General features: G+C 35.9%; 1 protein-coding gene and 2 long non-coding RNA genes across 6 annotated transcripts in view; 2 read left to right on the top strand and 1 right to left on the bottom strand.

The window, feature by feature from the left end:
* Positions 1 to 68786, bottom strand: part of LOC103554137 (uncharacterized) — a 90134-nt gene extending 21348 nt beyond the window's left edge. Inside the window, exons 1-5 of one of the 4 annotated variants that reach the window (XR_545631.2) lie at positions 68645 to 68786; positions 60800 to 60875; positions 49920 to 50080; positions 37796 to 37944; positions 33298 to 35766 (exon numbers count right to left, since the gene is read on the bottom strand). This is a non-coding gene — a long non-coding RNA (uncharacterized lncRNA). Of the gene's footprint in view, positions 1 to 33297; positions 35767 to 37795; positions 37945 to 49639; positions 49830 to 49919; positions 50081 to 60799; positions 60876 to 68644 lie in introns of those variants that run through there. The other 3 variants (XR_011537690.1, XR_011537688.1, XR_011537689.1) reach the window with 3 other exon arrangements.
* ZWINT (ZW10 interacting kinetochore protein) lies at positions 11900 to 88077 on the top strand. The gene is made up of 15 exons (XM_070611311.1): positions 11900 to 12147; positions 15234 to 15324; positions 15447 to 15497; positions 26763 to 27099; positions 60849 to 61151; positions 68245 to 68477; positions 68672 to 69026; positions 69938 to 70028; positions 70195 to 70318; positions 70468 to 70634; positions 70781 to 70837; positions 71217 to 71359; positions 71440 to 71617; positions 71708 to 71830; positions 87394 to 88077. The coding sequence occupies exons 7-14, from the start codon at positions 68986 to 68988 to the stop codon at positions 71783 to 71785; spliced, it is 879 nt and encodes a 292-aa protein (XP_070467412.1). The 5' UTR covers positions 11900 to 12147; positions 15234 to 15324; positions 15447 to 15497; positions 26763 to 27099; positions 60849 to 61151; positions 68245 to 68477; positions 68672 to 68985; the 3' UTR covers positions 71786 to 71830; positions 87394 to 88077.
* Positions 88078 to 144893: 56816 nt separating this feature from the next.
* On the top strand, positions 144894 to 284811 carry LOC139082025 (uncharacterized). Its single transcript, XR_011537680.1, has 3 exons — positions 144894 to 145141; positions 149957 to 150061; positions 282578 to 284811. It is a non-coding gene; the product is annotated as an uncharacterized lncRNA (long non-coding RNA).
* Positions 284812 to 288358: the final 3547 nt, after the last annotated feature.

The following is a 288358-nucleotide window of genomic DNA, read 5'->3' as shown; positions in this document are numbered from 1 at the left end:
ATTTGGACGATTTTTTTCTGAATCTGTAAAAATAGCTAATGATGTTTCACTTAGTTAAGTGAATAAGCACAAGGATTTCTATTACTCCATGAAAGACAGAAGTTATAGAATAATCCAGAAAATTTAGAATAACAAGTTTACAAAATTATGTTTGTTTTCAAGTTTTTATACAAACGTATCATTTATACTTTTTGGTTCTTCTTAGAAAGAGCTTCATGCACATATATAAACAATTCAATACTTAAATGCAGCCTGCCTCCTCGGCCTTCTCTCAACACAAATATCTGGGAAAAATCAATTTTTATATTTCAAATTCAATGAGAGTTCATTTTCACACATGCCCCAGAGCTTTCTCTGAATCTCGTCTGAATTCTCTCTCATGGTTTGGGAGGATTAGCGAGCAGTCTTTGCCTAAGCCAAAAACTCTTTTGCAACTTAAAACTTCAAATTTAACACGGTCAGAGAGTTTTCCGAGAAAATTTATCAGTTACTTGGAAAAGAGTGAGACCATAACTGCCCAGTCATACCAAACGGAGGTGAGTGGTTGGCAAAAAAATGGCAGCTTTGTGTAGTGACAAGAAATGCTGGGTAATGTGGTATACAATTCTGAGCCCTAGGCCCCACACACAGTATGCTGTATCTTTATCTTTATAACATTTATTATTTTTCCATTATGAAGAATATCTGACCATTATATCTATATAACTATATTACATAACATTATAATTATAATATATAATGTATTCTATTATATATTTTTATATAATACATGATTATATATATTTTATATAACTACAAAGATAAAAATAAAAATTACTGTATTCTTACTGCTTCCTGGCATTATTTTCTCCAATCTTGTGCATGAATAAAGTTTTCTTAATTATCAGTTTTAAATGCACACATGACATTATATTAGGCTTTTAAAACACGTATTAGTAATTTTAATTTTTCTCATGTGTTTAAGCACTCTTGAAAAGCATGGTATTTAATATCATCATAATATTCTAGAAGATATTCCATTATTTCTTTATTGTCAGACATTTTTTGTATCCAAGAATTTTACTATAAGAATTGCTGTAACAAATAATCATGTATGTACATATTTGCATGAAATTCTGATTATTCTTTTTTATTTATTTTTTGTGAGGAAAATTGTCCCTGGGCTGACATCTGTGCCAATCTTCCCCTATTTTGTATGTGGGATAACATCACAGCATGGCTTGATGAGCAGTGTGTAGGTCCACACCCAGGATCCGAACCTGAGAACCCCAGGCCGCCAAAGCACAGCCCATGAACTTAACAACTACGCCACCAGGCCAGCACCACCACATGTCCTTTTCGAATCATCTGCTGAAAGAGATTCAGCCAACTAAAAGATGATTAGAAGAACTATAGATAAAGGATTGGGAATGAGCAGTAAATATGTTTGTTGATAGAACTAAGACCAAAAGAAACATGAGAATTATGTTAAAGATATAAACTCTTAATATAGAAAAGATATTGACAACTTATGTTAAAAGGTCGAGAGGGGAAGCTGGAAGATGGTGCGGCAAGGCTGATTTTCTCATCTTTAATGACTAAGAATCAAAAGATTTCATCCATAACTAATAAACCAAGGTATAGAGTAACAAGTGCAAAGAGCTACTCTTTAAAAATAGAGTATTGAGATAAGGAATTCAAATTATAGTTGTAAACTGCTCAGGGTCTCACCAGGCTGAATCAAGGTGTGGGCTGGGGCTATAATTTTATGTGAGGCTCAAGGTCTTCGTTCAAACTCAATGGTGTTCGCAGAATTCATTTCCTTGTGAAGTATGACCAAGGGGTCCTTTTCTTTCTGGCCGTCAGCTCTCACTTTCTAGAGGCCACACAGAGTTCCTTGTTGTCTCGCGTCCATAAGCAGTTCACAGCATGGCAGTTTACTTCTTCTAGACCAGCAGGGGAGTGAGTGTCTGCTTCTACTTCTTTTCCCTTTTAAGGCTCACATAATTAGGCCAGGCCCACCCAGAATATTCTCCCTTTTAATTGGCTTAAAGTCAAGCTAATCAGGAATCTTAATTACATCTGCAAATCTTTGCCATATAACGTAAAATTATCATAAGAATGTTATTCCATCATATTCATCTGTTCTGCCCACACTCAAGGGGAGGGGAATATATGAGGGCCTGAGTCATTGGAGGTAGTTTTAAAATTCCATGTATCACAGACGTATTTTTTTTTTTTGAGGTTTTTTTGTTTTTGTTTTTTTTTTAAGGAAGACTAGCCCTGAGTTAACTACTGCCAATCCTCCTCTACTTGCTGAGGAAGCCTGGCCCTGAGCTAACATCCGTATCCATCTTCCTCTACTTTATACATGGGACGCCTACCACAGCATGGTGTGCCAAGCGCTGTCATGTCCGCACCCGGGATCCGAACTGGCGAACCCCAGGCTGCCAAAGTGGAACGTGCGAACTTAACCAACGAGCCACCGGGCAAGCCCCTATCACAGACGTATTTTAATTGAAAAAAAATCAAACTGATTTTGTATATTTCTACGCATATACACACCTAAGACGTCTTTCAAAATAATCTAATAACTTTGAAGGAATTTTTGTCACTATACACTCTTTTCCACATGAATGTATATCCTATTAAAATTAAAGAAATGCTGTTACATTGCTTATTAAGTAAATTTGAAATAATGATTTCAATCATTGTTTCAGTGCTCCCAGAAAAACAGCCTATAATTCAAATTATAGTTTGAACAAATCATGTACTTCAGTTTTTGAACTTATTTAATATCATTGATAATCGTGAAAAATGTTCCTTGAGTTAATTCTGAATTTCCTGCCCATTCACATCCCCATCCCAAGCCCCAATTTAATGGAATGATAAACAACAGTAAATACAGCTTTAATAGAAACCATCTGATCCAAATATAAAGTTAAAGCTTTCCATGAGGTGGGAGTTAGAAACATATCAAGTTGATTTTACATATTAAAGTTGGAATACACCTTTAAAATAATTGTTTAATGAAACTATTAATAAGTAACCATTCATTTTGCTGGCTGTGTTCATGTTTCCCTGAGGTGGTTGGTAACTTGATTCATCTTTTTATATACATCTTTTCTTTTCCCCATTTACCCCTATAGTTACAAACACATTATATACTCTTCAGTTATTTCTACTTAATAGTTCTCTACTGAATCATAGCTAAAAGAATTGTTTCTTTATTACAAATCATGTTATTACAAGGTTTCTTGGCAATACATTTATAAAAAGCAAAAGGATTTCATTAGGGAGGCTACTTAACTAAATGGCAATTTTTCTATTTACACACATTGTTCAATATCTAATTGTTATTTGTTGAATTGTTTCCTGCTTTCTTCACAATGATTAGTATCAAAGAAGTTAACGCTAAGAGGGACTTCAACATCCTTTGATATAAGATTGTTCCTAGCAGAAAATTACCCACAAAGCATCCTGATCAAGCACCATTCTGTTTCATCTAATTCCATCTTTGGTGGCTAAAACATAATATTCAGTGCAGCCATTTCTATCATTGAACTCGGACAATTATTCAAAGCTTGTTTCCCATTTTAGTTGAAATCTTTCACATTGTTTTTGGTTCAACCCTATGAAGGAAGGAGAATGAATTTATACTATACACCCAATCCCACATGTTCAAAAACAATTTTCATCCCTAAAGTTCATTTTCTCAGGGCTTAATCCTCTTCATCCTTTCAAACACTCAATTGCCTCGTTCTGCTCCCTGTCAGTGGGTTCCAGCTTGCTTTGTCCCAGCAAGAACCAAGGAAAACTATCAAGCTTTATAGGCTGCCAAGTTGGTATCATCAAAGTCGACTCACAAAAGCCATCAGGAGAATGAGTGCCATTTCGAAATAAGGGATATTTACATGTGCTGATTCCAATGCGTGGGATATGGATTCATGAGCACTTGACTTATTGACGCTATTCTTAAATGAGAAACATTTCTGAGGTACCCAAGAAATTATCCACATGAAGGTCCTTCACAGTCCCTTTTATAGACACATCAGTCATTTCCATTTTGATCCCTTCTTTTCTCCAGTGCAAAAGAGGGTCATAATCATCTCCTAGACTTTTTCCTATGTCGTTGAGTGTTGAAGTGTATTGACTCACTCATCTGTTGGTAAGAATTAGCCTTGTTCTCTGTATTTTGACAGCTTTTCTCAACACCTTTTGGATTATGAAAAATATTACTTGATGTGTACATAATATTTTATATTAACTAATTTAAAATACTGCATTAATGTACATAAACATTTTCTTTACAAGATTTTTCACCAAATACAATTTTTACATTTGAAATGTAACCAAACTGTTTCCCTATTTTACTACTATAAATTACTTCTAAATCAGTATTACCCATCTAGGCCTCTCGCTATTAGTTTTAGATTCAAATACTGGTTTCACCTCTACGTGCAGGATGGCCATGGAGAAATTAATTCTATACAACGTTGACTAAGAATATGTACCATTTGGGTTAATATGAACATTAAAGATAGCCTGTGTAAAAATACCTAAAATAGTTCCTTGATTAAGGTAAGTGCTCAATATGTGATAGTTATTTGCACGTTCTTGTCAACCAAATATTCTCTTTCTCTCCTCCTTCTCCTCCTCCTTCCCTCCTTTTCTTCTCCTTCTCTTCTTCTTTCTACTTGTTAAACCAAATTTTCAGTATCCAATTTTAAATTATTTTATTTTTCTTAAATACAAATGCAGTTCTCTGTTTTGATGTTTGATTTCTGTCTGTTCAAATTGATTTTGTGTTTGACTATTTAAGAACTATGAAGTCATTTCAAGTTCTAATTATATTTAACAAAATTTATCTTTTTCAATTTTGAGTTACTCACATATTTGATATTCATGTCGTTTATGTTTTCATCCAACTCAGTCATAAAGGCATTGACTATTCTAGTATTGTTGACAGAATACTTACCTGATGCTATTAAGATGACACAAAACTGAAGTGCCTGTGTCTTTAGAATGAGTATATTAATCAAATGCCCATAACAAAAACTTACACCCCATCAAAGATTCATGAAGTTACAGACTATTAAGATGGCACTAAATGTCCATCACATACAGTCTCTGAGTATCCTGTTACTATAGCTCTATTTTTATTGATTATTCTGCATTGTACTTCCTTAATTAATTGACTATTTTGTCACATTAGAGGGCATGTCCCTTGAGGTCAAGGAACACATCTTGTTCACAATTCTTTTCCCTTTGTCTAGCTAGTATCAAAATAATTTTTTCTTGTTCCTATTTTCCTTTTTCCAAATTGATGTTGGTCCACTGACCAATTGTCTTTTTTAAATCATAAAGTAGTTTCAGATTTCACCAAAATTTGCACACTCCACTGTCTATATTACTTTATGATCAACATATCAAAGTGACAAAGGTATTATTTTCCTTTTCCTTTTTGTCATTACTGGATTCCTAGGAATAATTCCACAGCTAACAATGCTGACAACCCTTGCTCCTTGCTTGTCTCATTCTTTTAAGGCAACTAGGTTATAATCCCTATATATTTGACTATCTAGTGTTGCATTCAAAATAAAGACAGAATTCATAGTCTAGAAATGACTAAGTTGAGTATACTCTAATGAAATCCTTTTGCTTTTTATAAATATGTTGCCAAGGAACCTTGTAACATGATTTATAATAAAGAAACAATTCTTCTTTTTAGCTATGATTGATTTTTGCAATTCTCACGTTTTTATTTTGAGTTTTCCTCTTATCTTTGTTTTTTAATGAAACACACTATTATTGTATTGGACTCTGTGGATTGTTCTTTCATTCATATTGCTCGCTCTGTCTCATGATTTTCAATGGATTGTCAAAATTCTTTTTTATAACATCTAATAAAACACTTTTCAGCTATTTTTTATTTCTTGAGAATTTCTTCCATGTTTTCTGTTATTTTTTCATGACACTCAAATCTTGCTTTATAGATTGAGCGTATATTCAGATATTTCTGTGCATGTAACTTAGTTTAGAGTTTTTTCTACCATGTTTTTCTTCATTTCAAGGGGCAAAAAAAGATCCTTGACAGCTCTGAGTTCAGCATGGGGCTTTTCACTGAGTGGGCTTCACTAAGGATGAGGGAGATCAAATGCCAGAAATGGTAAGCATTTGTACTTCTTACCCACCCAAGCACACAGAAATTCCAGAGTGCAAGCATGTAAATAAATTCTTTTATGTCTTTCATATGCAATTGTTAAATTAATCCCCATACTTGCAGCCCCAAGTTTCATTTCTACTCTACTTAGTGTCTGGCTATTCTAAACACCAAGGCACTGAGATTTTGCTACAATGACTTGCTCCTTCTTGGTTATACCCTTTTCCTCACGTACTCTAGGCCAAGCATTTCTCTGGTCTACTTTATTGGTTACCTTTATTCTTTCTGCCCATGAGAAATCTATTGTAATCTTGCTGTATTGTTGTTTCCCTTCCATTCTCTTCTTAATTGAAGATTTATACTATTTTTATGTCTTTACTCTCATTTTAGTGTAATCTTGGTAGAGAGGCATAGGTGTTTATTCAATCTTTCAGCTATACTGTGAACTTCAAAGTACTTTTCCACTGAGGATCCAAGATCCCCTGGGAAAAACCAGGAAAAGGACAGTCTCTGGTTCCTGCTTTATAAAATCTGGACAATGGAGGTTCGACAAAGTCCATGAGTTACATGATGGAATATAGGGTTGCGATGTAGAAAGTTTTGAGAAAAGTACAGAGTAGGTTTATTGTAATATCCTTGTCTCTTTCCTAGTAATCAAACTGCATCTCTTTATAGAGGCAGCTTTTTAATGGAAGTATTGACTTACTCCTAATCAACTTTTATAGTTGACATACAATGTAACTTAATAGAGAAGAATTAAGTTTGTACTGGATATATTTTACCTGAATAGTTGTGAATTCATTCTGCTAATGGAATCCATGCATGCAACAGACACTGGACAATAAAGACCTCTGAACTCTTTCAGAGCCTACATGTCCATAATTAAATGATGGCTAAAATGAGGCTTTACATTCACTGTATTATTACTTTACCACCAGAAATATATGACAGAAGGAAAGCATTATATTTTGTCGGCTTGTCACTGAGGAACAGAATAGGGCACTGAGTGTGACAGGGGAGGAACAAATTGAATTGGGCTAGTAAGGAGAGGTGGTTGTAAGAGAAGTTTACCCACTTAATTAGTATGCAGGAAGGTGTGGAATGCAAAAAGGGCTGAGATAAAATTAATGGCTTAAAAAATTCTAAGAGCAGAAAAAACCATTAACCGTTATGCTCCAAACAAAAATAAGCACATGCTGCAACCTTTCTTATCTTGGTGTGAGGAAACAAATGACGCACTGGGAATAGCAAAATACAAGAAACCATTTTCTCAACTCACAGAAATGAAATATCTTGATTTACCAAATTCTCCTAGAACTTATCATAAAGAAAATAAATGTATTTTCTTCAGAAATAAGCACTCAAGACGAAATCAATATTATTTCCTATCATTGAATATTTAAACTATGAGGCTTTCCTGAAAGTTGACTTTAATTCTGAATGTATCATTGATTATTAATTCTTGCTAGAATGTGATGTGGGCAACAAAATATGTCTGAGAATATTCCCATGAAATTTCTGCAAATTCTGGTAGCAGAAAGAATACTTATTCACACATAAATACATTTTAAGAAACCAAAGAAGGAGTGACATAAAATAAATGAATACATATAAATGTTGATTTTGGAGGAAAGATAGATTACTTTTGCTGAGAGGATATTATTAGTGAGGACATTTTAGTTGCACACCATAGCAAAACAAATAAAACAAAAACCCAAATGACCATAAACTAACATGGAAAGCTTTGATTCTTATAACTGAAGTACATCAAACCACACAATGACAAGAGTTACAGCACACATTCTTGAGTTAAGTTATTTACTAACTATGTGACTTTGAGTAAGTCACCTAGCTACTCTTTAGCTCAGTTTCCTTATATATAAAATTACATAATAATTACATCTATTTCATAGAGTCCATATGAGTATTATACGGAGCAGTCTCATGAAGCATATAGAAGAGTGCCAGCACATAGTATTTGATATATGAATGTTTTTTATTATTAATAGCATTATTATTAAGAATCTAAATTTAGAGCTAGTTTCAGGCTCAACTGAAGGTAGGTTGTAAGAAATTTCTCATTATAACTTTGCTCTGCTCTCCTTTATATTATGTACGTTTCTTGTAGGTTTTCCCAAAGAAATGTACCCAATATTGCCCAAAGGCAAGATGGCCACCAGCAGCAGCGAGCTGAATCCTGCCAGCTTAGCTACTTCTGCAGAAAAAGAACATTTGTTTACCCAATAATTTCAACAAAATTTCTGCCTAAGTTTCTCATTAGACTAGCTTGGATCAGGAGCACATTACAAAATAAACCACTATGGTTAATGGAGTAGTGTCCTTTTTTGGACAGGCCTGAGAGATACTCTGACCACTACAGGTGGTGATTGGGTCAACCCCTCTGAGATAATGTGAGCTAGAAGAGAAAGAAAAAGGTGGATCTCCAAAGGACAGTTGAAATGCCACTACAGGAGAAAACAAAAAACATACTGAGTGTTCTATAATTACAGATATCTATAAGAAATCAAGGCAGATAAAAGAACGAGGGAGGGTCATGGATTTACCAATGATGATGGAATTTAGCGATATCTGTCTGCATCAAATTCATTGTGATCTTGTGATGGGGATCAGCAAGCTACATTTCCTAGACTTCGTTGAGTGGAATTCCTATTAGGTTCTGCTATTGGGAAGTACCAGAGAAACACTGGAAGGCAAGAGAAGGGAAGAAGGGACCTCTTTCTTCCTGCTTGCTTGTTTTTACCAATTACTCCATGAGCCATTGTTTGTCCTAGGAACAGTAATTGATTTCAGCTTACTGCTGTCTGCAGCAGCCCCCACATTAGCCTTATAGCCCCTTCTCAGGAGCAGCAGCAGCAGTTGGAGCATCTCCCTTCCTCAAGGTGTGAGCCTCAGCTCAGCAAGGCTACTCCTTTAAATTTATGAATTTTGCTGACCCAAACTTTTCCCTTTGTTCACTTAAGCTTCTGCGGTGGCAGACTTTGGGGTGCAGAGGGCAGATAGCTAAATCTTCCAGTTATTTTCTTTGCTGCTGTGTTACTACTTTTGTCCTCTATGGCCTAGGTAATCATTTGCTTATTTTAACAAGTCGTCTAATGTTAGTAGTTTATGTGAAATTAAATGTTTTATATGACATAGCCATGGCCCACCAATAACAGAACTTTTCCTATAGATTTGGTAATGTATATCTTGCCTCAGTGGAATTATATCCCATTTTTGTTGCTCAAATAAGTCTTTTACCTGTATAAAATCCAATATTGACTTTGTCCCATCATTTCTCCTGATATTCATGATGCTGCAATGCCTCCTGCGAGGTGAATTCTCTGTCTTTTCCACTTCAGACTGTGAAGTCATATAGGTCTACATAGAATTTCAGTGCCAAAATTTATTCTCTGTGTGAACCTGGGCAATTTATCAATCTGTAAAAATAAATTTCTTTAGATACATTTCAGAGATAATATTTACTTCACAGAGTTGTTTAGAGGATTAAAAGGAATACATACGAACATCTAGCATAGAGATAGTCCCTGGGTGTACATTTAACAATGTCAGTTTCTTTTCTCTCATTCAATGTGAAAACTGACTCTGTAGATAAACTAATAAAGTTGGATAACAAAACAAAAATGTACAGGGGCCGGCCCCGTGGTTGAGTGGTTATGTTCTCGCGCTCCCCTTCAGCAGCCCAGGGTTTCGCCAGTTCGGATCCTGGGCGTGGACATGGCACCGCTCATCAAGCCATGCTGAGGCAGCGTCCCACATGCCACAACTAGAAGGACCCACAACTAAAAATACACAACTATGTACCGGAGAGCTTTGGGGAGATAAAGGAAAGAATAAAATCTTTTTAAAAAAAAGTATGAAAGAAAGAGAGAAAATAATGTTAACAAAATCTTTATAAAATAGTACCACATATTAAAATATCAAGAGTCTTAGATGAAATTTTTTCAATAATAAGAATTATCATTTTTATTTGATTTTGTGGTTAATGCAAGAAGCATCAGTAAGGAGTCTCATGGCTAGAGAAGTGCCGTTAGTGGTGTTTGTGTTTGAATCAGTGTGAACAACTCATCAGAGCAAGTAGTGCTCGTCTCTTCCCAACTCTGCATTCAATGGTTTCATGCTGGCAACCTGAAATTGGTCATGGTGGAAATAGTCACCGCTGAAATTAGCAAGCTGAAAATATGGCATTTTTTTCTTAGTGAACTGGATGTTAAATATTTACCAAAACACTACTAGGTGGTTTAGACTCTCACAAATTACAAAATAAAAATGAGCATGCTCAATTTCTATGTTGTCACTCTCTTAATTATTGAAGAGAAATGATCTCAAATTTGAGTAGCAGAAAAAATATATATATTTATGAGAGACTCAGACTCCCGAATTCATGAGGCAATTTTAAGGAAAGATACAGCTGTTCTAAATTTATCCTGGCCAAGAAAATACTGCTGGGTTGGCTGTGGATTAAGATCAATAATATTCTCCCATGGGATTATTGATCAGTAAACCAGAGGTCAGCATTTTTCTTTTTTGTAAAGGGTCAGATTGTAAATATTTTGGTCTATGTGGGCCATTTTCTGTCTCAATTAACCAACTCTCCTGCTGAAGTATAAAAGTACTCATCAACAACACGCAAATGAATGAGCATGATTGTGTTCTGAGAAAACTTTATTTATGGATCCAAAATTCAAATTTAATATGATTTTAATATATAATGAAAAATTTGTATTCTTTTGACATTTTTTTCAATGATCCAAAAATGTAAAATCTATACTAAATACAGCCATACTAAAAGAAGTGGTGGGTCAGATTTGGCCTGAGGATGGTAGCTTGCCAAGTCTTAGGTAGACAATTTGTGGTGTACCATTTTCCTTTGGACATAATGGGCTTGGTTACAAACATCCTAAGTTGCTAAATGAGTTGTAAGATAAGGTCTGTTAGGGAACCTCTGGGAAAAGAGATACATAACTGTTTCTCTCTCTCTCTGTCTCTTTTTCTTTCTAACTACAGGTCATTTTGTCACCAAATGAAACTGGGAACTGCCGCAGCCATATTGCCACTATGAGTGAATAATCACTGACACAGTGACCATAGCCGAGGTGAGACAAGAACAGCTCCTGAGTCCTGTAGAACTTCCCCTTCCATGGCCTTTGTGCGAACTGAGAAAACAAATCCGTTATTATCTGAGCTACCTTTAGTCAAGTTTTCCTTTACTCTCACGTGAAAACATTCGAACAAATACAAATGGAAACATAAAAGTTCGTCCTTTTTGAGAGTGAGATCAAGTTAGCTTCCAGAAGCCCAGACGTGTGAATATTACAGTAATTCTGACCAGGTTTTTAACATAATTTAAGAAAACTGTCCAAAAAGTGCTCTGTAAATCTGTCATTAATGTTAGAATTATTCTTTTAGAATGGCTTAGTCAGATTATGGTGCTAGATGAAGAAACAATAATCACTAGTGATCAATTTAAGTTCTTTAAGGCAGACTATGTCAGGATTGTTGACCTTAAACAAATAGCCTATTATTTCTCCAACAAAAGTGCATTTGTGTGGGATTAGCAAAGAATTGCAATTCAGGGTCTGCAACAATGGTGAGCCACCTGCAAGTCCCTCACAACAAGGGGAGGGGAAACTTTTATAGAGGGGAAGAGGAAGTTGGGAGGGCTATTATAAACAAAGAGTCCATTGGAGGAGACTGGGAGTTTGAAGTGAAGGGGCTTTTCATTGGCTGAGTTGTGGCACTCTTTCATTGGCTGAACATCATGCCAGTCAAGAAGAAGAAGTTCTTCTTCCTGTTGGACTCTGCTGTGATGTAGGGCATGAGAGCTCCCCCTTTTGGCCTCCCTACTCCATTTTAATGAGGTTTCTGTTTGTTAATTTCCACAGGATCCTCTAATAATAAATCAAGTATCTGCTGACATCACAATTTAGCATTTGGCAATGTATCTCATTATATTCTTTTGGACACAGTGGAACAATGTGCACCAGGTAACGGAATAATTCAGGAAATTATTAAATGGCTAACAGGTACACTCATAAATTACTAACAAATAAAAGAGCTTTAACTTGAAAAACCCTTTCTCTTTTTGAGGAAGATTGGCCCCGAACTAACATCTGCCACCAATCTTACTCTTTTTGCTGAGTAAGACTGACCCTGAACTAACATCTGTGCCCATCTTCCTCTATTTTGTATGTGGGATGCCCGCCACAGCACGGCTTGATTAGTAGTGTCTAGGTCTGTGCCCAGAATCTGACCAGTGAACCGCAGGCCACCTAAGTGGAGCACATGAACTTAACTATCATGCCACTGGGCTGGCCCCCTGAAAAACTCTTTTTGGCCATGTTTTGGTAACATTTCTTCTGTGACTTACACTTGTTCACCTTCCAAACACATATGAGTAATGACACAGAACTTTGATGGTTAGCTAATAGGTTGAATAATAAGATAAGATAAAAAGCTAAACAGATGTTAATGGATTACAAAAATCAATCAGTTTTTAGTAAATGAAACTGAATAGGGAAGACCTTTAATGTTATGTACTCACACTAACACATACATAATGTACAATCCTAGAATGAGAGAGCTGTGTTTCAAAAGCCAGATGTTGCTATAACAAGCAGTGTTTAGCTGGCTAGGACTTAAACCAAGGGTCAGTAAACCATGATCTGCAAGCCAAATCCAGCCCTGATCCTGTAAATAAAGTTTTCTTGATGTATGGACATATCCATTTGTTTATGTATTATCTACAGGTGCTTTCTTACTACAACAGCAGAATTGAATAGTTGCAACAGAGACTGTATGATCCACAAAACCTAAAATATTTTGTCTCTGGCCATTTACAGTAAATGTTTATAATCCCTTCCTGAAACCAAGGTAGCTTAGTGATTTGGCTACAAGGAAAACGATTTTCTCTTATAAGCTTAGTTAGTGAGAACCTTGCTTTTCTCTAGTTAGACCATACCAGAAGCATAGTTTTCATTCATATTTTAACAGGAAGAGGTGTCTAAATATAAGACACTGGAATCATAAAAGTGTTCAAAGTAATATTGCCAAGTGTGGTTGAAAAAACTGGGGGTGTTTTTTTCTAAAGAACGTCAGGATAATTTTGGCAAATAAACTGCATCAAAGTTTTGTGAGTCTGTCATGTGGAGGGATGGTTTGCTCTAATCTTGGGTAATTTAAAATGTAAACTAAGAGACTATGAAGTTTTCAGCAAGGCATATTTTGACTGAAATCAGCAGGAACATTCAAATATTGAGAACTACCTAAAAATGAAAAGGGCTGCTTCTGCAGAGAGCAAGCTTTTTCCTCCCAGATAGACCACCTGTGCACATTGTAATTAGGAGATTCATGAAAGTGATAATGTTGACATAGCCACATCCACAGTTGGGCTTTTAGTGGTTCAGATTAGAATAAATACATTCTATATTATACAAATCTCCTAGAAACTCAAAAGAATCTTGGTCTTGGGCTACAAGTAGATAAAAGTATCCCTAGTTAGATTATAGACATGTGTATACTTTGAAGCTATTAATTCTTAAATCATAACGAAAATAATTATGCTCCCTTTTTTTGATAAAGTATTTTAAAGTAAACTTTTCCCCTCATTACTTAAAGATTTATTTAAGATTTTTTTTGCAACTCCTAATTTCAGCTCCTCAAATCAACTTTTGTACATTTGATGGATAATCTGATCATTTGGTGCATAGAAAATGTAAATATGGGATTTTTAATGAATACTATTTTTAAGTAGTTCTAGGCTAAACAGCTTGACAGTTTTAATAAAAGAGAGTATATTGAATTTATGCTAAAGTTAGGTCCCTGAGAGTCTCTGACTACCTCTAGCTAAACATAGAATTATGTCAAAAATAACAAGAAGTCTCATTTGCCATGATTTGTTGATCACTAAGCTCAGTGAACCCACTCCAAGGTGTATGTGAGGGATGGTCAGTCTGTTTTCTCCTTATTGCTAAGGAAGAGGAAATAGTTTTCTTGCCTATGTCTCCAAGGACAGCACTGAGCCCCACAAAGCAAACACATGAGAACATCAGGTAAATTGGATGGATCTGTCGTTACATAAAAGCACATTGGATTTAAAAATCTGTAATTCCTAGGCTGGATGTTTCTTGATAGGTATATTTTTCAGTTCAGGTATCTTTTTAAAAAAATTCTGCTATGTACTTCTATTTTCGTTTTCCTTTAATGTTTTCGTGTCTGTAGGAATGAGCAGTTTCTCTATTTCTCTCCCGGCAATTCATCTCCAATGCTGACATGGGCACAAAGACCTTATGTACTGCGTTGGGAAATATTTTGTGTCTTAAGAATAAAAATTCTCATTAGAGTTAGTCAATGCATCACAAATATTATCCTTCCTGGCAAGAGGAACACAGAGCGCAGACACTGTGTTGGGCTATGGTTCTCAACGGAAAAATAAAGCTTTTCAAAATGTTAGTCATTGCCGTGGTGGATGTTTCTTTAAGTCATTTTTACAACCTGTTTTGATGGATTCTAAGAATCTGTATTACATTACTTTTTTCTATGGGTTACTGTTAAAATCATATTCATAATATTAACTATCAGTCACGGAGTACTATGTACCAACAATACAAACCAGAAAGTAATTTATATTTAACCCTCACAACAATCTTGCAAAGTAGGAATTATTACCTCATATTGTAGATGAAAAACAGACTAAGAAAGGATATAAACTGCCCACATCACAAAATTAGCAAGTGGTGGAGCAAGATTGCAAACAACATCTGCCTGCTTACAACTTCAGTAATTCTTCCTTCACCATATGATGATGTTGTAAACCTTTTTGGTTTTAGGTTAAATGAACTCAACTTCACATTAAAAAAATATACCCATAAAGTAAGTGGACATGACTGTGAGTATGACTGTAATTATAAGAGAGCCTGCCTTGAAACCTTTGAACATAAGACAATGCAAAGACTGATGGGAAATAGAATAATGTGTACAAAAGGGGCACGTGCCAGCTACCTGGGCTCAGTAGGGGCTTTCAAATGGGTTCTGTGTAAATGTGCCTGTGTTACATACATTTCTATTTCTTTAGATTTTCCTTGAAAACTTCCAGATCTGCCTCTGATGGTGAAGAGTTTCCTGTAAAACCCAACCTTTGATACAGGTTCAGATTCAGGCAAATTGTGAGTTCCTAGATAACAAAAGTAGCTAGTATTCTAACTAAATGCCCTAATATTAAATTAAGTGCCAAGCATTACTTTTGGCATGTATTAATTAGTTTAATTATCACAATTCTATGTTGCAGGTATGATCATTATCCCTGTTTTTCAGTTGAAGAAACCAAGGCACAGAGAAGGTAAATATCTTACCCAAGGTCATGTGGCATGTGGAAGAGTCAGAATTCATATCTCAGTTGTCTTGGCCTACAGTCTACATGCTTAACCACTATCTTAGACTGTTGTATGTGGATGCTGTGTCATTTAGTGATGTCACCTTGCTCCCGACTTTTCAAGACTACTCCTCTTAGATACTCTTCCATATTCCATAACTAATCATCCTGTTCCCTCTTTTCTCCCTATCACACCAAAGGTGATGTGTGCACAGTAGCTGAGATAAAGGAATTCATACTAAGGTGATGATGTGCTCAATTTTTAAAATTTTCTGAAGTTAAACAGATAGGTTGAGGGCTTTAATTTCTTCTTTTATAAAAGTAATGCTGAATTTTACTTTAATGCATAATAAATACAATTTGACTCATATTTCACAATCTACATGAGTAATATCATATCCTGTCATGTTCCACATTCTCACGTACTTAAAACATTAATGGTTTCTTCACCTATCTCTAACCAGCTGCCGCCTCTGCCCCTCAGATTTGTTATATTGGGTCTGAGAACAAAAGTTTAAAAAATTGTTCTTAAGTTTTAAATATTTCTTCTTTTTTTTTTTTTTACCTGGACAGAAATGATGACTAACCTGATTGCCAGCAAATGGCTTAGGTATTAAGGAGAACAGTCCTAATGATAATAGCTAATGTAAATCGGCACAGGCAAGTTTCAGGCTCTGTTGTAAACCATGTGCCACCATTAACCTCGTTAATTCCTATGACAAGCCCAAAAAGTGGCTCCCACTTTATTCCAGTTTTACAAGGAAGAAAACTAGTGCTTAGAGAAGACAAGTAACTTGCCTCTGGATTTGAACTTCAATCTGTTTATCTCTAGAACTTGACTTATGAGCATTATACCACCTTATGTCTCAAGCTTACCTTAAAAACCAACAAGCAAACTGAAGAAACTAAACAACAAACTATAAGAAAAAGTCTTTTCATTTTCTAGTTCAATACATACTATAATAATTCAAAAACTTCCATTGAATGAAAGGAGAAGAAAATTAGATCAACTGCCCAGAAGCCAACTCATTTATCTAAGATCAATAAATAGTAGGAAATTATACTTTAGGTGATATTAGCAAAATATGTCTTTTCTTGGTTCCAAACATACTTTTAAATGTTTGCTACATGGAGAAGCATCATAATGTGTGCTACCAATTTACTTTAAGTGGGTTATGAATAGGAGAGGAAATTAGAAATAGGAAAAATATCTTATAATAGCCTTAAATGTCCCAGCCATTGATATTAAAAATACTAAATTCCAGCACTTCAGAGAGAATCAATATAAATAACAAATAGATACAACATTAACCTTTCCTACACCCCCAAGCAATTACTGACGGCTAGCTATGAAAATGAATCAATAATCTATTGGTCACATTGTTTCATTTCTCCACAATTATAATTTTATTTGTTATAGATAAAAGCCTTATCCTTTAAAAAGATTCACTTGGAAAAACATACAAAACAAGCTTGCAATTACTTTAGTATGAACTAGTTTACCATCCCATATTGTTCCATTGAGTTAGCTGAGGTCAGAGTTTCAGGATAATGAGAACATTCATAGAGTGAAGTACAGGCATATTTGGAAATGTTTTAAAAATGAGTTTGGCTGTGATGAGGCCTGGGGTGAAGGGGAGCATTGCAGGGCATATGCAGAGGACAGGGTGACAGAGAGACTCCCGAAGAACTTGAGGGCAGCAGGTGAGTGCCAGAATTTGGAAGGCAAGGAAGTGTCACCTTTGCACTATCTAAATTCAGTAAAGCATAAAAACAAGCATTCAACTGTTTTCCAACACGATGCTTTGTTACTTAGAGTGGCAGGATTTTATGGCGGTATTGACAGGAGGGAAAAAGTAGTTAAGAAATGCCTAAAATTGCCTAATATATTCATGACAGTCGGCCAAAAGCAGTGAGAAGTACAAAGACATACATTTTCGGAGATTATGGTCAATGTGGGGAATTAATATATTAATCATGCACAGAAAACTAAAATTTACTGAGGACTTGCCATATGTGCACCTTGCCAGACAGAGTGCTAAGCATTTTTTGTATATTCTCTTACATAATACTTACCTTATTACTCTGAGGTAAGTACTTTTATATTTGACAGATAAGGAAACTGAGTCACAGATGAGGAAATTGAGGTACAAGGAGATTAAGTGACTTGTCCAAGAACATACAACTGCAGAGCAGCACACTCGAGATTTCAGATCTAGGTCTGAGGGAGAGATCTTTCTATCATTTGCATAAGTAAATATGTATGTCTAACTCACGAATAGGTCATTTGTTTATCCTATGAGCCAATAATGCAAAAATTAATTATAGGACTAATTTTTCAGCCTATTTTTGTACAAAGTTGACTTCATGATACCATAATTATAGTGTTTAAATATTGATTATGCAACATGGATTAGTATTATCTTCCTTAAGATTCCATATTGGTAAATATTTCCCTAATAATAATAATTTATTATAAGTCAGGAAGTATTCTAAGCATGTTATATCAATTAATCCTTTCAAACAGTTGTTGTAGTAAGTAAACGCATATCCCTTTAACAGACGAATCAGCTAAGCATCAGAGAATTTGAGTAACGTATCTATATTTACACAGCCAGTGAGTAGAGGGGTTGCATTTTGATCCCAGCCATCTTACAGCACTGATCTCATCTGTGTTTATCTCCCACAGTCATTGGGCAAGAGTGCAAACTCATAGTTAGACCATGCATGGGTTCCAGCAACAACTAGAATCTTATCTTGCTCTGGGATTGAAAGAAAGACGTTATGATAATTTGGTAATACTATAATTTGAAAAACGCAAAGAGAATAATTCACAAGGAAATTATTATGAAGTTTTCCAAAGCAAGTTTCTCTAGTGGCTTCTAGATTAATGTGTTGCCTATTCTAAGCAGTGTCTTTCTGCAGACAGATTTTCTGTGTAAGCAGAAATGGGCTTAATTTAAAGAGGTGTAAATGGTGGTAAGCATTTTATGTTCACTGCAGAGGTCGGCTGCCATTGGTTACTGTAGTAAAACTTCGTAAAGCTGCTCTGAGTCTCTGTGAAATTCATTTATAACAACAAGACTGGATACTTTACCATCTGCTGTAAATGTTTTCTAGGAGATTTAGTTACTCAAGTTCCCTACTTTCTGTAGTTTATTTCCATTCTATGACTGTTTATTTTTTGAAATAATTTCAACAATCCAATCTGTTTAATTTGGCTGATTCCAAGGGAGTTTAGCTAGAAGATCTAACCATTTAATCCAGCAGGCCTTGCATAGTATATCTGAATGTGCTACTGAAGAAGTAAAGAAACTGATTCCAGATCTCCAGATTTTAGAAATGCAAAAATAATTATCTCTATGGGAAAAACAAATCTTGATTGCTACCTTGGTAACAGAGCAAAGAGAGACAGTATCATCCTGGAGCATCCTGGTCAGCACTTTAGTATATTTAAATGCAAAAGAGGTGAGAGCTGTCCACTGATCACCCACGTGGTGAGGTATGGAAAAGATCTCCTCTTGAGAATGAATGAACAAATGAGCAAATGAAGTCCTATCTGTGGATAGCCAAAGTGGAAACCCACAGTTTGCAAACTCCTTAAGAATTTGGTCATAATTTCAATATCTCACTGAGATCTTACCCCCCATATGGACTCGACATTTACTTTTTTGTTTGTTGTTGGAAGGTCCTAAGTACCCTGGTCAAAGGCTGAATTCTTAAAGAAGAATAACAACAAAACACTTAGGAGACAACAGAAACTCTGTCTCTAATCCAAATGCTAATTTTTAAAGGTTTGATTAGGATTTTTAAAATTTTATTTTAGCACATAACATGTTTTTCTTTCACAAAACACAGACATTATAACACAGAGCCAGTTAAAATCCCCACATTTTCCTCCACAAGGGCAGAGGCTGCCAGGCAACAGTAATCTCAAGAAACAGAAGTTCCTGCAAAAGCACAATGCATGTCTTTTTCTGACTGTTTATACAGGCATTAATAGCAATTTTTTTTAATCTTAGAAATACATCAATACAAGGTACTGTGACAGTGTTTGTATAGGTTTCATAGAAATTACTTGACATAAGCAAATGCATACTTGAACAATGTTTAAGGTATATGGTAGCATTGTATAACTACTTTGAGAAATATACAGACTTCAACTAAATATTATAGCCATAATTCATGTTCATAGGAAAACTGGCCAAAGGTTTTGTCAAAGTTGAGGCAGGAAAGAAAATAAAGGCCATGCATTGTACTGCAAGTCACCTGTTCTAAATTTTATTTCCTACAAATCAGCTTTCAAGGTATCACAGCTTTAGCAGGCCTCTACAGGAGCCTTAGTTTTCTGTTCTGTCAATGACATTAGAGGCATTCATTGCTTCCTCCTTCCCATTGTGTCTGATTCCCCCACACTGGGGAATGTGTGCTTCTCCCCTCCTCTTCTTTCTGGCTCTCCTTTTAATACCCTGATGCAGCAGCAATGGATGGCAGAATTGTTTCATTCAAACTCTCAAGGCAGTCAGAGTTCCACTTGAGTTCATCTGGCATCTATTAGAACAAGGTTAAAGCTACAGAAAGAGCTCCAACTCTATTCCTTTTAGCTGAAGGACAACAGAGGTGGATTTTAATATTTCCTTGTAGACTGCTGCTTCAGAGAAGGCACATTTTTGTAGTCACTAATGCTGAATAAAGGGACTTGGTTCCCAGTTCTTGTTTTGTCATTAGCCAGGTGGCTTTGTTAGCTTATTTGTTTTATTTAAGCCCTTTGCCTTTCTGTTAGTCTTGATTCTGCCCACTCATTGGTGAAATAGAATGGCGTTCTGCTAACTCTAATAGTTGCAGGATAACAGGAAAAAGCAAGTACTCTTTCTTTTAAAAAAGAAAAATTGTTTGAGATAAAAACTGGGTTTGGGCAATATCTACCATGTGGCAATTAGGCATACTCAGACTTTCAGGTTAAAATGAGGGATAAGAGTATTGTACACTCCTCCGAAATTCTCAGTGATTATTTAAAAAGCAGTAAGAAAGAAAAAGATATTGGGAAATCGTTTACAATCCCAATGCACATCTATCTGGATGACTATAATAATGGTAATTGCAGCCCTTAGGATGAAGAATTATGCTTCTTCCTGGGAATATAAATTCTTTAGGAAATTGGGATACAAATCCTAAAGCTAGAATAGGTTTCCACTGATCACACTGACTTTTTCTTTGATGGTGTTCTTCCTAAATGGATTATTATTCCAAAGAGAGGAAAGAAGCAAGACAGAAAACTAGGGAAGCTCTGTGGAGCAGGCATTTGTAATCAGGATGTTATTTAGGGAGAAAGGCTTATGACCATCCCAGGCATTGATGCATATGATAGATAATATTGTGTGTCTTTCTTTCTTCCTCCATTATTATCAAAGAGAGAGCAAGTTTAATGGTATTAACACAAGAAAAAATAGTCTTAATTGGATTAACTAGGCCTTCAAATGATACTGACAGATACACCCCTTAAACAAAAGGGCAGCCCTGCCAGCCTTTTGTGAAATGGAAAAGATGTAGAAGACACAAAGTTTTAAGGGAGATTAACGTATCCTTCCAGCATTGCTTTGCATGGCAACATTTTCCCCTCCAACCCCTCAACTTCCCTATCCTCAGGTCCTCAGGTAACAAACACAGGGCTGGACATTGCAATGGCAAGAATTCTGACAAAGGGTGTTTTATCAGAGAGAATGAGTTATATGCTGAGTGACAAATCATTTCTTGCTTGTTTCTTACTTTTCCATGCTGGCAAACTTTCCTACTGTTTTAGAATTGAGAAGAAGTAGAAAGCTTCTTTTCTGTGAAAGTATAGGTAGATTTAACTCAATTCATTAAATACTTATTGAATGTGTATAAAGGATAAAGAAAATTGATATAATATGGGTCCCAGACTCAAGGACTTTAATCTCCTCCCAAGAAGAATTCTAAGGGACCACAATCTCTCTCTCTACAACAGATTATGATGTTCTTTTTTCCTAAATCCAATGTAATAACTGTACATCTAGAAGCTGATGTAAAGGTGTGGAATAAAATTTAGACCTCTATTTGATGTAAAACTTCACTTGGAAAATGTATTGGTAGCAGATATTACACAGAATTTAAATGCACCTACCACAATTGGAAGGCAGTAAGAATTCATTATTGTCACATACTCATGCAATCCAGTGCATTTATATGGAAATTATACAAAGGACCACAGCTAAATTAAGTAGCTTACAAAAACCAAGCAGACAATACGACAAATCTATACAAACCAAGGATATATATATGACACACCATCACTTCTGGCATATGCCATTGGTCACACAGACCAGCCCTGGTGCATTTTGGGAGGGGACTACACAAGTGCATGAAAACCAGAAAGTAATGATCATTGGGAGCCATTTTACCAGCTGGCTACCATTGACTGCTCTCTGGACACCAATAATTCACACCCCGCTAACTATATCACAAGTCCCTAAAAACCTCACCCCATTACAGCATTAGCTTGAAGGCCCGAATCTTGTCATTTAAATTGGGTGTAGCTGCATAAATGGCTCACTGAGTATAGTTCCTTAAGTACAGCTCCTTGAGTACAGTTTCCTTCAATCTGAAAACCTGTGAAACAAAAGAGGTAAGTTATCTGCCTCTCCCACACCCATCATAAATGGGGAGATAGGCATAGCATAATCTCCATAGACACTCTTATTCAGTAAGGGAGAATGGGGGATTGCAAAAGTCACTGGTCCGTGATAGTTCTGAAATCCAGCCTGGAAAATGTTGGAATTTCCTTGATTAGGATTTAATTTCATGCCTGCCCAGAGATGACTCTCTACAGTTCTCGGTTCCACTCTCTGGGCTCTTTCTATTCTTTGAGCCATCCATCTTTTTTCATGAAGGTTAGCACATGCTTGAGTCTGAGTAGTCTACTAGCCTATTATCTGCTTGAAGAAATTTTAGATCCATTTTGAAATATCTCGGTCTCTTTCAGTTCAAACTGTCAATGTTTGTACAGATGTAATTTTCCTTAAAACTTTAAGGGGTTACTGTGAATCTTATTGAGATTTGCTCTATTAAACAAAAGCTAACCCATTAATCTCTCCAGAATAAGTTTTTCTTTACCTTGGGCTTCTGTTGAGAAGGCTGTAGTACAATATCCTAAGGCTCCAATGGGCTCTACTGTTTGATTGAGTGGATCTGAGAATTACACACTTTATATTTTAGAGGACCTTTTGTCTAACTGAATAGCATTCTGAAGCACCACCTTCGATCTTTCTGAAATCTAATCAAAGAATTTTACAGTTACATCTTTGGCTTCATCTTTAGGCCATAATTTCCTGGCAATGCCTTGTATTTGACCCGTGTTCAATGGCCATTTTTCAATCTTAGCAACTTTTGCCATCTGTAGAGGCTGAGGATTTTCAAAGCCATCAAGTCCATTATTTTTCCCTTTGTTTTATTTTTTTTACAGGGTAGACAGCCACAAGCCAGCACAAATGAAAAATCTTTTTGAGTCTGCAGAATATTTTAACCAAAACTTTTTCAATGAATAATTATTGAGCATCAGCTTTGTGTTATACCGTTTATTTTCTGTTGTAAAAAGAGAGATAAAGTATTTACCCTCATCATGATTACATTAGATTAGATGTAGACAGATAATAAAGAGATTTTTTTTTAATTTTAGCAAATACAAAGAAGAAATTGAATCAGAGCAACGAGCTAGTACTGTGTGGTATTCTCTATTTTAGGTAGGATAGTGAGGGAATGGATGTGATGACTTAAACAGAGTAATTAGAAAAGGCCTATCTTTGAAGAGGTGTCATTTGAGCTAAGTAACGAAGAGAAGGCAGCCATGCAATGGTCTTATAGTATTCCAGATAAGTAACAGAACGTGCAAAGATGCTGAAGTGGGAAGCAGATTGGCATATTTAGAAAAAGAAAAAGGTTCAGATATAGTTTTCCTGTGTAGATATGGCTTAGATATGGGACTAAAATACAGAAAAAATCTCAGCCTTTACCTAGAAGACAAATTCAGCTGACAATTTAATAAAATTTGCGATTTTAATTTAATAGCAATTTTGATTTCCCAAGAATTCTTAGGAAATTATTTGCTTAAGTTTATCTTAATATATTTTTCCTTTATTTAACTGAATCTCAAAAACATATTAATGTTTTATGGTATTACTATAACTGGCATCATAAAGATCTTATTCAACTGTATAAATTATATCATATTATTTCCTAGTTTTGTCATTTTCCACAAATTTTATATATTCTCTGTTCAGATTTGACAAGGCAAGGACTGAAAAATAGAAGGTAAGATTATCACAATGATAATTTCTAGAATGGTTAACTTTTCTTTTGTGATGACTTGTAAATATATGTGTGTATAAACTAGAAGTATTTTCCCCAAACAGAAGACTGACCTTTTACAGTTTAGACTTTAAATACGCTTGTATATCTCTTTCCTGATCTTGAATTTTACTACCCTCCTGTCTCTATTAAATACACCACAAATGCTCATACTCACAAACATAGACTTAAACCATACATAGTATTGTTTACTATTTGAAAGAGAACACAGAGAACCATTCAGCTGTGATGGGAAGATTTTCACAGGAGTCTAAAATGACATAATAGAATGAATTCACATCTTTCTCATTACCTCTTTCCAAATATTTGCTTCTCTTTGGTCAGGGTTGGCTTTCTCTAATTTCTGCATACACATGCAAACACATACACACAGGAATATTTTTAAAAAATCACATTAAATGTGTGAGTCATTATGGATAAGCAGACGGTTGTTCATGACTTTTATAATGTTTAAATTGTATTTTGATTCATTCTTGTAACTATAAATTTCTATATTAAAGCATGGACCAAAAAAGAAAAGCCATTACTTGCACTTACTGAGCACACAAAAATTAACACGTAAATGTAGAAAACATAATTGCCAAATTATTTATGGAACTCTCCTTAGCATAAATATTTTCAAGGCTTCTTATGTATTTCTAGGTAAATCTAGCAGCAGATGAAATTAATCAATCCAATTAGAAAATATAAAAACTGTTTACCTAGCCCCAGGTCATTCACCAATAATGAACTAGGATTGGTACAGGACGACGGTCACTAGTGTAGATTTGAACTTATTGGGCATTGAGGTAGACGAAGAGCTTGTCGATATTGGAATTTAGAAACAAGAAAAAGCTTAGAAATACTTATCTATGATCAAGGTTGAGGTTTATTCAGTTATCAATTCCTGGAATAAAACTTAAAAATCCGGAAGATCAAGGGGGCTGGCCCTGTGGCCGAGTGGTTAAGTTCGCGCGCGCACTCCGCTGCAGGCGGCCCAGTGTTTCGTTGGTTCGAATCCTGGGCGCGGACATGGCACTGCTCATCAGACCACGCTGAGGCAGCGTCCCACATGCCACAACTAGAAGGACCCACAACGAAGACTACACAACTATGTACTAGGGGGCTTTGGGGAGAAAAAGGAAAAAAATAAAATCTTTAAAAAAAAAAAAATCCGGAAGATCAAGAAAAGAAGCACAGAAGTTATTAGATTTTTAAAATATTTTAACACTCTGGGGAGTGGGATGCCATTTATGGTCTACTGCAGAAGTAGAACCAGAAGTTCAGGAAAGAACGGAAATTCTAACTAGCAAGTTCCTTTTCGATACTTTGTGCAAGGGTTGTAACTGGAGTCAGAGTACAGAAATCTGAAAGTGTGAATGATGAGGTGAAAGTCATTTCTGCTAGATGGGGGGCTGGAAGACTTAAAAGGAAGGACTAATTATGAGTAGAGAAAATTTTAGGAGCGAAGAAGTCTACCTAGAAGTCTAGCGAACCCTCAGTTTTAGCAAAGAGCATCTGTATCCTGTTTTCTTTTTCCCAGGACCAGAGGAATAACCGACAATTTTTCTATTTTGAGTTGACCAAGGAAAAGGTCTTTGAAATGCACTTTAGTTATCCTTCATTCTCTGTCTTGAAAAGTATAGATGCATGCTGCTCTCCAATTGTAACTTACAAAGGATTCTTCTTGATTTGGGAGTAATATTCAAAAAAGTCTTTCATAATGGGAAAGAAAAACTAATTTTGGCTCCCATATTTAGGAGTATTCAAAGTCAGAGCATGTGTGAATCAGAAGTCAAAAAGAGCCAAATACTTTTTAAAAATAATTACCTTTCACCTTAGCTATCAAATTTTAGGGTTAAAAAAATACAAGTTATTGGTGTAAAACTAAAGTTATCGGGTTTTTTTTTTTTAACATTATTATACACAACTAGGGTGACAGTATAAGTTCTTGTCCAAACTTGTCTTTAAAAGTAAAAGGGGGAGGAACAGATGCTTAGCCAGTCAGGACATCAAGACAACTCGATAAATGAAAATCGCCCATGGCAAAGCAAACATAAGGGTACCCTATACAGAGGCAATTGCCTCCTCTTTGTACATTGATTCTGCTGTCCTAATGCTGTGGCATGTTGAGAACCATTCTAAGTGGCATGTCAATCTGAAATCTATTTGTAACTCAGTAGCTTCTCTCCGTCTTATTATTATCTGTGTTTTTCTCCTCAGGTAAGCATATCACAGACTCATAAAAACCATACACAGGTGGCATCCGTCAGCACTTTCAACTTTCTCTCTGTATTTGATTAGAAAGCAGATGCATTTTCTACCAGACTAAGCTTGTTTCTTTTCATTTGTTGAAAAACAAATACATTGGATACAGAAATCTGAGAAATAAGTGGTTGCATATTTTCTTTATTTACAAAGGGCTGGAAATGGAACACTATTAGAATGTCTATAAGAAGACAAAAGCAAATATTTACATTTCCGTATGTCTGAAACTCTGCCAACATCCTCCTAGAAGCAAATTTCAAGAATGCTCTTTTTTTCCTTTAAAAGTTAATAATGTGAAAATTTTGATCTCAGCTTCTCTGGAGACACAGCAAGAAACTAGTCATTCAAAAATTTACATTGATCTCTCATCCAAATAAGTTTCGACTGATATAACTGATTTCCCTTTTCTCAATAAACATATTATCAGTCAAGAGACATTTCCTGACATATTAATAGGGAATTCCTGCAGTCTGCTTGAATATTATTGTTCAAATATCAGTTTGTTAATTATAAACATATTTATTTGTGTATTTCTTTTTGATGAATACTCCACTGTTTGCTGCAGCGTTTTTTTGTTTTTTGTTTTTGTTTTTTTTTTTGGAGGAATATTAGCCCTGAGCTAACTACTGCCAATTCTCCTCTTTGTGCTGAGGAAGAGTGGCCCCGAGCTAACATCCGTGCCCATCTTCCTCTACTTTATATGTGGGACGCCTACCACAGCATGGCGTGCCAAGCGGTGCCATGTCCGCACCCGGGATCTGAACCAGCGAACCCCAGGCTGGCAAGAAGCGGAATGTGCGAACTTAACCGCTATGCCACCGGGCCGGTCCCTGTTTGCTGCAGTTTTAAAGGAGGAAATAAATGGGACTTCTCTGTGGAGAGAGAAGAGGAATTATACTCACCAACAGTAGTGCATTCCAGAGTTCACTCCATCAGAGCTGTAAGTAGATGCTATGATATTTTAACCTCTTTCCAAATTGAAGCAGTAAAATATCTGGCAAAACCAGAGGCCAAGCAATGCATACATTTATTTGGTAGCTGTCAATAACTATACATAGAACAACTGTCTGAAATACGAATTTAAGCTGGAAATTAATTCCTAAAGTATCCATTTTATTTAGAATTAATAGTTTATGTTGATTAGAAGGATTCTATTAACAGACATGAATGTAATGAAAATTCCTCAGATAATTCTGTTGATGAAGTGGGTGAGATCAAACGGATGGCTAGAAATAAGAAAGGCTTTGGGGAAGAGACCTGGTGGACAACAGGTGGGTTTGGACAGGCTTCCCTCTGAAAAAAGATTAAAGTAAAATCTGTTTTCACCCAAGTTGGAAGTGGGAAGAAACATTTTAGGGAGATGTAGCCATGACACAGACTATTGTTTCTTGTACATGTGTGATATGAAAAGGAAATATGAAGAGTCTGGGTACATGACACAGGGATGAGGAATCAGAATTTCCATCTGGCTTACGCCCTAGAGGATATACCAAACCTCTTCTGAGTCAGAAGAAGTTATTTACAGGGACAGCGCATCTAGATCTTCCCTTCCTCCTACTATTTCATTGTGTAATTCAGGGTGAGAGTGACACTTGCTACCATTGAGTCCAGCCCATCTGATCACCATGTCTTCTCAGTTGTATCATCTAAGGGTCCTCCTCACACCCTCTTCTGCACCTTCTCTCTACCAACCAATGCATTCTTCACATTGCAGATCAGAATTATGTTCTAAAATATATATCCGATCATGTCACTTTCCTGCTTAAAATCATTTAGCGGATCTCATCACCTGTAAGTTCTGAACTCATTAGGATGAACTGTCGGCATCTACAAGCTTGTCATGCCAAACTTTCTGCAGCTCCCCTAATGCTCAGTGCCTTTTCCATCTCTGATTTGCTAATGTTAGGCGTATCCTAAACCACTAAGTACACTCCAGAAATCTACATATGTGTCATTTTATTTATTTGTTCACTCACTGAATATTATTTAGTTACCTTCAGTGTGCACAGAGAAATGCTGGGACAGAGTAGAACAATGAATAAAACAGTCACAATCTCTATCTTCAAGGAACTAGGTAAGCAACCAGGCATTTTTTTTCCCCCGCCTGGGTTAAATGTTTCTCTGCTAGCTTCCCACAGCATCCTATGCATATCTCTATCTTAACTCTTATCAAAATATAGAGAAATATCCTGTTTACTTTTCTGTAATCCTCATATACCATGAGCTCCTTGAAAGTAGGACAAAAATTATTTGCATTTTCATCCCTGGCACGTGACTTGGTTTTATAAAGTTTGTTGAATTTAGGAGTGCCTGTATGGTGTTTTGAAGATACATAATAATTGCCATCTGCATAAACAATGTGAATTATAAAACAACAGGTTATACTTAGGATTTCACATAAAAAGTCAGAATTAATGTAAAATTTGAAAAATTATTCTTAGAGAAGAATAAAAGTATAAATTATACCTGAGAAGACAAAACTGTACTAAGGATCTGTCTGACACACACACACACACAATAAGATTAGAGGGAAATAATGTGAAATGTACATAATATTAAGCAGATGGAGATGAAATAACCGGGATGTAAACTACACTAAGAATCTAGTTATTACATGGACTAACGCAAAGTATGGAGATGAAGAATTATAGGATGGACAAATGCTGATAATAAATGGTGAGGTATCATCAGACAGTGAGGGAAAATGATAATTTAGTACAGAAACTTAAGGATAAGAAATGCTTAAATGAAAACATGGACAGGAGTTTGGTTAAAGAACATAAAAGACAAAGTTGTTGAAAAGAAAGGGGACTTTTCATTTACGTGTTTAAGTACATTCTGGACTAAAGCTAGTCAAGAGGACCTGTATTAAAAAAACAAAATGGCTGTTAACTACATACCATTTGAGTTCTGAGGGGGTAGAGAGTTATTCGGAGTCAAGCTAGAGGAGAGGAGCATACAAGTCAGCGTGAAAAAGGAGTGGATTTTATGCAGGCAGCAGTGTTGGAGCATCTTGTGGATCAAAGCTATTCCAGCAGTATAGCAGCAGGGAAGAGTAGCATTAAGATATCAGATAGGTAGAAAGAGCCTGAAGCCAGTGAGAGAGAGAGAAGACAGAAGGTGTGCTCACAGGAGGCCATCAGTTCAAGGTCAAGGAGAGATGTGGAGAAATAGCAGCTGAGTCAAGTGACTTGGAGAGTTGAGGTAGGTACCCGCTTCTTGGAGGGGTCAATCAGGAGCAAACGGCTACAGGGAGAATAAAAAACTGTATCCTCTGCTCACTCTTTGTTGATGGTTGGCTTTTGAGTTTTATAATCACTACTGAACAAAAGCGAGAAAGGGCCTCTACCGATGATGGAATATTTGCTAATTCTCAGGCCAAATACATCTGCACAGATAAGAAGGAGATTAAAAGAAAAACCAGCAATGAAATGAGAAGAAACCACCCATAAAAATAACAGCAGGGCACACAAAGAGCAAGGGCAGAACTTCTACTTATGTCAAATGATGATTACACAGGGTTAGAACTAGTGTGAAGATGCAACCCCTACCCACCATCAAAATCTTTAAAAACAATTATGCAGAAGAAAGGATAATAGATATTACTCAAAAAGCAATACCACAAGTGTTTCAAATACATCATCATCAACAATAAAAATGTACTTAAGGGTTTAAAAACCAAAAACCTCTCACTCATAAGTGAGGATATCGGTTAATTTTAATTGATTAAAAGCTGTCAAACAATAGAAAATGGCTTTTGTCTATTTTCCATCCGTTTGGAAATCTATGAGGAAAAGCCTAGGAGTGGTATCAATGCTCAGCATGTAACCTGTAGTAGAGAGATAAAGGCTGCAGATGAGAAGGTGAAAACAACTAATACTAACACTTCAATGGGCAGATAAACGATGCCAAATAGAAATAACCATGACAAAAAATAAGAGCCATGAGTCCATGTGACTACAAATAATGTATATAACAAAACTTCCAGAAAAAGTGATAACCGTGATAAAGAATGAACATACTTACCAAGGAGAATTAAACATTTTTCTCAAGTGTCTAAACTTAAAAAATAATTTAATTTATGTATTAACATTTTATATTTACTAACTATTCTTGAAATATTCCTGGGAACAACTATGTTTGACATGTGTAGACATTTACAAAAATACATGATATATGATATCTTTTTTGTACACAATTTGGGACCATTCTCCTTTGAAAAACAACTTCTGTCTGACAATCTGCTTTTAGATTTTTGTTCAAGGGAAGCCACATTATTGCATTAAAACCCAAAGGTCAGACATCTGTGAAACATTGTGTTAAAAGCCAAGAAGCTGAGGCAGAAAAATTCTTTCTGCTTCATCTCACTATAAATTGCAGATCAAACAGTGATCTGGATTGACAATGGCTATACCATCTGAAATGAATTGCGTTCCATTTAACATCTAAAATGTCATACTGGCATTGTGTGTGACTTTAATTTCCAACTGCCCAGGCTTGTACATGGTATTTGTACCTTTCAAATATGCTTTTTGACCTTCAAATGATAGGACTTTATATCTAGAACGAACAAGCAAAAGTTTGTTACATTCACTGTAGCCAGTGATTGCATATTTGCTTATTCCTTTATTTTTTTAAATATATTTACTTTGTGAATAAACACAAGAAATATAGTTTTGACCACTTTTAGCAGATGGTAACTTACAAAGAAGAATACTTTTAGCATTCCATGAAATGGGCAATCTTTGAAAATAGGAACTTGAAACCCATTTTCTCAGCAGAATCAAGAATAGAGTTAACAGGTATAACTCTAATAATTATCATATATTTGGTGTCTACTCTATGCCACATACTTTATATTGATGGTTGTTAAACCTCACAATACAGTTGTTTAAAATGTCCTCAACTTTTTTATTCTCTGAAAAGAGCAGATTACTATGAAGATAAGATAAAACCACCATTACAGAAATTCATTTTGAAAAAGCAAATTAAAAAAGGAGAATGTTTTACGTCTTGACTTTCACATAATATTTTCCCAGATTCCTTTCCAATACACGTCCATCTAAAAGTAATGTTAAAGAGGAAAAAAATCTTTATTTGGAGCTCCTATTAGTGTAAATGAAAATTAACCAAACGATAAAAACTTCTTTATGTAGAAGTGATAAGGATGGAAGAGAAAGCACAGGTGACTGAACAGAGGCAATGTTCATAAAGCTAAAGGATGGGCTTTGGAGTCACGCTAGTCTTTGAGAATCAGGTCCACCAATTATTAGTTTTGTTAACCTGGAAAAATTTACTTCTCTGAGCTTCAATTTCCTCATCTAAAGATGGGATTGATGATGCTTACCTCAGAGAACTGGTCTAAGAAAAATATTAGGTAATGCCTGAAAGCAGACAAATCAATGTAAAATCAACAATGTACATTCTTTTCGTACTAAAATCATTTTTTAAAAATGAGCTGTACTTGTTGTCATGCAATCCGCAAAATAAATATCTCTCTCCCTGTTGTATCAGGCCATCCCACAGTTTTTCTAGCCATTTTTCTGGCCTGAGTTATATTCAAATGTTTAACAACACATTCAACGTGGGCACTGACCAATCGGAACCAACAGGAGCTGTGATTCTAGAGAACTCCTGCTATGCCAGGCACTAAAACAGTTTCTCAGTGGTGGTTGGGAGTAAGGGTGTCTGGAATATCTCGGGGAAGTTCCTGACGTGGCGAGGGCAGTAAAGCCCTCTTCAGCCAGTGCTACTGAAGAATTCAGTTTTTTAACAACCAATACAGCTATACTAGTGCAAACCAGATGAATATCAAGCCTATTTATTTTCTTGGCATTTTAAAAAACCTAGTTTGGTATACTAACAAAGTTTCAATACCTCTTTCGATTTAATGTTCAAGATTGAATGTAGCTCATAAAACCTGACATGGAAAAGATGAAGATGGCGGAGCTGCTCAGCTGCGTGATATTTCTACCTACACTTCTACTCCTTCTCTATCGCTCCCTGTCTTCCCTCTGGCTCGTACCAGAGCGAGAGACGAGGGGTGAGCTACAAAAAAGGCTTCTCTGACCATGACTCAGTATTCTGGCATTGGTGCTCTCCATGTGTTCTTCAGATCCCCCCTCCGCACCGTTCCCTGAGACAGGCAATGCCATCTCATGCTGATCTCTTTAGATTTCCTCTCAGTCACTCTCAAGGAGAGCTCTTCTTGTTGGAGACACAGTGCCCTGGAAGGTTGCCTCTTTGGGTGGAGTCACTCTGAATCTCATTTAAGTCTCACAAGTTCCTTCTGTCTCATCAGACTCTGCCCTTTTGCCCCTCTTCTTTATAAGTACAGAGCTGACCCATTGCCCTTTTCTTCTCAGTCTCGCATCAGAGGCAGCTCTGGCCAGCCTGGCACCTTTTAACTTTTCAAGGTAAGAGTCTGGCACCAGCCGGTAGGTTCTATAAATGGCAGAGGACACAAGTCATGTTTTCCAGATAGTTCTTTGAACTGTTCTCTCAGAACTCCCGCTCAAAACTGAAACCCAAGGGAAAAACGTCCTATTTATTATGCTATATTTTTGAATAAGAAAAAGGAATACTGTTTTCTCTGACTTTGTCCTTTGGCTAAGAGGAAATCACCCTCCTCAGAACTCCTCCTCAAATTTCTAGTCACATTTTATTCTATCTTATATAGATGAACTTTCTCCTAACTCCAAAAAAGTTAGGTCCCAACAGTCTCAACTAGGGTTTGCCCTTTTCGGTGATTTGAGACAAAATAGTAGGCTGTGGCCTTTGGCCTTGAGAAGCCCACGCCCCAGGAAGCCTCTCATTTGTTTTTGCTACAACATCAAGAATGTAACCAGTTAACAGAGGTTCTGCTGCAATTTCAAATTTTTATTGTACCTCCTGTGCTCTTTGTCTTCCTTTCAGCTGATTTGTACTCTCTCCTGTTATAGCCATTCAATTCTACGCATCCTTGTTCTCTGCATGGCTTACCTGATCTTTCATCTTTTTCTTTGGCTTCATCTCTTATGTGACCATGCCACCCAAAACGGTCAAAAGCAATAGTGTGTTCAAGATTGGGCATCTCCCTTGAACTTTATTTCAGCTAGCTTCTTTTCCTTATTTTATTATAAATTCATATTCAAGCAACTAGTTATTCTATGCTTTATTCACAATGGTAAAAATTTGGAGAAAATTTCAATACACAATAATAAAGACCCATGAAATTCTAAATAATATAATACAAGTAACAAATAAATGTAAATATACAAAATTGATGCATAAATTGCAATGGGTTACAAAATAGTATGTTCAGGATGAAAAGAAGTTAAATTTGATTGATAATTAAAAATACATCTTCTACCAATATTCAGTTTAAAAAAATTGGGAAACAGTAACATTTAGCTTTAAAATAGAAAGGAAAAAAGAAATGAAAGATTCAGAAAACAAGTTCCACAAATCAATGTCCTGAAAAATTAGAGATGACTTGATTTTTTAACCTTTGTTTCCAATATTTATCTTTTCACAAAGCAATAAACAATCACTAAAGAAGACAAAAGTGAACTCATAACATAAAAACAAATTAAACGTACATAAAGGATAGCCATAATTAGACAAACCCAGAGAGAACCACTGTATCCCGAGTACACACCTTTTTCAAACACATTTTCAAGTGTAGGTAGCTAAAATTCCTATATGTGTGAAAATGAATTTATAAACCACCTGTTCCACTTACACAAATAGATAGAAGGAGTAGATAGAAGGAAGGCCAAAATTTGAAAGTTCTTGATAGTCCTCCTAACTTCCAACAGAAATAAAACAAGTATAGATGCGTAAGTCTTTCCTTTAGCACAGGCATATATGAGACTTTGGATGTGTTGATACGAGTCCTGAGCTTAGCAGAGTGGAGAATAAACTTTCTCTGCAGGGAAAAATAAGGGAATTAAGCTTTGGAGAAGATCAAGGGATTAATAAAGTCAGAAAAAATAACTATGTTGGTAGATATTAAGGGGTGGGTGGGTAAGTGTCTAACTATGTCATGAGTACGTCCCCTGCTTTACTGTAATTCTTTATTAAAATTTGCAGCTACACAGAAATACTTCTGGCACTTTCAGAGTTTAACTAGAGCTAGGGTGGAGAGGTGAGGGGTAAAAAGGACTTACATGACTGGTAAATGGTCTGGTTCTGTTTTGATTATGTAGAGGGAGAAATCAAAGAAATAGATTGAGTTCCACATACAAAGAAAGTCTCAGCAGAAGATAGTGGATAACCATAACAATTATAAGAAGAAGAGTCCTGGCTTCCAGAACTCATGAACACAAATAACCATAAGAAGGAAGCCCATAAAGAAATTCACAGAAAAATTTTAAAGGTTATTAGACTTCCCTCAAATAATAAAAGAGATGGATTTAGTATCTTATTAACACTAAGGATTTTATGTGTTTAATCTAGCTGAAATATATACATCTCATCATAAAAATAAAATTATAACATGAATGCTATATTGTCTCTTACCATAATTTATTTATTTCAAACCCCTAATTCTCTACATTTCTATAATCTTAATTCTCTTAATATTAAAATATCACAGAACAAAAATAAGCTGCCAGTGAGTTAATTGTAAAAAACTTCAGGAAAATAGCTTAAAATCTGAAAGATATGCAAATATGCTTAGGGGAAACATTTTCTTTAATAAAGTATTGTTTTACTTCAATTTTCTTCTAAATTATTTTCAGAAACAGTATTTGTGTTGGATTTGATTTTGTTCATAGTGTCATGAATCCTCTTTCTAGATTGCTAAGGACAAAAAGAATAGCATGAAAGTCTTAGGCTATTTTAGTAAATGTGTGGGCAGTGTTATGCTGAGATGATTGTGTACATATTGTACTACAAAGCAAATAAGTAATATTGCTATTTTGGGAAAGTGGGAGTTCACCCATAAGAGAAAAGTAATATAGTTTCAAAGTTGAAGAGATTAAGCAATAACCTTGGAGTCCTAAATTTGAATTGCAATTATTACTGTGAACTCATGATGTGTTTTACCTGGGAGTTCACCCATAAGAGAAAAGTAATATAGTTTCAAAGTTGAAGAGATTAAGCAATAACCTTGGAGTCCTAAATTTGAATTGCAATTATTACTGTGAACTCATGATGTGTTTTACCATTAACAAAAATGCGTTGGTTACCATTAACAAAATAAAATCCTAGATATATGTGTGGTAGACTGAATAATGGTACCTCAAAGATGTCAACTCCCTAATCCTCAGACCCGCAAATGTTAACTTATAAAGCAAAGGGGTCTATAGGGCAGATGTAATTAAGTTAAGGATTTGGGTGTAGGAAGATTATCCTGGATTATCCAAGTGGGCCCAATACAATCAAAAGGGTCCTTATAACAAGGATGCAGAGTTAAGAGTCAGACAGAAGGCGATATGACCACAGAAGCTGAAGAACTGAGGGCGATTGGAAATCCTCTGCAGCTAGCTTTGAACATGGCAGATGGGATCAGTAGCCAAAGAATGCACGCGGCCTCTAGAAGCTAGAGAAGACTAATAGATTCTCACAGCTTCCAGAAGGAATACAGCCCTTTAGATCCATTTTAGGCTTCTGACCTCAAGAGCTGTAAGAGAACAAATTTATTCTTTTAAGCCACTGTTTGTAGTAATTTGTTAGTGTAACAACAGAAAACAAATACAGCATCTCCTGAAAAAGATCTAGAAATAATGACAATAATTTCAAATGAGTCCACTAACCACTTAGATTGCATCTGAATAGATTGTATCTGAATAGAATTTTCTACCAAAAGGAATCAGTCAGGTGTCCTTAAGAAATGGCTGATTGAAGTGTGGGTCAGAACAGGTACAAGATATTCCTAAGAACATCTTGTAAAACCAGACAACAAACATGATATTGAAGGTTACTAGGATCATGTCAAAAAGTCCCAGAAACCAATTTGAAAAGCTTCTCCCTCGTAAAATTGAGGCAATTTGACCATCAATAAGAATGATAACTGCAGTAAATTAAAATTCATCACACATATTTAAACCTATGCATGCATAATGATATCAAAACAAAGCCAAGAAGTTAAAAGAAAAAAACGAAATAAAACAAAAAAGCTCATTGGTCACTATTAGAGAATGAGAGGTAACTAACTCATTGTATTTAAAACTGAGTAGGGGGTGGTCCAGTGGCATAGTGGTTACGTTTGTGCACGCTCTGCTTCCGTGGCCTAGGGTTCACAGGTTTGAATCCTGGGCGTGGACCTAGCACCACTTGTCAAACCATGCTGAGGTGGCATCCCACATAAAAAAAAGAGAGGAAGATTAGCACAGATGTTAGCCTAGGGCCAATCTTCCTCACCAAAACCCCCCAAAAACAAAAAAAAAAACACAACTGAATAATAAAGGGAAGCAATCAAGAGTTTAACTCTTCTTACTATACAAAGTGTACTTCAGTGCAAATAAATAATTGATAGGAAAGTTACTTTTTATAAAATTATGCCAATTTGTTTTTAATGAAAGAATGATAGAAATAGAATATCACTATTATCCAACTCCTAATAATGTAGTGGCTTATAGAAAAGATCATCAATGGCTGTTAGCACTTAATAAAGAGAGACAATCAGATATCATGTATCTTCTGATAGAAATGCCTATGACCTAAGAAATGCTCCTGCCAAAACAAATGGACCTGATTCCATAAATCTAATTTCATTTTGTTCCCCAGAAAAATAGGAGACAATCTAACATGTTACACGAATCTGTGAGATTATATTTAATAGCCAGATTCTGAGAGCTCTATAGACAATTTACCTGAAATTAGTAACTTTTTATTCAGGTATGATAAGGGTGTTGTAGCTATGTGTATTTAAACTATTCTTATCTTTTAGAGATATATGCTTATATGATTATAATTTAAATTATGTGATCTCTGAGATTTGCTTTAAAATAATCCAGGAGAGAGGTATAGATGAAATGAGTTTGGCTTAGAGTTGATAATTGTTGAAGATACGTGGAAAGACTTTTTCATATGTTTGAAGTTTATCCTTATGAAAAGTTAAAAAAAAATTGTGTTTCCATAATTTCTGTGAGAAATTTGGGAGAATCAAATAAGACAAATAGAGAAAAGTGTATCTCCTTTTGTTTTAAATTTTGTGTGTGTGTGTGAGGAAGATTCACCCTGAGCTAACATCATTGTCCATCTTCCTCTCTTTTTTGCTTGAAGAAGATTAGCTCTGAGCTAATATCTGTGCCCATATTCCTCTACTTTGTACGTGGGATGCCCCCACAGCATGGCTGATGAGTGGAGTAGGTCCATACCTGAGATCTGAACCTGTGAACCCGGTGCACCAAAGTGGAGTGCATGGAATTTTAAAGATTCGGCACGAGGTCGGCCCCGAAAAGTGTATCTTTTAACTGATCACACGTACCATTTTTAAATTAGGCACTATTGCAAACAGCATATGAATAATTCTAGAGACATCTTGAGGAGATATATTCTAAAAGCACACACTTATACAGAAATGACCATCACTGAAGATTTTGAAACTGTGTTTATTTTAAAAGTTGGAAGGATCTTGATGTAATCTGTATGAGATAGATAATTTCACCATTTGCCAGTGATTTGAGCTAGTAGTTTGACTAAGTTACCTGTATATTTTGGTATAACTTGTCCCAAAGTTAAAGGGAAACTTCACCAATGCACACACTCATATAATAAAGGGGAAAATTATAAATCACAGCCAATCCTCAGAATAATTTTATTTCCGTGAGAAGAAGTGGAGCAGATTCATTTCTTCCTGGAATAGAGAATAAGGTTCAGCTGTTATGAAAACCCTAGAAGGTTTGTTATTGGAACTGCAGATACTTCTAAAGGTAGCCACTTCTGACCCTTACGACACATTCCACCTTGTGGAAAGCATGAGTCTAATTCCATCTCTCTCCCGGGCTGTGTTGTGCTCAAAGACCCATAATGAATGACATTCTCCAGCCCTTTCTCTGGAACAAGGCCTGTGGTTTGGGTTTAATATTGTTTACCTTTAAATTTATTTCTAGCACCTAAGGTGCCTGGAATTTAGTTTTTGCTCAATATTTATTGAACACTTATAAATAAGAGAATAGTTTATTCTCACTCTATTCTCACTCTTTCTAGTAAAGAAGCATCAGTTTCTTTACTACATATTTTGATGGGAAGTGCTTGGATAAAATAAAGAAAAGTAAAGTATTAATAGGTTATATTTCAGGTATCACGGCTTTCAGGGTAAATCTTTGTCTTAGATTCCTGTTGCTGCTGCAACAAATTGCCACAACAGTGGCTGACAACAACACAAATTTATTATTTTATAGTTCTAGACGTCAAGAGCCTGAAATGGGTTTCAATGAATCAAAGTCAAGGTGGCAGGAAGGTTGCACTCCTTCTGAGGCTGTGGGGGAGGATCTCTTCCCTTTCCTTTCCAGCTTGTAGAGCCAGGAGGCATTCCTTGGCTCATGCCCCATTTTCCATGTTCAAAGCCAGCACAGTAGTATCTTCAAATCTCTGACCTTTGCTTCCACTCTCACATCTTCTCTCTCACTGTGATTCCCCTGTGTCCCTCTTATAAAAACACTAGCGATTAATCAGTTCCACTTGGATAATCTAGAATTATCTCCCTTTTCAAGATTAATGTAACCACATCTGAAAAATCCCTTTTATCACATAAGGTAATATATTCATAGGTTCTGCGCATTTGGGAATGAACATCTTTGGGAGGCCATTATTCTATCTACCATACATTTATCCTGAAACAAATAATAAATTACTTATAATTTTAATTTCTGTTGGGAGGAGAGTTGGGGAGGAACTGTGTCAGGACTGTTTCCAAAAACGTCTTGCTAAGAGTATTGTGGTGATGAGCCAAGAGGCTAATTTATGGTTATGATCACTATTGATCAAAGATTGATCAACCACCTCTGGATTACCTTGAAAACAAAACAGAGGCAGAGAACTCCATATAAAGCTAATTTGATCATATGCGTAGGGAATTATAGATATATAATTTTTTATTATATATATAAAGATACATCTTATATATCTTTATATATAAATATATATTATTATATATAAATATATATTACTTGTGACTGTGAGAGAGATATATGAAGCCACATGCCTTTGCTCTCTCTCTCTACTCCAACCATGCATTTATTTAAGGGTAAGAAAAGTTGGCTAGAAGGTATAATTATCTTTAAATGCACTTTTCCTCTCAATATGCTAAAGCATCAAGTTATTTAAAAATAAAATGTTATACTTGCACAACAATGGGAATACAGTTCACCTGTGAATTATGTTGAACATGAATCCAGAAAGATAATCAAGTTGTACTCACAGATTAATTGCTTCAGAGACATGTTGGCAGCACAAAATAATGTAGGAATGAGAAATCTATCAAATAATAGCTAGGAAAAGAACTACAGAATTGCAGTTCACGCAAATAATATTTTACCGAAATGCCTTAATTCCTACAGTTGAAAACCACCATCTGAAATCACACTGCAGTCCTCTCTACAAATGAGTTATTGTCCAATTGATAGAGTTCAAAAGAATATTAGAGAAATGGAGCATCTACTTTGATTTACAATTCTAGCATATATAATTATTAATACAAAATAATCTTTGGCCCTAGGTTTTCTACTATTAAATAGGTAGACAAAGAATCATTTCAATCAAATTGTTGTAATCATTCTTTTCTACCTCCAGAGAATATGACTAAGCCTCTGGCTTGCTATGTCTTCCACGTATGATTTAACAGGAATTGGAGTCATGGCATGTGGCATGAGATTCTGCCTGTCATTTGTTAAAAACAGGAAATTTTGCACAGGTTTCAACTTATCCAACCCTTAGTTTCCTCTAAGAAAACAACTGAACTCTTGGCCATCCCCTGTATTATGAAACAATAGGAAAATTAGAGGAGAAAAGTATGAGTAGAGAGAGAAATTCTAAGTCAGACAAAATCACTGGACATACTGAAAATTAAAGAGAAAGTAACGTTCAGACATTAAAACTGCACTGCTTAGAGTTTAAGATTTAATAACCTGGTAGATGTAACCAGATATGAAAAAATCCTCAATATTTCTATGGAGTTTAGAGGTTTAAAAACACTTTCTCATTTATTTCCCCAGTTGATTATCGCATAAGCCAGTTAAATACCAAGAAAAAGTTACAAGTTTCCTCTTTTTACAGATGAGCAAACTGACGATCAAAATGTTAAGTAAATAGCCCAACACTCACAAAACTATATTTCCTATTTTTTAATTTAATTCATTTACATATCCACTTATTTAATTAGTACAAATTGTTTAGTATTTTTTATGCTCCAGGCAGTACACTAGATGTTAGGCATATAGTGGTGAGCAAAAAAGGCAAAGCATCTGCCTTCATTGGGTTTATTTCAGATTCTAGAGGGAGACACATGTAAATTGACAAAGATATATATAATTATAATTTGAAATAAGTGCTCCCTTTTTATGAAGTCTTTTCTGAAGGTCTTCTGTTGAGACTAGAGAGATAAAAAGGAGGCAGCCAAGTGACGGATGAGAAGAGGGCTCCAGGCAAGAGGAACATCACTGTTTCAAGGGCTCTCCTATTTACTAGTCTAGCCCAGAATCATTAGCAACATTGTATGTGTATGTTTGTTTGTGTGTGGGGGTGGGGTATGTGGGAGGAGTCCTTCCTCTCTCTATCATAGGTCTCACTTCCTCAGACCATGGCCTTCTAGCTAAGTTTACTGTGAAGCTTTACATAAGAATATAAAGTATGAGAGACCGAACGGGAGAAAGAGAAAGTGGTCATGTCTGATACTTTTGAGTACATGGTAAGAAAATCTTGGCTCCAGGAAACTTACACTTGCACATGGATTTGCTGAACCAAAGTGTCTAGAGTAAAGTGGTAGGGGTCTGTGGGCACAAATAATCATAACCAATCTATAAATCAAAATTGAGGTGAGTTTATTATGAGCTAGATCTGAGGACTAGCCTGGGGTCTTTTTTCCCCTAGGAAGGAAGGGCACCAAAGAAGTAGCATTTGCAAAGTGCTTATATACCATCAAAGAGCATGTATCACATATGATTGGAACGTCCCTTTTACAATAGTCACAAGATTACCTAGCTGGCACAGTGATTCACACAGCAATTGATGAACACAGCAGGTAGCAGGTCTGTGGTCTTGAGCTGGGTGGTCACAGTAGGTCAGCAATCAATCTCTAGTCTAGGGAGAGATGCTTATCCTTAAGGAAATGCTGATGTGTGGAAAGTTATAGTTTTCTTTATCTTAAAGGGCAATGTTCTTGTCTTTGGGACATAGTAAATACTTAAAGCAGATATACAATGCATGTTCAGTGGCTACGTCAGGCCCTTTTGGAAAAACAAGGTCAGGCCAAATGATTTTTATACTAAATGGCTTCCTCATATACTCCAACATATCCTATTGTTTGCCATTTATCAGGCCACATCAGTAAAATTTCCCATATATGATGGCTCAATTCCATCTTGCAAAATGTGGCACTCAGTAAATTCTTTTACATCTCGGCAACAAGGGGATACCTCTCTGGGGTTTCCTGGTATGCAGAATTTTCCCTCTCTCCTTTTCTTTTTTTTCTTAAAAGGCGTATTCTGTGCTAAAGAAACTTAATAGACTTTTTGTAAAATCACTGAAAACAGGTATAAGTGCTTTGAAGTTGGGAAGCATGTCTCTTTCACTATATAACTGTCTGCCCCCCACCACCACCGCAGGAAAGATATTAAAGTATTTTGTGTGAAAATTGGAGAAATGGAAATACGAAAAGAATTGCTCAAAAGAACCCCTCCTTCTCATGGCATTCAAATAATAAACATTTCCACAAGTGTTTCATTTCAAAGGAAGTTATATCTAAGAAAGCAAAGAGAGATTTAGTAAAATGATTATGTGCTTCCAGTAGGCCTCATCTCCAACTGCAGCTAAATGTAACTTGTTGAAATTATGAGCACAGCAGCATTTTATATATTACCAACATTGATTTGGGGATTTGAAACTCCAGTGTGGCAAAACTGGGGAGGTGATTCTATGGTATTAAAAAATAGTGCAAATGCCTCTAACTCATCACATACAAACAGTCAGTTTTGCATAAAAACCCTCAAATCTGGTGACAGAAAAATGAATTTGGCAAATTCCAGAATAAGAGCCTAGCCTCACAACAATTATGTTGAACACTCCTAGAACAGAAAAATATTAAATAGGAAAGCATTATAGTCACTAACAAGCAGTTTATAACCTAAACCTAGATGTTGTTAGAATCCATGCTTGTCCCTCTGTCTAGAGATTTCTGACTTAGTCTAGGCACTCTCTTGCTACTTATCTTGTCTAACAAATAATTCACTCATTTTTCAGAATCAGGTTTAGCATCACCCATATTTTGGCACTAAAAACACTTCTTGCAAATATTTGTACAAAGACCCTATGATGGTTAATTTTATGTTTTAACTCAGAGGGTGTTTTTGGATGAGATTAACATTTAAGTCAATGATCTTTGAGTAAGCAGATTGCCCTCCATAATTTGGGTGGGCCTCATCCAATCAGTAGAAGGAGTGAATAGAACAAAAAGACTGACCTGCTAGACTGCCTTTGACTTAATCCTCACCATTGGCTATCCTGTGTGTTCACTTTCTGGCCTTTGAACTACACCTGTACCTTTGGCTCTCCTGAGTCTTGAGCTTACCAGCCCTCACTACTGACTTTAGACTTCCCTGTCTTCATAATTTTGTGACATGGAAACACGTTGACAAAATAATACTAATCATGCTCTTCGTAAACATGGGGAAAACAAATGAGATGGATTGAGGTATCATCTTTCTTTTACTCTTATATTATTATCAGTACTATTGGTATAGTAATATATTAGAACTTATCATTTTATGATTATGTTAGGATATTTTCATATACAATTTTTTATGTTTTGTATCATTTTGTTCTTTCTATGTCTGTGAAATTTTCAAATAACTGTGAGTTTGCGTTAATTTACATCTGTAATTAAATAAACCTTGTAAAATGCTAACTCTGACAATTATTACTATAGGAACTACTTCCCATATACGACAGGAAATCATAGATATCTATAGATACAAACATACATACACTACTTGGATACATTTATAACCCACAAAATGAGGGAAATTATTCAATACACACTTATTAACATTCTTAACAAATGTGTACCTAACACTTTACAAGATTCTACTGGGTTAGGATTAATTTTGATTTTGAGTAGCAAAGGTTTGAAAAGTAGTATCTCAGCTAAAATAGATGTTAATTCTTCTATTAAAGAAAAGGAACTAGGAATTTGACAGTTCAGAGTGGGTATTGTCAGGATTATTCTCTATTCTTCCCTGGGCAAAATCTCCACATAATCCAGGATGGCTGTTAAAGCTTTAGCCATCACATCAACATTGTAAGCAATAGGTAAAAGGGATGGTTTCTCTTCCCTTTTATGGAAGTTCATGGTATTATAAAGAATTTTTATTTACAACTTATTTATTTATGTTTTCCTCTTCTTCTTGCCAAAGCCCCCCACTACATAGTTGTATATTCTACTTGTAGGTCCTTCTGGTTGTGCAAGAATTTTTATTTACATCTTAATGGCCAGAACACTGCAAGAGATGCTATGAAATATATCCTTTTAGTGTGGTGGCAATGTATCTAGTATTTTTTTTTGCCCGAGGAAGATTGACTCCAAGCTAACATCTGTGCCAATCTTCCTCTATTTTTTTGTATGTGGGACACTGCCACAGCAAGGCTTGATGGGCGGTGTGTAGGTCCATGCCTTGGATCCGGACATGCAAACTTCAGGCCATGGAAGCAGAGCATTAGAACATAACGACTATGCCACCTGGCTGGCCCCATCCAGTTGTTTTTTTAATTGAGTAAAAAGCAGAGGCAGGATATGAAGAAGCATCTAGTAGTTTCTGCCACCTAGGTGGTTGGGAGAATTCAAAGAAATAAATTTCTTATAATTATGGAGGAACTCAAACCTAGTCAAGAAGTCAAAACTAAAAGGTATGAACCTACTTTAAAAGTTAAAGTATAAATCTTGTAATATGGATCCTGAGAGATACGGAATTCAAGAAATAGAGGGCAGCCTGGTATGAAATAGAAACAGCAGAAGTTAGACCCTGAATAAATATTTGTGGAATGACTGAATTAGCAATAGAAGGGATATTCTCAATATCACTGCTGAAAGTCAGTGCAGCTCAGTGTGATACAAATCTGTAAAAAACCCGATAGGCAATTCATCTTGATACCTTGACTCACCCTAGCATGAGAATCCTGAGGCTTCAAAAGAACATTTAGTATAATCCCCTGCCTTTAGTCTGATAAAGGATTATGATCCCCATTTTAGAGGTAAGAGCCAGAGATATCAGAGATATGGGAATACAGCTAACAAATCACCACTTGGGATCTAGAATACCTGGGGTTTCTTCACTTTATCATTTATTCAGTGAGTTAGTTTTTCTACTTCATTGTATATTCAGATGCGTCATCCCTATTTGGGAGCTTTGGGGAATAGTTATGTTTGGAAGGGAATAAAGGTGGCAAATTTTCACCATATCTAAGAAATATAGTCAGCTATTAATTAGCAGGAAATTTCCTGAATGTACAAATCCTTCTTTTCCCCACATACAATATTTTTCTATTTGACAAAGCTTATAGTTATAGCATCTCTAGAGACAAGTCCTACCACTCAACATGTGGGAAAACAATAATTAAAGATGACTTTAAAAACGCACCTCATTAATCTTTATTATATATCTGTGAGGGAGGTAACTATCGGCATAAATCGCATGTAGGGTAAAAGCTTGAAAAAAAATTAGAGGTGAAGTTAGGACTCAAAGGCCTTTTTTCTTTTTGCCTCTCTTCTTCCTTTAAGGAAGAGTAGGAGACAACAGGATGGAAAAGCAAAACAAAAAATAACAAAATGATACCCTGTATCAGTGCTCATAGTTTTGGAAATGTCCAAAGTTTACTTATGACGCTGCAGCTTGGTTAACTCATTATCCACGTTCTCTTGTGCTGATGGTTTTATTTTGTACAGATGATTGATGATTACAGTGTTAATTGAAGAGCCAATCACTGGTTTTTCTCTGAACTTTGCACTGAAATAATGGGAATGATTTCTTTTGGGCATAAATAATAAAATTGCTTTTGTACAAAGGTGAAAATTACAGGCACTAAGAAATTTGTTGGATGTTGTTTTGCTAGAGGACAAACTTTTCAGCAGACAATTTTGCACTGTCTGGTTCAAGTTCTAGAGCAACTCCCCTAGAGTTTCAGACTGTTTGTCATTGTACTCACTAGGGGCCACTCTGAAATTTTAAAGAGAACACACCATCACAATAGAATAAATGAAGAGTAACAACATCATCAGTTGTTATAGTCTAAGATTCTTTAAAGGTCATTGAGCCTGCTTCCTTCCTTTTACACTTGAAGACATTTCAGCCTGTAGAGGTACAGCTCATTCAAAATCATGCCCTGGGTGAAGCTGGATCCAAGACTGGGCACCAGTCTCTTAGTTAGGGATCCAGTTCTTTTTCTATAGCATGGTCCACTTGTTAAGGAAACATTTATTTAGTTTAATAAAGCACTAAGAAGATCATCAAAGACATCAGTAGGAGCACTGCACTCCCACTTCTTATTTCTCACAAGCAAAGTCTGATTTGTCCAGAAGCAGATGACTCTCTCCTCCTCTGTTATTCGAACTTCAGAATATTTTGCCCTTGTTTTTCCTTCACTCTGCTTATATGTTCATTTTGTTTCCATTAACCTAGGAACCTATAATTATGACAGGTTAGAATGTGACCCGCTCTCAAAAAATACAAGATAGATACGGCAGGAATATAATTTCGTTAGTGGAAAGTGAATAATTACACATTGAACTTCAGTTTGAAATATTTTCAGTGAGAGAAATATCCACACGCATTCCTCATTCTACTTTTTCATTCATTTTGGGATAATTACATTCATTTTGCAAACCTAGATATATTTTTCAGGAGAAACAGTAAAGTTTCATAAGTATTAAATGTGCCATTGCATACACTTTTAAATTTAAAATTAAAACTCATTCTGCTTTCTTTTATTTTTTTTCTATTTAAGTAAATTCCCCACGTGCAGAAACACATCCAATTGCCCTTCTTTCTTCTCTATTGAGTAATTGAATGTGTGTGTGTTTGTTTAATAAAAAGAAGTAGTGATTAATTAGAAGGAAGTTGTTAATTCAAGTTAAAACCTTTAGTCTTAAAACATAAATTATTTTTTGTCTATATTATTGTTTACATTTAGTGTCCTTCCATGATCCACTTTTCTGGACAAGGCAATGAGATAAAGCATTCTAATTGGCTATAATAGGAAATACAATTTCATTCCCAAGAACAAATGAGGCATAATACTAAAAGGTTGTAGGAAGAATAAAACTGATCTGACCAAATATTAAACAGTTAAACCTACCAGACCTTCAGGGCTATGATTAGATAGTCATGGATGGTTCAAAGCTATGGAATCACATTCTGTTTCAAGTTGATAAGGTATGCTTATTGGTCAACTTGGTCTGCCATAATAAAATACCACAGACTTCAAAGACTTAAACAACAAATTTCTGGAGCCTGGAAATCCAAGATCAAAGTTCCAGCAGGGTTGGTGTTTTGTGAGGCTTCTCTTCTTGGCTTGCAGACAGCTACCTTATTGCTGCATCCTCATTTAGCCTTTTCTTTGTATATATGACACTCCTGGTGTCACTTCCTCAAAAAGGACAGCAGTCCTATTGGATTAGGGCCTACCCTTATGACCTCGTTTAACCTTAATTACCTTCTTAAATGCCCTATCTTCAGAAACGGTCCTACTGGGGGGGTAGGGCTCCAACATATAAATTTTGAGGGGACACAATTCAGTCCCTAACAGTATGGACTTAGAAATCATTATAAAGTATTGTATACCATGCATCAATTGCAGGGATTACATTTTGCATTTGGAGCCAATACTCTGGACTATCCATATATATGTTATTTTACTATCCAACCTCCTACCTATTTTAATGAATCTGCCTCTGCTCAGAATTGTCATGGCATTCTGGGTATATGAACATATAATGTGAAGGAATGTGAACTATTCATCTTATAGTATAATTGATATGCAGATAATAACATTAATATCTAATATTAAGAAGTCACTGTGTCAGTCACTTTGCTAATTTATTTATATTATCTTATAACAAGTCTGAATTCCATGAAGTAGAATTATTTTCAGTAATTTATATAAGAAAAAGTAAAGCTGGGGCTGGCCCCGTGGCCGAGTGGTTAAGTTTGCGCGCTCCGCTGCAGGCGGCCCAGTGTTTCGTTAGTTCGAATCCTGGGCGCGGACATGGCACTGCTCATCAGACCACGCTGAGGCAGCGTCCCACATGCCACAACTAGAAGAACCCACAACGAAGAATACACAACTATGTACCGGGGGGCTTTGGGGATAAAAAGGAAAAAATAAAATCTTTAAAAAAAAAAAAAAAGAAAAAGTAAAGCTTAGAGAAGTTAAATCTCTTATCAAAAGGACCACTTCCACTTACCTATGGTCTGTGTACTTGTTAGAGCTTTCCCAGACCCTAAAACTTTGCTGAAGCCCTTGACCTCTATTTACTTGATCAAGACCCAATAGTACAGCTCAGTTTCTATAGGATCAGCCACTTTCTTGTTGTCAAAGCCATCATAAGTCAAAGTATTGCAGTTTAAATTCTCCTGCCCAGACTCAGCAGTTAAAAGTCAAATACACATATTGTGACATAGTCCTCTAAAAGCATTCACAGTGCCCTGTCCACCAACTAAAATCCAAGATCCAAGCCACAGACCCTGGACAAATGGACTCCCCAAGCACTACATGTGTTCTGCTTCCCCAAAGGTGACTTTTATCTCCCAAAACTACAGACCTCCCGTATTTTGCCAGGGCAGAGCCTGGAGCCATAAACCAGAGGCCATGGAGGTCACTCTATGAGCAAGTTTATTCTGAATGGAGAAGAAGTGAGAGGAAGGGGCGGGGCCAAATATTCTCTGCTTTTCCTTCCAAACTCACCAAGTAGATCACTATAGCTACCTCCCCTAGAATCAAATATGTGAGGAGGCAGAAAGAAACCAGTAGTGCTCACGTGAAAGGGAGCATCAAGTGTAGATGACAGGCATTTCTGTTCAAAATCCTGCCTCAAGAGTGATCATCATTTACAGAGATTTATTTGTACAACACTGAAATTAGATTTAACCAAAATTATGATGTAATTATAATATATGATGAGGAAAGGGAAATGGCACATGTGCATGTGTGTGCATATGTGCATGTGTGTTTGTGTGTGTATTCAGGTCAGGTCACACAAAAAGAGAGTTGGAACCACATCTGTCATAAACGGGTATAAGATGATATGTAAAACTGAAAAATCAAGTTTAAGCATATTTTATGTATATATGAAAGGAAATAGAAGAAATAGTTGTAAGAATTCAAAGTAGTTGCTTCAAAGGAGCATAACTCAGAGGTGGGGCAAAATTGTGGCTAGGAAAATATCTCTTATTTTTTAAGCTTTGTGGTATTATTTGATTTTAATAAATATACAGTTTTGCTTTGATATAAATTTTTAAATGCTATGGAATAATAACCATAGAAAGGTGAAAGCTTTGCCTGTTTTTCTGATGCTTATACATAGCCAAGAAAACAAAAGAGAAAAAGGAGAAGGAAGGAAACAAAACAAAGCAAAACAAAAACAACTGGATGTAGTAGCAGGTAGAAACTTATGGTCAAGATCGAGACAATGGCACTGCATCTCTGAAGGATCGTTTTGAGAAGGGAAAAAGAACAAATGTAGCATAAATATTTTCAAATTGCAGTTTTAGAGACCCATGCCAGCTTTCAAGTCCCCTGGAGCTGCACGGTGCAGTATGGTAACCATTAGGCAAACGTGGCTATTTAAAATAATTAAATTTATATAAAATTTTAAATTTTATCCTCACATTAGCCACATTTCATGGCTCAAAAGCCATGAATGGGTTCTGGCAACCTTCTCAGAGAGCAGAAATAAACATTTTCATCATTGCAGAAATTCTGTTGGAAAGCACTGCTCTAGGTCTTGCTGTTTTTAAGTTGAATTTGCACTGAGACTGTGCCCTGAAGTCCCCTATCTTGAAGAGAAATGAACAAACCTGCCAAAGCATCGATGTCTTCATAAAACCAAATACGTTCATCTCATCTAGAAACAAGTTGGCTAGTCTAAACCTGAACTGGGACTACTTCATTCAGATTCTACAGATATTTGTTGAATACCAACTGTGTGCTGGGCAGTGTACTGGCTACTAAGAAAACAATGTTGTTCAAGATACTCAAAATCCGGAAGAGTAATGTCAGCAAAATGATGGTTTAGGAAACTCCAGACCTCGGTTCACTACAGAAACATCAACTTAACAACAAAATAGAGTCCAAAAAGTCTTTATGAGCTCTTGAGAAATCAGGTAGGAAGATACAGCACCCCAGGCAAGCTCAAATCCAAGAACAGCCACAGTGAAGCAGGTATGAAAAGCTGTTTCATTTTAACCATGTCTGCTGCTCCCCTAAGCTGGCACAGCTTGCAATTGGGAAGAAAAGCCCAAATTGTGGCTTCTCCTTTGGGAAGGAAAATGAAGAGCAGAATGTACATTTAATGTTCTAGATTTTGGGGGAGAGGGGATGCTAAGGGACTGCTTTGTCTCTCACCTGATTCGGGGCACTGACAAGGAACTGGCATACTTTGGGTGCCTGGGGGCTGCAGAGAACAAAAGAGAACTCAGCCGACTGTGGTTGAACTTGTAATACTATGATAGAAACCACCACAGTCTGCGACGATCAGAAGTAAGCACCCAGCTCGAGTCTTGCCCCTGGGGAGAGAAAGAAGAGAGTAGAGCATGAGTCCAATGTTCTTGCTTTGCAAGTGCTGCTTGAGGGACTGGCCTGTGTCTCATCTGATGTAAAGCACTGACAGGTTTATCTTGGATACCTGTGGGATGCAGAGAGCTAAGTGGCTTGAGACAGAGCCAAAAAACCCCATCAAACCTCTCTAATTGGGAAATTACATGCACAAACCTAGAGAAGATGGATTCTCAAAAAAGATTTGAAAGGTTCCCAAAATCTCTAGCTGGGATGATTGGGAAAGGTCTTTCTCTGTATGAAACCAGTCCATCAGACTTAGAGAGGTGGCTGGTTTTTTTCAAATGTGTGGATCCCAACAGAAAGTTACAAGACACGTGAAGAAATAGGGAAACATGGCCCAGTCAAAGGAACAAAAGAAAACTCCAGAAACTGATCCTAAAGAAAGTAGTACGGTACAGTATTGTTAACTATATGCACATTGTTTTAAAGCAGATCTCTAGAACTTGTTCATCTTCCTTAACTGAAACTTTATATCCATTGAACAACACTGTCCAATTTCCCCCTCCCCACCAGCCCCTGGACACCGCAATTCTACTTTTTTGCTTCTAAGGGACTAACTACTTTAGATATATCTATCATATAAGGTATTTAAAGGTAGATTTCATGTTACATGTGTTTTACCACAATAAAAAAAAAAGGGAATTAAAAACAAGATACTCAAAATCCAGCTGGGCTTTGGACAATTAAATAAGACTATATGATACTGTTAAAAACAATGTGATTAGAGCTATTATAGGACACTACAGCGTGATCCAGGAGAATAGAGGAGCATGTAGCTAACGTCCAATGGCTGTCAGGATCATCAGGAAAGGCCTTCCAGAAGAACTGATATCAAAGCTAGGAATGAAATACTAGTGGTACGTTCCACATAAGCATGCAGGTTTAGAAAATGAGATAGTATTTCAGACAAAAGAAAGAGCATGTGAGGGTAACAGAAATGGCAACAGAAAGCAGGTTTTACTCTGGAGTGGAAAGGTATAGGATGGGGGAATGGGGAATCAAGGAGAGAATAAAGAGAAAAACTTTGCAAGAAGTTGTAATCAGAGTCCATACCATGCAGGGACTAGTAAAATATTTAAAGAGTATGGTCTCCCAAGCTTTCACCTAATAGACTGTAACTTTCATATTTGTTTTAGTCACACCTTGAACAATATTCTCCATGTCATATACAGTGTGTATTAGATATTCAATAAATACGCATTTAAAGACAACAAAATAATGTAAATACATTATCAGATTTGCAATTTAGAAAGTTCTACCTACATTTAGGAAAAGGGATTGTAAAAGGCTATCATAATGTTAACTTTGAACAGTCTTTGCACTTGCATCTGAAAAGAGTGACCATAATGCCATGTATAACACAAGGCATACTATACACCTGGTAAGGCTAGTGTACATATCTCTAACTACAGCTAAATGTGTGCATGCATGTGTGTGTATAAAATATGATTATGATATTAGCATAACAGTATTTTCATGATGTATTTGTATATTTCTCCTCTGTTGACAACTTTATTATCAATTCCTTGCAAGATTTCTATAACACACTTTATATTATATAAGGTAATTAGTGAGTTGGGGCCAAGAGAGTAAAGATATGCACCCTCAGCACATTCTTAGTGACTTCTTACATAAAAAGTTTAGGGCCTGATGGTACATCAACAAGGGAGAGTTATCAGTTAAACGAAATATCCATTAGACTGGGAACAGAAGTTCCAACAAAGGCAAAGACTGCATTAACAGTTGGATGGGCATTAGCTGTGACATGTTTGTCCTTGATATTCAAAGATAATAGCCAGTGGGTTATGATAGTCTCTCCACATGTGAACATATTTGGAAAAACCAAAAGTGTATGACCAGCTGCTCACAGGTGAAAGCTCTATGGAGCCTTTCATTTTTGGCAGCTCAACCTCTTTGACTCATGCCCTACATGTGCCGTTGATTGGGAAGATGTACAGAATCCCTTATTGTTTTACACCAGTCCAATCGACTTGCTGCTGTTTCCCACTACTGCATGGCTGTGTCAAAGGGTTTGCATGCTACCTCAGGGGTTACAACTGTAAGCTCAATAGAAGATTACTTTTAAGTACAGCATCAATTGTGACTTTCAGAAAAACTGTTTGAGAGCCACAGCATATATGACTGGAAGAGATGACAAATTTTAAACAAAGTTTTTTATTTTTTATTTATTTATTTTTTTGAGGAAGATTAGCCCTGAGCTAACATCTGCCGCCAACCCTCCTCTTTTTGGCTGAGGAAGACTGGCCCTGAGCTAACATCAGTGCCCATCTTCCTGTACTTTATATGTGGGACGCCCACCACAGCATGGTGTGCCAAGTGGTGCCATGTCCACACCTGGGATCTGAACTGGCGAACCCTGGTCCGCCAAAGCGAAACGTGCGAACTTAACCGCTGCACCACCGTGCCAGCCCAGTTTTTTATTTTGTAGATGAGAAAACATAAGGTTATAGAATTTAAATTGATACATAGTAATTCTACATTGGTTAGTAACACATGTGAGGCTGGTATTCTTTCCAATATACAAGATCGTTATTAGAATAGTCCAGTGGCAACAGCATTCTTTCTTTTCCTTTTCTTTTTCTTCCTTTATCCTGTCTTTCCTTCTTTCATTTTATGTAAGCAACAACTCACTTGTTACTTCATTTATTTAGAATTTTTTTCCAAGTATTAGCATGTTCCAGGATCACTTCTAATTTCTAAGTATATAGAAATATAAGTTATAACCACAGCTTTAAAAATGATAGCTAAGGTTTTAGAACAAGATGGTATAGATTCACTTTTCCTGGTTCCTTCTCTCTAAATATAATTGTACCTTGGAAATTACTTAACAGAGAACAGTAAGAGGAATCTGAAAGCTGAAAAGAAGAATGTGTACAGGCTAGAGAGTGCAGGATTTGGGGAATGAAAACATGGTGAGTTCCCTGGATTTTCTTTTCATCTCTCATATACCCTGGACTGGGCAATGGAGAAGCCTACAACAAAGAATAACCAACAGGCATAAAAGAAAAAAAGGGGAAAAAAGAGAAAACCTGCTCTTTGTGACCAAAGGACTGGGAAAGTAGAAGCCCAACATAGACCTAGTGGGGAACCTTAAGTACTTCTCCACAAATGGGACCTCTGCTGATGATCCAATTCACCAATAGCAGTGGCAGCAGCAAAACCTCAGCCATTCCAGTCCCTGCTCCACAACTCAGGCCAAGTGAGTGGTGTCATTTCCCAGCAGCTGCAGAAGCAAAGTTCTACCTATCCTATACCCCAGTTCAGAACCAGGGCCCAGAGAGTGGTCCTTTCTCTTGGCTACTACAATAGCAAACCCTGTGACTCCCTGTCTTCCACCCAGTGGAATAAGGGTACTAGGTTCACTGGCTTCTTGCCTCACCCCAGAAGACTGCCCAGTGACCCCAGAGATGGCACCAGTAGGGCTTGAGCAGGAGTCCCAGCAGTACCAGAAAACAAAGCAGACAAGAATAACATTGCAAGGGTTCAGAAACTAAACTTTCATGGGAGTTAAAGCTTAGAGAAACATACTATAACTTACACACTAATACAGGGCAACTGCCTGCTAAGATAGAATACTTAGATAGGAACAAGAGTCTCCTAACAAAATAAACAAAATGTCCATGATAAGATAAAATATCACTCATGATAACAAGAAAGAGGAGAAGCACAATTTAATGAGAAAAGACAATCAACAAATGCCAATATGGAGATGGATCTGATAGTGGAATTATCTGACAAGAATTCTAAAAGCAATTGTCTTAAAAATGCTTTAGAAATCAATTACAAATTCTCCTGAAACACGTGAAGAGAAAATCTCAGCAAAGAAATAGAAGTTCTATAAAAGAACTAAAAGGAAATTATAGAATTGAAAACTACAATAACTGAAGTTAAAACCAAAAATCTCATTGGACATACTTAAGACAGTGTCAATGACAAGTATAAAATGACTGAACTTGAACACAGATCAACAGAACGGATTCAACCTAACTAACAAAAAAAATATTAACAGAGGGGGCCGGCTCTGTGGCCAAGTGGTTAAAGTTCTGCATGCTCTGCTTCGGTGGCTTGGGTTCATTGGTTTGAATCCCAGATGCGGACCTGCTCTACTCATCAGCCATGCTGTGGAGGCATTCCATGTACAAAGTAGAGGAGGATTGACAGGACTGTTAGCTCAGGGCTAGTCTTCCTCAAGCAAAAAAAAATAAAAAAAGAGAAGGATTGGCAATGGATGTTAGCTCAGGGTGATTCTTCCTCACCAAAACAAAACAATTTAATACAAGAAATAAGTATCTTTGTACACCTTAATAAGAAATATTGATATCTGGATATCTAAAACTGCCAAAATAACTGACAAAAATTCCAGTAAATCAGTACTTGTAAAATGACACAGTGCATTGTGACACTGAAATAATGGAAACCTATATTGTAATCACCATGATTTTTCAAAATTTTTACTTACTTGGAAACTAAAATAACTGTCCAAATTCTATTGTTTTTTGGACATGGTGTATCTATGTGATATAAAGAGACACGTAAAGGGGAGACTGCCAGGAGTAACTTGAGTTTTAACTTTATTTTATTTTTTGCTGAGGAAGATTTGCTGAGTTAACATCCATGCCAATCTTCCTCTATTTTTTAATATGTGGGCCACCAGCACAGCATGGCCACTAACAGAGCAGTGTAGGTCCATGCCTGGGAAATGAACCCAGGCCCCAGAAGGAGAGCATGCCTAACTTAATTAACCACTAGACCACTGGGACTAGCCTGAGTTTTATTTTTTAATACATTTTATTTAATGGAAATATAAAGTTACTTGAAGATTTATGACTTTTTTCTCATAATCATGTTTTTTCATGCAAATTTTTCAAAAAGATTAGTAATTTCTGTAACAATACTGTAATATTGAGGAGTAAATGGATATGAATAAAATGGGGAGGAACCCCAAACTATGTCTTTGTTCTTTCTCTTGCTTTTCCAAGCTGCCCACTTCCTGCACCTAGGAGACACTAGCTGTCCCTGGGTGAATCTTGATGGCTGCTGAGTAGTAAAAACCAAATCAATTTAGCGCTTAGCTTAATCAATGAAGGGAAACAGATAACTCATCTTGAACTGAAAGGGAAAGATTTATATAGATAAGGTGAAATTATCTCCCATGAAAATTAGAGGAAAGCAATGGGAACAATCTAAACATGATTATAAGTGCAACAGATACATAAAACTGAGTTTGAGAATTAAAAACAATCTCTTTAGCTTTCAAGCTTTCATCATGGTGTTTTGGTTCATTACTGTCAGAAAACAAAAAGTAAGAAGCTGGAGCGTTGGATCATGATTAGAAAAGATTTAAAAGGCTTTCATGGGCATTTACTCCTAGTGAGATATCCTTTCTCACGAGGGTCTTGCAATTTAGTTCTGATGGTCCGTGTCCAAATTGCATGGATGCTGAGCATTGTTACAGGAATGACAGACTGAAATAGGGAATTGAACATGGTGTAAGTCAGAATCTATCCATCTGGAACTAGCAAATCAAGGCAAGAATTGCTGTATGATTTGCAATTTAAATGCTAAACATGAAGATTCTTCCTAAAACAAGATATAGTATGTTGAGCTGAAAATTCCAGCAAAGCACAGCTGTAGCTAACAACAGACTATCAGTGACTTTTGGAATCATAATTTGTAGAAAAGTAGTAATAGCCTTATGAGCTAAATGCTAAGTCTCTGAAAAAATGTTTCTTAATTCTTGTTTTAGTGAAACACAAAATTAGAGTTTTAAGTTTACTGATCAAGTTGACATTGAAAAATGAATGATAGGAAACTGTGAAAGTTAAAGACTGTAAATCATGTTAAACTTTAATGCAACTGGAAGAGATATGGTTGATTGGAAAACAAGACTAATCCATGTTGTATACATTTACGCATTTATTGAGTAATTACATGACAGACTCTTCAAAATAATTTTTGAAGTTATTCATATTCTGGCTTTATTTAAATATGACTCCCAAAAGGGGCTGGTGGGAATGGAAACTAAAATGTTAATAATATCCACTATGTGCCAAACACAGGTCAAGATATTTTCCAAAAATTATTTTATTTGGTTTTTCACAAGAAACCTGCTCATCATTATCCCAATTTAATAAATGAGAAAATTGAATTCTTGATTTTACTTAATTGTCCCAAGGTCACATATGTACTGGGCAGTTGAACTGAGACTGAACTTGAATCTCTTATTACAAACACCATGTTCTTTGTATTTTGCCATGAATTATGCAATAAGAAACCTGATTTTCAGCATCTTCAGGGGACAACTAATTTTGTCTGATGCAATATGCCTTTCTCAGCTAAGGTCAGGCTCTGAAGTACATTCCCTATTCTACTCACTTTTTCTACAAAACATTTAGAGAAAATATAGTTGAAGATATAAAATGTTGAAAATGCTGGTCATTGGAGTTCTGTAATCGAAGGATGTTCATAAATCTATTTGTACTAAGATATGCCCTCTCCCAACTGTTTTAGGGTCTGAAATTTTTAATAAAGTTTTAAAAGTTTCAGAAAGCATAAATATAAGGTATATATACACTGCAGCATATAGGCAGAACAGGACAAAAGAAAACAACTTCAAATCAATTTTAAAAACATTTACCGAGAAAAAGCTAGAGAGTAAGATGCTGATGGCATGAGGAAAAACAGACCTTCACCAAAGGCTGAATTTTATTGCCCAAAACCTCTCAGGTCTAATTCCAATTAGTGCATGCAATAGAAAGAGCTGACTTCAGTATTAGATAGATTTGTTTTAGGTTTAGCTCTGCAATTTACTAGCTCCGTGGGCTTCGTTAAGTTACTTTGGTTAAGCTTTTCTGAGCATCTGTTTTCTTTCTATTAATTTGAAATAATAAAAGTTAGTTCAAACTTTCAGTTATAAAATAAATAAGTAGCGGGGATATAATATACAGCATAGGGAATATAGTCAACAGTAGTGTTACAACTTTGTACGGTGATGGATGGTTACCAGACTTATAGTGATCATTTTGTAATGTATATAAAGGTCAAATCATTATGTTGTACACCTGAAACTAACATAATATTTTATGTCAACTATATATCAATAACAAAAAGTGCAGAGAGTTTCTGTGTGGCAACTAAATGATAGAATATTTATTCTTTTAAAAATTTAATATAGTGTCTTTGGATTAGTAAATATGAATTTCATCCATCCAGTACAAAATTTCCACAGATGCCACATTTAAGGATGAATTGATCATTTCATTTTCTAAATTTCAAAATATGCACCTCAGTCTAGAATTTGTTGTTGCTTCTTTCAAAATGCTAAGATTAGCTCCTGAAACTTTCAGAGAGGGTAGGTTTTCTTACATTTTTATGAAGGAAAAAAATAACTAAGTGTGTCAGAGCAAATTATCTAGCTTTGTCAATATATTACTGTGTCCTATTAATGAAGTATTTCATCTGTGTGTCTACTTTCTTTGAAAAAAAGTACGGTTATTGTGTCAAATTCTTGGGTTTGAATATAAAATTTGTTCTGGAAGTCTAACTGGCCCGCCTCTATGTTTGTGTTTAACATATTTATCTGGAGAAAGAAGAGTTTATGGGCCTAGAGTTCGGTCTCGATAGTTCTAGAGAATTCCCGAGGAAACTTGGTGATGTCTGGTTCAGTGTCTCATGGAGTAAGGGTACTAAGTCTTCTCTGAAAATTATTGGCAGCCAACCTTTGAAATATATAGTGGTAAAAATAAAAATAAATTTTAAAAAACAGAGACAAACAAAAACCATAATCCATACTTTCCAACCTAATTCAATGCAATCCATAAAAAATATCCCAGAAAGGTCTTTTGGCAGAAAAAGACAAGTCATTCCTAAAATGTATATGGAAATGCAAAAGACCCAAAATAGCCTAGTCATTTTTGTAATAGAAGATAAAGTTAGAAGACTCACACTCCACAATTTCTAATGTACTATAAAGGTGCAATGATCAAAACAATGTGAATAAAAATGTTGGTCAATGAAACAGAATGGAAAGTCCAGGAAATACAATGCATTTATGGTCAACTGATTTTTAACAAAAGGTGCTAAGACAATTAAATGAGGAAAGAACAGTTTTTTTGTGGTGTTTTGGTTTTTTTGAGGAAGATTAGCCCTGAGCTAACATCTGCTGCCAATCCTCCTCCTTTTGCTGAGGAAGACTGGCCCTGAGCTAACATCCGTGCCCATCTCCCTCTATTTTATATGTGGGACACCCACCACAGCATGGCCCATCAAGCAGTGTCATGTCCACACCCAGTATCCAAACCAGTGAACCCTAGGCCACCGAAGTGGAACATGTGAACCTAAATGCTGTGCCACTGGGCTGGCCCCAGGAAAGAACAGTTTTTTGACACGTGTTGTAATAATTGGGTGTCCACACACAGAAAGATGAATTTAAACTCTTACCTCACGCTGTACACAAAAATTAACTAAAAATTAATCATAAATGTAAATGGAAGAATTAAAACTAAAATCTTTGAGAAGACAACATAGAAAAAACATTTCATAGCTTCAGTTAGGCAAAGTGTTCTTAAACAGTTTAAAAGACACTGTTAAGAAAATGAAAGACAAGCCACAGGTTGGGAAAAAATATTTCCAAAACATATATCTGATAAACAGACTTCTATGTAGAATAGAAATAACTCTTACAACTCACTATTAAGGAAATAACTATTGGGGCTGGTCTGGTGGTGCAGAGGTTAAGTTTGAACGTTTCACTTCAGCGGGTCAGGGTTCGCAGGTTGGAATCCGGAGTGCGGACAGGCCAACACTTGGCAAGCCATGCTGTGGTAGGCGTCCCACATATAAAGTAGAGAAAGATGGGCCTGGATGTTAGCTCAGGGCTAGTCTTCCTCAGCAAAAAGAGGAGGATTGGCAGCAGTTAGCTCAGAGCTAATCTTTCTCAAAAAAAAAAACAAACCCAATTTTTGTTTTAAATGAGCAGAATATTTGAATAGATATTTCACCCAAGAAGATACACAAATGGATAATAAAGATATGAAAACATAGCTATCATAATTAGTCATCAGGGGAAAATACGTGTTAAAACTACAATGAGATACCACTTTACACCCACTGGAATGGTTCTAATCAAAACTACTGAGCATACCATGTGAAGACATGGAGAAATTGAAACCCTCTTATACTGTAAGTGAGAATGTAAAATGGTAGCACCACTTTAGAAAATACCAAAACATAAACTTACCATGTGACTCAGCAATTCATTACTAGGTATCTACTCAAGAGAAATGTAAACATATGTTCAAAGAAAAACTTTTAAGGGAATCTCACAGCAACATAATCGTACAAGTCAATAACTAGAAACAATCTAATTTCCATCAACTGGGGAAAAGGTAAACTGTATGTGGTATATCTACACATTGGAATATATTCCTCAATAAAAAAGAACAAATTACTGATATGTGCTACAGCATGGATGACCTCAAAACATCGTGCTAAGACAAAGAAGCCAGATGCAAAAGAACTACATACAGTATGTTTCTCGAGTGTCCAAAAAAGGCTAGACTACAGAGACAGAAAAAATATATCCCCTTGGTCTGGACCTGGGGTAGGAACAGGGATTTACAGCAAACAACAAAATGGATCTCTTAGGGGTGAAGAAAATGTCTTAAAATTGATTGTACAACTTTATAACAAAATCATTGCATTTACATTTAAAATTGATAATTATAATTCACATGAAATTCATACTTCAATAAAGCTGTTTTAAAAAGTAAGCAAACCAGTGGGAATTTCTTATTCCCAGAGCAAGACTGAAAACGCACACACCACACACACACACAGAGTAAAACCAGAGGATAAATTCATTTGTTGATAAAAGCAAAAATATTTTCTTCATCAAGAGTTTGAGTCCCTATGAACACTTTTTGATCAACTATTTGTATTGTCTGCCATATGATTAATTTACTGCATAGATGTTCCAATCAAATATACAATTTGCTTTCACGCATTAAAACACCTACACAACAGGAATAATTATTTATTGTTTTAAATAAAATTTTCATCATATATTTTGTGATGCTAACTAATGAAAAACATCCTAAAAAGTTACCATTACCAAATGTAATTTTTTTAATTTATCAGGTTAAATTATGTAAATTCTAAGGTCTTGCCTCAAGAATATTTGAAACATAGAAAAGAATATCCATTAGTTAATGGTCTAAAGTGATATAAACATAGAAATAGTTCTATGTTTAGGAAGGTAGAAAAGAGGAGATATTTTTGAAGGTTATATCACAATAATGAACAAAATTTAATACATGCTTAAGCATCCTTTGATGATGTCCTGGCACATGTGCTTTATTTACCTGAACCATTATTGCTTTAGCCTCTGAATTAATAAATATCACAATGGAATTACATTTTAGTAATCTGTCAGTGACTGTGACATGGGAAGTAAAAAAATCAGTGAACTCTATAGAGAAAAACAGCTGGTGTTAAAATTCTAGGAGAAAATTAAATAGATTTTAAAATATTACTTTTTAGTTAATATTTATGGTGTAAGACATACAAAGACACATATGAAGACATATGTCAAGATGGATTGATATAGACAGAAAAAAAGATGTAAATATATATATGAATATACATACCTATTTATATATAATGTTTTATTCATTGAATTTCCCACAACTCATTTAGATGACCTTGCCACGGGGTAGAGAAGATCTGGAAATACAACATCAAAGCTGAAAATAACGCTGGGAGAGCTGGACAAGCCAAATGGAAGTTTCTATGCAACTGGAAATCAGTCCCAAAAGAATGATATGTTGTTTTTAATGTTTTATAAAGCACTGGAAGTGCTTTTTCTACAGACAATTGCAAAGATATGTCTTATCTCATTACTTATATTTACTTAATGCTCTATGAATCTCAGATCAATCTGCCCCCATAATCACCTCATGCATCCCAGTAAAACAGTTGATGCTCCATTTGAGTGCTAATGTAAGTACTATTTTCAGAACCATTTCACATGTGCTACAATATAAATGCTTCAAAATGAGTGAGGAAATTTTCTATTGCCAGGAACACATGCTTTACTTTTTTTACTTTCCACTTGTTCAATGACTGAATAGATGTTTCCATCTTAATAATGAAAATATACTGCCCATATCAATTACATGCTTAAGCGAATTGGTTTTACTTCCTTGCTGGCTGTGTTATTATTCTTTGCAACAGAAGAAAATGGGTTGAACAACACAAAATTTCTATATGTAATTTATGGAGGGCATTAGAGTTTGATGAGCTGAAAATAAGCACTCTTTAAATTCATAAACACATACATATTACACATTTGCAACTTCTTTCCTGCAAATGTGACATTTTTTAAACTCTGGACTTTTTTTACCCTGTTGGTTATGTTGAAATTAATATAAATGTCAACTTTGTTTACATAAAGTACAGGATATAGATGTTTAATATACCTAAAAGTTTATTTGAATCATCACTGTCCAATTGAACTTTCTTTCGATGGAAATGTTCTAAAATTTGCATTGTCCCATATGGTAGCCATTAGGCATACATCGCTATTCGGCATTGAAATGCAGCAAATATGACTTAGAAACTAAACTTTTAATTTTATTTAAATGTAATTAATTTAAATTTAAATTTAAATAGTTACAAGTGGCTTGTGGCTCCTGTATTGGACAACATAGAAAGAGACAAAACTTAGAATCATACATTTTTATTGATCTATAGTAATTTTCATTGGAATTTTAGGTCAGATCTCTCCAAATCAGAGCCAAGTGGAGGGTTAAATAAAGTTTGCAACTTCATGCAGTGTGCTGTCTAAAATCATAGCATTCAAGTTAACTTGTAGCATGTCATTTTGATTTGCTATTTATTGTTTGATCCTTTAATGATCTGATCTTCAGTTTACCCTAACTATATTTAAATTTAGAAGTAAAGTTAGGTCATTTAATATATTTGGACTAGCTTTTATTCAAAAGCAATAGTTCCATGGGAATTTTTGATCAATAGATCAAAGTTACCTAAATCCTCAAACATAAACACATTGATAGTCACTCCTCATCACTCTAATCAAATGTGCCTTTTAGAAAATGTCATTTATTTTCCCCACTGTATCAGATGTGTAGAATATTTAGAAGGTGTTAAAAAATAGATCCATCAAGCAGAAAGGACTCTTAATAGTCAAGCAAGAAGATCATTTAGGGGAAACGTTTCTCATTAGATGAGAAGTACGGGCATAATAGAAAATTGCAACAGAGCTTATTAAAACTTTAATTAGTGAAAACTACTGATTTGAGAGTTAGCGTGAATGTACTCTAGTGTATTCTGCCAAAATTTTCCTAAGAATTTTCTGTATTATATATCTCCATTTCTTTGCTTTAATGCTTCTATATAATCTGCTTTATATTTGCTCTATATATTCTGGCTTCTAAAGTTCTAACCACTTTATCTAACATCTTTTACAACAAATACTAATAATCACCATGTTGCTAAATCCAATCAATAATTTCCATCCTATCTTACTTGACCTCTCAGCATGATTTGTCATGATGATCTCTCTCTTTTTGGAAATCTTCTTGTCCTTTGTCTATAGCTTATCACTTGATTGTTATTTCCCTTACCACTGTAGACTTTTCTCTTATTAAAAATCCATCCTTTCTCCATAAATCCATAACATGTCAGCCATACTCAACTATATTGGTTCCACCAGTGTTTTCTTTTTCACTCTAGGAATTAACACTTTCCTATTCTAGGAAGTGGCATCCATCTCCATGGTTTCAATCGTCTATATATCTATAAGCATCAAATGTATATTTCCAGTTCTGATCTTCTTTCAAGCTCCAAATCTACTTGTCCATGTGTCTTTTTAAAATGTTCACTTCGATAGCTAAAACATCTCTAACTAGTAGGTCAACAGAAACAAGTTAAGGATCTTTCTCTGTTATTCCTCAAACAGGATTCTATTCCAACAATCACTGAATAAAGTGCAACACAATTCATCCAGTTGCACAGTCAGAAAACTAAGTATCTTCTTTAAGACACAGTTTGCAACTCCAACATATCCAGATCTGCTCAATCATAAAATCAATGGATTATTCCGCCTAAATACATCGTTATAATAAATCTCCATTGCCACTTCACCAAACAGAATCATACAAACCAAAAATGGTCTCATCTTTCACTAAGACTACTAGCATAATATCATTTCCCAGTCCTTTTTTTCACTCAGAATTCAGGTTTAATTTTACTATACTGAAATCTTATTTGCTATCTAATTACTGAGAAAACTTCAATAGTTTTCTGTTACTCTTACGATAAAACCAGCATCCTTGAAATGGCCTATTAATGGGGCCGGGCCCATGGCCGAGTGGTTAAGTTCCCACACTCCATTGCAGTGGCCCAGGGTTTCACTGGTTCGGATCCTGGGTGCAGACATGGCACTGCTCGTCAGGCCACATTGTGGCAGTGTCTCATATGCCAAACTAGAAGGACCTGAAACTAAGATATACAACTATGTACCAGGGGAATTTGGGAAGATAAAGCAGAAAAAAAAAATGGCCTATTAAGACCTTCCAAAAACTGCCCCTTATATAATATGCATATAACAAATTATTATTAATTGCTTACTATTAGTTATAAGCAAAAATATACCCAACTCTTGCCCTCAATAAGCTTGCTGATTAGAAAGGGAGAAAGCTGTCAACCAAACAATTCTACAATCAAATGTAAAATGCAACTGTGACCAGTATTATAAAGTCCCTAGAGCTTTGTGAACCTATGATAATGGGGTTGATCTAGGCAAATAGGTGAAAGAATGCTTGATCAATGTCTGAAAATTTTGAGCAGAAATCTAAAGAAGGATTGAGTTAACTAAATGAAAAAAAATTTAAAGGACTTCTCCACTAGAGTACATCATCAAAGTTCAAAGTATATAGAGGAGATTATTTAGATTCTTTACAGACAGAAAACATACTTTGTACGTTTCTATTAATTTAGATTTATTAAGATTCATTTTATGAATCATAACATGGGCTTATTTGTTTAGTGTGCACTGGAAAAGAATGAATATTCTGCTGTTAGGTGCAGTGTTCTAACAAATATTGTAAAGGGCTTACTGAAATCTCCACTATGACTATAGATTTATTTCTCCTTGCAAGTCAGCCAGTTTTTGATTCATGTATTTTGATGGCCTCTTATTAGGTGTGCATAAACACTTATGATGATTAAGTTCACCTGATGAATTGACCTCTTTATCATTATGAAATCACCTTTTTTATTTCTGGTAATATTTTTTCCTCTGAATATACAAGCATACCTCAGAGATATTGTGGGTTTGGTTCCAGACCACTGCAATAAAGCCAATATCGCAATAAAGCGAGGCACATAAATTTTTCGTTTCCCAGTGCATATAAAAGTTATGTTTACATTATACTGTATTCTATTAAGTGTGCAATAGCATTATGTGTAAAAAGACAATGTCTATAACAATTAAAAAAATACTTTGTTACTAAAAAATGCCAACCATCATCTGAGGCTTCAGTAAGTTGTAATCTTTTCGCTGGTGGAGGGTCTTGTCCTCCATGAAATATCTTTGAAGCACAATACAGCAAAATGCAACAAAACGAGGTATGCCTATATACTCAAATAACCACTCCCATTTGCGTTAAATTAGCATTAGTATGGTTATTTTTTCCATCCTTTTACTTTTGTCTTTATATTTAGTACATTTCTTATTATAAGTGTTTTGCTTCTGTATGCAATCTCATAATATTTGCCTTTTGTCTATTTAAAGTACTTACACTTAATGTAATTATTCATATAACTATCATTTTTCTATTTTTTATTTCTTTCGTCTCCTCTGTTTCCCTTCTTCCCTTTTCTTTGCCTTCTTTTGAATTAGTTGAGTACTATTTAGAGTCTGTTTTATCTCTTTTATTGGCTTATTAGCTATAATTCTTTACTTTCTTATTTTAGAAGTTGTTTGTATTCGTTTCCTGTTGTTACACTACAAATTACCATAATTTAGCATCTTAAAATAGCACACGTTTGTTCTCCCAGTTTCCATAGGTCAGGATTTCAGGCAGTTTCCATGGGACAGGATTTTACACTCCTCTCAGGGTGTTACAAGGTTGCAATCAAGATATTAACCAAGGGGTATTCTTTTCTTTTCGGGAGGCTCAATTAGGGAAGAATCTGCTTCCAAGCTTATTCAAATTGCTAGCAGAACTCAACCCCTTGTGGTTGGTTTAACTGAGGGCTTCATCTTCTTACTAGCAATCAGCTAGAGTCTATTCTCAGGTCCTAGGAGTCACCCACAGTTCTCTGCCACGTGATCCTCACCACGGGTAGTTCACAACATGCCCGTTTGCTTCCTCAAGGCCAGGAGAATCTCTCTCTCTCCAGTTTGCTATGGAGTATCATATAATGAAATGGTGTCATAGGAGTAACATGCCATCACCGATGCCTAATAAGTAGCCTAACCAACAGAATGACATCTCATCACCATTACTGTATTTCATCATTTAGAAACAAGACATAGGTTCCACCTGCACTCAAAAGGAAAAGATTTTACAAGGGAGCGACTCACTGGTGGCCAAAAAGGGTGAGTTGACATCATTGTTTAAGAGATTATAGTACACAGCTTTAATATCATAGTCTACTTTCACCTGATATACTTTACATCAACTATAAAGATATATAATTTACTTCCATTTCTTCTCTCTCACACTTTGTGTTACATTTTACTGTTGCATATGTTATAAATCTCACATCACATTTTTATTGATACAGTTCATTCATTAGTTTTTTAAAAAAGATTTAAATATTAAGTGAAATATATATATCTACTCATGTAGTTACCATTTCTGGTGACTTTCATTCCTTTGAATACATTCAGATTTCAACCTAATGTCATTGTTCTTCTGCCTGATAAACTTCTTTCACATTTCTTGTAGTGCAGATCTGCTAATGATAAATTCCTTCAGCTTTTGTATAGCTAAATGTATCTTTAGTCAACTTTCATTTTTGGAAGATATGTTTCCTGTGTATAAAAATCAAAGGTGACTTTTTGTTTTTATTTTAATAGTACTTTAAAGATGTTGCTCCCCTGTCCTGTCCCTTGCATTGTTTCAGACAAGAAATTTACTGTAATCTTTACCTTATTTTTGTTTTTCTGTACGTAACATGTCCCTGCCCTGCATCAGCTGCTGTTAGGTTTTTCCTTATCAATGGTTTTAAGCTATGTAATTATGACACGTATGCCTTGGTATGGTTTTCTTCATGTTTCTTGTGCTTGGGGTTTGTTGAGCTTCTTCGATATGTGAATTTATAGTTTTCATCAAATTCCAATATCTTTGGTCATTATCATTTAATTTGTTTTTGTCCTCTCCCCTTGCCTCTTCTTCAGGGCCTTCATTTACAAGTATATTTGGCTGTTTGACATTGTCCCACAGCTCACTGTTGCTTTTTTCTTTTGATTTTATATTTTATTTTCTGTGATTCATGTTAGTTTCTTTTCTTTATTTTTTGGGTGGGAGAGATTGGCCCTGAGCTAACATCTGCTGCCAATCCTCCTCTTTTTCGCTGAGGAAGACTAGTCTGGAGCTAACATCCATGCCTATCTTCCTCTCCTTTATATGTGGGATGCCTGCCACAGCATGGCTTGACAAGCAGTGCATAGGTCCACACCCAGGATCCGAACTGGTGAAGCCTGGGGTGCCAAAGGAGAATGTGAGAACTTAACTGCTGTGCTACTGGGTCGGCCCCATTCATGTTAGTTTCTAAGGCTATGTCTTTTTTATTATGCCATGCTTAATTTGCAACTGATCTCATCTAATTACATCTATACATTGTAGTTTTCACCTCTACAAGATTTAGGTCTTTATTATGTTTTATATCTCTAACTTTTTAAAGTCTTTTATTGCGATCCATTTAAAGTGTAAATTGAATGGCTTTTTGTATAGAATTGTGCAACCTTCACCGTAATCTAATTTTAGAACATTTTCATTTACCCTCCAAAAGAAATCCCATGTCTATTTGCAGTCCCTTCCCATATGCTAGCAACCTCCCCCAACCCCCTGCCAGCCCCTAGCCCAGGACAATCACTAATCTACTTTCTGTTTGTTTAGATATGCTTATTCCAGACATTTCATATAAATGGAATCATACAATATGTGCTGTTTTGTGAGTGATTTCTTTCACATAGCATGTTTTCAAGGTTCATCCACGTTTTAGCATATGTATTAGTACCTTGTTTTCTTTTATTGCTGAAAAATACTCCATTGAACGGATGTAGATTTTGCTTTTCCATTCACCAGCTCATGGGCATTTGTGTTATTTCTACTTTTTGACCTTGTAAATAATGCTGCTATGGACATCTGTATACAGGGTTTTGTGTGCACGTTTTCATTTCTCTTGGATATATATCCCTGAGTGGAATTGTGGTTCATATACTAACTCTATAGTTAACATTTTGAGAAACTGTTAAACTCTTCTCTAAAGCAGATGCATCATTTTACATTCCCACCAGCAATACGAGCATTCTACTTTCTTCACATCTTTACCTTTTATTATCTTTTTTATTACAGCTCTGCTTATCTTTCTGAACATATGGAATATAGTTATAAAAACCGGTTTAATGTCCTTGTCTGTCCATTCTAACAACTATTTCTCTTCTGATTCAGTTATTGATTTTTCTCCTCATTATGAGTTTTGTTTCCCTCCTTTTTTTGCAAGCTTGATAATTTTTATTTGGATGCCAGACATAGTAAACTGTACCTTATTGGTTTCTGGAAATTTTTGTATTTCTATAAATATTATTGAACTTTGGTTTGTCATATATTTAAGTGACTTGTTAACAGTGGTCCACTTGGGTCTAGCTTTTAAGATTTGTTAGGTGGTATGAGTGCAGTGATCAGGCTGGAGCTAATTATTCCCTAGTACTAAGGCACAAACTGTCAGCGTACTCTACCCAGTGTCCCACGGATTACGGTTTTGCAGCCTGACTGGTGGAAACAGTCACTATTTCTGACCGAAACTGATCTCTAGGAATCTTTAAACATCTTTTCAGGGTCGTTTCCTCAAACACACGATGCTCAGTGGTCAGCTGAATACTTGACAAAGCTCCGCAGAACTCCGAGTTTCTCTCTGAGCAACTATCTCCTTTCTCCTACATTCTGCAGAGAACATTAGCTGCCTTTGTCTCCCCAGAACTTCAGCTCGAGCCCGTCAATTCAGGAAATGCGCTGCGCTCTGCTTGGGTTCTCTCTCCCAGCACCGCCTCCTGGAAAATCTTCAAAGGCAGTAAGCTTTTTGAACTGATATCATTTGTTCCGTGTCTCCAGGATCACTGTTCTTCGTTAGTGAAGCACAGTGTTTTGAAAGACAAACCCAGTGTTGTCCTTCTACCTTAGCAGAATTTTCTTAAATACAGTTAATACTGAGAGTTTCCCCTAAAACCCAAAACTCACCGCAATACTTTTCCCACTTCCGCGTAGACAGAGAACCCAGCTGCCAAGCTAACCCCCAGCGAGGTCAAGCCGCACCTCCAGTTTCCAGCACCGCCCACACGCTAGCGCGCAGGCGCAGAACTCCTGCGCGCCCTCTTGGCCCAGCCATAACTGCGCCTGCGCCAAACAGCGGGGCGCGCCAATGCGCGACTATGCACTTACCAATGAGAGCGCATGATCTGCCTTGATTCCCGCCCACTGACCGAGCAGCCAATCATCTGCCCCGGCGCGCAATCCGTGATGGATCCAAAGAGGACGGAGGGTTTTCGGTAGGGGAACGCTGAAGCGCGGCGCAGGGGAGGATGGAGGTGGCGGAGACCAAGGCGGAGGCTGCTGCGTTAGAGTAAGTGTCTGTCACCATGGGACAGCCGGACAGCCGGGGGCGGGCTGGGGCGGACCCTGCGGGCGCCCACGTACAATCGACGACCCTCTAGACCCCGTACAGCTGTTGGAATTCGACTGGGCCGTGAAGTGATCCTGACCCCAGTCCCTCAGGCTTAGGTTCCTGAGGTGATGGTTGCTTCTCCCCCGGAGGACGGCCGGTGAGGGACTGTCCGTGGCTCTTACCTACACACACGCCCCAGGGGTGTGGCCTGAAAGGCGACGGTTCAGTCTGTCGCCCCTGCACATCTTTTTGCGGACCGCCCTATCCTAACAGGAGACTTTGCACCCCAGGAGACGTCCTGGAGGGGCCATTTCATTTCTGTCTCCCCTGTTCCAACACACACTCTCCCGGTGTGTTATTTGATCCTCATCCCGGCCTCCTGGTGGACCGCTTCAGCCCCTAAAGAACTCACCTTAGACCGAGGCTTCCAGCGCGCTGTCCTGAGCGCCTTCTCAACATTCTGAGACCCTGGTCCACGGCTAGTGTTCTCTGCCTGGAGCGCTTCCCACTGCTCATCAGAGTTCTGCCCTTATTCTTCCTTTTCCCTGTATATTTCCCTCACTGCCTTCAGATCTTGACTCAAATGGTTTCTCTGCAAAGACGCTCCCTATTTAAAATGCACTCCCTTCCGCGCGCACTCCTTATTCCCCTTGCTGTGCTTATTCTTTCTCATGCCACTCATTAGCTCCATATATCCTCCATACACAGACCATTGCTGGTCCCAGGTGGCCCTTCAGTGTGTGGATACTGGTCAGGGCAAGACTCTCGGCATTAATACACACACCCACATGGGTGCATATGCACACAAGTTCTCCAGAACTAGCCCCCCAGGAGTCTGCCGTTTCCCTCCTTTCCTTTTGCCACTTAAGGACCCTGGCAGAGGTGGCAGATATCCTGGAGCCAAGAGGCCTGCAGGAGGAGGCAGAAGTGCCTGCCCAGATCCTGGCCGAGTTTGTGACGGTATGTGCAAGATGGGAGCCAGTCTGTCAGAAGCCAGGGACTGTGCCTGGGTCCTTCTACTGAGATACTGGGCAGCATTGATGGTGAGCAGACTGGAAGGTAGCCTTGTTGGCCTATAGTACAAGGAGGTAAGAATGTTCCCTGCCTCTACCCTCCCTCTAAACAGGACTCCCGAAAGAAAGACAAGCTGCTCTGTAGCCAGCTTCAGGTGGTAGACTTCCTGCAGAACTTCTTGGCTCAGGAGGACACTGCCCAGGGCCTGGACCCCTTGGCTTCTGAAGACACGAGCCGTGAGTAGGAGGGGTGGAATAGGGGCTGCCCTGAGGAGGAAGGAACTGGGATGTCAGTCAGGTCAGCTCTTTGGCTGATGGCAAGACTCAGTGCTGCAGGCAAGTGGGCTGACTTCACTGATGCCCTCATTCTTGGTGGCTCGTCTCAGGGCAGAAGGCAATTGCAGCCAAAGAGCAATGGAAGGAGCTGAAGGCCACCTACCAAGAGCATGTGGAAGCCATCACAAGTGCCCTGACTCAGGTCCTGCCCAAGGTGGAGGAGGCCCAAAGGAAGCGGGCACAGCTCCAGGAGGCCCTTGAACAACTCCAGGCCAAGGTGAACCCAGGGTGTGGGAAGGGAATGGCAGGCAGAGGGGAGGAGGGAAAGTATGAGCATGCTGGCTTAGACCCACTGGCTGCCTCCCAGAATCCAACTAGAAAAATCCGCTCCTCTCCTTGTCCCCCTTCTTTCTTTACCTGCAGAAGCAAGTGGCCGCGGAGAAACTCAGAGTAGCGCAAAAGCAGTGGCAGCTGCAACAGGTAGGTCCATCCTCGGAAAACTTCTGTTCCCACCACCATGCCATTGCATGGGCTAAGTCCTCTGCCTGGAAAATCTTTATCTCGTTTCTTCCTGTGAGGCATTATAGTATAGGAACTAACTTTGGCTTGAATTTCAGCACCAACACTTACCACTGCATGACCTTGGGTGCTCACTTGTCTGTGCTTCTATTTCTTCATCTGTGAAATAGGGAAAATATTAGCATCTACTCTATCAAGTTGTTAAGATGATTACGTAATTAGTACAAGGGCTTAAAATAATGCCTGGCAGATAGTAAACTAAATGTTATCATCATCTTTGTTATCATCATCTAAGATCTCAGCATCTCAGGTACCATGTCTACATTCTCACTCCTGGTAGGAGAAGCATCTGCAGCATCTGGCAGAGGTTTCTGCAGAGGTGAGAGAGCGTCAGACAGGAATGAAACAGGAGCTTGAGCGGCTGTATCAGGAACTTGGAACCCTGAAGCAGGAGGCAGGGCAGGAGCGAGAAAAGCTGCAGAGGTGAGGCTGGGAGCATAGGCTGCAGACCTGGGGTGGTCCAGCCGAGATTCCCTCCCTTCACACCCACTTCCTCCTTCCAGGCACCAGACCTTCCTCCAGCTGCTCTACACCCTGCAGGGTAAGCTGCTACTCCCTGAGGCAGAGGCAGAGCTACCACAAGAGCGGGATCTTCCTGAACCTAAGTCCCAGCAGGTGACCCAGTCCTGGGAGCTCAACACTGGGGACACCATGGAGAGAGTCGGGGATGTGTCGTCCAAGGTGAATGAGAGATGGGACAGATGGGCAGGGAGGTGGAGAGAAAAGCCAAGAGATAGACCTTACTCACTGCCCATACCATGTCTCCCCAAGGCCAGTGGCCCACCACCTATTGCAGATGCAAGCTTGCCACAGCTTTCTGAGAGACAGCAGCATGGGGAAGGATCCTAGATCAGGTCAGACTCCAACTCAGGCCCTGACGTCCCTGGACTGCAGGTATGGAAGGAGGGAGGGCCTCTGGTCTACCTGTCTCTGTATCTGAGCTCTGCTGCTCATGGAGAGGGTGGGTGGTGGGAAGGAGTAAGGAGTTTATCTTATGATTGAAGCTTAGCACCTCATGCCCATGCCAAGCGTGTCCTGGGTAACCCCTCTCTTCCTCTTCCCCACCCTCCCTGGCCCTACCCTCATTGTAGGATGAAGTGTGAATTCCTGAATACAGCCTGATTTTGACCACAACCCAGGTTGGGGCAGGCTCTGGATTCTGTTGATTAAATGCGATGGGGCTGTCTCAGTTGCTTCTTTGTCTGTTCATCTCCATGTATTGGTAGGAAGAGCCATACCATTCTCAAAGGCCAGGAACATGACAGGTGCTAGGACTGGTATGAACAAAGAGGGTGCAGATGGGGAGGGGACCCTGGCTTGGGGCCTCAGGGGTTGCTTGCCCAAATCGTTATGATGCAGACATACTGAGCTTAATTCAAGGAAGAGGAGAATGCTTTATGCAGGTGGTTAGATTTGGGAAGATGATTTTAATCACTCATCCAAATGTTTATTGAATCCCTGCTTCGTACCAGGCCCCTTGCTATGTACTGGAGCTACAGCAGTGGGCTTGTCTGATCAGTCCCTGGCCATGTGGAACATGGAACATAATGAGCATAAACAGGTCAATAAGATGCTTTCAGAGTATAGTACAACAGGGTAGCAAACTAAAAGAGTAATATGATAAAGAGCAACAGCAAGAGAATATAGAGACCCCTGTCTGTCTGTATTGACCTGTGTCTATGTGAGCTAGCATTTCTGTGTGTGTCTGTATGTTTCTCTGTTTGTTGCTTTCCATCTCGGTTCTTCTGTGTGTCTGTTCTTGGGGGTGTGGGCAGTGAGGGGCACTACTGTGCGTGAGAGGGGGATTGCATCCCTGATTGGGAGTGTGGAAACTGCTGTCTAAGAGAGGAGAGAGAGATCAGTGACAACTCTCAGAGTGGAGAACCCATTTTCCATATGAGAAGACGACCTTCATGTTTGAGAAAGATGTAAACATCCATTTGAGAGACACTGAGGCCCTTTGTTTTTGGTGAGAGAGTGTTTCAAGGAACATTAGTCCCTGTTCCGTCTCAGAATGGGATGCCCTCTCTCAGGTTGAGATTGAGATCCCTGTGCATGCTATGTTTGCTCTACTTTTCTGAGGTGTCCGTAGTTTTCTCTCACATTGTTCAAAGTGTGTTGGGCCCACTTTTTAGTTTTGAAATAGGACAGATATCAGAGGTCTTTGAGGGCCTGCATCACGACTGAAAGAGGGCTTCAGTGAGGATTGAGGATACTTCACTAGAGGGCACACAAATACCCAGAAAGGCTTCCTCAGTCTACCCATCCCACCGTGTCCCCCGTGGTCTCTGCTGTGGCCTTCTAGCAACCCAGCTATCCAGGCTTATCCTTCCCTCTCTTCCTGCTGGGTGAGCTTCCCTACCCCTGATTTCTTTTCTAGTCTCAGATACTCTAAAATTTTTGCAACACAAAGGAGAGAGTAAGAATGTATATATCCAGGGGCCATCCTGGTGATGTAGTGGTTAAGTTCCTGCGCTCCGCTTCGGCAGCCCGGGGTTCACCAGTGGGGATCTGGGTACAGGCCTAGCACCACTCATCAAGCCATGCTGAGGTGGCGTCTTACATAGGAGAACTTCTAGTTCCTTCTAGGACCTACAACTAGAATATGCAACTATGTACTGGTGCTTTGGGGAGGAAAACAAAAAATAGAATATATATATCCATCCTGGGCAAGGAGTGTGTCTATTAAGGGACACTGGGGAATGGATTGGAATGGTGTGGAGTTTCCCTGTCTTTGCAGACATGGTGGCTGACAGAAAGTCAGCAGGGAAGGGAAGACACTCACATGGAGCCCAACAGGCTGGAGATAAAGATAACATCCTGACATAAGTCCAAGCGGCAGGGCAGAGGGAGGAGATTGGGCAAATGTACAGTAATCAAACTTAGAGGTCTGCAAAACTGCTGGGAAGCAGATTTCTTTCAAGGAGTGTGGAATGAGTCAGTCCACCCTGAGGTCAAATGGAAGGGGAGACTTCTGTATCTGTCATATTCAAATCCCCAAAATTGCCCAGTATGGCTGGAGCCTCGAGTTATCCAGAAGTTTCTTGACTGACAAGCTCAAGAATTGGGACTTGTTTTCAGATCAGCTTTCAGCTATTCTCAGCCCCCTCTTAGGCACCCCTACAGACTATCTTGTTCACTGATAGTTGCAGGAGGTAGATGTGTGCAGGGAGGGAACCTCCCTCTGGGAAAATGTGGTCTCTTGCACAGAGATGTGGAGACTTAGGAGTCCACAGTGACTTCTGAAAAGGCCCTGCATCTGCCAAAGATTTTCTCTTCCTCTTTTCGATCCAAAGGAGGGACAGACACAGAAACCAGTGGGGAGGGATGGGGACTTCACTTGATTGTTAGCACAATCAAGAGAGTGTTACTCTACCTTGACCAGAAAGGGTCTTCTTGATAAAATGAAGATTATGCTTGCTCCATTAAGCTAATAGGAAAACTTGCTTTCTCTATTCTCTGTAAGAATAATATTTCACAAAATATTTCACATTTTCTAGGTATTGTCATTTTTCTAGGAATTTTTGATTTCTGATTTTTTAAGTTTATTGATATGAAGTTGTCATATCTTTTTTATCCTTTAAAATCATATGTTTTTTATCCTTTATCCTGTTTTAGGATTGCCTAATGTCATATTCCTGAAATTTTCTTTGTGCCTTATATAATTTTTTTCCTTGATCCATCTTTTCAGATGTTCATTCATTTTCAAATATTCAAAGATTGGCTTTTGTGATCCGCTATTGTATGTTTGTTCTGGTTCATTGATTTGTAGTCTTATCTTGATCATTTCCTACCTTCTGTTTTTAGATGGAGAAGATGTACTTCTTTTGTACACTCTTTATTTTTATCACGTTAAACTTGTGTATTTGGATCTTTGTTTTCTCAAATAAACTTTTAAGGCTATAAATTTCTTCTGGCTTCCTCTAAGTATTTTCACAATCATTCAATTCATAGAATTTTCTGTTTTCCGTTATAATTATTTCTTTGATTCATGAGTTCTTTAGAAAAATAATTTTGAAATTTTCTACTGTATGTTTCTGGGAGGATAATCTAAGTTTATTCCAATTTGGTCAGAAATGTCATCTATACAATAAAAGCTTTGAAATTTGGTAAGGGATTTTTTTTAATGTTTCATGTGGATTTGAAAAGAATGTCTGATTTGGAACTGTTCTGTGTAATGTTTTCTATATGTCTGTTAGATTATGATGTTATTTTTTTCAGTTTCTATCTTCTATATACTTAATTTTTTGTTTTCTGAATATCATCTGAGAGAGGTGCGTTCCAGTCTCCAAATATGATAGTGGATTTATTTCTCTTAATAATTCTGTTGAATTTTGCTTTACATGCTCTGTGGCTATTTTATTAACTTCCTTACGAGTTTACACTTACTATATCTTTCCTCCAAACTGAACTTTTACTATTATGTAGTGGGTTTCTTCATTTTTGTGCTAGTGTTTTTCAGTCTTGAAGTCTAATAGTTTTAATGTAACTTTGCCAACTATCTTTTGTTTCTCCTTTGCCTGATTTGTCTTTCCTACAGTCTTTTGAGTTTCGACCTTTGTTTATCCTTGTTTATCACTTGCATACCACATTTAAAGGGCTGTTTTTGGAAATGCAGTTTCATAATCTTTAAGATTTTGTATTTTTTATTCCCTCTCCCTTGTTTTTTAGTTTATTCCTTTCTTGCCTTTTGGTTTTATTTATTTTTTATCTTTTTGTTTTCATTCCTCTTACCTTTTTTCTTGTTTGGAAACTCTTCACTGTTTATTTTCCCAGTTTAGTTTTCATAGTTAATAAAGTCTAAAATTAAGACTAAAGAATCTTGATACTTTCCTTAAACAAGTAATGAAGCTTAGCAGGCTTTACCATTGATGGATCATCCCACTCTTAAGTAATAAGGTATTTTTGTCCAGTTTGTTACTTCTAGCCAGGTTTTGTTTTCACAAATTAGACATTATTGTTTTATAGTCAATGTTTTATTTATAGTTCCTTATGATTTTTTGCCTACTTAATTTTGATATGTCAGAGCTTTCATATGGGATAATTTCCCCATCTGAATCAGAATTTCGTTAATTAAGATCTGCAGGCTGTGTAATACTTTAGTTTTTCTTAGTATGAAATAGTTTTGTTTCATTCTCATTCTTGAAAGATACTTTCTAGAGAATACTTAGTAGACAGCTACTTTCCCTTAAAACATTGAAGATAATTTCCCATGCTAATCTGGCTTTCATTGTTGTTGATGAGAAGTGAGCTGCCAGTTTAAAAGCTCTTTCTATACATCTTCTTTTACTCACTAGCTACTTAAAAAATCCTCTATCTTTGGTACTCTATAGTTTTACTATGTTATAAATAATTTGGGATTCTGGTTTGTTTATTTATTCATTCATTCTCCTTGCCGTTAGTTGGACTTTCTAAATCTGAAATTGCTGGTCTTTCAACAATTCTGGAGTATTTTCAGCCTTATCTTTTTAAAAAGTACTCTTACTTCTTCTGTATTAAATTCTTCTGAGACACCAATTAGACATCAATTAGATTTTCTAACTTTGTTCTTCATGTTACATAAACTTTGTTTTATGTTTACCATTTTTTTCCTGTAGAATGCATTTAGATAACTTTCCTTAAATCTATTTTATTAACTGTATGTTGCCAATGTATTGTTTAATCATTAGTTTCTTAATTTTTGTTTTTCATTTCTAGCAGTTATATTAGACCCTAATCTACTTTATTTGGATTTTTTTTTGTTATTCTGGCTCATGTTTTGAGCTTATCTTTTATTACCTTAAACATAACATACTTAGGCTTTTTATCATCTGTGTCGGAAAGGTTCAATTTACGTCTTTGTGGGCCTGTACGTTTTGCCTATATCACACACCTCCTATTTCTTTCTTTGTTTTGTGTAGTTTTACCATGAGCTGTCCAATTTTCCTGAACTTTATCTTTGGGGATACTTTGTGGCCTGTTATTAAATTGAGAGAATTTGTGTTTACTTCTGTCAATAGGTTGTAGATACTACCCATATAACATTTAGGAAAATTTAGAAATACATATATATTTTTAATGTTCTTTATGTCCATATACACTTGTATTTTTCATTCTTGCTGTTTGAAGATTCTCTCCTTTTCATTAGTATTTCCCAAAGGTTTTTTTTTTTATTTTAATTTGTCTTTCAAAAGCACAAGCTTTTGCCATATTTTCTTTAATACTGCTTTTTTGTCTTTTCATTGTGTTCCTATCCAAGATACCATCCTGCAATTCTTTATTGGGTGTCTTCTATTTTTGTGTGACTTATTCCTGCCACGAAAATATTCTTAGCACCTGGATAGTTTCAGCACCTTCTCCTATCTTTACAATTTTGAAATTTATAAAACTAAAGCTTCACTTCAAATAGTCTACCCTGCCATGAAAAGAAAACTGTCATCCTGTTTTAGAATCTTTCTGTGGTTAATACACCCCATTCTTGTCTTGGAGAGTTTATGCAACTTCTGGTATTTTACTATTTTTATGTCTCCTGTTTGGGCCAAATATGTATAAGTTTTTAAATACAGACAGACTGTGAAATTAGGTAAACTAATTTCATTATTGTTCCCCACCCATATTTAAATGACCCTTTTGATACTTGAAACACTGGGCTGTGAAGAATTTAGTATTTGATTTTTGATACACTTTGCTCTTCGCTCTTGAAACCCTGAATAACCTAGGTATTAAGCCTGAGAACTGGAGTCTCAGGAATCAACATCTTTTATGTTTATTTTGAGGCCTTTTTAAACTGTCGTTTTTGGGGGGTATAAATTCTTCTATTTATGTTGTTAAATTGAATTTAGATAACTGTTGACATGGTTATGAAAAAAGGAAACCTTGTTAATCTTTATGGAGCTCTGTAATATGCAAAAATTAGATTTTGGATGCCATGTTCGCGTACATTTCTAAATTTTAGGTTGTCAGATAGACTTTAGGAAGCACACTTACACAAGGCATGCCTAATTCATTTCATCATGCATTTCATAGTGATTATACTCGAGTGTAGGAGTTGATAATTGTTTAAATGGGTTTATTACTCTGTATCTAAAACCATATTTTGAGATAGGAAAAAGAAGGGGAAAATCCAGAGTTATGCTTTCAGAAGATAACAGGACTATTGGAAATAAGAGATTGTCACATATAAACATTATAAAAGAAATAAACCATAAAAATATATATAATCTAGTGCACAAATATTTGTTCTGTTTATAAATATTATAAAAAATCATAAGAAAAACAAATGTGAATTGGAGTGATTAAAATAGGGTTTGTTTTATAAAAGAATGAGTAAGTCTTTAAAATATCCTATATATTCTCCATGTTATGAAATTATATTGCAAAAACTTTGGGTCTGATCTTAATAACCAATCATAAAGAGCAAGCCAGTCAATTTTATTAATTAAAATACTAGTGAAGAAAGTACATATATTAAATTTTCAACCTTTTCTTATAACTTAGTGGACAAGAAGTTAGGCTTTGGGAAAATTTCTCTTTAGGGACAGAGGCCTGTCCACAGTCTCCATGTAGGTAAGGCCTGGATTACCCTGACCAGATATTCTAGAAATAAAAGAGGAAATAATTTGTTTACTGAAGTTTAGCATTATCTCTGGTGGTTTCATGTCGTTCACCATGAAGGTAATGGACTCATTGGGGAAGATATGCTGGTTTCTTTTTTGAAAACTCTACTCTTGATGATGATTAAAATGCCTGACTTTGTTCCAGTGTGCCATTTTCAGCATGGGAAGGAAATAAGGGGAAAAGGAAAAAATGGTAAATTCAGTAGAGGAATTCAATTATTAAAATATATTTATCTTGTGTGTGTGTGTTTATATATATACACATACATATAACATACACACATACAAACATAAAATTGGCAGGGAGAATTTAGATTAGATGGAGGAAGTGAGAGTGACTGCATGATGGATATTGGGTTTCTGTTTTTGGATGAAGATTCTGTCATTAACCATTTGTTCTCCTAATCCCTCTGTCCAGGAATCTTTGCATCCACAATTGAACATACCCCAGTGCCTTCATTCTTTAAAAGTACTTAGTAAGTGTTCATTGGATCATATTCAGGGGAGATTTCCTAAAGAGGTGCCTCTTGAACTCAAGTTCCAACAAATGAAATTATCCAGAGGCAGATTTCATCATTTATTGTTGGCTATGTGCTGAACATGAGTTCTGAGAATTAAAATAAAAAGAAGGTGATAAAGACAATCTGAGTTTAAATTTGGAGACAGGAAGGAAAAATCTATTGAAGACTAATTCTAGCAAAAAATAATGTTTGTCATTGTTAAGGACTAAGAATTGGAATGTTTTGGCAGCGCCAAAGATAATCATATATACTAGATGGAAGGAACATCATAAGTGAAGTACAGGAATTGAGAAACTGGTGATTTCAGGAATGCAAGTGGCCAAGCAGAGCTTGGAGCCTGGGTTATAAGGGACAAAATGGGAGTAGTGAGTTCATGAGGGCCTTTTACCTTTACCCTGATGGCTATAGGAAGTCAAAGCCTTCACGTAGAAGTCAAGGAAACCTATTTGAAACAGTTTCTTTTATACTTTGGCAAGAAATTTCCAAGTACATCTTAATCTATTAAAATATAACTCTCAGGGAAGTCACACTGTTAGTGAGTACATTTATGAATTCTGGGCAGAATGCACATTTAGAAAGCAGTGCAAATACTTCCATCCTCCTGAGGTAAACACATCTCCCTGAGTAACCATTGCTTATTATTGGGACTTGCTATAATGACAGCAGCTAGAAAGCTGAAATCCATTTAGGCAGTTAGAGATCATAGTAAGGCAACATTGGAGTGGCGTTCTATTTTAGAATGTTACTGCTTAAAAATATGCAGAATACAGTAATCGTAATTATGAACGGCTGCATATTACACCCACCAAAACAATCACTAAAGCAGTTCAGTGATGCTAGTATTCCTGTAGGTGACAGTTACCAATCAAAAAAAGTGCACACCAATTAGAAACTGATGAACCAGCTATCCCACAGCTCAGTGCTTTCTGGTACATTTGTCACTGAAGGCTTGGCACTTTCAGAGAACATTGGAAAGCCTTTCAGCAATACGGAATCGCTCATTGCACCTGAGTAATATTCTACTTAGCAAAGTTTAGGGACTAACAATTGAGAATAGAAGGGGAAAAAAACCCTCATAATGTACATTGTTTCTATTAGAGAATAGTGACATTCTTCACATCAATTAGCAAAATGAGTATGGTATTCAAACAGTACCCTATGACTACCATAACGACTTTAATTTTAATAATTATCTTGAACAATATTCAGAGATTACTGGAATGTAAAGATAAGAGGAGCTTTACATTAGGTGCCAGTGTCACCTTTGGCACTAGCAACAGGCTTATTCTTTTGAAAAGGAATATGACAAATCTTACCTGGTTAAAAAAAAGTTTGGTTGGTGTCATAAGAGATTTTCTATTTTACCTCTTCAACCTTATCTCTACCTCAATCTCAGGAATTTTCAGGAACTAATTCACTAACTAAATTTAACTTTTGGTGGTGGTGGTGGTGATCTGAAGGAGTAGAAGTACTGAAAAGAATGTTATTTTTGTAAAACAATAAGGAAGGGCTAGTAGATATTCAGGTAAGTCTAATAATCATTATATATTGTATACCTTTTGTATAGGAAAAAAACTAAAACTGGAATTCTGTGTGCCTCAAGGCAAAACTTTTATATCTAAATAATGGAGTATTTCTGGTTTTTTGGATACCACAAACAACGTTATTGGTAATGAATCACGGTACCTGTAATTTAGCAGTCACACTGTCTAGCTCATAGAGGTAGCACAGTCTGGCAGATCAGAGTCAAGATTTATTTACAAGGTTCACAATTTCTCTCAAATTTCTTGCCTTGTTTGTTTTTCTAAAAGTTTGTGTGTGTGTGCACATAGCCAGTGTATTCATATAAGATGTGCTATTTTATATTTGAAAGTAAGTTGTTAACATAGATTCAGAATTGTACTAACGCTGTTAACTTTTTCTGTCAGTATTCATACAGCATTCACTCAATAAACATTTCTGAGCACCTGTGTGCCAGGTGCTATTCTATTTCTTTTATTAAAATATATTTGACGTATAACATTGTGTGATTTTAAGGTACACATGTTAATTTGATACATTTATGCATTGTAATGTGATTGTCATTGTAGCATTAATTAGCATCTCTCTCACATTACATAATTATCATTTCTTTCTAGAGGTTAGAATTATTAATTTCTAGTCTTTTAGCAAGTTTGATGACTATAATACAATTCTTGTTGTCTATATTCCCTATAATGTACATTAGATCTCTAGGGCTTATTTACTACTCATTGCAAGTTTGTACCCTTCAATAACATCTGTCCTATTTCCCCACCCCCTATCCCTTGGTAACCACCATTCTACTCTCTCTTTTGAGTTTGGCTTTTTTAGTTTCCACATATAAGTGATACCATATATAGTACTTCTGTTTCTTGGTCTGACATATCTCACTCAGCATAATGTGCTCAAGCTCCATCCCTGTTGTTGCAAATGGCAGGCTGCCCTTCTTTTTATGGGTGAATACACACACACACACACACATCTTCTTTATCTGTTCATCCATTGATAGGCACTTAGGTTATTTCCATATCTTGGCTATTGTGAATAATGCTGTAATAGACATGGACGTGCACATATCTCTTCAATATCCTGTTTTCATTTTCCTTCAGTATATATCCAGAAATGGAATTGCTGGATTATATGGTAGATCTATTTTTCATTTTTTGAGGAACCTCCATATTGTTTTACATATTGGCCGAATCAGTTTACATCTCCACCAACAGTGTACAAGGGTTCCCTTTTCTCCACATCCTTGCCAACGCTTATTATATCTTTTCTTCTTGGTGATAGCCATTCTAACAGTTGTGAGATGAATCTGCATTGTGGTTTTAATTTGTATTTCCCTGATGATTAGTGATGTTGAGCATCTTTTCATGTACCTGTTACTTTTGGATTTCCTTTTTGGAGAAATGTTTATTTAGTTCCTCTGCCCATTTTTTAAATCAGATTGTTTGGTTTTTTTGTTATTGAGTTGTGTGAGTTCTTTTTATATTTTGGATATTAACTCATTATTGGATATGTGGTTTGCAAAAATTTTCTCCCATTCTGTAGGATGCCTATTTTGTTAATTGTTTCTTTTGCTGTGCAGAAGCTGTTAAGTTTGATGTAGTCCCATTTGTTGATTTTTGCTTTTGTTGTTTGTGCTTTTGGTGTCATATTCAAATAATCATTGCTAAGTCCAATGTTAAGAAGATTTTTCCTACATTTGCCTCTAGGAATTTTATGGTATCAGGTCTTCTTATGTTTAAGTCTTTGATCCATTTTGAGTAAATTTTTGTGAATGGTGTGAGATAGGGGTCCAATTTTATTGTCCTGCATATGTTTATCCAAGAACATATCCATATATGTTTTTGGCTCCCTTGTTGAATGTTAGTTGACCGTATACACTGGGGTTTAATTCTGGACTGTCTGTTCTGTTTGATTGGTCTATGTGTTGGTTTTTATGCCAGTCCCATACAGTCATGCATTGCTTAACAATGGGGAGATGGGCTGAGAAATGTGTTGTTAGGTGATTTCATCATTGTGTGAACATCATAGAGTGTATTTACACAAACCTAGGTGGTATAGCCTACTACACACCTAGGCTATGTGGTGCTAATCTTATGGGAGCACTGTTATATGTACCGCTCGTTGTTGACCAAAACATCATTATACAGTGCATGACTGTTATTATTTTTATTACTATAGCTTTGTAATATAGTTTGAAATCAGGAAGTGTGATACCTCCAGCTTTGTTCTTCTTCAGGATGGCTTTGGCTATTCAGGGTCTTTTATGGTTCCATACAAATTTTAGGATTGTTTTTTCTATTTCAGTGAAGTATGCCTCTGGAATTTTGGTGGTGATTACATTGAATTTATAGATGGCTTTGGGTAGTACTGACATTTTAACGATATTAATTCTTCTGTCCTGTGAATGTGGGATGTCTTTCCATTTGTTTGTATCTTCAAGTTCTTTCAGCAAAGTCTTATATTTTTCATTCTACAGATCTTTCACTTCTTTGATTAAATTTATTCCCAGCTAGGGGCTGGCCCCGTGGCCGAGTGGTTAAGTTCGCGCGCTCCGCTGCAGGCGGCCCAGTGTTTCGTTAGTTCGAATCCTGGGCGCGGACATGGCACTGCTCATCAGACCACGCTGAGGCAGCGTCCCACATGCCACAACTAGAAGAACCCACAACGAAGAATACACAACTATGTACCGGGGGCTTTGGGGAGAAAAAGGAAAAAATAAAATCTTTAAAAAAAAAAAATTTATTCCCAGCTATTTTATTGTTTTTGATGCTATTGTGAATGGGATAGTTTTCTTTCTTTATTTTTGAAATGTTTCATCATTAGTGTATAGAAATGCAACTGCTTTATGTCGATTTTATATCCTCTAACTTTACTGAAAATTCCAACAGCTTTTCGTTGAGACTTTGGAATTTTGTATATACAAAATCATGTCATCTGCAAATAGTGACAATTTTACTTCTTTCTTTCCAATTTGGATGCCTTTTACTTTTTTGTCTTACCTATTGCTCTAGCTAGGACTTCCAATACCATACTGAATAAGGGTAGTAAGAGTGGGCATCCTTATTTTGTTCCTGATCTTAGAGGAAAAGCTTTCAGTTTTTCTCTGTTGAGTATAATGTTAGCTATGCATTTGTTACATATGGCCTTTATTGTGTTGAGGTATGTTTCTTTTACACCCAGTCTCTTGAGGGTTTTTATCATGAAAAGGTGTTGTATTTTCTGCATCTATTGCAATGATCATGTGATTTTTAATCTTTTATTGTTGGCATGTAATTGTTCATAGTAGTCTCTTAGGATCCTATGTATTCCTGTAATATCAGTTGTAATGTCTCCTCTTTTATTTCTAATTTTATTTATTTGAGTCTTCTTTTTTCCTAGTCTAGCTAAAGTTTTGTCAATTTGGTTTAACTTTTTGAGAAAACAGCTTTGTTTCATTGATTTTTTTCCCCATTGTTTTTCTAGTCTTTATTGCATTTATTGCTGCTATGATCGTTATTATTTCCTTCCTTCTGCTAAGTTTCGGCTGAATTTGTTTTTCTCTAGTTCCTTTAGGTGTAAAGTTAGGTTGTTTATTTGAGATCTTTCTAATTTCTTAATATATGCATTTATTGCTGTGAACTTTCCACTCAGATGTGCTTTTGCGGGAATTGATATGATATATTTCCATTTTCCTTTGTTTCAAGATAGTTTTTGATTTCCCTTTTGATTTCTTATTTGACTCAATGGTTGTTCAAAAGCATCTTGTTTACTTTCCACATATTTGTAGATTTTTCTGCTTTCCTCTTGTTGATTTCTAGTTTCATACCATTGTGGTCAGAAAAGATAGTTGGTATGATTTCAGTCTTCTTAAATTTGTCAAGGCTTGTTTTGAGTTCTATCATATGATCTATCCTATAGACTGTTCCATGTGTGCTTGAAATGAATATGTATTCTGCTGCTGTTGGATGAAATGTTCCACATATGTTGTTAAGTCCTTTGGTCTAAAGTATGGTTCGGTGCCTATGTTTCTTTATCCATTTTATGTCTGGATGATCTAACCATTGCTGACAGTGGGGTATTGAAGCACCCTACTATTTTTGTACTATTGTCTATTTCTCCCTTCAGGTCTGTTGGCATTTGCTTAATATGTTTAGGTGCTCCAATGTGGAGTGCATATGTATTTATGATTTTTATATCTTCTTGATTTATTGACCCCTTTATTATTATGTAATGATCTTCTTTGACTCTTGTTAACATTTTTGGCTTGAAGTCTATTTTGTCTGATATAAGGATCCTGGCTTTCTTTTGATTTACACGGGCATGGAGTATTTTCTTCCATCCCTTCACTTTGGTCTTATGTGTGTCTTTAGAGCAGAAATGAGTCTCCTATAGGCAGCATATAGTTGGATCTTGTTTTTTTTATCCATCCAACCACTTTATGCCTTTGATTGAAGAATTCAATCCATTAACATTTAGAGTGATTATTGAGATGTAAGGACTTACTACTGCCATCTTACTGTTTACTGTCTGGTTGTTTTGTGTCTCTATTGTTATTTTTTCCTCTGTTTCTGGCTACCTTTGTAAATTGGTGGTTTTCGTTGGCAGTATGCTCAGTGTTCCCTTTCTTTAATATTTTGTGAATCTATTCTAGATTTTTGCTTTGTGGTTACCATAAGGCTTACATAAAACATCTTGTAGATAAAATAGTTAATTTTATTCTGAAAGCAACTTATCTTTGTTCCCCTATAAAGGCTTTACCGTTTCACTCCTCCTCTTTTATGTTTTTTTTTTTTGAGGTATAATTGACATATAACATATTAATTTCAGGTGTATGACATGATACAACATTTGTGTATATTGCAAAACGATCACCGCAATAAGTCTAGTTGGCTCTAGTCTCAATCACCATACATAGTTACAAATTTTTTTTTCTCGTGTGATGAGGGCTTTTAAGATCTACTCTCAGCAACTGTAAAATGTGCAATACAGTATTGTTAACTATATTTTGTGTTTTTATGTTTTGTTTCTTTTTTTTTTTGAGGAAGATTAGTCCTGAGCTAATATCTGGCACCAATCCTCCTCTTTTTGCTGAGGAAGACTGGCCCTGAGCTAACATCCATGCCTATCTTCCTCTACTTTATATGTGGCACGTCTGCCATAGCATAGCTTGACAAGCAGTGTTTAGGTCCACACCCAGGATCCAAACTGGGAAACCCTGGGCCGCTGAAGCAGAGTGTGTGAACTTAACTGCTGTGCCACTGGGCTGGCCCCTATGTTTTTATGTTTTTAATGTCACAGTTTACCTCTTTTTGTGCTGTGAATTTGTTAACAAATTACGGTAGCTATAGTTATTTTTAATACTCTTTTCCTTTAACCTTTATAATATAGTTAAATGGTTAAAATACCATTCTAATATAGAGTCACAGTTTTCTAATTCTGACTATTTTTCACTGTACCAGAGGGTTCTGTACTTTTATATGTTTTTTTGTCACTTATTAGCATCTTTTCATTTCAGCTTGAAGACGTCCTTTCAGTATTTCTTGCAAAGCAGGTCTAATGGTGGTAAACTCTCTTAGCTTTTGTTTGCCTGGGAAAGCCTTTATTTTTCATTTATATGTGAAGGATAGCTTTGCCAGATAAAATATTCTTGGCTGGCAGTTTTTAATCCTTCAACTCTTCGAATATGTCATTCCACTCTCTCCTGCCCTCTAGAGTTTTTGCAGAGAGATCGGCTGATAGCCTAATGGGGGTTCCTTTGTAGGTTACTTTCTTTTTTTCCCTGGCTGCATTTAAGATTCTTTCTTTATCACTGCTTTTTGACAGTTTCATTATAAAGTGTCTTGGAGAAAGTCTTTTGCGTTGAGATAATAGGATGTTCTAAGAGCCTTGTAGACTTGCATGTCCAATTCCTTCCCCAGGTTTGGGCAGTGCTCAGCTATAATTTCTTTAAATAAACTCTTTGCCTTCTTCTCCCTCTGGTACACCAATTATTCTTATATATGCCTTTCTAGTTGAAACCGATAGGTCTTGTAGGGTTTCTTCACTCTTTTAAAATCTTAGTTCTCTCACCTGTTCTAACTGAATTATATCTATATTCCTATTGTCCAAGTCATTTTTTTTTCTTCTCTCTGGTCTGTTGTGTTACAGATGTTTTCTATTGCATTCTTCATCTCATTCATTGAATTATTCAGTTCTCTTTTATAATTTCAGTCTCTTTGGTAAAGAACTCCTGTTCCTTAATTTTAATTCCTCAGTTCATTGAATTGCCTTTCTATGTCTTCTTGTAGATCACTGAATTTCTTCATAACAGCTATTTTGAATTGTCAGTTAGACCTCAGTATTCCATGCCTTTGGGTTCAGTTGCTGGAATTATCATTTTCTTTTTTTATGTCATATTTCCTTGATTTTTTGTAGTGTTTGAGGATATGCAGTTCTACTTTCACATTTGAAGTAGCAGTCCCCTTCTTTAACTAAGGTTTTATGTTTACTTTGGATCTTACAATTCAAGAGACTAGCTATTAGAAATGTCTTTTTTATTCCGGTTGGTGGTACTAGAGCTGAACTTTGTGGTTTCTCCTACAGGAGCTGGATTTTGAGGACTCCCTCAAGAGTGGCACAAGAGTTGGCAGCAGAGTAGAGGGAGGTGTGGGCTTAGCATCTCGGGTATGGGGATGCTCATGGGTCCAGTGGGGAGATCCTCGAGCAGGGTACACCCAGAGGTCTGTGGGCAAGTCTCCTATTGAAGTCCTGAAGCAGGCAGGAAGAAACATGTTCCTTCAGTTCACTTTAATATTTTGATCTGCCTCCTTTCCTTTCCTCTCCCTCCCCCAAGTCATGGAAGTCCTTCCTCAGAAATCCAGGTGCTGCTGGAGAGAAACAAGTCTCCTGCTGCAACCCACACAACTGATGCTGACATCACTCTTGTAATAATTGTTGGAATTATTTTGGCCTTTGCATTACACTTTATAAATCTCCAGAAACTTGCTTCCCAATAATTAGGATGTAATTTAAAGGAAATGTCTTTGTTAAATGACTTTTCCATAGAGTAGTATTTTCTATTAGATGTTATAATATTTAATTTTAGTTTGGAAACTTAGATTATACAGCTGTTTGATGTATTTTGGTTTTTCTAGCTAAGTATCTCTAGTGTCAAATATTTTTTAAAACGTGCATTTACATATATTCTAAACTCTGAAGTCAGGCATCATTCTCTCATTATAATTTAATTTATTTTGTGTTATTTTTTAAGGAATCATTTATTTCAATCATGAAGACACCTGGAAATTACGGGAAACTCATCTCACTTTGTTGTAGTACTGATTGCTATCAAAGGTTTGCAGTTTTTTACCTGAGTATCCTGTTTATTTGTGAAGAAGCTAAATGACAGCCTGGTTCATTTTTGAATTTTGTATGAGGAGTAGAGTTCACATGTAGTGCTAACTTAGAATTCAAGAGATATTTTCTTCTTGGATGTTTGTCTTAGTTTGACAATATTAAAGTTTTGTTATGAACAGTGTATTTGTTTTGTTTAATCTCAGTTGAAGTCTATCAAATATTTCCTTTATGGTTGAGTATATAAAATTATGTATAATATAAAATATAGAGAAATTGAAAATCTAGTGTCTTCCTCTAGACATCACTGTCCTCACAGAAGTATGTCTGCTTGGCAGAAATTTGCATAAAGAATTTCCATTCTTGGAACAAATCCTCCACAGATTTCCATAAAGTTTCATATTTTAGTCCTTGGCCCTTGATTTACAACTCTTCTAACCCCCTGAGGCATTTTCTATTAACATATAATATCTTTCTTTCATTGACCAACTCTCTGAATGAATTTACTCTTCTTGTGCCATTGAATAAGAAATCATACTCCTAGTATTGCTCTTACTTTGTTAAGCAGTGGTTGCTTGCTTCTTTAATGATGGTTTTTACTGAACAGCCCATATCTAACAAAACAAAGAGAAAACTGAACTTACTAATTCTCTTTAGTTTTTTCACCTATGTTATCCTAAGTATATCTGGCATGAGAATAGCCTTGTGAAGGCAATCAGACACTCTGTGAACATTGCATTTCCCTTCAAGAAATGGTCTTTCAAAAATCCACTTGAAATTCATAGATTAAGCGAATGAAGGCCTGAGAGAAGCAATTTCACCACTTATGGTACAATCATAACAAATAATTCAAGTATCCTTTGATCACAAGCATCTTTGAATATCTATGGCAATGGGTTTTCTAATTTGAGTTTAAATGAAAGATTGCTGCAATATTATGGGGTATCAAATTCTAATTGGCTTTGATCCCTTCAGGTGTAAATGGTTCTGTATAAGAGTTATCACTAATGACCATTCTCAGCTCCCACTCACATAACCGACATTGGTAGTTAATCCTGGCTCTTTGCTAATGGCCATAAATGTGATGGACCACTTCTCCCCACCCCTCCTCCCACATTACCCCATTCAGCCACTACTGATTGATAGATGTTTGGCATATAAGATAAGGTATTTTTGCTCTACCAACCACAATATGTTTAAATGAACATGGCATAAATATGCTACAGAGATATGTGAAGTAGGAAGCTAACTCTACATGAGGTGGAATAGATCCAGGAAGTGTTATGGAAATAACGGGATGTGAAACAGTCTTTTGTAAAAGGTATGTTTTGTCAAGGAATTTTAGAGTAAAGTATATTTTAGGCAAAATTGAGAAAAAATACAGATATAGGATAATATAACAATGTATCAAGGAACAGCAAAGCAGTAATGTGGCTGAAGGAAGGATGTATTGTATGTGGATATGTGACGGGGAGAGAATTGTGATTAGACTGCAGAGACAGTTGGACAAATTGTGCTAAATTATGTCCTAAGAAGTTTGAAGGGTAGAGACAAAATCAAATATATGTTGAAACTTCAGTTGAACTTGTATTCATTTGTCTTAATACAGGCATACCTCGTTTTATTGCACTTTGTTTTATTGTGCTTCACAGATGTTGCAGTTTTTATAAGACCCTCCACCAACAAAAATATTACAACTCACTAAAGGCTCAGATGATGGTTAGCATTTTTAGCAATAAAGGTTTTTTCTTTTTGAGGAAGATTAGCCCTGAGTTAACATCTGCCGCCAATCCTCCACTTTTTGGCTGAGGAAGATCGGCCCTGAGCTAGCATCTGTGCCCATCTTCCTCTACTTTATATGTCTGATGCCTGCCACAGCATAGTTTGATAAGCAGTTTTAGGTCCACGCCCAGGATCTGAACTGGCGAACCCTGGGCCTCCGAAGTGGAACATGTGAACTTAACCGCTGTGCCACTGGGCTGGTCCCAGCAATAAAATATTTTTTAGTTAAGATACGTATATTCTTTTTTTAAGACACAATGCTACTACATATTTAATATACTACAGTATAGTGTAAACATAACTTTTATATGTTCTGGGAAACGAAAAAATTTGTGTGACTGACTTTATTGTCATATTTTCTTTATTGTGGTATTCAGAAACCATACCTGCACTCTCTTGGAGGTTTGCCTGTATTTATTTTGTCACCTACCTGATTGTTTTTTCAGGGAAAATAGCAGACTTTTGTCTGTTCAAAGTTTTTAAACTGAGATTAGTAATCAATTCATAGGTATTGAACATCACTATGCTTTTAGGCATTAATTAAATAGTATTGTTACCATTTATAGACTAAATAACTGAGGATCGGGTGCTTTGCCTAAAAAAAAAAAAATGCCAGCAATAGCTATGATATTAAAATTTGGTGCTGTTATGCTCAAAGTTTCTTTCCACATGTCATAGTTGCCACATGCAAAAAAGATTACTTTTTTTTAAAGGCACTCTAATAATCCAAACATCTTATCTGGGAAGATGGTCCTGCTGATTCTTGTAGTTCTTAAAATTTAATGTGCAATATCGTCACGTGGAAGTGTTTTTCAAAATGTCAATTTCAGTCATCTCCCTGGGAGATTGTAATTCCCAATTCCTGGCTTAGATTTGCAAATTTAACAAACATCTCAGATGATTATGATGCAGTGAATTTAGGGACCGTTTTGTGAGAAGCACTACACTATTTCCCATTAAGACTTTAGCATATATTATATTATCAATTTGTGAGGTAGTCCTTAAGACTATGGAACAACAGACATACCCATTTTGAAAAGGATTGGAGATCCAGAAAGGAATTTACAGTACTGGTATAGTAGGAAGAGTTGGGTGTGAAGTAATGATGGGAACACTGTGTTCTTGCAGAAGTCTGAAGTCAGTGAAGAGGTGCAGCCTGAGGCAGTAAGATAGTGCTGAAAGAGTAGTAAGAGAGTGAAAGCAAACTTCTGCTTTAGAGGGTTTGACAAAGTAATAATTTAAACTCGTACATGTACCTACACCACACACAAACACACACATGCACACACACAGAAGCCGGGAAAGCAGACAAAACTGGATAAGATAAGTATACAATCTTGTTTTGTTCCCATGGAAAATACACTCAAGAAATAAAAATTCTTTTCTATGAAGAGATAAATTGCCCAAATTACTCATTGTTCACCAAACACACACAGCTAAGCTACATTTCCTACCCTCCTTGGGAGTTAGGTGAGGCCAAGTGACTGGAATATAGCCAAGAACATGTGGACACAAATGACGTGGACATACCTAAGAAATTGTGGGTTCTGTTCCAGACCACTGCAATAAAGCAGATAGTGCAATAACGTGAGTCACATGAATATTTTGGTTTCCCAGTGCATAAAATGTTAGGTTTAATAGATTATACTGTAGTCCATTAGATATGCAATAACATGTCTGAAAAACCAATGTACATACTTTAATTAAAAAATACTTTATTGTAGAGGCCGGCACAGTGGCATAGTGGTTAAGTTTTCATGCTCTGCTTTGGCGACCTAAAGTTTGCAGGTTCAGATCTCAAGCCATGCTGTGGTGTCATCTCATATATAAAGTAGAGGAAGATTGGCATGGATGTTGGCTCAGGGACCATCTTCCTCAAGCAAAAACGAGGAAGATTGGCAACAGATTTTAGCTCAGGACCAGTCTTCCTCACACACAGACACACACACACACACACACAATACTTTATTGCTAAGAAATGCTAACCATCATCTGAGCCTTCAGCAAGTTGTAATCTTGTTGCTGGTGGAGGCCCTTGCCTCCGTGTTGATGGCTGCTGACTGGTCAGGGTGGGGGTTGCTAAAGCTTGGGGTGGCTGTGGCAATTTCTTAAAATGGCAACAATGAAGTTTGCTGCATTGATTCACTCGTCTTTTCACAAATGATTTCTCTGTAGCATGCAATGCTGTTTGATAGCATTTTACCCACAGTAGAACTTCTTTCAAATTGGAGTCAGTCTTCTCAAATCCTGCTACTGATTTATCAACTAAGTTTATGTAATATTCTAAGTCCTTGTTTGTCATTTCAACAATCTTCACTGCATCTTCACCAGGAGTAGATTCTATCTCAAGAAACCACTTTCTTTACTCACTCATAAAAAGCAACTCCTCATTTCTTAAAGTTTATCGTGAAATTGCAGCAATTCAGTCTCCACATTGTCAGACTCCACTTCTAATTCTAGTTCTCTTGCTGTTTCCACCACGTCTGCAGTTAGTTCCTCCAGTGAAGTCTTGAACCCCTCAGAGTCATCCATTAGGGTTTGAATCAACTTCTTCCAAACTCCTAATGTTGACATTTTGACCTCTTTCTGTGAATCACAAATGTTCTTAACGACATCTAGAATGGTTAATCCTTTCAAGAGATTTTCAATTTATTTTGCCTAGATCCATCAGAGGAATCACTATTTTGGCAGCTATTGCCTGAAGAAATGTACTTTTTAAATAATAAGGCTTGAGAGGTTAAATTCTTGCTCCATGGGCTGCAGAATGGATGTTGCGTTAGCAGGCATGAAAACAACATTAATCTCATTGTACATCTCCATCAGAGCTCTTGGGTGAGCAGGTGCATTGTCAGAGTGCAGTAATATTTTGAAAATAATCATTTTTTCTGAGCAGTAGCTCTCAACGGTAGGCTTAAAATATTCAGTAAACCATGTTGTGAGCAGATGTGCTGTCATCCAGGCTTTGTTATTCCATTTATAGAGTACAGGCAGAGGAAATTTAGCAAAATTCTTAAGGGCCCTAGGATTTCAGAATGGTAAATGAGCATTGGCTTCAACTTAAAGTCTGCAGCTATATTAGCCCCTAACAAGAGAGTCAGCCTGTCGTTTGAACCTTTAAAGCCAGGCATTGATTTCTCCTCTCTAGATATGAAAGTCCTAGATGGCCTCTTCTTCCAATGGATGGCTGTTTCAACCACATTGAAAATCTGTTGTTATTGTAGCCGCCTTCATTGATTATCTTAGCTAGATCTTCTGGATAACTTGCTGCAGCTTCTACATCAGCACTGGCTGCTTGACCTTGCACTTTTATGTTATAGAAGTGGCTTCTTTCCTTAAACCTCATGAACCAACCTCTGCTAGCTTCAGACTTTTCTTCTGCAGCTTCCTCACCTCTCTCAGCCTTCATAGAATTGAAGAGAGTTAGGGCCTTGCTCTGGATTAGGCTTTGGCTTAAGGGAATGTTGTGGCTGATTGGATCGTTTATCTAGACCACTGAAACTCTCTCCATATCAGCAATAAACCTGTTTCACTTTCTTGTCATTCATGTGTTCACTTGAGCAGCACTTTTAATTTCCTTCAAGAACTTTTCCTTTGCATTCACTATCTGGCTAACTGTTTGGCACAAGACACCTAGCTTTCAGCCTGTCTCAGTTTTTGACATGCCTTCCTTACTAAGCTTAATCATTTCTAGCTTTTGATTTAAAGGGAGAGATGTGCAACACCTTCTTTCACTTGAATACCATTTTACGGTTATTCGTTGGCCTAATTTCAAGATTCTTGGGTCATAGGGAATAGAGAGGCCTGAGCAAATGGAGAGAGACAGGGAATGGCCAATTGGTGGAACAGTTAGAACACACGCATCATTTATCAATTAAGTTCACCGTCTTATAGGGGTGTGGTGTGTGGAGCCTCAAAACAATTACAATAGTAACATCAAAGATTACTGATCACTGGTCACCGTAACAAATATAATAATAATGGAAAAGTTTGAAATATTGCAAGAATTACCAAACTGTGACATAGAGATGCAAAGTGAGCAAATGCTGTTGGAAAAATGGCACCAATAGACACTTGACACAGGTGGTCACATACCTTCACTTTGCAAAAAGTGCAATATCTGAGAAGCACAATAAAGGAAAGTGCAATAAAATGAAGTATGCCTATTCCCTAGATACCTCATGTGAGTGGAGTCATATAATACTTGTTCCTTTGTGATTGTCTTGCTTATATTAGCATAATGTTTTCAATGTTCATCCATGTCATAGCATATGACAGAATTTCTTTCTTTATTAAGGCTGAATAATTTTCCTTTGTATGTATGTACCATATTTTGTTCGTTCATCTATTGATAGACACTTAGGTTGCTTCAATTTTTGGCTATTCTGAATAATGTCTCTGAAATGGGTATACAAATATCCATATGAGTCCCTGCTTTCAGTTTTTTGAGTATCTGCTCAGAGGTGTATTGCTGAATCATATGCTAGTTCTATGCCTACTTTTTGGAGAAACTACCATACTATTTTCCACAATGGCTGTGCCATTTAATCTTCCCACCAGCCGTGCGCAAGTGTTCCAGTTACTCCACATCCTCACCAAAACTTTTCTATTTTTTTCAATATAGCCACCATAATGGATGTGAAGTGGTATCTCATTGTTTTAATTTGTATCTTCCTATCAATTAGTGAAGTTTAGCATCTTTTCGTACATTAATTGACCATTTCTTTGGAGAAATGTCTATTCAGTTTTTGCCTTTTTTTAAGTCACATGTTTGTTTTTGTTGTTGAATTATAGGAACTCTCTCTATATTCTTGATGTTAATTTCTTATCAGATATATGATATGCAATTACTTTCTTCCATTGGAGAACTCCCATGGATTACCTTTTCACTGAATTGATTATGTCCATTGATGCACAAATATTTTTAATTTTGATAAAATCCAACTTAACTATTTTTTTTCTTTTGTGTCTTGCTTTTGGTTTCATATCCAAGAAATCATTGCCAAATCAAATGTACTGAAGCTTTTTCCCTATGTATTCTTCTAAAAGTTTCATAGTTTGGGTGCTTACATTCAAGTCTTTTATCCATTTTGCATTATTTTCTGGATGATGTGAAGTAAGAGTCTGACTTCGTTCTTTTGCATGTGGATATCGAGTTTTGCAGTACCATTTGCTGAAAAGAGTCCTTTCCCCTTTAAATGATCTTAGCACTGTGGCCAAAAGTCACTTGACCATGCATACATGCGAGCATTTATTTTTGTAACTTTACTGAATTTCTTTATTAGTTCTAGCTGTTTTCTGTGGGATCCCTAGGGTTTTCTACATGTAAGATCATGTCATATGTGAATGAGATAATTTTACTTCTTCCTCCCTATTTGGGTACCTTTTATTTCTTTTTCTTGTGTAATTGCTCTGACTAGGACTTCTAGTACTGTGTAGAATAAAAATGGCAAGAGTGGGGATCCTTGCCTTGTTCCTGATCTTAGAAGAAAAACTTTCAGGTTTTGCCTTTGAATATGATGGTCACCATGTGTTTTTCATAAATGGCTTTTATTATATTGAGAAAGTTTTCTTCTATTCCTAGTTTGTTGATTGTTTTATGATGAAAGAATGTTGAGTTCTGTCAAAAGCTTTTTGTGCATCAATTGAAATGATCACTTGGGATTTTTGCTTTCATTCTGTTAATGTGATGTATTTCCTTGTTTGATTTTCATGTGTTGAACCATCCTTGCATTCCAGGAATAAATCCTAGTTGGTCATTGTGCATAATCTTCTTAATATGCTCTTGAATTTGATTTGATAGTATTTTGTTGAGGATTCTTACATCAATATTCATAAGGAATATTGGTCTGTAGTTGTTTGGTTTTTTTCCTTGTAGTGTCTTTGGTATCAGAGTAATGCTAACCTCGTAGAATGAATTGGAAAGTTGTCTTAGTCTGTTCAGGCTAAATACTGCAAACTGGGTTGCTTGTAAACAACAGAAATTTATTTCTCACAGTTCTGGAGATTGGGAAATTCAAGATCAAGTTACCAGAAGATTTGGTGTCTAGTAAGGACCTTCTTCCTAGTTCATAGCCAGCACCTTCTTGCTGTGTCCTCACATGGTGAAAGGGGCAAAGGATGTCTGGGGCCTGTTTTGTAGGGACACTAATCCCATTCATGAGGGCTCCACCATCATGACCTAATCACCCCCCAAAGGCCGCACCTCTTAATACCATCACCTTGGGGGTTAGGATTTCAACATATGAATTTTGGGGAGACACAAACATTCAATCTATAGCAGAAGCTTTCCTTCCTCTTCGATTTTTTGGAAGAATTTGAGGAAGATTGGCTTAATTCTTCTTTAAATGTTTGGTAGAATTCATTAGTGACACCGTCTGATCCTGGGCTTTTCTTTGTTGGGAGTGCTTGATTACTGATTCAATCAGGCTAGTAATTATAAGTTATTCAGATTTTCTATTTCTTCATTATTCAGTCTTAGTAGTGTATGTGTGTTTTAATGTTTAAGTGAGAGAATTAGCGCCTGGAGCTTCTTAGCTCACTGTCATACTGCCATCACTCTTTATTGCATTATTTTTACATTTATGTTACTGACACAACTGCTACCTCTCTATTCTCCAATTAATTTTCTTCATGTCAATTCCTCCATTTGAGTTCTTTTTCCACAGTATCCTCTGATCACATTTTTCCACAGTGTCTGAGTAGCCAGCATACTCAATTGTGGAAGAGTTTCTCAAGACCCAGTACTTTTCTTAGCTGTATCACAGAAGAATGCTGTCCATCACAGAAAAGATTTATTAACAAATACAGATTCATTGGGGAGTTATATAGTCAAATTCTAGTCTGCTTTTATAAGTAAGCTATTTTTTTTTTAAATTTTCTTATCTTTCAAAGAAAGTCAGTGATTATAAACAGATCTAAACTTTCATTTTTAGTATATAACTTAATAGGTGCTTTAAATCTAATCAGTACAGGATGCTTTCCCATGCAATCAAATGAGGATCAAAGGCATACTATATATTTTCTTCTATGAATTATGCATGCCATGACCTCTCCAAAGCCATATATACTTTTATGTCTATAACTTGAAAAATAATTTTTAAATGTTAATGTTGAGAATATTCTGGGATTATGTACTCCCTAACTACTTCCTTCCACTGACACAACTATGACCAAAGAGCATTCCTCCCCCTCCCCCATCCACACACTCAGTCCAAAAATACTCTCAGTAAGTGCCTTTCATTCACCACTACACTTTTCTTGTTTCTTTCTTTTTTTTTTTATTAGCACCTGTGCTAATATCTGTTGCCAATCTTCTTTTGTTTTCTCTTTCTTCTTCTTTTACCCAAAGCCCCCCAGTACATAGTTGTGTATTCTGGTTGTAGGTGCTTCCACTTATGCTATGTGGGATGCCACTTCAACATTGCTTGATGAGTGGTGCCATGTCTACACCCAGGATCCAAACCAGTGAAACCCTGGGCCACTGAAGCAGAGCATGCGGACTTAACCACTTGGCCATGAGGCTGGCCCCTACACTTTTCTTTTGTCAAAATTTAAAGTTTGCATATTTTTGCTACAATCAAGGACTCTTAGGGGTGCAAAGGAAATTTCCATGCAAATGCCTTGAGAGCTTTCTATAAATTATTGACAGTAGTACAAAATAGTTCTTGCAATAAGAACTTAGTTTTCTTGTTTTCCAGCCAAGTGATCTCTCTCTGTTTTGCACCACTGTGTATGATTGTACCACTAAGATCAATGATTAATATGTACATCACTTTTCTTCCTGTGAATAAATCCTGTATTTTACACTAAAGGCAGCATGTTTTTGTACAAGGAGTTGTGATGTGGGTTTTGAAAAATATGCATTTATGTTCCAAGCCTGGTAATAACCCAACATTAGTATCTTGGGGACTCAATTGGCTCATCTGTAAAATGAGAATGTTAGATTGAGTGATCTTTAGATGCTTTATATATCTAACCCTCTTCGATTCTGTAAAGCAGATAGTAATTTAAATTTTGAATCTGGGTACCATAGTGTAAGTGAGAACAAGAATCCTTTTATGTATACTTGCCTCAGAAACATACCTACCTGAAGTGTTTTGGATTAGGTCACCAGGAATCCCCTATAGAAATAATGAAGAGGGCACGGGGATAAATTATTGTAGCCTAAGACTTTTAAGCAAACATGTGTCTAACTTAGCCTTTCAGAAAATGTTATAGGTTGTCTGTGACCTTTCCCCTCAGGGTAACATAGATCACATCTCTGGACATTTTCCTGGAGGGAGTGTTTATTGCCAGCCGGGAGGATCTTTGGAGAATAATACTGTATGATATACCTCAGATGTCCTTTGATTCAGTCCTAGGCGAATATGGTTCAAGTTCTTTAATAAAATGGGGTGTAAGAATCTGACAGAAAGCTTACTCTTGCTGAAATATAACAATATATGAAGGAAAAAAATAGTGAAGAAGAACTTCAATGTCAATAGAAAAAGAAACTGAGTTAGAGAGGAGGATCCAAGATGGTGCCGTGAGTAGTCCTCCTTGTCGCTCCCCCTTCGAGTCTACAATTATTTGGACACTCATCGCTTAACAAAGGATATCCAGACAGCATCTCAGGATGTCTGAGAGGCCCACGCGACTATACATCGGAAGGCGGACGGACTTCCCTCTGGGAGGATGTGGAGATAGGTGAAAACTCTCCGACCCCGACCGAACAGCCTAGTACCTGCAAGCGGCTTTCTTCCAACGGACGCCCCCAGAAGATCAACACACACCTAGGGCAGGAGCGAGCACACAACAGAGGAGCGACGGTGGAAACAGGTGACCAGAACCCTACCTAAACCCTCCACAATTACTCCTAAATGCAGAGGGAAACTCTAGATTTACACACCTGAGCCTGTGGGGAGAGTCTCTCCCCGCCATTGGTGGGGAGATCCCTCCTAGTGTTGACGGCACCCGGAGGGTCCCAGAGAGAATCACAGAAGGTACGGAGGCCCCCCCGGCTGCCACTGCCTGCACAGTGGGGAAAGGGATTGCCGGAGATCTCAGAGAGGACTGGGGCTGGGTGAAGCTCCAGAGGCCAGCTCCGCGCCCAGGAGGGGAAGCTCCGGAGTTCTGCCCGGGCGGCAGCAGACAGAACTCTCTGTCTGCCATTAGTGGAGGGTCCATGCCCAGCATTCCCAACTCCGGGAAAGTCCTGGAGAGAATCCCAGAGGGCGAGGTGACCCCCAGCTGCCATTGCCCGCCCCGTGGGGCTAGGGATTGCCGGAGATCTCGGAGAGGACTGGGGCTGGGTGAAGCTCCAGAGGCCAACTCCACGCCCCAGAGGGGAAGCTACAGAGCTCCGCCCGGGCAGTAGACAAAACTCTCTGTCTGCTCTTAGCGGAGGGGCCACGCCCAGCATCCACAACACCAGGAGGGTCCTGGAGAGGAGAATATCAGGCAGGGCAGCAGCTGACCAGCTACCACTGAAATCAGGATCTCCGGCTATCCCCCAGACAGTGCAAAGGGCTCCCCGAGTTCCTGGGGAACAGGACTGGGGCTGGGTGGAGTTCCAGCGACCCAGCTCCGTAGCCTAGGGGGAAACCCTACAGGCTCACAGCAGCCTCAGGGAAAGCCTCTGCACAGCACTAGGAGAGAGCACCCAGCCAGCAGCCACAAGGCTGGAAGACCCCGGGCCAAAAGTAGCATAGCTAGGTGAGCTAACCACAGACTGTAGAAGATGCCAACATCTCTGCTGCGACCCATAGTGGACAAATGAGATTTTGTGGGTGCCGACAGTGACAGAGTGGCAAATATAAGTGATCCTACCCGTGGCCGCTGGAAAAGCCCATAACACCGATGCAGACCCCAAGGAGGGAGCACGTCTAGGTGGGCTGCAACACTGGGCACCAGCAGCCTGAAGCCCCCCCGTGATGACCCCCATGGCAGAAGAGGCAATCCAAAAGACCACTGTGACTACGAGGAGGGGCCCAGGCCCAGTTAGCAATGGCAGATAGGGTTCCTGGTTGGTGCAGTATAATCAGCTGCTCCCCCACCACAGCAGCAGAAACAAGTGGAAGGAGCAACTAAACTCTATTTCTATGCGGAGGCACAAATCAACAACATCAAGCAATATGAAAAAATACATTAAATCTCCAGAAAAGAAGGAAAATAACAAATACACAGAAAACAATCCCAAAGAACATGAGATATATAACCTAAATGATGATGACTTCAAAACAGCCATCATTAAAATACTCAATGAGTTAAGAGAGAATTCAGATAGACAACTCAATGAGTTCAGGAGCTATGTCACAAAAGAGTTTGATACAATAAAGAAGAACCAAATAGAAATATTGGAAATGAAGAACACAATAGAGGAGATTAAGAAAAATCTAGATGCACTGAACAGTAGGGCCGATAATATGGAGGAAGGAATTAGCAATTTGGAAGATGGCAATATAGAAATGCTGCAGGCAGAGGAGGAGAGAGAAGTAAGACTAAAAAGAAATGAAGAAACTCTCCAAGAATTATCAGACACAATTAGGAGATGCAACGTAAGGATTATAGGTATACCAGAGGGAGAAGAGAAGGAGAAAGGGGCAGAAAGCCTATTCAAAGAAATAATGGCTGAGAACTTCCCAAATCTGGTGAGAGAGATGGATCTTCAGGTGGCAGAAGCCAATAGATCTCCAAACTTTATCAATGCAAGAAGACCAACCCCACGGCATATAGTAGTGAAGCTAGCAAAGTCAATGACAAGGAGAAAATACTAAGGACAGCCAGGCAAAAGAAACTAACCTACAAAGGAACCCCCATCAGGCTATCAGCAGATTTCTCAGCAGAAACTCTACAGGCTAGAAGAGAGTGGAATGATATACTTAAAAATCTGAAGGACAAAAACCTACAGCCGAGAATTCTCTACCCAGTGAAAATATCCTTCAAATACGATGGAGAAATAAAAACTTTCCAAGATAAACAAAAATTAAGGGAGTTCATTGCCACAAAACCTCCTCTTCAGGAAATCCTCAGGAAAACCCTCATTCCTGAAAAATCCAAAAAGGAAAGGGGCTACAAAACCAAGAGCAGAGGAGATAAGTAGAAGGACAACAACAGAGAGTAGCAGCTCTTCATCGGAACAGATTAAACCATGGGACAAGAAACAAAGGAAATTGAAGAAAAACGGAAAATAAGACATAAAATGGTAGTGGTAGGCCCCCACATCTCAATAATCACTCTAAATGTAAATGGATTAAACTCCCCAATCAAAAGACACAGAGTGGCAGGATGGATCAAAGAACAAGACCCAAGGATATGCTGCCTCCCAGAAACACACCTCAGTCCCAAAGACAAACACAGACTCAGAGTGAGGGGATGGAGAACAATACTCCAAGCTAATAATGAACAAAAGAGAGCAGGTGTCACTATACTTATATCAGACAAGGTAGACTTCAAAGCAAAATAGATAAAGAAAGACAGAGAGGGACAATACATAATGATAAATGGGACTCTCCACCAAGACGAAATAACGCTTATAAATATATATGCACCCAACACAGGAGCACCAAAATTTGTAAAGCAACTCTTAACAGAACTATAAGAAGACATCAACAACAATACAATAATAGTAGGGGACCTCAACACACCATTAACACCAATGGACAGAACATCCAGACAGAAAATCAACAAGGAAATAATAGAATTAAATGAAAAATTAGACCAGATGGACTTAATAGATATATATAGAACACTTCATCCAAAAACAGCAGGTTACACATTCTTCTCAAGTGCACATGGAACAATCTCAAGGATAGACCCTATTTTGAGAAACAAAGCAAACATCAATAAATACAAGAGAGTTGAAATAATATCAAGCATCTTTTCTGATCATAATGCTATGAAACTAGAAATCAACTACAAGAAAAAAGCAGAGAAAGGTACAAAAATGTGGAGACTAAACAACACGCTTCTGAACAAACAAGGAATCATTGAAGAAATTAAAGAAGAAATCAAATATTATCTGCAGACAAATGAAAACGAGAGCACGACATACCAAATCATTTGGGATGCAGCAAAAGCAGTCCTAAGAGGGAAATTCATCGCAATACAGGCTCACCTCACTAAACAAGAAAAAGCTCACACAAGCAACCTCAAATGACACCTAACAGAACTAGAAAAAGAAGAACAAACAAAGCCCAGAGTCAGTAGAAGGAGGGAAATAATAAAAATAAGAGCAGAAATAAATGATATTGAAACAAAAAAGACAGTAGAAAGGATCAATGAAACAAAGAGTTGGTTCTTTGAAAAAATTAACAAAATCGACAAACCTTTAGCCAGACTCACCGAGAAAAGAAGAGAGAAATCGCAAATAAATAAAATTAGGAATGAGAGAGGAGAAATCACAACAGATACCAATGAAATACAAGGGATCATAAGAGAATACTATGAAAAACTATTTGCCAACAAATTGAACAACCTGGAAGAAATGGACAAATTCCTAGACTCCTACAATCTCCCCAAACTGAATCAGGAAGAAATGGAGAATCTGAATAGGCCAATCACAAGTAAGGAAATACAAACGGTAATCAAAAACTTCCCCAAAAATAAGAGTCCAGGACCAGACGGCTTCTCTGGAGAATTCTACCAAACATTCAAAGAAGACTTAATACCTATTCTTCTCAAACTATTCCAGAAAATTGAGAAAGATGGAGTACTCCCTAACACATTCTATGAAGCCAACATCACTCTGATCCCCAAACCTGACAAGGACAACACAAAGAAGGAGAACTACAGGCCGATATCACTGATGAACATAGATGCAAAAATCCTCAACAAAATTTTGGCAAACCAAATACAGTAATACATCAAAAAGATTATACACCATGATCAAGTGGGATTTATACCAGGGACACAGGGATGGTTCAACATCCACAAGTCAATCAACGTGATACACTACATCAACAAAATGAAAAACAAAAACCACATGATCATCTCAATAGATGCAGAGAAAGCATTCGACAATATCCAACACCCATTTATGATAAAAACCCTCAATAAAATGGGTATAGAAGGAAAGTACCTCAACATAATAAAGGCCATATATGACAGACCCAAAGCCAACATCATACTCAACAGAGAAAAATTGAAAGCCATCCCTCTGAGGACAGGATCAAGACAAGGGTGCCCACTTTCACCACTCCTATTCAACATAGTACTGGAGGTGTTGGCCAGAACAATTCGGCAGGAAAAAGAAATAAAAGGAATCCAAATAGGTAACGAAGAAGTAAAACTCTCGCTGTTTGCAGATGACATGATCTTATATATAGAAAACCCCGAAGAATCCATAGAAAAACTATTAGAAATAATCAACAACTACAGCAAAGTAGCAGGGTATAAAACCAACATACATAAATCAGTAGCATTTCTATACACTAACAATGAACTAACAGAAAAAGAACTCAAGAACTCAATCCCATTCACAATCACAATGAAAAGAATAAAATACCTTGGGATAAACTTAACCAAGGAAGTGAAGGATCTATACAATGAAAACTACAAGACTTTCTGGAAAGAAATTGACGACAACATAAAGAGATGGAAAGACATTCCATGCACATGGATTGGAAGAATAAACATAGTTAAAATGTCCATACTACCTAAAGCAATCTACAGATTCAATGCTATCCCAATCAGAGTCCCAAGCACGTTCTTCAGAGAAATTGAACAAAGAATCCTAAAATTCATATGGGGCAACAAAAGACCGTGAATTGCTAAAGCAATCCTGAGCAAGAAAAACAAAGCTGGTGGAATCACAATCCCCGATTTCAAAACATACTACAAAGCTACAGTGATCAAAACAGCATGGTACTGGTACAAAAACAGGTCCACATATCAATGGAACAGAATTGAAAGCCCAGAGATAAAACCACACATCTATGGACAGCTAATCTTCGACAAAGGAGCAGAGGGCCTACAATGGAGAAAAGAAAGTCTCTTCAACAAATGGTGCTGGGAAAACTGGACAGCCACATGCAAAAGATTGAAAAGTGACCATTCTTTTTCACCACACACCAAAATAAACTCAAAATGGATCAAAGACCTAAAGATTAGGCCTGAAACAATAAGTCTTCTAGAAGAGAATATAGGCAGTACACTCTTTGACATCAGTTTCAAAAGAATCTTTTCGGACACTATAACTCCTCAGTTGAGGGAAACAATAGAAAGAATAAACAAATGGGACTTCATCAGACTAAAGAGCTTCTTCAAGGCAAGGGAAAACAGGATTGAAACAAAAAAACAGCTCACTAATTGGGAAAAAATATTTACAAGCCACTTATCCAACAAAGGGTTAATCTCCATAATATACAAAGAACTCACACGGCTTAACAACAAAAAAACAAACAACCTGATCAAAAAATTGGCAGAGGACATGAAGAGACATTTCTCAAAAGAAGACATAAATATGGCCAATAGACACATGAAAAGATGTTCATCATCACTAATCATCAGGGAAATGCAAATCAAAACTACACTAAGATATCACCTTACACCCGTTAGATTGGCAAAAACATCCAAAACCAAGAACGACAAATGTTGGAGAGGTTGTGGAGAATCAGAAACCCTCATACACTGTTGGGGTGAATGCAAACTGGTACAGCCACTATGGAAAACAGTATGGAGATTTCTCAAAAAGTTAAAAATAGAAATACCCTATGACCGAGCCATCCCATTACTGGGTATTTATCCTAAGAACCTGAAATCAGAAATCTCAAGAGTCCCTTGCACCCCTATGTTCATCGCAGCATCATTTACAATAGCCAAGACGTGGAACCAACCTACATGCCCAGAAACTGATGATTGGATAAAGAAGATATGGTATATATACACAATGGAATACTACTCAGCCATAAAAAAGACAAAATTGGCACATTCACAGCAACGTGGATGGACCTCGAGGGTATTATGTTAAGCGAAATAAGCCACTCAGATAAAGATGAACTCTATATGACTCCACTCATAGGTGCAAGTTAGTATATTGACAAGGAGATCTGATCGGTGGTTACCAGGGAAAAGGGGGGGTGGGGGGAGGGCACAAAGGGGGAGGTGGTGTACCCATAACATGACTAACAAAAATGTACACCTGAAATCTCACAAGGTTGTAATCTATCATAACATTAATAAAAAAATAAATAAAATCATATTCCACATCTCAAAAAAAAAAAGAAACTGAGATCACAAAGTTAGAAGAAACTATGTAATATTTACATGCTAGATCCATCAGAAAACTTTCAAAACTGACCAATGAAATATGAGAGAAAATAAGACATTGCTTTAATATTGCTTATTGCCTAAGAAATTATTACTGGTCATTTTAGTACCTGAGGCCTGTTTGATTAACACTGCCATGAAGAAAATTTGTGTAAACAACAGGAAATTCTTCTTTATCTTCAGAAATCATGGCATGGAAAATAAAACAAAAAATATACTTGAAGGGGCTTCTAAAAGCAGACAAAAATTCCATAAACATTCAGTTTACTTTAGATGTTAAAAGATAACATTGTTGAGTAAAACCCTCAAACATTTCTTTTGGTGAATATGTTTTTTGTTTGTTTATAATTTATACGTAACTGAAGATTGTTACACTTTATAAATGTCTAGTATGCATTGCTATTTATATAGTATTTCCTTATGCTGTTAAAATATACAATGTTGTTATCTTCCAATAGTTTCAGATATTTCTTTATTTCACATTTTCACACATATGGTACTGTTAATTTATGTCACTTTTTTAATGCTTGTGATTGTAAATAATAACAGAAAAGAGAAAACTGAAGAATAATGAAAATACTGAAGACTCCATTAAAGTGTGAATAAAATAATTCAAAAACAGGTGAAAGTTTATGAGTTTTGCAAATGTGTTTCATGAATGTGAAGTTAACTTATATGAATTAAACACTAGCAATTTTTGGCCAAGATTCTCAGTGCTAACGTTTACATAACAGATGCAGGCAAAATATGAAAGACCAAGTATAAAAATATGTCAGTATCGTTCTGGCTCTATCCCTTAACTAGCCAGGAATAAGTTAAGACCCTGTGGGAAGTAACTGATGAAACACCTCAGGGGGAGGATGCCGGAAAGATGGCAGACAGAATAGGAAGCACCAGGAATCTGTGTCCAAATTAGGCAACAATTGCGCTGGTAAAATCTGTTTAATGTAACTATTTTGGAACTTTGGAGGCTGTTGAAACTTTACAACTTCCAAGGGAAGGCTCAAATGGTAAATTGTGATTAATTTCAGTCAATTTCAGCTCCAAGCTCAGCAATGGCTACCTATCACTCAAGCCAAAGCCCCAAAGCAAGCAGCCATGCACATGTTCCTGGAGTAGCTTGCACAGTGCTTGCAGTGCCACGGTGGGCAATAAGGATGCTGTCCTCTAAATATCAATGATCTGTGTTTTGATCACTGATTGTTGTTTCTGACTATGGAGGTGCACACACAGAGGTGGACAGCCATTGTTGTACCACCACCTCACTGTTACTAGCACCTTCCTTTACACTGAAGCAATTTCCAAGAGATTTAAAGGGCCAACACGTTATTTTAACGTCTTCAGTTTTTTCTTATTTTCCTTTTGGGAACCAGACATTAAAGATTAGCTGCAAATATGAGGGAAATTTAGAAGTCTCTGCATGCCCAAGGAAAGGTGCGGGCTCAGAAAAGACTTCAGAAGACGTTAAGTTTACACCTCAGGCTGATCTTTGGCATGAAGATGGCCTGAAAGAATAAAAACAAAATGAAACAAAAACAAAAAGCAAAAAATACTGGGGCAGTGACATGATGGGAAGAATCTGATTACCAGAGTTGCCACATTAGTAGATTCAAATGCCCAGTTTTAAACAAAAAAATCATAAATCATGCAAAGAAATTGGCCAGTAGGACGCATTCAAAGGAAAGACAATAAAGCAACGGAAACTGTCCCTGAGAATGATCAGATGATGGGTTTACTTAACAAAGACTTTCAAACAATCTAAAAGATGCTCAAAGAACTAAAGGAATATGTGGATAAAATCAAGAAAATGATGTCTTAAGAAAATGCTAATTTCAGTAAAAGTACAGAAAAATAAAAAAGAAACCAAAATAATTGTAGAACAAACAGAACAATAATTTAAATGAGAAGTTCATTGGACGGATTCAGAGACAGATTTGAGCAGGCAGAAGACAGAATCAATGAAATTTAAGATAAGACCATTGAAATTGAGTTAGAGGAAAAGAAAGAAAAATGGTTGAATAAAAATGAACAGAGCCTAAGAGACTTGTAGGAGAACATTAATCAGACCAACATGTGCATTGTGGAAGTCTCAGAAGGAGAAGTGATCACGAAAGGCACAGAGAGGGGCCGGCACAGTGGCTCAGTAGTTAAGTTCACACGTTCTGCTTCGGCGGCCTGGGATTTGCTGATTTGGATCATGGGTGTGGACCTATGCACCACTTGTCTAGCCATGCTGTGGCAGGCGTCCCACATATAAAGTAGAGGAAGATGGGCACGGATGTTAACTCAGGGCCAGTCTTCCTCAGCAAAAAAGAGGAGGATTGGCAGCAGATGTTAGCTCAGAGCTAATCTTCCTCAAAAAAAGAAAAAGAGGCACAGAGAGATTATTTGAAGAGATAATTGCTGAGAACAATTGATGAAAGACATACAGACAAACATTGAAGAAGCTCCATGAGTCCAAGTAGGATGAACTCAGGCCCACTCTGAGACATATAAACAAACTTTTGAAAGACAAAGACAAAGAGAATCTTGAATAAAACAAGGGAGAAGCAACTCATTGCATATGAAGGTTCCTCAATAATATTATCAACAGATTTCTCATCAGAAACTTTGGAGGCTAGAAGGCAGTGGGCTGATACACTTAAAGTGTTAAAAGAAAAAAGTTGTCAGCCAAGACTCCATATCCAGTAAAACTGTCCTTCAAAAGTGAGAAAGAAATTAAGATATTTCCAGACAAGCAAAAACAGAGTCATTACCACTAGACCTTCCCTGCATGAAATCCTGAGAAAGAGTCCTGCAGGTTGAAATGAAAGTCACTAAAAAGTAGGAAGAAATAAATGTCCCAATACAGGTAAATACATGGGCAATTATAAAGCTGTGATTATTGTAACAATGATTTGTTAGTCCATTTTTATTTTCTAGATGATTGAAGAGACTAAAGTAATAAAAAAAGGCATTTATTAGTCTAAAACATAGTATTATTTTACATTTTTTGTAACTCCACAATTTTTTTCTCCACAATTTGAGAGAATGATTCATTTAAAACCAGCTATTAGCTTATGCTTTTGGACAAACAATGAATAAAGATGTAATTGGGCAAATTGAATAAAACATTAAGAACTGAAAGAGGTGGGTAGAGAAGTGTAAAAGAGCAGAGTTTTGGTATGTTGTTGAAGTGTTCCCTTTTCTCCACATCCTCTCCAACATTTGTTATTTTTTGTCTTGTTAATTATAGCCATTCCGACAGGTGTAAGGTGATAGCTCATTGCAGTTTGGAGTTGCATTGCCGTAATAATTGGTGATGTTGAACATCTTTTCAAGTGCCTACTGTCCATCTGTATATCTTTGGAAAGATGTCTGTTCATATCTTCTGCCCATTTTTTTATCAGGTCGTTTGTTTCTTTTTTTATTGAGTTGTATGAGCTCTTTATATATTTTGGGAATTCACCCCTTATCGGGTATATGATTTGCAAATATTTCCTCCCAGGTGGTGGGTTGTCTTTTTGTTTTGTTCATGGTTTCCTTTGCCTTGTAGAAGCTTTTTGGTCTGATGTAGTCCCATTTGTTTATTTTATGTTTTTTTCTCTTGCCTGAGTAGATATGGTATTCGAAAAGATTCTGCTAAGACTGATGTCAAAAAGTATACTGCCTATATTTTCTTCTGGGAATTTTATTGGTTCGGGTCTTACATTCAAGTCTTTAATCATTTTGGGTTAATTTTTGTGTATGATGTAACATAATGGTCTACTTTCATTCTTTTGCATGTGGCTGTCTCGTTTTCCCAACACCATATATTGAAGAGAATTTGCTTTCTCCATTATGTGTTCTTAGCTTCTTTGTCGAAGATTAGTTGTCCATAGATGTTTGGTTTTATTTCTGCGCTTTCAATTCTGTTCCATTGATCTGTGTGTCTATTTTTGTGCCAGTACCATGCTGTTTTGATTACTAGAGCTTTGCAGTATATTTTGAAGTCAGGGATTGTGATGCCTCCTGCTTTGTTCTTTTCTCTCAGGATTGCTTTGACTATTTGAGGTCTTTGTTTGTTCCATGTAGATTTTAGGATTCTTTGTTCTATTTCTGTGAAGAATGTCATTGGGATTCTGATTTGGATTGCATTGAATCTATAGATTGCTTTAGGTAACATAGACGTTTAGCTATGTCTATTCTTCCAATCCATTAGCATGGAATATCTTTCCATCTTTTTATGTCTCCTTTGATTCCTTTCAATAATGTCTTATAGTTTTCAGGTTATAGGTCTTTCACCTCTTTGGTTAAGTTTATTCCTAAATATTTTATTGTTTTTGTTGCGATTGTAAATGGGATTGTATTCTTGAATTATCTTTCTTCTACTTCGTTATTATTGTATAGAAGTGCACCTGATTTTTGTAAGTTTATTTTGTACCCTGCATTTTTGCTGTAGTTCTTGATTATTTCTAATAGTTTTCTGGTGGATCCTTTTGGGTTTTCTATACATTGAATCATGTCATCTGCAAACAGTGAGAGTGATACCTTTTATTTCTTTTTCTTGCCTAACTGCTCTGGCCAAATCCTCCAATACTATGTTGAATAAAACTGGTGAGAGTGGGCACCCTTGTTTTGTTCCTGTTCTCAGAGGGATGGCTCTTAGTTTTTCACTGTGAAGTATGGTGTTGGCTGTGGGTTTATCATATATTGCCTTTATTATGTTGAGGTACTTTCCTTCTATACCCATTTTATTGGGAATTTTTATCATGAATGGATGTTGGATCTTGTCAAATGCTTTCTCTGCATCTGTTGAGATGATCAAGATTCTTATTCTTAATTTTATTAATGTAGTGTATCACATTGATTGATTTGTGGATGTGGAACCATCCCTGCATCTTTGGTACAAATCCCACTTGATTGTGGTGTATGATCCCTTTAATGTATTGCTGTATTCAATTTGCCAATATTTTGTTGAGGATTTTTGAATCTATGTTCATCAGTTTATTGGTCTGTAATTTTCCTTCTTTGTGTTGTCCTTGTCTGGTTTTGGTATCAGGGAAATGTTGGTCTCATAGAATGAGTTAGGAAGCATTCCATCTTCCTCAATTTTTTGGAATAGTTTGAGAAGGAAAGATATTAAGTCTTCTTTGAATGTTTGCTAGAATTCTCCAGAGAAGCCATCTGGTCCTGGACTTTTGTTTTTTTGGGAAGTTTTTGATTACTGTTTCAATCTCTTTTTGTGTGATTGGTGTATTCTGATTTTCTATTTCTTCTTCTTTTTAAATTTTTTTTGGTGAGGGAGATTAACCCTGAGCTAATATCCATTGCCAAACTTCCTCTTTTTTAGCTTGAGGAAGATTAGCTCTGAGCTAACATCTGTGCCAGTCCTCCTCTATTTTGTATGTGAGATGCCTCCACAGCAGGACTGATGAGTGGAGTAGGTCTACATCTAGCATCTCTACCCCTGAACCTGGGCTGCCAAAGCCAAGTGTGCAGAACTTTAAACACTTGGCCCTGTTGCTGGCCCCTCAGTTTTTCTTGATTCAGTTTTGGGAGGTTGTACAAGTGTACAAATTTATCCGTTTCTTCTAGGTTATCCAATTTGCTGGCTTATTGTTTTTCATAGTATTCACTTATAATCTTTTGTATATCTTTGGTGTCTATACTAATTTCTCCTCTTTCATTTTTACTTTTATTTATTTGAGCCTTCTCTCTTTTTTTCTTTACAAGTCTGGCTAAGGATTTGTCAATTTTTTTTATCTTCTCAATGAACCAGCTCTTAGTTTCATCGATCCTTTCTATTGCTTTTTTTGTCTCTATTTCATTTATTTCTACTTTAATTTTTATAATTTCTCTCCCTCTGCTGATTTTAGGCTTTGTTTGTTCTTCCTTTTCTAGTCCTGTTAGATATAACGTAAGATTACTTATTTGAGATTTTTGTTGTTCATTAAGTAGGCCTGTATTTCTATAAATTTCCCTCTTACTACTGCTTTTGCTGCATCCCATAAGAGTTGGTATGGTGTGTTTTCATTATCATTTGTCTCCAGGTATTTTTTTACTTCTCCTTCGATTTCTTCATTGATCCAATGGTTGTTCAGTAGCGTGTTATTTGGTCTCTACATATTTTTTATTTCCTCAGCCTTTTTCTTGTAATTGATTTCTAGTTTCATAGCTTTGTGTTCAGAAAAGATGCTTGATATGATTTCAGTGTTCTTACATTTACTGACGCTTGCCTTTTCCCCCAAAATGTGGTCTATCTTTGAGAATGTTCCATGTGCACTTGAGAAGAATGTGTATTCTGCTGGTTTTGGATGGAATGTTCTATATATATCTATTAAGTCCATCTAGTCTAGTATTTCCTTTAAGACCACCTTGTTGACGTTCTGTTTGGGTGATATATCCATTTATGTAAGTGGGATGTTGAGGACCCCTACTATTATTGTTTTGCTGTCAGTCTCTTCCTTTGGGTCTATTAATAGTTGTTTTATATACTTGGTATGCCTGTGTTAGGTGCATATATAAGTGTTATATCCTCTTGGTGGAATGTCTCTTTTATCATTATACACTACCCTTCTTTGTCTGTCATTGTCTTTTAAAATTTTGAAGTCTGCTTTTTCTGATATAAGAGTGGTGACACCTGCATTATTTTGTTTTCATTTGCTTGGAGTATCCCTTCTTGTATCCCTTCAATCTGAACCTATATTTATCTTTAGAGCTGAGCTGTGTTTCCTGGAAGCAGCATATTGTTGGGTCTTGTGTTTATAATCCATCCAATTACTCTGTGTGTTTTAATTGGTGAATTCATTCCATTTACATTTGGAGTGATTATTCATAATATGAGGGCTTCATACTGCCATTTTATCTCTTGTTTTTCAGTTTTTCTATATTTCCATTGTTTCTTGTCCCTTGTATTTCTGACTGCCATTTGAGTTTGGTAGGTTTTCTGTGTTAGTTTCTCAGTTTTCTCTTTATTTATGATTTGTGACTCTGCTCTGATTTTTTGTTTAGTGGTTACAGTAAGGTTTGTATAAAAGATCTCATAGATGAGATAGTCCATTTTATCATAGCCTCTTATCTCCATTAGCCTAAGCAGTTTCCATCCCATTCCTCTTCCCCTTCTGAGTTATTGTTGTCACGAATTGTTCTGTTTTGTGTTGTGAGTTTGTGACTAAATTGAAGTGTTTATTGTTATTTTTGATGTTTTCCTTCCCTTTATCTTTTTTGTTAAAATTGTGTTTACTAACCTATTCTGATATAGAACTGCAATTTTCTGATTCTGTCTATTTATCTTCTTGCTTAAGGTTTTGTAAAACTTTGCCTTCTTGTTTAAGGTAGGAGGGCTCCTTTTACTATTTCATGTAAGGCAGGCCTAGTGGTGATGAATTCCCTCAGCTTTCATTTATCTGAGAAAGCTTTTATGTCTCCATCATATCTTAAGGATAGTTTTACTGGATAGGGTATTCTTGGCTGAAAGTTTTTGTCTTTCAGTATTTTGAATATATCATTCTATTCTCTCCTAGCCTTTGAGGTTTGTGCTAAGAAATCTGCTGAAAGCCTTATAGGGGTTCCTTTTTAGATTATTTTCTTCTGCCTTGCTGCCCTTAATATTTTTTGTGTGTCATTGACTTTTGCCAGTTTTGATATATGCCTTGGATAAGGTCTTTTTGCATTGATATAATGAAGAGTTCTATTGACTTCATGTACTTGTAAGTCCAGTTTTTTGCCCAGGTTTGGGAAGTTCTCAGCTATTATTTTTCTGAGAAAGCTCTCTGCTCCTTTTTCCCTCTCTTCTCCCTTTGAAATACCTATAATCATTATGTTGCATTTTGTAATTGAGTTGGATATTTCTCAAAGAATTTCTTCATTTTTAAAAATCTTAGTTCTCTTTCCTCCTTCACCTGAAGCATTCTATATTTCCATTCTCTAAATTTCTAATTCTGTCCTCCATGATGTCAGCTCTATTTTTTATGGTTTTTAGATTATTTCTTTTCTGATTAATACATTCTTCATATCCAGAAATTCTGGCTGGTGTTTTTTTAGAACTTCAATATCTTTGGTGACATATTCATTCTACTCATTAATTTTATTCCTCAGCTCATTGAACTGTCTTTCTGTGTTTTCTTGTTACTTATTGATTTTCCTTATGCCAACTATTTTGAATTCTCTGTCATTTAGATTGTAAATTTGTGTGACTTCAGGATTGGTTTCTGGAGACTTGTCATTTTCCTTCTGCTCTAAAGTGTTACTGTAGTTTTTTGATGTTTGATGAATTGGTCCTTTGCTGGTGTATTTGTGGTAGTATGAGGTTGCAGATTCCCCTTTCCACTGGTTGGGGGAAGGAGCTGTGTTTTCTGATCCTGCTTCATCTCCTGGAAGTTGTGCTGGTAGTGCTGATCTGTGTCTGCATGCTCGCCACAGCTGCCTGGCAAGTTACGCATGCACATGCCAGTGGGGACTCTTTGCTGTGCCAGGGAGTTATTCTCATGTGGGTGTGGCCTCTGCACTTGGCAGGGGACCCACTGAACTGCTGCACTGGGCAAGAGGACAGGGGTGGTTTCTTTCATGCATGGTCTGGCTCTGTGCTTGCAGGTGGTTCAGATGAGCTCCTGCACTTGGTGGGTGCAGCTCCTTCGCAGGGGCTGAGCCAGTACCACTTGGTGGGGATTGTTCCCCTGAGTGGCACTGCCTCAGTACGTGGGTGCTCACTCAGGCAGGGCTACCACTCTGAAAGCATTTACATGCAGGCTGGGCTGTGCCCACCTCCTCTTACAGCTGCACTGGCGACTGTATGAGGATCCATGACCTGGATTGCTGCCATCGGGTTGGGGAAGTGTTCACTCTCCTAGTTCCACTGCTTCCTGGGGATCCAGTCCACCCATCTTCAGATGTATAGCTACATGGATCTCTCAGGCATCCTGTTGTGCCATGTAGGGAATGCTCTGATGGTTAATGAATATCTGTTTAGTTGTAACTTGGAGGGGAGACACAAAGCGAAGTCACTCCGCCATGATGCTGACATCACTCTCATTTTTACATTGTAATATCTTTAACATGCTTACTTTTACATTGTAATATCTTTTTAAAATCAGTGTGAGTCATAACCAGTGCAATTAGAAGTATTGCATCTAGATCAATTGACAGTTGTCCTCTTTCTTGATTGTCTTATAGTAAATAAAATACTGTAGTTTTACATACACATGTTATGTCATTCATTTCTTTGTTTTCATGTTTCTGTCTCTGTTGTCCAAAGAACATTGTAAAACACTGTTTTCTTCAGGTCTCAGGTCTGTCATTAACTTACTGTGCTGTCTTAGGCAAGTCACCAAAATTATGTGAGCTTCATAAACTAGGTAGCCAAAACTGCACTCTCTTCATCTATATATTAGGGAGTCGACTGAGTCGGGTAAGAATCTCCTGGAGGAATGATTGGACAAGAAGTGGAAATTTCTGTCCTAGACAGAAAGAACAAAAGAAAGAGGAGAAAACATAATGACCCTAGCAAAAATAATTAGGACCTATTCCTTCCAGCAACAGTAGAGATGATATTGGAATCATGTTGGTTTCCAGGAGAGGGTGTGCAAAAGGGAAAATAATTACCATGCAGCCTGTGGGTTCCCCAAAAGAGAAAACAAAGAGATCACAGTCTTGATAACTAAGGAGTTAGGGGAGTGAGTATAGAGGATGGTTTGTCTGGGATACATAGAGTTTTGGCTATTCCAGACTTCAGAGTCTGCCAAAGAGTCTCAACAAAACTGGGAGATTTAAAAGATAAGACAGTTATACTTACAACTCCTATATACCTGCTTGGAAACAGAAATAAATCAATAGTGTTGTTTTCTTAATTTTATTTCCTAAAGTACTTTATAGCAAAATACGCTTGTCTTATATTTCAAATATTCGCCAAAGGGCCAGAGGTGAAAATTAGTCGCATCAGGGAATTTCATAACATTAATTGTCTTTAGTTCAAATCTCTCTGAAGAAGACCCTGAGATAAGGATTTGAGCACAAGTAATTTGTTTGGGGGGTGGTTCTAGGAAGCTTTGGATTTGAGTGTGAAATAAGAGAGAGAAAGGAAGGAAGCCAATACGTACTGTTTAATGAACATGTTACTGTTGTAGGTAATTGGAGCACACACTCACTGTGTTCTGTGGGTGATAGTATAAAACATAGTTCAGAGTTATCCTAACTAAGTGGCAGGAAAGAAATGCACAACAGTTTTCAGTTGTCATACTTTGAGGTTGTTCCGAGAGGTATGAACTTCCTAATACTTATGCTTGGCCCTGTGCATGGGGAGAATATGTTTTTCCAGTGAGAGAAAGCTATCAGAGTTAGGCACAGGATAAATTAGTGCTAAAAAGTTTATTAACGGGATACCAGCAGTTTCTTCTACAATCTACCACTTGCACTCTTCAAATCCACCTCTGTCTCCTATAGTGTTCTTCATGTTTTATCATTGTTTTTGCAAGATCATGGCTAGTCAAAATTTTACATACCTATTTACAACAAAAGAGTTTATGGGATAAGATACAGTGAACCCTGCAAAATTTTTTTATGATTACTTTTTTTAAAAAAAAACTTTATTTTGAAATAATAATTGTAAAATCACATGAAGTTTTAAGAAATAATACAGAAATCCCATATTTCACCCAATTTCCCCCAACTTCAAATTAGCTTAGAGTCTGTAATTAATAATCATTTTTTCCCTTTTATACTACAGATTCTAGATTTTTCTCAACCTCTGTCAACACATCCGATGATCGAGGTTGCTTGCTCAGCAAAGTAATCAAGATATTTAACCCTGAAGTACATGAACAACTGGTTACTGTGCTCTTTTCAGTCTGTGGTTTCTGCAGTTGCCCGTTTAAGATCATTACCAAGCATGGATGCACCAAGAGGTGCCCTAGTGAATCTCCTGAGCTCAAGATATACACATCTTTGTCCTTACTATGTAGTCTCATCTCTTGATTCTAAGGATTTATTACTTCCAAGAGTATATAGTATTTTATTTCTAAGCCACCTACTGATCTACTGACAGGAGAAACCTCAAATGACTAAGTGGTTATCATAGCTTTATATTTAGCAAAATTCATGTCTATTCTAAGAGGACTATCCCCCTGCCCAACCTCCCTCCAAAACAAGGCCTCTAATTCCATAGTTTCTAATTTTATAGGTATGGAAAGTAGAAATTATCCATTGGGTCACTAAGAATGACAGTGAGATTGGCCCCCTCTCCTATCTCCATACTTTGGTTCCTTGACCCATATATTTTAGTTTCAGAAATATACAGCCATTGATGTATAGTACTCCAATGCTAAAGGTATCTTTTCCAAGCTGGCATCTTAGTTGCATCTTAAAGAAGTCCTTCTGATACCCTTACAGGAAAGAAATTTCTGAATGATACAGTATATGCTAGAACCAATGGATCCTATTGTCATGGATAGTCTGGGCTTCTCAAAAGCATACATTCAAATGTCCCCTGGCAGACTCGTCTATCAGAGCCCTACCTTTAACATGGGTGACTTATTGGGGCTAGGAGTTTAGCCTCATTGTAACTTCTCATTCTAATAAGGACATCTGAATCTTGATTTTCAACACATTCTACTCTTTGTTGGAAGAGGAAGTGAAGTTCTTTTTTTTTTTTAAAGATTTTATTTTTCCTTTTTCTCCCCAAAGCCCCAAAGCCCCCCGGTACATAGTTGTATATTCTTCATTGTGGGTCCTTCTAGTTGTGGCATGTGGGACGCTGCCTCAGCATGGTTTGATGAGCAGTGCCATGTCCGCACCCAGGATTCGAACCAACGAAACACTGGGCCGCCTGCAGCGGAGTGCGAGAACTGAACCACTCGGTGACGGGGCCAGCCCCGAAGTGAAGTTCTTTTTAAATGCTACCAATGAGGCCTTCAGTCTTGTACAACATGCACTGAATTAAAAGGCTGACCTGAACCTGTTATTTTATTTTTAATTTCAAGGCTTCTATGGCTTATGATTACCTTTGGCATAAAATCTTGTAAGTGCTAGAGATACTGTAAAAGCTAATGCGGCCACTTCTACCATACCTCATCTCACTTCATTAGCGATAAGTCAGAACTTTATTGCTACAATATATCATAGGTTAACACAGTGCAACGTACTATTACCAAAATAGTACCCTGGTAGCATTTTGTTGAGAGATTCCATAACCCCATCCTAAAAATCTGATTTCTAGGGTCACATGTGGAACTAACTATCTTTGTTTGGATCTCATTAAAAGAAACCTTGGTACATAAATTTGAGTGCAAGTAGTTTATTTTGGAGATGATCCCAAGAAGCACTGTGAGGAATTGGATAGTTTGGATAGGAAAAGGAAAGAATCTAGTATAGCTATGCTAGTTAGCATGCTGCCTCCATGAGTCCCAAATTCTCAAACTCTTGGGACCCCAGGGAGATGGTGTATACAGTTTTCTCATCTGAAGAATATAGGAATTGGATCATCTTTGGTTGAAAACTGCTTTCAGAAGTGTCATCATCTTGGCAACTTAGGACTGCCTTGCAGATGTGCCAAGAAAACTTCCTTGGGCAGAGAGATCCATCAATTGTTATAGAAAAACCTGCAGGTTTTTGCTGTAAGAAATAATTAATATGTATAGAAAGGGTATGAGTACGTATAGGTGTGAGGTTATTAGTATCTATTATGCCACTCTTTAAACAAATTAATGAAAACTTCCCTGGATGGAAAGGTATTTATTTTAAATATGACAAAGAAAAAAGATTTATGCTTTATTTTATACCCTTTATGCATTCAAGTGCATTAACAATCACTATACTTTTGAGATGGGGTAAAATTTCTAGCGTCACAAAAGAAAGCAATAATCCTAGGATCACTGAGAGCAAGTAACTGAGTGTAGATTTTCACCAAAATTTGTCTCAACCTAATGGCCCAGATGGCAGCCAGGTCAGACTGTTTTCATTATATGATATTAAATCATGCAATTAATTATCAGTCTCTTCTTTGATAATCCCAAACCCTATAAATAACTAAGGAAAAATAACTGTTGTTATTTTGTTTATGTTATGTTATGTTATGTTATGTTATGTTATATGTTTGTTCTGTCCAGTTTCATAAATGGGAAATCTGAATTTCACACAATTAGTCTCAGCTGGTGACTGGTAATACAAGGAAATGGATCTGGTAGAAAAGATTCAGTCTCTACAACTCAGAATTTTGTCCATTTATCCGCTGGAGTCACAGATGTCCCTAGTGGGGAAAAAACCTCAGAAAATATCAAATGTAAGTGGATGTAAAAGGACATGTGTATTTACAATAAGCTGTCTGAGAGAATTAAAAGTATACAAAATATTCTTAGTCAAACAGTCTTACTGTACATGGTTTCTAATTTTGGGAGCAAAACTTCTCCAGGAATTTTCTCTTTATAAATCAACATCATTATCATCTATCATCATCATCATCATCATTATCATTATCGTCATCACTATCATCTCCATCATTTCAGAAGAATGCTTAGGTGATGATAAGAAATGTTGGAGAGAGACATCTACACATGTGCAATTAACTCTGCAGTTTAACAACCAGCCATTGAGCTCTTTCTACCTGGATTTCTTGTATCTTTATTTCACATTTCCACACTGGTTGTGTTTCGGTTGACTCCAGCTGTGCTGGAGAAATATATGTCTTTATAGTTTAGGCCATGATTCATTTCACTAAGTTCCTTTTGTTTTGATCTGCTTAAATATATCTTTATACCAACAATAAAGGTATTCATTCTTATAGCAAATTCAGTGCTTAATAGATGTGATGTTCTGTTCTCACCACTTGGGAAACAGTTATGAAAGGAAACAAAGTTCCTTACTTCAGTGACTTATAGTTTCATGGAGGATACTTAGGATATAATCAGAAAATGCATATTATAATGTCATATCATACAATGAAGGAAAAAAATGAAGCTAAAGTTAAAGGGATATAATGAAAGACTTTTATATTAGATAATTGATCAATGCTAATAAGGTGACATTTGAGCAGAGACAAGAACAAAATTTGGCAGAAATGCAAGTCATTGACTGAGGGAATTAGTGTTCTGGAAGGAGAAAATAGTAAAACAAAAACTCTAAGACTAGAGAGTGTTTCATGTCTTTGTGGAATAGTTACCAGACTGTGATGATTAGAGCAGAAAAAGTAAGGCAGAGAAAGTATAGAACGTCTGAAGAGGAGCTCAGGGCCAGATCAGAGGGAGCTTTGTAGTCCATGGAATGAGTTATTATTTTTTATTTTGAGTGAGTTAGGAAGCTGGTTAGAATTTTGAGTAAAGGAGTAGTATGGTGTGACTCATACCGTAAAAGAGCATGTGGCTACTACATGGAGAATAAAATGTAGGAGGGCAAGAGATGATGATGCTTGGATTGGGTAGTACCATTGAAGCTGGTGATGAAATGTCACATTTTGTTGTATTTTGAGATTATAGCTGACAGGATTTGCTTGTCCTCGATTCCCGTCCCGTATATAGCCATATTAATGTTCTATAGTGAACTGAGAGCCTGCTACGTCACTGCTTTATTTGATAGACTTTAACTAGCTAGGTTCTTGATATTCCTTCAACACTTCTTATGACACCAGGTGGCATATCCAAAGTAAGAAATGTGATGAGATAAAAGAGCTGACAGAAAAAAACAGAATAAAGTTTTTCTCAAAATTGAGAATCTTGTGACGAGAGAGGCAGATGCAGTTGCTCTACCCCAGGGCAACCTCAGACTGTAGCTGTGAAGCCTACCTCCCATCATTTGTTAGCAATTCCCCTGTCATGGTGGCTGGCAGTGGAATTTGATGGATATATGGTCAAGTGTATCTTTGCCTGATCTTGATATTGCAAGGCTTGATAAGAGAGGTTAGTGAGAAGTGCAACATTTAGACAGGTAGATAAGGCTCTGCTGGGGAGAAAACTCTGCTGAACTTCCAGATAGAGATCAGCTTCCCACATCTGTGCTCATCATCATTATCACATGCCTCAAGGGATATATCCCAGTGATAATGAACTGTTCCAATTTTTGGGATCAGAGAATCTTGGAATTTAAGTGCTGGAGAATATCTTAGAGGTTATTTTATTTGATAGAGAAGAAAATTAAGATGCAAATGTCAAAGATAATCCTCTATCACCACACAGTTGAATAGAGGCAGAACTAGAACCAGTTTACACCTTCAGTGGCGTAGGTAGCCTTTCCTTTAAGAGTCAGTCTCAATTTATAAAGATTTAATTGAGCAGGGGTTGTAAACGGAGAGCCGTTGGGACTGAATTCCATCTTTAACATCAGGACATGCAATTATTCATCTGGTTTTGTTACTCCTAGCTTTGATAAGAACAATTCCATCCATCTATTTTGGACACATGTCTGAAAATGTAGTCCCAGATTTTTCCCTTTGTCTTATTTTATTTTATGCCTTACTGACAATTTTAGAGGAATTATAAGAATAGTTTAAAATAAGTCATCATGGAGTCCAGTCCAAGATGGCAACATAGGAGTTGCCTGAATTTCTGTCCTCACATGGGTGTACCAAATATGTAGCTGAACGTGGAGCAATTCCCTCTGAGAGAGGTCCAGAAACTAGAGGAGTGACATAGGAGCAACTAAGTATATGAAGTAAGTATTAACAGATCTGAAGAGAAAAATAAATAGCAATATGATAATAGTAAAGGATTTCAATACCCACATTCAAAAATGGATAGATCATAAAGACAGAAAATCAATAAGGAAACATTGGACTTAAACTACATGTTAGATCAAATGCACCCAACAGACATATACAGAACATTCCTTCCAACAGCAGCAGAATAAACATTCTCCTCAAGCACACCTGGAACATTCTTCAGGATAGATAATATATTAGGCCAAAAAACAACTCTTAATAACTTTAAGAAGATTGAAATTATATTAAGTATCTTTTCTAACTACAATTGTTTGAAACTAGAAATCAATTACAAGAGAAAAACTGGAAATTTCACAAATATCTGGGGGTTAAACAACCTTACTGAACAACCAATGGTTCAGAGAAGAAATCAAAAGGGAAATCAAAAAATCTCTTGAGACAAAGGAAAATGGAAACACAAAATATCCAAACTTATGGGATGCAGCAAAAGCATTTCTAAGAGAGTCTATAGCAATAAACACCTACATTAAGAAAAAGGAAAGATCTCAAATAAACAACCTAACTTTACATCTCACGAAAATAGAAAAAGAAGGACAAACTAACCCTAGTGTTAGTAAAAAGAAGGAAATAACAAAGATCAGAGTGGAAATAAATGAAATAGAGACTAGAAAGATAATAGAATAGATCAATGAAACTAAAAGCTTGCTTTTAAAATGATTAACAAAATTGCCAAATCTTTTTCTAGATTAACAAGAAAAGAGAGAATACTCAAATAAATTCAGAATGAAAGAGAAGATATTACAACCAATGCTACAGAAATAATAAGGATCATAAAAACTACTATGAACAAGTATATGTCAACAAGTTAGATAACCTAAAAGAAATGGGTAAATACCTAGAAACATACAACCTACCAAAGCTGAATCAAGGAAGAAATAAAAAACTTGAACAGATTGATAAAGAATAAGGTGATTAGAGTGTAATCAAAACCTCCAAACAAAGGAAACCCCAGAAACAGATGACTTCACAGGTGAATCTGCAAACATTTAAAGAACAATTAACACCAGTCCTTCTCAAACTCTTCCAAAAAACAGAAGAGGAGAGAACAATCCTCTTCTACAAGGCAGTATTACCCTCATACCAAAGGCAGACAAAGATACTACTAGAAAATAAAACTACAGGTCAATATCTTTAATGAATACAGATGCAAAAATCCTCAACAAAATATTTGCGAACTGAATTCAACACTACTTTACAGGGATCATATACCATGATCAAGTGGGATTTATTCCTTGGATGCAAGGTTGGTTCAACGTCTGCAAATCAATCCATGTAATATACATTAACAAAATGAAGGATAAAACCTATATGGTCATCAAAATAGATGCAGAAAAGTCATTTGACAAAATTTAACATTCTTTCATGATTAAAAACTCTCAAAAATTGGACATAGAAGGAATATAACTCAATGTAATATAGGCCATATATGACAAACCCTCAACTAAAATCTTACTCAACTGTGAAAAGCTGAAATCTTTTACTCTAAGATCAGAAACAAAATAAGAATCCCCACTCTTACCACTTTTATTCAATATGGTACTGAGAGTTCTGTCCAGAGTAATTAAGCAAGAAAAAGAAATAAAAGGCATCCAAATCTGAAAGGAAGAAGCAAAATTTTCTCTGTTTGCAGACAACATATTATTATACATATAAAACCCTAAAGACTCCACCAAAAATCTGTTAGAATAAACAAATTCAGTAAACTTGTAGGACACAAAATAAATACACCAATCTAGTTGCATTTTTATACACCAACAATGAACTATTAGAAAGGGAAACTTAAAAAAGTCATTTACAATAGCATCAAAAGCAATACAATACTTAGAAGTAAATTTGACCAAAGAGTAGAAAGATCTGTACACTGAAAACTGTAAATCATTGATGAAAGAAACTGAAGAAGACACTAATAGATGGAAAGATATTCTGTGTTCATGCATTGGAAGAATTAATATTGTAAAATGTTCATATTACTCAATCAATCTATAGATTCAATGGAATCCCTATCAAAATTCCAATAGCATTTTCACAGAAATGGAAAAAATGATCCTAAAATTTTTATGAAACCATAAAAGACCACAAACCGTCAAAGCAATCTTGAAAAAGAAGAACAAAGTTAGAGGCATCACATTTCCTGATTTCAAACTGTATTACAAATAATCAAAATAGTATGGTACTGGCATAAAAACAACACATAGATCAATGGAATACAATAGAGAGCCCAGAAATAAACCCATGCATATATAGTCAATAAGGTTTCAAGAAAGAAGTCAAGAGTATACAATGGGGAAAGGATAGTCTCTTCAATCAATGATGTTGGGAAAACTGGCCAGCCACATGCAAAAGAATGAAACTGGACCCCTATTTTATACCACACACAGAAATCAACTAAAAATGAATTAAAGACTTGAACATAAGACCTAAAACCATAAAACTCCTAGAAGAAAACATAAAGAAAAAGCTGCTTAACATTGATCTTGGCAGTAATCTTTCCGATTTGACTCCAAAAAACACAGGCAACAAAACTAAAAGCAAACAATAATGCTACACCAAGCTAAAAAGCTTCTGCACAGCAAAGAAAACCATCAACAAAATGAAAAAGCAACCTGTGGAAAGGAAGAAAATATTTACAAACCATGTATCTGATAATGAGTCAATATTTAAATATAAAATGAATTCATACAACTCAATAGCAAAAAAACACATAACCCAATAAAAAATGAGTAAAGGACACAAATGGACATTTTCCCAAAAAAGACCTAGAGATGGCCAACAGGTACATGAAAAGATGCTCAGCACCACTAATCATCAGATAAATGCAAATCAAAACCACAATGCAATATCACCTCACACCTCTTAGGATGTCTGTTATCATAAAGTCAAGAGATAAATGCTGATGAGGATGTGGAGAAAAAGGAATCGTTGTACACTGTTGGTGGGAATGTAATCTAAAACAGCTAGTATGAAAAACAGTGTAGAGGTTCCTCAAGAAATTAAAAATAAACCAACCATTTGATAAAGCAACCCATTTCAAGATATAGTTCCAAAGGAAATGAAATCTTTATCTGAAGGACTTATCTGTAACCACATGTTCATTGCAGCATTATTCACAAAGGCCAAGGTATGCAAACACCTAATTGTCTGTCAAAGGATGAATGAATAATGAAAATGTGATATATATATGTGTGTGTGTATATGCATATATATATATATGTGTGTGTGTATATATAAATATATATAATGGAATATTATTCAGCCTTATAAAAGAAGGAACTTCTGTCATTTGCAGCAATGTAGATGAACCTGGAGGGCATTTTGCTAAGTGAAATACGCTGGACAGAGAAAGACCAATACTGCATGGTATTACGTGTAGGTGGAATCTAAAAAAAGGTCAAACTCATAGAAACAGAGATTAGAATGGTGGTTGCCATAGCTGGGAGAGTGAGGGGACTAGGGAGAGGTTGGTAAAAGGGTACAAACTCAGTTATAAGATGAATAAAGCCTGATGACCTAATGTATAACATGATGACTCTAGTTGGTATTACTGTATTGTGTAATTCAAATTTACTAATAGAGTGGAATGTAAGCATTAGGGATCATTGCGTAGGAAATTCTGCTAGCCCAATTTTTTGCCTGTCAACTGTGAGAAATGAGATAAATAATTACATCAGTGTGATTTGTCCAAACTCTCAATGAGAACTCTTTACCCTCTAGGCCAGGATTCCTATCTACCAATACAAATTTCCTAGAAGATTTTTTTTCAAATATGTTGTGTAGAAAAACATGACTTGTGTATCTTTTGATGATTCATGTTCACTCTGATTTGTCAGAACCATTGTGTACCTTCATGATGTAACGTCACATACAACCCAAATGGGGCTTTCATTTATGATTTTTTGTATTTGTTTCCTTAACTCATATTTGCAGCCACCAATAATGGTATTTTGTCTTGCTTTTATGTGTTTACATATGATTTGTATCTGAAATTGTAGGGTAGGGTTAGGTAAACTAATTCCAAAAATCACATTCTTATGAAAGAGATGAATAGCCAGCATTAAAAAAGAGACCTGAAATTGGACTTGACAGAAAGAAAAGCTAGAGGACATCACCAACTGAGACCATGGCTGGAGTATACAAATAAGTACCCAAAAATGTGTGCTTACTGGGTGATCGCCTAGGCTACTTACTATCATATTCCTTTTTATTTAATTATGTCTTATTTATTCTGTAAATAATAATCCATTAAAGTAATATGCAAAGTAATATGCAAATATGCAATAGTCACTAGTTTTGTCTTAAGCAATAACAGTAAAAATTACTCATGAATGTCATTACTAACATTAATTCATGCTAATAGCTATTTCTTAGACACCTACTTCGATGAACCAAACACTGTGCTAAATACATTACATTCATTTTATCTGTTAATAGTTCAGATTTTAAGATACTTTACATATATCTTGAACATAGGGAAGCTGAGGGTCAGAGATATTAAGTAGCCTCTTCAAAATGACTAGTTAAGTGATGAAGCAGGCATTCAAATTCAAGACTGACTCCAGTGCCTCCTTTGTTTTTCCTCCTATGCTGTGGGTTCCAATGAAGTCTAAAAAGAAAAGAAGCTGCTCTTTGAGGAGCTGAATATTCAGTAATTAGTCATATAATTTAATAGAACTGCTAACAATAAAACTATTATTTTCTAAGCATCTCCTGGAAACTTATTTTTGTAAGAAAAGTACATTTTTTCTTGTTCTTATATTAAACTCACTTCTCGTGTTTGGTCTTATGAGAAACTAAAGTAGCCACTCTCAGATTACCTCCCTTGTATTTTTCTTCTGAAAATGCAGCCATTTAGTTCCTCTTGCAGATTTCCAGCATACCCCCAATAGAGGTCTTTACTTCATAAAGGCTGACTCCACTGTAAGAAATCAGACATTTGGTAGAATCGCCCCCAAATTCCTGAGAATCGATGAGGTGCAATATTTAAGGACAACAGATACTATTTTCCTTCTGACTCCATGTGATCTACAATTTTTACATTGATGCTTAAGATTTTACTATCAAAATTAAAGCTTTTTTCCTCAAAGCTTTTAAGAAGAAAAATACGAACTTTTGCAAAATTTGCCCTTTTCTACCTCATAAATATGGACAGTCTAGGAGCTGGATGCCAAGTAGTGATGAAGATGTATAAAGCACACTGAGGTACTTTGAGAAACCTGAAGATAAATGTACCCACTATACAATTTCATTTCTAGCTGCTCGACAAGCTGCTGTCCTGCTGAGGAGAATCTGGCTTATTATCATAAGCAAAGCCAGGTGTGGAGGAGTATGTGTTCTCCCCGCCAAATGATAGCCCAGCTTGTGCTGCACAAATGGGAGCCCCCTCAGCTGAGCATGACTGTTGGCACGTTGGATACACATCATCTCTGTTTTATATTCAACTCTGCCCATTTGTATAGTATCTAGGGAAATGCTTACTTGCCAATCACACACACAATAGCAAATACTTGTTCCCAGTAGCAATTTATAAAAATAATTCAGATGAGAGACTACTTTCAGAATTGTTAATGAAGTCAGATACAGAAGATGTCGGCTTTTCTTTTCCCAAAACTCACATTCTTTTTACAATGCCAGAAAGCTTTCCCTAAAAATTCCTGTGCCTAAGTAAATGCTGCAAAATGGAGATAACTGTATAAAATCAACTCTAAGTATTAGCATACTGTGGTATTGGTCTTTAGGCTCCCCTTTATTTTCACATATTTTCTATGTTTTATAACTTTGAAAAATGAACTCCAGTCAACAAATAGTGAGCCAAAATACTATTGCAGAAATGTGATTTTTTTTCTTTTTCATGTTCTTCAGCCTTCTATCCTTTTTCATATCACTTCCTAATTCTAGGATTTCATTAAACTAAACTCCCTAAGTGGTAGTTCTGTGTGCAGAATTTCTTACCTCCTTCTCTTCAAGTATTCTGCTTCTTACATTCTAGTGCAAATTTTGAAAACAACTAATAAATAAAATATAGCTGCAAAAGTGCTGTGAATAAAAATATCACAGGGAAGGGGAAAAGGGAATGCAAGTATAGGAAGGGGGTTAGCATGGGAGGGGGTGTGGATCAGCTGAATACTTAAATAGGGGCTCCAAAATTTTTGTTGTCCTGTAAAATTAGAGTCACCTCATACTGAGATGTAGAAGAATGGTGGGGACTGGAGATCTGGGCCTTATATCAAGAGTTCAATTTTGGAAGTATTAGGTTTGAGATGTCAATAGAAATTCAGGTGGAGTGGGTAAGTAGGCAGTGGCATTCATAAGTCTAGAGATCAGGGATGAGGTCTAGACTGGAAATATAAATTTTGAATGCTTCTGGATGTGGATCTTATTTGTGGCCCATTAGAGCAGATATGATAGAAAAGGAGTGATCATAGAAATAAAAGCAGAAAGCCTAAGAGGACTCCAACATTTAAAGATAGGCGAGATGAGAAAAACTCAATGACGAGAATGTGATGTTGTGGTTAATAAAGGAGATAGTAGGGGAGATGTTGTGGTGGGTGCTAATGGATCATCTCTTCTTAAGGCTTTTATTTGTCCAGTGAAAACAGTCTCATCAACTTTTTACCATTTATGTATGTTTTATTTTACAAAAAATAAAATATTATGCAGGGGGATAGACATTTTATCAAATGAGATTGAGAATTGAAAAGATGTACTAGAGGTTTGAAAGAGAGGGAAAGGTCTGAAGATGTTGTCTAGGAGAGTTAAGAATCATTGAGTTATGGAGATCTAGTAGGAATGCCAGTTGGGGCTCAGGGCCTGACTGAGGTTCATGATAGTGAATTTAATATTACTCCTGTTGGCTATGTTCTGCTGTACCGGTATAGGCCCATAGTAGGGTAGGAATTGAATTTAACCAGAATTATGGTTTTGACCAAGAAAAGAATGTGATTAAAAATGGGCCCTCATGGGTAGCCATGGCCAAATGATTTGCTGTAGCCAAAGAATTGAGAGCCATATGCTGACTTCTGGGCTGAAGCACTTAGAAAACTAATTCACATGGTTCTCCATACTCTTTTTCCTTGATGCCACAAAACCTGAAGTGTCATGTTGAAACGGACTTGCTACAAGATGAAGTGGCCTAGAATATTGATCTACTACATGGAGAAAGCTTCCCTGGAGAAGTTAGATTGATGGAGGATTTATGAGAACAGGAAATACCCTGTTGTGTTAAACCACTGAGATTTTGGTGACCTTGTTATCATAGCATAATCTAGTGGATCCTGCATGATAAAAGGTATGATTAGGGGAATAAATGGCTAAGGTCTGATGAAGGACATCATCAGAAAGACCAAGATGTAGAAGTATAATCTATGAAGATTTAAAACAATAAGAATTATGAGGGAGTAAGTGTTGGAGAAAGTGACATTGAGCCAGGAGATGAAATTATCAAACAATAGGGGAAAGGAAAGGCACTGAAGGTATGTAAATGACTGCAAAAAGCAGGGATAATTTTAATGATAACCTGAGAACATGGAGAATGGGGGGATTTAGGAAAGAGGGAAGAGGGAAGTTCTGGAAGTAGTTATAAAAAGCAAAAAGAGGTAATCATTTAACAAAATTAAATATACAGGATGTACTCATTAAATAATTGTGATTCTTCTAAATGGATACACCTGCAGAAACATATAATCTTTATCAGGTCCACACCAAATGGCAACTTTTAAAATGAGTCAGTCTTGGATTTCAGACCTCAGAAACAACATCAGAATATACTTCTGAAGTAAGCAGTTTCCCATGTTGGAATCTCCAAAAAATAAAAGACTATTTGAACTGAAATTATGTGTTCACACAATTTACGAACTTTGACCTCCACTAATGTGGCTTGAATGTTTTTAATTAATTCACAGTTGAGATATTTACCTTTATTATAAATATGTTGGTTTCTTCTGTTATTTGGAAAGAAAAATACCACCTCTGTACCTTTCGCTCAATTTTACTGTGAGGTTAAAACTACTTTAAAAAATAAAATATACTTAAAAAAATACAGTCTGCCTAATTCCATTAACATGATTTATATTCATTACATTTTTTATCTCAAAAATCGTAAGTCATATATTTGACGAAGTGAATCTGTTACTGAGCAAGGGCTCACCACCTGACGTAGATAGAAGCTAATACTATGGCACTGGCTTTTGAGAAAACAAAGAGCTTTATTGCGAGGTCAACATGCAAGGGGGCAGGAGGCAAAACTCCCAAATCTCTCCCCCCTAACCAAGGTTCAGGGTGAAATTTAAGGAGTTAGGGGCTGCTAAGCTGCAGCTGGGCCCATGTAAGCTGATTGGCTAGTCTCAAATCAGGCCATATATGTTAATCATGCTACTTGGGCTACTGGAAGCCAGATTTTCCTTAAGGCCAGGGTCCTCCTGGGGCTATGGCTCCACCTGGCACATGTGTAGCGCTGTCTCTGTTATTGATCAAGGCTTGATTAATCAACAACCTGTTTTAAGGATGCAAAACTAGTTTAAGCTGGTCAATGTTTTATGTGATGTTTCAAATCTTTTGTCCTTTATACATAATGACCAATAATGCTTGTTTTTTACTATTGTTATTATTTGGCAAAATTTTCTGTGTTTCCTGACATTGCTTACTACTTTGTAGAATTTAGGAACATGAAGGAAAGACAATCCATAACACATTAGCATCTCCAATATTTTAACGCAGATGATTTGGAGTAAATATTAAAGTGGCAATTATGTTACAAAAGATAGAGGGAATAAAGGACCTCTTGTCTTTAATGATATTTTTTGAATGTCCCTAAAAACCCGCTATCCTTTTACTGTGAATAAAAATAAGAAATTGCTGGCTGTATAAGCTACTTCTGTAAAAAAAATTGTGTACATTTGACTTCACCAATGACCATGACACGTGATTGAAATAATAAAAAACTTTCATCATGGATTCTGATTAAAAAACAGTTAAAGTTATTTGAGATATTAAAGTTTTTAGAAATATAATTAGTATAAAAAATTCCATTTTGATTTTTAGAAATATCATTTTCTCTTATTTAGTCATACAATTATTTCTTTTGCCTTTAGCTATTAATATTAGCATAAATAGATGCATGCTAGCTTAAGCTTGATCTTCATCCTTTTCTTTAAGAAATGAATAGGAAGGCCATAATTATAAAATACTAATTCAGATTATATAAAATATCTAGGACTTACCTATTTCCTTCATGAGGTAAATTTTTAAATCTATCCAGATCTCTTTCTTCAGAATTCACTTTCCCGTACAATTACTTTTTTTTTTTTTAAAGATTTTATTATTTCCTTTTTCTCCCCAAAGCCCCCCGGTACATAGTTGTACATTCTTCGTTGTGGGTCCTTCTAGTTGTGGCATGTGGGATGCTGCCTCAACGTGGTCTGACGAGCAGTGCCATGTCCGCGCCCAGGATTCGAACCAACGAAACACTGGGCTGCCTGCAGCGGAGCGTGCGAACTTAACCACTCGGCCACGGGGCCAGCCCCTGTACAATTACTTTTTACTAGAATAATTTTGGTTACAACTTTGGTTATTAGCCCAATGTCTTAATGTGCCATTTCCAGGAAAATGGAAGCTGTATGTTGAAGAGCTCTCTGTTGGCTCCACCTCTACCCCAGAGTCCTAACCTGCCTTGATCCATTATTTATAATATGCTCTTTAACGTATGTTAAGGTTTTTAAACAAATGATGATATTTGTCCTATCAATAAGAATGAGGGTGGAACATTTCGTAATTATTTTGCTATCAAGTATTGTTAGGTTTTGCCTGGTCCTCAGCTCTGTAATGCAAAAAAGAAAGCTCATTTATTATAAGTAATTTCTGGGTGTTTACTCTGTGCCATGCTCTATTCTTAACAATTTACATCTGATCTGATCTTCAGGAAAAGTTTTTCAGATAGATTAATTACCCATTTTTACCGAAACATAAAGTATAAGTAATATGCTCTGCTTTTGCTCTCACAGGTAAGGTATGGCATAGTTAGGACTCAGTCACAAAGTATGCCAGGTTTCAAAGTCCACCTCCTAGCCACTAACCACTTTTGCCAAAGTGTCAAACCACATGACATGCATCTTCTTTAAATACAGATTCCTGGGCCCCGGTCCAGATCTAATGAATCAAACTCCAGAGGGTGAGTATGAATTTGGGCCTGGAGTCTAAATTTTTACAAAGTCCTCCAAGTAATTATTCTGTACTTGAAATTTGAGAGTGATTACACTAACTCTCCCCACTTAACTACCCCAACAGTGGGTAGTCTGGTCCCTCTTTCAGCTTCCATCCTATCTTGCTTCTAGGAGGTATTCTCACCTAACCTAAGGGAAGTGAAAAGCTCTGACTTAAAGGAATTGGCATCAAGACAGTACTGAGTCAGCCATGATGTGTGCCTTCTGCTAAGTGAACTTTGGCACTGTCTCCTTGCCTCAAAAACTTCAGAAATTGAGCCACTATAAAATTCTTATAGGCTCACCTCTTTCACCGGGCTAGACCAGAGCTTTTCTCTTTTCAGTCACACAGTTATGATGATATATTAAGTGTATTTTGGCCTGTTTACTGGCAGATGCCTTTTCATCATGCTCTGCCCATCTTTGGGTAAGTTCTATTACCTGTTCATGGTAACTGAAGCCATCAGCATTTATTATTTTGCTGGACTTAGACTTCTTACCATCACATGCAGCTGAGCCTGAGGCCATCTCACCTGCCCCGCTCCAAGATAACCCAGTTTTCCAGGTGGCTCCAGTGACCTGGATCTCGATGATCTGTATCCTTAGATACGTCAGGTGTCATTTGTTAAAACAGAACACAGCAAAACTACTATATATTATTAAGGGTATATAACAACAACAAAAATTCAACAGGTGAATCATAGAGGCAATGTTTTCTCTGGCTCCAGACCCAGTATACTATGAAGAATTCTAACTTACTCATTTACTATACAGGTAAACAAAATTTTTTGATGTACCCTCACATAGGACAAAAATTGTACATTCTTACTACCTGCTTTAAATTTTCAAAGTACTTTGCCTGAAAAATTCCACAATTATATCTATATACATTATTACATCTTTTTCCTAAAATCACCATTGCAATCTCATTAAAAGACTTTTAGCAGAAAAACAAGCATTGTTTTTTTCCCTCTGGACTTGATTTAAAAAAATATGTATCATCTAAACTGAAATGATTTAAAAGTGGAAGTATAATGGGGAAATTTTATTTTTAAACCTTACAAAATAAATGCTTTCTACTGTTCACATTTGCTGTTTCCTAATTTATCAGTATCATTTATATGAATCTTTTGTTAAGATTTTTCACAACTTTGTTGAAATACAATTAACTACACATTTTTTTTTTTTTTTTGAGGGAGATTAGCCATGAGTAAACATTTGCTGCCAATCCTCCTCTTTTTGCTGAGGAAGACTGGCCTGAGCTAACATCCATGCCCATCTTCCTCCACTTTATACGTGGGATGCCTGCCACAGCATTGCTTGCCCAGCGGTACCATGTCCACACCTGGGATCTGAACTGGCGAACCCTGGGCTGCCAAAGCAGAACGTGCAAACTTAACAGCTGCGCCACCGGGCCGGCCCCAAACTACACATATTTAAAGTCTATAATTGGATTAGTTTTCACATATGTATATACCCATGAAACCATCGTCAGAATCAAGATGATGAACATTCATTAGCATAAAATATTTCATGTTCCTTTGTAATCTCTCTCTCTCCCCTATTCCCAGGCAACTACTGATGTGATTTCTGTCACCATAGGTTTGTTTGCATTTTCTAGGATTTTATATATTTGGAATCATATAATATATAGTTTTTGTTTGGCTTCTTTCACTTAAGTTAGTCAGTTTGAGATATACCCTATTGTTGTGTGTCGTCTTTGTTCATTTCATTATTTTATTTTTAATTCATTGTGTAGACATACCATACTTTTTTTATTGTCACTTGTTAATGGACACTGGGTTGTTTCTAGTTTTTAGCTATTATGAACAAAGAGGCTGTGACCTTTCTTGTAAAATTCTTGTGTGTACACGTGCTTTCATTTCTCAAGGGTAAATCTCCGTAAGTGTACATATTGGATCCTATGGAAGTACTGGGGACTGTTGAAGAAATTGACAAATTGCTTTGCAAAATGCTTCTACCATTTTTTGTCCCACAATAGTGTAAGAGAATTCCAGTTGTTCCTTAACACTTGGTAGTCTTGTGAATTTTAGACATTCTTATAGGGGTTTTATGGTATGTCATTGTAGTTTTAACTAGTATTTAGTTAATTTGCCGCTAATAATGTTGTATATCTTTTCATGTGCATCTTGCCATTCATATATCTTACTTGGTAAAAGTGCCAGCTCAAATCATTTGCCCACTAAAAAAAATTAGTTGTTTGTCTTCTTCATTTTGTGAGTCTTTATATATTGTGGACAGAAGTTCTTTATTAAATATACGATCTGAAAATAATTTATTCCATTCTGTGGCTTGTTTTGTTTAATTCTTTTAAGTGTCTTTTGAAGAGCAGAAATTCATGACCTTGATGCATTCTAATTGCCCTGTTGTTTCTTTTTGTGCCCCATGCATTTGGAGCTGTAAATAAGAAATCTTCGCATAACCCAAAGTCACAAATATTCTCTCTAATCTGACTGGTGGAAAAGGAACTAATTTTAGCCCTGTGTGACTCTATTGATATTCCCTCTACTCTTATCTGGTGGTTCTTTGGAGTCCAGTAGTCTCTTCACACATATTGTTCGGTACTCGTCCAAAGACACGAGAGGAACTATTTTTCCCATCTCTAGAGCTGGTATCTCTCCCTGTACAGTTCTCTCCTCTCCAGGGTTCTACACTGTGTACCTTAGCCTCCCTGGACTTCTAGTTCCATCCCCTCATTTCAGGAGGATTCTTGGGCTGAGTGTTCCTTGTCCCTGAGCCCCAGCCTAGAAACTATCTCAAGACAGTAGGTTAAGGCATTCATAAGGCTCACTTCGTTATTTTTTCCCTCCTCAGGGATCTCTGCCTTACATTGTCTGATGCACAATGTCTGATAACAATTGTTTCATATATTTGTCTAGTTTTTTAATTTGTTTCAGGTGAAAGGGAAATTCCTATCCCTGTTTCTCTACCTTGGTCATAAGTGAAAGACCCAATGGTATCAATCTGATGTTCATTTAATTTCCTCTCCTTTCATCATCTGTTGTCTATTATATAGTCTTTTTGCTTTCTCATTCTTACTCCTGTTATGTAGGTTTATTCATTGGCATCGTTAATATTGATTATACAATTATTAATAGAATTGATCGAATATATTACTAAATCTCCATAAATCAGCTAAATAGTTTACTTCTTTTTTTTTTTTAGTATATTTTTTTGTAGGGCACTTGGTGGGTTTTTTTTAGGTATGCCCTCTTTTTTTCCTTTGGTGGGGAAGATTGGCCCTGAGCTAACATCTGCTGCCAAACTTCCTCTTTTTTTTTTTTCCCTCCCCAAGGCCCCAGTACATAGTTGTGTATCCTAGTTGTAGGTCATTCTAGTTCTTCTATGTGGGATGCTATGTGCGATGTGAGTGGTGTGTAAGTCCATGCCCAGGATCCAAACTGGCGAGCCCCAGGCCGCAAAAGTGGAGCATGGAAACTTAACCACTCAGCCACGGGGCAGGCCCCTACAAAACTTATTTCTAATGATCATTCAGAATGCATGAATCCCATGCTTTGTTGGGGGACAATTCTCCATGGGTTCGTTGTGTTTCTGTATGTCTTGTGAGCAGAAGAACTAACTTATTTCTTATCTTTTTAAGGATGTTTGCATAGAGACTTATGTTTGAAAGACAGAGATGATATTGTGTTTTAGAGCAAAGGATATATTTTCTTGTAGTCTTGGGAGATAGAGATAGTGTCCAGAGCAAAGGGTAGGCATTTTACTGCCAATTATAAAACATACAGATTTTCTAACTTCAGTGTTCCACTATGGCAGTGAAACCCACTCTGTATGTACCTGTCATCTGGTTCTTACCATGTTGCCCTATGGGAATTCGAGCCTAGAGAACCAGCACAAGAAAACATTACTCTGACTACATCTATTTCTAGGAGTATTAAAGTCCTTTGTCTCTGACCAAGGAGTCTTATGTCTGCTGCCAACATTCACGACACTGTGGCAGACTAAATTCTTGTTTCAAAGCAGGACGGAATCTCTGTCTCTGTACACTTTTGACAATCATTAGAAATAATTTGTGAGCTTAGGTTTAATGAAATTATTAATTGGGATAAATTTCTATAGGCTTTGCATCATTATTAATGTGTGACAGCTATGTAAAAAGGATGTTTTAAGTCACATTGGTGTAGTATGACATATTATTCTAGCGTTTCTTGAAAATGAGTAAATGGGATGAATGGAACATTTTGGCACACTATCCTGACTGTATAGTAAAATTTAACATCAATGTATAGAAAGAAATGCACTTAACCACTAAGAAAATCCTGAGGAAGTTTTTTCTGCTTGCTTTACCAATCTGTCCAGTACATGTCAAAACATAGGAAGGGGAGGGAAGAAACAGCCTCTTGGATGGAGAAGAGACTGTTTCTTTTCTTCTTCAGTTCTCTCCAGTAGTCCCTTTTTCTGAGTAAGTGAGCAATGTGAACTATAACGAGACGGCAGAACTCAGCGTGTTTACGTATCCACGTCTGAGAAGTTCTAACTACTTTGTTTAAACAACCCAGCTCCCAAGTAAATCACATTTATACTTAGGTGGTTTATAACATATAAGGCCAAGTGAAATCAACGTCAATGTGAAAGACAGACAAACAAAGGTAGCTTACCTAAGAAAGTTTTGTGTTTCTTTGGGCACATCATTTAACCTTTGTGTGCTTCTGCATCCTCGTCTGTAAGAGGCAAAGTCATAGTGGTTACTTCATAGGACTGTTGTAAGAATTAAATGAGTTAATATGTGTAAATCAGAATATAACCTTATACTTAGAAAGTGATATTATTCTGTAACTCATCCTTGATTCTAGTTATAAAGGAATAGACATATTGTCAAAAGTGTTGAGCAATAATATAAAGAAGTGAAGAAAGGAAGGTGTATTATTTTCTTATGGCTGCAGTAACAAAATGCCACAAACTGGGTGGTTTAGAATGACATAAATTTATACTATAACTACCAATTTTAAATAACGAAATGTGTCAGACATTGTGATAAATCTTTGAGTGACAAATCTTTAGTTTAAAACAGCCTATTGAATTAATAGTATTGTTGTCAATGTAGAGATGAGGAAAATAAGACTTTCATATGTCAAATAACTTTCCATAGCTGAGAAGCTTCTATTTAACATTATGGTAGAAAATTGTTCAAGCAGCAGAGAACCATCAAAGTCATCCATGGTTCTTGGTGTGAAGTCCATATACAGCATGAACCCATAAGATTGCAGGGCATATGGGACCCAGAATCCAGCTACCCATAGAATTAGTCTGAAAAAAGATTTGAAGAACATGAGGACTCCAACTAATTGTGGTAAGGTTATAAGCAGGAGTTCTGTCTTACTGGGAGATAGAGTGTTAAACACAAAAACTGAGTCTATATAGTAGTAATGCTAACTATATAATGTAAATGTACTAAATGAGCAGAACTATGTTATATACTTTGTATTCACACTGTCTAATCTTGACAAATTACTTATTCTAAGTCAAACACATTACTGACTATCTCAACCTGGATTCAGACCCAGGTCTACCTAACTTCCAAGAATACTTAATTTCCTTATACGTTATTGATTTACTTGTAAGGAACAAAATAGCAGTGAGGCATAAGGATAACCATAGCCCCAAATGTTCAGATACTTAGGTACTGGTTGACAGTGGTTTCAGCTGGTGATGTGGCTTATCTAATGGAAGATTAGGGCTACTCGGTATCTCAGGAGTTGAGGAGAAAGTGGTCTGTTGAAGTAAACAATTTAAATAGAGAAGTGACCACTCAGTCAGTAAGTAAACAAACAAATAAATTCTGATATAGTCAGATAGTCTTTTCAATTGTAAATTGTTAAATCCGGAGTTTATAAGGTTATATGGATATGTTACAGTTTTATTTCTCAACCCTTTTTGTCTCTCACAGCCAGACTAAAACTCTTCTTTCAACCAGCATCCTAATGATAGATTTTAGTGTGTGGAAAAGAACAGACCTTAATTAGAATCCTGAGTTCATTTTTAGATTTGGCTAGTTAGGTTGGGCAAGACTCAAACTCTCTGAGACATAGTTATTTTATCATTTAAATGACAATAGTTATCAATGCCTACATCATAAACTTGTTGAAAGGACACAAAGGCTAATACTAAAAATAATACCAATCCCTTGTTTTTGATCATTCATATACATGATGATATTGTACTTCCAGTTGTTGGCAAGTAAGGATGAATGGAAAGTCAACTATTGATCAGGTTTAATGTGACAGGGATATTTTGGATTAAGGCTCACTTTGCAACACTGATTAGCATCACTAGCTGCCATGGTAAGTAGCAGCTAGAATGAAAGCACTGTCTACAGAAGGGATGGTAGGGAAATAATGCATCCCTGCTCGTTTTCATTCGTTGACATCCCTCTTATTATGTCTTTGGTCTGAGAACTAAGGGTCTTACCAAGTTGCAAATAACAAATTACTAGTCCAAAAAAGAAGGAGAATATGGCAGTCATACAAATTGACAGAAGCTGGGTTTTTATTAATTTATTTACATACATTTTCTAAGTATTTAGTAAATTGTGTCATATATAATTTTATCTCCTTGATCAGACTGCAAGATTTTCAAGGTTAGAATCATTCCCTACTACTATTTAATAATTCCCTCTGAAATTATCATAATTTTGTACACAGAGACAATTTTGTAAGCAGATATTGGAGTGTTGAGGGTGTTGATAATGCACAAACACTCTTCTAAACACTTTCCAATCTACCTTATTTTGGAAGTACAATTATATTCCCATTTTTACATAAGGAAACTGAGAGTTAGAGAAGTTAATTAACATATTGTGTTATAAGCCAGGGAGTACTGAAATCAGAATTTGAACCTATGTCCATTTACTCTAAAAGCCATTGTATTAACCACTATGTTATGAATCTTTAATCACTATACTTAATAAATATATGGTAATTGTTAGTTGACACATTACCAAGTATTTTTTAGACTTACTTTTGGCTCCTGTGGAAGACTAAAAATACTGTTTTAGATCATCATAATTTAAATATGACACATACCTATCAGATTATCTTATACTGAATTTCTTTTAAGCATGTTGTATCTTTAGGGATTTATTTAAAATAAATAAATCCTTAGACTCCTTGGCACTTCTTTTCCGCAAATGGTCCATTTGACAATTTTCAGTCTGTGAAACAGTATTAAGTTTATTCCCCAAGAACATCAAGGATCTATTATAATGTATTTTACATTGAAAATTTTAAATTTTTATAAGTAATATACAAAGATTTTACTTTCACTTATATAGAAAATTCACTACTGCTGATTAAGTCATTATCCAAGAATGGAAGACTCTCAATAAATATACTATACTATAGTCATTTATTTATAGCGATCTCTATCTTTTTTTTTTTTTTAAATTTCAATGACTGTATTCCAGGACCAATGAAAAATTGTGAGTTGTGCACTAGAGGAGTCAGCTGAAACTAAAATTAATGGCATACACATGTACAGACATATACAAACATACGCATATGAAGATATACATAAATAAATCCATAATAAATATTCTGAAACAATTTTACAACTGAAACTATTTGATCTTTCCTTTCTAAAAATGTATGATAGATGTCTGTGAAAACGACAAGAAATCTGGTGTCCAGATGCACGTTTCCCATTGTTAAATGTAAAACCTCCCCTTGACAGCTGGTGACTGCAAATGAGTTTAGGAAGCAGATGATGGCAATAAGTTAACTCAGTACGGAAACCCTCGTCACAGCCAGCTAACTCTAACTGTTCCTATCAGACTCCACCACCCACCGGGCTTCCAAACATGACAGAAAACTTCCTTCAAGAAGTTTCATTTTTACTGAATTCAAACTAAATGCCATGCAAACATCTAGTACTTCTCATAGTGATATCATTAGAGCTGCCAGATAACTTTGTGGAATTTAGTTCTGAAAGGAAGCCTACACTCTTCCTCAAATTCTGCAGGCTATTCTTTGATAATAGCATTTACTTATATCATACAGAATACACTTTGATTCAATTTTCTCTGAACTTTTCCTTTTTTGAGAGGGTGAAGAATAGACTATGGGTGTGTGTCTATGTATGTATTCTAACATGTACTACAAATGGAGCTCCTTGGGCATTGTGGGACCGCCAGAGGCTCACTGTGTTTCTTCTTTGTTCAGACTTAGAAGGAAGTATGATATGGAGGGTTGAGCACAGATCTACATTCTATACTGGAAGCTTATTGTCTCGCACACTGCCCTTTAACCATTAACTTCACTCCTGTTTTATGCCACCACTCCCATCTATAAATGAGAGAGTGTTATATCATCTATAAAATGAGGATATTGGACCTGTTGGCACCTCGTTCAAACAAGTAAAAAGTCACCCCAAATTAAGTGTTCCATTCTAGTTCAAACAAGAAACAAGTAATGAGTCAAATTAAATGTAGGCATCTTCAGGGCAAGGACAAGTTCCTGTACTTTCTAAAGTACCCCAGGACTGGGTAGCAAGCTCTACATATTCTCTTGGGTGGTTCACTCATACTTGTTGGCCTGTTAATGCAGTCTAATCCTGGAGACACAGTGGATAAATAGGGCAACAAAAAGTCTACCTGTCATTTTCTTTGCTATGTTACATCTTCAACAAACTAAACTTAACTCTCTAAAATATACAAGCTTTCACTATGAAAAAATGTTAAATTAGATAAAAAGATTAAGAGACATAGTGATCATTTGAAAATAATTTTAAGTTATAACAAAGGAGAGTACACGTATCCACATATTTGAAAACCTCTCTGACTCTAGTTGCCCACAAATGGACTTTGCACAATAGGAGGGGTTCAATAAATTTTTGGTGGTTTGATTTTTTTATTTAATTAGTTGATGATGGCAATTTAATTAGATGATGATGTAATGAAGCAAGTTACTGAAGCAAACTTGCCCCATAGAAGATTACATAATCTACATGTGGAAAGCTATTTGAATGTTTGGATTTAGGCTTCATATGAAAAAATCAAGTGATCATACTTATCTTGCCTTTTGTAGACTCTGTTTGTGTCTCCTGATTTTGTATCATCCTGTGTGCAACACAGCCAAGGGGACAGAAGATTTGAAAATAGAAGAAGAATTATGTTAGCTGTAAAATAGCTGCAAACTTTCCTGCATAGCTTTGATGCACGAAATTATCATTCTTCCAGCCTACTAAAAGCTAGGAACAAAACAGAACAAGTGTAAAAAATACCTATAGGGATAACAGAATACAGCAATATAGGAAATACACCATTTCTAAACAGTGTGTAAGCTGGTGCTTTCAATAGAAAACTCTTGGAATGGTTTAGTACAATCATAAACACACGAAGCATGTTAAATGAATTAAATATGATTTATAGTAAGATAAATCTGAATGGAGTTGTTTAGTAAGTATAGATCTGGCTCTGAGTTGTACCCTGAACAAAGATTTCTTACTGAGCACTGAATGTATTAAGAATTGAAAACAGGAAAAGAACCTCATATACGCCAGTTTTTTAGTTCTAAAGAATGAGAATTGATCTTTATAATGATTGCCCAGATGACTACAAAATCCCAGTGCCTTAAGAAATTTACAAAGAGAAGTAAACTAGACTTAGTAGTTTCATTTCTAAGTTGTGTATTTTATTGACTGCCAATATTTTGATGACTATCAAACCATGAAGAATGTTTAAAGATGCAAACATTTCTTATTGGTCACCTTCTCTGCACAAAACAATGTACCATGTAATTTGGAGAAAAAGATGAATGCTTTCTCTTCCATGTTGCACATAAATTCTTAGTGGGGCTAAGTAAACATGCAACTATTTTATATATTTACATGATAGTAATAATTTGAAATATTAGTTTTTAATAAGCTTGGAATTTTGGATATTAAAAAATCTCATTTTTAAGTCATGAAAGAGAATTTGACATGATCTTCTTAAACAGAGATTTAATGAGGTCTCAAAGAAATCAAAAGTAATCTTCACTTGCTCCCTATTGCTTTCAGAATTAATTATAGATTTTCCCACTTGTTTCTAAAAGCATTTTATATCATGACCCAGCTTTCTGGCATTATCTCCAAAACTGCCCATGTAAATGCCCAATGAAATAGAATTTAGATTTCTATTCCCTGACCATAATCTTTGCTTTCCTGATAATGCTCTTGCTTATGCCCTAGAATATCATTCACAAGCTAAAAATTCTCTCTCTTTCAAGCTTTGTCAATGTCCACCACCTTCATGAATCTTACTCTAATATCTTTGTTTCTCTTTCAGAATTGTAATGATAGTTTGCTTTAATCTCTCTTTCAAAGTACCATATGCAAATTGATAATGCTTGGCGTGATATATAGCCCTAGAAAAACACTGGTTTTTCTTTCTCCTCTTTTCTTGACTCTTCAAATATTTGGTAAGTGACCACATATATCAAACTGCTTGGTGGTAGGTATCCTCAAGGGACTCAGGATCCAATGACAGAGAGAGATAAATAAACTGATGTTTATGATATAGAAGAATAAAGACTATGACAGTGTAAAGGAGGTGAGGAGAAAGAGCAAATAAATTGAATCTAAAAATAGAGCATGAAACACATAATGCCTTCCAAAAACATAAGGAACTAATGTACAACTAGAGAAAAGAATATGTTTGAAGGAATGATGGAAGATAAGTCTAAAGAGAATGGGAGAAGATCGTAAACTGTCTTGTGATAAATGTCTTTGAATCTTGTTGTAAAAGCTGTGATTAGCATGGAAAGGTTAAATGCAGAGGATTACATGTGTGTTACAGAAAGACCATCATGGCATCAGTGAGAATCATAAATTAGAATGGCTAGATTCGAAAAAGGAGTTCAGTTAGAAGCATATTGGAGAAAGTTAGGGAAGAAATGATGAGGGCCTGACTGGAAGGAGGATGGAAAGGATGGGACAGGGATAGAGAAATAAATAGAATGAAAACCCATATATCTGGCTTGGGAAACTGCATTACTCTAATTATGAAGAGAGAGTGAATAAATGTGGATGAGCAAAGATAAAGGGGGAACATGATATTTTCTGTTGAGACATACTAAATTGAGGTAGAAATCTTTAGGAAGTAGTTGAATATACAAAAGTGAAACAAAGTTGCTCCATAAACAGTGGTTCCCTGAAGGGGAATGAAGGCAGAAATTGAGCTTGTAATTCCAATGACAAGCCGTTCATCCCAGCATGAAGCTGATCTGCTCAAAGGGCAGGGTGCCTTTTTCTGTTTCATATTTCCAGAGCTGGAGAACTTTTAAAATTCTCACAAAGTTGACTTATGTAGTGGATGGACCTGCTCAGAGAAGTGGCTTCGGAAGATGAAAATTCATAGTTGTTATTTTTCATTGGAGACTCTTTGGGATTGTAGTTAAGGGCATAGGTTTTGGAGTAGTCTTTTGTCTAAATCCTTGACTTTCTTTTTTGCTCAAAAGCAGGACAAATTATTTATGTTGCTCATTTATAAAATAAGAACACTTAGAAATTAGGAATAACTGATCCTTAACTTACTGTTATGTAGTGAGGAATAAAAGCAAAATGTATATAATGTTCTTACCAGAGACCTGGCACATATAAGAAGCTCTAAGAAGTGATAAATAGCATTACCCACTTGATCTTCGTCCTCCTCTTCACCATCATCATAATCTTTCATATCTTGTTGTTATCCACTTATGTCAGGGTGAGATAGGTTGGCAATATGAGCAGCTACACTGTGTCAGTTAGAACTTTTTGGTGTCTTCCAGCAAATAGTTTTGTTTTCCTTATTTCCTAGAATCTTGTTCTATCCCCAAAAGGGATTTCCATTATCACATTGTGATGTCCTCTATTTGTTTTTCCCTTCTCTAAGAAACTCGCCATAATATGTCAAATTCTGAAAAACATTTTGAAAATTCCTCTTTAATGTTCTTAATTTTCTGCAGTACAGAAAAAGTTTAGACTATAAAAATTTTCTTAGCTCATATATTTCAAGGGTGCCCTTTAACTTATTTATAAATTCTATTATTTCCCAAATAATTTGTCCAACATGCCAAACTCATCTTTATATGTATGTCTACCCCACCTCACAACAAATTATTTTACATTTCCAATAATATAAAATTCTGGTATTGCAGAATCACTAATGATAAATACGTAAATTGGGATTTATTAAAACTCATGTTACTACAATATACATGTTCAAAATTATACTCAAAATTATTGAAATGTCATGCAATTTACATTACTAAAAATATAATTATCAAATTTGGCTCTTTTTTTTTGTGAGGAAGATTTGCCCTGAGCTAATGTCTGCTGCCCATCTTTCTCTTTTTTGCTTTACAAAGATTGTCACTGAGCTAACATCTGTGCCAATCTTCCTCTGTTTTATGTGGGATGCCACCACAGTGTGGCTTGACGAACGGTGTTAGGTCTGCACCTAGAATCTGGACCTGCGAACCCTGGGCTGCCAAAGTTAAGTGTGAACTTAACCACTATGCCACCTGGCCAGCCCCTCATTTGGCTCATTTTTAAGTAAACAAAGAAGGAACCACTTTTATAGAGTTGGTTATAAGATCAATAAGGGCAGGAACTGTCTCAATGATGTTGTTCACCATTGACTTTGTAGAGACGATTACAGTTCCCAATAATTTTTTGAGAGAACAGGTGGATGAATGAGTGGATGGATGGACATAAAACTTATAAAGATCCTGGAACTGAAGAGTCAAATTTCCAAAACTAGTGTTGTCATCTAACTGACTTTTTGATTTTCTTGTGCATGTAAGGTTTTTCAGATAATCAGATGTAAGATAGACATTATGTTACAATTAATTGAGACTCTATAGATATGAGTTAATGAGTTAGTTTTCTATTGCTGCTTAACAAATTAGCACAGACTTAGCGGCTGAAAACAATACCCAATTATTAGTTCACAGATCTGTAGGTCAGAAATCCAGCATGGTGTGTCTGGATTCTCTGTTCTGGGTATCACAAAGCCTAAATCAAGGTTTTGGCCAGGCTGGCCTCATCTCTATAGGCTCTGGAGAAGAATCCTCTGCCAAGCTCATTTAAATTGTTGGCAGAATTCAGCTCCTTGAGGTTCAAGGACTGAAGTTCCCCTTTTCTTGCTGGCTTAGCTGCGGACTCCTTTCAGCTTCTAGAGGCTGCTTTCAGGACACTGCCCTTGGCCCCCTGCATTTCAACAACAAAGAATGTCTCTCACCTCAAATCCCTCTCATGCTCTGAACCTCTTGAACTTCCTCAGATTTATCCCCATAATGCAATCAGGCAAAAGAGATGAAATCATTTCACATAAAGCCAATTTAAATGTACCAAATTTTATCAAATTTTTGTCTTAATTTTATCAACTCATACCTCTAACCATAGCTTCCATTAAGACTCTATCAATAAGTTTCATTGTTATAATTCTGTGTAGGGGAAGCGTGTTCCCAGCCAGACATAACATCCATTTCCAAAAAGACATTCAGCCAAAGTTGACATAACCTCTTCATATCATATTAGTTTAAACACTCAAATCTTTGTAATCTTATTAACTTTAGCAGCCTAACTGTTGCCTGAGTGATTGTTGGTCAGATTTCTCATTGTAATTTCTGCCTTCTCACTTTTTAAAATTGTTTTAAAACTAGGGTGAATAGCATGGGCCTGTTTGAGGCCCCTCTTTTTTCTTTGCTTGTGTATTCGAGCAAATACAGACTTTCTGTAAACCACTGTAGTCAATCCCGAGGGTTAATTCACAGACTCTGAATTACGGTAGGCAAAGGAATAAACTCAGACTTTGTAACCTAGAGAATTTGAAAACAAGATGCATTACATCATTTCTGGTTGAGGACCTGGTTTCTCTGAGGCCAGCAAGAGAAAACCCTGTGCTAAGAAGGGGTCATGTGGTTAGGTTAACCCTACCCAGGGAATCTCTCTATTTTAAGATTAACTAATAAGTGACCTTAGTTATTTCTGGAAAATCCTTTTGCCATGTGATATAATATAACCAAGGGAGAAATACCAAGGGGTAGACATTATGGCAGCCACTTTAGAATTCTGCCTACCACAATCAATGATTTTCCAAGGAATTTTCTTTTTTTTCTTTTTAAGGAAGATTAGCCCTGAGCTAACATCTGCTGCTAAGTCTCCTCTTTCTGCTGAGGAAGACTGGCCCTGAGCTAACATCCGTGCCCATCTTCCTCCACTTTATACGTGGGACACTTGCCACAGCATGGTTTGCCAAGCGGTGCCATGTATGCACCCGGGATCCAAACTGGTGAACTCGGGCGGCCAAAGCGGAATGTGCGCGCTTAACCGCTGTGCCACTGGGCTGGCCCCTCAAGGATGTTTTTGACCATGTAAGTATATTCTCATAGTTATTATAACAAGTTGTTTCGCTATTTGCTGTGCATTCACATTTAGGGATAGCATAAACTGACATAAATACAAAAAGCTTTTTTGTATTATAATGGCTTTTATTAATTTATTCTTGATGACTGCAGTTTTTTGTATGAAAATAGCTGTTTTTATTTTTTTTTGCCAGTAAAATTATGGACCTGATAGTCAACCATCAGGGTAAGCACTAACCTAATGTCTTTGACAGTTAAAAGTGATGTATAAGTTTCCATTTGCATAATACAACCTGTTGGATTCATAATTCTAAATATGGGTATTATATATTCACAAATCAAAGATAAATTGTGGCTTAATTTATGTAACAGGCAGGATTTCTGGAACACATGGCTTTCTTTCATACAGATTATGCAGCATATTTTGTTCCCTGAAGTACCTGGTCCCTTGAGGTATCAAGCAGACAAGTGCTCAGAATGTACATTACTTAAAAGTGTGCTAGTAGGGTAAAGAGCTTTGCATTTCAAAAGCAAGACCAATGTGCATACGTATTCTGTCTCTATTCGTATGTCATTGAATTAGTTTACTTGTAGTTCAGTTGTTTTCAAGACATTTTAGATCGGAGCTATGCAGGGATGCTCTATCACACGATTTAATCAATATGCTTTCATAGCAAAGTCATTATTTTAGTTGGAATTGCAATAGAGGTTTTATAGTAGACTCTTCTCTCCTCACTCATGTAAATTGTTGAATTAGCAATTTGAGCTCATTCTAAACTACAAAGTTGAAGCTGGTATTTAGAAAGTCACATGTTTGAAATATAATCATTGTTTGCAAAGCTAGCTACCCTTTTACAAAGAACCAGCCAATTAAAGTTGATCCCATTAGTCAACCAACAATAACAACTGCATAATGAATATGGTTTCCTAAAACTGACTCAGATCCTCTTCTTTGACCAAAACAGTCCTAATCCTATATTTCTTTTACTTTCTTGACCCTGTGTTATACATACACACACACACACACACACACACACATTATAAGGCATATAACAATTAATTTAAGAAAAGAATCAGAGACTTGAGGAATAGCCACTGATGTGTGTTCTATTGGGTATGGACTGTTTTTTCTTTGCTTGTGTATTCGAGCAAATACAGACTTTCTGTAAACCACTGTAGTCAATCCCTACGATTACACTGAAGACTCTGAATTACGGTAGGCAAAGGAATAAACTCAGACTTTGTAACCTAGAGAATTTGAAAACAAGATGCATTACATTGTAAGCCATCTACTTAAAGAACCAACATAATAGAAATAAATATAAATTCATTATATTCAGCAATAGGACTAAATAGTTATTCCTTGACTTAATTCATCATCATGTGGACATAAAGAAATATACTACCTAGTGTAGAAGCACAGAGTGTCTAATGGACTTCGACAATTTTTTTTTTTTCTTGCAGAGTGAGATTCACCCTGAGCTAACATCTATACCAGTGTTCCTCTAATTTGTATGTGGGTCACTGCCACAGCATGCCCACCAGTAAATGGTGTAGGTCCATGCCCAGGAACTAAACCTGGGTAGCTGAAGTAGAGCGCACCCAATTTAACCACTAGGCCACAGGGTCAGCCCTTCAACTAGTCTTTTAATTCATCTCTTTCCAAAGATGGAACCCTACATATTTTTAGGAAATTTGAGGATTTAAAAAAAAAATCTTAAATTTTGCTATAAGAATATGTATACTTTGGAGATATTTTCAAGTAACTAAAATTAGGTGCAGAAGGAATTTTATTGAAAACTGAAGCAATCCAAAATACTTTTGATTTTTCTTATAGACCTAACAGCAAAAAGATATTATCCAGATAACATTTTTCTTAGTATAAAAGAATCTATAAGGAGGTAGCTTAGTACAGTGAAATAAACATAGCATAGCTAGTTCAGAGTCGATTTCAATAATTAGATGCTGTATGACTTTTGGCAAGTTACCTACCCTCTCTGAACTACAACTTTCTTTTCTATAAAAATATGATATATATTTATGTAACTGTTGGAGTATTAAATGTCATAATATATATAAATGAGCTAGTAAAGTGCTTATATAAAAAGAAAATAAGAATCAGGTGGGGTTTTTTTTTGGTGTCAAAAATTGCTTCCATATGACTTCATATAACTATTGAAGTCCATTTCTGTTCCCAAAAGGCACAGAGTAATTTCTCCCATAATTTGAAAACACTCATGTTCTTCAAATCCATTGTTGTATCTTCTAGCCCACAGGCTACACATCTTGAGGTTGTCTTAACATTTGAGTTGTTTTAAGATAGTCAGACCATTAACTCTTTTAGTTACCTTTCTTCAGTTTGTCTAAGAACAGAAGCTAGAAATGAACATCACACTCAAGAGGGAGATTTACTAATACAAACTGAAAGTCTCCCTTTCTTTGTTTATGAGAGAATACTTCCATTAAAACTGGGAAGAGTAGTGAAAAGGTTTTATCCTTCAGTATGACTCATGTTGAGTTTGTCCACACTAAATCTCTTTCTTTTCAACCATACCGCTATTTGTGATATGTTTCAATCTATTTACATCTTATCTGTGTTGCATTTATACTTGCATAATTGACCTGGTCTTCAATACCCATTTCTGTAGAATATTTGTTTCCTAATGATGCTTATTAAATTTCAGATAAAAACAACATCAAGAAAAAAAAAAGAATTAACTGTATGTGACTCTATATAGTGATTATATTCCAGAACAGAATGATAGATATGATGAAATAGAATGGTGCTTTCATCTTTACTCAAAAGCTCAAGTATTTCAGACACATGATTTGTTCATAAGGCAACACTGTGGTTGTATGCAACAAAAATTAAAAGCTATTGGATATTTATGGTATTATCTTGTGTGAAAAACTATTACTATGGAAACAGAACCAAAATTATTCCAATAAGGTAATGTTGACTTTTAGTCAGCTCAAGTAAGCTCTTGTGACCAATTATTTTAGAAACACACTGCTGGATAGATTTCCCACTTAGAATTGTTTATTAGGCTTCATAATTAAGATAAATGTATCTCTCATTTGTGATAGCGATGGACATCTAAAATTTAAATTTAACTTATTTCCAGTTATTTCAAAAACAGTCAGTGATTTTGATCTACTGTTGCTATTAAAATACATAGTGTTAACTCTACCAGAGGTTAGTATCAATTACTAAGGAACTGATATTACAAAAGGAAAAACTGAGGCCCTACATCTGAGAAATGAGGTAATATTAATGAGTTGATGATGTCTTTTTTTATTGAGATATAATTGACGTATAACACTGTGTAAGTTTAAGGTGTACAAAGTGTTGATTTGATACACTTTTATATTGCAATATGATTACCACTATAGCGTTAGCTAAAAGCTCCATGTCACATAATTATCATTTCTTTTTGAGATGAGAACATTTAAAATCTTGTCTCTTAGCCCTTATCTTACAACACTCATGAAAATTAACTTGAAAGGGATTAAAGACTTAAATGTAAGACCTGAAACCATAAAAACTCGTAGAAGAAAACACAGGGAAAAGGCTCCTCTGACATTGGTCTTGGCAGCAATTTCCTGGCTATGACACCAAAATCACAAGCAAAAATCAACAAGTGGGACTACATCAAACTAAAAAGCTTCTGCATGGCAGAGGAAAACATCAACAAAATAAAAAGGTAGTTGGAATGGGAGACAATATTTGCAAATCATATATCTAATAAGGGTTTAATATCCAAAATATGTAAAGTACTTATACAACTCAATAGCAAAAAATGGGTAAAAAATCTGATTAAAAAATGGGCAGAGGAACTGAATAGACATTTTTCCAAAGAAGACATACAATTGGCCAAAAAGTAAATAAGATGTTCAACGTCACTCATCATCAGGGACCTGCAAATCAAACCCACAATGAGATATTACCTCACACCTGTTAGAATGGCTATTATTAAAAAGACAAGAGATAACAAGTGTTGACATGGATGTAGAGAAAAGGGAACCCCGTGCACTGTTGGCTGGAAGGTAAATTGGTTCAGCCCCTTTGGAAAACAGTATACAGGTTCCTCAAAAAATTAAAAATAGAATTGCCACGTATTCCAGCAATCCCACCTCTGAGTTTATATCCGAAGGAAATGCAAACAGGGTATTGAAAAGGTAATCTTCACTCCCATGTTTACCACAGCATTATTCACAATAGCCAAGATATGGCAACAACCTTAAGTGTCCATCAACGGATGAGTGGATGAAGATGTGGCATATATATATGAAGAGAAGTTGGTCCAACGGTACAAGTTTGCAGTTAGAGGACGAAGAAGTCCTGAAGATCTAATGACAGCGTTGTGATTATAGTCAATAGTACTGTATTATATACTTCAAAGTTGAAGATGTCTTTTTTGAGAGTATTTTTATTGAACTTCTTACTCCTGACAATCATAGATACATAATTTGGAACAAGACTTACTAAATATCAGTGATTATCTTGGAAAATGTGAAACAATATGTCAATTTTAAGGGCTTAAACTTGGCATTTGGTGTTTGGATTCAAAACCTGCTCCACATTATCAGCCATGTGCCCTGATATAAATGATTGAATCCATCCATGCCTCAGTTTTCTCATTCATAAAATATGAATGATAGTAATCACTACAATATATGATTAAAGCAATACGAAATTAATAAGATTAGGGCTTCATATCACTTAGTATAGTACTTGACACCTTAATAATAATGACTGCGGGAGAAAATAAATTCTACAGTGAGAAAAAATAATTCTAACTTCCTTAACCACCCTCTTAACAGCAGATAATACTACAGGACAAATAAGTCATTGGTGGACACTATTGGCATCATGGGGGAACCTGAGGATACATTGCATCTTTGGAAGACAACCCTGAAAAGATAAGGGTGAGAAATTTTTGCCTATCTTCTTTCTCAAATAGAAATTTCTTCTCCAGAAGCCCAGAAATACCTATTTACTTGGTGTTTCACTGTTTACATATATCTTTCACATTGTCATTTCATGTTTATCAAAAATAATTGTAAGCAGTTTACAAGAAAATAATTATTATTCCCATTTTTAGATAAAGAAATTGAAGTTCAGGATGACTTAATCACTTATCCAAGATTACCCAGCGAATGAGCAGCAGGGCCAAGATAAGAGCGACTAGTCCCATTTTGTTTGTTTCACCTTTTCCTCTTAACTTCTCAAGCTACTCAAGTAATGGATTGACTAGCTTTCATTGAAATAAGAGAGTGATTTAACTTATTGTATCATCACATTAAATGACACTGGTGGAATAGTACATAAAGAGTATTGAGTAGTGACTTAGAGAATGGTGATTTGAGCAGGAAATGAGGAAAATAATAGAAACTCTGTGTCTTACTAATAATGTCTGGCAACTCTACATTGTCTACCTGGTTATTGGTGATAGCATGGGGGAACTTGGAACTTAAACAAAGTACCAAAGAAATACTAGAACAGGGTATAACTCGGCTGGTATGTGCTCCGAAACAAATTTCTTACGTTATATTTTCCTCGGGTCCAGAACTTAAGGCTTTTTCATAAGTTATTTTGAATTCAGCAATTACTGCTTTTATTGAGTCAATAGTTTCTAAAGGCTCTTATGTGACCTTACTCATGTCTGGAAGAAATGTGGCTTTTCTGTTTTCTTTATAATTTAATGAATTAAAGAAAGGGTGAAAATGTTCTATTACCTTATTTGTGCTGATGCTCAGCTGGGGTTTAGCAAGATGGTTTGTTAATAAGCCATGGTTTGTTAATAAGCCAAGTGGATTTATGTTTCTGTGAGTTATAAAGGGCAATTATAATACAGTTACTTGTGTGTTGGGAAATGATGCTCCATCAATATGAAAAAAACTCAGGGCTGGCCTGGTGGCGCAGCAATTAAGTGAGCACTTTCTGCTTCTCGGTGGCCCGTGGTCCGCTGGTTCAGATCCTGGGTGTAAACATGGCACCGCTTGGGAAGCGATGCTGTGGTAGGCGTACCACATATAAAGTAGAGGACGATGGGCATGGATGTTAGCTCAGGGCCAGTCTTCCTCAGTGTAAAAAGGAAGATTGGCAGCAGTTGGCTCAGGGCTAATCTTCCTCAAAGAAAAAAAAAATGTATAAAAACACTCACTCTCTGATGAAACTCACTGGAATCTTGCTACTAATTGTGACAGCAACACCTGGATTGCCACTCTCATTGCATGAATTGTCACCGTACTGGACAAGGTAACCTGTTCACCATCATAGACTGGCTCAGAGGGAAGTATGTTGTTTCTTATGTGGAGGCTACCACTGCTGCCAGTGGCATGGTCCGTGTCTACTCCTGACAGAAGGACTGCATCTGTGGTGTCTCACCACTGTTGGCTTTTCTCCAGTTAGTGCTTTGTGAGCTCTGGATATACTGGTGTATCCCTTAAAGCAAACTTATGTTATATGTTTGGCTTTCCAAACTAGTCGCAGGTTGACAATCTCTGCTTTTTATGGCAGAAGCTGCTCAACGGTGATCTGATAGTCTAACTCTACTTCTCTCAACTTTGCCTGGTCCACACACCTTAGTAAGGCAGTTTGTTTATTAAATGCAGCTGTCCCTTCTTTACTAGGCTGCTTCCTAGGTAATGATCGTGAGAGAAAGGCTGGGGGATTACATAGACATATTTTGAAAATTTTGCTGTGATCATTCCTGGGTATAACGTGTCATTCTTTATCCCACCAGCAACTCAGTCAGCCTGGTTGAAAGATTGCCTAGGGGATTTGGAACTAAACCTGGTCAACTTTTATGAAAGTGTTTTGTTCCTCTTGTATCCAACCCTTCTGGACAACGGTCTTCTGCAAGAAGGGGAAGATTGGGAAAAAAATTAAAAATTATTACTACTGAAGTGAAATATATTGATTTTGTGACATTGGAGAAAGAGCAAAAAACCCCATTCCTGGGAAAATAACACCTTAGACCCCACGAGGTGTGGGGGCCAATTGTATTGATAATCTTTGTTTTTCAGAACTCCCTGTGGAGCCTTTCTCCAGTCAGAAAATACTCTGGTGCTGTGCCCCCAAACTGTCGCAAGTGTCTTAAATTTAACTGACTACTTAGTCTGACAACAGTGGCAAACTGATTTGTTAATTTATAAGTTGTATAACGTATCAGATCCTTCACAGTTTAGGATTTGACAATGTATAATTGATGTCCCATGGTGTGTATGGGACTAAGAAATGTTAGGACTAAGACAATCAATAGGAAAAGTTTTATCTTCAAATACACAATATATTTTTGAAAGAAATCATATTTTCTTTGAACTTAGCTTTATACTATTGAACATTTTGAAGTTTTAGATGAATGTCTAAATATTTAAAGTAAATTTGTCTACAGCAGCTTCTCCAAAAGTAACAACACAAAGGTTATATTTGCCATAATGTAGCTTTAATAAGATTTATATTTCCAAATTGTTAAAGGAATAAGAGAATGCTAATTCTTTTCTTTAAAGATTCGCACCTGAGCTAACAACTGTTGTCAATCTTTTTTTTTCTTCTTCTTCTTCTCCCCAAACCCTCTAGTACATAGTTGTATATTCTAGTTGTGAGTGCCTCTGGTTGTGGTATGTGGGACGCCGCCTCAGTGTGGCCTGATGAGTGGTGCCATGTCCTCACCCAGGATCCGAACCGGCGAAACCCTGGGCCGCCCAAGTGAAGCGCGTGACCTTAACCACTCAGTCACAGGGCAGGCCGGAGGATGCTAATTCATTGTGAGGTTAATAGGTGTTAGGGCAACAAGGGCAACCATCAAGAAACTGGATTATAGACAAATAAGTTTGGGTCAAGTTAAATTGAACAAAAAAACAGTAGTGGGCATTCAGTACTTTCTTATTAGGGAACAAAATATATAAAATATATAATATATAAAATATATAAAACAATCTCTTTGATTTGGCCAAGAAAACTTGAGGCTTAGACAAAAATGAATTGAGATATGATTCGTACAAGCTATATGATGAAAGCAGATTCTTATTCTAAGCCTGTTTCTTCTTCTGTAAAATGTTTACTTGTGAAGGTTAACCGAGGAAAAGATAAAATCTTCTGACATAGATTAGTCACTTATTAGATGGCAGCTATTTTTATTAAAGATAATAAAGAGAAAATATATATGAAGAGAGATGCAAATATTTAGATGTGTAGTTTTAAGATACTTTTAAATAAATATATTAGATATACATGTTAAAATATTCATAGGAAACAGTAGAATTATTTAAAAATGTAGTATGTGAAATTATATAGAACATCAGAAAACAATTTTTCAATGAATTTATTAAATTATATTATTCTTGTGACAAAATTGTTTCCTTTTCAGGCAAGACTTTTTAAACAACTATATGTTTTTGAGTTAATTACAGCATAAATATCATAAGACAAATGTGATCTATATGTAAGAAAGGAACAAATAGGCACAACTACAGTTAAGGTCTGAACTCTGAGAATCTGATGGTACATTCTCTAATTTTCATTTCTGTTTAATTTTTTAATGTCAAAGTTTTTTTTTTAAAACAGAGTCCCATTACCTTGATTTTTAAAGAGTTAAAGAGTTTTAGATGCTTTAAATTCAAGTTGCATAGTATTCAGTAGGCAAATATGAGTCCAAGTTACCAACTAAAACCCAAGCTTCAATATCTGCTTAAGTTATTAGCCAAAGGGATAGAAATCTAATCTAAACTGAAATGCAAGGAGTTTAATATTTTTAAAATTTATTTTCTCTCTACTATCAGACAGTATAGGAATTTGTTTACGTGGTTTTTTTCCACTCTACTAAGGCTCATTAATAGTCCACATGCTTCTTTCAAGCTCTTAGAGATGACCTAATCACCTTCCATAGGAAGGAAAAAGGAGAAGTAAAATGTTCGTGAAATCTCAGTTTTCTTACTGAAGCTGGATTTGTTTGCATTTTTCACGTTTTGGTTGAGACAGCTATTTGGCTGAGTCTTCTGGCAAATCATATAGATAAGAAAAACAGCAACAATATCAATAAACCTTCATGAAATAAAGATGTTCCACTTTTCCTTTGGTTTGTTGTTTCACGTTACCAAAAATTGCACTGACTTTCTCAAAAGACTAGTCATAATATCCAGTAAGATGCAATAATGAAACTATTCAATTAATACAACTTTGGAAAAGATAAACTTCATTTACTTAAATGTGATTTTAAAAGTTTCCAAAGGAAATAATTAGATTATTGTTAATAGCTTTAATATCTGAATCCATTTGGTATATTAAACTGTATTTGCCCATATTTGAATACTAGTAATTGTTCTAGCAATAATACACTTAGACAAAAAGTCAATAAGCAATTAAAAACCTTTATCCATATATTATTTTAATATAAGTTATTCTAATTTAAAACAGATAATTGTACTTTAATTGAATATAATTAACATTCAATAATTGCTTTTAGGAAGTTTGCAGGCTATGTGAAAATATGCTCAGGCAGGAAACACAAAAAATATTTTTGTAATTTGGCAGACTATCAAGAATGAACCTGATTGTATAATTCCACCAAATACTTATAAAATACATGATTTCTTATATACTCATTGCAAGATTAATTACCATTGAGTTCTGGGAAATAGAAAAAATATTAACTCATTAGAATAATTACCTCTTCCTCTCCCTTAGTAATACAATGGAGTAAGGGAAGCTGCTGATCCAAAATATTTTTAAAATGAAGTTTCTCTCACACTTTAAATGGAATCATTTCAAAAGTTTATCTGAACAGCAAAGCATTGACAAATAAAATGTACAACTTTCACTTCTGGGCAAGATAGAATATTAGAGACTGAATTTACTGGGCTGCCCAAACAAATGCATAAGGTATATGAACTGATATTTCTCAAGATGCTGTCTATCAGGTAACAAGAGAGTGTTTCCTCAGAGATGAGAGATGAGAAACAAATGGAGTGAGCATTATTGTTACCAAGCTGAATCATAAACAAATGAGGTAAACCCTAAATTTACCCAGCTAGTTGCCATCAGAGGGTTTCTCAGCCAAGGGAAAAGGAGGAGGAACCCAGCAAATCCAGGTGGACTCCTTGAGTTAAAAAATCAGAGCCAAGAGCATGCGGAGAACAAGGCAAGTAGAGTTTGGACAGCAAAGTAACTGAGAGGAGAAAGATGTATAAAGATAGAGTTCTGGAGATCTTCAGAAACCCTCTCAAGTGTTTAGCTAAGTACTGATTAACATGTTCATTAAATGAAACTAGAGTCCCACTGTGGAAAGAAACACCGAAAAGGAACGGGAGTAAAAAGCCCCAGAGATGCAGGACTTGGAATAGTGCTGGTTCCCAACTGTTAGACGAGAAAATCTCAGGATTCACAAGGCATTGGGTAGTGTATGAAGAAGGGTCTCGCCTTAGTAGTGGAGAACCCTAGACAGAGAACAACTCTAGCCTTGCCTAATAAATCTTAGAAGCAAGATTCAAAAGAAAAACTAGTGTAACTATGTTCAAGAACAAAGATTATGAATATCTGTAGGAATTGAAAAATATTCAGCAACCAATGAGATCAAATACCCAATGATGGGCATCCTATTAAAGATGGCAATGCTGCAAGGAAGGAGGAAAGCAAACTCATAAAAAGAGAAAATTAATCAAAACTGATGCATATGATAGAATTATCAATCACATCAAAACCCTGATTATAACTGCATTGTAAGTACACACAGAACATTTGTCAAGATAGACAATTTTCTGTGCCCTAAAACAAGCTTCTACAAAATTAAAAAGATTTAAGCCCATAAAAAGTATCCATCCATTAAACAGTGGAACCAAGTTAGAAATCAATAACTGAAAAGTCTCTGGAAGATCTCCCAAATTTGGGAATTAACACAAATCTAAATAACTCATTGTTCACTGAAAAAAATCAAAGGATAAATTAGAAAATATTTAAAATTAGAAATAAATAGAAAAATTTGAACTTAATGAAAATGAAGACATGGCAGATCAAAATGTGTATGATGCTGCTAAAGTGATACTGTGGGGGAACATTTTAGTGCTAAATATCAATACTAGGAAAGAAGGGTCTCAAATCAATAATTTTAGATTCTACCTCTAAGAAACTAGAAAAAGATGAGCAAACTAAAGCCAACATAAGTATAAATAATGAAAACCAAAAGAGAAGTCTATTATGACAGAAAAATAGTAGTGAAAATTAATGAAATAAAATGTTGATTATTTGAGAAGATACATAAAATTGATAAACCTTTAACCAGTCTGATCAGGAAAACAGAGAAGACACATTTAACTGACATCAGGAATGAGCGAGGAAGAGGACACCACTAGAAAATATACTGGTGGATTTTGCATTTATAGTAAAGATATCTTTCCACAAACAAACTCTTGGCACAGATGGTCTTATTAATAAATTCTATCAAACATAAAAAGAAAAAGAAATACCAGTTCTACAAAAACTTCTGGAAAACTGAAAAGAAGAGAACACTTGCCAATTAATTTTATGAGACTAGCGTTACCTTGATACCAAAACCAAAGACAGTACATGTGAGAGATTTATATACCAATATACCATTGTAACATCAAAAGATCAAAACAAAATGTCGTTTAATCATATCCAACAGTATATAAAAGGAATAATGCATTATAATCAAGTGAGATTTATTCAATTAATGCAAGATTGCTAAGCAATTAAGTGTAAATTAATGTAATTCATCCTACAGCAACCCCCCCGCCCCAAAAAGAATTTCATCCAATCATCTCAATTAGCTCCAAAAAATAATTAGATAAAATCCAAAGTCCATTACTGATAGGAAAAAATTCTCAGGAAAGTAGGAATAGAATGGAAGTTCTTCAAATTGATAATGGACACCAAAAAATAAACTGACAACTGATATATTTAATGGTAGAAGACTGAATTATTTCCCCCAAAGATCAGAAAGAAGACAAAAATATCTGCTCTTGCCACTTCTAGTCAATATTGCCCTGGATGTTCTAGCCAATGCAATAAGGAAATAATGAGAAATAAAAGGAATCCATATTGAAAAGAAAGAAGTAAAACTGACTTCTCATGAAATGATCATCCATATGGCAATTACAATAGAACTACATTAAAGTTACTGGAATTAATGAGTTTAGTGCGGTTATAAGATACAGGATTCCTATACTCTTCTCAATTGCATAGCTATATACTAGTAACAACTTATTTAAAAATTAAAATTAAAAAAAGACTCCATGTAGAGTAGCACCAATAATATGAATTCTTTAGGTTTAACTAACAAAAGATGTAAAAGAAACAGACAATGCGAGTGCAAATTATTACTGAAAGAATTTAAAGATGGTTTAAAGAAGTGGAGTCCCTGTTCATAGATTGGAAAATTAAATATTGTGAAGATATCTGTTTTCCCATATTGAATAAATTCAATCTCTTCAAAAAGGCCATCATGCTTTTTACGGTAGAAATCTACAAACTGATTCTATAATTCCAACGGAAATTCAAAAGATTTAGACAAGCAAAACATTTTAGATAAAAAAGAACAAAGTCGGAGGACTAACACCACCTGACCTTAAGATTTATTATAAATAATCAAGGCAATGTGGAACTAGCATAAAGATAGACAAATAGATCAATACAACAGAATAGAGTCCAGAAATAGACTCACATATATATGGGCAACTGATGTTTGCCAAAAGTTTAAAGGCAACTCAGGGTGGAAAGAATTAGTCTTTCAACAAATGGTGCTGGAAAAATTGGTTATGAAAAATTCATAAACAAACAAAAAATTAGCCTTAATGCATCTCTCATACTTTATATAAAAAGTAACTCAAAGTTGATCATAGAGCTAAATGTAAAACTTAAAGTAAAACATTTTTTAAAGAAGACTAAGGAGAAGCCTTTTGTGCCTTAAGTAAGGAAAAATTTCTTAGAATTAACAACAAAACCATGATCAAAAGAACAAATTGGTAAATTGGACTTCACCCAAATTATAATCTTCTCTTTCAAAGATACTGTTAAGCAAATGAAAATATAAGCCACAGAATATACTAGCCTAGGAAAAATGTTTGAAAATCATATATTTGTTATAGCACTTGTATCCATTATATATTATGAACACTAAATACTAAAGAAACTAAAAGTTACAAAAGATTTAAACAGACATTTAACTGAGCATATATAGGTGGCAAATGAGCACATGAAAAGAAGCTCAACGTAATTCTTATTAAGTAAAGTTGAATTAAAACCACAATAAAATACATACTTATTAGAATCATTAAAATTGAAAGACTTATACTCAGTTTTTGTGAGCACGTTGATGAACTGGAACACTCATGCAATGCAGATGGGAATATAGAATGTTGCAATGACTTTGGGAAATAGTTCAGCAGCACCTTAAAAATTTAAACATTCCATTCCTGGATATTTACCTAAGAGAAATGAAAGTATATGTACATATAAAGAGTTGTACATGAATGTTTCCAGCATTATTCGTAATTGTCAAAACTGTAAACAATCCATATGTTTGTCAACATATGAATAAACTTGCTACTTTACATTCATGGAATGAAATGCTCCTCAGCAATAAGTAAGAATGCACTATTGATACATGACAAAGGTGGTTGATTCTCAAAATAATTATTCAGAGTTAAAGAAATCAAACAGAGAAAAGGAACATGCTCTAAATTTTTATTTTTAAAAAAAAATCTAGAAAATGCACACTATTCTATAGTAAAAGGAAGCTGACCATGTGGGAGCAGGGTGGGCAGGAAGGAGGAGTTACAAAGAGGCATGAGGAAACTTTTGTGGGTGATGAATATGTTCCATATCTTGATTGTGGTTATAGTACCACAGATCTATACAGAGGTCAAAACATTAAATTTGTACTTAAAAATATGTAGTTTATTGTAAGGTCTATTGTTCTTCAATAAAATTGTTGAAATAGAAATTATAAAAAATAGAACAGAATTTAAAAATATCTCAATTCAAAGGAAGCATAGAATCCATTTAGCACAATCCTTTTCTGTAACAGGTGAGAAATAGCAGACCTGGAGAGGGGCAACGACTTTACCAAAAACATGTAACTTCACTCCTCTTCCCTGACACAAAGAGGAACAGTTTCCCTTCAAAACTTTCGTTATAATTCTAAGGAATAATTTTTCCCCTTGAATTAAGCTGGAACCACTTTCTCCTTCGTAGATGTGTACCTGTCACCTCTGTGTTAGTTTATGCTATCTAGTAAATGCACTTTTATCAAAGTTCTTATCGTACATAACTTTTTTGTTTTTATATTTCTTTCTTTTGTAAAGGAGACACTTTAATAATACATTTTAAGAGGTAATCCCACTTGTTTTTATGGAGTACGGATTATCAGTAGCAATAGCAGAAAAGTTCACTTCTGATCCATGGATATAATTTTCCACACAGATATTTCCTCTGTTTCCTCCCCTTAGAAACACACTGTGGGATTTTCACTCTTCTTCTCTGCCAATGCTATTATGGAATTTGGTGACACAAAAACCTGTTCTGGGAACTCTTTTTTCGTTAAACCAGGGTTTCTCAAACTCTTTCTGAAAGCACCAGATAGTAAATATTTTGGGCTTTTCAGACTATAAAGTCTCTGTCCCAACTATTCAATTCTGCCATTATAGCGCCAAAGCAGCCAGAAAATATGCCAACAAAGAGGTATGTCTTTATTTCAAGAAAACTTTATTTCTAAAATGGGTAGAGGGCTGGATTCGGCCTGCAGGCCATCGTTTGCTGACCCTTGCTCTAAACTGTGAAGAACTAAGAAAAATTAATTCTCAAACCTGTAAACTCATAGACTGTCTGCCAACTGATGACAAGGATGACGATTACATTGCCAATACTAACATGACCTATGCATTCCTGAGCCCTATGATGAAGGATCTAAATATGTTGGCCCATATATTCATAAAAATAACTTTATGAACTAAATACTGATACACTTATTTTACAGACGAAGAAACTGACCGTCAGAAAATTATAGTAACTTGCAAAAATCACTCTGATAATAACCAATAGAGGAAAAAATTAGAAACAGGCTTTTCTGGCTCTTAACAACCAAACTCTACATAAAACCATTGATGACAAACTAGCTTAAAGGCCTTGTAATGTCTGTGGTTCTGGAACACTTTGGCTATTTGGTCCATATCTATCCTCCCATGAAATAGAATGAAGTGTTGAACAGCATCCAACCTGATTAATATAAATAATGACTGGACACACCAAGCCAAAAGTGACCTCATTCTTAATAGTCTATGCATGGGTTATCTGAATAATTTTGCAGAATATTTTCATTCTGGCTTCCTTATATCACTTCAGTAAAAAATCAAGATTAAAAGTTTAATCATTAATAATCATACCTTTGGCATTACATTGCACAGGTTATCTGATTGAATGGACTGACAAGAAGAAAATTGACTAAGCATTGTATCAATGCTCACGACTGCTTAGAGGCTGTTTAGAAAGAGCAGAAAAGATAGGACTGATTACAGCAATAGAGTCATGGAGTACCTGGACATAGGGACCCAACAGGTTATAGATTCCAAAATCAAGGGCATCCAGTGTAGAAGAAAAAGAGCAACAGACAAAGAGGAGAATCTAAGGTAATCAAGTATGACTGTATAAAGTGAAGAGTTTTCTGTGATCACAGACAAGCTGAGGGTGAGGGATCCTGGCAACCAGTGGAGCAATGTTAAAATAGCAACAGTAAGTGATGATGGTTGTTGGTGAAGCACAATTTCTGTGATCTAGTAACTCACTACAGATTCCTTTCTTGAGCAGAAAAGGTGTTAGGAGTGGGCAGTGCCTAAACTCCAATGTAAATTAAAAGCAATGATTTTCTATTTGCCAATGGAGTAGGTTGCTGATGACAGGTGGACGTTGGAGCAGGAGTAAAATAAGAAAAATCACAAGTAGAACTGACAGCCTGAGTTCTTATGGAAATATCCCCTATAGAGGAAGGGACACCATTTGTATTGTTCAAAATTTTGTTCCCAGCTTCTAGCACGGTGCCTCACATGTAGTAATCACTTAACTTTTTGATGAACAAATCAGAAGACACATGGAAGTATGGTTGGCTGGTTGGATAAGTGAGTGAAGTTGAATAAATGTAACCTGAGAGTTAGGCTTTCCTCTAAATGAAAGGATTTGGAGCGAGTTTGGACATCCTTAAATTCAATTGTTTCATTTTACAGACAGAGAAATTGTGTCTTAGAATGGTCAGGTTTCAAGTTCCAGGCTCAACCATGAAGTAGTAGTGTGGACTTGTGAGTATCTGTGTCCCTTGTGATATACAATGTGTCTAAGTTTGAGAAAGATCCATTTTAGTTACTTAAATATTCTTCAATTTAGTTGCCATGTAAGAGTGAATTGCTGCTGGCAATTATTATAGATTATGGTAAAATAAGTTCAGTTGAATTCCTTTAAGTTTGTGCAATTATACTCACCTCTGTGACAATATCTGTGGAGGGTTTTCATAGCTTGGTTCATTGTCAAAAGAACCTGACCATGCTTCTAAAACTTGACATATGAAAGGCTACATTTTCAAACACCTTCAATAAAAGCTTTTATGAAATAACTTACATAAAATTACCTAAGTGAAATAAAAACCATCTGATTGTATCAGAATTCATCCGTGCATAAGGCTTTTTCAGCAACTTAGTGATGGCATTCCACAATTGAAACTAGTTTTCCCTTTCATTACACAAAAGCATGTATGAAAACTGCATTCTTATACAGAGTTAAGCATTTGACTCAAGGGAGAAATAAAGAAAATATGACTTCCACATAAAAAGTTTTATGCTTTAATTTTAAAAAGTGATGTTTTAAAATCTATTCAATTTTCATAGTTGAAAAGCTTTTAATGTTAATTTCTTGGATAGTTGTTGCTTTAATGCTTAATTGAATGGAACTTAGGGCTGAGTTCCTTAACTAGAAGTTCTTGATTGACCAATGGATCATAAAATGTGTGGCTGTTATTTTATCCATCTTGTTTTATTGTCTCAGTGTACTCCCTGGCACTTGTAAGATTCCTGAAGACAGTGAGATATATGTAGAAGTGTCCTCTGCTCCATCCTCTCCCCATTTGACCACCACCATCACGTACCCAATCTCTGCCCCTTGAGGGGAGAAAAATAGCTTAAAATATTTTATTCTATTATATATTTGTATTGGTAAAGTAAATGCTTCAGAGAGATTTTCTGGATAGTTGGGTGGATGGATAATAAGTTAGAAATTGCCCTTTCCAAACTTGTAAATGTACAAGCCTACAACTTTGGCGACATCTAAAGGTGATTCTGTTTAAGAGCATGTGCTTTAGTATTTGATATCTAAACCCACTATTTGTCCGTCTGGGGCTAATTTCTCTCATGTAATTATGGAGTAAGTCAATACTGGCCATTATGGGGTGAATATATTGAAGTCCTAACCCCCAGGACCTCAGAATACCTCCTTATTTGGAAATAGAGTCTTTACAGAAGTAGTCAAGTGAAAATGAGATCATTAGAGTGGATCCTAATCTAATATGACTTGTGTCCTTATAAAAGGGGGATATTTGGACACAAAGGTAGACATGCATCTAGAAGATGATGTGAAGAGACACAGAGAACACCATGTGAAGATGAAGGCAGAGACTTAGGCAATTCATCTATAAACCAAGGAACGCCAAAGATTGCTGACAAACCGCCAGAAGCTTCTAACATCCAGAACTCTGAGCCAATAAATTCTTCATGCTTAAACCACCCAATTTGTAATATTTTTGTTATGGCAGCCCTAGGAAACGGACACACTGGCTAGGAAATTGAGAAAAAAGTAACATGGCAATTATCCAGGAAATAGAGCCAAAAGACAGCTTAAGAAATTCTAGGAAATTAAAGCAGCATTTCCTCATAATTTATAATTGGAGATTTTATTTGTTTTTATTTCTCTCTTTCCTTTCTTGAGAAGTATTCTGTTATTCAACAATTTTTAAAAAATTAGTGTATAATGTAAAATTTAATATTTAATATTTACATATTTATAATAAATATTTTTAAAATTTAACAAATATAATATATTATATTTATTTATTTTTTAAATTTAATAAATACATTTATTTTTTAACTTTTATTATAATTATCTATTATATATTTATATATTATAAACATATAATGAATATAAAAATATTTAAAATAAAATATTTAAAATATAAAAATATTTAAAAAATAATAGTGTATAGTGTAAATAATTAGTGTAAAATGAGTCTATAATCTTATTTAGTTCTTAGGATTACACACTTTTAGAATAAAATTATAAGAACATGGGTGACAAATATTGATACCTACTTTGGGTTTGTATTTACCTTTGAAGAAAGTAGAAGGGATATGCAGGGAGATTCAGGAATTTCAATCACACTTATTTCTTCAGAAAAACTGAAATACATATAGGACATTTTTAACACGTTACATCTGGGTGATAGCTACCTTGGTGTTTGCTATAATGTTTTCTGTTCTTTTATTATCTTTTTTATTGTGATCAAAACACATAACCTAAAATTTACTATCCCAACCCTTTTAAGTATACAGTACAGTAGTGTTAACTATATGCACATTGCTGTGTAACAGATCTGGAATATTTGTATTACAAAAGTGAAACTCTATATCCATTTAGCTGCAGCTTCCCTTTGTACTTTTATCTTTTATATATTTTATAGTAAGAAAAGAATCATATATTTAATATGCCAAAGTTTTTACCTTTAGAAGGCAAAGATATATTTCTCATTAATAGTGTATACGTCAGGGGGGCAGAGAGAATCCCCTGTGAGACACTGGTGGTTGAAATGGTTCACTAATTCATGGCTTTGACCTATGACTTCAAAGTTATTAATGATAACTAGCTCCCTCTTCTTAAGTGTATGTCATGGAATTTGCCCATCACTATAGTCTATATTCTGTCCCCCACTTTGAGTATCCCAGAGCTACACAAAATGCCAATAAGACCTTTATTCCTCCATGACATTTAGCTATATGGGAAACAGGGGATAGATTTAATTTGCAGCTAATATAGTGTCCAAGATTTTCCCTTTGAAAGACAAGGATGTTATCTATGAGATCCCTAAAGCATAGCTCAAATCTGCAACATCCTTAGGGAGCATGTAAACTGACAGGGTTAGATAACTCATCTAGGAATATGCCTTTCTTCTCAGATGCCCCTGGTCTAAATTCTGCATAGTCTTTGTCCAAAAGCCTTGTTACTTAACAGATGTATTTATTTATTTATTTGATTTTTTAATTTTTTTTCTCAAAGATTGGCACCTGATCCAACAACTGTTGCCAATCTTCTTTCTTTTTTTCTTTTCCTTTCTGCTTTTTCTCCCCAAATCCCCTCAGTATATAGTTGTAGACTTTAGTTGTGGATCCCTCTAGTTGTGGCACATGGAACGCCGCCTCAACCTGACCTGACGAGTGGTGCCATGTCTGTGCCCAGGATCTGAACCAGCAAAACCCTGGTCCACAGCAGCAGAGCACGCAAACTTAACCACTCTGCCACAGGGCCAGCCCCTAGATGTGTTTTTTAAAAGTAATCCTAAAAGGAAAAGTTCTTGCATAAAGACACAAACAATTCAAAGAGAAGGAATGTGAGTGTGCTTCACAGGAGTTAGAGTAAAGGAGATCCATTCCCTGCAGTGTCAAATCAAATGCTTCATGCTTCGCTTTAATGATTGTGTTCCTACTACTCTTCTCTAAGACAGATACAATAATAGTTCATTTTATAGGAGGTCACCTTCTAAAATTATTGATTTTTCTAACAGGAATCCTGGAAGACCTTATGGTATAAATATACATTGTTTTATTATCTGTGATCCTTACTTTTGAAGGGTCCAGAAATAATCTGTCTTTAGGAAATGATCCTGAAGATCATATTAATTTTTCCAGTACTGCCAAATAAAGTCATTTTTTTTATTATTGAAAAAGTTTATTTTGATGTTAATATGAGAAAAAAAATCTCCACACTTTTTTATTAAAATAGAAGTAACATTTATAGGCATTTAAAAAGTAGGAAAATGCAATATTTTATAAGAAAGTAGATGGGCTTTGAAATTTTTTATAGAGAGATATAAAAACTTATGTAAGTGCTTCCTGGGAACTTCATGGCAGATATTTGCTAACACAGACATTTTTGTTCCTTGAATGTTAAGTTAATTTTCACCCTTTTAATTTTAGCTTTAGATAATGATTTAAAAGATTTTTATATAACTAACATGGAGTATTGTAATTTAAATCAAGTATTCAAATTGTTGCATTATTTGTAAGTCTGGTGTTATAAAAATGGCTCATTTGGAAATATATCATTTTTCTTCAATAAATAGAAATGTTAAAACTAAAGCTGATTGGTTACTTGGCATAATGATGTTTATAATAGCTCATAAACTTTATGACACGCTATTCCATTGGCCAGTCTACAAATGAGGAATCTGTGGTTACCCAGGTAACCTAACTAGTCAGTGGTAGAAATGGATTAAATGTTTACTTTCCAGAGATCACATTTTTTGCTACTAAACAACAACTCTCAAAATTAGAAGAAAATATATTTAAAGAACTTAATTTAGAAGTGAAATAATACTTACTATCTATTTTTTCACCTGCTGGACATTTGATCCTGTCCAAAACATCCGTAAGACATTTGATCCACACCTAAAGATCCTTGGTATTTGGTCCTGTCCATAAAATCCATCAGACATTCAGCCCATGCCAAAAGGTCCTTGATATCAGGTCATATTTGGGCCTGTCCAAAATGTCCATGGAGACAATTGGTCCATGCCAAGAGGTCCTGTATATCTGGTCCTGTCAAAAACCGTTTGGCATGGACTAAATATGCTCATGGACATTTTGGACAGGACCCAATGTCTGCTAGTCATTTTTTTGTACTTTGCAATTCTTTTAATATTCAAATGCACTTTCTGTTTTCTCTCTCAATGGTAGGAACAACTAAGAAGTCATACTTTAGTAGAAATTTGAAGAGGTTATCTCATTTGATGTAACTGTGAAGGAGTGGCTATATTAGAATAATAATTGTATATTCTTTTACTATGATATGAATAAACTATATGTTATTTGGTTGTGTCTAATTTTTTTGATTCTGTTTTTATTTTAATTTTTTTGGTGAGGAAGGTTGTCCCTGAGCTAACATCTGTTTCCAATCTTCCTCTTTTTCCTTGAGCAAGATTGTTGCTGAGCTAACATTTGTGCCAATCTTCCTCTATTTTGTATGTGGGATGCTGCCACAGCATGGCTTGATGAGTGGCGTGTAGGTCTGCACCCAGGATCCAAACCTGCAAACCCTGGGCTAACGAAACAGAGCGCGTGAATTTAACCACTATGCCACCAGGCTGGCCCACTGATTCTGTGTTTTAATGCACAGTCTATATGCTTAAATTGTCCTGTGATATTTGTGGCTACTAGAGCCAGCTTTCACAATCTGGGCTGTTTCTCTCTCTGTCTCTCTATGTCTTATCTTTCTGTCTGTCTTAGTAGGAGCTTTTTAAACCTTTCTAAAATAAAAATCTCAAGTTTGTCTTCCATCACTGTTTATTTCAACATCAACCTGAACACTTTATTATTCTATGAAGTCATAATTTGTCTTATGATTTAATATAGAATTGAATGGAGATATGGAAATAAATATTATTTTAATTTAGAATAAAGTGGTTCCTCTTATCCAGAAGGCCAAAATGCTATATGAAGTTCAGTTAGATTACATTTTTGAAAAGCAAAATGGGCAATGAATGATGATTTCAACAAATATAGTTTAAAAATTTCCTCTCTACCATTTCAAGTATATTTTTAGCAGGAAAAAAAATGTTAGTTATTGCACTGGAATTTCTTTTCTGTCGTTCTTGCTGCAAAAGTGTATTGTGGTTTATTAATTATTAAATAACAAAATTTGAAGGAGTCTCTGTCACAGGCAAAACTGGGAAAGAGCAAGCTTTTCTTTTTGTGTTCTCCTTTCTTCCTCCTGTACACTCATTCATCTTTTAATGCTTCCTTTCCTTCCTCAGGAGCATACCAAGGTATGGACTTCTCAGGGTTAGCAAGTACAGAAAGTCTGTAGAGAAAACTAGGAATATAATCGAATCAGTCCTGCTGTTGTTTCTAACTAGTCAGGATTTAGAGCTTGCATATTCTACATTGTTCATGTCTTCCATTGAATTATCTGCATAATCCAGTGGTGCCCCCAAATAATACCAGAGGACCTTATCAAATAAACATTAATTTATTTCTCCATTTACTGAAAAGACAACTTTGAGACTACCTTTTACTAAAAAAATATGTTTAGTCTATAAAAATTGATGAATAAAGTAGGATCCCTAGATTTCATAGCTCAGATTGAATGGAGTTACAGGCATGCATGCAAGTAATTATGGTAACATGGGTATAAAGAAAATGATTTATAATGGTGTATTTGTTTCCTATTGCTGCAACCACAAACTTAAGTGTAAATCAATACTAATTTATTCTTTTATGATGTGTAAGTCAGAATTCTAAAATCAAAGTGTTGGCAGGGCTGTGTTCCTTCTGGAGGCTTCTGGGGAGAATCTGTTTCCTTGCTTTTTTCAGCTTCTAGAGGCCTCCTGCATTATTTTAGCTCATGATCCCTTCCTTGCCTCATTCCAACTTTTTATTCCTTTGCCACATATTCTACTATGCACTTTTGTCTACTGCATCCCTCTTCTAAGTACCTATTTGACTACATGGGGCCCCACTCAGATAATCTACAACATGGACATCTTCAGGGGCCATTATTCAGCCTACTACAAATGGGCTGTGTAACATAGGGCAGTATTCAGCATCGGGGGAGAGGAGCATGAGGAAGCCTCCACAGAAGAGACCATCTTTGAATGCTATGTGGAGAACAGCAGGCCTAACAGAACTTGCTCATAAAAGTGAATATTATGATTCACAGTAGTCACTTTGAAAGATTCTGTTTAATTTAGACACTCACTGTATCTAGACATTTATTATAGCACTTATTGCTGTCAAAGAGAATGGGAATAGCCTAGCAATGTCCAAATCATCAGGATTTACCCCCGAATCCCCTCGTGAAGAAAAAAACAATCAGGTCTCTGCCAATAAGACAAGATGGAGAAATGACTATTAAACAGCAATCACAATTCTAACCCAAACACTTCTTCAAGCTATAGGTTCTAAACATCTCCAATTTAGCTGCTTGGCATGCCATCCTTATAGCATAGTCAATACTTATAAAAATTACACTCTTTCTCTTTATTTTCCTCCTTATCTTTTTTCTTCTGTGATCTCTTGTCTTAAGACTACCACTATCATCTCAAGGTTTACTATGTACAAGTAGAGAAATGGTTATTTTTCTCTTCACATTAATCCAATTTATTTCCAAAGACTGCTGATTTAATTTATCTAACTCCAGTGAGAGAGGTTTGGGCCGGCCACTCTAAAGCACTGCCCATAGGAATCGGGCTTTTCACTTATCTGTGGGTCATCATCTTCTGTTTCTTGAAATGCTATTCTTACTTTATTAAATAACCGTAAGCTTCAAATTTTATGTTCTCAGTAAAGCATTAGCATTCAGAGGAAGAGGCAGGTTTGAGGCATAGCGGATGCGTCACACCCTGGAAGTCCTCCAGGTCGTTAGTAAATCATCAAGACAGGACCTGTCTCCAGAGTCAAAGCTTCTAATCTGCACTGAAGTGAAAGGGGGCTACAGATATGTCTCTGCCTGGCTACTTTCCGGCAGAGTGGGGAGGCGAATTAAAACAGACAGGTGAGTGAAGTGTTCCGTAGCTGATTGAGAAAACAAAGGCAATGAATTAAATGAACAGAAGGGAAGTGAACAAGGAAAAACAGGGGTGGAACTGGCACTTAGGACTTCCTCATCCCCCAGCCAACACTCTAGTCAACCTTCCCAGTAGATTGTGTGCTAAGAGTTCACAGCATTTCAAACCTCCTATTAAAAGCATTAAGAAATCATTTGGGATAGAAAATAAATTCTATAATGTTGGATAGTGTTGCTTAAAAGTACAAGGTTAAATAATATCCTTTGTTAAAAATCAGTTGCAAGACATGAAATGCATAGATTGGAAATTATTCATGCCATATTTCTCACATGCAGAGCCACAATCTGAATTCCCAGTCTCGTGCAAACTCATGGAAAATTTCTGGTCACATTTTGTATCAGAATGATTAGCTGCAGAAGACTAAAGCTTAATAGTATATCCACTTTGTATTGGTATAGTTTCTGTGACCTTTTTATTTGGAAGGAAGATTATTTAAATGACTTGGGGTTTATTGTTTATTGAGCTTTGGGAAATTGTAGAGGAATACAATAATTGTATGGATTTCCTTCAGTGTAAGAACAAAGGTGCTAATATCATCTACAGTGATTTTTTTGGGGTAGTAAATTCTAAGAAATCTGGGAGAGCTAATTATTTGAACAAAATTTTCCGTATTTCTCTTTTGTCTTATAAAACTAGGCTTCACTTTTGCTGTGTAAAGTTTATAAACTTCATATATAATAGCTATTTACTGAACGGTGAAAGGTGAAAAGTGTGAATAAACTCAATAAATATATTAATTCAATATATTAGCACAAGAAAATGAGAAACTTAAAAATAAATTTAAAATATTACAGTTAGGATGTTTTTGGCTGTCCTACCGCAAGCTATCAATGAAAGTAGGTTGAGTATCTAAAAATAGCAACTACAATAACACAAGATTAGCCTAAAACAGAAGTCTTGTCTCAATTCATCAATTTTACATCACTGTGAATTTTTAACAGTAGTTTTGGAAAAGAGCACCAGAATTGGTGAAATAATATATAACACTAAACTGTGCTATTTAAAACTTGAAGAAAGTTAGGGAAATCAGAATATGAGCACATCTTATACAGTGAGTACAATATTTATAGAACAGTTTCTCCATTGGCAAAATGATCTCTCCAATAAATCCAGTTCTGGAATTCAATTTGGATTTAGAAACAGAAGTTTTATATACATATCCAGTTAATGATGCATAACAAGCCAGGATATGATTTATTGTATTATAAATTTTTAATGACATATGGAAATGAATACTTTAGAGATCTTTTGTTATTAAGGAACTTGTGTGAATTATATCAGTTTAACCATCTACTAATATAAACATTGAAATCTAGCTATTTCTTCTCTAATACTTTGCTAATATAAAAACAAACATGTATATTTACATTTTCCTGAAATTCCCAAATAATGTCACATATGTAAATTTTCTAGACAAGAAAATGTTACCCTTTTTTATGCCAGAAAGTTATTTCACATTGTCATTGGAATCGTCCAAAACAATTATTGCTTTTTGGAAGGTATAATGGCAATGACATGTTATATTTATTGTTATTTTTATGACTCATTGCCATATACATGTATAATTTTTGTAGCGCTCTATTTTAACAGCAATAAAACAAATGATACTTTTGAGAGAAATGTGAGTAATGTTGATTCATGCTATGCTAAACAGTCTCAAATAACCTAGGGATTCTCGTGTCAAAGTTATGTAGAATTTTAGTCTTTTCTTTTTCTTTAAGAGATCACTTTTTAATTCTTTGATTCCCCTGCCATTTCAGTGAACTATCTCTCTTTAAGTTAGTAAAATCTACAAAACCAAGTATCCAAGTTTATTATCATCACATGTAAAGTAAAAGTAAATTGGTACCCCAAGAGGTCTCTATGTTTTATTTGTAAAAGAAATATTTTTCATTTGCATTTTTGCACTGGATGTTGTCAAATCTGTCTTACTGGGTCAAAGGTCTTTTCAGCAAAATAGTTTTCCAGGTTTTAGCGGAGTTACAAACATATACAATGCACTTACAAGTAGATGTTTCAGTATTATCAATTTATCTGATCATATCATATTTATTGTCAATTTATCCTATAACACATATTGTTCAGACGTATATGCATGACAGTCTAAGCCTGTTATACTCATTAGCCAATATTATGGTTAAATGCTCACTAGACAAAAGATTCATTGAATTTACCTCCTAGAGATAAGGGGTATTGCCAGTATTTTACTACTGGTGAATATGAGAATTTCTAATTAATCAAATCAATTTTATTATGTTAAATATCATACTGGGGTAAAGAATTTTATCGGTAAGAAGCTGTTGAGTAAATGTCAGCATATGCCAACACTGCATTCTTTCATTAATATTTTTTACGAAGCAGTATTAAAATATTTTTCACCAAACTGCAGCATATAACACATGAAATAGGCATACATTTGTCTAATATAAAATATATTCAGCAAATATATATACAATATATAAAAAATATATATACAGCAAATATTAAAGGAAGTCATATAAAAACAAAACACAGAAAACACATTTGCACTGATTACAGATGATTCAAAATATAAATGTAAATTTGGTAATAAACACAGTATAAAGCAATGGAAAAAAATGTCTTAAAAAATGCCTTACGACTTGGACTCATGATTCTGGAAGAATAACTGGGGTGCCCTCCTGCCTTAAGTAATTGGAAAACCAGAACAAATATGAAATAACAGTTGTGAGACATTTGGCGACAGCCTTTTTTTAAAATTTTCACCCTGTGATGGGGAAGCTGGACCATTCCCCCAAGTCTCTCTGTCAGGAAATGTTCCCCTCTCTTGAGCACCACGGAACATGCCAGCAGACCACAGCCAGGGCCAGCCCGGTCCAGAGGTGGAATGTGGGGTTTGCCAGGAAGGCAAACAAAGTGCAGTTGGAGCCCACAGGATGTGCTAAGTGGCTTCAGGTATATGAGGACAGTGTGTGCAGGTCCTGATGGAGGGGCAGGGAAAAGATGGGCTGGGATGTGCTGTGTCAATAGGAATCTAAGGGCAATAAGAATAGCAAGTAGGAAGCAAAGGAGCGACAGTGAAAATGAGGGAATTGATGTCTTCCAGTGTGCCAGCTTACTGCTTGGAAAAAGATTTCTAGGCCGCATTACACAAAGTGAGAACCCACATAGAGCCTGGCAATCTCACTGAGTTGGAGAAGCAGAGTTTGGAGTTCCAAAAGCCAAGACAGCTGGAATTTGTGAGACAGTAGAAAGGTAAGGAAGCTATACAGAGACAACTCTGGTGATTCACAGAGGGATTCTCTTAAGTCTTTAGCTGAGTACTGATCTGTGCAGATGTTTTAGGAAACTACCAATGCCAGGCAAAGAACCACAGAAAGGAATAAAACAATCTCTGTATACCACAGATAAACAGAATTTGTCTATATCACACTGGTCATGGTGCAAACACCTCTTAGCACACAAAACAACTATGTAGTGGGATGAATTGTATCCCTCAAAAAGTTATGCTGAGGGGGCTGGCCCCGTGGCCGAGTGGTTAAGTTTGTGCGTTCCGCTTCAGCGGCCCAGGGTTTCACCAGTTCAAATCCTGGGCGTGGACATGGCACCGCTCATCAGGCCATGCTGAGGCGGCATCCCACATGCCACAACTAGAAGGACCCACAACTCAAAATTCACGACTATGTACCGGGGGACTTTGTGAGAAAAAGGAAAAATAAAAAAAAAATAAATTAAAAAGAAAGTTATGCTGAAGCCCTAACCTCTAGTATCTGAGAATGTGAACTTATATGAATTTAGGCTCTTTGCAGATATAGTAAGATATAAGTTTAGGTGGGGTTGTACTGGAGAACAGTTGGTCCTTAATACAATATGATTGATGTCCTTATAAGAAGAGGAGAAGAGATGGAGAGACACACACAGAGAGGAGAACGTCATGTAAGGACAGAGACACACCAAGAGGAAATGGCCATGTGATGATGGAGGGAGAGATTGGAGTTATTTAGCTGCAAGCCTAGGAATGGTAAGGATTGCCAGCAATCATCAAAAGCTAGGAGAAAGAGCATGGCCCTTATGACACCCGATTTGTTACTTCTAGCCTCCAGAACGATGAAAGAATAAATTTCTGTTGTTTTAAGCCACGCATTTTATGGTAGTTTTTTATGACATCTCTAGGAAAGTAATGCAAACTGGCTGAGTCCTTAGAAAAACAAGCAAATTAACCATAGACTAAAGACTGTTCTAGACCCACCTTAGTCAAGTTTAGCCCATGCTAATCAAGTTTAAAGTTAAAACCAAAAACTGAAAGGATCAGGCTGATTTCATGCAGCTTAACTATATACCAGAACAGAACCCAAATCAAATTAAAATAATATAAAAAGAAAAAAATCCCCACCAACTTAAAATTCCAAGTGTCTATTATCTTATCAAACATTTCTAGGCATGCTCAAAACAGAAAAATATAACTCATAACCAGGAGAAAGATAAGTCAGACCTAGAAAGGACACAGTTGATAAAAATTTTAATTAAGGATATTAAAATGTTTTTATAAATATAAATCAAATATTTAAGACAGTAGAGAAAAGCATTAAGCATGATGAAAGACTTCAAGACATAAAAACAACTCAACTCAAATTGCTATAAATGAAAAATACACATTACTTTTAATGAAAATATATTGTAGGAGCCAGCCCGGTGGCTCAGCAGTTAGGTTTGCACATTCTACTTCGATGACCTGGGGTTCCCCAGTTTGGATCCCAGGTGTGGACCCATGCACTTCTCATCAAGCTATGCTGTGGCAGGAGTCTCACATATAAAATAGCGGAAGATGGGCATGAATGTTAGCTCAGGGCCAGGGTTCCTCAGCAAAAACAGAAGAAGATTGGCAGCAAATGTTAGCTCAGGGCTAATCTTCCTCAAAAAAAATATAAATAAATGAAAATATATTGTACAGAATTAAAAGCAGATTAGACTACTTAAATTAAAAAAAAGATTAAGAAACTTGAATATATAACATTAGAAACTATTCAAAATGAAACATAGAAAAAGTACTAGAAAAAATGAATGGAACATCAGTGACCTTCAGGAAAACAGCAAGTGGTCTAATATCTGTGTAGTTGGATTCTCAGGAAAGGGGTAGGGATGGAGGTGAAGAAATATCATTTAAAGAAATAATGGCTGTAATATTATGTGATTTTATGAAAACTATAAACCCACAAATCCAAAATGCTCAAAGAATCCATGACAAAGGAAATGTGAAGAATAGGACTAAGGCGTATTACCATCTAGTTGTTGATAGTGATAAAAACAACCACCACCACAAAATCCTAAAAACAAACATTATATATAGAGAAACAAAAGTAAGAATGACAATGGATTTCTTGTCAGAAGTAATGCAGCCACAAGACAATGGATGCATCTCTTTTTTGTTTTATTATTAAAGATTGGCGAGGGGCTGGCCCCGTGACTGAGTGGTTGGGTTCGCGTGTTGTGCTTTGGGGCCCAGGGTTTGGCTGGTTTGGATCCTGGGCACCAACATGGAACCACTCATCAGGACATGCTGTGGTGGTGTCCCACATGCCACAACTAGAAGGATCCACAGCTAAAAATACACAACTATGTACTGGGGCTTTGGGGGAAAAAAAGGAAAAATAAAAAAAATCTAAAAAAACCCCAAAAAGATTGGCAGCTGAGCTAACAACTATTGCCTATCTTCTCCTTTTTTTTTTTCTTCTCCCCAAAGTCCCCAGTGCACAGTTGCATATTCTAGTTGTGAGTGCCTCTGATTGTGCTATGTGGGATGCCACCTCAGCATGGCCTGACGAGTGGTGCCATGTCTGTGCCCAGGATCCAAAACAGTAAAACACTAGGCTGCTGAAGTGGAACTTAACCACTTGGCCATGGGGCCAGCCCTGATATATGTCTTTTAAGTACTGAAAAAAAAGAAGTATCATTTTTTTCAAAAGTGAAGATGAACTGAAGAGTTACTCCATTCAGAAATAGAAAAGTAGAAACAGTTTTTTACTAGCAGTTGAACACTAAAGGAAATTTTAAAGGAAGTCCATCAAACAGAAGGAAAATGATACCAGGTGAAAATTTGCATCTATGCAAATGAAGGAAACAACAGACATATAAATATGAAAGTAAATATAAATGTTTCTTTTTATATTTTTAATTGTTTAAAAAAATTGTTAAATTAATTAGTTTATTTATTTTGAGGATGATTAGCCCTGAGCTAACACCCATTGCCAATTCTCCCATTTGCTAAGGAAGATAGTCCCTGAGATAAGATCTGTACCAATCTTCCTCTGTTTTGTATGTGGGATGCCACCACAGCATGGCTTGATGAGCGATGCATAGGTCTGCACCCAGTATCTGAACCTATGAACCCCAGGCCACCAAAGCAGAGCACTCGAACTTAACCACTATGCCACTGGGCCAGACCCTTAAAAATATTTTGACGTTTAATTTATATATAATAGCAATGTATTGTGAGTATATAAATATGCAGAAGTAAAAAGTATAACTAAATATTACAAAGGTTAAGGATCAAGAAGAAAATATACTATTATGCTTCTTACAGTATATATAAAGTGGTGTAATTATTTGAAGGTCCATAGTGATGGATTAAACTCTAGATTGACTACAGTTAACAAACAAACAGAGAGATATAGCTAATAACCCAATAATAGAGATAAAATGGAACCATAAAAACTCAATGATTCAAAAAAAAGGCATGATTGCATTTGTCTCAAATTCTAGAAAATCTCAACTAATCTATAATGACAAAATGCAGATCAGTGGTTTCCAGGAGTTAGAGTCAGGCCAGGAGAGACCAGAGGTTGGAAACAAAGAAAACTTGGGGGTACTGGATATGTTTAGTCTATTGATTGTGGCAGTGGTTTCATGAGTATTAGCATATGTTAAAGTGATCAAATTTTACACTTTAAAGTGCAATTTATTGTCTAACAGTTATAGTGTAACAGAGGTGCTAAAAATAATTTAAGATTAGCATAACTTGGAAAAATGAAAGCAAGAACAAAGGAAAACAGAACAAGTAATAGAAGGGAAAAGAGAAGACAAATAGAAATCTGATAGATTTAAACCCCACCATAAATATAATCATGTTAAATATAAATTGATTATACACTCAAATTAAAAAGCAGAGATTGTTCACATTGGATAAAAAAGCAAGATAAAAAGCAGTACCTAAAAGTATGCTGTCTACACCAATCCATTTTAAAAAATCACAGGGGCCGGCCCCGTGGCCGAGTGGGTAAGTTCTCGCACTCTGCTTCGGTGGCCCAGGGTTTCACTGGTTCAGATCCTGGGTGCAGAAATGGAACTGTTCGTCAGGTCACGCTGAGGTGGCGTCCCACATGCCACAACTAGAAGGACTCACAACTAAAAGATATACAACTATGTACTGGGGGGATTTGGGGAGAAAAAGCAGGGAAAAAAAAGATTGGCAACAGTTGTTAGCTCAGGTGCTAATCTTTAAAAAGTAAATAAATAATCACAGAGATAAGTTAAAGGGAAAAGGATGGGACAAGATATGATGCCAACTAGAAGTCAAAAGAAACCTGAGATGGCTATAAATTAGTATCAGCCAATATGCATTTAACAACAAGGGATAAAAAGCTTTATTTTATAATAGTGAGTTAATTCCACAAGGAGACCTAACAGTGTAATTAGTAAGCAATCAATCATAGAAATTCAAGCTGTGTGATGCAGAAACTGATAGGACTAAAAAAAAAAGATGACCAAATCCAAAATTATAGAAACTTTACAAAGTTCCCTTAATAATTGAGAAAACAAATTGTCAGAGAATCTATTATAGATTTGAAACACATTCAGGTGTGACAATCTTATTGACCTATACAGAAAATTCCAACCAACAGCAGCATTATACAAATTCTTTGCAAGCAAACACAGAAAATGCAATGTGAGGGAACAAATTCTAGGCCATAAAACAAATCTCAGTACATCAAAAAATTAAAATCATACCGTGCATATTCTCCGACCCTAGTAGATTTAAATTAGAAGTCAGTGACAGAAAGATAACTAGAAAAATTCCTAATATTAGGAAATTAATTCAATTCCAAATAAACCATGAAAAAACATTCAAAAGGAAATTTTAAATATATTCTGAACTGAAAGAAAAATATTCAAATTAGTGAGATATCTAAAACATTTATAGCAATAAATGCTTTTGGTAGAAAAGATAATCTAAGCATCTGCTTTGAGTCTGGAAAATAGCTAATGAAAGCCAAAGTAAAATGAAAGAAAAGAAATAATAAGCACAGTATCAGAATCAATGTGATAGAAAATAGAAAAACTATATAGAAATAGTAAAATCAAAAGATGATTATAAGGAAATATGAATAGAATTGATAATGTTCTAGGCAGACTGATGAAAAAAACCCTAAAGACCCAAATTACCAATATCAGATTTAACAGACATTACAAAGGGAGTAAGAGAATATCACAGGAACTTTATGCCTATAAAATTAAAAACTTGAATGGAACAAATTCATTGAAGTTTACAAATTACTAACGCTTCTTCAAGAGGAAATAAATAACCTAAAGAACACTTTGTCTATTAATACTTGTTTGAAAACCTTGCCTTAAGGAAAACTCCAGACTCAGCTGGGTTCACTATTATTTCTATCAAACATGAAAAATGAAATAACTACAATTTTGCATAAAATCTTTCAGCAAACAGAAGGAAAATCACCTTCTAACTCATTTTATGAGACTCATGAGATTACTGTGATACTAAAACCTGAAAAAAATATTGCAAGAAAATAAAACTACATATCAATGTCACTCATAAACTTAGACACAAAAATCCTTAAAAATTTTAATTAATCATATACAGTAATGTATAAAAATATAGTATTTCATGGAGTAGTATAGTTTATCTCATGAATTCAAGGTTTGTTAGCATTTTAAAATCAATCAATGCATTTCACCATAATACTAAATGAGGAAAAACATAGAAACATCTCTATAGATGTGGAATAATCATTTGGCAAAATTTAACATGAAAAAAAACACTCAGCAAACATAGAATACATGGGAATTTCTTCAATCTAATGAAGGGCTTTGACACTAAACCTTAAGCTAGCATCATACTTAATTGTGCAAAATTCATTGCTTAGCACTAAGTTCATGAGCTATGAAAATATGTCTTCTCTCATTACTACTCTTCATAATTTTGTTGGCTATCCTATCATTTCAATAAGGCTAGGAAAAGAAAGAAAATTGAATCAGATTGGAATGGAAGAAGTAAAATTTTCTCTATTTATAGATGACATGATTGTCTACATAAAAAATTAACCAGAAGACTACCACAAAACTATGAAAACTACTAAGTGAGTGCAAAGTAAATAGAAAATAAAATAATTTTACAAGTCAGTAGAAAAAAATCTAGTTTAATTTTTATAAGTGAGCAAAAAATAATAATTAAAAATTTAGAAACCTTCATTTATAATGTAATCAAAATATGAAATATTTAGGAATGAATTTATCAAAATATGCAAAATACCTGTATACTCAAAACTATTATATATTGCTAGGAGAAATTATAAAAGACTTCAATAAATGGAGTAATATGCTGTGTTCATAGATTGGAATTCTCAATATTGAGAAGATTTTCTTACTCAGATCATTTTTAGATTCTATGCAGTTCATCAAAATTGTCATATTTTTTTTAAGATTTTTATTTTTTTCCTTTTTCTTCCCAAATCCCCCCGGTACATAGTTGTATATTCTTAGTTGTGGGTCCTTGTAGTTGTGGCATGTGGGACGCCGCCTCAGCATGGTTTGATGAGCAGTGCCATGTCTGCACCCAGGATCCAAACCAATGAAACACTGGGCCGCCTGCAATGGAGCGCACGAACTTAACCACTCAGCCACGGGGCCGGCCCCCAAAATTGCCATTTTTTGACTGATTCTAAAGTTTATAAACTTCAAAGGACATAGTATCACATAAACAATTTTGAAAAATAAGAAAAATTGGAGGACTTACACTGAGTACAAGGCTTATTATAAAGATACAGTAATTAAGACTTCATGCTGTTGGTTTAAGAAGAACGTATAGAATAAAAAGCTAAGAATTAGACCCATACGCATAGAGTCAATTACATTTTTAACGAAGATAACAAATCAATGAGTGAAACAATAATCTTTTAAACAAATACGCTTGGAACAATTGTATACCAATGTAAAAAAACAAACAAAAACAACCATCTACCTCAATTTGTACGTCATGTCATATTAAAAACCTAACTATAAGTGGCTGATAGACCTAAAGGACAGGATTGAAACTATAAAATATCTAGAAGAAAAAATTAAAAGTGTAATTGACTTTGAACTAAGTAAATGTTTACATAAAAGCATGAACTATAAATGAAAACTCGATAAATTGTGCTTTTTCAAAACTAAAACTTTTCCTCTTCAAAAAGAAGTATTAAGAAAATGAAATGGCTGTCCACATACTGGGAAAAAATGACTGTCAAACATATCTGTAAAAGGTCTTGTATTCAGATATATAAGGAATATTTTCAATTCCATAATAAGAAAAACAAACAATAAAAAGGCAATGAACTTAAACAAAACTTCACCAAATGTTACATATGTATTGGAAATATGTAGATGAAAAGATATTTAACATTTTTAGTCACTAGAGAAATGGCTATTAAATCCATGAGACACTACTACACGCTACTAGAATGGCTAAAATTTAAAAGACTGTCACTGCTAAATATTTGGCAAGAATGTTTAGCAACTGGACCTTTTGTACATTGCTTTTGGGAATGCAAAATAGTGTAGCCACTTTGCAACCTAGTTTTGCAGTTTTTATAATAGCAAATATACATCGACTCTTCATCCTCTTCCCTTCCCCCCCAAAATAAACCTAACACGTGCACACATATTCACATTAGTTTTAGTTATGATAACCCCAAGCTTGAAATAACCCAAATTTCTATCTGCTGATGAATGCTATGCAGAAATAAAAAGGAATAGTGTACTAATACATGCAATAAAATAGATGTCTCTCTAAAGCATTGGGATGAGTGAAGGAATCCAGATACAAACAAGTAAATATAATTTGATTCCATTTATGTAAATTCTAGAAAGGGCAAAATTGAACTGATAGAAAGCAAGAGTCAGAAATTAAGCAAAGAAGGCTTTTTCCTGATTCCATGATCAGATGGAAATAAATCAAATGTTTTCCTTTATGCCCTTACTTAAATATGACAAGTTCTAATTTCACCTTTGGCATTTTGAGGGGATGAAAGAACAGATGACAATTTTAAGCAAGATGTTGTAAAATGTCATTCCAATATGGATTCTGATAGGATGTTATTTAAACAATTTATGACCTGTTTCCTCATGGTTATTCAATGGTTTAAGAATTGACAAATGCAGCAAACTAACGTTATCCAGTAACGTACGCAAATTGCTAAAAAAAGAAAAACAAAAAAACTCTCCAAAAACTGAAAAGCAAAAGGTTATTGTAATGTATAAATAAGACAGAAAATAACACAAAAGGTCAATTGGATTTTAAGAATTGTGTAAAAGCCATCAAGTGATAAGTGCCCATGAACACTTACCATATGTGCTTTTGTTGATTAATGGCAAATTAAATTAAATGAAGGCTTTTTAGTCTGGAAAGCAAAAAGCTGCTAACCTTCTGTAAACTGAACCTTACGAGGCAGTTTTTAAATGTTCTCATATAGCTGAAGCTGTAGGAAAGAAAATGTGCCATTGAAATTTTGATTATCGAATAGAATGATTATTAGCCATGCCAATCAATGTGAATATTTGAGAAGGAAAGGAGTTATATCAATGAACAATGTTGACCATGGCACTTCTCTCAAATGTTAATCAGATCATTAAACTAAAAACAATAAAGAATTGAGGAGTGTCTCTTTTTCTAAAATGGACTGATCCCCAGAATCTGTTGATGAATAAGATAAAATCTTCAACCTTGGTTGTGATAGGAGGCAACGAAGTCAACTATTTCCTAGAAATGTAGATCCTGCATCTTCTTTCTGTTGATAAAAGAAGAAAAAAAGAATGAGGCCAGTGATTACCATGAGTAGAATGAGTGTGATGGTTACCATGACCACCTCAAGGTTGGACCATGGGCTGGAATAAAAAGTTACATTTTAACCTTGACTGTCACTAGATGGCCTGAGAACAACGCAGCAGTCTTTCCCTGAAGTTAGGACCTTTAGAAAGACACGAGATACACTGTAGCTGGGAAGAGCAACCAGTCAGAACTGGACTCACCCCCTTACCCTTGCAAACCCTGCACTTGTTGCCTTTGAAAACTAGCCACCCAAAGACCGAGGGGAGGGCTCACCTATCAACTTGTGGGTTGAGGTGTATTTCCCTGGTTTGCAAACCTTGTTTTTTAAATAAAGCCTCTTTTTCTTTAAAATTTCATTTTTGCCTTGTAAAGCTGCTCATTTCGGTTAACACTGTCCTATTTCTGTTATAGTCTTCCTTTAAAAAATGCTTACCCATTATGGGTAGAATTCCTTTATAGAAAAACACATTTTTTTGGAAAGACGAAATACAAATAAAACACTTCCAAACAAAAAAAGCAGAAGAAAACAATCTAAACTGACCTATGCATGTCAAGAAAATTGGAGATGTAGGCATGAAAGTAGGCATTTTGGGGAATGATTTCAAACACAGGACTTGCCATGTTATTCAGCTGCTGATTATTTTGATATGCAGAACCTTTTGTAATTAATGACAGAGCTGATGCATGATGATGAGGCCTTGGAAGTAAATATACCCTTTAGTACCCAACTAAATTTTGGTTGATATATGATGATACAGTTTAAGGAAATATTGTATGTCAGTAACCAGTGAGATTGTGATAAAATAAGAGAGAAAATCTTTAAAGTCAATTATGTGAGATAATTTCATTGTTAATGCTAGATTGCCTGAAAATGACTGATATACAACAGGAGGCATCACGCAAGTTCTGCATGTCATATGAAGACAAGGTGATCTCTTAATTGAAGCTCACATACATTGGTAGGACTGCTCCATCCAAAAAATAAAGAATAATTTTAATGTCTTTAAGTGAACAAAACTTTGTCAAACAAATCAGCTGCTTGCTCCACAAATTGCACTCCACCTATTTTGTGACTAGAATGTCCATTTTCCCTGGAAAACTAATATGACTCCTTTGAGTGTTGATTTATAAGCTAGGTCAGACATGGAAATTTTCTGTCATTCTTACGTGAGCTTAGTGTACTAGCTTCCCAGGGCTGCCATAGTAAAGTACCCCAAACTGAGCGGCTTAAAACAACAGAAATTTATTGTCTCATGGTTCTGGGGTTTAAAGTCTGAAATCAAAGTGTGGGCAGGATCATGCTCCCTCTGGAATCTGTAATGGAGAATCCTTCTTCGCCTCTTTCTGGCCTCTGGTGTTTTTCCAGAAATCCTTGGTAGTCCTTGGTTTGCATCTCCAGCTCTTCAATTTCTGCCTCCATTGTCATATGGTTTATCCCTGTCGTGTAGTGTCTCTGTGTTTCTTCACCTCCTCTTAAAAGGATATCAGTCATGTTGGGTTAGGAGGCCAGGTGACTTCAATATGACCTCATCTTAATTTATCTAACTACATGTGCAACAACCTTATTTCCCAATAAGGTCATATTATGAGGTAGTGGAGTTTAGGATGTCAACATATTTTTTGGAAGAGACACAATTCAACCCATAACAGTTAGCTTCTATGGTCATTCATAGCATTTTTATGGACCGCTTCTACAACAGCATTCATATAACATTAGTTTTTGTGCTCAGTGAGGGTTGGAATTACTTATTCATTTTTGCATCACTAGCTCTCAGCATAATGCCTGACACATAGTGAAAGCTCAAAAGTTCGTATGGTTATGTGAATATAGGACCTGGACTGCAGCATTATGAAGTCTAAATAGGATGCCCTCTTACTCCATCTTTTATTAGTGTTGTCTTGTCTTTCTATATTGCATAAATATGATAGTGTATATAAAGTGCTTAGCAAGTTGCCTAGCACAAAGTAAGCATCCAATAAGTAATCAAACTAGTATGATTATAATTCCATTCTTATTTATTCTTTACTCCCCTACTTCCAATACCCAGATCTCCCTACTCCAATGACACAGCCTGAGTTTACCTTCTATTGATAGCAATCTCATCTCAAAGTATAGGAGATGATAGTAGGTGAAACTAGAATTTAAAATTAAGGGATGTGTTCTTGCAATAGAATTAGTAAAGAAACTTAATGAACTGGATGTGTTTTAAGGACATCACTTTTCCCTAAAATATCATATTTGCTGTCTGGCATACTTTTGCAGTGTACATGTACCTCTGTGGTACTTTTTATGATAAATATAAGTATAAAATACTACAAGAAGACATTTTTAAATGAATCAATTCAAAAGGAAGGATGAAAATGAAGGCATCATAGGATTATATTTCAGCTAGCCCTTGAAATATGAGGAGACAGGTGAGGTAGCAATGTTTCAGCACAAAAGCAAAAAGACATGAAAGTTCATTGTGTAGTCAGAGAATCCTGAGTAAACACCAGGGAGCAAAATATGGGGTTGACTATGAGTATGGGGAGACTCTGAAGGGCTGCTACTCTTCACGATGATAGAAGCCATGTTGCAGTGATGCCAGTTGCTGTCCTTGAAGGTTTCAAAGTCTACTTGATGAAATCTTATTTTGGAAAAACAATTTGTGGGAAGAATGGATTTCAGTGGGAGGAGAATGTTTGCAGAACTGTTGTAATAGTGCAGCAATGAGATAAGTAGGGCCAGAGCCAGAAAAACAACAGTGCGGATGAAAACGGAATGCATAGAATTTAGAGCTATTTCCTAGGCAAGGTCAATAGAACACAATTTTAAGTGTGTGTTTATGTGTGTGGGGAGTGTTTAACATGTTTACCAGTGAGAAAATAAGTAGGGGTAGAACCAAAATCTCATTTGATAATTATTGACATTAGCAATCTGACCTTTGGCAAAAATTGAAAAGTCTATACCTTCCTTGGGGATTTCCAATGCATTTTAGCATATTAATGGTTCTGAGAATTCCTTCAAGATAAAAGAAAAACTGGTTAACTGCTTTTATCCAGAATTTCCCAAACTTGTTTGCTCATGGGGCCGTTTTTCACGTAACATCTACCAAGTAAAAATATTTCATGTAAAAATGTTTGCTAGATGTTGATAAAACACATAATTTTCTATCTACCTATAAACAGTATGTAATGTATAATTCTAGAATGAACATATTCTGAGCTGAAGATAAGAAAAGACTGTTGGTACAATTCTATCCTATTTCAGTAGAATTAAAACTAAACATGATTACATAAAACAGCATTGCTGTAAATGAATATTTGTCATTGGAAACCTTCTTTCAACTTTATAAAATTCTTACTTTTGAGTGTAGTTGTCACCTTAAAAATGTAAATTAATTGCCTTATATCTTTGAAGTGACACAAGATCATATAATTAACATGCCTTAGGATTAGTGTATTGTTAATAATAATGTAGCATCTTCCAGTGCATCGAGATCTAATCTTGTATAAAACAAACTCATTTTCCCATATTACATATGTTAACAGCCTTTATCAGTTTTGACTATAAAAAGATTCTCCCTCAAGCAAACTTCTAGAAATTCAAAGACTCATTTAAATATGTCTACTCCATTATTGATTTTGTAAAATTAAAGATTGCATTACATTGCCAGCATAACACTAACTACCAGGTTAGTTCTAAATTATTAAATCGATGACATCTGAGAAACCTATTAAGAAAATGAGAAATAGCAATATCCATTATATTGTACAAATTCAGAGTTTGTTTATATTCTCATAAATCTCTTCTACATTCAAGGTTTTATTCTTGGCCAGTTGTTTTCCCCTTTACTACTTCGCTACCTCAGACCATAGGGTTTTGTACAAAAATGTAAGTGTGATAATTCTTCAAATTCTCATAGTGTTGGAAAAGAGTTAATCATAGTTTAGCTCAGTATAAAGTAAGACATTCTTTTATATATTCATTTACCAATGGTTATCCTTGAACAGGCAATTCTTGCTTGATTGCCTGCTGAGATTCCTATCAAAGGCTTACATCATATTTATTACCTTTTTCTGTAAATGTTGTAGGTTGTAATTTTTGGGAAAGGAGATCTGTATAACACATTGCCCTATATTCTGTATATGAGTAACATCTGGTTATTCCATGTCTTCATTATTAGAAAAGAAATTGCTTTGGGCAATATTATGAACAGAACAAATATACCAGATGAAAGATAGAATCTTGCCTAATAGATGTCTGACTCTATTCATAGTTAGAAATTATTTTTAAAGCAATGCCTTTGCTTTGTCTCCCTCCCTCCCTCCTTCCTTCTGTCCTTCCTTTCTTCGTTTTTTATTCTTTTTAAGACATAAGCAGCTATTTTCATGAGCACCTAATAGAACAGGAATCTTTATACACTTTCTGGAAAGCAAAATGGCAATGTGAACCCAAGTTTCACGAGTTCATAGGCCTGATGCAGCGATATCACTTCTGGAAATGCACCTGTATTAGTTTGATAGGGCTACCTGAAAAAAATACCACAGACTAGGTGGCTAAAACAATGGAAGTTTATTTTTCTTACAGTTCCAGAAGCTAGATGTTGGCAGGTTTGGTTTCTTCTGAGGTCCTTCTCCTGGGATTGCAGATATCTGCCTTCTCGTTGTGTCTGCACAGGGCTTTTTTTCTGTACACACACATTGCTGGTATCTCGTTTTTGTGTGTCTGAATTTCCTCTTCTTATAAAAATACCAGTCAGGTTGGTCTAGGGCTAACTAAGGGCCTTATTTAACTTAACCTCCTCTTGAAAGGCTCTGTCTCCAAATACAGTCACATTTTGAGGCACTTGGGGTTAGATTTTGACATATGAATTTTAAGGGACATAATTCAACCCATAATAGAATTCTAACAAATATCAGAAAAGTTGGCTAAATTTTTTGTAAATCAAATTTATTGTAGAATTATTACTTTCATAAAATGATTTTTTTTAGAGTAGTTTAATGTTCACAGCAAATTTGAGAGGAAAGTATGGAGATCTCTCATATGGCCCCTGCTCCCACACACGCATAGTCTCCCCCATTATCAGCATACTTTACTAGAGTGGTACGTTTGTTACAATTATTGATATATGATGATAACCCAAAGTCCATACTTTGTATTAAGGTTCTCTCTTGGTATTGTACATTCTATGAGTTTGGAAAAGTATATACTGTCATGTTTCCATGATTACGGTATCATACAGAGTATTTCCACTGCCTAAAGCCCTCTGTGCTCTGCCTATTTACTCTCCCAACCTCTCCCAATCTCTCCAGCAACCACTGATCTTTTTACTGTCTCCATAGTTTTGCCTTTTCCAGAATGTTGTATAGTTGGAATCACACAGTATGTAACCATTTCAGATTGGCTTATTTCTCTTAGTAATATGCAGTTAAAGTTCCTCCATGTCCTTTCATGGCTTGATAGCTCATTTCTTTTTAGAGCTGAATAATATTCCATTGTCTGGATGTAACACAGTTTATTTTTCCATTGACATTACTGAAGCATATCTTGGTAGCTTCTAAGTTTTGGCAATTATGAATAAAACTGCTATAAACATCTGTATGCAGATTTTTGTATGGACATATTTTCAACTCTTTTACATAAATACTAAGGAGCACGATTGCTGGATCATATAGTAAGAGTATATTTAGTTTGTAAGAAACTGCCAAACTGTCTTCCAGAGTGGCTGTACTGTTTTGCATTCCCACCAGCAATGAGTGAGAGTTCCTGTCGCTCCACATCTTCACTAGCATTTGCTGTTGCCAATATTCAGCATTTTAGCCATCCTAATAGGTGTGTAGTGATATCTCATTATGGTTTTAATTTGTATTTCCCTGATGACATATGATGTGGAGCATCTTTTCATATGCTTATTTGCCATCTGTATATCTTCTTTGGTGAAGTGTCTGTTAAGGTCTTTTGTCCATTTTTTAATTGAGTTGTTTGTTTCCTTATTGTTGAGTTTTGAGTTCTCTGTATATTTTGGATAACAGTACTTTATCAGATGTGTCCTTTGCAAATATTTTTCTCCCAGTGTGTGTCTTGCATTCTCATTTTCTTGACAGTGTCTTTTACAGAGCAGAAGTTTTTAATTTTAGTACAGTCCTGCTTATCAGTTATTTCTTTCATGGATCATGCCTTTGGTATTGTATTTAAAAAGTCATTGCTATACTCAAGGTCATCTAGGTTTTCTCCTATGTTATCTTCGAGGAGTTTCATAGTTTTACATTCTACATTTAGATCTGTGATCCATTTTAAGTAAATTTTTGTGAAGGGGATAGTGTGTCTAGATTCATTTGTGTGTGTGTGTGTGTGTGTCCAGTTGTTCAGCACAACCTTTTGAAAAGACTATCTTTGCCCAATTGCCAATTGCCAATGTTCTCTACTCCTTTGTCAAAGATCATTTGACTATATTTATGGGGGCCTATTTCTGGGCTTTCAATTCTGTTCTATTTATCTATTTGTCTGTTCTGTAGCCGATACCACACTGTCTTGATTACTGTATCTTTATAGTAAGACTGGTATCAGATAGCATCAGTCCTCTAACTTTGTTCTTAACATTAAATATTGTGTTGATTATTCTGTTTTTTTTCCCTCTCCATATAAACTTTAGGATCATTTTACCAATATCCACAAAGTAATTTGCTGAGATTTTGGTTGGATTGTGTTGAATCTATAGATCAAGTTGGGAAGAACTGACAGCTTGACAATATTGAGTCTTTCTATCCATGAACATAGAAAAGCTCCCTTTAATTAGCTGTTTGGTTTCATCCATCAGAGTTTTGTAGTTTTCTTCATATAGATCTTGTACCTATTTTGTTAGATTTATACCCAAGTATTTCATTTTTTGGTACTAATGTAAATGATATTGTGTTTTTAATTTCAAATTCCATTTGTTCATTGCTGGTATATAGGAAAGCAATTGACTATTGTGCATTAAACTTGTATCCTGCAACCTGCTATATTGTTTATTAGTTCCCAATATTGTGGAGTTCCCTCGATGACTGAGTCCCCCAGGATTTTTTAACTCTCAGATTTGTCCACACTGAGCCTCCAGCAATTTGCCTATTATAATTCAGGTTTATCTATGCTGGCACTGGTTCCCATGGTAATTTCTGCTCATGAATCACTCCATTATTAATCTGTCTGTATCTCTAATCCTGGCGGCAGTGGTTTGCACCGTGTCCTACCCTCTCTAGGGATCCAAAAAGAGTTATTAATTTTTGAGTTTGTTCAAATTTTTACTTATTGTTAGGATGGAGGGACAACTTCAAGCTCCTCACATGAGGAACTGGAAACTGGAATTTGCAGCATTATTTTTTAAAGTAAAAGCTTGACAACAAAGTAAGTGCCTAGAAATAAATGACAGAAAATTATGTTATATCCATATAAATTTAATATTAGTCACTAAAACAAGCTTTAGAAACTATTTTAAACACAATATTTTATTAAATGAAAATAGCCACTTTCAAAAATGTATATTCAATATGTTTCCAACTTTCCAGCGTTGTGTCACATATACAAATAGGAGAAATATATCAAGAAAATATATCACTTAAAATATCGTAATTTCCAGTTGGGATGTTTATGAACAAATTTTTATTTTCTTCTTTATATTTTTATATTATTTTAAAACATTATACTATTTAAAATGATAATATACTTTTACTTTCATTAAATTCAGTTTCAAATTAAGGGGAATATCTAAAAAAATTTCTGTATGCCCAAATATAAAAGCATTGTTCCATAAAATGTTGTTTAGTCCTTCAAAATTAAATTTATTTAATCACTGAGTTAAAGAGCAATAAAAATAACTCAATATGAAAAATATGATTAGCTGACTTCTACACAAATTAAAAACTTTTAAGTGGCAAAACTATGTTTTAAAGCTGTAGTCATTGCATACGTGTGCCTTCTTTATCTTCATACCTCTTTCAACAGATAACAAATGTCAGCACATAGTGTTGAGGATGCTAGAGGAAGACTACCAGAGAACAGGATGGTCAGTTGGAAAATGACACTGTCCTTACCTTCTGTTGGTTAGTGGGAATTATGTTAGAGTCTCTTAGTTTGGTCATGAGAAAATAGAACAAGAACAGAGATGTGAGGCAGTGGGTAGGACAGAGCTCAGTCAACATTTCTTAGTTCTTAGAAAGCAGTGGTTTAAGAATAAGTAAATCCCAGAGAAATATATCCTGTGGGTCTGGATTTATTAAAAAAAAAAAAATGTTGATTGATTTAGGCCAGAGGCTTGCAAATCATTTTTATATAAGGGTATCAGAACTGTGCTAACTCTCTAAACAATAAATCAAAAATGATTTTTTGTGGGCCAACCCTATGGCCTAGTGGTTAAGTGTGGCATGCTCCACTTCGGCAGCCTGCGTTCACAGGTTTGGATCCTGGGCACAGACCTATAGCACTAGTCAGCCATGCTGTGGTGGCAACCTACATACAAAATAGAGGAAGATTGGCACAGATGCTAGCTCAGGGCTAATCTTACTTAACCAAAAAAAAAAAAAAAAAGAAAGAGGAAGATTGGCGACACATATTAGCTCAGGGCAAATCTTCCTCAGCAAAAATGATTTTTTTGCACTGAAATTGCACAATGCTTCAATTATGGCTACTGGTAAAGAGAAGGGCAGGGTGTAGATCAACAAACATGCCTTTAATTTCTAGACTCTCTTTCCTTTTACCATAGTGTCTTTCTTGCTATCAGTCCTGGAGTAATGATGAAAGTAATGATTCACTTACTACACCAACCACGCAGTGCTTTATGGGTCATAAATACACAAAGTGACCATAAAGTGTGAAAGCATAGATTATTTTCTTTTATATTTTTACAGAGTGAAGATTTTTCTGGACTAGAGTTTGTATATTCACCCTTTTTCCTGAATTGATATACACATTATAGTGGTATTCTTATAAAAATAAAAGAACCTCATAAACAGTGAAAAGAAAAATCAATACATTGCATCAGTGGGACAGGGGCTTAAAATCAAAGCTCTCTGTTGAAAGATATGGGAATCTATAAATGCTTTAGAAATTTCTCTTAGTACAGTACTACCTGATATTGCTATTGATTTTCTGAAAAGGAACTTTAGAAACCTAAGGCATCTGGAGCATACTCATCCAATTTTCCTAAGCCCAGGAAGGATTTCTTTTTGTGCTTCTTAAACTGGAGTTTAAAATTATAGCATGTTGACCTCCCATTCTATTCTTAGAGCCCCCTTGTGAAGGGGGCTTGAGCCTCTTGGCAAAAGCAAGAAGCAGAAACAATAGCTTATGCAACAGTCTCCAATGTTTGCTATGCTTATTCAAGAATTTACACAGACAAAAGACTGGGTGATTTCTACTGTGTTTCAGACCATCGTCCCTTCCCTATAACAAGACTGACAGGAAGAATAATTGAGCTAACAAGGATCCACAAAATTGCTTGTTTTCTTTTTACTGACTATGTTCAATCAGTGGAAGAAACATTACACCTTTATTATACCTGAATAGTTCTCAAGGAGACAGGCTCAACTATGTTTTATTTGAGATGTATTTATCTTTTTAAAATTTATTTGTTGTGGTAACATTGGTTTATAACGTTATATAAATTTCAGGTGTACATCATTATATTTCGATTTCTGTGTAGATTAGGTCATGTTAATGACCCAAAGACTAATTATACTCCATCACCTGCTCACCCTCCTCCCTTCCTCCTTCCCCTCTGGTAACCACCAATGCAATCTCTGTCTCTATGTGTTTGTTGTTTTTTGTCCTTCTATATGAGTGACATCATACAGTATTTGACTGTCTACTTCTGACATATTTAATTTAGCATCAAGGTCCATCCTTGTTGTCACAAATGGCCAGATTTCATCGTTTTTTTATAGCTGAGTAGTATTCCATTGTGTATATATAACACATCTTTATCCATTTGTCCCTTGATGGGCACCTAGGTTGCATCCAAGTCTTGGCTATTGTGAATAATGTTGTGATGAACATAGGGATGCATATGTCTTTACATTTTTGTGTTTTCATGTTCTTTGGAACACTACCCAGCAGTGGAATAGCTGGATCATATGGTATTTCTAATGTTAATTTTTTCAGGAATCTCCCTACTGTTTTCCATAGTGGCTGCACCAGTTTGCACTCCCACCAGCAGTGTATGAGAGTTCCCTTTTCTCCACATCCTCTCCAACATCTATTTCCTTCCATGTTAATTATAGCCATTCCGATAGGAGTGAGGTGATATCTCATTGTAGTTTTGATTTGCATTTCCCTGACAGTGATGTTGAACATCTTTTCATGTGCCTTTTGACCATCTGTATATCTTCTTTGGAGAAATGTCTGTTCAGATCTTTTACCCACTTTTTTACTGGGTTGGTAGCTTTTTGTTGTTGAGATGTATAAGTTCTTTGTATATTTTGGATATTAACTTTTTATTAGACATATGATTTGCAAATAATTTCTCCCAATTGTGTTGTTGGTGGTTTCCTTTGCTATGCAGAATTTTTTTTAGTTTGACCTGTTTAGTAGTCCTGTTTGTTTACTTTTTTCTATTGTTTCTCTTGCCTAGTCAGACATGGTACTTAAAAATATGCCACTAAGACCAATGTCAAAGAGCATACTGCCTAAGTTTTTTCTGGAAGTTTCATGGTTTCAGGTCTTACATTCAAGTATTTAATCCATTTTGAGTTAATTTTTGCTTATGATGTAAGATAATGGTCGACTTTCATTCTTTTGCAAATGGCTGTCCAGTTTTCCAACACCATTTATTGAAGAGACTTTCCTTTCTGCATTGTATATTGACTCCCTTGTCAAAAATTTGCTGTCTATAGATGTGTAGGTTTATTTAAGGGTTCTTGATTCTGTTCCATTGATCTGTATGTCTTTTTTTGTGCCAGTACCATGCTGTTTTGATTACTATAGCTTTGCAGTATGTTTTGAAGTCAGACAGTGTGGTACCTCCAGCTTTGTTCTCTTTCCTCAGGATTGCTTTGGCTATTGAGGACTTTTTGTTGTTCCATACAAATTTTAGGATTCTTTGTTCTATTTCTTTAGAAAACTGTTGTTGGGACTTTGATAGGGATTGCATTGAATCTGTAGATTGCTTTAGGGAGTATGGACATTTTAACTATATTAATTCTTCCAATCCAGGAGCATGGAATAATTTTCCATTTCTTTGTCTTTCTTCTATTTCTTTCAACAATGTTTTATAGTTTTTAGTGCACAGGTCTTTCACCTCTTTGGTTAACTTTATTCATTGGTATTTTATTCTTTTTGTTTCTATTGTATATGGAATTCTGTTCTTAATTTCTCTTTCTGCTGCTTTGTTGTTAGCATACAGAAACACAACTGATTTTTGTACATTCATTTTGTATCCTGCAACTTTACTGTATTCCTTTATTAATTCTAAAAGATTTTTGGTGGGTTCTTTAGGATTTTCTATATATACAATCATGTCATATGCAAATAGTGACAATTTTACTTCTTCCTTTCCAATTTGGATCCCTTATTTTTTTTCTTTTTCTTCTCTGATTGCTTTGGCTAGGACTTCCAATGCTATGTTAAATAGGAGTGGTGGAAGTGGGCATCCTTGTCTGGTCCTGGTTCTTAGAGGGATTTTTTCCAGTTTTTCTCCATTGAGATTGATATTAGCTCTGGGTTTGTCATATATGGCCTTTATTATGGTGAGGTACTTTCCTACTCTACCCATTTTATTCAGTGTTTTTATCATAAATAGATACTGTATCTTGACAAATGCTCTCTCTTCATCTATTGAGATGATCATGTGATTTTCATTATTCATCTTGTTAACGTGGTGTATCACATTGATTGGTTTGCAGATGTTGAACCATCCCTGCATACCTGGAATAAATCCACCTTGATTGTGGTGCATAATCTTTTTAATGTATTGTTGTATTCAATTTGCTAGTATTTTATTGAGGAATTTTGCATCGATGTTCATCAGTTATATTAGCCTGTAATGTTCTTTTTTTGTTGTTGTCCTTGTCTGGTTTTGGTGTCAAAGTAATGTTGTCTTCATAGAATGAGTTAGGAAGCTTCCTCGACTCTTCAATTTTTCAGAAGAGTTTAAGAAGGATAGATATTAAATCTTCTTTGAGTGATTGGCAAAATTCACCAGAGAAGCGGTCTGGTCCTGGACTTAATTTTTTGAGAGGGTTTTGATTACTGTTTCAATCTCCTTGCTGGTAATTGGTCTATTCAAGTAATCTATTTCTTCTTGATTCAGTTTTGGAAGGTGTAAGATTCTAAGAATTTATCCATTTCCTATAGATTATCCAATTTGTTGGTGTATAGTTTTTCACAGTATTTTCTTATAATCTTTTGTATTTCTGAGGTATGTGTTGCAATTTCTCCTCTTTCATTTCTGATTTTATTTATTTGACCCTTTTCTCTTTTTTTCTTCATGATTCTACCTAAAGATTTGCCAATTTTGTTTATCTATTCAAAGAATCATCTCTTAGTTTCATTGATTTTTTTTTCTATTTTTCTTTTGGGCTCTACTTCATTTATTTCTGCTTGGATTTTTATTATCTTCTTCCTTCTACTGATTTTGGGCTTTGTTTGTCGTTCTTTTTCCACTTCCTTTAGGTGCATTGTTAGATTGTTTATTTGAGATTTTTCTTGTTTGTTGAGATAGGCCTGTATTGCTATAAACTTCCCTCTTAGAACTTCTTTTGATGTATTCCATAGATTTTGGTATGTTGTATTTTTGTTTTCATTTGTCTCCAGGTGTTTTTTAATTTCTCCTTTTATTTCTTCATTGACTCAATCATTATTCAGTAGGATTTTTCTTAATCTCCACATATTTGTGGCTTTTCCAATTTTCTTCCTCTAGTTGATTTCTAGTTTCCTACCATTGTAGCGAGAAAAGATGCTTGGTATTATTTCAGTCCTCTTCAATTTATTGAGACTTGTTTTATGGCCTAATATGTGATCTATCCTGGAGAATATCCTATGTGCATTTAAGAAAAATGTGTATTCTGTGGTTTTTGAATGGAATGTTCCATATATATCAACTAAGTCCATCTAGTCTAATGTGTCATTTAAGGCCAATGTTTCCTTATTGATCTTCTGTTTGGATGATCTATCCATTGGTGTGTCACTATTTCTCCTTTTATGTCTGTTAATAATTGCTTTATATATTTAGGTGCTCCTGTGTTGGCTGCATGTATATTTATAAGTGGGATGTCCTCTTATTGGATTGTTCCCTTTATCATCATGTAGTGCTCCTTTTTGTCTCTTGTTACAGTTTTTGTTTTAAAGTCTGTTTTGTCTGATATAAATGTTGCTACCCCAGCTTTCTTTTCATTGCCAATTGCATGGGACTGTCTTTTTCCATCCCTTCACTTTCAGTTTGTGAGTGTCTTTAGGTCTGATGTGTGTCTCTTGTATGCAGTATCTATCTGGGCCGTATTTTTTATCCAGTCAGCTACCCTATGCCTTTTGATTGGAGCATTTAGCCCATTGACATTTAAAGTAGCTATTGAAAAGAATGTACTTATTGCCATTTTGTTATTTTTTTTTGTTTCCTGATTGTTTTAGTATATCTTCTCTTTTCCATTCTTCTTCTCTTGTTCTTTTCCCAAGTGGTCTCCTGGCTTTCATTAGTATTATGTTTGGGTTCCTTTCTCTTAATTTTTTGTGTATTTATTATAGGTTTCTGGTTTGTGATTTCCATGAGGTTCATCTATAATAACTGTCATATAAAGCAATCTATATTAAGTTGATAGTCTCTTTAGTTTGACCTCTTGCTAAAAACTCTACTCTTTTTCACCTGCTCTCTCATTTTATGTTTTTGATATCATATATAACCTCTTTTTTGTGTTTATCTGTTACCCTCTTATCGCAGAATAGATTTTTTGTCCTCTTTTTTTCTTCTCTTTTCCACTGAAATAAGTTCCTTTAATATTTCTTGTAAGACTGGTTTCTCATTGATAAACTCTTAGTTTTTTCTTGTCAGGGAAAGTATTTATCTCTCCTTCCATTCTGAATGACAACCTTGCTGGGTAGACCATTGGTGGCTGTAAGTTTTTTCTTTTCAGCACTTTAAATATAGCATGCCATTCTCTTCTAGCCTGTAAGGTTTCTGCTGAGAAGCCAGCTGTTAGCCTTATGGGGTTTCCTTTGTATGTAACTTGTTGCCTTTCTCTTGTGACTTTTAGGATTCTATCTTTATCTATAACTTTTGACATTTTAATTACAATGTGTCTTGGTGTGGGCTTGTTTGAGTTTATCTTGTTTGGTGCTCTCTGTGCTTCCTGTACCTGTATGTCTGTTTCCTCCTTGTTTAGTTAAAGTTTTCAGTTAGTATTTCTTGAAAAAGCTTCTCTGTGCCTTTGTCTCTCTCTTCCCTTGCTGGGACCCTTACAACAAGGATGTCAGTGTGCTTGATGTTGTCCCAAAATTCCCTTTGTCTGTCCTCATTCATTTTAATTCTTTTTTCTTCTATCTGTTCAGCTTGGGTGAATTCCCCTAGTCTTTTGTTCAGCTTGCTTATCCATTCTTCCCTACCTTCTATTCTGCTATTGATTCCGTCTAGTGAATTTTTCATTTCCATTATTGTATTCTTCATTTATGGTTGGTTCTTTTTTATATTTCCCAATTCTTGAAGTTCTCACTGTGTTCATCCATTCTTCTCCCAAGATTAGTGAGCATCCTTATGACTATTAGTTTGAACTCTTTGTCAGGTAGATTATCTCTGTTTCATTTAGTTCTTTTTCTGTGGTTTTGTCCTGTTCCCTTAGTTGGAATGTGTTCCCTTAGTTGGAATATATTCCCTTGTTTCCTCATTTCCCTCTTTATCTGTGCTTCTGTCTATGTATTAGGTAGATCAGCCACATCTCCTGATCTTGGAGAGGTAGCATTGTGTAAGAGATGCCTTATGAGGCCTGGCAGTGTGCTTCTCTCTCATCACCAGTTCCAAATGTTCATGAGTGTGCCCTGTGTGGGCTACATGTGTCCTGACAAGCCCCACCACCTACAGGGCCACACATCCCATCAACACAGTCCTCTCCATGCACATCCCCTCAACCCACTGAAACAGGCTCAGTTGCCCTGCTGCAGAGGCCCCACATACTCCATCAACACAGGCCCACCCCTCATGAGTTCCCTGCTCCACAGAGGCAGACCCACTTGCCCAGCTGCAGAAGTTCCAGATACCCTGCTTATGTGGGCCCACAAATTGCCCAAGGGCTTGCTGTTAAGTAAGGCCAGTCCCTAGGCTGGTCTGCCTGCCCTGGCTGAGCTGGATTAAATCAGTGCTCTAGTGGGTGAGGCCAACCCTGGGCTAACAGGCCAGGGGAAGAACTCCAATGGTATTTGCCAGTGTCAGTATCAGCACTCCTGAACTAGGTCAGAATAGTGACTGCCACCAATGTCTCAGTTCCTTAGGGAGTGGTCCCAACCTGGGGAAGTCTCACCTCTCACCAAGATGCACCCAGAGCCTATCAAGTGAGTCTGTCTTCATAAAGGGACTATGCGCCTTTTTTTCTGGTGATTTTATGTTGCTTTCCAAAATGGGGGAATTTGTGCATGGGCCCTTTAAGAACAGGGGTTTTTTTTTTTTCACTTTATGTCTGACAGCTTTTCTGGGGGTATTCCCAATTGTTGTTAACAGCCAGCAAAACTAGATCTTATATCACTTGTCTTGTTGTGCCAAGTCCGAAACCTGCTTATTTTGGCAACACTGCCCTGCTCAGATTGCCCACTTCTCCAGGGAGGGCTGTGTACTTGAGGATGGCTCCCGGCTGGCTGTGAATCACAGCAGCTAGAAGGTGAGGTTTTTCTCTCCAGAAAGGAATTTCTGCCTCTTCCACCTCAGTTAGCACTGTCCCTTGTGGAGCTTCTTTTTATCAAGTTTTCAGTTCTGTCTCAGGGGTAATTCTTCCAAGAATAGTTGTAAATTTGTTGTGTCTGTGGGAGTAGGTGAGTTCCGAGTCTGCCTACACTGTCATCTTGACATTGGATCTGTTCATCTTTTTGAGATTTCATTCTTACTTCTCATCATTTCCTCACAAACTCTTGTCCAGATATCTGATAAAAGATGTGATTGCTACTCCACCTATGATGATTCAGTAATTACTATTTAATTAATTGACCTGACAGTTATCTCATTATATTATCATTAACTTAGGCAAGGGACACTTAATCCAGGAAAACTTCTCATTTCAGTCTTGAGGCGATAAGTATATAATGCAAGTTAGTTTTATCTGCCAATAACCAATACAAATTTTTCTTCTTTATCATGCTGAGTTGAATAACTCAGCCAAACACTTAAAATATACTCAAATACTCACATACATCTATATTTCTTACACCACCCAAATGCTTTTTTACCAAGAAAAATTGTAACGAATAATACTATATGAATATAGATGCATTTCATTATGTAATACTATTATTTTATCATTAATGAAATGAATTGCCTCATTTATACTTCTAGCATCCCATCAGAACCATCCGCAGGCAAAACTGAGATGTAAGGAAATGTTTGTCATTTGAGAACATTTGACAATTTGTGAGTTTTGTACATTCTTTCCTCTAATTTCTTTTTACTGATTCATATTCTAAAAATATCTTTTGTCTGCAGAAATCCTTCTATTAAACAGTGCTATTAATATGTTTCATTTTCTCTGAAATAACACTTTCTCATCTAGGTCAGTATACATTCCTTTTTCTCTACCATCATGTATTTGCTTTGAATATTGTAGTCTCAATTTTGTTCTCTATTTTCCAGAGTTTCAACTAGTTTTCAGTTGATTTATTCAAATGCGATTTAAAGGCTAAGGTGATATCAACTTCTTCATTCATATCTTAATTTCTACAAGCTATATCTATATTTTTACCTGGGACAACTTAAGAGATTTTTAATCTCAAAACTGAAAACCTGAATGATAAAAGTTGAAACCATGAACTTCCAACATAGTGGCAGTCTTGATTATCATGGATGTCATTTCCATTCCTAACATGGTAGAATGTTAGAAATGTCCTGTCCAGTGTATACCACATTACACTTAGTCATCTGTCTCCTTATGTTCCTTTTGGTTGTGACAATTTTACAGACTTTCCTTGTTTTTGATCACCTTGATAGTTTTGAGGAATACTGGTCAGATATTTTGTGGAATGCCGCTCAACTGATAAATGTATGATATTTCTCATGAGTAGAATGGGGTTGTGTGTTTTGGGGAGAACGATAATAGAGATAGAGTGTCATTTTCATTGTATCGTATTAAAGGTATATACTGTCAGTATTATTTATCACTTTGATGTAAACCTTGACATCTGGCTCAAGTGGAATTTGTCAGGTTTCTCTACTAAATTCTTATTCCTTCCTTTTTCCACACTGTACTCTTTGAAAGAAGTTATTATGCATGGCCCGCACTCAGGAAGTGGGGAGTTATGCTCTACCTTTTGAGAGTGGAGTATTTACATAACTTATTTGGAACTATTCTGCACTGGAGATTTTTTTTAACTTTTTAAAAAATTCCCTCTTTTTTATGAGAACATTTGAGTTCTATTCTCTTAGCAAATTTCTATTATACCATACAGTGTTATCAACTTTAGTCACCATATTATACATTAGATCCTCAGACTTTATTCATCTTATCTAAAAGTTTTACCCTTTTACCAACCTCTGCCTATTTCCCTTACCTCCCAACCCCTGGCAACCACTTTTCTACTCTGTTTCTGTGAGTTTGACTTTTTTTTTGGGGGGGGGGGGGAGATTCCACACATAAGTGATACCATGAATTATTTGTCTTTTTCTGTCTGGTTTATTTCATAGTATAATGCCCTCCAGGTTCAGCCATGTTATTGCAAATGACAGGATTTCCTTCTCCTTTAAGATTGAATTATATTCAATTGTATATATCTACCGCAGTTTTTTGATTCATTCATCTGTTAGACACCTAGGGTATTTCTATACCTTGTCAATTGTAAATAATGCTGCAATGATCATGGGGGTACACATAAGTTTTCAAGATGATAGTTTCATTTCCTTTGGATATATAACTAGATGTAGGATTTCTGGGGCATATGTTAGTTCTATTTTTGATTTCTCGAGGAACCTCCATGCTTCTTTCCAAACTGGCTGAATTAGTTTACATTCTCACCAACAGTGTACATGGTTGCCTTTTCTCCATATTCTCATCAGCATTTGTTGTCCCATCTTTTTTTTTTTTTTTTTTAAAGATTGGCACCTGGGCTAACATCTGTTGCAAGATTTTTTTTCTTCTTCTTTTTCTTTTCCCCAAAGCCCACCAGTACATAGTTTTATATTCTAGTTCTGAGTGCCTCTGGTTGTGATATGTGGGATGCCACCTCAGCATGTCCTGATGAACACTGCTATTTCTGCACCCAGGATCTGAACCAGCGAAACCCTGGGCTGCTGGGGCAGAACTTGCGAACTTAACCACTTGGCCACAGGGCTGGCCCTGTTTCTTGTCTTTTTGATGATAGTCATTCTAACAGTTGTGAGGTGATATCTCATTGTGGTAGATTTTTCTCTTTTTCCCCAATTTATTTATCTGTTCAATAGTTTATTGATATCAGTGTGGACTCATGGATATTTATTTTACATGTTATAAAGTTTATTATTTGGTTATAATCCAATATTGCTTTATTTTGTTGCTTAAATTGTTCCAGCTTCCACCATTGAGAGCTCTGTCAGTTTGCTTCAGTGCCCATTTGACATACTCGCAACAACATGGAGTTTGTTGGTATGTTTTTTGAGTACGTCTAATATTTCCTGCCCAGGTTCTAGAATCAGCTATTTCCCCGAGAACTCCTGGTTCTTTTATTGGAGAATTGTATTAGAAACCAAGATCTAGTCACTGGCTTTGTTCATTGTTACCAGAGTAGTGTTGCTTCTAGGCCCTCTAAGCTGACAGAGCAAGAAAATACATGTGAGTATATTAGCCCATGCATATACACATATCGATAAATGTTTTTATCTGTAGCTATCTATACCTATGTAAAGCTAAACAGGGGTTCATGCTGATGTCTGACATTCTAATCCATCACTTCATGGATAATTCTAGCCTCTTCCACTTGCTTACCTGTAACCTTTCGCTCCAACAGTGTAAATTTTGACTCCTGCATTTTCATCTATTTATAATGTTAAGTTTCGCTGTACATGTTTAGTGGTATCAGAGTTGTTAACCCACATATATGTGGGAAACAACTTCATTAACTAGAATACAGTGCTTATGTACATTTCCTTTTGCATTTACTTTTACAAACTCCACTCATTTCCAGAGTTACTTAGATCAGCACCCTTTCCCCCCTCGCCATTAGTTATGTTGTTTCATACAGTTATAGTACAGTTTCATTGTTTTATAGATTGCTACATTTGATCCTGGGATCCTCTGACTTTTTAAATGATTATTTTAAAATTTGCGTACATTGTAGTTCACTCTTAGTAATGTAAATTTCTAAGGATTTTGATAAGTAGTTATTGTTATGTATCCAGTATTGTGGTTCATACAGAACAGTTGAAACACCCTAGAAATCCTCTGTGCTTCATCTTTTAACCTCTCCCTACTTCCCCTCAAAACACTGGCATCCATTCATCTTTTGGCCATCTCTATAGTTTTTCCGAGAATGTCATACAATTGGAATTATACAATATGTCACCTATTCAAATTGCCTTTTTTCATTTAGAAATATGCATTTGACGTTCATACAGGTCTTCTCATGGCTTTATATTTTGATTGTTTTTATCACAGAATAATATTTATTATATAGATACACCACAGTTTATCTATTCTCTTAGTTAAGAAAATCGTAGTTGCTTCCAATTTTTTGCAATTACGAATAAAGCTACCATAAATATTCATGTGCAACTTTTATTAAACAAGTTTTCAGATCAGTTGAGCTTTGTAAGATAATATGATAAAAATATATTTAGCTTTGTAAGACATTAACAAATGTCTTTCAAAAGTGGTGTACCATTTTGCTTTCCAATCAGCAATGAATGAGAGTTGCTATTGGTCTGAATCCTTGTTAGCAATTGGTATTGTCAATTTTTTGGATTTTTGCCAATCTAATAGGTTTGTAGCTATATCTCGTTGTTTTGATTTGCAATTTCTTAATGACAAACAATGTTGAGCATATTTTCATATGCTTATTTTCAATTAGAATATCTTCTTTGGTGAGGTGGCTGGTCAGGTCTTTTACCCATTTAAATTTTTTTGTTTTTGTTATTGTGTTTTTAAACAGTCTTTGTATATTTTGGATTCAAGTCCTCTATCAGATATGTGTTTTGAACATACTTTTTCTCACCCTGTAGTTTGTGTTTTCAATCTCTCATCAGTGTCTTTCACAGAGCAGAAATTTTTAATTTTATAAAAGCCAATTTATTTTTGTTTTTTTCTTTCATGGATTGTGCTTTTGATGCTGTATCTAAGAACTCACCATCAAACTTATGGTTACATAGCTTTCTCCTATGTTTTCTTTTAGAAGTTTTATAACGTCACATTTTATATTTAGGTCTATGACATCTTCTTCTTCTTCTTTTTTTTTTTTTTTGCAGCAAGATGAATTTTTTATTAGATGTTAGGCAGACTCGTTGTGCTGATGTTGGGAAGTGTAGCCAAGAGAGCGTATGTAGAATGTCCTTCTATGGATTTTTTTTATTATTATTAATGTTATGATAGATTACAACCTTGTGAGATTTCAGTTGTACATTATTGTTAGTCATGTTGTGGGTACACCTCTTCCCCCTTTGTGCCCTCCCTCCTCCCCCCCTTTTCCCTGGTAACCACCCATCAGATCTCCTTGTCAATATGTTAACTTCCACCTATGAGTGGAGTCATATAGAGTTCGTCTTTCTCTGACTGGCTTATTTCGCTTAACATAATACCCTCGAGGTCCATCCACATTGCTGCGAATGCGCCAATTTTGTCTTTTTTTTATGGCTGAGTAGTATTCCATTGTGTATATATACTATATCTTCTTTATCCAATCATCAGTTTCTGGGCATGTAGGTTGGTTCCACGTCTTGCCTATTGTAAATAATGCTGCGATGAACATAGGGGTGCAAGGGACTCTTGGGATTTCTGATTTCAGGTTCTTAGGATAGATACCCAGTAATGGGATGGCTGGGTCATAGGGTATTTCTATTTTTAACTTTTTGAGAAATCTCCATACTGTTTTCCATAGTGGCTGTACCAGTTTGCATTCCCACCAACAGTGTATGAGGGTTCCTTTTTCTCCACAACCTCACCAACACTTGTCGTTCTTGGTTTTGGATGTTTTTGCCAATCTAACGGGTGTAAGGTGATATCTTAGTGTAGTTTTGATTTGCATTTCCCTGATGATTAGCGATGATGAACATCTTTTCATGTGTCTATTGGCCATATTTATATCTTCTTTTGAGAAATGTCTGTTCATGTCCTCTGCCCATTTTTTGATCGGGTTGTTTGTTTTTTTGTTGTTAAGCCATGTGAGTTCTTTGTATATTGTGGAGATTAACCCTTTGTCAGATAAGTGGCTTGTAAATATTTTTTCCCAATTAGTGAGCTGTTTTTTTGTTTCAATCCTGTTTTCCCTTGCCTTGAAGAAGCTCTTTAGTCTGATGAAGTCCCATTTGTTTATTCTTTCTATTGTTTCCCTCAACTGAGGAGTATTAGTGTCCAAAAAGATTCTTTTGAAACTGATGTCAAAGAGTGTACTGCCTGATATTCTCTTCTAGAAGACTTATTGTTTCAGGCCTAATCTTTAGGTCTTTGATCCATTTTGAGTTTATTTTGGTGTGTGGTGAAAAAGAATGGTCAATTTTCAATCTTTTGCATGTGGCTGTCCAGTTTTCCCAGCACCATTTGTTGAAGAGACTTTCTTTTCTCCATTGTAGGCCCTCTGCTCCTTTGTCGAAGATTAGCTGTCCATAGATGTGTGGTTTTATCTCTGGGCTTTCAATTGTGTTCCATTGATCTGTGGACCTGTTTTTGTACCAGTACCATGCTGTTTTGATAAATGTAGCTTTGTAGTATGTTTTGAAATCGGGGATTGTGATTCCGCCGGCTTTGTTTTTCTTGCTCAGGATTGCTTTAGCAATTCGGGGTCTTTTGTTGCCCCATATGAATTTTAGGATTGTTTGTTCAATTTCTGTGAAGAATGTTCTTGGGATTCTGATTGGGATAGCATTGAATCTGTAGATTGCTTTAGGTAGTATGGACATTTTAACTATGTTTATTCTTCCAATCCATGTGCATGGAATGTCTTTCCATCTCTTTATGTCGTCATCAATTTCTTTCCAGAAAGTCTTGTAGTTTTCATTGTATAGATCCTTCACTTCCTTGGTTAACTTTATCCCAAGGTATTTTATTCTTTTCGTTGCGATTGTGAATGGGATTGAGTTCTTGAGTTCTTTTTCTGTTAGTTCATTGTTAGTGTATAGAAATGCTACTGATTTATGTATGTTGATGTTATACCCTGCTACTTTGCTGTAGTTGTTGATTATTTCTAATAGTTTTTCTATGGATTCTTTGGGGTTTTCTATATATAAGATCATGTCATCTGCAAACAGCGAGAGTTTTACTTCTTCATTACCTATTTGGATTCCATTTCTTTCTTTTTCCTGCCGAATTGCTCTGGCCAACACCTCCAGTACTATGTTGAATAGGAGTGGTGAAAGTGGGCACCCTTGTCTTGTTCCTGTCCTCAGAGGGATAGCTTTCAGTTTTTGTCCATTGAGTATGATGTTGGCTTTGGGTCTGTCATATATGGCCTTTATTATGTTGAGGTACTTTCCTTCTATACCCATTTTATTGATGGTTTTTATCATAAATGGGTGTTGGATCTTGTCGAATACTTTCTCTGCATCTATTGAGATGATCATGTGGTTTTTGTTTTTCATTTTCATTTCATTTCATCATACCTTGTCTCATATTAGTATAGCGACACCTGCTTTCTTTTGTTCATTATTAGCTTGGAGTATTGTTCTCCATCCCTTCACTCTGAGTCTGTGTTTGTCTTTAGGGCTGAGGTGTGTTTCCTGGAGGCAGCATATTGTTGGGTCTTGTTCTTTGATACAACCTGCCACTCTGTGTCTTTTGATTGGGGAGTTCAATCTATTTACATTTAGAGTGATTATTGAGATGTGGGGGCCTACCACTACCATTTTATGTCTTGTTTTCCGGTTTTCTTCAATTTCCTTTGTTTCTCGTCCCATGGTTTAATCTGTTCTGATGAAGATCTGCTACTCTCTGTTGTTGTCCTTCTACTTAACTCCTCTGCTCTTGGTTTTGTAGCCCCTTTCCTTTTTTTGATTTTTCAGGAATGAGGGTTTTCCTGAAGAGGAGGTTTTGTGGCAATGAACTCCCTTAAGTTTTGTTTGGGAAAGTTTTTATTTCTCCATCGTATTTGAAGGATATTTTCACTGGGTAGAGAATTCTCGGCTGTAGGTTTTTGTCCTTCAGATTTTTAAGTATATCATTCCACTCTCTTCTAGCCTGTAAAGTTTCTGCTGAGAAATCTGCTGATAGCCTGATGGGGGTTCCTTTGTAGGTTAGTTTCTTTTGCCTGGCTCTCCTTTGTATTTTCTCCTTGTCGTTGACTTTTGCTAGCTTCACTACTATATGCCGTGGGGTTGGTCTTCTTGCATTGATAAAGTTTAGAGATCTATTGGCTTCTGTCACCTGAAGATCCATCTCTCTCACCAGATTTGGGAAGTTCTCAGCCATTATTTCTTTGAATAGGCTTTCTGCCCCTTTCTCCTTCTCTTCTCCCTCTGGTATACCTATAATCCTTACGTTGCATCTCCTAATTGTTTCTGATAATTCTCGGAGAGTTTCTTCATTTCTTTTTAGTCTTACTTCTCTCTACTCCTCTGCCTGCATCATTTCTATATTTCCATCTTCCAAATTGCTAATTCTTTCCTCCATATTATCGGCCCTACTGTTCAGTGCCTCTAGATTTTTCTTAATTTCCTCTATTGTGTTCTTCATTTCCAGTATTTCTGTTTGGTTCTTCTTTATCGTATCAAACTCTTTTGTGACATAGCTCCTGAACTCGTTGAGTTGTCTATCTGAATTCTGTCTTAACTCATTGAGTATTTTAATGATGGCTGTTTTGAAGTCATCATCATTTAGGTTATATATTTCATTTTCTTTGGGATTGTTTTCCATGTATTTGTTGTTTTCTTTCTGTTCTGGAGATTTAATGTATTTTTTCATATTGCTTGATGTTGTAGATTTGTGCCTCTGCATAGAGATAGAGATTAGTTGCCCCTTCCACTTGTTTCTGCTGCTGTGGTGGGGGAGCAGCTGTTTATACTGCACCAACCAAGAACCCTATCCGCAGTTGTTAACTGGGCCTGGGCCCCTCCTTGTAGTCACAGTGGTCCTTTGGATTCCCTCTTCTGCCGTGGGGGCCGTCATAGGGGGGCTTCAGGCTGCTGGTGTCTATTGTTGCAGCCCACCTAGACGTGCTCCCTTCTTGGGGTCTGCAACGGTGTTATGGGCTTTTCCAGTGGCCACGGATAGGATCACTTATATTTGCCGCTCCGTCACTGTCGGCACCCACAAAATCTCACTTGTCCACTATGGGTCGCAGCAGAGCTATTGGCATCTTCTACAGTCTGTGGTTAGCTCACCTAGCTATGCTACTTTTGTCCCGGGGTCTTCCACCCTTGTGGCTGCCAGATGGGTGCTCTCTATTAGTGCTGTGCAGAGACTTTCGCTGAGGCTGCTGTGAGCCTGTAGGGTTTCCCCCTAGGCTATGGAGCCGGGTCGCTGGAACTCCACCCAGCCCCAGTCCTTTTCCCCCGGAACTCTGGGAGCCCTTTGCCCTCTCTGGGGGGTAGCCAGAGATCCTGATTTCAGTGGTAGCTGGTCAGCTGCTGCCCTGCCTGATATTCTCCTATCTGGGACCCTCCTGGTGTTGTGGATGCTGGGCGTGGCCCCTCCGCTAATGGCAGACAGAGGGTTTTGTCTGCTGCCAGGGCGGAACTCTAGAGCTTCCCCTCCAGGCCGTGGAGCCGGCCTCTGGAACTTCACCCAGCCCCAGTCCTCTCCAAGATCTCCGGCAATCCCTTGCCCCACTGTGCAGGCAGTGGCAGCCGGGGGCCCGCCGTACCCTCTGTGATTCTCTCTGGGACCCTCCAGGTGCCGTGGACACCAGGCGGGATCTCTCCACCAATGGCAGGGCGAGACTCTCTCCATGGGCTCAGGTGTGTAACTCTAGAGTTTCCTTCTGCGTTTAGGAGTAATTGTGGGGGGTTTAGGTAGGGTTCTGGTCTCCTGTTTCCACCGTCGCTCCTCTGGTGTGTGCTCGCTCCTGCCCTAGGTGTGTGTTGATCTTCTGGGGGCATCCGTTGGAAGAAAGCCGCTTGCAGGTACTAGGCTGTTTGGTCGGGGTTGGAGAGTTTTCACCTATCTCCACCTCCTCCTGGAGTCCGTCCTCCTTCCGATGTATAGTCGCATGGGTCTCTCAGACGTCCTGAGATGCTATCTGGATATCCTTTGTTAAGCGATGAGTGTCCAAATAATTGTAGACTCGAAGGGGGAGAGACAAAGAGGACTACTCACGGCGCCATCTTGGATCTTCCTTCTATGACACCTTCTTTTTGAGTTAACTTTTATAAAGTGTATAAAGTCTGTGTCTAGGTTCATTTTTCTACACACAGAGACCGAATTCTTCCAGCTCCAACTCTTGACAGAATTTCATTCTTCGTTAAATTGTCTTCGTTTCTTTGTCAAGAATCAGTTGACTGTATTTGTAGTGTCATTCTTAGCTGTCTATTGTATGATGTTGGTCTATATGTCTAGTTTTTTTCACCAATACTACATTGCCTTGATCACTGTAGCTTTATCAGGTAAGGTGAGTCCTCCAGCTTTGTTCTTGTTCCTCAGTACAGCATTGGCTATTCTGTGTCTTTTGCCTTTCCACGTAAACTCTAGAATTGGATTGTCAGTATTCACACAGTAGATTTTTGGGATTTTGATTGAGATTTCATTGAATCTAGAGATCAAGTGAGGAAGAGGTGACATCTTACCAATAGTGAGTCTTCCAATTCATGAATATCAAAAATCTCTATTTGCTATCTTAGATCTTCTTTGGGATTCTTCATCAATTTTGCAGTTTTTGCCTATGGATCTTTTTTACAGTTCATTATAATTATACCTAAGTATTTCATTCTTTTTGGTACTATTGTAAAGGATATTTTCTAAAATTTTGAAATGCAACTATTCATAGCTGGTACACACAAAAACAACGCATTTTGTATATTGACAGTGTATCCTTCAACCTTGCTATTTTTGCTTAATCTACAAGTTTTTTAGGTTGATTTTTTTAGATTTTCTACGAGGACAGTTATGTCATCCATGAACAAATACACTGTCATTTCCTTTTCTTGTTTTATTAATTACACTAGCTAGGACTTCCAGTCCATTGTTTAATTGGTTTGGTGGGAGAGGACATCCTTACCTTGTTCCCAGTCTTAAGGGAATAACATTAATTTTTTTCATGATAAAGTATGCAGTTAGCTGTAGATTTCAAAGATATTCTTTATCCTAGTTTGCTGAGAGGTTTTTTTTTTTTAATCATAAATGAGTGTTGGAATTTGTCAAATGTTTCTTCTGCATCAATTGATATCATCACATGATTTTTCTGTAGACTGTTGATGTGGTACATTTTTAAGTTTTTGAATATTGAACCAAACTTGAATATCTGGAATAAATCCCACTTGGTCATAGCATATAATACTTTTTATAGATTGCTATTTTGCTTTGCTAATAATTTATCTGGAATTTTACCTCTATGTTCATAGAGATATTGCTCTGTAGTTTTCCTTTCCAGTAATGCCTTTGGTAATTTGGACCTGACAGAATGAGTTAGGAAGTATTTAGTCTGCTTTTATTTTTCTGGAAGAGATTATAGGGAATTGGTATTTTTTTCCTTAAATATTTGGAAAAATACACTAGTGAAATCATCTGGTCCTGCTGCTTTCTTTTTCGAAGCTTGGTAATGATTGATTCAACTTCTTTAGTAGATGTAAGCCTATTCATAATATCAATTTCTCTTTTTTGAGTTTTTGTGTCTTTCAAGAAATTGGTCCATTTCATATAAGTTATCAAATTTGTGGGTATAGAGTTGTATGTGATATTCCTTTACAATCTTTTTAATGTCTGTGGGATCAGTAGCAATGGTTCTTCCTTTATTTCTCATATTGATAATTTTATCTCCTTTTTTCAGTTTCACTGCTAGAGAATTTTTTAAATTTTTATTTAATTTAATGAATTAATTAGATTTTAATTTATTGATCTTTTGAAAGAACCAGATTGTGATTTGTTAGTTTTCTCTATTGATTTTCTTATTTTGGTTTCATTGATTTCTGCTCTAGTTTTTGTTTATTCTCTTCCCCTCTAATTCTTTGTCCCTGGATTCCTTTAGCTCTTTGATATGTTTAATATAGTTCATTTAAAGTCTTTGTGTAGTAAGTCCAATGTCTTTGCTTCCATAACGACTGATAGATTTATTTTTCCTGTGAATGGACCATACTTTATTTCTTTGCATGTCTTGTATTTTTTGATGAAAATATTCAAAATATTTTGAATATTATAATGTGATAGCTCTGAAAATCAAATTCTTATCGCTGCAAAGTGTTTGTTTTTGCTGCTTATTTTGAGTTGTAGTTATTTGTTTGTTTAGTGATTTTTAAAACTATTTTTATAATGACTGTCTTTGTCTTTGCCCATGAAGTCTCTATGCTGTTACTTTAGTGGTCAGCTGGTGGTTTGCTAAAGAGTTCCTTATATTTCTGGAGCTAAAGAAAAAAGTATTCTCCCAATCTTTGCAGATTGGCTCTCTATTGGGATAAGCCTCCAAAGCTCTGTCTGATTCCTTACAACTCTGCCTCATCCTTCCCTTCCTGATTTTGAGGAGCCTAAGGGTCAGCCTAAGGTGAAAGTTTAGGTTCTTTCAGATCTTCTACAGCTTTTGTCCAGCCAAGGAAGTACATTTGGCCTTCTATGTTCCCCAACATGTGGGTTAGTTTCTGAAAGTCTTTATTGCCCCATGTACTTCTTTCCCCAGCTTCTTTCTTCACAGGCTTTTCAATGTGTATGCGGCTTGCCTTAACTCTTACTCCTTGACATAAGTGGTTGTGGCTACTGCATCTTCCTTTAAAGACTTTTGCCTAATGCTGTCCAGAAGGCCACTCCAGCCCTGATAAAGTTCTGAGCTCTGGCCCCCAATGACACCAGTAAGCCAAACCAGGAACCTGGGCTGCCTTTCTCATGGGGGAGTGTGGGCTATTAGATGGGTAAGTTAAAATGCCACACCACTCTCTTAACAAAATTTAATGGCTTCTTTCTTCATTAAGCATTCCTCTGGTTGTTATAAGTTTTTGATTCGATTCTAGAGTTCTGAAACGTTGATCTTGACAGGTTTTGCTAGTTTAATCATTGCTTTAGTGAAGGGATGGGTTTTTGAAATTCCCTAATCCACCATTTTCAGTTATGTTACACCAAAATGAATAGTATGGTATGGGGGAAGGAGGGAAACCATATAGATGTTCAATAAATACATAAATATTTGGAGAGTTGAAATTACAATCCCTAAACCATGAGTAAAGAGACATCATAAATTAGTAAGACTCTCAATCTTGACCTGCTCTTCTGTAAAATGTTGGGGAAGGATAGGTTAGTTTCATGGTCCTTGGTATCACTCTATGAATCTGTCTTATTAAATGCATAGCATGACTCTCCTTCTGTATCATGGGGCTGAGCAGTAACTCCTAGTTGATGATTTTGCCTGTCTGCAACAAAAATTAGAAAAAATATTGTGAGACAGTGATTCTGCTCCCCAGTTATTAACTGCTTTCTGTTGTTTCGTCTTAAACTTCTAAACAGAAAATTTTTACCTCCTACTGTGAAGAGGAAATCTGCATTTACCAGAGCACACAGGACAATCAATCTAGTGATATAATGACTGTGTATCCAGGCACCTATAGACCTTGTTTAACGGAAAAATGAAACAACTTCTCTAAACCACTGAATACTGCGCCTTTTGTAAACCAAGACTATCTATGTTTGAATCTTGAAGAGAATGTAGTAGCCACTTGCTAGTGCTCTTGCCCATTATTTCTAAAACTTGCTATACCTGTGTTTATTAATATTTAATTTAAATTAAATATTAATTAAATATTAATATTTAAATTACTTCTGCTGAGGTATGCCATCATGAGGTGTTTGTGCATATAAAATAAATGTCTATAGCACAACCTATTTCCCTGAGTCATACAAAAGACATCAAATACTTTTTTGATAAAGAAGTTCCAGAAACGTTAATCAAGCACAACACCAACTCTTTCACTGCTTTTTGACAGTTCATTAGCAAATTAACAAATGAGCGTAGGTCTGGTGACAAATAATAGGCTTCACCTTCCTTACTTATTGCTTCCGTCATCTCCCTGATTTTATGTTTAATTGCATCTTGTTGAGTCATTTCCTTTGAAATACAATGCATTGGATTCCATACATCTTAATCATATTAAAATTATGCTATAATGTAATTAAAACAATGTAAAATGGCTGCTTCTATAAGACATCTTCGTGTAATAAAAAAAGTAGTGAGTGCTGGATTCTACTGAAACTAACGTACCCCACCAGAGGATTAATTTAAAGTACCAATGCTTGCTCAGCAAACAATAGTTACTGACAGTTTAATAAAAAAATCCTCACAGATACTTAAATAGAAATTATTAAATCGTTTATATGATGCAGTTTGCTTGCACTGTGCTAATTTCACAAGACAACTGGATATCTATGAAAAGAACATCTCTGTATTTGAAATTCTCCTAGCTCCATGAATTATGAGTCTTTCAGAAATGACTCATTTAGTGTTCACATTATTAGTGCTGGAACATATTTTAAAATTTTATTTCAGGACACCAGGATGCTCTCCAACATACTTCCCTAAGAATATTGCTCTCCTGTTGCTGCACGAGCATTTTATTGCCCTTCTGAAAGCCTTCCCAGACGCAGTATTCACAAGTAGTTTCTCCCATAGCTACTATTTACATTCAGTCCTCTACTTGGAAATTATTTCCTTCTATGTCTCTCTCCCCCTCAAAAAAATGAAACAATTCCATACTTTTATCATGCCTTCTTCATATTTGTATTACAAGTTCCTCACAGACTATATATTATATTTCTGTCAATCAGTAAGTATTTTTTGAATGAATTTGCCAGGGAATAAAGGCAGTGTCGTAATTTTCTCATTTATTTTATCGCAACACTTCTCTCATTGAAGGAACATTTCTCAATATTTTTTCACTGAAAACGTGCTCAAAGTCTTATACTATGATAAATAGTTATTAGTAAGAATCACTAGAAGGACCAACATATGCAGTTATCATCGGAGTAAAGGCTGCTGATTACGTGAAGAATTTTAAAAATACCATTCTAGTGCTGAAGAATACAGGTAGAGATTTAAAAATATATATATTTTTAATGTAGAAAACTTATCCTGGAAGAAAAATGGTTTTAGCAATTGTGTAATGCAGAAACTGAAACTGATTGAGACATTTCCCCCAGAATATGAAATAAAATATGGAGGAATATATTTGAATCTTGTTAAACACACCAGCAGCCATCTAAAATAAGACCATGCTCAAACAGTTTTCATTGCTTGCAAACAGTACTTACATTAAGGCAGATGCAGTTGGCCATATAGGTAAAAAAATTTTGTAATAGAAGAAAAAAAGAGTAATGTAACTTGACAGCAAATCTATTCTATTATCTGTTTTATTTGTGGAAGCATAAATTAGGGATGTGTTGAGATGTAGTCCCAGGAAGAAAACAGAAATATATCCTCGTTTTTAACTTAAGATGCCGGTCCGGTGGATTTTATCAAAGCACGTACATTTTCCTTTATCATTCTACTGACCTTTCTTTGAGATCTGTGGATTGCATACGCCAGCTTTCAGAAGCATGAAGTAATAGTTCATAAAGCTAGTGATAGATTTATAGAAAGAAAAAAATATTTTGTCCAGTCAGGCCTATGTGAGAAGGACAATTGTCTCAGGTATTTTTGAAAAAAGGCTATATCTAAGACATAATTCTACAGTACTGGAAAATGTCAGGGAACTTGTGCGGAAAAGATAAAAGTTTCTAACTCACAGTGCGGTTTCCCTGAAATATTCCTCATTGCTTACCTTACCTTACAGTGTGGCTTTGCTATTTATTGACTAACCTGTTTCCCCTCATTTAAATGTTCTTGCTGTGTCTAATTATTGTCAAAGAATACGTAAAAGCAATTTTTGTGTCTTTGACAGTTATAACAAAGTTAGACATATTCCTTTCATTTTAGTATTTGATGGGATTATGGTCTAGGTTTTCAGTGTTTATTTTTCCCCTATATTGTTGAAAAGCCACCATTTGATGAGCATATGTTTCTGTTCCTCTAAGTGAAATGGATAGTTACTGTTTTTCTAGGTTGTGGTTGTTACATTTTTCATGCTGAAGGCTTTTTCTTCCATCTAAATGTTATTTTAATGAGACCAGTACACTAAATCTCTAGGCTCCTATTATTTCCTTGCTTTCTCCAAGTCAAAGCAACAATAAACTGAAAAGAAATGAGCTTGTTTTGCTTTTTCAACTTAAATGAAAGAACAGAATTGTTGCCCTGGCAGAAAGTAATTTTACAGCTTAAGGCATTTCTTCAGTGTTTCTGTGTTTTCCTCTGGAGTCTCAGTATACGAATTTACCTAAGTTCACCACTTGTGGCAGGTTCCTTGTTAAGCTTTTGAGAACCTCTGATTCTGCCTGTAAGAAATAACCCCCCATAGCAAATAATTCATTCTGGACTTTAACATATCCCGTTTCTGTTGTGAGACATACCTTTAGTTTTCTCTCTTTACCAGCTTAAATACCAAGAGCTCTCAATGGGGCTATTTCTTGGAGAAAGAACTGACTATAATTCCATTCTTTGAAAAAGGATTTTTTCCTCTTGTGTGTGTGTATTAGTATGTGGGCATGTGTATGTATGTATGCAAAACTAAGAGGACATTTATTTGTTCAAAGTTACCTATTACTCCTCTAAATTCTCAGGAAAAACATTGCTTTTGTTCCTAAGCTCATCTCACTGTTAAAATCAGAAATTTTTAGAGGAATATATTAGCTAATTTTAGAGCATTGATGTTAACGTGATTTCAGGAAGTGAGAATATGAACCTTAATGAAGGATGACAGAATTGTAAAATAGCACTGAGGCCAATTTTTATATTCAAGAAAATAGAATATTCATTTTAGTGTCCAATGCGTCACAGGCATATATTTAAGAAATGATTTTGACACCATCCTATGATGCCCTTAAAGTTAAGAAGTAAAATTAAATATTTCTAGAATTGATGTCCCTATGTAGGATTGGTGAATCAAGTTGCTAATGCAAATCAATAAATATTTAGTGAGAAAATGCTATGCACTTATCATTATGAAGAGTGATGAGAGACTCATAAAAAGTATGAGATAAAATTTTTACTTTTAATAAATATGTTACATAGTTGTAAACATTGGCCACCTACCTAAAAAAAGGTGAATAATAATAATAATAAGAGCTGCCATTCTTTTTACTCATACTAAGTGCAAGGTACTATATACTCAATTCCCACAAAAAAATTTAGTTGACATGATCCACATTTTGCAGGCAAGAAAACTGAGGAGATTGATGGTAGGTAATTAACTCAAAGTTGCACAATTGATAGGTGTGGAGCTGAGATTTTTAACCCCTTTAGTACAGTTTTGCAGTTAGTGCTCTAAACTACAAGGCTATTCAGTCCTGAAAATTGTAAGATAGCAAACAATGATTCAGTGTGAGGAGTTAGCAGAAAATAATAAAAGGAGTATGATCTTTGAAGCTAAGAAAATCTGAGTTAGAAACTCGGTTCTGCTACTGCCTAGGTGTGTGTCTTAGACTCCCTTCTCCTTACTTCCTATATCATAAAATTTATAAATAACCTTTCTTGAACCCTGTGTTCCATCTGTATGCATAAAACCTATCATTTTATATCTACTATCTAATTTCATCCTTTTAACAAGAAATGAGATAGAAACTACTGTTTTCTCCATTTTAGAAATGAGAGAACTGAGGCTTTGAGAATTTAAATATTTGCCTGAGCTCACATAACTAGAATATTCCAAGCAGTCTGATGCATGTCGTCTCTTATTAACCTGTTTTGCCATGGGTCATGGTAAAGGATTAACAAAAAATTCATAAATCTGATTATTATTGCTATTTTATATTATATGATATATAGTTTAAGATTTGTAGTAAGTAGTTTCCCTGATCCGTGTCTTTGCTTTCCGTGGTTTCAGTGACCCTCGCCAACAGTGGTCTGAAAATATTAAATGGAAAATTCCAGAAATAAACAATTCATGAGTTTTAAATTGTGCACTGTTTTGAGTAGTGTGATGACACTTCCGCCATCTTGCTGGGTCCCTCCCAGGACGTGAATCATCCCTTTGTCCAGAGTATCCACACTGTACGTGCTTCTCGCCTGTTAGTCACTTAGTCGCCATCTTGGTTATCAGATCCACTATCACAACATCACGGTGTTTGTGTTCAAGTAACCCTTAGTTTACTTAATATCTCTGAAACAGAAGATTAGTGATACTAGCAATTTGGATATGCCTGAAAGAAGTCTTAAAGTGCTTCTTTTAAATGAAAAGGTGAAAATTCTCAACCTAAGGAAAGAAAAGAAGTCATATGATGAGGTTGCTAAGAACTATGATAACTTTCATTACTGTATATTCTTATAATTCTGTTTTATTATAAGTTACTGTTAATCTCTTACTATGCCTAATTTGTAAGTTAAACTTTATCATAGGTGTGTATGTATAGGAAAAAACATCATATATATATATATATATATATATATATATATATATATATATATATGATTCAGTACCATCTGCAGTTTCAGGCATCCATTGGGGGTCTTGGAATGCATCCCCCGTAGAGAAGGGGGGACCACCGTAGTGAATAAATGTGGGATTTCAGTGTACCTAGGATGCTCAGAGTAACTACCCAGAGACAGGTGAGACTTCAGTCAGTCCTACATGAACATATGAAGCAACTCACTTTCTGATACATTTGGTGAACTTTGGAGAATCAGAATATAAACTCAACCCAGTTCCCCTAAAGTACTCTCATAACTTGTTGCTGACTGAGTGCCTCTGAACTGTTTTGCCCAGGTCCTATGAATTGAAAATGATTGAATTTATTTGCACGTGTGAGTGCAAACTGACTTAGAACAGGATAAACTAAACAAAAAATTCAACTGAGATCCACTTCTTTAAGCCTATCATTTTATAATCTGTTTTCTGCTTTTTTCTCTTCTCTGATTTTTGTTTCTCGTTTCCTTTTTCTGTCTTTTTTTAAATTATTTGACTATTTTTTAGTATTCCATTTCGTCTACTAGATTTTTAAAAAATATTTCTTTGTAAATTGTGGTTATTCTGAGATTACAACATGCATATGTAACTTTTGAGTCTAAAGTTAGTATTTTACCACTTCAAATAAAATGTAGAAAACTTGCAACCGCTGTCATTCCCTTTCTCTCTTCCCCATGTGTCACAGTTGTCATATATATTATGTCTGTGTACATCCAAACCCCTGCAGACAACGCTGTAATTTTTGCTTTCAACCCTTTAAAATATTTTAGAGAACTTAACAGGATAAAATTAGTGTAATATCTTTACCCAGATAGGTATAGTTTCTGCTGCTCTTTCTTCATTTTTGAAGTTCTATGTTTCTCTATATTATCATGTTCTTATTTTATGTTCATTCCTGAAGGAGATTTTTACTGAATATTAATTCTAGCTTGACAGTCCTTTTCTTTCAGCACATTAAAATATTATTCAGCTGTCTTCTGGCCTTATTAATATTTGATGAGAAACTTACAGGTGTTTGAATCATTGTTCCCCTACTTGTGTCTTTTTTTGTCTTGCTGCTTTTGAGATATTTCTTTATTTTTGGTGTTCAGTAGTTTCATTATGATGTCTCTCCATGGTTTTCTTTGAGTTTATCCTGCTTGCGGTTTGCTGAAGTTCTTGAATTTGAAATTTATGTTTTTCACCAAATTTGGGAAGTTTTCAGTCATTATTTCCTAAATAGTTTTTTGTTCACTAATCTCTTTCTCCTCCTCTTCAGGGAATCTAATGATGTAAGTGTTAAAATTGTCTCAGACGTCTTGGAGGTTCTGTTCATGCTAAAAAAAATTTTGCTGAGTGTTCCTCAGATTAAATAATTTCTATTGATTTACCTTTAAATTTACTGATTCTCTCCTCTGTCGACTTCATTCTGCTATTAAACCCATTCAGTGAGGGCCCCACCCCCCACCCCACAGCTAATTATTTTATTTTTCAGTTCTAAAACACTTCATTCTTTTTATGGCTTCTATTTTTTTGCTGAGAGATTCTGTCTTTCCATTCATTTCAAGAGTGTCTGCCCTTTCTTCATGGAACCTGCTTATAACAACTGCTTTAAAGTCTTTAACTCAAAGTGTCATTCCAGAGTTGGCATCTGTGAATTACATGAAGTAAAGATCCAGTTTCCTTTATTTCCATATGCATAGTAACGATTTCTGCAACATTTTTTTAAAATGGCTTCCTGTTTTCTCACTGCTCTTCCATGTCTGCTTGGTTATAAATGTCTTTCTTATATGCTTCTGTTAGTTTTTTTTTTTTTATTAAGGTTATGAAAGTTAACATCCTTGTGAAATTACAGTTGTACATCATTATTAGTCATGTTATAGGTACACCACTTCACCCCTAGTGCCCTCCCCCGACCCCGCTTTCCCCTGGCAACCACCAATCAGTTCTCTTTGTCCATATGTTAACTACCACCTATGAATGGAGTCATACAGAGTTCATCTTTGTCTGTCTGGCTTATTTCACTCAACATAATACCCTCAAGGTCTATCCATGTTGTTGTGAATGGGACGATTCTGTCGTTTTTTATGGCTGAGTAGTATTCCATTGTGTGTGTATATATATATATATATATATATATATATATATATATATATATATATATACTACATATTCTTTATCCAATCATCAGTTGCTGGGCACTTAAGTTGGTTCCATGACTTGGCTATTGTAAATAATGCTGCGATGAACATGGGGGTGCATGGGACTCTTGGAATTGCTGATTTCAGGTTCTTAGGATAGATACCCAGTAGCGGGATGGCTGGGTCATAAGGTATTTCTATTCTTAACTTTTTGAGGAATCTCCATACTGTTTTCCATAGTGGCTGGACCAGTTTGCATTCCCACCAACAGTGTATGAGGGTTCCCTTTTCTCCACAGCCTCTCCAACATTTGTCACTCTTGGTTTTGGATATTTTTGCCATTCTAACAGGTGTAAGGTGATATTTTAGTGTAGTTTTGATTTGCATTTCCCTGATGATTAGTGATGATGAGCATCTTTTCATGTATCTATTGGCCATCTGTATATCGTCTTTGGAGAAATGTCTGTTCATGTCCCCTGCCCATTTTATACTTGGGTTGTTTGATTTTTTATTGTTGAGTTGTGTGAGTTCTTTGTATATTATGGAGATTAACCCTTTGTTGGATAAATAACTTGTGAATATTTTTTCCCAACTAGTGGGCTGTTTTTTTGTTTCAATCCTGTTTTCCCTTGCCTTGAGGAAGCTCTTTAGTCTGATGAAGTCCCATTTGTTTAGTCTTTCTATTGTTTCCCTCATGTGAGGGGTTATGGTGTCCAAAAAGATTCTTTTGAAGCTGGTGTCAAAGAGTGTACTGCTGATATTCTCTTCTAGAAGACTTATTGTTTCAGGCCTAATCTTTAGGTCTTTGATCCATTTTGAGTTTATTTTAGTAAATGGTGAAAAAGAATGGTTGATTTTCATTCTTTTACATGTGGCTGTCCAGTTTTCCCAGCACCATTTGTTGAAAAGATTTTCTTTCCTCCATTGTAGGCCCTCAGCTCCTTTGTCAAAGATTAGCCATCCATAGATGTGTGCTTTTATTTCTGGGCTTTCAATTCTGTTCCATTGATCTGTGCATCTGTGTACCAGTACCATGCTGTTTTGATTACTGTAGCTTTGTAGTATGTTTTAAAGTCAAGGTTGTGATGCCTCCAGCTTTGTTCTTCTTTCTCAAGATTGCTTTAGCAATTCGGGGTCTTTTGTTGCCCCATTAGAATTTTAGGATTCTTTGTTCAATTTCTGTAAAGAATGACATTGGAATTCTGATTAGGATAGCGTTGAATCTGTAGATTGCTTTAGGTAGTATGGACATTTTAACTATGTTTATTCTTCCAATCCGTGTTCATGGGATGTCTTTCCATCTCTTTATGTCGTCATCGATTTCTTTCAAGAAGATCTTGTAGTTTTCGTTGTGTAGATATTTCACTTCCTTGGTTAAATTTATCCCAATTTATTTTATTCTTTTTGTTGCGATCATGAATGGGATTGAGTTCTTGAGATAGTTTTCTGTTAGTTCATTGTTAGCATATAGAAATGCTACTGATTTATGTATGTTGATTTTATACCCTGCTACTTTGCTGTAGTTGTTGATTGTTTCTAATAGTTTTTCTATGGATTCTTTGGGGTTTTCTATATATAAGATCATGTCATCTGCAAACAGCGAGAGTTTTACTTCTTCATTGCCTATTTGGATTCCTTTTCTTTCTTTTTCCTGCTGAATTGCTCTGGCCAAAACCTCCAGTACTATGTTGAGTAAGAGTGGTGAAAGTGGGCACCCTTGTCTTGTTCCTGTTCTGAGAGGGATGGGTTTCAGTTTTTGTCTGTTGAGTATGATGGTGGCTGTGGGTTTGTCATATATGGCCTTTATTATGTTGAGGTACTTTCCTTCTATAACTATTTTATTGAGGGTTTTTATCATAAATGGATGTTGGATCTTGTCGAATGCTTTCTCTGCATCTATTGAGATGATCATGTGGTTTTTGTTTCTCATTTTGTTAATGTAGTGAATCACGTTGATTGACTTGCGGATATTGAACCATCCCTGTGTCCCTGGTATAAATCCCACTTGATCATGGTGTATAATCTTTTTGACATATTGCTGTATTCGGTTTGCCAAAATTTTGTTGAGGATTTTTGCATCTATGTTCCTCAGTGATATTGGCCTGTAGTTTTCCTTCTTTGTGTTGTCCTTGTCAGGTTTGGGGATCAGGGTGATGTTGGCTTCATAGAATGTATTAGGGAGTGCTCCATCTTCCTCTATTTTCTGGAATCGTTTTAGAAGGATAGGTATTAAATCTTCTTTGACTGTTTGGTGGAATTCTCCAGAGAAGCTGTCTGGTCCTGGATTCTTATTTTTGGGGAGGTTTTTGATTACTGTTTCTATTTCTTTACTTGTGATTGGTCTATTCAGATTCTCTATTTCTTCCTGATTCAGTTTGGGGAGGTTGTATGAGTCTAGGAATTTATCCATTTCTTCTAGGTTGTTCAATTTGTTGGCATATAGTTTTTCATAGTATTCTCTTATGATCCTTTGTATTTCTTCGGTATCTGTTGTGATTTCTCCTCTCTCGTTTCTAATTTTATTTATTTGAGACTTCTCTATTTTTTTTTTAGTAAGTCTGGCTGAGGGTTGGTCGATTTTGTTAATTTTTTCGTAGAAGCAACTCTTTGTTTCATTGATCCTTTCTACTGTCTTTTTTGTTTCAATATCATTTATTTCTGTTCTAATTTTTATTAGTTCCTGCCTTCTACTGACTTTGGGCTTTATTTGTTCTTCTTTTTCTAATTCCGTTAGGTGTCGTTTGAGGTTGTTTATGTAAGATTTTTCTTCCTTATTGAGCCAGTATTGCAATGAATTTCCCTCTTAGGACTGCCTTTGCTGCATCCCAAATCATTTGGTTTGGTGTGTTTTCATTTTCATTTGTCTCCAGATAATATTTGATTTCCTTTTTAATTTCTTCAATAATCCATTGTTTGTTCAGTAGCATGTTGTTTAGTCTCTACATTTTTGGCCTTTTCCCAGCTTTATTCTTGTAATTGATTTCTAGTTTCATAGCATTATGATCAGAAAAGATGCTTGGTATTATTTCAACCCTCTTGAACTTATTGATGCTTGCTTTGTTTCCCAAGATATGATCTATCCTTGAAAAGGTTCCATGCGCTCTTGAGAAGAATGTGTAACGTGCTGTTTTTGGATGAAGTGTCTTATATATATCTATTAGGTCCATCTGATCTAATTCTTCATTTAATTCTATAATTTCCTTGTTGATTTTCTGTCTGGATGATCTGTCCATTGGTGTTAATGGGGTGTTGAGGTCCCCTACTATTATTGTATTGCTGTTGATGTCTCCTTTTAGTTTTGTTAATAGTTTCTTTACGAATTTTGGTGCTCCTGTGTTAGGTGCATATATATTTATAAGTGTTACGTCATCTTGGTGGAGCGTCCCTTTCATCATTATATACTGCCCCTCTTTGTCTTTCTTTATCTGTTTTGCTTTGAAGTCTACTTTGTCTGATATAAGTATGGCAACACCTGCTTTCTTTTGTTCATTATTAGCTTGGAGTATTGTCTTCCATCCCTTCACTTTGAGTCTGTGTTTGTCTTTGGGGCTGAGGTGTGTTTCCTGGAGGCAGCATATTGTTGGATCTTGTTCTTTGATCCATCCTGCCACTCTGTGCCTTTGATTGGAGAGTTCAATCCATTCACGTTTCGAGTGCTTATTGAAACACGGGGGCCTACTGTTGCCATTTTATCACTTGTTTTCTGGTTCTTTTGCATTTTGTGCTGATGGAGAGCTGTTACTTTGTGTTATTGTCCTTCTGCTTATCTCCTTTGTTCTGGATTTTGTAACCCCTTTCCTTTTTTTTTGATTTTTCAGGAATGAGGTTCTTCCTGAGCATTTCTTGAAGAGGGGTTTTGTGGTGATGAACTCCCTTAACTTTTGTTTATCTGGGAAAGTTGTTATTCTCCATCGTATTTGAAGGATATTTTTGCTGGGTAGCATATTCTTGGCTGCAGGTTTTTGTCCTTCAGAGTTTTGAATATTTCATTCCAATCTCTTCTAGCCTGTAAGGTCTCTCCTGAGAAATCTGCTGATAGCCTTAAGGGGTTTCCTTTGTAAGTTATTTTCTTCTGCCTGGCTGCCCTTAGTATTTTCTCTTTGTCATTGACTTTTGCCAGTTTCACTATTATATGCCTTGGGGTTGGTCTTCTTGTGTTAATAAAGTTTGGAGATCTGTTGGCTTCTGTCACATGAAGTTCCATCTCTCTTCCCTAGTTTCGAAAGTTCTCAGCTATTATTTCTTTGAAGAGGCCTTCTGCCCCCTTCTCCTTCTCTTCTCCCTCTGGTATACCTATAATCCTTATGTTGCATCTCCTAATTGAGTCAGATAATTCTCGGAGAGTTTCTTCATTTCTTTTTAGTCTTAGTTCTCTCTCCTCGTCTGTCTGCAGCATTTCTATATTCCTATTCTCCAAATTGCTAATTCTGTCCTCCATATTATCGACCCTACTGTTCAGAGAGTCCAGATTTTTCTTAATCTCCTCCATGGTGTTCTTCATCTCCAGTATTTCTAATTGGTTCTTCTTTATAGTGTCAAGCTCTTTTGTGACATAGCTCCTGAACTCATTGATTTGTCTATCTGAATTCTCTTTTAACTCGTTGAGTTTTTTAATAATAGCAGTTTTGAAATCATCGTCATTTAGGTTATAGATTTCATTGTCTTTGGGATTGTTTTCTGGGTGCTTATCATTTTCCTTCTGTTCTGGAGATTTAATATATTTTTTCATACTGCTTGATGGTGTGGATTTGTGCCTCTGCATAGGGATAGAGTTTAGTCGCTCCTTCCACTTGTTGCGACTGGTGTGTGGGGGTGGCAGCTGTTTAGACTACACCAACCAGGAACCCTGTCAGCTGTTACTGACTGGACCTGGACCCCTCCTCGTAGTCACAGTGGTCCTGTGGGGTCCCTCGTCAGTTGTGGGGGCAATTGCAATGAAGCCTCAGGCTGCTGGGCCTACTGTTGCAGCCCACTTACACGCGCTCCCTCCTTGTGGTCTGCAGTGGTGTTGTGGGCTTTCCCAGCAGCCAGGAGCAGGATCACCTATAATTGCCACTTTGTCCCTAACAGAGCCCACAAGATCATACTTGTCCACTATAGGTCCCAGCATAGCTATGGGTATCTTCTGCAGTCTGTCGTTAGCTCACCTAGCTGTGCTACTTTTGCCCCAGGACCTTCCCGCCTTGCGATTGCCAGTTGGGACCTCTCTACTAGTGCTGTGTAGAGGCTTTCACTGAGGCTGCTGTAGGAACCTGGGCTACCTAGCCATTTCACCGGAGCTCCACTTTGCCCCACTCCACACTCACAGGATCTCTGGGAGCCCCTTGCCTCGTCTGGGACACGGCCAGAGTCCGTGGGCCTGGTGGTGGCTTCTAAGCTGCTGCCTTGTGGGAAATTCTGCTCTAGGGAGCTTCTTGGTGTTCTGAATGCTGGGCGAGGCCTCGCTGCCAATGGTGAGCAGAGGCCCTCCCTGCTGGGGGGGTGCAGGACCCTGGAGTGTCCCCCCGGCCTGCAGAGCCTGGTGTTGGAGCTCCATCCAGTCCCCAAGCACTTCCACGGGAAGTCTGGGCACCCCCTGCACTGACCCATGCGCCAGAGACTGTGGGTCCAGCAGCAGCTTGTGGTCTGGTGCTGTGCCGGGGAATCCACCTGCTGGGAGGTTCCCTTTGTTCTGGATTCTGGGTGGAGCCTCCCTGCTAATGGCCAGTGGAGGCCTTTCCTGCTGGTGGGTGCAGGACCCTGGGGATTCCCCCTGGGCTTAGGTGTAATCACGGGGGTCTTGAGTAGGGCTGTTGTCACCTGTTTCCACCGTCTCTCCGCTGATGAGCGCACACTCCTGCCCTTGGTGTGTGGCGATGCTATGGGGGAGTCCGCTGGAAGAGAGCCTCCTGCAGGAACTAAGCTGTCCGGGGGTCGGGGGTCGGAGAGTTTTCACCTATTTCCACCTCCTCCCGGGGGTAAGTCCATCCGCCTTCCAATGTATAGTAGTACGAGACTCTTAGGTGTCTTGAGATGCTCTCTGGATATCCTTTGTTAATTGGTGAATGTCCAATTAGTTGTAGATTCGACAGGGGAGAGACAAAGAAGACCACTCACTCCGCCATCTTGGTCCTGCCTATTAGCCTGCTTCTGTTAGTTTTTACACTTTGTATAATATGGCATTGGTCTATGTAAATAATAAAATGTGTTGTTCATGGCTCAGGAATAAACAGAATTCTATAATTCTCTCTCTCTCTCTCTGTGTATGTAACGTTACACATACAGAATAACATAGAGTTGAACAATTATGTTATTTATCTAGTATGGCAAGTTTGTTTTTTTTATGCCATTCTTAATATTATTTGCCCTTTTTGTTCTTCCATATGAGTATTAGAATGAATTTGTCTTTCTTCATTTTTATGAAAAAAGACTCTAGAACTTGACTTAATCTTTAAAATGCATTGGATATAATTGGCATCTCTACATTATTATGTTCTTGAAAAATAGAAATCATAGTTTTGGTTCATTCTGAATGTGTTTCAATAAATGTTTAGAAATTTCTGCACGTGGACCTTACACATATCTTGGCAGAATTACTTTGTCAGGTAAATGTATAACGTAAATGGTATGTGTTATGTACTCTTAAGTGTTGTTGGTTTCACATTATTTTCTTTTTAAAACGAAGTTGTTGATACCTCCAAAAGACTATATAATGTAGCTTTATCTTTTGAAGTATAATCATAAAATAAACTTCCATATACCAAAATTTTAACTGAAGATCAAGATTATCAGTAATAGTGTTGTATCCCACTTCTCATCTACGGTCATGCTCTTTCTTTCACGTAAATAGGTAACAATTGCCCTGAGTTTTATGATTAAAATCCCCAAGTTACTTTTATAACCTTATTATATATGATTATTTACATTACATTGTTTAAGTTTTTAACTTTATAATTAGTAACACTTTGTATAGCCATCTGGGAATTTGATATTCACTTAACATTATTTTTCTAGGACTCATCTGTGATGCATTGATCCATAGTTCATTAATTTCCTTTGCTGTATAACATGTTAACTCATTCAAGATTCTGTTCACTATTTGTTTTACTTTTTGGTTGAAAATTAATACATATGAACTTTGCAAAAGCAAAGAGGAAGTTAAAAAATCTGAGACTTTGAATGAAAATATTATGAATTACATGACTTTGTATTCTTAGTGCCTATTTTTAGCTTTCATATGTGTCTGTACATATTTGTTAAAAATTTAAAAATATTATAAGATTTATTGGATATACAACAGGAAAAATTATACTTTGAATCAGAATCTTTTTCTGCTAGAAGGGATTTTAGAGTCATATGTCCAATACCCTCATTTCACAGTTGAGAAAATTCACATCCAGAGAGGTGAAGCTACTTAGTGGAGATTACACAGCTTGTCAGCAAGTTTTCCAGCTGAGTAGTTTAATTTTTAAAAATGTAATGGAGACTTATCACAAATCTATTCCCAGTGGAATACAATTTTATAAGGAACATTTATCTTGGAAAGCATCCAATATCTTTGTTTAAAGAGACTATCAGTATAAATATATATATATTTTTCTACACTATAGCATGCACTATAGATCCAGAAGTCATTATAAAATCCAGGGAACAGTATAGAATATAGAGGTTCTTTTAAGGAAAGCATAGGTGTTAATCATGTCTTTCCCACCCATCCCAAAAGTATTTTACTTTGTACCTTTCTAAAACCAGCAATATACATCATTTATCTTTAGGTTCTCCACTTTTGGACATAAAATTAAATATTCAAATGTAGATATGAAACTATATATATATTTTCTATCATATTTTCAAAGATTAAAAGAATTGATAGTGTGTTCACAAAGATTTGAGAAAAACATTTATTTCTTGAGGGGCTAGAAAATGAAACAATATTTCTTCATGGAATTTGGCAGTGTGTAATATTATTTTAGATGTGACTTTGACACAAGAATTCCACTTCTAGAGCATGTGTGCAAGTATGCAAATACCTCCATACTAGTACATTCATTAAAATATTGAGAATAAAGTTCAAAATTGAAAAAGAATCACATCTATCTATGGACTCTGAATTATGTAAATTATACTATTTGATGTAATGAAATAATCTTTAGTAATTAAAAATAAAGGTGATTTATACATATTGGTACAGAAAAATGTCTTGTTAAATGGAAATAGTTAGTTACAGAGCAGTATATAAATATTTCTTTCCTCTTCATATTAAATACATAGGCATTGAAAATTCTCTAAGGATGTAAATGAATATATTTCTAGGGTACCTATTGTGGGAGTGATTCTGGAAGGATGAACACTTTCATATTTCAATTTGTATACTTGGGTTTTCTGAATTATTTATTACAATAAAAATTTACAAAGTCATAATTGGGCAAAAATGAAAACAATGTATTTCTTTTTTTTTTTTTTTTTTTTTTTTTTAAAGATTTTATTTTTTCCTTTTTCTCCCCAAAGCCCCCCAGTACATAGTTGTATATTCTTCGTTGTGGGTCCTTCTAGTTGTGGCATGTGGGACGCCACCTCAGCGTGGTCTGATGAGCAGTGCCATGTCCGCGCCCAGGATTCGAACCAACGAAACACTGGGCCGCCTGCAGTGGAGCGCGCGAACTTAACCACTCGGCCACGGGGCCAGCCCCCAACAATGTATTTCTTTTGTGGAAAACATATTTAAAAAATCAGTGGATTCTTTCAGGCCTCTTCTTGCCCTCTTTTTTGTAGTCCAGAGCCCTAACAATGGAAGGACCAGAAGTTCTTTAGAGTCAAGTGTCGATCCAGACCTGCTATCAAAAGTGTTCAAAGTTTTCATTATTTCCATTATGCTGCTTTAAGGAATGGGGTCTATAATTTCTAAATTCCAAGCAATAGGAATTTACATAAATTTAGCATAAAGACATTTTTCTTGATTAGCTGCAAAGCACACAATTTATTGATATTCTTGTAATTCATGGTGATAATTTGTTCAAAATCTGTGGTAGCCTGCCGCTGCCCATAATATTCTTCTTAAAATCATTCTGTTTACCCTCATTGTCTGTCTATAGAATGAACCTTTAATCTGAGTGCTATGTAGGAATGTGAGTGTTAATGAGTTCAGTAGCTTGGATGCCAGAAGCAAGATGTAAAAGTTGAGATTACTTGAAGACAGATTACAAGGAAGAGAAAAAAATGGAGAAAGTTTAAATTGCAGGATATTTCCAGGGACAAGAATATCCTCCAGAATAAAGGAAGGAAATATTTCTACAGTTGCACAGCTGAAGCTGCTTCCTGACTGAAAAGCTCTCTGTAATCATCCTTAAAAAAGAAACAACAGGCTGAACATGTAGTCACTTGTGCTAAGCCCCAGTCAACAAACCAAGACTTAATACCTCACCTAATTGTAGTTTCAGTCTTTCCCAAGAATGTGACCTTTAGCTAGTCAATCTAGAATTACCTGGTCAGCACTAGTGAGGTAATCTGCCTGATGGGAAAGGCGACCTTGCCAGAAACAGTCCACTCTTTGCTAGAAACTTCCTTTTGCCACCTCCTTCTGCCTATAAAAGACTTCCATTTTTTGCAGCTCTTTGGAGCTCCTTTCTGTTTGCTAGATGGGATGGTACCCAACTGATGAATCATTGAATAAAGCCAATTTGATCTTTACATTTATTCAGTTGAATTTTGTTTTCTGATATCCTTCTTGACCAAACTTTAGTCTAACTCCTTGAACCTGCTTTTTAACCAGGCTTTAACCTTGGCCTCCCACCCATTCTTTGCCTGCTGCTCATTCTTGGCCTGCTGAGCCTAATTTTAGTGAAGAATAGTGTTAAGACAGTTAATTGAGATTCCCCTGACCCTTGATTTCTAGTCAAGTTTCTTATCCCTCACTGTTGATATCTAAGTCCTTGGCCTGCCTTTAGCAGAATTCTAGTAATCAAGTTTAGCAAGCATCCCCCTATCCTAGATATCTAATCAAGTTCTTAGCAATTTTCAATCCACCAACATCCTCACTTTGTTCATTGACTATAAACCCTCAGCTGTCTTTGCTGTATTCAGAATTGAGCTCAGTTCTCTGCTGAATTCTCTCTCCCCTACAAAGGCAGCTCGAATAAAATGTATCTTGTTGTCTTTAGTAAGTGTCTGGTGCAAATTTTTCTTTTACATTACCCTTCTAAACTCACGTATGTTGATTTTCCAAAACAACCAACATACATTCCTCCTTGTAGATTTGCTCTGTCATTCTTACTTTTGTCATTGCTCATAGTTTTCCCCAAACGCATTCCTCATGATCAAAATATAAATCCCTTCTAAGTCCATCCAACAGAATTTCAGCAAGCCATCCAGCTTACACGACTCTCTGTTTTCCCTCAAATTGTCCATGTACCTTGCATTGTTGTTCTGACTAGATCAGCAAACTTAATAGTTCCATCCTCACATTAGCCAAGCCCACGAGTACATTTGACAAAAGCCTGCAGCATCTCTCCAACTTTGAGAATTCCTCCAGGCTCCACTTTGCACTCTCAGCTTTGATCTTCTTCCTTGGTCTAGATTATTGTCTTTTACACAATTCTCTGTCTCATACAGAAAACCTACATCAAAGGCCTGTTTAAATTACTTGCACTAGTGAAACTATAATCATCAGCCATAAAAAAAAAAAAGAAAGAAAAATTAAAGAATGAAAAATGTATTTAATAGTGTGGGTAGTTCTATTCACTATTCCACCAGAAGTATTTATGCCCTAGAATGTAACTTTAATTTTTAAATCCAGCATAACTACTAAGAACAAGCCAACTGCTTTCTGTGCTGATACTTGAAGAAAGAGTAAACTGTGTAAATGCTGGGGCAGAAAAAGCACTGACTGTGTTAGATTTATTGAGGGATATTATAGATTATCACGATAGCAACAATAGTAGTAATGAAAAAATTGCAGACTTGTAAATGCTATCTAGACAAAGCAATTTTGCATGATTTTTTCAAATAGCCTTTATAAACCCTCTCAATATATACATATGTAGGTACTATCTTTTAATTTTCTATGAGGGAAATGAGAATCAAGAAGTGATGAGAGTAATATTTCAATCCATGTTTTCTAACTTCAGACCAATGCAATTTACCAAGGAATCTCTACAAATGAATGCAGGAGGCTGCATCCAGAACGTCCTGAGAATTGATAAAGAAAATTGGTTGAAGGTTGAATACTCCCTTTGGATAATCTTGGGTTGAGTTGACCTTCATTTTTAACCTTCTTATCACTCCAAACCAAACATGATCCTGAGCTAAAATAAACTATGGCAAAAGGTTCTGCTACAGCATCCAGTCTCATGGGGCCATAGTCTGCTTCTGTTGCTGTTGGCTATGGACTCGCGTCACATTGTTTTCAGATCTCGGAGACCAAGACTGACCCATCTTCTTGCTTACAAATATTGACAATAATGTGGAGTACCTAGCTACCAGATCTAATGTTTTGGATACTGGCATCAACTCATGCATAAACATGTCCTGTTGCTCACCGCTTCTGGACTATTGCTATCCTGGGGATGATCACTTCCTCTAACCCCAGTCCTGATTTATTCCAATTTTTTCCAGTTCATATCTCCACTATGGAAGCTCACAGATGCCATACAGTTAAGCTTCTGGCTTTTGTAAAAATACATCTTTAATATCGACTTAGTCATTACTTCTGTACAAAATAAATACTGGATAAATATAGTAATGATGTCCCCCAAAAGCATGATATGAAGCAGTTTTAAAAGTAAATTGTATTTTAATTGTAATTAATTCTATTTAAATTTCATTTGAGAAATTTATATGAATGTCATTTATTAGGGTAATGATAGGGGTTCTAGTAGCCTGAAAGATCATTTTCAATGTCAGATAATTCCATCTGAATTTATCTTTCGGCTGCAGGGGACAATTGGCTTTATTGCTTTTTATATATTTATTTTTAAATAAATTTGCTTCATGTAGAAAGGACTCATGTTTAAAAGAAATATTCTTGACGTTAGTCCTGTGTATTAACATATGGTTTTATTTACCTGAGTGATTAGTTACGTCTGGCTCAGTTGTTCAATCATGTTTACACCCAGTTATGGAAAACTTCAGCCATTTGCTTGTGGGTATAGAATCAAATTATGAACTGGTGGTTATCATCGTAAGAGAAATCAACCTGCTATATAACGTTTCCAAGGATGTGAGAGAATGTATGTTATAGAAAGAAAATTGACATGAGGAAGTCTTCCATAAACCACGAGAAGTAAAATGTTTTTACCTTAACCTAAAAGCACATCAACTGGAACTGTGTAAAAACATGAAACATCCTCTTAAAAGGCTTTTTCCCCAATTGATTTTCATGGATTTCAAACTTGTTTTATATTATGCATTTCAAGATCAAATGAAGCATATCACTCACAGTGAAATGCAACTAAAACTAATGAGAGTTTGCTTTTTTGAGGCCTAAATTGTTCGTACCTAGATTGAATTATGTGCAATACTTGCATTAAGTTATTCTTCGCTTTATTGAAATCTTACATTTCTGGATTTGGCTCTCTCAGGGTTCTTTTGATTCACTATGGAACTGTCTCTTCTTTAGCATCTGTGGTTTAACAAAAATTCAGTCAGAAATGTTATTCAGTTGAATTTCTTGACTTTAATAATTGATGAAAATTGTAGTATATACATAATATTATTTGTTCTAAGAGCAACCATAAAATGCCTAATGTTTAATTTGAATGCAATTATTAGGAGAATTTTTGGTTAAATGCACCTGTTTCAAATAAAAAATATATATCTTTCTTCCAGCTTTGTTAAAATATAATTTATATGGGGCCATTATTATAATGTATATATTTTTGTGTTCTTAATGATATTTTTAAGTACATTTGAAATCGAATTTCTTTGGGAAAAAAATTATTTTGGAAGATTGAGACTCTAGTCTAGCACTGTCCAACAGACATATAACGCCAGCTAGACATGTAATTGAAAATTTTCTTATAGCTATGTTAAATATTAAACCTATATATAAAATATTAACTTTCAAACACATTAGCAATATAAAAATATTAATGCAATATTATGCATTATTTTTTAGCACTAAGTCTTCAAAATATAGTATGTATTTTGTCTTTATAGTGTATGTCAATTCATACTCCTCCAGTTTAAGTGCTCAATAGCCATGTGTGGCTAGTGGTTACTGAGCTGGACAGATCAGCTATAGACTATGAGGTAAAACAGAGTGAAATCTTGTACTGTTCTAACAACTTCTGAAATCCCACCATTATCTGAAAGTGCCTTATGCGTGGTACTAGTATTCAGGTCTGGTGGGAGTACTTATGAACACACACTAACATCATCAGGCTTGCATATTTGGGTTCAACCTCTCACAGACTTCCCTGTGTTCCAAATATTTTCTCCAGAACGGATTTCTTGGTTACATTCTTCTCTGAATACCAATCCTTCCTTTAAACTCCAGTTTCTTTTCTCTGTCTTTCATTCAGGTTAAATGCTGCACTAAGGGACTACTATTTAATGTGACCTCTCTGACTGGACTCTTAATTTAGTTTGACCTGTAGGTGATATGAGCAGTATAAGGCTGAGTTTTTAAGACTCTCTATTAGCTTTATTTTGAAAGGCAAGTTTTAGGTTGATATTCTAGAAATCTACTTTTCTTCTTATATACAGCACTGTAATTAAGTAGCTCGCCATTGAATTATCGGAATTCTAAAAAAAAAAAAAAAATCCCTAAAAACCAATTAGCCAATATTTAAAAAGTGGTGAATTAGCATTTTAAGTTTATGTAATAGCAAAAATTTCAATGATGTTTGGACTATCTATTTTTGGAGGTTAAAATATTTTGAAATATTTCCAAAATCTAAAATAATATAAATGTATACTTTTTTTTACTATTAAACTGTTTTAGCATGTCTAATACACAATGGCTGTCTATTTATTATGATTAGAAGTACATGACATTTATGTATATATCAGTGGTTGCTTATTAAATTTTACGTTTGACCATTTGAGCACATTTATAAGCAAAGTAATCCATCCAGACAAGTGTGCTTTTATTGACTTAATGTAAGAAAATAAAGAGAACTTGAAATAAAAAAATGCTAGTGGAAGGCACAACATAAGATGAAAAACAGATAACACAGATACAAAAGATTATTTCTGGCACCAAAAGACCTAAGAATCATGGCAAGCCATAACTGGGCTTTGTAAATTTACTTACTATTACAGATTGTGAAAATGAGATATGAAGAAATAAGGTAGGCAAGAGCTATCTGGTAATCCTTTCATTTACTCATCATTTGTAATTGCTTTTTCATTGTTATATATTGAAAAAAAATGTCCTGGGGAAATTAAAGCCTTAAAATATACAAATCAACTAAATTTCTGGAATGTAATACTCTGAAGAAAGTTGATATTTATTCATGCTTGATATAGAGGGACAAAAGCTGTCGGTAACTTATGAGGACTCTGTTTGGCACAAAGAGATACTAGATCACTAGGATAACTTAAGAGGAACATTCTATGGAAAGTTTGGGAATTCACAAAATTGAGTAAATGACTTTATCTGATGGCATGGCTAATTTTATTAACAGCACAATTCCTTACTTCTCACATCCCTTCTCTCTCTGAATCAACATCCTTTCCCATGCGGCCTCACAGCTTCTTCCACTAAAGAGGAAAAGCATACTTTGCCACTCCTGGACTTCTGGATTGACTATAAGACTTGCTTTGGCCAATGGAATGTTTGTGGGTATGATTTGACCAGAAGGTTGAAAATTGCTTGGAGATTTAGGATTCTTCCCTTGTGCCACTGCCATCACTAGGAGGTGAAATTACCTAGGCTCACTTGATTGTCTTTTGAGGAGGATGAGTGATTTATGGAGCAGATACAAGGCTACCCTTGATGGGTCAACCCTTAAATAACCTGCAGACTTGTGAGCTAAATAAATGCTTACTAAAATTACTAAATGTTTACTATTAATAGTAAATGCAAGCTATCTCGTTGAATGCAAACTAATTTTCGTGATGGAAGGAAAATTAGTGTTTGGAGATAGGAGATGGGTTAGAGACGGGCAGAGAGGAGAAGGAGGGAGGGATAACAAAGGGACAGGAGGAAACTTTTGGGAGTGATGGACATATTTATTGTATTGATTGTAGTGATGGTTTCACAGATGTGGTCATATGTCAAGTTGATCAAATTGTACTCTTTAAATATATGCAGCTTACTGTATGTCAATTACAGCTTAACCAAGCTGTTAAAGTGCTTATTGCTGTTTGTGCAGAGTTTAGGGTTGTCGTGTAGCATGTTGTGGCCATAGTTGGCATAATTACTTGACTTTATAAGGAAGAACTGTACCATTTCATTGTTTGGTTACACCATGATGGCTTCATTAGTAAAGGAATACAATACTGCCTGTGTAATGTTGAATAATGATATGTTTTCCTATTCCTATATAAGTGATATTTAGATTTTATTTATTGACTAAACGTTATCAATCACTAGCTATGTTCTACGCACTATTCTAGGCTCTGGTTAAATAAAGTGAATAAAATAGTCAAAAATATCTGCCCACATGGAACTTAAATTCTCATAAGTAGAAGAAACACAAATATGAAATAAATACTAAAACATCAAAAGCATTAGATTTGATCAGTCCTAAAGGAAAAAAAGTAAAAGGAAAAAAAAGGAGGGGATAAAGTCGTGTCCAGAAATGGAAAAAGTTATAATGGTTTCCAGTTCCCATGCAGAATATTTATATCCTCTGCAATAGTTAGATAATCACAATGTGCACTACTAGAAGCAAAGGTTATATGAAATTCTAAATATATTCATTATTAAATGAATATTTATTAAACATACATCTATGCTAAGCAATATGAAGACCAGGAATGATTTGGGAGTATTCATTTTGGAAATGTTTAATACATATGCATAAAAGAGATAGAAAATAATTCCCAGCATTAAAAAGACGATCACAGTCTCAAATGTCTTCAGGAATTATATAGCTATATAAAACCTGCAAAAATATAGATATAAGATTGTGGGAGACAGTGCTGATGAGATGTTAACAGAGCACGACCCAACTACAGGCCTTCTCATTGACCTTTTAAAAATTTGACAGTGTCTTCTAAATGCTACATGTTTGCATGCTGAATACAGTACAAGTCTCTGGCTTATGACAGTATATGTGGGGGTTCTACTGCTCAGGACCATTTCTGGTATCAGTTTTTTTTTAGATAGATTCCCCCATAAGAGACGGAAATAAGTTTGTGTGTTCCAGTCTAGTATTTGGAAGGCGATAAGTGAGTGCCTGTTACGACAGAAAACACTCAATATGTGGAGACTATTTTATAGTTGATGTAATTCAACAAATGTGCCTCACCCGTCATAGTTCTTGGTAGCAAACAACAGAAATGTACTCTCACTCTATTAGCTAGAATTAAGTTTGACTGCAAGTGACAACAAAACACAAATTCTAAAATCGCTTTTAGAGCACTCAACAAAGCACTTCACTGGCTATCATCAATTTTATATGGCTGATGTATATTATACGGGTAACATTACTTTGCACTTACTTAACAACCATTGTTTGAATTTATCATACTTCTGAATCATGTTGAATAAATTGAAATTTTTTCTTTTTTTCTTTTCCTCTCCAAATCCCCAGTACATATTTGTATATTCTAGTTGTAAGTCCTTCTAGTCCTTCTATGTGACCTGCCACCACAGCATGGCTACTGAGTAACAAGTGGTGTGGTTCTGTGCCTGGGAACTAAACCCAAGCCACTGAAGCAGAGTTCCCCAAACTTTAACCACTAGGCCATCAGAGCTGGCTGGAATAAGCTGAATTTTTAAACATTTTAAATTAACTATTATTTAGCTGGTTTTTCTCCATTCCAAATGTAACATATTTTAGATTCAAGTGTAGGATCTTTAAGTAATCGCTATTTTATTTATATTGTGAATATTAGTGTGTTGCTTTAGATCTGCTAATCTCTCTCTCAATCTGTTATCAAACATATTCAGCAAGGCTTCCAGCTTTGTGCCTTCCTCAAATGTGATAAATAGGCTTTTATAGCTTCACAGAGTATTGGTAAATTGAACCAGGCTAAACACATACAGTCATGTGCTGCATAATGACATTTCAGTCAATGACAGAACGCATATATGATGGTGGGCCTCATTAGATTAGTATCCTATAGCCTAGGCTTGTAGTAGGCTATATCATCTGGGTTTGTATAAGTACTTTAGGGGAGGAAGAAATTTTCCTCTACCCTTCTAGGTTCTTCCAGCTGGTCTAAAAATTAAATTGACATGAGACAGATTAACAAAATAACAAACAAAAGTTTAATAAGATGTATACATACGAGGACATCAGGAAAATTGAATAACTTGCTGAAATGACTGATGCCCTCACCTTAAATACCATCTTCAGCTACAGACAAAAGAAGACGTTGGGAGTGGGGAGAGTCAGGGACTTCATAGGGAAGGAAGGCAATTCACAGGTGGGTGAAAGGAACAAAGGTTTGGAAAATAAGTGTTTATTTGGCTACACAGAAACAGAACACAGAGGGGAGCCCAACAAACAGCCTTTTCCACCTGGTTCATGTTATGACAAGGTGATAACTTACTTCCTGAGACAGGTATTTTAAATCTGCATTCTTTTAGTCAGTTAAGGGGGAGGTAACAAGAAAAGCTTTTTGAGTTTTTTGTTTCTTAAAAATAGTCAGCATAAAATAATCTTCACGTTAGAGAGAGACATTTTGGGTTGGCAAATTTGGTTGCCCTTCAGTATACTCCATGATGTTTGACAATGACAAAATCACCTAACAACGCATTTCTCAGAACCTATCCCTGTCTTTAGGCTATACATGACTGTATAGTAGTTGAAATACCCAAGTTGAAATTAATCTAAATTATACTTGAGTATTATAATTTAAACATTGATTAAAATCGTATTAGACAAGCACAAAGTCTATGTCTCTCTCACAAAAGTATTTTGGAAAATTTGCTAATTATTTTGGGCAAATTCAGCTTCACCACTTTTATTATATTTCCAGAATCCCTAAGTATGGTAGTGAGTGTAAAAAAAGGAGATAGGGAAAGTGGCTCATTAATTACTTTTTAGCAAACTAATATTCCTATGATAATTATAGATATGACTGATAAATTATAATCTTAAATAATCATTCTAAAATTTTATTTTTGACTTAAACACCACTGATATATACTTTTCAGTGTCCTCCTTCATCTTGTTGTAAAACTAATCATTTGCTCATCCTTAGCTTTCTAATTCTCCTCCTTTTCTCCCCAACTCTCTAATGATCACATCTGCCAGAGTTTATTCCTGATCTCTCTGACATTCAGGTAAAGACCTGGACTCATTTGTCACATAAAAGTTGTCCAGCAATTCTGCAACTATTTGAGAATTTAGATTCCTCTTAATAATATTTGGGTACTTTTAGACAGAAAATTATGTTCCTAGTTAGACAAGATAAAAGCAAAATGGTAATAGAAAAGTTTGAATCTATTGTTGTCATCAGCTCTAAGCACCACACCTGTGGCTTCCTGGGGATTTCCAGAAACCTCCAAAATTTTTAACCTACTTATTAAAGCAATATTTTTGTCAATATAGAAAAATTTGAAAATAAAGACACATAAAATTAAGATGTCTCCAGATGTGTATATACGTAGATGTGTATGATCATTATTATGTTAGTTTACTTTTATGCATACTGGGTATATATTAAATATATAATTGGCATAGAATTATGAGATTTTTGATAATCGCATAGGATCCTATCATGTGCATGTACTATGATTCACTTAAGTATACACATTTGACTAGAAATTTTGTTTATTTCCAAAAAATAACATTTTAAGATAATATTTAAATACAAATATGTATTTTATACTTATTTTAAAAAATTAAGGATATGGTCTTACTACCGAGAGGTTAAACTCTCAAAATTTTGGTTATCCAGTTGTATGTCAGTAGTTTGTTCAAAAATCTTCTCCAGATCGATAGGGATTTTGACCTTGAATTATAAGGTATCTAAAATGTTCTGGGCAATTACTAAACAACATTGAAGTCACATATAGCACTGAGTCAGTAAACAGGGGTATTCAGTAGAGCGTCAAATAATTAAATTAAGTTTATTTTCCTATTATATTTCTAAGTTATTTTTTTCCTCCAATCTGTAAAACTTTATTGCAATAAACATTTGATCTGAACAACTGGGAGCCCAGGTAACAAGCTGAAACAATATTTATCTGTGTGTTTGATAAGTGCCTTGTATTTCCTAATTTTATAATATACCTCCTCATAGCGTCTGTGTCATGTTTTTTTCCTACAATAATGACAGATCTTTCATAGTGGATGATACTTGCCCTCATATCTTTGAGTAGATGGTTCTAAATTTAAGAATAGTAGATTGATATCCACCAGGTTAAAAAAATGAGGCATTCAAGATTATCTATTTTGCGTAGTTTATAAAAATGTATTTAGTCTTGGGATGGTAATTCTCCAGTTCCTCCTTCATCCGTTTACTTTTTATTGCAGTGTACTTCAGTAAGACTACTGAAACTTAAGTACAAGAACTAATATAACAAAATATCGTATTTTGAGAAAAAAGATTTGATAAAACTGTTATTTGCTAGGAGCATGGTCCTCTGCTTAGGAAATACAAATAACGGGAATGTACAAGAATATTGGATAGTGTAAGAAACTTAATGCTTCTTTAGTCTTCTTGGGAAATCTGCCTTATCTAAATTATGTTACTGTGGGGAATGTTAATCCTGGAACACAGAGCTGGAAAGCCAAGGAAAATATATACCGCTAATTAATTGAAAGGATCATGAAGCTATATAAAATTCAAAGTCTTAAAAATCACAAATGGTGCAGTCCCCCTGCAGTGAGAGCCAAGTAAATAAAGAAAAGACCTCTTGAACAAGAAAGCTATGAAACTGAGATAATTTTAAATACTTCTTTGACCTTTACATTAATAAAATGTCAATTAGCTACCCTCAATTTATAGTCACTGTTACAGCTGCTAGATATACAAAAGTAACAAGTAAAACTAAGCTATTTTAGAGTCAGAGTCGCTAACATCAAGGAGCTCACCATTTAGTAAGGGAGATGCCATGTCTGATATAGTTAAAATAAAGTCTGATACAAATTTATTATTCTAAAGCAGATAGCCAAGCGACACATAGGTGGAGAGCCTAAACAAGTGTTTAGGAGTCAGGTAAGGCTTTTATGAGAAACTAGTATCTAAAACAAGTCATTGACGTTAATATTTTGTGTGAAGAGAGTAAGATCAGTAGTCATGGAAGAAGCGGTTTATGACTCATTTGAAATCTAGCTAGTATCTGATGTCTCCCAGGGTTTTTCTGGTGAGTCTTAAAGGACATATTCCATATAACTTTAGGCCATTAAAGTTTGAACCAGATCTTTTGTGCAACCTCAGTTGTTCCCAGGGCCTTCGTTGGGATAGCCCTACTCTAAGACTAGAATTCAACAACCGTTCCAAACCAGAAGTCGTATGTTGGTGAGGCTTAATCACCCAAGGATAGCCTTCTCTTTGCAAGGGTTTACTCAGACCCATGATTCGTTATGCTGACGTCTAATAGGTTCACACATTATTCAGAAGAGTAGTGTTGAGAAAGATGGGAGGAAATAAGAATGTAATAGAGCAGTGGGAAAGGATAAAACTTGTTTGGGCACTTTGAGAATTAAGGTATTTCATTTTAATATGTGAGGACTACTATAGCCAAACATAGTTTTGAAAGAAAATTAACAGTGCTTTAATTTATTTGAACATTCTACAATGTGATGTGGATATTCAATATTAAATGAGTATGTTTTCAAAGGTTATTCGTTATTAAGTTTCAACCTGGCATTTACTCTATTTAATCGCAGAGAATTAGAAAGATTATATGTGATTCAGTCCAGAAAATATAGAGAATAATAAGTGAAAAATAATATCTATTTAAAAGGCTCTGAAAATATATAATGACATCAAGTTGGGCTCTCTGCAAACCACAGACATTATTGCTCATATGTATCATTGCTTGATATTGAACAAAGATGTTTTATTTTGAACAAAGACATAGGTATAGTGGAAGCCGAATATCTTCCTATACAGAAACGTGATAAAAGCTAAGAATAAGAGAGACTCTCCAACATTATTAATATCCTCTCTTATTATAATCATGGATACTCTGTGATAATTTCCAAGAAGGAAAATGACCCTTTTTAGGGAAGGAAATGAACATTTCAAAGGAAAATGAACAAGTTCAAGAAAAGGTATCAGAAAGATGTGCTGTTGAAAACCAGTATGTGATAAACATGTCACAAGTCTCTGTGTACCTAGATGCTTAACTAGTTATAAGTTTCTGTGATACAAATCAGCAAATATTTTGTTTTATCTTGCTGGAATCCTTTCCTAATTCTTAAATTTCACAGTTGGGGCCCTGGCCTAGAACTCAGACCTTTTACTTTGACTTAGAGCTTAGTGTCAGATTTGAACATCTTCTCAACTATGACTTTAGGTGGAAAAGCGAGGATATTTGATTATTGCAAATTTCTTAATAATACACTACTAGAATAGAAGAGGAAGAAGATCAAAAGATGTCTATTTCTGGATTTTAGAATAATACTCTAATTCAAAATATAAGAGCATATTATTAATATAATGGATGAATCATATGTCAAATAGCCAAATGATGTCTCACTATCAGTGAAATAGTAACGGTAATAATCTCCAGTCTTCCTCATTGAGAAATTTTCAATAATTAAGTAATTTGGAAATGCTGCATACAATACACATTTCCTACTGATTCACAATGCAAATTAGCATAGAAAAAAGGGTCAGAGAACTCCTATATTAGAGAATTCCATGTAACTTCGTTTTAATCTGCATAATAATTCTAAAGTCATTTTCTGTATTCAGTGCCTCCTAACTAAATCTTTGTACTCATATTTAAAACAAAAAACAGGATAAAGTTTTTGGTATATTTATAAAATCTTTGTAATATTTTCACATGTTTACAATGAGCTTATATTGCTTTTAAAGTCAGAAGATACATAAAAATTATTTCTTGAGCAAGGATTTCAATGGATAATTTTGACAAAATTATTTTGAAAAATATTGTAAAACTACTTTATTATTTAAAATAGTATGGTGCTGGCAAAGAAATATATTGGCTTTGTAGATTTTTAGTGATTTACAGCAACAATAATTTATCATTACTCTTGATTCTGCTGGTTGGGAGCTAGGGGGCAGGCGATTAGCTGGGTCGCTTCTCTGCTACATGTGGTAAAGGCTGGGGTTACACATGTGGCAATCATCATCTGTCAGTAGGGCTGGGATTGACCTTCCAAGAAAGTTTCAGTCAAATGTTTGACTTCTCAGTGCTCCTCTGTGGCCTCTATCTTCTTTCATTATTATTGTCTTTCATTATATTCAGCATCTGGCTGGAGCTTCTGTTCAGGTGGGCAGCTGGATTCTCAGCTTGACTCTTCTTTTTTTGGTGAGGAAGATTGGCCCTCAGCTAACATCGGTTGCCAATCTTCCTCATTTTGCTTGAGGAAGATTATTGCTGAGCTAACATGCATGCCAATCTTCCTCTATTTTGTATGTGGGATGCCACCACAGCATGGCTTAATGAGCAGTGTGTAGGTCTGCACCTGGATCTGAAGCCATGAACCGTGGGCTGTGGAAGCCGAGGGCACAAACTTAACCACTATACCACCAGGCCTGCCCCTCAGCTTGACATTTTAATAATAATAATATTTCAAACCATTAATGAACATATTTTTTATATTTTATAAATGGGAAGAAAATTATTAATTAGGAGGAAAGCTAAGAGTTCAGCAATTTTAAGAAACGTAAGTTGTCGAGGGGGGGGGGTAGCCCCATGGCCGAGTGGTTAAGTTTGCGTGCTCCACTTCAGTGGCCCAAGATTTCACAGGTTTGGATCCTGGGTGCGGACATGGCACCACTCATCAGGCCATGCCGAGGTGGCGTCCCAAATAGTACAATCAGAAGGACGTATAACTACAATATGCAACTATGTATAAGGGGGCTTTGGGGAGAAGAAGAAGGAGAAAAAAAAAAGAAGATTGGCAACAGTTATTAGTTCAGGTGACAATTTAAAAAAAAAAAAACTAACTCCCAAAAGAAAAAAAAAGAAACTTACATTAGGCTTCTGATGTTGCAGTTCGATTCTTCTCTTCTTCAAATGCAATTTGGTGGATTTCAGTTTCTCAAATGACTCTTCTTTTAATATGGCTCTATTTCACTTGCATGCAATTTTAGTACTGTTCTAGCAGATCAATTTTTGTTTAAGAGTTTGGATAGCAGCATTTAAAACAAACTGCCAACAGAACATTCCTACTCAAGTATTCAAATTTAGGTTTCCAGGCCTTTTTACAGTTTATGTATCAAAAATCAGTGGCTTCTCTGCATGACATTAAAGTTTACTTGCTAAATGGACTGGTGTGCTCAACTGCTAGGGTTTCTTGTTTTGTCTACAAGATTCTCAGGTCTTGTAATTTATTTAGAGAATATCATACTCAAATAAATCTTTTGAGCTTCACAGGGATTTAATTCAGTAAGATTAAACTAAAGCAAAAACTGAGATGATATATTTAAGAAAGCACAGGATAACTTAAAAAAACCTATACCAATTGTGCGTGTGTTTTTATAATGTGGTTTATGGTGCAGAGCAGATACTAAATAGAATTAAGCTTTTTAAAACATGTTTCTGAATTAATTTGGACTCCGGTTTCGTTTTGTTTTTTAGGAAGATTAGCCCTGAGCTAACATGTACTGCCAATCCTCCCCTTTTTGGCTGAGGAAGGCTGGCTCTGAGCTAACATCTGTGCCTATCTTCCTCTACTTTATATGTGGGACACCTGCCACAGCATGGCTTGACAAGCGGTGCGTAGGTCTGTACCCGGGATCCAAACCAGCGAACCCCAGGCTGCTAGAGCAGAATGTGCAAACTTGACTGCTGTGCCACCGGGTTGGCCCCTATTTTGTTTATTTTTTATTATATTTTTTTTTTATTTTTATTGAGTTCATAATAGTTTACATCATTGTGAAATTTCAGTTGTATGTATTTCTTGTCTTTCACCACACAAGTGCTCCCCTTCACCCTCTGTGCCCACTCCCTACCCACCTCCTCCTGGTAACCACTGAACTGTTTTCTTTGTCCATGTGTTTGTTGATATCCCATATATGAGTGTAATCATATGATGTTTTTCTCAGTCTGGCTTATTTTGCTTAGCATAAAACCCTCCAGATCCATCCATGTTGTTGCAAATGGGATGATTTTGTCTTTTTTATGGCTGAGTAGTATTCCATTGTATATATATATACCACATCTTCTTTATCCAATCATCAGTCGATGGCCACTTGGATAGTTTCCATGTCTTGGCTATTGTGAATAGTGCTGCCATGAACACAGGGGTGCATATGTTACTTTAGATTGTTGATTTCAAGTTGTTTGGGTAGATACCCAGTAGTGGAATAGCTGCGTCATATGGTAGTTCTATTTTTAGGTTTTGGGGAAACCTCCATACTGTTTTCCATAGTGGCTGCACCAGTTTGCATTCCCACCAGCAGTGTGTAAGTGTTCCCTTTTCTCCACATCCTCTCCAACATTTGTTGTTTTTTGTCTTGATAATTATAGCCATTCTGACTGGTGTAAGGTGATATCTCATTGTAGTTTTGGTTTGCATTTCCCTAATAATTAGTGGTATTGAGCATCTTTTTCATGTGTTTGCTGCCCATCTGTATATCTTCCTTGGAAAAATGTTTGTTCATATCCTCTGCCAATTTTTTCATTGGGTTGTTTGGGTTTTTTTTTGTTTTGTTGAGTTGTATGAGTTCTTTATATACTTTGGAGATCAACGCCTTGTCTGATAAATGATTTGCAAATATTTTCTCCCAGTTACTGGGTTGTCTTTCTGTTTTGTTTATTGTTTCATGGTTTCCTTCACCTTGCAGAAGCTTTTTTGGTTGATGTAGTACCAGTTGTTAACTTTTTCTTTTGTTTCCCTTACCTTAGTAGACATGGTATTCAAAAAGATGTGGCTAAGACTAATTGGACTATGGTTTTTAAAGTCATTTTGTCCACTGATTAATCTTGATAGTTCTCAAAATAAGTAACTAAAACCCCAGAAAACATACAATATTTTAAAAGATTTTCCTGAAGACACAAATTAACAGAAGTCTCAAGAAGAGGTGGTCATATCTGTGAAAGAAATTGAATTAATAGTTAAAAACCATCCAACATAGAAAACTTCAGATCCAAATTTTTCCAGTGCCAGATATCTAACAAACATTCAGAGAAGAAATAACACTCCTCTTCCCGTCTCTTCTGGAGATTAGGAGAGGAGGAAACACTCCCAACTCATTTTATGAGGCTAACGTTTTCCTAATATATCACAGGGTATTATAAGAAAAGAAAAATAAAGACCAAAATCCCTCGTGAACAAAGATACAATGATTCCCAACAGAATTATCAATTTAAATCCACCAATATAGAGAAAGAAAAGGTGGGGTTATCCAAAGAAGGGAAGATTTATTCAACATTTGAAAATCAATCAATATCACTAACCAGCAAACTAAAGAATAAAAAAAATTATCATCTCAACAGATGCAAAAGCTTAGACAAAATTAATCACGAATTCAAGGTAACTCTTATCAATTTGGAAATCAAAGAAAGAAACCTGGAATCAAAGAGAACTTCCTTAGCCTAGTAAAAGATATGTGCAAAAGTCCTACAGCTAATGTTGGGGCTGGCCCGGTGTTATATGTGGTTAAGTTCGTGTACTCTGCTTCTGTGGCCTGGGGTTCGCAGGTTCAGATCCTGGGCACGGACCTGCACACCACTCATCAAGCTATGCTGTGGAGGCATCCCACATACAAAATAGAGGAAGATTGGCACGGACGTTAGCTTAGGGACAATCTCCCTCAAGCAGAAAGGGCAGGATTGGCAGCAGATGTTAGCTCAGGGCTAATCTTCCTCAAAAAAATGTATATATACATCAAGCACGATATGAAGAGAATTTAGATGGAATGCAGATTGTGATAAATAAATCTAACTGCACAAAAATGAATTGCATAACCACAGTGAAGGGTATGGAGAAGAAAGGAGCTAACCTAAGTAACTTTGGAATATTGTTTCAACTGGCTATGTCAAATCTAAAGATAAAAAGAACTTTACACAAACACTGTACTCTAGTAATTAAATTTGTTTTTCACAGAGGTATGTGTTAGCATTTCTAGAACTAATTTATGTGTAGACTAGGGTTGATCAAATACATAAATACATTGTACATAATGAGAAACTGGTTTCTCTTTAAAAGAGAAGTTACAAACAAAGGCAGAAAGCTAGAATCCACCCTGTGGTGTTGGATTGGAGTTGGAGGTTACAATATGAATGTGTGTGTGTGTGTGTGTATCTCATATATATACATGTACAGACTGTTAGATACAAAACAAATATAGATGCATATGTATTTGCAAGACAGCATATTAGCATATATGCATTAATATATGTATATATTATGTGTGTGTGTATGTTATAGTGCAATGAGCAAGACCAATGGAATAGATGCCAATTTCCAACAAAATAAATCAGGCCTCTATGGAGAACTTGTTGATTCCAGGGCTGGGGCAGAGGAGATACAAAATAATCCTGGAGCATGTTATGGTTCCTGAAAATAAGGAAATGATCAGAAATAAATAAATAAAAGGATGTCATCATATCAAAGGACATAGAAGCCAATCTTAAAGAGCTCCCGATGGCCAGACGGGGGCAATTATGTTAGCATTGACCATATCCTGCTCCTACTCTCCTCTTTACACACAGGAGGGGACTCATTGATGAAGGCTATTTATTCTTTAGTCCAACCATAAAGATACTTATCAACCTCTCTATACAGATAATATTTGCAAGAACTACCATTTACAGAACTTTTCCAAAATACCAAGTCATTCATAGGTACATGAAATAGGTCATCTGATTTAATCATTGATAATTGTATTACAAAAGTCTCACAGTCTATGCAGAAAGAAACAAAGACATGGCAAACTTTAGAAATTTTCTTAAGTCATACGGTTGACATGGCAGAGCAAATCAAACTTTAGATTGTCTCTCTTCTAAAATGTGCTTTCAACCGTTTAAATTCCAAGATTTTAAATGATGGAGGATTTGTCTTATTTGTCTTAAGTATAGAGTAAAAATATCTTTGGTGTTTTCCTTACTGGAGCATTCATTTAATCCATTATGATCTTCATAATTGTTTGTGGGAAACCTAGTCAACAAAGAAACTCATATGATCAGGTTGAGACAAATATGATATCAGCAACAAAAATAAAGCATTGGAATTAAGTATTCACTGCTGCTATAATAAATATTCACTCAACAAACCTTTATTGTAATTCTTGCACTGTATCACTGTCCTAGGAAATAGGACATATGAATTAAAATAAGGAAGAGATTTATGCCTTCATGGAACTTACCTTCGAGTAGGTGAATATGGGCAAAAAGGAAATAAACACCAGCTAAATAATGTACTGTTGACGATCTAAGATGATCCTGATGAATTTTGTCAAAAAGCGAATGTCATCTCTTCATAAGACCCAAGGTTTTTCCTGGTGCAAAAACATGCATTCCTAAAAGCATTTTGTTGAATATAGTGTAGACTATCTAGATACCTCTCTGAACTTAATATTTAAAGGATTTACATTATGGTGTCCAAAATATTGTCCTCAAACAATTCAGTTTCTTGAAAAGAAGTTACCATGTATCACAAAATAAGAGAAAAAAAGACATCTCATGATATGCATGGCTAGTGGGATTTATGATATAGAAAAGAAAATATATATGCAGTATTGGTGTATTGTATATACTATGACCAGTCTTACCATTAAGGGGAAGTCTGTTTTTGTTTTGAAGTTTCTTATAAGTGGTTGAGGTATGATTTGGAAAATAGGGTGGTGACTGATGACAGTGTTTTAGAAGAGGATGAACTATTTTGCATTGAACCAAGAGGAATATTTATGACTTATTTCTACTTAGGGATTGGGAGGAACAGAGACGATAGAGGGAGGGAGATAATAGCTTGAACTAGGTGGACTAAGTGGATATTAAGAAAAGTTAAGCCTACTGCTATAGCTGAACTTGTTTGCATTACCATAATGTGGGCACATATTTAATAATCTTTAATAACATCAATGATATGCATCCAATGATATAGATGGATGAACTTATTCTGCTTTGAAACAAGGGGAAGATCATGTATCTCACAAAAACTGATAAGAAGGAAACAGTATGTTTGTTTGTTTCCTGAGGAAGATTCGCCTTGAGCTAAATCTGTTGCCAATCTTCCTCTTTTTTCTTGAGGAAAATTCACACTGAGCTAACATCTGTGCCCATCTTCCTCTATTTTTTGTATGTGGGTCACCACCACAGGGTGGCCGCCGCCAAGTGGTGTAGGTCTGTGCATGGGAACCGAACCTGGGCTATCAAAGCAGAGCTTGCCAAGCTTAACCGCTAGGCCATGGGGCCAGCCAGAAACAGTATATGTTTTGAAGTGAAAGCTTAAATGTAAATTCCAAGCAGCAGGGAGTGTGGCAAACCATCGGCAATTTGCGAAATCTTGCGAAATCTTGAAGTTTGTGGTCTTCCCCAGGACATGATGCTAGGTTTCAGGGAAAAAGTCAGATATAATTTTCCCAGAAATTGAGTGATTGTGAGGTCATAGCACAGAGTTAGATTATAAATGTACAGAAATCTGATTACTGGGAAAATTTTTATGTTTAAATCATTAATTCTGTAATAGCACAGAGACTTCGCTAAACATATGGAAAGTGTGATTCCTCTCACTGGCAGGGCAGAATGAGAGCAAAAGCATATGAGACCAAATCATAATTTTCCTTTCATGTACTAGGTAAACTGAACTGGATTTATCTTTGGCGCTCACACTTACCTCCTCACCTGTGCAAACACCATATCACAATGCAGAAGTAGGAGTACTTGAGTTTATATTGCTTTACCAATTTATTCTGGGGACAATATAATTCTGATCCATGATCTATGACCTTCATGACTTTTTGTATTATGCATTCTTGAGTTATTCAAAAATTTATTGTTGTTTGCCTATCTCACACTTCTAGGAACTAATTCCATTATATCTATAATATCTGTAGAAATCATCAGACTGAACTGCAGGAACTAACATATATGCATGCTATTTCCAGTTAAGGAGCTAAATATATACATGGCATTTCCAGTTAAGTTAAGAGACTGTTTTTGACAGCTTCCACTGATAATGATACTGAGTTCAAGATGCTTTCTAAGGGTATAAAAATATGAAGAGAAACTGCCTTGTAATATCATTGCAGATTAACTTCATTTTGGAAAATATATTGTGTATCCTTTAAAGTCTAATTTATCATGCTTAAGGAAAGAGGCACTTTAAATATCTGGCTCTTGTCTTGGTTTGATTTGTAACACCAACGGAGATTTATTTAATTTTTTATATCCATTATTCACCTTACTTATGTGATTTTTCAAAGGAGACTCCTATAGGGAGAAGGGATTTAAATCCCCACACTTTCAGTCCTTGGCATGAAATAAACAGTCATTAACTGTTTTTTCTTGGAAAAATCTTTCCTATATTGATCCATACATACCATATCTCTTTGCTTAGGTGTAATTCTCTAACATGAATGGGTAAAACAACAGTAACATATACAGTTCTGTATTCATATAAACCCATTTTCTCTTTTTGATCCTCTTACCACCTAAGTTCAGTAAGAGTGGTTCCTATCTGAACACAATATTGGTCATTCATCATTTTGAAAACTTGCTTAAGCATCACCCAAATTTATCCTTTGCCTATATGTTCCTTTGCTGGAGATTAATACAGGAGATTCCTTTTTTCTGACAGCACAGAAATCATCATCAAGGGAAAGTTGAAATGTAGTCTTTATGGAAGAAGAATTGTAAAGTAATGTTTTAAAGGTAATAATACATTAAAAGTTTGTTTTTAATCTCTGTCTGGAAAATAACTAGACATTGTTCTTGTCTTCATCTTTAAAAGTATCCATTACCTCACCATAAAACTAAACATATATATGCTAAATTTTTATCTAGGATGTGTCTCATTTTTTATGTGCTGATCTTGATATTTTCATGAATATCTCTGCAAACATCTATGGTCTATAATTTTTTATGTCTTCTCTTTCACAAAATTCTGAATCTCTACGTTGGTATTCTCCCACCCCACCTAAAACATGCACAGACTAAAACAGACAGGAAAATAGATGACGAAAACAAGTTTTATAAATGACACTTTGAAGCACCTTGTCTTTCATAGTCCCTGCTTGGATCCACCAGATAAGCTAAAACAAATACATTTTTAACTCTTCTCACGACTTGCTAACAGGTAGTAGTTTATAATGCACATGTTGTATCAGCCTCTTCAGTACTCCAATAAAATTGAGTGTGAGTCATCCAGTTAAATTTTTATTTTTGCTTATTTTTTTCCTCGCAGAATGATGACACTAGCAGAAGGAGTTTTTTGGACCCTAGGAGGTAGTGGCCCTGACTTCTCAAAAAACTGGGCGTGTCAAATCTTCCAGGAAAAGCAGATACTACTCAAAAGATTTGCAGAAGCTGCTTATGCTGTTTTCTCATTTCTTAGTCTCTATGGTGGGAAATGCTCATAGACAATTGGTTATAAAACAATTGGTTCAAAGTTCTTCAGAATTGGACTAGCAATTTCATAATGTCATAGAATTTTAGACTGGCACTATCCTGAAACATCACCAACGTCAGTCACCTCATTTATAGAAACTCAGAAGAATTCCATTACTTGTTTAAAGTAATATAATGGGACAAGAGCAGCATCTTCCCTAATGACAGGTAAATGATAAAACAGATATTGAGGATTCAATGTAGAAGGAAAATCACCCTAGAGGTGAGCCCGATAATATAAGTGGACTTTTCCCTTCATGTGAAAATGTGGACATGGTAGAAGATTACAGTGTTCTGTGAGTCATATTTGAGACTGAGACAAAAGGAAAACAAAATAAATTGTTCTTATCTTTATTTAAAGCTTGGTATAGAGATGAAAATATCCTCAGCAATATAATAGCAAACTGAATCCAGCAACATATAAAATGGATTTGACAACTTGAAAATGATAAGACAAGAGTACAAAGTTGATTCAACATCCCCAAATTAATTAAGGTAATTTATCATATTAATAGAAGAAATTTTTTAAACCACATGATCTTCTCTATAGAAACAGAAAAAAATGTTTGCCAAAACCAATAATTCCATTTTGTGCTAAAAACACTCAACTAAAGATAGAGGGAATTTCCTCTGCTTGGTAAAGGGCAGCCACATAAAACCCACATACAACAACTTAATGGTGAAACATTGAATGCTTCTCCTCTAAGATCAAGAACAAGACTGGATAGGTTAATGTCACCACTTCTACTTGATATTGTATTGGAGGTTCTAGCTAAGGTAATTAGGCAAGAAAAAGAAGTACAACCCTTCCAAATCGAAAAATAAGAAGTGACAAGTATCTTTATTTTCAGATGGCATAATCTTGTATCTAGAAAATTCTAAGGAATCCAGTAAAATATGATTGGAAATGATAGATGCAAAGTTGAAGGATGCAAGATCAATACATAAGTCAATTTTTTCTCTATAAACAACCAATAAACAATCCAAAAATGAAATGAAAAAGACAATTTTTTCCAATAGCATAAAGATAATAAAATACTTAGAAAAAAATTTTAAAAAAGAAGTGTAAAATTTATACACTGAAATCTTGACTACATTGTTGAAAGAAATTAAAGAAAGCCTAAATAAATAAAAAAGATTCCCATATTCATGTATCAAAAGTTTTAATATTATCAAGATGGCAGTAACCCCCAAATAGCTCTAGAGATTAAACACAGTCCCTATCAAAATATCAGCATTTTCAAATGATATTAAAAGATCTGCAAAATATTTTAAAGCCTACAAAGTAATTTATTTTCAGATTTTCACATTATTAAGTATTCCCTGTGTAGAATTTCCTGTTTTCAGATACTTAGGCTTAATCTAATTTTTCATTATTATACTATTATGTATATATTTGTAAATTTTTCTGATTATTTCTTTTGGATTGTTTTTAAAGTAAGCTTCCTGCTTAATCAAGTATACATTCTTTTGAGTCTTATGATTTATATACATAAATTTAATCATTTACCTGAAGAATCCCCATTCTCCTCCCCAGTCACTGATCATTTAGTCTTTGTTGATTGGATTGAAGAAAAATGGGATTTTATTTAAATATGTTCTTTTGTGTGTGTATGAGGAAGATTGACCCTGAGCTAGCATTTGTTGCCAATCTTCCTCTTTTTCTTGAGGAAGATTGTCATTGAGCTAAAGGTGCCAGTCTTCCTCTGTTTTATGTGGGATGCTGCCACAGCATGGCTTGATGAGCAGTGCTGAGTCTACACATGGGATCTGAACCAGGCTGCTGAAGCATAGCACATGAACTTAACCACTATGCCGCTGGGCTGACCCCTAAATATATCCTTTAAATACAAGTGGAACTAAGTGATTTTTCACAATTCTTAACGTTATATGTCTTGTGTGAATTTTCTGCCCATTTCTGTTTTCCATTACAATTTGTTCTGAACACATATTAAAGATAAATTTTGAAATATTTTCTTAAAAGTAAACTTTGTTAGCTATATACACTTGATTAAACAAAAATATCTTATCTGTTTTTAAATGAGCAACACATTTTAGATTAACATTATAAGAGAAAAACTTGACATTCACTTAGGACTTGGACATACAAATGCTTATCAGTTTATGTCACATGTTACCTGTGACACTTCTCAGTGAGAAAACTGTAGCTCAGTGATAAAGAATGTGGACTCTGGAGTCAGACTGCTGGGTCTACTACTTCTTACTTCCTAGCTGTGTGACCTCGAGTGGCGTATTTCTATCTGCCTGTACTTCAGTATATTCATTTGTAAATAGGGATAAAAATATTCGTGAAGATTGCCTAACATGATACTTGCAAGTCACTTCAAAATAACCAGCACATAATAAGTACTTAATAAATGTTTGATGTTATTAACATCATTATCACTGTCTTCATCATCATCATTATCATTGTTATCTTGGTTAGGCAGGTCCTTTTTAGTTTTGACTGAATTAAGAGATAAAGAATTCCTCTCCCCCATCCCAAAGTTCTGTCAGCGTGGTATCAGGGAGAGAGAGAAGGAGCGTGTAGTGAGACATTGTAGGAACAAATTTTGGGAAACTAAAATTAAGTAATCATCTCCCAATGCCAAAAAGTGATGAAAAGAAGTGTAGCCTGTAGTTGAATGTGTGACCTCTAAACCTTACAATGCTCTCCTCTTCTCTAAAGCTACCCTTTCATTATGGAATGACAGCACACAATTTCTAAAACTTTAGTCAAAAGGTGTTTCATTTCTAAAAATGCCATTAATTCACTTGCACATCAATTTAATCAACAAATAGTTGTTGAGAGTTAATACTGGATAAGACTGGGATAGTTTAAAAAGGTATGAGACAAAATGAATGTTCAAGAAGGGCTCAGCCAAATTGGGAAGAAAGGACATATTAAAAAAAAATATTGTTTAAAGGCGGCATATGTTTAGCAAATGTATGGATGACAGAAAAAAGGTTCTTTTCTTTCTAAGATAAAATTTAGTTTACATATGCTTTTATGTGATTTATTATATTTATATTCTGTTAATTCACTCATCTTAAAACTTTTGTTGAAACTTATATTGAATACAAAGTGATATCTTAACCTTGACTTAGATATACTTGGATTCAACCCTGACTACATCTTTGTGGATGTAATTGACTAGAGATGTAGCTCTGCTTTCTCAAACTCAACATTCCTGTCTGTAATAAGGGCACAAACTAATCATTAATAAATTATCATCGACAATATGCCAGGTGCTGTGGCAGTCACTCTTCTAGACAATGGTGATCCAAGGATGAAAAATCCGTGGAGAAATTCAGTCTATGCAGGACATTCATCTGATTAGTGCAAACAAGCTGGCCTCCCCAGCTTCTTTCATTGTTAACCTTTGTGTAATAGGGAAATTGTGCCACAGTTCACCATGAAATACACTACTCAGAGCCGCCCACTTGCAACTCTTTCCACAAATTAGCACCTACAGTCATTTATAAGAAGAAAATCTATATCTTTGAAGTCTCTTCAGAGTTTCCTTTTTTTCTTTTTTTGGTTTTTTTTTTTTGCTTGAGAAAGATTAGCCCTGGGCTATCATCTGTGCCAGTCTTCCTCTACTTTGTATGTGAGTTGCTGCCACAGCATGGCTGATGAGTGGTGTAGGTCCATACCCCGGATCTGAACCTGCAAACACAGGCTGCCGATGCAGAGCAGGCTGAACTTAACCACTGTACTGCGGAGCCAGCCACTATCTTTTTTTAAATGCATACTATGCAGTCTATATTTTATGTAAACTAATCTCAAATTTAGTAAAATTCTATCCAGTCATTTTTGTATGATATAGTAGCAGACAAAGATTAAGCAACGCATTTGTTAGTTTATTTACCTACATAATAAACTCAAGTAAATTTAAAATTGTCCTGGAAAATCTGACTAGTGGTTTCTTTCACTCTAGGAGACTGGAAGAGAAGTAAGTCACCATGAGTTTGGGTAGTTTCTAAGAATAGATTAAGGATGAACCAGAGGACTAAAGAGCAAAAGAATGGAAGCAGACCATCTCATGGAGTGAGAGTGGGGCTTTTCTTTACTTCAGATTAGCAAATACTTATTAAGTGGCCACTAAACAACAGGTATTGTGTTTGGGTTTGGGGATGCAGAAGTACAAACAGATGCCCTTCCTTAAAGACGATTTCACTTTAGAAGAAGACAAACTGGTAATAACAATAAAATTAAAACTTCAAGTGATTTCTTAGGGCTAAGTAAACAGGAAATGCACCTAACTTCACTTTTGGGAGGCCCTGGTGAATTTCTGAAGGAAGCCAGTGAGATGTAAAATGAATATGAATAAGGAGAGCAGAGCCAGACTTAATGCCTTTGGACTTAAAAATAATAGCTGGGCAAAGTGAAACAGTCTTTTAACCATGTTAATTCTCTAAGGGAATGGAGTCCGACTTTCTTTTGTTTTTCTAAGCTTGCATTATAAGGCTTCACCTAAATTTTTTTGTCTTCTTCTTCTAATGATTTGATGAGGAAAGCGAAGCCCAGCCATTGTCAAGTGCTTTCCCAAAGAGACAACCTTCATTCATACACTACACCAGCAGGGTTCTTGAATAGCTTAGCAAACCAATGCTGCTATATGATTATTGATTGGATTATATCTCTACCTTTTTAATAGGATTCTAATTTTAAGCCTTATTTCACTCTTTTTAATGCTTTCTGTAGTGCTTACAACAAGAAACCTTTGACTTACCTCTGTAGTGTGCATATGTGAATGTTCTGAAACAAGGGTCAATGCAGAACATTATTTAAATGTGTTCCCTTGTGCGTTAATGCACAGGCATTAGGAATGAGGTAGAAGCAGAGATGCTACTCAGTGAAGAGGAATAACTTTTGCATTAACAGGATTGATAAATTCTTAGAATTCCTGCCACAAGAAAAATGATAAAATACAATGGGATTATCAAATGTTGAATCAAACATCTGAGCTCAGACCATTGCTCCAGAGCTAAAGTAAAATATTACTATGGAAATCTAAGGTGATATTAAAAGAATGCAATTGTTCAACCAAATAGGCTAAAGCATAACAACTACGTAATGTTAACTAGACTTATTGTGATACATTTGCAATGTATGCAAATACTGAACCATTAAGTTGTACACCTAAAACTAACATGATATTATATGTTAATTATACCTCAATAAAAGAAAAAAAACCTCGGAGCAGAGAGTAGTACAAAATAGGAAAATGAACATGTTTAAGTCGTCGTTTCAAAGTGAACATATGGATAAGATCTTTTGGAATAATCAGTCACCATGACACTGCTTAAATCAAGTAGCTTGGTTATTTATCCATTTCCTGCATACATTGAGTCATGCCTACCTTCAGGTTGCATGTCACATGGAGAGACTCCTGGCTACATAAGTTTAGAAAGGAGCCTTAAAAATCCTTAAGTTTTGGTCCTTAAAGATGCTATGATTCTCTACTCTATCATGAGTCAACTTGGCTCTAATCCTTTAAGAATTGACCTAGGGACCAGAGAAACAGTTGATGCTATACACAAAAATAATACACCAAAAGATTTTGAAATTCAGTATTCATGGAATTAGTAATATATTTAGTTTTACTTGTTTGAATCTTGTTGAATCTCTTATTTCCCTATTTTTCCAATTCCACTTTCTTGGTTTTGATTCAATACTCTAATACTTTATCTTTCCAGCTTTAACATTTCAGATCCATTTCTTATTTACATGTCATGCACCCCTTAGTATGGCATCTCGTTTACTCCGACATTGAACAATTTTTTATTTAGGTAAAAATTGTAAGATAATGGTCTACTACAAGTCATAAGTTGTAGATCCTGCAATTACAGTATGTCTATAAATGTCCTGGACCCCTTTTCTATCTTCACTCTCTTCCATGGTAATGCTTCCTGGGTTCCTGTAGTTAAGACAGAAACAAGTTGTTCATCAAAATTTCAAGATATTTGATTGGTCACAAAGTGTCCTCCATGCTGTAGTAGTCAGGTAATGTCTGTATCAAAAGTGACCTAAACAAGATTTTACTAGATTTTATAAAGTCTAAAATTAAAATAACTCTTAAGTTTCCTGTCATTATTTGTAATCTCCTTCTTATAAACAACACAATTGGCCTTTGTGTATGTGTGACCAGTGGGGTTGGGAGGGACTTGAGAGTACCTTTATTAGGAGACGCCGGGCTTGCTGTTGCAACCTTAATTATTTTTCCTGAGAGGACCTATCTCTTTCTTGTAAGTTGCTATTTGGTGACCTTCAAGATTCACTGATGAACACTGAAGAATCCAGATGTTACAGGAACACATGAGGCTTCAGGCCAACTTTTAAAAATTAGAAAATGTGTACCTTTAGACTTTTATGCTTATAGTTTTTTTTAAGAGTTGGCTGTTTCTGTGTTTTTGTTCTGGAAGCATGTTTCTTTAATAGGAACTGTCAATTTCAATAAAAATAATCCATTATACTGATGTTAAACCACTTCCAGGTTTGAAAGGTTTTGGCCTCCATCAGATTTATGCTAATTATATTTCAATACCCACTTTCTGTATTACACTTCATATTAAAATCAACACTGACTTGTATCTCAAAAAACAGGTTATTAAATAATGATCCATGATCCATTAAGTAATCAGTAGGATTTTTCTAACCCTATGCCCCCTTTCCTGGTATCTCTCCCCTATGTTGCTCCTAAAAGCTACACATCCTGGGTCTGGCCTGACCCCATAGGCAAGTCCCCAAAACTAATCATGTCTGGATGGACAGTGTCAGGGATGAGTTTGAGGACTTTTCTCTTCCCATATTCAGATAGAGCTGGCAAGGAAGTTACCTTTATCTTGTGAATATTTTATTTACTTAAAACTCAAAAATGGAAATAAAAACCAAGACATTCATTTGGCTCTGTTTCTCATAGAATTGTAAGAGAGTGGGGAAAAATGAGTGTTGGGCATAAATGCTCAAGACAGAAAAATAAACCACCATTCAGAAAATGAGTGCCTTTGTGATAACACATTTGTAGGAAATAATTTCTTGTGTGGACCCAAACTAAATTTTACTCTTTGAGTAATCGTATTTTATTGCATGCATAGATTTTTCATCTATGAAATATCAAAAAATAAACTAATGTGCAGACTTTGAAGTCAATATACTATTCTGACTTGTGACTCAGAATACTTTATAAAGAATTGATTTCATTGTCCATAACCAGATATCATTTTGAAGTAATTTTACCAGAGGATATATGTTTCTAGATTATAATTACCATGTGTGGTGAACAAAATCTTGAGCCCATTACATTGTATAGAATGGTTATAATGCTTGCTAGATGGTTATATAGTGGAATTTGTTATTTTGCATTGGAAATTAAGTGTTCACTTCATCTGATAGAAATTGATAAAGCCTCAGCAGAGACAATACTACAGACGGCGTTTTGTAAATTGAAATTTAATAATATGTTTAAGACTGCCAGTTTACTTTGAATTGAAAGACAAGACTAGGTTACACTTTTTATCCAGAAATTTAAGAAGAAGTGAATATTCATTAGAAAAATCATCACAAAATGTAAAATGGATCTCAAATACAGAATTAAATCAATGAAAGCATACCAAGGCCAATGATGAGTATAATACGTATAACAATGTTATTTAAAAGGGTAAAACTTTGTTATCCTACCCAAATCATCTTAAACTTATAGTCTATAGATCCCTGATATTAGTCAACAGATATCTTCACAGCAAAAGATAATAAAGGATTACTAAATTTTAGGATCCCAGAGTCTAGAATCTAGACAACTGATTTTAACCTACTAGGACAAAATACCAGTTTGTTCTGAAATGTTAGGGTTTCACAGAATATGTAATGTCAAAAATTTATGAATATAAGGAGAAGATCCAAGATGGCGCCATGAGTAGTCCTCTTTGTCTCTCCCCCTTCGAGTCTACAATTATTTGGACACTCATCGCTTAACAAAGGATATCCAGATAGCATCTCAGGACGTCTGAGAGACCCACGCAACTATACATCGGATGGCGGACGGACTTCCCTCCAGGAGGAGGTGGAGATAGGTGAAAACTCTCTGACCCCGACTGAACAGCCTAGTACCTGCAAGCGGCTTTCTTCCAATGGACGCCCCCAGAAGATCAACACACACCTAGGGCAGGAGTGAGCACACACCAGAGGAGCGATGGTGGAAACAGGTGACCAGAACCCTACGTAAACCCCCTGCAATTACTCCTAAACGCAGAGGGAAACTCTAGAGTTACACACCTGAGCCCACTGGGAGAGTCTCGCCCCGCCATTGGCAAGGAGATCCTGCCTAGTGTCCACAGCGCCAGGAGGGTCCCAGAGAGAATCACAGAGGGTACAGCGGGCCCCCAGCTGCCACTGCCTGCACAGTGGGGCAAGGGATTGCCGGAGATCTCAGAGAGGACTGGGGCTGGGTGAAGCTCCAGAGTTACGCCTGGGCAGCAGACAAAACTCTCTGTCTGCCATTAGCGGAGGGGCCACGCCCAGCATCCACAACATCGGGAGTGTCCCAGAGAGGAGAATATCAGGCAGGGCAGCAGCTGACCAGCTACCACTGAAATCAGGATCTCTGGCTATCCCCCAGACAGGGCAAAGGGCTCCCCGAGTTCCTGGGGAACAGGACTGGGGCTGGGTGGAGTTCCAGCGACCCGGCTCCATAGCCTAGGGGGAAACCCTACAGGCTCACAGCAGCCTCAGCGAAAGCCTCTGCACAGCACTAATAGAGAGCACCCATCTGGCAGCCACAAGGCTGGAAGACACCGGGACAAAAGTAGCATAGCTAGGTGAGCTAACCACAGACTGTAGAAGATGCCAATAGCTCTGCTGTGACCCATAGTGGACAAGTGAGATTTTGTGGGTGCCACCAGTGATGGAGCGGCAAATATAAGTGATTCTACGCCTGGCCACTGGAAAAGCCCATAACACCGATGCAGACCCCAAGGAGGGAGCACGTCTAGGTGGGCTGCAACAGTAGGCACCAGCAGCCTGAAGCCCCCCCATGATGGCCCCCACGGCAGAAGAGGGAATCCAAAGGAGCACTGTGACTACGAGGAGGGGCCCAGGCTCAGTTAGCAACTGAGGATAGGGTTCCTGGTTGGTGCAGTATAAACAGCTGCTCCCCCACCACACCAGCAGAAATAAGTGGAAGGAGCAACTAAACTCTATCTCTATGTGGAGGCACAAATCTACAACATCAAGCAATATGAAAAAATACATTAAATCTCCAGAACAGAAGGAAAATAACAAATACACGGAAAACAATCCCAAAGAAAATGAAATATATAACCTAAATGGCGATGACTTCAAAACAGCCATCATTAAAATACTCAATGAGTTAAGAGAGAATTCAGATAGACAACTCAACGAGTTCAGGAGCTATGTCACAAAAGAGTTTGATATGATAAAGAAGAACCAAACAGAAATACTGGAAATGAAGAACACAATAGAGGAGATTAAGAAAAATCTAGATGCACTGAACAGTAGGGCTGATAATATGGAGGAAAGAATTAGCAATTTGGAAGATGGAAATATAGAAATGCTGCAGGCAGAGGAGGAGACAGAAGTAAGACTAAAAAGAAATGAAGAAACTCTCTGAGAATTATCAGACGCAATTAGGAGATGCAACGTAAGGATTATAGGTATACCAGAGGGAGAAGAGAAGGAGAAAGGGGCAGAAAGCCTATTCAAAGAAATAATGGCTGAGAACTTCCCAAATCTGGTGAGAGAGATGGATCTCCAGGTGACAGAAGACAATAGATCTCCAAACTTTATCAATGCAAGAAGACCAACCCCACGGCATATAGTAGTGAAGCTAGCAAAAGTCAACGACAAGGAGAAAATACAAAGGACAGCTAGGCAAAAGAAACTAACCTACAAAGGAACCCCCATCAGGCTATCAGCAGATTTCTCAGCAGAAACTTTACAGGCTAGAAGAGAGTGGAATGATATACTTAAAAATCTGAAGGACAAAAACCTACAGCCGAGAATTCTCTACCCAGCGAAAATATCCTTCAAATACGATGGAGAAATAAAAACTTTCCCAGATAAACAAAAATTAAGGGAGTTCGTTGCCACAAAACCTCCTCTTCAGGAAATCCTCAGGAAAACCCTCAATCCTGAAAAATCCAAAAAAGGAAAGGGGCTACAAAACCAAGAGCAGAGGAGATAAGTAGAAGGACAACAACAGAGAGTAGCAGCTCTTCATCAGAACAGATTAAACCATGGGACGAGAAACAAAGGAAATTGAAGAAAACCAGAAAACATGCCATAAAATGGTAGTGGTAGGCCCTCACATCTCAATAATCACTCTAAATTTAAATGGATTGAACTCCCCAATCAAAAGACACAGAGTGGCAGGATGGATCAAAGAACAAGACCCAACGATATGCTGCCTCCAGGAAACAAACCTCAGCCCCAAAGACAAACACAGACTCAGAGTGAAGGGATGGAGAACAATACTCCAAGCTAATAATGAACAAAAGAAAGCAGGTGTCACTATACTGATATCAGACAAGGTAGACTTCAAAGCAAAACAGATAAAGAAAGACAAAGAGGGACAGTATATAATGATAAAAGGGACTCTCCACCAAGAAGACATAACACTTATAAATATATACGCACCCAACACAGGACCACCAAAATTTGTAAAGCAACTCGTAATAGAACTAAAAGAAGACATCAACAACAATACAATAATAGTAGGGGACTTCAACACACCATTAACACCAATGGACAGAACATCCAGACAGAAAATCAACAAGGAAATAATAGAATTAAATGAAAAATTAGACCAGATGGGCTTAATAGATATATATAGAACACTTCATCCAAAAACAGCAGGTTACACATTCTTCTCAAGGGCAAATGGAACATTCTCAAGGATTGACCATATTTGGGGAAACAAAGCAAACATCAATAAATACAAAGAGAGTTGAAATAATATCAAGCATCTTTTCTGATCATAATGCTATGAAACTAGAAATCAACTACAAGAATAAAGCAGAGAAAGGTGCAAAAATGTGGAGACTAAACAGCACGCTTCTGAACACACAATGGATTATTGAAGAAATTAAAGAAGAAATCAAATAATATCTGGAGACAAATGAAAATGAGACCACAACATACCAAATCATTTGGGATGCAGCAAAAGCAGTCCTAAGAGGGAAATTCATTGCAATACAGGTTCACCTCACTAAACAAGAAGAAGCTCACATAAGCAACCTCAAACGACACCTAACAGAACTAGAAAAAGAAGAACAAACAAAGCCCAGAGTCAGTAGAAGGAGGGAAATAATAAAAATAAGAGCAGAAATAAACGATATTGAACCAAAAAAGACAGTAGAAAGGATCAATGAAACAAAGAGTTGGTTCTTTGAAAAAATTAACAAAATTGACAAACCTTTAGCCAGACTCACCAAGAAAAGAAGAGAGAAATCGCAAATAAATAAAATTAGGAATAAGAGAGGAGAAATCACAACAGATACCAATGAAATACAAGGGATCATAAGAGAATACTATGAAAACCTTTATGCCAACAAATTGAACAACCTGGAAGAAATGGACAACTTCCTAGACTCCTACAACCTTCCCAAACTGAATAAGGAAGAAATGGAGAATCTTAATAGGCCAATCACAAGTAAGGAAATAGAAACGGTAATCAAAAACCTCCCCCAAAATAAGAGTCCAGGACCAGACGGTTTCTCTGGAGAATTCTACCAAACATTCAAAGAAGACTTAATACCTATTCTTCTCGAACTATTCCAGAAAATTGAGGAAGATGGAGTACTCCCTAACGCATTCTATGAAGCCAACATCACTCTGATCCCCAAACCTGACAAGGACAACATAAAGAAGGAGAACTACAGGCCGATATCACTGATGAATATAGATGCAAAAATCCTCAACAAAATTTTGGCAAACCAAATACAGCAATATGTCAAAAAGATTATACACCATGATCAAGTGGGATTTATACCAGGGACACAGGGATGATTCAATATCCGCAAGTCAATCAACGTGATACACTACATCAACAAAATGAAAAACAAAAACCATATGATCATCTCAATAGATGCAGAGAAAGCATTCGACAAGATCCAACATCATTTATGATAAAAACCCTCAATAAAATGGGTATAGAAGGAAAGTACCTCAACATAATAAAGGCCATATATGACAGACCCACAGCCACCATCATACTCAATGGACAAAAACTGAAAGCCATCCCTCTGAGGACAGGAACAAGATAAGGGTGCCCACTTTCACCACTCCTATTCAACATAGTACTGGAGGTGTTGGCCAGAGCAATTCGGCAGGAAAAAGAAAGAAAAGGAATCCAAATAGGTAATGAAGAAATAAAACTCTCACTGTTTGCAGACGACATGAGCTTATATATAGAAAACCCCAAAGAATCCATAGAAAAACTATTAGAAATAATCAACAACTACAGCAAAGTAGCAGGGTATAAAATCAACATACATAAATCAGTAGCATTTCTATACACTAACAATGAACTAACAGAAAAAGAACTCAAGAACTCAATCCCATTCACAATCGCAACGAAAAGAATAAAATACCTTGGGATAAACTTAACCAAGGAAGTGAAGGATCTATACAATGAAAACTACAAGACTTTCTGGAAAGAAATTGATGACGACATAAAGAGATGGAAAGACATTCCATGCACATGGATTGGAAGAATAAACATAGTTAAAATGTCCATACTACCTAAAGCAATCTACAGATTCAATGCTATCCCAATCAGAATCCCAAGAACATTCTTCACAGAAATTGAACAAACAATCCTAAAATTCATATGGGGCAACAAAAGACCCCGAATTGCTAAAGCAATCCTGAGCAAGAAAAACAAAGCCGGCGGAATCACAATCCCCGATTTCAAAACATACTACAAAGCTACATTTATCAAAACAGCATGGTACTGGTACAAAAACAGGTCCACAGATCAATGGAACAAAATTGAAAGCCCAGAGATAAAACCACACATCTATGGACAGCTAATCTTCGACAAAGGAGCAGAGGGCCTACAATGGAGAAAAGAAAGTCTCTTCAACAAATGGTGCTGGGAAAACTGGACAGCCACATGCAAAAGATTGAAAATTGACCATTCTTTTTCACCACACACCAAAATAAACTCAAAATGGATCAAAGACCTAAAGATTAGGCCTGAAACAATAAGTCTTCTAGAAGAGAATATAGGCAGTACACTCTTTGACATCAGTTTCAAAAGAATCTTTTCGGACACTATAACTCCTCAGTTGAGGGAAACAATAGAAAGAATAAACAAATGGGACTTCATCAGACTAAAGAGCTTCTTCAAGGCAAGGGAAAACAGGATTGAAACAAAAAAACAGCTCACTAATTGGGAAAAAATATTTACAAGCCACTTATCCAACAAAGGGTTAATCTCCATAATATACAAAGAGCTCACACAGCTTAACAACCCAAAAAACAAACAATCCGATCAAAAAATGGGCAGAGGACATGAACAGACTTTTCTCAAAAGAAGACATAAATATGGCCAATAGACACATGAAATGATGTTCATCATCGCTAATCATCAGGGAAATGCAAATCAAAACTACACTAAGATATCACCTTACACCCGTTAGATTGGAAAAACATCCAAAACCAAGAGCGACAAATGTTGGAGAGGTTGTGGAGAAAAAGGAACCCTCATACACTGTTGGTGGGAATGCAAACTGGTACAGCCACTATGGAAAACAGTATGGAGATTTCTCAAAAAGTTAAAAATGGAAATACCCTATGACCCAGCCATCCCATTACTGGGTATCTATCCTAAGAACCTGAAATCAGAAATCTCAAGCGTCCCTTGTGCCCCTATGTTCATCGCAGCATTATTTACAATAGCCAAGTCATGGAACCAACCTAAGTGCCCAGAAACTGATGATTGGATAAAGAAGATATGGTATATATACACAATGGAATACTACTCAGCCATAAAAAAGACAAAATTGGCGCATTCGCAGCAACGTGGATGGACCTCGAGGGTATTATGTTAAGTGAAATAAGCCAGTCAGAGAAAGACGAACTCTATATGACTCCACTCATAGGTGGAAGTTAATATATTGACAAGGAGATCTGATCAGTGGTTACCAGGGGAAATCCGTGGTGGGGGGAGGGCACAAAGGGGGAAGTGGTGTACCCACAGCATGACTAACAATAATGTACAACTGAAATCTCACAAGGTTGTAATCTATCATAACATTAATAAAAAGAAATGTATGAATATAAGAACATTTAGTTCAGAAGTGGCATTTAGTAGAAGAAATATATTTATCTTAGAAATACAAAATATATACTTAAACACCAAACAAATATATCAGTACTTATGATGTGCAAACCACTTTTCTAGGTGCTGAGGAGAGATTAAAATAAAGGAAAAAAAAAATCCCAAAGCCTATACACTTCAAGATGGTTTGGTTTGGAGACTAAAGAGACAAATACATGAAAAGCTAAATATAAGTAAAAGATCATCACAAGGTACTACACAGAATAACTCTCTTGACATCGTAAAAGAATAGCTCAGATTTTCACTACGAGGAGAAGCAAAGTATTACACTAAAGGAGAATTGTTTTGGGCATCAACATTAAAAGAGAAAACACAGAGTTGGGTGTCTTTATCAGACATCCAACATCTTGTGTCTACAGTACTACTACTGGCAGCTCTCACTTAGACAGCTTAGCTGTCATCAATCTGTTTTTATTTTTATAGACCACTCCCAGACTTTAACGAAAAACAGCTTCACAATAGCGTTTCACCACTTTGCATTATAGGACATTCATCTTTTTTAGTAAAGCATTGTTCTATTCACATTCATGTTTCAGCAACAAAACAGGTATTCATGTAAATGAAACAGTTTTATTTAAATTGTCATCCAGAAAGTAATCTGTTTTAATGAACATTATGAAAAAATGTCCTTGCCTGTCCTCTCCCACACAAAATGATATCTGTAAGGGAAAGAAAAAGAAATTGGAAATTCAGAGACCCAGGGTTCAGCTTTCTCTGGAAAAATGGTTTGCAGCTGGGAATTTTAAATGTCAGGTAAGAATACCACGGAGAGTGAAGACAACACACACAAGAGAAAAGATCTAAAAAGAAGTATGAGGTTGGTATGTCAAGTGACAGAAAGCAAAAACTTCTTTTTTTTTCTATTTGGCTTGGGGAAAACTTCCAGCTTTAGGCTCTGAAGGAGCAGAATCAAAATGAAAAGCAATTCAGCAAGGACTGCTGAGAACACATCCTGCGATGGAGAGCGGCCTTGGGACTGCTGTGTGTAACAGTGAGCAATTGTTTTGAAACACAGTACCTTGACCACTTTCAACCTATGTGATTTCTAGGTTCCCAAGGTAGTGCCTAGTCCTAGGTGATCGCAAATTTCTACTCTGCTCAAAAAGATATCTTATCATGAAGTCCTAAATTCATAATACTTTTGCTAAAGCTGTTTCTCTGAACCTCATGTGCTTGAGAGCCTGCCAGCCTTTGGCAGATATTTGTGGTGATTAGCAGAGTTCTAGTATCAAAGTCTTCGATCTCTTTTTTTAATCTGAGCCCTTTGTAAGCCACTCCGTACCACTAAAGGGTCCGTCCCAATTCTAGTCCCAATTACAATTACAATCCCAATTACAGCATACAAGAATGAGAAGAAATTAACCTAGACCACTTCAGTCCAGAAAAGCAGGCTAGGTAGGGCTGAATAGGTAAAATCACATGCCCCTAAAACACAAAGTAGCAGAGCTCTCAGAGGATAACAGAGCAACCGCTGCTGCAGACTTATGTGTTACACCTCGCTCTAGGTTCCAAAGAGCCTTTCTGCATTACCCCTGCTGTGTCAGTCTGTGATACCTCTCTGTATTCTTCCTAAACTGGGAAATAAGAAGTCTCTAAATATTGGGGAGGTCCAAAGAAAGGGCTTCCCCTAAAAAGCTGATTTTTTTTCAATGATTATCTATTTTAGATCATGCCATTCTAAGAAGAAGTTATCACTTTGGCTTTAGAGTTTAACCTCTTGCATGAATCCAAGTTCACAGCTCTGAGCTTATTCTTTCATACCTTTAGTAATAGATCTAGAAGTATTTTCTACTCTCTGGAAAAATAATGCCCTTCTTTCAGATGGACCAGGAGTATCCAATTTATTATATTTCTGCCCCACTGAAGTTTACCGATGTCAATGATCAAAATTAAGTATTTTCCCTTAAATCTTTGTGCATGTGTGTTATTATTATTGTTGTTAATGTTTTGAAAAACAAAAGCCAGCATGGTAAAAAATGCCTCAAGCCAATGTGATTGTTTTATATAGTAGGAGGCATTTTGGAACAAATGGTAATACGTCACCTAATGAAATCAGATTTTATCTTTCCATATTTTTCTCCACCATGGTTAATTATCATCTATAGTATAGTTAATTGTCTCTAACAGTTTTACCTATTTGTGGGATTCAAAAATCTTGATTTCAAGAAGCAGAACAAATGTTTCCCATTTTAAGCTCTTCTTTAACTTGATGTTTTCCCGAAAAGAATAACATCGCAGTCAAGTATTTACAATCTCTTTCAGAGTTAATGTCCTCAGTGATTCAGAATGAATATAAATGATAAATACTTCAAGTTAGTTGAAATTTAAGGTGACTTTTGTGGATCGGTAAACTGACCAAATCCTTCAGTACCCTTATTTTGTTGTTTTTTAAACTTCCAAAACTCATCCTTCTTATATGAGATAGAAATCTTCTAAAAGCATAATAGTTACTGATTATTGTTTTTATTTGCGTATCCCTCATTTCAAGACAGTTTATCTCTTATCAAGACTGCCTCATTTGTTTATAAGTGTAAATAAAATATGAAGGCTTTCACTGCGTCCATTCTTTATTTTCATGACGTTTTCCCTGTTATTTTGTCACTTCTTTTCAGCTCTCTTGTTTGATTTGTGTTTACGGAAGCCGTGTTTACAGTCCATTTTATTTAGCTCTTGTGCAGTATGTTTTGTATGAAGAGTACTTTATGAGTGTGGCATCAGTCACCTTGGCCTAATAAATGTTTTACTGAACAGACTTCCAGCATTCATAATCCTATTTAGAAAATAGCACTTTTGAGTTTGGGCCTTAAAGGAGAATTTCACCTCTATAGTCCTTTGTTTTATAGTTTGTTTTGCTTTTTCCACTTCCTCAATTACAAAATTCAGGTAAAAAGTGTTTTGTTTTTTTACTGAAGAAACTGTAGAAGTATTTCCTTTATTGAATTCAAGGGATTTAACTATGTAGTATATATATAGAGAGAGAGAGAGAGAGAGAGAAAGGTATTTGAAAACAATAATCAGGGTGTATATTTTCGGAATAACAGTGGTCAGTAAATCCCCAAAACCTTAAGAATGAGAGTTTTGGATTTAGACTGGCCAGATTTATATCATGGTTCCACGACTCAATATCTATTCTTTTTCCATCAGGTCAAATAATTTCTCTTATTCTAGGTTCCCTCCTTTGTAAAAGGGGATACCTCTCTCATAATATTCTTATGAGTAAAACTCGATATGATCCATGAAATTACTTAGCACAGTGCTTGAAATAGTAAACTCTCCCCAAGTTTTGTTGTTAATAATTGTATGACTATTATTCATTAATATATTGCAAGGAAAATGATGTTGGTACTTTTACATCCACGTGAACTTCTACTTTCTCTTTGTGGAGGATGTGAAGGAAGTACAGTGATGACTAAACTTTATTGCCCAGAATGGTAATACACTTTTGATACATTCCAGTTTTAGAAGTAAGTCAAATTTCCTACATGAGCTGATGTAGAAAAATTGCTTAATCTCCTGGGCACCAACACACTCTGACTGGCAGGGACTTCATAGTCACTGTGTGGATGAGGATTGTGTCACTGAATAGGAGCTCAGCAGGGCCCAGTGCCGAGATGGTTTAACAGTGTCTCCCATGGCAAGAGTGATAAGTGGCAACACAAGTTCAGTGTGTTTGCTGACTTTGTTCCAGACATGGTTCTTTCTCTTTGTTTTTTTTTTTTCCCCCATTCAAGTCCATTCTGATGGAAAAAGAGGAAATACGTACAGCAGCTGAGAAATTAAAGACATTCTTGAGTTCCTCCTGGAGTCGAAACAGAAACAAAACAGAGAAGGAAGAAAAAGCCAAAATACAGCCTCACTTCTACATTTCTCATTTCTGAAATGCTAAATTCTCCACCATCAGGTAATATTTAAGGAGCCACAAGAATTTCTGTATCATCACCTGCAAGAGAATCTAAACAATTAAATCTGACCTGGAAGTACTTTGAATTGTTTATCCTTTTCTGTGGCTGGGATTCTAGATTTCCTCTTACAGATATTCAAAATGAGTATCTATGATGGTCCTAGAGGACCATGTGGCTGGAACCAATGTTGAAAATATGTGAAACTGGGGATCTTGCTTTGAGGAATTTTCTACTTGTATAATTTATTCTTTCCTACTGGTACTTATCATGACCCTTATTTTAGGTACATAACGAATAATTCACACTAAGTTACAATCATTAAATTCACATTTTATTCATATCTTATTTCCCAGCATAAGGGATACCTAATGGTGACACTTCAAATGCTATGACAGACATACTTAATGAGAAGAGGATGTATCACCTCTGAAGTAATATAATTTAGTCAATAGATAACAATGATTACTATAATGTCAGCTCTACTTTTCCAGATAAGATTTCAATGGTTTTATTCCAACCACATAAAGGTAGAATTGTGTAGTGACTAAGATAGATCTGAGTATTATTAATTCCAGTATTGATCAGGCTAATTAAATACACAGGGCCTTAGTTTTATTATCTGTGAAAAGAAATTTCTTATTCTCCTAATAAAGTTGCTGTAGGGATTCAGAGATTATGTATGCATATATCTTATTTTACAGCCTGTCATATATCAAGCACTCAAGATGGAATCAATTATTAATTGTAATATAGCCTTTATCATCTTGCTTTAGAGATAATAAAAACAGTGGCCCAGAGACTCATATTGTTTATGCCCAGGGATGCCCATTAATTTAGCTGAAGAGCTGGGCAAGAACCCAGAAATACTTAACTCTAGGACAGTAAAATCATATTGGTCCAAAGAAACATTTGGTGTATAGTAGTAAAATGGGAGATCCTGAAAATAAATTAGAAAATGTATGACACATCTTGGTTAACCAAAGATATTATGATCACTATTGTTAGAAATAAATTATTCAAAAAAATAATTTGCTTGAGAAGGTGAAAATCTTACTGACAAATATATATTAATGTTTCAGCCTGTCAATTACCAGTCTTTTTTTTTGGTAAAGTTCAAAAAGTTGGAACAATTTAACACATTTTTATTTCAGTTTATTAAATTCGGCTAGTAACCAGAATGATTTAATAAGGTAATATTATCTAGAAAGTCTGTCCCAAAGTCAGATTCTATCACATTTTCTACATCTTTCTATAAGTTCTGAGAGTTTGACTCATCCTTTACTTTCATGTGTCAGATATTCTTTTTGATATATATACATACAGACACATGCACACACATATAATTCTGGAAATTATATTATTTTGAAATGAGGAAATCCCATATGTGTTTGGGAAAGGCCTATGGAATAGAAGCCTTAACTTCAGAGGTTATAAATGGAACCAACCTCAAAAGTGCAAAGATTAGAAAGGCTCTCTGATGCCAATTGCCATTCGTTAAGTCCTCACTTCCTCCCATCAGTTCTATTTGTCTTCAATGTTTCCAATAACTGAATTTTTATCACTCTGTTTTCTAATCCACATCTCATTTGCACTCTATAATTCCTGATGGTAAATAAAATACAATTCCGAAGTGCCAGTTCCCAAAAGGAGGGTGCCTCACAGCTTTCCAACAGTGAGGCATTTTCTTTCTGTTTCACTATCAACATATTCTTTTTTTTTTTTTTTTTTTTGAGGATGATCAGCCCTGAGCTAACATCTGCCAATCCTCCTCTTTTTGCTGAGGAAGACTAGCCCTGAGCTAACATCCGTGCCCATCTTCCTCTACTTTATATGTGGAATGCCTACCACAGCATGGCTTGATGAGCGGTCCCATGTCCTCACCTGGGATCCAACCTGGGGGACCCCAGGCCACCGAAGCATAACGTGTGCACTTAACTGCTGCGCCACCAGGCTGGCCCTCAAAATATTCTTATTTATGTTTATCTGAAAATTTCTTTAGCTCAGGGATTTTACATTACACTTATTTATCTGATTGTACACCAATTCCTTTTGGTTTATTATTATATTGTTCTATTTCTGTGAAAAATGTTGCTGGAACTTTGAGAGGGATTGCATTAAATCTGTGGATCATGTTAGGAAGTAAGGACGTTTTAACTATGTTAATTCTTCCAATCCAAGAGCACAGAATATCTTTCAATTTCTTTGTGTCTTCCTCAGTTTTTTTCAACAAGGGTTTATAGTTTTCACTGTGAAGCTCTATCAACTCTTTGGTTAAGTTTATTCCTAAGTATTGTATTCTTTTTGTTCGATTGTAAATGGGATTGTATTCTTAATTTCTCTTTCTGTGACTTTGTTGTGAGTGTATAGAAACAGAACTGATTTTTGTATGCTGATTTTGTATCCTGCAACTTTACTGTATTGATTTACTATTTCCCAAAGTTTTTAGTGGATTCTTTAGAGTTTTCTACATGTAAAATCATATCATCTACAAAGTGACAGTTTCACTTCTTCCTTTCCAACTTGGATCCCTTTTATTTATTTTTCTTGCCTGATTGCTCTGGCTAGGACTTCCAAGACTGTGTTAAATAAGAGTGGTGAAAGTGAGCCTCCTTGTCTGGCTCCTGTTCTTAGAGGGATAGGTTTCAGTTTTTCTCCATTGAGATTGATATTAGCTGTGAGTTTGTCATATAGGGCCTTTATTATGTTGAGGTACTTTGCTTCTATACCCATTTTAATGAGGAACTTTATCATAAATGGATTTTGTATCTTGTCAAGTGCTCTCTCTGCAACTATTGTGATGATCATGTGATTTTTATTCTTCATTTTTTTAAATATGGTGTGTCATGTTGATTGATTTGTGGATGGTTGAACCATCCCTGCATCCCAGGAATAAATCCCACTTAGGTCATGGTGTATGACCTTTTTAATGTATTGCTGTATTCAATTTGATTGTATTTTGTTGAGGATTTTTGCATCAATGTTCATCAGTGATATTGGCCTGTAATTTTCTTTTTTTGTGTTATCCTTGTCTGGTTTCAGTATCAGGATAATGTTGGCTTCATAGAATGAGTTAGAAAACTTCCCCTCCTCTTCAATTCTTTGGAAGGGTTTGAGAAGGATCGGTATTAAATCTTCTTTGAATGTTTGGTAGCTGTCCAGTAGGTCTCCAGAGAAGCTGTCTGGTCCTAGCCTTTTATTTTGGGAGGTTTTTGATTATTATTTCGATCTCCTTACTGGTGACTGGTGCATTCAAGTTCTCTATTTCTTCTTGATTCAGTTTTGGAAGGTTGTATGTTCTAAGAATTTATCCATTTCTTCTTGATTATCCAATTTGTTGGCATATAGCTTTTCATAGTATTCTCTTATAATCTTTGTATTTCTGAGGTGTCCATTGCAATTTCTCCTCTTTCATTTCTGAGTTTGTTTATTTGAGCCTTCTCTCATTTTTTCTTGGTGATTTTAGTTACAGATTTGTCAATTTTCTTTGTCTTTTTAAAGAACCAGCTCACAGTTTCATTGATTTTTTTCTATCTTTTTTTAGACTCTATGTCATTTATTTTTACTCTGATTTTTATTATTTCCTTCTTTCTACTGATTTTGGGCTTTGTTTCCTCTTCTTTTTCCAGTTCCTTTAGGTGCACTGTTAGATTGTTTATTTGAGACTTTTCTTGTTTGTTGAGGCAGACCTGTATTGCTATAAACTTCCCTCTTAGAACTGCTTTTGCTGTATCCCATAAATTTTGGAATGTTGTATTTTCATTTTCATTTGTCTCAATGTATTTTTTGATTTTTCCTTTGATTTCTACATTCACTCTGCCGTTGTTCAGTACCATTTTGTTTAATCTCTACATATTTGTGGCTTTTCCAATTTTCTTCCTGTAGATGATTTCTAGTTTTCTACCATTGTGGTCAGAAAAGAAGCTTTGTATTATTTGAATCTTCTTCAATTTATTGAGACTAAAACAAGTCCATAAAACAATGGCCTAATATGTGATCTATCCTGGAGAATGTTTCATGTGCATTTGAGAAGAATGTATATTCTGCTGTCTATTTCTCCTTTTATGTCTGTTAATTGCTTTATATGTTTCATGCTTCTATGTTGGGTGCATAGATATTTACAAGTGTTCTTATCTTCTTATGGATTGTTTCCTTTACTGTTATGTAGTGCCCTCCTTTGTCTCTTGTTACAGTTTTTGTTTTAGGGTCTATTTTGTCTGATAGTATTTCTATCAGCTTTCTTTTCATTGCCATTTGCATGGAGTATCTTTTTCTATCCTTTCACTTTCTGTTTGTGAGTGACTTTATGTCTGAAGTGTGTCTCTTGTAGGTAGCACATATATGTGTCTTGTTTTTTTCATCCAGTCAGTCACCCTCTTCCTTTTGATTGGAGCATTTAGTCCATTGACATTTAAAGTAGCTATTGACAAGAATGTACTAATTGCCATTTTTTTTCTTTTTTTCTGGGTGTTTTAGTAGTTCTTCTATGTTCCTTTCTTCTTCTCTTGCTCTCTTACCTTATGGTTTGTTGGCTTTCTTTAGTATTACATTTGGGTTCCTCTCTCTTAATTTTTTGTGTATTTATTATAGGCTTCTGGTTTGTGATTTCCATGAGGTTCATATATATTACCCTATGTATATAGCAATCTACATTAAGTTGGTAGTCTCTTCAGTTTGACCTCTTGCTAAAGGCTCTACTCTTTTACTCATCTACTGGCACATTTTATGTTTTTTGATATCATATCTGTCGTCTTTTTTTGTATGTGTGTATCTGTTACCCTCTTATAATGGAAATAATTTTAGTACTTTTGTCTTCATATTGACCTTCATATTAGTTTTATAGGTGCTTCATCTGCTACTTTTATTGTATATTTGCCTTTACCACTGATTTTATTGCTTTCTTTTTTTGATGATTGTCTTATTTCTATTTGTGGTCTTCTCTTTTCCACTTAAGTAAATGCCTTTAGCATTTCTTGTAAAGCTAGTTTCTTGGTGATAAACTAGTTTAATTTTTACTTGTCTGGGAAATTCTTTATCTCTCTTGACATTCTGAATGGTAACCTTGCCGGGTAGAGAGTTCTTGGCTGTAAGTCTTTTCCTTTTAGCACTTTAAATATATCATGCCACTCCTTTCTAGCATGTCAGGTTTCCGCTGAGAAGTCGGCTGATAGCCTTATGGGGTTTCCTTTGAATGTAACTTGTTGCCTTTCTCTTGTGACTTTTAGGATTCTATCTTTAACTTTAATTCTTGGCATTTTAATTATAATGTGTCTTGGTGTGGGCCTCTTTGAGTTTGTCTTGTTTGGTGCTCTCTGTGCCTCCTCTACCTGGATGGCTGTTTCCTTCCTTTGATTAGGAAAGTTTTCAGCTATTATTTCTTCACATAGATTCTTGCCCTTTGTTTCTCTCTTCTCCTTTGGGGATACCTATAACACAGCTTTAATTGCACTTGATGTTGTCCCAGAGGTCCCTTATACCATCCTCATTTTATAAAATTCTTTTTTTTTGCTTTGTTCAGCTTGGGTGATTTCCTCTGTTCCATCATCCAGCTCACTGATCCTTTCTTCTGTATCATCTACTCTGCTATTGAGACCCTCTAGTGAAGTTTTCATTTCCGGTGTTGTATTATTCCTTGCTAAGTGGTTCTTTTCTATATTTTCCAATTCTTTGTTGAAGTTCTCAGTGAGTTCATCCGTTCTTCTCCCAAGATCAGTGAACATCCTTAAGACTATTCATACTCTTATCTAGTAGATTGTTTTTTTCTGTTTATTTCAGTTCTTTTTCTGTGGTTTTTTCCTGTGCCCTTACTTGCAACATATTCCTTTGTCTCCTCATTTTGTCTCTTTCTTTGTGCTTATAACTACGTATTAGGTAGTTCAGTTACATCTCCCCATCTTGGAGAGGTGGCCTCATGTAAGAGATGACTTATCAGGCCCTCTCATCACCAGTTCCAAATGTTCCAGGAGTGTCCTCTGTGTGGGCTATCTGTGTCCTTCTGTTATGGTGGGGCTCCTCTGTTGTTGCCCATGAAGGCTAGTCTGTCCCCCTGGCCAGCGAGTTTTAATGCTCAGCTTGTGTGGCTACTATGGTCCTTTCAGTCACTTTATGAGACATGGGGAGCAGTAGGACAGTTGGCTGCTGGGTCTATTTGCACATTCCTGTTGCAGTTTTTCTGTTAAGTGAATAAGCCCCCATCATGGCTGGTTGCTATGCTCAGGGGCTTATAGTTGCTATAGGCCTCTGGCCTGCAAGGCTGTTGTCAGCTCTCTCAGGTTTGCAGCTGAGCCCCAGGTCTGGGAGCAGCCAATTGTTTCAAGCTTTGAAGGTGGGGGCCAATACCCTATGTGGCTGTTTGAGAAGCACAAGTCTGCCTCAGCTATCAGGCCCCACTGCCCACAGGGACACACAATCCATCAACACAGTCCTTCCTCATGCATGCACCCCAATCTACTGAAGTGGAACAAGTTTCCTCACTGCAAAGGCCCCTCACACTCCACCAATGCAAGCCTGCCTTTCGCACATACCCTGCCCCACCAAGGTGGACCCAGTCACCTGCTTGCAGAGGTTCCAGGGATCCCACCTATACCCACCCACAAGTTGCCCAAGGATCTGCCTTTGGGTGGGTCTAGTCCCTAGGGCTGGCTGCCTGCCCTGGCTGGCCTGGATTAAACTGTTGCTCTACGGGGTGTGCCAGACCCCTCCCCTAACAGGCCCGGGGAAGAATTCCAATGGCATCTGCCAGCACTCCACACAGAATAATGGCCTCTGCCAATGTCTGAGCCCCTGAAGAGGTCTTATCTCTCACCAAGATGCACCCAGAGCCTATCAGGTGAGTCTCTTTCCACCAAAGAACTGTGCACCTTTTTTTCTGGTGATTTTAGGTTGCTTTCAGAAATGGGTGAATTTGTGAGTGGGCCCTTTAAGAACAGGCTTTTCTTCTCTTATACTCTGATAGTTTTTCTGGGTGTATTCCCAGTTGTAGTCAATAGCCAGCAAAGCCAGGTATTATGGCACTTGTCTCAGTTGTTATGAGTCCAAAAGCTGCTTATTGTGGTAATGCTTCCCCGCTCAGATCCCAACTCCTCCAGCGAAGGCTTTGTACCATAGGTTTGCTCCCAGCTGGCCATTAAGCATTGTAGGTCAAAGTTGCCTTTTTCTCTCCAGAAAGTAATTTCTGCTTTTTATCCAGTTTTCAGTTCTCTTTTAGGGGTAATTGTTCCAAGATTAGTGGTAAATTCAGTGTGTCTGTGGGAGGAGGTGAATTCAGAGTCCACCTATGCCTCCATCTTGATACTATCCTCCACATATTATATTTATATATGTATTTAAAACCACAGAATACATTTGCAATTCTTTTCTTTTTTGCTTTCATCAGTCAACTTAAAAAACACATAGAAAATATTTTATATTTGCCTACATATTTACAACTTGTGGTACTTTCAAGTCCTTTTGGAAGATTTAAGGTTGCTTCTGGCATAATTTTCCTTAACTTACAGGTCTTAATTTAACATTTATTGAGTGGAAAATCTTTATTTCACTTTATATATATTTGCTAGATACAGATTGACTGTTTTCTTCATCACTTTAAAGGTGCCATTCCACTTTCTTCTGGCATGCATTTTTCTGCTGAGAATTCTGTGATATTTCTTATCTGTTTTTCTATATTTGTAATATGGCCTTTTAACTCGTTTCTTTTAAGAGTTTCTGTTTGTAATTCCTTTGCTGCAATGTGTGTTAAAGTGGTTTTCTTTCTGTGTATCTGGCCTTGATTTGTTGAGTTTCTGCAACTTGGGTTCATAATTTTTCAAAAAATTTGGAAGAATGTTGACCATTATTTCTTCAGTTATACATATTTTGAAATGCATGATAATATTTCAAAGTTCAATGAGTGTTTATTTTTTCTCAACATATTTTTCCCTCCCTGCTTTAGTTTGAATAGTTTCAATTTCTGTATATTCTGTACAAGATCATTGATTTTATCTTCTGGAGTACATAATAGCCCATCCAGTGAATATGTAATCTCAGAGATTGAAATTTTTCTTCTCTAGAATTATTTTTTAAAATATTTCTTAAATTCCTAAGTTAATTATGATTCAATTTTTATTTAAATCTTTGAGTATATTAATAATAACTGTTAAAATACTTGTCTGCCTATCCTTACATCTCTGTCATGTCTGTTTTTTTTTCCCCTCTTGTTTATGGTTTATCTTTTCCTAACTCTTTTATGTTTAATAATTGTATTAATAAACAATTAATAAACACTTGTATTAATTTATGTATTTATTAATATGATTTTATGATCATAATGTTACATGATTGAATGTCTGAGTTTAGTCACCTTCCTTCTGTGTGTGTTGAAGATTATTTGTCAGTCAGCTTGATTCTTTTGAGGTGTTTTTTTTAACTTTGAATAGGTCTAGAGTAGCTTTTGCTCTAGTTCTACGTTAGTGCCACTACTAAAGCATTATCCTGCTGAGGTCTCTATTAAATACTCTGGTGTTCATCAAAGTATGTTCATCAAATGATTGTAGCTCAAATTTCTTCCATCCCTGTATAAAGTTCTGTGAATTGCTCAGCTTATAATTTTTCAGTTACTCTTTGCTTTGCCTTATAAAATTGTACCCTCTGCAGATGTCATTTCTTATGATCTAACAGACTAAACATGGCCCATAAGACTGTTACAGCTCTTTCTGTTATATCTTCTTCCTCTTATTTACTCTGCACTGTGAATTCTAGTTGCTTCGGTCTCCTCTACATCTGACTTGATTTTTCTCAATTTGGAGAGATTGCCGGGTTCTGTTTGTGGTGCCCCTCTCTGCTATACACAAGAAATGCCCTCCATGCAGAAATTCAGGGGAATTATAGGGTTTATAGCACCTTTGTCACTGACTAGAGTTATGTGTTACATGTTTTGCAATATCTGCAACTTTTCCCATATTTTTTCCAATTTCACTTGTTTTTGATATCAGGATAAATCCAATACCAAATACTCTGTTGTTAGCAGTGAAAAACATCCTCTAAGTGTTCTTGTTGGTTATACTGTTTTCATTGTGAATTGAAAATTTCTATGCATTATAAGTGATTTCCCTTCATAAGTATTATCAGAAAAATAGACACTAATTGTGACAGTTATCTGTTGTAAAAAATCATTCTGCCAAATTAAAACTCTTAAAATTTACTGTCTTAACCAATATAAGCATATTTTTAATTTCATGAGTATTTGATACCTTTATAAAGTTTAAAGCTGGAGTTAAAATATAAAGTTATTAGCTATAATTCAGATATTTTTCTCTACCAGTTTTCCATGTGAAGTTCCCAGAGGACATCAGATCAAAATATTGCAAATAACCTCAGAAAAACTTTCTAAATTCCTTGATGATGAATATTTTTACTTAATTTTTCTTTGAATGCTATAGTTTTGTAATGAACTAAATGCTGATTTAGTTCAATGAACTAGTTATGCAGAGCACAACTTCAATATGTGGTGTCTGTCAGTGTCATCCATAATCCTGCTAACTGTCAAACAGGGAAGGCAGATTTTTCATAACATTTTCCCATGAGGCATATTCTTCTCAGTATTTTATAAATGACTTATTATGCGTGTAACTTCACTTACCTTATATTAAATTCACATGCATTTTGATAAAAATTGCTGTCATTGAATTCTATTTTCCATAGTAATAACCATCCTCTTTGACTTGTGTTTCAGTAACTTTAAAAACATTTTTCCTTTTACAGGAAAGTAGTATTTTCAGTATTATCTTCTTAAAGTTACAATTAGAATGTGAAATTCATATAGCCTCAGATAAGAGAAGTTAATCTCTGAAGAATTTAAAATGTTCTTAGAATGATTTGAAATTTGTGAGATGTATTTAGATGTTAATGCATATAAAATATGCATTTACATATTTATGTATTCATTACATATGTATATATGCATATTTATATCTGCATAATTTTATATATTTATATTTATAAATGCATTTATATATAATTATGTATAATTATATATTATATAATATATATAAAGTAAATATATTATTTATATTATATATGAAAATGCAAATATTTATATATGCATTAACATCTAAATGTGTATATATATATAAAATGATATTTCAGAATTTTAAAAATGTCAAATAATCATATGAGGTTTTAATAAAACTGTAGTGTCCTATGTTCTCTTTCTCTATCATATCCTTTTCCCCAGAGGCAATTGTTTTCTATTCTTTTAGCCAATTATTCCCATATTCCTCCATATCTTTGAACAATGTGCTTACATTTCTATTATTCGACCTTTAATTTATAGATATTATCTATTGATTTTTTTTGCTATTATGAAAGATTAGAATTTAGCATCCCTCAAGAACTCCACACATACTTTCCAGCACTAATCTTCCCACTATCACTGTGTCATAAATTTGATCACTGTGCAAGTTTATTATCACCAAAGAAAAGATATACAGAACTGTGCCACGCTGTATCCTGTGATTGCTTGTCATTTCCTTCATAACATTTTGTTTTTTCTTGGTAACATTGATCTTTTATGTTTCCACTTATTTAGTTTTCTATGTCCATATCATAAATTCAACCCATGACTTTCAATTTTTTAAAGCTTCTTTTTAATAAGTGCTGATAGATTAGATAATCTATTAATTTATTATATTTGAAGAAATCTCTCTCAGAGCCCTCTAACCACTTGACTCTCACTTAATGCCTTCCTTAGCTTGATGCAGAGTTGTCATATAAGTATATTCCTTCAACACTGTTCTGGAAATTGCTCTTGTCTGTTATCCATTTGAATTGCCTTTTTTGAAACCTATGACTACTTTATTCTCATTTATTCCTTTATTATAGTGTAAAATATCCTCCAATATCTTGCTGAGATAGGGTCATTGGGTAGCAAAGTTTCTGAGACTCCATATGTATGAAAATACCTCTATATGCCCGGCCTGTCAAACATGTAAAGGTAGTTTGGTTGAATATAGACATATAGTCTGGAAACATTTTTCCCACAGAATACAGAAGGCGTGTTCCATCATGATCTACCTTTGAGTGTTGCTGTAACTCCAATGCCATCCTGATTCGTGATCCTTTATAGGAAACTGTACAATGGAACATTTTCTTCATCCTCAGTTCTGAAATTTCACCTTGATGGACTATTCTGTGGATTAATTTTCATTTAATTTGGCGAGTACTTAGATTACCATTATAATCTAACAATGTCTATATTTTAAATCTGGGAAATATATTTGAATTGTTATGATTATTACTTTTAATTGAATTTTTTTTGGAGAATGTATTTTCACATGCAGTTGTAATGCCATATACATGTTACCTATTTCCCCTCGATGGTAAGATTTTGCAAAACTATAGTATAATGTCACAACCAGGATATTGGCATTTATATAATCAGATAATTTTATGTAGATTTCCCCATTTTACTTGTTCTCATGTGTACGTGTTTAGTTCTATACAGTTCTGTCACATGTGTAGTTTCATGTGTCCATCACCACAGTCAAGATACTAAACAGTTCCATCAACACAAGCGTTTTTTGTGTTTCCCTTTTATAATTCTATCAACTTCCCTTCTACATCTCTCCCGTCTCTTACTTCTAGCAAGCAACAATCTGTTCCTTATAAATTTTTTCATTAAAGATCTTTCATAAATGGAATCAAAGAGTATGTAACCTTTTGAGATTGGCTTTTTTCACATAATGTTATCTCCTGGAGACTCATCCAAGTCGTTGCCTCTATCAATAGTTTGTTCTTTTTGTTGTTTCTGAGTAGCATTCCATAGTATGGATGAGCCACAATTTGTATAACAATGCACCTGCTGAAGGACATCTGAATTGCTTCCCTTTTTTGCCTATTAAAAACAAAGCTCCTCTGAACATTTATGTATAGGTTTTTGTGTGAAAATAAATTTTCCTTTCTCTAGGATAAATGCCCAAGAATGTGCTTGCTGGATCATATGGTAATTACAATTTTAGCTGTGTAAGAAACTGTCAAACTGCCACAGCGACTGTAGTATTTTACACCCCCACGAGCAATGTGTAAATGATCCAATTTCTCCAATTCCTCACCAGCATTTGGTGTATCATGCTTTTTTTGTTTTAGCCGTCCTGATAGGTATGCAATGAGATCCCAGTCTTTGTATTTACTTGGTCATTAATGATCTTGAACCACTTTTCACGTGCATAGTTACCATTCTTAGATTCTCCTCAGTGAATTGTCTGTCTTCAGTTCTGACAATGAAATGAAATTTAAAGTTTTGCTTTGAGATAGCTCTAATGAACTATGGTGATTTATTGTTTAAGTTTAGCTTCAATCCAAAGCTCTGTAAAAAGCCCCAGGTATAACTTCTGCATCATAAGATCCCTGTTACTGAGGTAGACAGTGGCATCTTTTTCCTTCTCCACCCTCCTGATCTCTGCTTCTCATCAGTGAGGAAGAAGATGATTCCATGATGCCATTTCCAGAAGAGCAGGGTGTTGGGATTCACAGTATAATAATGAAAGAACGCTCATTTTCTTTGATGTTTCAAGTTACTGGGCAAAATTCACTTATGTGGAATCTTACTGCCCTTAGTATCAGTTCTTAAATAGGAAAGAGAATATTGGTGCCAACTCTTTCTTGATACATTTGATACACCAGACATTCTAAGACATATTATTAATATAGGTGAAGCCAGATTAGACTCCCACTCAGCCATCCATTAGAATAGCTTCATCTCCTTTCTTCCACTAAAAGATATTCTAATAATCCAGAATTAATAAAATACTTCAAGTTTAGAAACAAGTTAAATAAGCCAAGATAGTTATTAGTCAGTGGTTCTATGATTGATCTAGCTATAGGAGGAAACCTTCTAGCCACCAAGTATAATTGTGTAGGAAGCTATTGAAAATGAGATTTCCTGTACCCTAATATAGGCCTATTAAAACATAAATTCTGGGGGCAGACCCCATGAAACCATATTGCTCTAAGGCTTCCCAGATGGTGTAGATAGGTTTGGAAAACATTGACTTTGAATCCAAACAGGATACAAATTCAGAAACAGAATATCTGTAGGATATAAAAAATCCAAGAAATAAGGATCAAAATTATAAGCAGAGAGCTGGAGCTTATGGTAAAACTACTGTGGTATTTTCCAAATCACTGATTTTTTAATAATAGTTTTATATGTATCTGATAGGATGCTGTTATTTGGCTCCCCTGAAAGGAATATAACCCCCAATGGTGGTGGCTCTTCATCTAAAAATCGACTTTTTATTCTCAAGATGAGTTTGCTCATGGATGTAAATGAATCCTCACTGGTTATGAGAGTCAATGAGTCTTATGAGATGGAATTGATTTCTTGGCTACTTTAATATGTTAGACTTTATTGACCCTGGGGTGAATGAAAAAGGCTTGGGAGACAAGTGATTACTTTGGCTGAGATAACTGGCTTTCATCCCTCTAGAAATCGCCAACAAGCAATGAAATTTGCTAAGATGGCTATACAGTGGTCCCACATCTCTCAGAGTTTTTGAATATAGCGTAAGGTTTAATGTCTTGAAAACAATGTGAGAAAATATCTGTTAGAATTTATACGTATGTATATATTCTACCCTATCCCATTAATATATACAGAAGACCATTCAGAATAGAAATCATGGAAATTTAAAACAGCTGAGCAAGACAATAGTGCATATACCTTGGGAAAAGTGTTCTTTTGAACATTTTTGTTCCTGGTACAGTTTCTATTATAAGAGCTTGCAGAGTTACTTTCTTCAAAGAAAGAAAATTTGTTTAGATATATACTAATTTCTGCATTCTATATAATGGTCCCCATAAGAAAAAAATATTTTTCATCAGGGTCCCAAATATTTGCTGTTATATTTAAAGTGTATAAATACACTTTTCTACCTAGATAATGTGCACATTATAAAATACTTAAAATATAACTTTTAAAATAAGGAGATAAACTTCACATAGGTAGAAGTTAACATATTTTCTTCTGAAAATCCTATAATAATGCCTGGGAGCATGTGTCCAAGACCGGGGATTATTGGAAAGAACAAACAAAGAAGTGCGCTTTTAGAGGAAATACATCACACTAGGCAGAATAGGACCACACTGGTTGTCACAGATGACTGGTCCACTTAGAGATGACCTAGCTGACAGCATTATTCATACCTTATGATGTGGCATTTTCATCCCTTTCCTGCTATAAAAAAGTAGTATATTATTAATTCACTTTCTATTTATATTTAACACATAGGATGAATTAATTCTGCCTGTAACTTATAAGCTATTTTCTTACTCACTATCTGTGTTTACCACATCTTCTGAGTTTCCATTTGAATGTATAAGATACTCGATTACTCACTATCTATGCTTAACCTTTTCTCTGAATTTCATCAGTCCTATTTCTTCTTCTTGTTTATAATAGCCTAATCCAAAATTGCCAAATAATACAGCAAATATATATTGTACCCACTCCTAAAATATTCAATTAACTAGCTCTAGTACATTATTACTAATAAGTTTAAAACTATCTATTACTAGTATAAAACAGCATCTTTATAGGATTCACATCATCAGTGTAAGTTCAAACACTCAAGCCCATCCAAAGTTCCAACGGTGAGGATACGATTGTCTTTCCCAATCATGGACCACTGGGTACCTACTTAACAGTGACATTGTGGGTCATAGCACAGATGTACGTTTAACGTTATTTGAAAACACTAAAGAGTTCTGCAATGTGGTTGTACCATTTTGCACTCACATCAGCAAGTTATGAGATTTCCAATTGCTTTACATCTTAGCCACATTGTGTTGCCAATCTTTTTTATTTAAGCTACTCCAGCAGGTTTAAAGTGGTATCTCATTGTGGTTTTAATTAGAATTTCCTGCTGATTAATCATGTTGAACATCTTTTCTCATGTTTATTGGACAGTCATCATCTTGTTTTGTAATAGTCTGTTCAACTCTATGCCCAAGTTTTAAATTTAGTAGTTATCTTTTTCGTTAACATTCTCATAAGCATCTTCTCATGGGTTGTTGGCCATCTGTATATCAGTTGAAGTGTTTGTCCAAATATTCTATACTTTTCTTATTGAGTTGTTTGTGAATTTATTCTTTTTCTCCAGCTTTATTGAGAAATAATTGACAAATAAATTTGTAAGATATTTAAAGTGTACAAGGTGATGATGATGTATGTATGTATTGTGAAAGGGTTGTGGACTTATTCTTGAGTTGAAAGAGTTCTTTATGTATTCTAGATACAAAACCTTTGTCTGATATACATGCTGAAAATATTGTTCCCAGATCATGGCTTGTATATTCGTCTTCTGCAGTTGTTGGGAGTAGTGTTCTATAAATGTCAATTAGGTCACTTGGTGATACCTTCTATACTTTATTGGTTTTTGTTCTGCTTATTCTATCAATTATTAAGACAGAGTGTATGAGTATGCAAATTAGACTGTGAATTTGTCTAATTTTCCTTTTAAGTTCTGTGAATTTTTGACAGTTTTTAAAGATTTTGTTTTATATGCACACATTTAGAGTTTTTTATTTTCTTTTTATGGGGGGCTGGAGTGGAGTGAGGTGGACTTTGATTATCATTTTGAAATGTCCTTCTATATATGTAGTAGTACTATTTAACTCGAAGGGTATTTTTTCTGATATTAATGTAACATCAGTTTTCTTATGCTTAGTGTTTCTGTGGTATATTTTTTTCATGCATTTACTTTGATCATATCTGTCTTTATAATTAAGGTGTGTTTCTTGTAAATAGCATATAGATCTTGCCTTTTATGGCTTTTTCTTTTAAAAAAAAAATCCAGAATGCTACTGTGTGTCTTTTCATTAGACTGTGGAGTCCGTTTATGTTCAATATAATTAATGATATAATTTATTTAAATCTCTTCTGGACTTTTGCCTTTAATTTATACCATTTATTTTTTGTTCTTTTATTCCTTATTTCCTGCTTTTTTTGTGATGAATTGCATAATATGTAGTATTACATTTCTTTCTCTCTCTCTCTATACACACACACACACAAACAAACATATGTATAAGTACACACACACACATATGTAACTATACCTCAGTGTATTCTTGTTTAGTCATTCCTTGAGAAATTACAATATGCATCTTTACGCTATCATATTCTACCATTAAATATGCTGTTACATGAACCACGTAAGAACATATGCCTATATAATTCTATTTATTCCCTTCCCACCCTTTGTGTTTTTATCTTATATTTTATTTATATATACATGCCACAAAACATTGTTGTATTTTTGCATCAAACAGCCAATATTCTTGATTATATTTATCTAGATATATACCTTTACCAGTGTCCTCCATTCTTCTCTACAGATCCAGGACTCCATCAGGCATCATTTCTCTTCAGTCTGCATTAACATTTCCTGAAGGTAAGTCTGTGGAAACAAATTATCACATCATCTGTCTGTTTGAAAATATCTTTATTTTGCTTTCCTATTTTTAAAGATAATTTCACTGGATGTAGAATTCTTGGTTGACAGGTTTTTTTACCTTCTTCATTTTTTTAAATAAATTTTCCATTTCTAGTATTTCCATTTGCTTTTGTTTTATAGTTTTTCTATCTTTGCTGAAATTTAAAATTTTTGGATAAGTTATCTAACCTTTTTACTATATCTTTATCACAGCTACTTTATTCTTTCCGTGTGATTCCAATATCTGAATGATTTCTTGTCCTGATTCTATTGATTTCTACTGTCTTGACCAATTGCCACTTTTTTTGGCTATGTCTTGTAACCTTCACTTATATGCCACACCTTATGTATAAAAGAACACAGCCTCTCTTCTGCCAGGCAGCTAGAGTGATATCTCAGTCAATCCAGGACTACGCTGGGAGGATCTGGGCTTTGTTACAACTTTGGTTCAGGTCTCTACCACTTTCGGATGCTTGGAGGCAGGATCAGGTCTTTCCCTTGGATAGGGTCAAAGCATTAAGTGCTAGTAAAATACTGGAGATCTGTCTATTGTCCACTGTGGAGAGTCCCACCCCCAGGCCTGTCGGAGATATTTTGGTAGCCCAGCTCCCAGATTTTTTGGTCACTGAGAAGTGACCGTTCCTCTCCTGTCCCTCCCCTGTTTTTGTTTTTGTTTTGTTTTTAACCTAAGGGGATCTCTTTCAGTTCTCTTGTTCCCTCCTTAGTGTTTCAAAGGCCTTTGTCCTACATTCTTTTAAGATATGTAATGTCTTGAAGGATTCTCCAGCCACATTGTCAGTTACAGTTTGTTCAAAGTTGGAGGTGCCTGTCATGAATTACACTCAGCTCTTCCACCTTGCTTCCACCTTCAGAAGCAACATTCTACTTGTGAAAAGCCTGTGCAGCCTCACAGCGATATCTCCTAGCTATTATTTGCTGCAGTCTCCTGCACAACACTTGGCTTTGGCCAAACTACCCTCCTCTGATGCACTTGGTGAAGACGCATATTTAAGATTTGGCAAGTGAGTACAGACTCACTTTATTAACGAGGCTCCTCAGGATTCTAATCTATCATGGTAGTCCACGTGTGGCAGTTCAAAGTTCCTTAACAGTTTGGGTGATTTTGCTGTCTCCTGTTTTACGGCACGTTTCTCTTCCTCACAAATCTACCAGGACTGAGAATAGTCCATGAGCCTCTTCTTTCATATGAAAGGCTTTTTGCTTTCTGAAGTTTAGTTTATTTAGATTTCTTTGTGTCTATAGATCTCTGATGAGGTTTTTAATGCTATGCTTTTGTAGCTTATCCAGCTTTTAAAAATTATTATTAAGGTAAGTCAATGATCTCTTTTGAATTCTTATCTCTGAGGTTAAGACTTGCTCTACTATATATATTATGGCTATGCCTTCCAGGGCATTGGGTTCAGCTGAATGAATGAATGAATGCATGCATGTGTGAACGAGGGCAAGATGCATTACCACACTCTGCTTGTAATATCCATAATACCTTACATTTAGATAATCATTTTCACTTTTAAAAGCACCTTTATACATTTAATATACATAAGTAGGTAATTATAAAGCTAATGTTTATTGCATCTCAACCCTGTGTGAGACACTAAACAAAGCACTTTATGCAAATTATATCGTTGGGTCCTCACAATCTATGGGTCTTAATTTTCTTATAACGGAGCAGGAAAATGAAGAACACGGAGGGTAAATAGAGGTAGCAGAGCTAGGATTTGAATTAGGAGTTTCCTGCTTAAAATATCCCTCTTATTAAGTACTAAAATACTGTTTCTCCACTTATTTGTACATGTTTCTCCTCTTGAGAAAACTGAGTGTGTGTTTATGTGTGTGTGAGAAAACTGTATGTGTGTGTGTGTGTATTTTGCACTAGAAAGTAGGATTCTAGGTCAGTAATTCATAATTCAAATTCCAGTAATATATTTCTAATTTCTGTATACCAAGAAAGGCCTAAAAAACAATCATATAACATTACTAAGAACAAAGACTATTCTAACCAACATATTCTAAAAATATTCTAAAAGTCTGAGGGGTCAAAGTGAAATCATAATCTGGTACTTTCTTCATTCTAATTACATTCTAATGTTATGACTCCCCTTTCCACCAAAAAAAGAGGCAAAAGAAACTTGGATCACAAAATGAAGATGAACTTCTGTGGATTTCAGCTTTAATATTTAAAATATCATAAAATAGAAACAGTAAGAGCATGATTGAAAGTATGTGTTGGGAATTATCTTTTTCATACTCTTTATCATTCCATTGAGTCACAAAAGTAGAGGGAGCAGTAGATTTAACCTTCCAGCAGAAACCCTTGGTTGTGGTAGATAGACTTAATTACCTCTTAACTGAATAAAACCTTTTTGGGGGCAATAAATGGGGAGAGGAAACCCTATGAGGGAAATACATGATTATTTCTGCTAATTTAGAATGGAAACATGGAAAATTTTCATCTAACATTGTACATACTCTTAACTTATCACAATATTTTATTTTTACTATAGGTCTTATTTCTACCTTATTTGTCACCTGTTATTTTAGAAAGATCTCTCCCAATCTAAATCTATACAGCTTAAAAAGGGAGCTTGTCTCTCCCGTTCACCCTTGTTTCTTCAGCATAGCTTAGTATGTTGCTTATGGTAGATGCTAAGTAATGGTTGCTGAATGAAAGAAGGATGTGTAAAAATGCCTTAACATAGTACTTTGCATATAATGATAAGTAAATAGTAACCATTATTCTTTTTCTTTTAAAACCAAAGGACAAATTTGGGTATGTAAACTATCACTAATCAATTCAAAGTCGTATCATGTTGTAGAAAGGAGAGGTTTATGGTTTGAAAATTTTAAATCAACATGCAAAAATAAGTCCACAATAGGAGGGAAGGATGATTGAAATGGCTTAACTCTGGTTGTTTCAACTAAGTAATTTGTGGGGAAAAAAGTAAAAACTTAATTGTAAACTTCTAAGTGGCAGAGTCTTGCCTTATTTATGTTTCCTACCACAGAACCTAGGACTGTGTCTAAAATGCTAAAGGCACTGAACGAATGTTTACTGAGCAAGGCATTCCAGGTATGTGTGTGCATTTTGTGCACACATGAATATAGTATGTAATTAAAATGGATCAAGAGGCAGTTTGGGCAAAGTTTTCACAAACTCTAAGTGCCTTTTTCTGCAGCCATTTTTCAAAACAGGAGAGAGAATCTCTTTAAATAATTACAAGCATCTTTCATGGTCACCCCCTTTCCCTCTCCCAACCTGCTCCTAACACACTCCTATCAGGATCCTTAAATTCAATAAATCATCCAAATGGATTTGAGGAGACAGACTAATTTAAGTCATTTTACTCTAATTTTGATAATCTAAAACAAGCAAGACACCAATACCAAATGCTCAGAACATCCAGAAAATCTCCACGTGCCTCATCTAAGATTCTCCTTTATTTTGGATGTTTAATCTGAGGGTTAGAATTGACAGTGTGTACTTGTGCTAGGTGATACGCCAGAGGTTTGCAGATCTCAGACAGTGTCGTTAATAATGTCCTGCCGGCAGTTCATGGCATGATCATTAGTAGCGAGGGACGTCACACAGGCGAGCTCTGACAACAGCCGTCGGGTTGTGCAGCATTTCCATTCAGAATCCTGAGTCTCCTGTTGAGTGTGCCGAGCTGGACAGAGTGCAAGAGGAAGGTGTCAGTGTTCAAGCTGTTACACTGGGTAATATGTCAGCTGATGACATTTTCTCTGCCCACGCTGAGATAGCGCCAGGGGTAGAGAGAGCCCACATAATACGGAAAGCAATTAAGATAACAGACAATTGTTTTGTTTCCTATTTTTTCAGCTGGATCAAGTTAGATGAAATAGGCATGTTAAAAATGTCTACAATAGCAGCCAGCCTTGCTTTTTACACTCGGGCTCACTGTGTGAAAGCTTTTCTCAGAAGACTTAGATTTGGTTGATTTTTGCATTCTTAAGAACAGAGTTAACCAGTTGGAGTATTCATAACTAGGAGCAATTAGAGATTTGAGAGATATTGACCACTCATTAAAGGCCTTCCTTGACTGGTAGCTTGTGACATATTGTTTGAAATGCAATTTGGTTTTATTATGAAATATTCAGATAAAATCATATCTCAGCTTCTCAATCTTACAGTTATTACTATGAAAATCTACAAATCACGACCATTCTGCTCCATACTCATTTCATTTGCATGAAGTTGTGCAAATTTGAGGGGAAAGAAATCCTCATTCCAGATGCCTGTACTATGTGGAGCGTGCTGGTTGATGTGAGCCGTGTTTTTCCTCCCATTACATTTTCTTGAACCTCAATTGCTTTTATTCCTGTAAAATGGAAACCTTTAGCGTGTCACTTTCCAATTCATATTGATATTGATACATGAACAAAGAGCTATGTGAAAGTTCTTGCTATTCCGTAAGGGCTACATTTAAATATGCAAAGCTAGATTTTATTGTTGTTTTAAAAATTAGGAAGATTGTGCATTCTTCCTGGCTATCATGAAATTTCTTATTCTGATTATTTCTCATTCTAACTTTAATTCTCTTCATTTGAATAGAAGTCCTTCCTGTTTGTTTTTTCTTTTTCTTTTCTTCCTTGTTTTTCCCCCTGTCTCTACAGAGCTCTATGGTTCTGAATACAAACCAAATAATGCACTTAAATAGGGGAAAATCTGGGTGGGAGAAAGAAGTTTATAAGGCTTGTCCAGACCATCTCACTGAGCCCAATTTCACAAGCCATTAACACTTTGAAAGGGGAAATTAATTTGACTGTCTGTCATATTCTACAAAGGGTGACAAAATGTTAGAAAATATTGTTCAGTTGCTTTGGAAGAGACAGCTTGATGGAAGATGCGTTTATATTGTTACAAAGTAAAGAGATGGATTCCTAGAGAGAGGTGGGAGACTCTTTAAAGTATTTATTAGTAATTTCAAAAATTTCCTTTTTGTCCTTGGGGAAGTAACAGAACAAATTAGAGAAAGCAATGAGGGTTGCACAGAGAACTTTCTAATCAACTCAGCAATAAATAAGAATATGTAGGACATGAGAATGAGATGTGTGTGACTAGGAAACCTATAGAGTGGTATGGAGTTAGTGTCAAGGATATTAAAAACAGAAAGATGTGCCCTTGGAAATGCGCATTTCAAAGACTATAAATTGAACGTTGACTGTATCAACCACATAAGAACAGCAAATGAGCAGGAATTGACAAGCTGCTTAGTACCAGTGATAATTATTCAATAAATAAAAAAGGGAAATGTACATTGTCAACTCATTTTTATTTTTTCTCTTTTTTAAAAAAATTGAAATGCATATTATAAAATGCTCATGTATTAAGGACACAGTTGGATGAGTTATGCAAAATCTATACACGTGTTTAAGCAGCACAACAATTAAAGTATAGAATATTGTCTTCTCTCCAGAAATACCCCCATCCCTTTCTTTTCATCTCCTAAAGACAATCACTATTCTGATTTAAACTTCTTTTAGATTCCTTAAACTTTACGTAAATGAAATCAGAGTGTATGTAGTTTTTTGCTTCGAATTATTTCACTCGACATTTAAAAAAAGCTAGTGTTATGTGTATCAGTAGTTCATTTCTCATAATTTCTGAGTACTATTCCATTATATGAATATGTCACAATCTGTG

The sequence above is a fragment of the Equus przewalskii genome, chromosome 1, assembly GCF_037783145.1.
Source record: "Equus przewalskii isolate Varuska chromosome 1, EquPr2, whole genome shotgun sequence".
NCBI classification, from domain to species: domain Eukaryota; kingdom Metazoa; phylum Chordata; class Mammalia; order Perissodactyla; family Equidae; genus Equus; species Equus przewalskii.
The sequence above is the reverse complement of the archived record's forward strand: the minus strand, read 5'-3'. Positions and strand labels throughout refer to the sequence as shown.

Coding starts and splice junctions, on each gene's coding strand:
- ZWINT (XM_070611311.1), top strand. CDS start 68,986: ATGGAGGTGGCGGAGACCAAGGCGGAGGCTGCTGCGTTAGA. Junction 71,360..71,439: donor GAGCGAGAAAAGCTGCAGAG/GTGAGGCTGGGA, acceptor TCCTCCTTCCAG/GCACCAGACCTTCCTCCAGC. Junction 71,618..71,707: donor TCGGGGATGTGTCGTCCAAG/GTGAATGAGAGA, acceptor TGTCTCCCCAAG/GCCAGTGGCCCACCACCTAT.